This window comes from Leptosomus discolor, chromosome 1 (assembly GCF_034619465.1).
Source record: "Leptosomus discolor isolate bLepDis1 chromosome 1, bLepDis1.hap2, whole genome shotgun sequence".
NCBI classification, from domain to species: Eukaryota; Metazoa; Chordata; class Aves; order Leptosomiformes; family Leptosomidae; genus Leptosomus; species Leptosomus discolor.
Window position 1 is genome coordinate 127,354,400 of NC_141391.1, and position 243,793 is coordinate 127,598,192.

Sequence of the window (243,793 nt, forward strand, 5' to 3'; positions counted from 1 at the left end):
AAGGAATCTTTTTGGACGTTAAATTCTTTGCAGGCTTTGCCTGGGCATTACGAGAATAATCACCAGCACCTCCTAAAAGCAAGCCTTTTCATCAACTCTATAAGCTCGGATTTCAAGGAGAGACCTGGTAAGAAACTTATTAATACACCGACGTATGCTGCCACAAGGGAGACAGTATCCAATGCAGCAAAAATGAGGTCAAATTCAGCAGCACTATCCTAAAGAAAACTGTCTCCTGGTCACAAATCACTTGTGGAGTACCATGCATCATCTTTACTGCTTCTGACGTATGCCAGCTGCAGCCAGTAGGGTAGAAATACAGTTAAATTCAGCTCTCGGTTCAATGTTGATTGCTCTAAATTTCATGGAATTGGTCCACTTTTATACAAATGTAACTTAGGGCAAAATACGACCCATAAACATTTTAGCAGACACACAGACGTTCAGAAATTTCACATGGAACTTCTTATCCCAAGAGCACAGTCCTCTGAAGATGATTACTGTATGATCATTATCCCAGCTCACTGCTTATGAGGAAAAAAGAAAGGGCTGTGGCCTCGTCCCACTCCACTCTGGTCCTACTCATACAGAATGCTGCAAATAAGTTTTCTCCCTCTCCTGCCAGCGGGACCAAGTTAGCCCCTTTTTTTTTTGCATGAAGTTCAGCCTTTTTGTCCTCATTTTCTTTGAACAGCTCTGCCCCCTGCCTGCGTCTCAGCTTTTATTTCTTCTAGCTGCTCACATTCTTCCCAAACCTCCCTCCTAAATGCTCCATTTGTATCCTTCTACCACACTGAAGCCAACGTTCCATAGTAACATTACTCAACCAGATTTCAATAACTCTTTTAAACAGCTTACAATCAACTAAACTGTGTTCCTGCACAACCAGTCTTAACCAGGAAACTCCAGAAGAGTTCATTTTAGCTCACTTCTTTTTTGTTTTCCACCTTTTTCACCTCGAAAAGATGTGGAATAAATAAATTAATTTTGGTAGCAGATTAAATTATCACAGGGCTGGATATGGATGTGATCTAGACAGGAGGGCTCTCACCCCACCAGAGAGACAGCTTTAACTGAGCTACCTCAATTAATAGCAGTTTGGTTAAGTCAGCCTAGGGCTGAATGCAGTGAAAATACGCAGCTCAAAACATATGCAAAATTCACCCAGGATACAACATAATACAGCCTGCATGATCAGGGCAGAACAGCTACTGCCATCTAAACTACCTAAGTAAATGCTAGCTCTTAATCTCCATGAAGTGAAAACTTCCTCAAAAAAAACCAACACAAAAACACCCAACCAAAAAACAAGACCTCAGCTGTCAGTTCTATTCTGACATGCCAGAGAAAGACCTCAAGTATTCAAAAATTTCATTGGGAGGCTAAAGGAAACCCATTAGAGCAAAGAAAGAGGTTGCAATGCACTTCTGGGTGATAACAAGGCACAAATTTGAGACGGAAGGATCGAATTGGCTAATAATAGCTATAACTAGTGTCTCAGAAACTGATAAACATTATTATCCCTACCTTGAAGACAAGTAACTGAGACATTGAGAAATGACTTGTTGAAAGTTACACAGAAAACTAGAAACAAACTATGAATCCTGCTTCCCCAGCTGGGGGTTATCCTTACCAGTACCTATGTACTTGCATATATCACTGTAGTGACTGCACTGCAATCTGATTACAGCTTCTGATACTGCACCATGGCTTTGCGCTGGCAAAAATATTTAAGATCTCTGTACACAGGTTTAAAAAAAAAAAGTCTAAAAAAGTATTCAGAAAGGCTTTGAAGGGGATTGGGTCCCCTGTAAAAAGGGACTCAGAGATTAGCAGAAAAAGAAAGTTAATTCCAAAATCCAGAAATGCCCAGCAGCAGGGAAAAATACTGAGCTTTCTCTGGTCCAGCACAAAGTAACAGCATAGCCGAACGTACGGCAAAAGCACAACTGGCTTTTAACCTCATTCAGGAGCAGCTGCTTTCGCAGCAGTGAAACGTTTCAGGCTGAGCCTGACTGACTTAGTGGATAAATGATCTGAAGTTGGTATAGCTCAGAAGGAACCAGCTCATTTAGGAAATGTCACTATCTTAAAAACGCGCTTTTTCTATCCAATTGGAGCGAGCTTTGAAGCCTTCAAAACTTGGCCATGGCTTGGAGAAGAAAATAAAACCAGCGCTTTTATGAAATGCTGGAAATTACAAAACACGGCTTGGACTTCAAACAGTTCGCCCATGAGCCAGGACAGGCTGGGCCTTTGCCGGGAACTCGTGTCACTTCTCATCACTCGTATTAGTTTAACACTAGCAAAAGGTGCCAGATTGGTAGCCCCAGGCACTGAATTCTCTATTTATCCCCAAAGCAGGTACAGCAGGAGGGCAAGCTATCATAAGAGATACCAACCCCTGCTACAATTCCTCACGTCCAGGGACCTGGCGACAGGAGGGTGATGGTCTCAGTGCTGTACTGGTTTTCTGATGTCTCTGCCGTGACTGCCCACACGGGGGCCGGTTCCCTGCACTGTGTTTCAGAAGGATGCCTGCCTAAACTGCAGGACCTATGAAAGGGAAACAATGGAGAATCATCCCACAAGCATCCTCTGAGACTTTGAGAAAGAAGAACCAGGGATTATTTTCTTTGCATTATATTCTAGCCGTCTCAAAATGAAGGAATACTAGAGAGCACGATGAGGCCAGAGAGAGTCAATGTACTGAGTACAAATGAGATTTATATGTGGCTTGAGTCACTCCAGTCAATTAGCTACCCACCAGGCTGTTTGGTTTATTGTCCCTACTGTATAAAGACTTAATAAGCAGTCACCTAGATGGGAAGCGTGAGACTTGCAGAAAGGAAACTTTTCGCTACTCTACATGGAAAACTTGAGTCCAGTCCTGCAACAGCTCTACACAGCTGATTCCCACTGATGTGTCAACGGCTGCAAGATGAGGCTTTTTATCATGACAGTCCACGTAGGTGGAAAATACGGGAAATACAGGACCATCTTTTGTTAAATAATTACCATGTCAGAAATCTTCCACACATTCCAAATATTCTACAGGAATTAATAAAGCTTTCGTCAGTTTTTCCTGCAACACTCGGTCTTATCCAGGACTTTGGCATTTTTCATAGCATGAAAGTTCAAAATGCTGGATTTTAAAAACTTATCTACTGGGGAAATGTGCTGTGTAGGGAACATATTAAACAATTCAGTCTATGTTTGGAAAAGAAATACAGATTCATCACAACGAGGAAGGATGTTCAAGAGTATCCTGAAAAAACAGCCTGTATTCAAGCCAGAGGACAGGATGAAGTGGGCACAACAGTATAAAGCTGACAAGCAGATTTAACCGACAGTGACAGAAAGAATTGGAAGCTGCCAAAGCCTAAGCTACAGTAGGGCTTCTTCAGATACTACATGAACTAAAACTGAAACTAAAAGCACCAACGAGAACATTTTTTAAAACTCCTTCAGACGGGAAAAATCCTAGAAGCAGCAGCAGCAAAATGGAAAATGCAAACTTTGGGAAATGATAGAAAAAGAAACACCTATCAAATATAAGTAAGACTGGAAACAAAGTAAAAAAGGCTCAGTTACAGGATTGGACATTTCATGACCTTTCTCACCAGTCATGCCTGGTATGTAAGGCTTTAACATCCTTGGTCAGAAGAGTTCTTTTCCTGTTAATACCACTCACTGCAAGAGAGCTCAAAGCCATTCATTTAGACACAATTTTTGTAAGGCAGTGTCCCAGAGGGTGTGGCCTGGTCTCCTGGGAATAGCATTTGTTAGTTTTAGAGAACCAGCAGAGGGAGCACATTAGCAATTAAACATGGTTTTCTTGTGTTTGTGCCTAAACAATGAGATTTTTTGGTTGGGTTTTTTGTTGTTGTTTTGTTTTTATCCTTAGCATTCCTCTCTGTCACTAACGTGTGTGACTCACTTAGCTATCAAATTGCTAGGCGTTTAGGAGACAAAGCCATGGAGAATAACAGGCTCCACGTCCAACCCACATAAAACAATAGTGGACATAAGCTTTTACCTACTTGTCTTTCTTCACTCTCCCCATATCAACCTCCATCTTAACCATTCCTGACATCTTGTCCATGAAAGCTCCTGTTGCCACACGACTATTGCTCTCAAATTCCTGCACTGTGACCGCTAACTTTCTAGCCAGAAAGAAAGGCGTATGGATCTCTAGGGAGGAAAGATAAATCAATAATTAACTTTCAGTCAGCTGAAAGGACAATTCTGAAGTCCATAAGGCAACCTTCCCAGTCCTACTTTTGTATCCTCTGGGGATTGATCACACTTCCAGCTATTGATGATTTTAGAAGCAAGATATTAGAAAGCTTGTCTTTTAGTTGGGGGGGGGGGGGGGGAGGGAGGGAATTAAAAAAAAAAAAAAATCAGTAGAGTAATTTCCATGCTGTATTTACCTCAGAATCAAATGGCCCACTAAACTTGCCCGCATTTTTAGCTCTACCACAATCCCAAGATAAATTTACTATGGAAGCACCACATTAAGAGGTCATCTACATCTGTGACTTACAGAAGGGAACCACTTCTGTCCTGCAAAGGATTTCCCATAGGTGCCCTGCAGAGGATCGTAAGCACCACCCATTCAGGTTTCCTTTCCTCTTCGCTATAGTTACCAACTGTTTTTAATACAGCCATGTATGACCATCAATTTGATACCTGCTCAAACATTCAGGAAGAACATATGGGTTTCGGTTCACCCTTTGTACTGGCATTTGCACTTGTGCAAACTGGACATAAAATGTTACCTGGGGTCTGTGTCCACCCACTTCAGAAAAGCACAAGGCTTATGACACGAGGCACTGAAGAATAAAGTCCCAAAGACGCTGCCAGTGTTTGAATTAGGTAGGATTGCTTTCTGTTATAATGCCTGTCTTTCGTAAAAGGAACTATACCTGATAAAAACAACCCGACACAGCGCAGGCTACAAATCTGCCCTCCACGGAGCTGGCGGAGCAGGTTGTCGCTTATGGGAAGAGACCACTTCTTGTCATGAAAGGATTTCAGCCTTTGTGCTCGCATAGTCCATGGCCTTTCTTCCCATAGTGCCACCTAGTGCCAACTCGGTCAGCAGCTCGCTGTTCTGCGAGGTGAACATCTGCCCCAACGGTAACAGGCTGGGACCCTCCACACTCATTTCACCAAAGCCAAACCCCAGTTGTCAGAGGAATAGTGTTGGTTTTTTTCTTTAAAGACAGCTTTATCCCCTTAGTCCGATTTCCCCTCCTGTATTTTAACTGCTACAAGATACACAGTTTTCACTGTCCGTGATAAAAGCAGAACTTTTTTCTTTTGGAAACCTCTGGGATGCGTAGCAACCTGCCCCTCAGCACCGGCAGCCCTGGCTGCCCCAGCAGCTATGGGAGAAGGAGGTGACGCACGTCCCCATGCCTCCTGTGATCATTTTACAAGACTTGTCCACAAACAGAACTCCCGCCAGCATCGGGCGGTCAAAATGCCACCATCGTACACAGTGGCACTGAAGGATTAAGCACAAAAATGTACAAAAACATGAAAGACACAGTCAGTAATCATTCTGAAATGCCAGTTTCCTATTAGAGGAGAACTGGATCAGTGCCATTAGAACTAAATATTAACTTTTAAGATAAATAATAACCAGGAATATAGGGAACGCCATCAAAGCAAAAAGCATCCTAGACAAAAACCATTGCCTTTATTCGCTCCTCGCTGAAAGGCTGTGAAAATCTCAAGTGAAAGCTGCATAGATATTACAAAAGTAGCCCAAAATTTGGTGCATGGTCAAACACTACTCTTTACCAAGAGACCTGGATTATCAGCATAGACAGATTATTAAAAATACAAGTTATTTTTCAGAGCTGATATTATTTGTTTACTCTCTGAATCTTCTTGGGCCAAACGAACAACATCAGTGAAGTCCATTTCACTTTGATTTGCCATCATTTTTCCTCTGCAGCACAGTTTGAACTGCAGACCCTACAGAGGCAACAAGTTATTCTTTAAAAATAACTATTTCGAGTTCATTGTTTCACTTAAAAAAAAAAAAAAAAAGTATTTGGATTTTCTAAAAGTTTTGTTTCAAAAAAAAAAAAAGTTAAGTAACTTGAAGTTAAATTTCAGTATTTAATTTTCCATTAACATTTATGAATCTCCTTCAGTAGAAGCTCTTCACCATATGGATCACAGTGTAAAAAGTCCTATAAAAAGAGACAGGAGTGAAATTAACTGAAATCTATAAGGCCACAGCATGCCATCAATTTCTGAACAGAACTCCTATTCAAATCATTCTGCTCAAAACCTCATATGGTCTGCAAAAATGAATGGGGTTTTCTTGAAATGATTTAAACAACAATTTATCTAAGGCTGTAATCTCTCTTGTATGGGATTTGTAAGCCATCCCACAGAATTCTCTAGCAGGGGACACTGTTCCCTATTTACATCAAAGTTTTATATAAATAATATTACATTTTTTTAAAATTTTCTGCAGCTGTTTTCCCTTATGAATAAGCTGGGCCTATGAAGAAAATTTGAAAATAGGAAAACTGTGAGTAATATTTATAATAATGATATATCCAACTCAGGAAATTGCTACAGCTGTCTTTATCAAAATAAACAAGATTGATATTTTTTCCTCCTTTAAGAGAGAAGCAAAATCCTCTACTATTAAAATTAATTTGACTTGGTATTTGTTTGGCATTTGGATTTGCCTGCCTCATATCCCATTTTTGGCCCTATTAAAAAAAAAAAAAAAAAAAAAGGCAACACAAAAACATACACACAAAAACACCCCAACGGCATTGCTTTTCGTCTCACAGGAGCGAGAGAGGCATATACACACGCCATTCAGCCCAAAATTACTCTAGCTACAGGGCATGGCAAAGCATGAAATAACTGCTCCAGAGCACTTCCTCATGTGGGTGTGTTAGATAACTGTCTGCTCCAACACTAAAATAAAGCACACTGTGACCCAATCAACACTGCAAGCTCTGCTCCGCACAGCTGCCCGGGCTGCCAGCATGGGAACCCAGAGCAGCCCACACCACCCCGCACACGGCGCTCCGCCAAACTCGGTCCTACCCCCCTGGCCAACAGGTTTGACACTCCCCGAGTTCCCGCTACAGCATCATATGCCGGATTTAAGTTTACTTAGGCATACTTTACCCTTTGCTGCTGTGTCCAGATTGCAAACGGACTTTGTGCTATTGAAAGAGCTAAGGGTTTGGGTTTTTTTCCTAGAATATAGGAGTTCAAAGGAAATTAAATCCTCCCAGCGAAAAAGTTTTTAAGATTAAAAAAAAAAATCTTACTGGATAATGAAAAATGTTTCTCCTACTCTGACTCCCTTTCTCTGCTCAAATTCTTCTTGCCTGGGTTTTTGATAAAATCAAGAGGTATCTTGTAGTCATTTTTAAAGTTTTTCAGAAATGTTAAGATGAGGCTGGGCTTCTGCTAAATGTACACCTAAGAATCCTGACAACAGGTCCATGTGCTTTCCTACAAAAAATCTGGGCTGTTGAGGAACATACACCTGCACTGCTCCAGGAAAAAATGACAGGTGCCTGAAAACCCACCCACCCCACGACGGGGACGGCTGCTAACACTCTAGCTGGATCACTCCAGGCTGACCACCATCCAAAGGCATCAGCGACTCCAGCTTTAAGACCCCTACATTTTTTAGCGTAACTTCACCATCCCCTCTACACCCAAATCTGAGTTTCAAAGCTTGAGATTCAAACTTTAGGAGCGGAAGAAATACCTTGATAGAGCTAACAGGTCATTTGAAGCAATAAATACATACAGAGTCTTTAATCAAAATATTAATTTAGAAGCTTGAATAAAAAGGAGGAGAAAAAAAATAGGAAGCAATGAATGTCACTCCCTAAGCTAAGTGACGAGCCACCAATTCTTGGCACACTGCTATAGAAAACCTTGAAAAGTTCGCTCAGGTTCTGGAAATAAAGCTGCAAATAAAATGGAGCAAGTAGTTTCTGTAGTTGTAGTGCCAGTGAATAGATCTGCTGCTTTGGATTTCAATTAACTTAGTTTGTTCAGCGAGGAGGCACTTCTGTTGAAACTGGGGAGTCGTAACTTAAAGGACAGCTGAAAAAAGGCCCAAACAACAGCAAAAAAACCTGTTGGCTGCAAAAGTTCTCTCCGGCTGTAAAATAATGGATGTTTAAGAAACATTTCAAAGGATTTGAAGGTTTTGGAGAATCTCCTAGGCAGTCCCAAGTGGGTTAGGAATATTGCATTATGGACTTCTTTGTGCTAAGAGGAAGGCCTAATGCATGTTTTTAAGAAGTCCGCCTCTTGCTATTAAATAAATAATTTTCTATTAAAAAAGGTGATTGTTATTGTTGAGAGATCTCCACTGATCAGCGTCCATTTTATATAATTACTCACGATTCTCCAGAACATTTTATGTAACTCACTTCCACTATCTTTTATTTCCTTTTTTTCTTTTTTCTTTTTTTCTTTTTTTTTTTTTTTTTGTTACTAGCAGAGTAGCAGTTTTACTCTCCAACAGAAATGACAGGAGCTCAGATAAAAAGACCATTTCAAATGGATCAATTTAAGCAGTCTTTAGAACCCATGATAAATCTGGGCTCCAAAAACTCGACAATGCTAAATGGGCTATGAAATGCATCACAAATCCCTCCCCAGAAAAAAAAGAAAAGAAAAAAAAAAGAAAAAAAAAAAAGATTATTTAGAGAAAAGCTTCAATGTTTGAAATTACAAATAAGCAGCATATTTGTGGAATGAAAAATGGTAAATAAATAGTTACTATTTCTGGACAAAATGGCTCGATAGATTTCATAATTTGCCACCACTGTAAAAAATATCTATTCCCTTCCCCCCTCCCTTCCCCGGCAGTACACACGGAAACACAAGCATAACCATGCATAAAGTGGGAGGGTGGGGGGCAGCCAAGGATACAAACTCCCTCTTAGAAAGTTTGAATTCTTATTAACCCAGTGATGCCTTCATAATGTTGCATTAGATCAGCAACATAAAAGTTGGAATATACGTCTCCTTTCTTCCTAGTAAAGGAAACTGGAAAAATACTAATAATGAAAAATAGATGTTAAAAATATCCAGGAGGAAAAAGTACATGTACAATAACCAAAATTAACCCCCTCCGCCCCCACACCAAAACAGGCAAACAGTAAAATCTCTGAATAAAAATCCTGTCAGGAGGAGTGGAACCTGCTTTCTCTTTTTTTTGCTTTTATTTACTGTATGCCAAGCATGGACTTTAAACTTACAGTGTGCATATATATAAAACAAAGAATGAGAGTCACCGTTAACCCTGGTCACCAGCATTACAGCTAAAAGTCATTGGCAAATACTAGTAAAACCCCATTTAACAGTAAATAAGGAGAACATGATATATGGACGGACAGATGGAACTGCATAAACAGAAAAGAAAAAGCAGAGAGACCCACAAACATACGGAGAGGGCTGTTTTAAAAGAGTCAAAGATATTGATTTACTTGGAACTAGTGTTGGAAAACAAACGTATTTGCTTCCTTCGTGATTAAAAAAAAAAAAAGTAATTAAAGTGAATCATAAGGGGGCACACCCTTAAATAAGTAGAAGGGGGGAAAAACATTAGTAGAGGGTAAGGCCTTCTATAGATGTTCCGAATTTTAAGCTAGCAAATAGGTCTCGCAAACTTACATCTCTAAATTAAAAATCGAGGGGGGGGGGGGAATAAAGAAGTGCTGGTGGTTTAAGGAGAGTAGAGGCTTTATTCTTTTATTTTTTATAAAAGTTAACTGGCCTACCTTGTTCCCCAGTCCTCAGTTTGTCTCCTCATAGTCGCTGTCTCCCTGGAAGTACAGTGTGAGTGGTAATGACTGCCTGCCTCCCTAATGAGTCCATTTTCCTGCTCTTGATGTTGTGTATATACACACACTGCAACCTACCTTACAAACCACAGAGACGGGAAAGGGAGAGCGAGCGAGAGAGAGCGAGCGAGAGCGAGCGAGAGTGCGAGAGACAGGGAGAGCGAGGGAGAGGGAGAGGGAGAGAAAGGCGCACACAGACAAAGCCCTCCTACCAGACAGCAGACAACCCTCCTTCCCCTATCTAGCAAAATACAACTCGGCTAATGCAGCAACAGGTTCAATACTGCCAGGCTGAGGCAGCGTAGCAAAGGTATACGGAGCTGAGCGGGATTGCTGGCAAATAAACAGTTTAGTGCCGGCTGGCTCCACCTTTCTTATTTATGTTACAGGATGTTGGAATGCATTGTTTCACAGTCCATGTCATTATCATAAATACATTTTTTGGTGCGTATTAGCGTGAAGCGCCGAAACGTATCAGCCATTCTGCTCTGTAACCTTATAGCTTTAACACATGCAGGGAAGGTGTAAACATATCTCTTTTGACAGGCAGACTACACAAAGCCCACTGATGATTTTAAAGTCATGAGATCTTTCAAGAAAGACGCTCCTGAAGATAGGTTTCCCCAGACAATAGGGGAGCAGGGAAAATTGATCTTGATGAGGAAGAAGTCTTCGTAAGAGACTGCTCGGTAAACAATTGAAAAGAGAGGGCTGTTCTCCCCAGCATTCCCTCCTTTCAAAAATATATATTGGGAAGCTTCTACCCCTACAGCTATAATAATGTGCTGTGCTTATGTCTGAACAGGTGCAATGCATATAGTACATGGTGTTACAAGGACAGAAATAAATCTCTCAAGTAAAAAAAAAAAAACATTTTCCCAGTTGCAAACAGGCCAAGGTTATTTAAAATATAGGTCTAATTTGAAGAACGTTCTCCCCACTCCCTATATTTTTTTGCTGGGGGGGGGGGGGGGCGTCTAGAGGGAAGGCATGAAGAGGAGGCAAAGATGGGAAAATCAATACACGTAACCAGTTACTAGATTTTTATTTCTACAATATCTTGTCAGATCTGAAGAAGATATATGCTGCTTCTAAAATAATTTTCACTCAGCCCTCCCTCTCATCACACGTAAACTTACGCTGTCACAAAAAATCTGTTGATTTTAATGACAACTACAGGCATGTGGAAGTAGCAAGAGCAGGAAAACAGGATTTTGCACCTGTATTTCATCTTTGGACAAAGGTTCTCCAAGAACTTTATCCACAGGATATTTTTTAGATAGAGAAACTGGGTCCAATGAAAAAAAAAAAAAAGGTTAAGTGATATTCCCAAGGTTATGCTGTAAATCAGTGGTAAAACAGACGAGACCCCAAATCACCTGATGCTTAACACAGAATTTGCCTGGAGTAACTCATACCCACCAAAAAGTTGTGTCCTACCTAAGCCAATTGTGTAGGCTCCCTCTGTTGTCAGTGGAGAGACAGGCACCTCCCAAAAGCAATTCATCCCAGCTTTCTTTTTCTCTCTGCACTGAGGAGGGAGCCTACACAACTAGATTAGGCTAGGCAGCTAGCTTGTCGTTGCCTCAAAATTAAGTAAAATTAATCTCACTTTTGATCTAAAGCTCAATTACAACATCCTGCTTCCCAAAATACGTTTTTATTAACACATTTATTATTAGGCAATATATGCCTAAATTGTAGTGATCAAAAAGGGATAGCCTGCTGACTAAAAGAGTCAGGTAAACTCCCTAGATTCATGGATTTGTACCCTCAGGCTGGCTGGATATTCATGATTCACACAGTCTTTATAATATTAACTAGCCTGGTAACTGGTGAATTTGATTGAGTTTGTTCACTGGTAGCTGCTACACACTTTTGTATTTCCCTTATAAACATTCTGTTTTCATCTAAATGTACAGTGAATACAGAAGGATTAAGAAATTTTTTTCAAAAGGTTAATTTTCTTCAGTGTTTTCATCAAAACGCAGCCTTTCTTACCTTAGGGTAAAATATAAAGAGTAAAAAGCTTTATTAGGTGACTTAGTTCAACTCCTTCTGTAATATTTAGCTTACATACACACCTGGCATATGTAGATGCAGATCTAGAATTACTCCAAATATATATTGCAAATATTTAGCCTTATTACATATTTGCTTCTCTGGACTTTATGACCATATTCACTTTATTCAAGGCTATGTAAGGTCAGGAAAGCAGAAGCAGCATTTGGAGAGTTTGCTTCTAACTGTAGTAACTCCATCTGGCCATCTATGTACCAACTGACCGCTCAATGCCTCAGCTTTTCCATCTGTAAAATGGACTCGACTGTAGCTCCATGAGCAGGTAGTACCATAAATATATGAAGTGCTTCATCTTCCTATCCCAGCCTGGCATCTCTCAGAGCTTTATGATGGAGACTATTATGGGAAAAATATACTCTATCAAGGGGACGTGTATCAAAGCCACCTGATGAAAATCACAAGATTTTATGTACCCCTATTCAGTTCAAACAATAGGAATAGTCTCTGAATTTGAATTTTAAAAACTAGACCTGCACCAAAATGGGGGTACCAGATGTAAGAAGTTCTTAGTACTCTGGAACATTTGACCCCAAATTAACATTCATTCCTCAGTCCTACCTACCTTATACATAGAAATCTGAAGAGAGATTCAAAACATAACAACTCTGGATAAAATACAGACTTGAACCCTTCAAATTTAACAGACATTCAGGTTGAAATCTGAGTACTAAGTTGGAAACACTTAAGTTTGAAAAATGTTCAGATTTGCAATTGATCCGGATCCAAAACTGCAAGTTGGGAGGCATCTAGATCCTCACTTCCTGTAACTTTCTAGAAATGTCATACATGTTTCTGAACCAGGATCACAGGCCAAATTTCCTCATATTTTGAGGAAGCCTGAATCTCAGAACAACATTAGAACTGAGCCTGATTCCATCCAGTTACGGCAGTGCTTAGAACCAGACCCCAACTGGAACCCAAAGCCACCCCTTCCAAAGTTTCATGGGGGTTGTGTACATGCAGAACTGTAGAACTAAAACCAGACACTTTCAAACCTTGAGACTGTTTGAAAACAAACATGAAGCAAATTCCAACTTAAGCTAGTTTTGGCCCTCAATCAGAAATTAATCCAACTAGCTGTAATCTTTATAAAATCCAAATATCTATCTGACCTGAATGAAAACCCTGCAAGATGCGATCTGCACAACAGGTTCCTTGCTTACGAGTCTTTCTAAATGGATCCAAACCATTAATGGCTCAATTCTCTGTTGTCTTCTAAATCATTCAGTCTACCTAAACCATACAAAAAAAAGTGTAAAAAAATCCTGAGTGGTACAACTGAACGAAGAATCCTGATTTAATGTTTCGCCAACATACAAATGTTTGCCTGTTTGCTTGATTCAAAATGCTCAATGAGAGGCAGCTCATTGTCACCTCACACCCCTGGGGGCCTGCAATTCCTTCTCTCCATTACGTGCGCAGGTCAATGCCTAGGCACTTGGTTCACTTGCAGGAAAAGGAAAGAGGACATGTAAGTGCTGACAGCTTTCACCCCTGTCACAGGACTGGACACACACCTGCCATGTGACAGTGAGGGCCTGCACGGCAGTCACATGGCTGGCGTACGCTTGGCCATGCAACAGAACAAGAAAGCACGCAAACATGCAACAGGCAAGCAAACTCCTGCCACATGCCCGGGAGCAATACCTCTCCTACGGCAAAGGCACCAAATTTTGGTGGTGCCACCCTTGGGGTCGCCCCACGAGAAAGAGGCTGGAACAGAGGGCTCCCAGGCATCTTAGTAAAAGGCTGCATTGTCCATCCTGAATGCAAGAACAGGCAATGCTGGTCTACCCAGTAGATGATACTCCTGGTTTTCTTTTTCTGTAAACTTGTCTTCTTGATTCAGAGTTAACTCAAGTAACTGTCATTAGGGAGGCAAAGGAGCCCCAAACACTCTAGCAAATCCTTAAAAAGAATGAAAAAATTACTAGCACCATAAGGCATGTGGAAAATTCTAGTGCTTGGCACAGCAGGGGACCCAGCTACAGCTCTCCCAGGGAGCTGCAAAGCCCTAAGAACACCCTGATCTTCCATCATAAGGGGGAGATAGGAAATATGAAACTGTCCCCCAGAACTGTGGAAGTCCAATGACAGGACAAGGGCAATGGGTGCAAGCTGGAGCACAGGAGGTTCCACATTAACATAAGGAAAAACTTTTTCACTGTGAGGGTGGCAGAGCACTGGAACAGGCTGCCCAGAGAGGTTGTGGAGTCTCCTTCTCTGGAGACATTCAAAACCCGCCTGGATGTGTTTCTGTGTGACCTGCTCTAGGTGGTTCTGCTCTGGCTGGGGGGTTGGACTAGATGATCTTTCGAGGTCCCTTCCAACCCCTAACGTTCTGTGATTTTGGAAGTCTTTGTTGCAAATGACAAGATTCTGCGTGACGGACTAAGGGGGAAGGAAGGTGCTTTGGTGCCAAATAACATATTCTGTACTGATCTGGTCTCTCCTCTCCTTTTCATGTTGCCAGGCACACCAACATGCTGAGTTTAGACATAACTTGTTGGCAAAAGCAACTGGAAAAGGAGTCACAGCATCATTATAACCATTTCTGAGGCTAAGAGCTACTTCCTTTGAAAAAATAAATTGGCCTCTTAGCAGTTATCTAAAGGCTGATTTTCAAATTCTAAAGAAATTTAAGTGGGACTGACTCCATGAACTGGTTGGGTATCCTGCCCATCCTTGTGGTGGGTTAACGAAGTGGTTTTGATGTACTCCATTGCCCTACAACAGTTCCATCAATGCCTTCTGGGAGCTCTGCTTCACTAGAATCCCAGGAACTGTTCTGAGAAACCAGACTGATTTAACATCACACTGGTGATAAAAATCCCAGGCAAATTTGTGTCGCAATTCTCTTTCAGATGGTATAGGCAGGACCTAGAAACACTCACAGTAACATGTCTGAACTTGATTGCTTCCACTTAGTCCCCTTCACCACACATGCAGATCTCCTAGACTCTGCTGGTCTATCACACCCTCGTGTTGCCAGCCCAACAGGATCGGTGATTCAGATGTCTCTACTGGTGTCCTGCAGTGTCTCTGCAACTTTGTTCAAATGTAATGAGAAAGACGCCAATTAAAAAAGCACAAGAGTCCTGCAGCGTGGCAGGCTGATTCAAATTAGATACCTGTACGAAGTGATTAAAAATAGGTTTTCTAAACCTGAAGATCACAGGAGGACAGCATGTTTGATTTACATCAGCAGGGGCCAACAAAAATGTAGAAGAAATACACAAAAGCTCTTTATCCCTGCAGATTTTCTGGTGAAGATGCCGAGGACAGAAGGAGAGAAATACAGTGCACTTCTGGTGTCTTTCAACATGCAACGAATCTCAATTGTTCTCCCATCTCAGCAGTCATCACTTACTGCCAGACCTCCAAATAAGTAATACTTTCCTTTAATTAACCAACTTTGATCCACCATTCTGTAGTTCAGTTGCACATACACATTAACAAATCAAATCTCACAACTTCCTTTGATAAAAAGCTACTGTCATTCCCATTTTACAGATAGCAAAAACTATATGGAAAGAGTTAATCACTGTGTTGAGTACAGAAGTGAGACTGGGATGGCAGGCCCTCCTGATCAGAAGTTCAGGCTATGTTGCCTCTATGCATCAGGCTCTCAGACAGCCCAATTGATTGGCAAGACTGGGGCACACTTGCTGAACCAGAACTGGCTTCTCTGAAGTTGTTTGTTGTGGGTTTTTTTTAATCCCAGAATGTCCTGAATAATAAATAGATCAGATGCAAAGCTGATACGTCTCCAACAGTTCCAATGGATTTGTGAAAATCTGTCTGCAAGTAATATGTACCAAGTGCCATAAATGTCTACTTCCTTTTACGATGACACTACCAGCACTTTGGTAAAGGAACACTTTGCACAATGACTGTTCCCTTACAGCCCTTCAGCCACTTTTCACAAAGGCCACAAAATGGTGTTTCCACTGCATAATAATCCCATGTCACATACAACAGTACTGCATTACGGTAGTTTTGTGTTCAGTAAATATTGCTGCTACATCAGTAAATCGTGACAGTGAGATCTGAGCCATATAAGAAATTTTGTCCCAACAAAGTCAATCCCTTGCTTTTATACCCTTCAACATCGGTGTGTATCAGTCACCACCTACAGGGACTGAGAGTCCTCATAAAACAAACTCCAGAAGACCTGTATCATACCAACCTAGCGTTTTCCAATTCAAAAACCAAAACCACACAAAAAGTCCTCAGACTCCCACATGCTTTGTCCCCATCTCCCCATTACACATACATGCCCTCACACTTGGGATGTTCATGTGTTAGTTTTCTGTCTTGAATATGTAGACTGTGTTGCAATTATTTAACACCTAACAACCTGCAGTTACCTATGTGGTCTGGGCTATGTACGTGTTCGTTCTATCCACTTACAGAGTGCTGGGATATTACCTTATTTGCGTCGGCAGGCCATTTGTGACCAATTTAGCTGTTGAGCTAACGTGCAAGGCCCTCATCCAAGCTGTGGAGTTACAATGGAGCCGGATCTTGTTACACAGCCTACTGCATCGTATGGTGCACCCTCTGTTATATAACTATATGTTTCCCAAAGGTGACCTATAATTCGATTATAGAGTCAAGTTGCAGTTCAGTCAACATTTAAGAACCAGAAATTTGATGATTTACTTATGGAAATCCATACTGAATCCATCTCAAACTGAACAACAAATTGTAAAAAAGTAGTTTTACCGTCTGAAAGGAGCTATAGTAACAAACAAGTCAGGATGCACATCCATCACTCTCTTCTACCAGATGACTAGGATGACCATCAAAGATTTCTATTTTTGTCCCAGAAAGTTAGGGAGCATGCAGGAGGATTTGATTGCTGTCATAATAATTGCAAACTGTTTCACCACAGTGAAAATGCTGAAGCTCTAGGTGGCCATCACTTCACTTTTACCTTCTTTATATAGTAAAACAAACAAACAAAACAAACTTCTCCAACTCTAGGGATTGTCATATCAGTTGAGATGCACTAAGTTTATCATGAACAAGTATCTGATCTAGATGGGAAAAAAGTGAGAGGCATCACTAGCAATATTTTGGAAACTGTTATTTTACCCTCTGGGTGCAACTGAGTATTTTCACAAGCTTATGAGCATTCTACCTGGAAAATATTTATGTCAGCATTTTCAAAGATGCTACTCTTTCAAGAGGTAATTATCTTCTAGTTTAGAATATCACACCTGAGAGTATTGCCCCTCAAATGAATAGCTACTTCTGGAATAATAAAAACAAAAATGCAATTTAAGTGTTTCAGATGTACAAAGACAGAAATTCCATATTTTAACTTTTATTTGATAGACTATACATGCAGTGGACAAAAAACACCTCTATAGAAAAGAGAGAAACAGTACTGAAACTTCAAACATACAAAAAATCTTGAAAGGCTCTAAAAGTTAAGTGATTGTCTTAAAAGCCAGGGATTTTTTTTTCTAAAGTCTCTGTTATGCTCCCAAGTATTTTTAAGGTTTTCTATACAATCATAAAACCTAGAAATTTCTTTATGTGTTTTCTTAAAGCTAAGGCTATATGACCAACACAAAAAAATTAAAAATAAATCACAGCATGTACAATAATGCTGTAATATTTGAAAAGAGCAACACTAAGTGCCACTATTCATCTAATACTTCACCATGAAATCCCTTCATCTGATGTAGGATTATTTTCCTCAAATACAGGCACTGTGTAAAAGTTCCTGTATATGATTTTTCTCCATGTATTCTAGGCAAGGGAAAACCAATGCATTTACCAGGCAGACTGGAGTTGTAAGTTACTGAAAAGGCTCGACTTTTTCTCAGAGCTGTGTGGCTGTATCACACTTTGAAGCAGCTCAGCACAGAATTTCACCCTAGTGTGCAGATTCGGGTGGCCCAAATTCCTGCTAAGTTCCCATGCTTAATGTTTCTGGATATATGCCCCTAAAATCCCACAGCCAGCTAATAGAAAATATCATGCACAGGGACTCGGGGGTGTTTAGGCCAACTGTCTTTGACATGCGAGTACATAAAAGTGTCTGATTCTGTTTTGGGGCAAACTAAATATTATAGAGACCATGGAGTAAAGAAATGGAAATGAGTAAAACATCAAACAAAGGTTTATACTTGTTAGTTTGAGTAGTCTGAGATGCCCACTGCAAGAAAAAACTGCTGACCTCTGTATCAAATGCACAGGAAACACTAGTAAGGTTGCAACCATTTTACTAGCACTAACACCACCAAAATTAAATATAAAAGTTTACTTTCACAAACCTTGATTATCTGTAGACCACCTCAGGGGGATTATTTTTGTGTGTAGGTGGGCAGGATTTATCATCTTTGAAATCTGTATTCAAAGATGTTTCTGAAGAATAAAACTCTAGATGTACTAGATGCAGTAAAAAAAAGGAATCTCCTGGTCTGAATATTCTTTTCCTTTATATAAGGAAAGTTCTTTTACAAAAACTAGGCAAGGCTGGTTCCAATTAGTCCTTTAGTTTTAGCCTAAAGGAGAATGTTTTTGGATAATCTGAACACAGTTTGCTCAGCTGTTTTAAAGGACACATTTAGAGGTGCATTTCTTTTTCTGAAATATTAATTGAAATTCATTTTGTAAGGAAAAGATGAAAGAGTTTATTATTTAAAGCCAAAGACATTAAAAGCAAAAAGTTGTATTAACTGAAAATTAAGCCTCAGGTCTTATTTTACACAAGAACAGAGATAAGAGCCTTTCTTTCAATCAGACCTACCAAAAATCGAAAGATCTGATGAGGCTGTTGGTAGTATAAGCCTGACAGAAATGAGCTTGGGTATCCTATAGACAAACAACTCTTTTATTTTGCCTGTATTTGAACAAAATGGTCTTTCATTACAGAACTAGAACATACAGAACAAGGTGATATAATATTTTCAAAATGATATAATGAAGTGTACCAACTTCAATGCTACTCCTCAGTTAGGTTTTGTAACGAGCCCAAGTTAGATACTATTTTATGGTCAAAGGGCTCCTTTTCTATAACTTTCTTTGCAATTATTAGCTAGGACTGTAATAGTTGGTATTGCTACCAAGATGGTCTATGATTATGTAATGAGAGATCCCCTTTGTAATATCTGTGCAATTAGGCATAATTAAGTTTGTCAGGGAAACTTTAATTTCCTGATTTTTGAGTAAATAAAGACTCAATGTTAATATTGCACTAATCAGTACTAACTAATATTTAATTTGTTTCGTTTCAAAATCAGAGGTCACATTGTGAAACCATTTCATAGTATGCAATGAAAGAAACCAACAAAATAAACAGAAGTTGGAATAAAGATAACTTTATATTAACTGGTACTTTGCTGTCCTACTGTTCCATTTGTTGAGTTGTCCTGAAGCCAACAAAATATCACTAAGACTCAGGATACAAATATGACTTTAAGTACTCTCTGTTGTGGTCTTGGAATGATTCGACATTTGTTTTTGCCACACTGTGATAACATCACAGAAGTTAGAATCATAAATCACAGAATCACAGAACGTTAGGGGTTGGAAGGGACCTCGAAAGATGATCTAGTCCAACCCCCCTGCCAGAGCAGGACCACCTAGAGTAGATCACACAGGATCGGGTTTTGAATGTCTCCAGAGAAGGAGACTCCACAACCTCTCTGGGCAGCCTGTTCCAGTGCTCTGCCACCCTCACAGTGAAAAAGTTTTTCCTTATGTTAATGTGGAACCTCCTATACTCCAGTATACCTTAAAGCTTTCTGTTTCAGAAACGAAGGTACTACCGCTACAGCTAAATGAAAGTCTCCACTAGCTTCAGCAGAACATTTGTGGGCCAGATACCGAGCAAGAGACAAAAAGCATGTCTGATAGAAGTCCCACATAAATACCAAGCTATAAATGATGCATCTATCCAACCGAGTAGGTAAAACTGAGTTCAATCTGGAATTCCTAGGGATTCAAACAATAAAGCTGTAAAACACCATCAAAATTCACTGGTGATTATCACATAGGGGCTTATGGGGGTGAAACTGGGAGTGCCCTGTTAATGGCTACCTGGAGTAACACATTTATTCTCAGTCACGAGAGCTGGGACTGGCTGTTCAGGCACCACCTCCAGTTCATGCACGCATCTAGTGCTGACCATCATTCACAGTTTAAAAATAGGTATGAGAAAGGTAGTCACAGGGTTATAACGAAAAGAATTTATGGGGCATTAATCTCCCAAACTGCTGTTTGAATCTAAACACTACTCTGGGCTCGAGGTATCAAAATGTGACAGCAATGCTCAAGGTCTCCATAACAGAATTATCTCTTTTCCTGCCTTCTGGAACCAGTAAAACAGTAAATAGTTTTAGCATTTAAATGAATGTCAATAGTCTTCAGAGTCAACACTGCTTCAAACATCCAAGACTTCTTGTATTAGGAGGCTGATGGCAAATAACCAAGTGTCAGCTCACATCTAGTGCAACCTTTAATTAGAACCTTACAGTCAAGCAGGCTACAAGCTTTTACCTCCTAAATTAAAGCTGTAATTTTAGAGCACCAGAAGTCAACCACCAGGGAGAAAAAGCATCAGTTTACCACACTGCTAGAAGTCAGCTCAGTCTGACCCCTGTCTCAAAATATGAAGGACATAAATTATATCATTTTCTGGAGAAGCCACAACATAACAATTTCTATCAGTTTTTGGTGTTAGGTACTTAATGATGTTGGAAGTTCTTTGGGATTACTTTACAGGCTACTCCTCTGAGAAAATAAAAGTTATGTGCAAGACAAATGAAACCAAAAAGTTGACTTACAGGCTTTCAGCACTATCCACAGATCTCAAAGCTCAAGATTATCCAGTCCTATCTATGGCAAGAGCTTCCTTTCAGAGGAACCAGAATATTTGCTTCACAATAGCTCAAAGGTGTTCAAATCCCTGCAAGATTCTAACACTATATTCCATCCATTTTAATGGAAAATAGATGTCCAAATTCCCAAAGACAGCCCTTTTACCATTGGGCCCAAAGAAACAGATTACATGAAAATATCTTTTTATCACAAGAGAAGACAGGAAAAAAAATTCCAATTAAAATTGATGGAATTGATCGAAGAATTAAAGCCATCAAGGAACAGACAGGCAAAACAGGGAATAAAATAAGGGAAAAGTGCATAAAGTTATCTCATTCCCCTCAAGGAATATAAAACAACCTCCCTGCAAGAGTAGAAGATATTTCCAATTTGTTTTCTAACAGCTAAAAGAAGGGCAGATTAAAGACTAGGAAGCATGTTTAAAATTGTGGCAAAGGCAGACCATAAAGTCAGAAGTAAAACATTGTAACTTGAATTACTCCATTGTCACAATCAAATTGCCGGGAAGCACACCAGTGTTTCAGGACTAGCCATAAACACCCCTAACTTCATGGATTTGAGTTTGAGCTGAAGTCCTTTAAGCTCAAAAAAAATTTCTAGCCAATACTGCCTGGTCTAAATAACAGTTCCCTACAACTGCAGTCTTTAGGCTTATCACAGGTATCTGCATACATCTGGGAAGAGCTGTTGATTGTGGCATGTAACAAAAAACACTACAGTAAAAAACCACGGTTGCTTTGCAGCCTTAACCACACTCCTCTTAGCATAACCTCCATACTCCAACTCCCTCCTGCTAACATAGCCTTTCAGTGCTTGGTTGTCTCATGTGTGCTCAAGACTAGATCAAGCCCTGGGAATTTCTGAGCGGAGCTCTGGACCTAAGACCATCCCTGTGGGGACAAGGAAGTACTTGGTGGATGAAGAGCAAACCATCCCACAGTTACCATCCCACACATCCTCCCCACTGTGGCCAGGCCCTCAACCGACAGAAAGCTTCTTGGGACCTCCCGAAGTACCTGCTAAGTCCTTCTCACTCTTAAAGCAGTATGTGCACCCCCATCTTTGATAAAATGTCAACAAACAATTCAAATGAAGTGTTATTTGTGAAACTGATAGCTACATGCTTCACTTAACAGCGCTACATCTAAGACCGCACAGAGAGGGTAATACTGGCACACAGACACATACTACTTTGCAGCCATGAGAGAGACTGAAAAAAAAAAAAGGCAGGAAAAGGAAAAAAAAAAAGCAATAAGCTATAGAGGACCACTAAATAGGCCAATGACCAATATGAACAAAAGCAGTACAAACTGTATGGTACTGGTAAATTAGCATAATTCCCGCTTTTCAGCAACTGAAAATGTCTGAGGAACAGTGGCTTTTAGAAAGGTGTTTCCCATGCCCTTCCATTTAAACACCAAACCAAAACTCCCACAGATGTGACTGATGAGATGGAGCCCTGACAGACAAATCTGCAGGTGGCTTCAAAAGCAGAAATGCATTTGACCCAAGATGTAAGGCCTGAATCTACTGTAACACGAGTTACAGTAGAACTCTCCTCAGTCCCTCACAATGGTCTCAGGAGAGATGTTATCACATGTTGATGCCGTTGCTTATATCTACTTTGGCCAAGGGTCCATGAGGTATGATACCTATATTTACAGTGTCAGATACAGGAACAATCCAGTGGCATTTTTCTATTAGCGCTGACTGTTCAGGATCTGCCACTTAGGAAATTTTGCATGAAAATAACAAAGAATAGGAACATGTGATGATTGAAAAATTAGGCTCTAATTTGAATCTGCAAGTGAAAAAATTCAAACATTCTAAAACTTAATAGGGAAGTGACAAGAGTACAATGATTTCTGTCCCTTGTAAAAGACAGCAAAATACGTACACTTTTGCCTACCTACTCACACTGGGAATAAGCCATGCTTTCAGGGCCTGATGAGAGAGATGCTGCTAGTTGATGGAACCATTTGTCATCAGATGCTAAAAAGAAAGCAATAAATGAAACAAGTTTTGAACGTCAGCTTACAATATATTTAGGATCTAAAAACTGTCATTAAGTAGTCTGAGTATTCTATAATGAGGGTCTAACAAAAGCTAGCTATTTCACTCAGGTTTTCAATCCTAACTATTAAATCTGGACAGCAGGTTTCTTGCTGTACTGTTAGTATTAAAGATACGAGTGTTACAAACTGCAGCGTAATGGTTAACACACATAAGATATTCATTTATTTGACTTCAAGAGAAGTTGAAGAAAGCAACAGGAAACAAGTGTATGCATGTACCAAAGTAATACAAAAACTGAAGATAATTCTTTAACAGTATAGCGTAGGAATTGTCAAGAATTGTTCAAGAAGTTCAGACGAATTGACATCCATCTCAAAAAGTGCAGACAATTCATTTCTGCAGACCCTTCAAGACGAGATGTTCTTTTAAGTGAAACTACTGAAGCAGAACTCTGATGAGTTTGATGATCCTGAAAGTGAGATGTTTTTAGTGCTATCATTATCATTATTAAACATAGCTGCAATGACAATCTAAATCTGTGTTCCAAACCTCCTAGATGCTCTTCAACATCAGACACCTTTGTGTCTTGAAGACCCAGAAATAAGCTTACTAGTTGATTATGCTATAAAGAAGAGCTCTGCTTAACAAGACAGATGCAACCTTATTTTATCTTAATGATATTGCCTTCAATGGAACACAAAAGGAGCAATTGATAGCAATGATTGAAGCATTTCTTTTAGAGACTTGTCAATTCAGCTGTCCACTACAAAAATCTCCAAGTGAAGAAACAGGCGGAAAAATAAAAGTAACAGCATCGAATAGAGACATTAGTGCAGGCTGGCTAGCTGGACATGACAAAGGAGCTCCTAATGGTCACAAGCATACAGACAATGAAATGTATGTCCTTGTATACTGCTATTAATTCTGTAACAAAATGAAAACCACAAATATTGGTGCAGTGTTACCGAAGGTACCATCCAAGAACAAAGAGAATAACATGAGAAAAATGTTTTTACTATTCGTTTAGATAACAAAACAAAATTGGAACAAGAATGTTTAAAATGGTTTCTTTTGCTTCTGATATACGGCTGCTCAGTGCTGTATTTCAACCACGCTGAGTGAAAAAGTAACAACCAAGCTTTCCCAAAACTGTACTTTAGAGCCTAAAGACAAAAATCACTCCGCTATCACCAGTAGCCTGGCTGACTCAAGTGAAAAAGGAAGACTGATGTCCCTGGTTCCCAGAGACACTTAGCGTTCCTCTCAGGAACATGTGCCTCCACGTTTGCATCAACAAGTGTTTTGAAATTTGCACAGAGAACAAGAAGGACTTTGATCAAAAAATAGCACACATTTTACTCTGCAAGGAACTTTACAGAGAGGTACTAAATTTACAAAAGCAGTTGAAGGAGGTTTCAGAGGGACTTGACAGATTACAGGCTGATGACACTGCCGTTACAGCCTCAGTGGAAATGTGGTTTGATCTAATTAACAACAAAGAACGAGAACCACTGAAGAACAAAATTAAAAAATTATTCAAAGACGCTTGGAAGCTTTCCCTTTCATAGCCACCAGAACTGATTCCGAACACAGACGGATGGGATTAAACCCAGGATAGGATGTTGAGGCACAGAACGTATTCCAGATACCTCAAATCTTCTAAGATTAAAAACTGAAGATCCCTATTTTTGCCCTAAATACGTAATTACAAAATGGATTTGATTGAACACAATTAATTTAATCATGCAGGTGGAAAATACAGATGTTAAATTAGGGCAGACAAGATGGCTGAACTTAGAAATGCTGAATTTTAGAACAGATGCACTGCTGTCCAGCCAACTCAGTGTCACTTTTTACACATTTTTAGTTTATTCATATCACTTTGATTGAAACTGTGTAACAGCGTAGGTGCTAAAATCAAAGAATCTGTTGAAGTGCACTGATATGCAGAGTTAGATATAAAGTCTCATAGACTTAACTTTTTTTCACAGACTACAGAGACCATGAGGATGTTCTTATTTTTTAATTATGAAATCACACATTTTACATTTTAGATAAAGTGTCTTTTTGTATTTAGGGAATAAATATGCCTGTAAAATAAATTGCATCACATGCATGCACTGTTTCAGTGGATAAAATACTGCATTTGAGTGTTTTCTCTGAGCAGCTTTTGCAGAAATAACCAAAAAAGTCATGCCAGGGAGAAAAATTCAACTCTGATATGTTGGCTGCTGTTTCCACATACAAATTTTCTCTCCACACCCAACAGAGAACACATACCTCAGCTGAACAATTGTGAGCATATGTTAGCTATGCCAATATCCCGTGGAAAGTAACAAAAGGCTTTAACTTATTTTTAACTGAGAGATGCGCATAACTAAGAAAGTTTGTGCTTTAGAACTTCAAGTCAGATTTGGGATTACTGTATTTCCCTCTTTGGGAAGTTGTATGATTACTAATCTTATAATTAAAAAAGTAAAAGTTAATGAGGAAATATGTTAACGTCAGATGATTTACGTGCCTATTAATATTTCAAGTGTATTGGGAAAAAAAAGAAGGAGGGGGAAAACCCATTGTGTAATCCAGTTCATGAAATGCTGGACAATTTTGAGACTGATAAAGTGAGTCACTGCCAACTGACTCAGCATGACAACAGGAGTTCATTGTTGCGTTCGGACTGAAGGAAGCAAGCAGCCAGTTGGTTCAAACTGGATTTGTTCTTTCACTAAAATGTGGTATTTCCACCATCTTCTTATTCTCCTTTCGCATCTTCCATCAGACCCTCTAGTGTCTCCAGCACATACTGCATTTATTAAGCCCTGCACTATTCAGCTAGCATCGGATACAACACACATTAAGCCCTCAGATGCAGCATGTTACAAAATTAACTTAAAAGGCTGGAATACAGCTCCATTTTTAAGTCCCAGTATATTTATATTTCACATATGGTTTTCGCTAGGCTATTCACAGGGGGGACTATAAAGCATCTCAACATGTGAGGTACTCTTGTAAACTCCACTATGTCCTCAGTTGCACTTACTGTCCTCAGGCATGGGGGATGTTGTACTGCAAGTATTAATACGGATATACGTGCCGCTTGTTACATCCACATCTCCCCCCCCCCTGCTTGTAGGTTTGGCAACAGCAGGATGGCTGAATTCAGTTCAAAAACTGGAATTCCTGTTTGTCTCCAGGGCTTTCCAAAGACTGCCTTCTGCTAGTCACTGCAACTTCCCCCAGCACCCTCTGAAGTTAACAAAACAAGGAGAGGCTGGCAGCTCCTGTGGGACTCAGGACCCTTCAGAGGCTGGGCAACGGAACCAAATGAAATACACTGCCCCCGTCCTTGAGATCTCTCAGGACTGGAGCTATATGAGAAGAGGGGTTTTTTTTTTAACATTGTAATAAGGTTATATTGTTAATACAGAGGACTGACCAAGAGGAAGGTTCACCTGTTGCATTAACATTGTATACAGTGTACAAAGTAATGTTACAAAATCTGGTTTGTGACCCTTTTCCTTCAATACCCTCAAATCTCAATCTCATCATTCATTATTTTCTGCTCTTCTCATTAAAGCTGCTTCTCCTGAAGTCTGTCAGAACTGTGAAAATCCCTTCTTCTGAAAGAGATTATTAGAGTCTTAAAAGTTTACTGATTTAACTGCAGCTTATGAGAGAATCCCAGAAATAAAAATATTTTTGAGAAGAAACAAGAGACAAGAAGGCCCATACTTGTTCAAGCATCTAAAGGATCCCCAGCCATTATAACTTTTTAAAAAGTGTGTTTTGCCAAAAGGAACTATGCCACATCAAAAATTATCACGCCACTAAAAAAGAAACTCCTCACCACTGAACGACAAGATTGGTAATAAACAAATCTGCATTATATTCACAGCAACTTGGCAGGTGACTCACTAAGTCAGTCAACATCTCTAGATCTGAGTTTATCCATCAGTGCAAGAGGCTACTAATGCTTCCCTATTTCAGGAGGGTGTCTTAAAGCTTAATTAATTGATGTTCATAAAGAACTCAAATTCTCAGATGAGAGGCATCAGAGAACACCGAAGTATTATTAATCTCAGGTGCCAAAAAATTATCCCTACTCTTGCATGAAACAGCTTTGACATATTTGTAATTTCTATGGTAGCAATATCCCCAGTTCAGTTTGCAAATGATGAGAGTTATCCAAGTAAAATAAATGTCTGGTCATCAGAGTAAACAAAGACATCATTTTACGAGTCCAATCTAAATTGTAGAGATAATCAATATGAGAATAGCAGTGCCCACAATGAAACCTGTATTAATTATGGAGAGAGTTTATGAAAGAAATTAATCATTATTATGGAGTTCGCTGTAGGAATTTAATAGCATGAGCCAATTCTGCATGACTCTTATGATGCTTGAGGTCAAATATGCTGAGTTTGAAATAAACTTTAATCTACTCTGAACTAACTTTGTATAAAAAAAGAAAGCTTCTCATAAGTTCCACAGTACTGCCCAAAATAACAAATCTGCTCTACCCCATAAGTGCGTGTGGTCTGATATGCCATCCTGAAAATACATGCTAATGTCTCTCTTCCCTCTCCCTTTTTTTTTTGGTTTAAATTGGTGCTATAGGAAAATCATATTCACCGATTACAAAGGAAGATTAGATATGGGAGATAACCAATACATTTTTCAGCTTACGTTGTATTTTTTTTTCCTTAAGTAACCACCCTTCCAAAACAAACACGGCAATGTTTATGGAAATAAAGAAACAAATTATAAGAATTTTAGGTAGCATACCGCAGTCAAATAAATACCATTTTCTAATAAAACAAACTGGGAGAAACCTTAATAGAACTTAACCCATAGTAACCAAAATGAAAACTCAAGAGACTTTCTGTTCCAAAATCAGAGCTGTTCTTGAAAGCTGAAGATTCATATCCATCGGTCAACTTCAGTATTAATCAACTAATCCTTTTTGTAAGATTATAAATTCTCTGTGGAGAGGCTACGACTGGAAGCGTTGAAAATGCTCAATGTTGGCTTAATTCCATCTCCAGTCAAGTCCCAGTTGTCTTCAAAGGGAGAAGAGCTAGACTGATGCTGAGAGCTTCTGAAAATCCTATCCTTCCTATTTATTTGCTTTTGTGAAGTACTTCTTAAAACAAATAAAAGCAAGAAGATGCAAGTAATGAGCCCATCATACCTCTGAGGTTCACACATGGCAAGACCTCCACGGGTCAGATGTGGATAGAGAATTCTTGTGGGGGTTCTTGTTTGGGGCACTCCTGAGCATGTGCATGTTCGTGAGGGGAAGGAAGGTAAGCTATTGGGATGCAGCCAAGTCAAAAAGGTTGGCTACCCCTACAAGTGCACAGAGAGCTGCAGCAGAAACAGTATCTTCTTGCTTCTGAAAAATACAGGATTAGCCATTTTGGAGACTACTACTAATGTATGCGAAGCTGTCAGTAACATATGCGTAATAGTAACGTATGCAAATACTGTCAGTAACAATCAGGTGTGCAAAAGGAAGAAAGAAGCCTTAAAATTTTACAAGAATAAATGGTCTCCAATTAAAATAGTCCAAAAGAGCTCAGTGTGAATATTTCTCTGAGCTTCCTTCGTTGATGCCATAGGATTTCTTTGTAGTTGCACAATTTTGCGAGCTAAAATTCTCTTGGCAACTACAGACTTCCTTACTTCTGATCTCATCACACACAGATGGCTCAGGCTTGTAAAATGTTATTAGGGGACGTGTTGGAGTGGCCTGAACATGGGTCACTCCAGCAGCGTAATCTGACTCTAACAATTTCTCTGGACTTGTATAACCTTGAGTTCTGCCATTGTTTCCCAAAGTGCAAAATGAGAAGGGAGTCTACCTCCTCATGAAGCGATGAGAACATCTGAGCTAATATACGTACAACTCTATAAAAAAGGAAAAGTGCTACTGCTATTTGGGGAGAGTAAGATAGGGTCATGTGGGCTTCAGTTTTATTCTCTTCTCTGAAACAAACACCGACACAGATATAAATAGTGCCTGCAGAAAAGCAAGTGGTGAACTTCTGCTTGTTTTTTTAAACAATTTGTAGCTTTTGCATGTAAAGTCCATTTAGAAGAGATTTGAATAGTTTAATAATTAAAGCAAAAATCTTTAGTTCTAAAAGTATTAACATTTACCAGAGCAGATTTTTTTTCAGTGGTGTCATAAATTCACAATATTTACCCACCAGTTCTGGTTTTCATAACAAGACTGTGGTTTTTATTTTGATCACTGGTTAATTTATTGCTGCAGCACATCATTTTGCTTTTCTTTTGGAGGTTCTAAGGAAAAGTAATTCTTTACAGACACTGTTCAGATGGTATTTTTCAATTAAAAATACTTAAAGCAGAAAGGAACGGTTGTCTGGTGGGGGACTGGAGATCAGAGTTCAATGCTTGGCTCTACAATAGACTCCCTGGGGAAATTTTCAAAGGCACAAATGGCAGGTTGGCACATCACTCCCATGCTTGCTTTAGTGGGAGTTAGTTGCCTCTGAAAACCTCTTCCCTTTCCCTGGATTATCCTGATCAAGTCACTAAGTCTTTCTACATCTTGGTCTGCAACCACTGTAGTGGGAATTCCAATACTTTGTTTCCCTCACCTTTTGCCTGACTTGCCTATTTAACTATAAGCTTCCTGAGGCAGCGCCTCTGTTTTACAGTATGTAAAATACCCGGCACCAGTGGATGGGGCACCAATCTCATCCGGGACTCCTAGTTTCTGTTAGAATACATATATGCAAATAACGTTCATACTAATTGGGAATCTGGAGAGTATTAATTTAAACTGTTTTCCCGAAACCCGGGTTATTGTGCTCTCCACGAGCAGTGTTGCATTGCTAAAAAGCGCCAGATTACCAGCCCAAGAGAATGGCATCTGCAGAACAGGTGCAGGACAGCAAGACAGGGTACGTGTCTCTCGTGTGGCACCAAGAAGACGTCCCATTCATTGCAAAGGGGGATTACTGACCCTCTTCAACTCAACTGCTGATTTCTGGTGACTTCACTTTAGGCCAACCTGTACTGTTCAAGTCCACATTCTTTGACTGAAATGTTATACCTCACTGGAACAAAAAGCAAAGCCTAAACAAATTCCACGAGGCCTTTCAGAAAACAAATTGTGAACCTGAGCATGCATTTGCACCACGGAAGTACAAGTACTCAGCCACTGTGGTAACAAAAAACAGTTTTGTCCTATTTATCTTGCAAGTCAGGACTATGCAAGACAATATTTTATTTTCAAACCACAAATGTAAAATTCTCAAAAATGTGACATGTGGAACCACTTAAAGGGCGAGAATAACAATATAGTGAACAAATGTGCATGACAAGTAAATTCAAGGAAATATTGATCTGTATTTGTTTCTTCAAAAAGTGAAGTGCCCCACAGAATTATTCAAATAAAACTGATAATTATTTTTTCTACTCTACTGAACTTAAATGCAGTGTGACCACAAGTAAAGATAAAAAACAATTCATATTCCACACGCACTCATTAATTACCTATTACCCTACCAGGAATTACCAAGTTTGCCAAATGAGATGAGGATAGAGCTCATTATATTCCAAAACACCACCACTGAGCCATGACGTCTTTCAGATGCCCACTAGTGCTTAAACTAGGGTTTTTCCTTTTGTCCTATTGCATAAATTATTCTCTAACCATTCATCTTTCTCAACAATCTTTTTATTGCTATAACCAAGATCCTAAGTTTTGTGGGCGAATTTTTTTCCTCAAGTGAACTCAGCTAAAGCCAGCAGCATTACAGTAGGAATTATTTTTTATGTAATGTATTCATAAGACCGGTGCGTATCTTTGTGTGCCAGGCACATCCTCCATTTCTTCCTGCAACATCCAGTTTGTATCATCTATGCAATCAGCCCAGTATGCAACACAAGCCAGAATTCCTACAGTAGATGTAAATAATTCAAGAAAGTTTGTAACTCCTCAGGGAGATTTACTCACAGATCACCTGTTCACAGAGTTTAAAGAGATGGTAGAAGAGTTCCAGGATTATTACAGACCAATGATGGGAAAGGTATAACAAAATATCAGTATTATTACAGCATAGAACTGCAACTGGCTTTGATTTTGGATACATTAACAAACTTCAAAGGGATTGGTCTAAAGCTGCCAGTGGAGGAATGCTGTTTGATTGCATCATGTACTGGGATGCTGCTGCAGTCGGATCCAGAAAGAATGACGCATCACAGTCTGACATGGCTCTGATAATAGATAAGCAAACCGTAGGATTGCCAAATGAAGAGGTCAAAAAAAAAAATCCCAACAAAAACAAAAGAGCTGATAAAGCAAATTACACCAACAGAATTTGCAGTGCAACACGAACAAAAGAAACCCAAACAAACCCCATTCCTATTACTGATGGGATGCCCCTGTGTCCCACATGGCATCATTGCAAATGGATTCGGCAGAGAGTGAGAAAGACACAAGCACACAGTTCTGCAGTGACAGCAGCCCACGCAGAACACCACCATTTGCCAGCTGAGAAACCTTGACTTGCTGGCCACGTGCCTCCATTTCTATTCTACTGATCCACTAAAGCAGTCATACCTTAAGGCAGGTTCACCATCGTGGGTGACAAAACCTCAGCCTTTTCTGTTGGTAACAATCCTTGTATTTTCCTCCCAAAGGCAAAGTATGCTAAGGACATTCTTTATGTGTCCGGAGGCCAACAGACTGTCACTTTCTTTACGCAGCGTACCATATGTATCTAGGACATAGAAAGGATTATTTAAAACTCTAAAGGAGACATTTATACCCAGTACACTTCCAAAATAAGGATGGCAAGTTGCTGAAATAACTTATTTAAAAGTTTTTCTCAAGTACAGAGTGATAGAATTAGAGTAAAATCATCTAGAAGGGGTTGGAAACACTTTCTCATGAAGTCTTAAACATCACTTCTAGTGACATTAACTTGAGCTACATGTCCCATCGGAGAGCAAGTGTCAGCAAAGTAAATGCATTAGTTAAAGCTTAATAGTAGTTTGGTGTTCAATATTCTGAAATATTTAATATGTTTTTTCCCAAAGTAAACTGTTATTCAGTTTTAATGAAGACATTAACCTGCTTGATTTGTACGCCCCTGTGGGAAGTCAGTCTAAAACACTGTCACAAGAGGTAGGCAGAAGTAACAAGAGCTCTGACAGGAAATCAAGCACATTTTAAATGTTAAGAAGCAGCCAGAAAGTGAGTCTCAATATGCTCTTGTTTTCTTTTAGTTTTGTTTATTTTTTGGTAATAAGATTTCTGCCCTTTAAAAGATGCCAATTAAGGCTGGTTATAACGTAGTCTGCACGTAACTGTGGGTATTGAAATCTATGTGAGTTTTCACCAACTATTTTGTAAACAAGAAGTGGTAGAATACAGACTCAAAAAAACCCAAAAAAGTTTGGGTCAGATTCTGAAGTTGGAGACACTTTTCAGTTTCCAGCATTGTAGGATGACAGCTTTAAACTGGAATCCACTGTTGCAGTTTTAGTCACAGTTTGAATTTTCCGGACTGACTTTGGATACAGTCTACATTTCACGGGAACAGCCGGTCTTGTGAGTTTTCAGCTCAAAATGATAGTGATATAACAAGATGAGCAAAAATGGTGAGACCCCAAGCAATTAAGGTGGGTGTGTACTCTTCCTGAAATGCATATTGGTGGTTTGACAAGGGAGACAAGCTGGCTGCTTTGTTTCACAGTAGCTGCGTTTAGTTCATGCTGTCAAGCGTGGATTCTGACACTTAACAGTATTAATATTGCTATTTCTATTGATATAATTAGCACTTCTATAAATAATAGCTAAAGCTGCCATAGCTAAGTATATTGCTGCAATCAGCACCATCAGGCCCTTCTTCGTTACACACTCTCCTGGAAATACAAGCTGATTGATCTCAACAAGAAGACAGGCACCAAGCAACGCTGTTGATTCTAGCGGCCCAGCTAAGAGCAGCTACCACCACACAGAAGACTCTCCTATACAACTAGTTCGTATGTGTGAGACTAAAGTTTCTCACCAGTCTTGCACCTGCCAATGTTTGAAGGCTATAAATAGGGACTCTTCTTTTCAGCCACGCGATGAAAAAACCCTCGCATTGAGTGCAGTGGGTGTTATTCACACACTACAATGGGGGAGAAGTTCTACAAATGTTTTGGAGAGAAACTGGACACAACCTTTACATTCCAACTAAATAGCACAAAGATTTTATTTATTTACTTCACAGCTATGAAACCGGAAATTGCTTAACAAAACAGAAATTGCTTCTTCTACAGAAGAATAGCAGCACCTGCTATTTCAATCCCTAATTTAATTCTGTTACACCTAAAAATACTGAAGAACGACAACTTTTCCAGTGTCCCAAACACCAAACTTCAGGCACTCCCAAGCTGTTTTAAAGACCTTTGCCCTTGTTTCACTGTGCCTAAAAGCTGTAACTTCTGCATGAGTTACATACAACTTCTACATAACTTGAGGTAGTTACGCTTAATGACTACAACTTATAACTAGCATCAGTGGGAGAGGGAAATGTACAGAGCTAGGAGTACTGGTGGTGGAAATAAAGCCTCAGGGTCTCAGAAGATACATGCAAAAACCTAAGCAGTTAAAAATTATCACCAGTGTTTGAAACAGTGGGTATTTTCTGCTTTCTTCATCTTCCATAAAGTGATGTGGACAAACATCACACACAGATTTTCTGAAGGCCAATATTTACAGTGTCTGGAAATAGAAAGTATTACGTGTAAGAAAAGCAGCCTAGATTTCAGACTGTATTTTGTCACAAAAATGCTTTAAAAGTTTTAAGTTCTTAAGCTTTAGTCAAATGGATGTGCTAAAGGTCATATGGGGAATTAAGTAATTTGTGTGTATAATTAGCATTGGGTGTGACACGCACATTTTTGAATCCTGAAAGTTCTTCGAGAAACACTGCTTGCTAGCTGCAGTACTTGAAAATTTAAAATGGTGAAGAGGATACTACAATTCCAAAGGAGCTTTGAACTCCTGCACTACTAATACAGCTCACTTTGTACGAGGCCAAAGCACTCACATGGCACTATGTCTTTCAGCAGTATCAATGCCAAAATCATTCCTGTATAATTCCACTGATGTCACTTCAGTTATTTCAAAGAGGAAATTCATGTCTGAGCCACGTTCTGTTTTCTGATGCAAACCCAGAATAACTACACCAAAGTTTATAAAGCTACTGACATTGGTACTTATTGTCAAACCAAATAGCCAAGGGAATAATTGGCACCTACCATTTGAAATTATTATTTGAGATATTGTATATAACCGTAATGGCAGCATTTCAGAATTCTCCATGTACATATACCTTTGCAAATATTTGTGATGACAGCACAAGTTATTATTCCCATTACACAGATAGGAAACAAAGACTGAGCAATTTTCCCTAAAGTCAAACACGCTGTTCGTGGCAGAGCAGAGAGCTTCACGAGCCCCAGGTCTTGAGCCAGAAACCAAAACCAGTAAACAAGTACCCAGTCTTCAGTACGCTTTCAGGAAAATATAAGCGGCAACAACCAGGCCGGACCACGTATTCAATGAAAAAAAATAAGGAAACTGAAGGAATAATTATTTCTTTGGGTAAGTAGTAAAAGCATCAGACTCCAAACTTTCCCTGGTATTACGAGAAAATCTGAATACTAAGCGTTGCATTTTGGTAACCCTCGAGGCACCTTTCATGAATACCTGTGAAAATCAGAGTAGAATCTGAGATCTACTAATATCGGTAAGCGCAAAATAATCTACATCCTTAAATCTTTTTTGTTCCACTCGTCCTGCTCAGGTCACAAAGTAACACAGACCTTGCCAAATCACCTCGGGTTGTGAAAACCTGTCAATGGCAACTATTTTCTTTTGCTTCAGAAATGCCCAATGACTCATCTCAGTATATACCGCTCATGAAAAGTAAAGAACCAAATTTTGTTTTGTTTTGTTTGTGTTGCCCTGATACTCAAGATCAAGGGTCAGCATGACTATGGAAGGATAAACAAACAAAGTTTACTAAAAGCTGCCAATCTGAGACACTATTTTGTTCTCGTTTTGTTTTTCAATACTGTAACGATTTGTGTGCACTTTCTGCAATAGCTGGCCCCTTCAGAGAGCTTAAACTGCTGATAAGATTTCTTGGGCTACTATGTATGCAATTACAGATGAATTCTGCTTACTTAACATTAATTTGGTACTTTGAACAAATTAAAAATAATTATTTTCCCCCATAGCATCTTCTACGTTAATACCTGCAGTCGCTCCAGAATCTTAATGAGCTAAACTTTCTAAGTTCTGTCCATGCTCAGCTAGAGGACGGCCTTTGCCTTCGTGATACACATGCGATCGTTTGGGAACAGTTTGCAAATCTAAAATCCCACCTCGCTTGAAGGGATTTACAGCCTCACATGACAAACTGTACTGAACAATACTGGGGCCCTGTGAAAAATAAACAAAAAGAACACATTTATTTTCTGATACCAAGATGGAAATAGTAAGTCTTGAGGGCCACCTGGAATTTGACCAAAGTTACCAGCAAGGATCAAATCCTATTTGTCTTAGGCAGGCAGTCCTGCTGAAACCAAAGGAGCCTGCAGCCCAGAGCAGTATACTGGGGCTGTGGTTTAACTTCCGAGGCATGCTATAAATCCTGTGCCATAAAATAGGTGCTATGGATTAATTTCTAATCCCAAATTATAACTCCTCATTGAAGAGCTGAAAACCCAATTCCCCTCACAGATTTAAATAACAAGGACAGAACCGTGCTGAGATCTTTTAAGACTTTACTTTTAAAATATCGAACAAAATATTTTCCAAGATACTCAGTTAGTGCGGGGACAATTAAACCACACTGTTTGAGGTAACAGAACAAATCATACACTATGACACAGCATCTTTTTTTTATAATCTGCCTGCATATCTAGCCACTAACGTACCAATAAATTAATTCCACAAGTGGCTCTCCGAGTCATCAGTTTGAATTATCAAGTTTCTGCTGTATTTCCAAAACAATGCCAGGCATGCGTGTGCGTGGGAGGGATGGGACAATGAAGCCAATAGGTGCAGCTGTGGCCTGGGAGGCAGAAGGTCTGTTCAATCTCTGTCCCCGACTGCTCTTTCACATTGGGAACTCATTTCAGCTCTGTTTAATTCAGGGTCTTTCTAGCATATAATATTTTAGCAGTGAAGTCACTCCCCAAACATTTGGAAGGCAAAGACAAGCCCTCACAAACTTTATGAAATCTTCTTTTCCCCTCAAAATCAGAAACACGAGGCAGGGTGGGGGGGCGTGTGTGTGCTGTGCATGCCAGTCTGTGTATGCCAGTCTGTGTGGATTTCTTGCCTTTGTATCTTCTCCATGTGTAAAACAGGAAAAATTCCAACCGTCACAAAGCATCTTTATGCAAGTACAGGTGAAAGACAACCTCTGTAAATTCAGACTGTTGAAGGAGCTAGCTGGTGTCTTGCACATCTGGCATCGCTGCCGGATGGGATCCGAACCACTCTCCCCTTTAGTCCGAGTGCTAGCGACCCTGATTTTAAAGCAGGGGGCTCAGGATTCCATTCCTAACACTACAGTGCAGTAACAGCAACCATGAAATCAGTGGCCAGAAGGAATTTTTTTTATTATTATTTTATTTTTATTGTGCTAACACTACAAACAAACTACCTTTTAAGACTTACACACCATTTCATTTTGGAAGACACAAGGCATCCATATCTTTAACAAGTGACTAGTCGCAGATTTTACACACTACCAGAAAGTTTTCTTCTGCTAAAATGAGGATTTTTTTAAAAAAAACACCTACAGATTAAATGATGAGATTTAAAATAATGCTAAAATCTTCTGTAATGTTCTTCCTGCATTACAAATGGACTATTAAATCAGTGAAGTGCCAATCAAATGCTTTTGTACTTTGAAAGAAAGGTTTAAATAACAAAAGCAGTTTTTCAGGCCTCTCTCTCCCTCGGTAGTCAGTGTCACCTATGCACTAATTACAACATATTTACTCTCTTTTCTAGTAAGATCACAATGGAATAGATTTTTCAGAACATGATTTTTAAGAAAAGTTGCAATCAGAGCCTCATGGATTCTGGCTGTTATGAATCCAGCTTGTCTAAGAAAAATACAATGTTGTGCAGTAAACTTCAAGATATACGGCAGGATTGAATAATAACAGCTCTGGATTCAGTCTCCAGCTTTAAAAATCAACTCACTGCATGACCTCGGGTGAACTATTAATTAACTAGGGCCAAATCCTCCGTGGACTAAATACAATGGAACCAGCCAGTTTGTACAAGCCAAAGACCTGGCCCCAAGTTTCCAGAAGTTTTGATTTGGGCTGGCCAAATGCTGGAATTTTCATCCTATGAAAAAATGTTCAGTTGTGTTTCAGGGTAAGAAGTAAAGCGCTCACATCCTTTGTGGAATAAAAATTCCAAACAATTTTTTTTAAAGTGGGGGCAGGGGGAAAAGGTGGAGGTCTCTCCGGGGAGGATTTTGTTAACTGTGCTTTCTCCCTGTAAGCAGAACGTGGCATTGACAGGAGTCTTCAAGGCAGGTAGCCATGAACCATCACTTTAAGTTTCTGGTCAGAAAAATCTAGCTTGCTTTTTTTTTTTTTCCAGTAAAACTGGAACTTTCCTGCAGAAAACTGCAACTTCACAAATACCACATTTTCCACTGGGGTGGGAAGGATCCTCCCAATCAGCTCTGGTATTGTCTACTCATAGCATCTACGGAAGACAGCCTAGCTGCTAAAAGAGCTCCTGCCTCTGAGGTTTTTTTTTGTGTAAGAGAAGGATGACACTACTTTCCTATCATGGATTTATTTTTGTCTTGAGTTACTCTTTCCTGCAAAGCACCCTAAGATTCACAGAGCCTAAATGATTCTGCATTTCTACAACATTTAGTGCCATAATTTCAAAGAAATCCCTTCTATATGAGAGCACATTCCACGCATTCAGAAGGACCCAAGGAGGTGTTTGGATTCCAGGACTGTTATACAGTTGTAAATAATTACAGTTTTTATAGAGATACTTTTTGCTCCTAAATAATTACTTTGATCTGAGAACGTAGCTTCAGGCTTTGTGTATTAGTTCACTTTACTACGGCTACATGACTCTTACTTCCTTACAATTCCTCCTTTGCCATTCAGCAGGGAGGACTACAAGACTGACAACAGGGCATTTAACCTGAAAAATAAAGATTTACTTGGCTACAAAAGGAAGCAAAGTCTGGATAGCAGGACTTGGCAGTAAGGCAGACCGTTTTCTAGTTCTCTCGCTGCAACGATAAGCAAATTCCTTTTACCTCTGTGCTCCGATTTATAAATGTGAGAACACTCCCTACTGACAGGGTTAAAAAAACCTGGGTACGAGACCCTGCCATCTTGGCACAAACAGATGCCTGGCACTGTAAGGACAAGCGACTGATTGCTTTTAAAGCCGCTGTTGGACCCGCGATATAAAGTATCCCGATGGCTCGCTCAGGTAGAAACGCGCTGCCAACCTCAACGAGGATCAACGTGCATATTTTCTCCATGAGCCCAAAGGGACGGCATAAAAAAGCAGCTGAGCTCATCCGTGTCGAAGGACGACCAACTCCTCCCAAGCCCGTCTCTCCCCCGCCCGCCCCCTCAGCCCGCCCGCCGCCGAGGGACGGCGCGGTTCCCGCCGCCCCGCAGCAGCCAGCGCCGCCGCCGCTCCAGGCACCTTGCGCACCCCCCCAGCCCCCCCGCCCCCGCCTCCCTCCCGGGGGCTGCCGCCGAGCTGCCCCCCGCCCCCTGCCCGGCGGTCGCGGCCCTGGCTTTGCCGTCGCGCCGTTCACAAAAGGGCGCTGACAACTTTTCCCAGCGGCCGGGCCAGCGGGGCGGGGGGGGGCGGGGGGAGGAGGAGGAGGAGGAGCAGGAGCAGGAGCAGGAGCGGGGGGGGGACGCGTGTTGGTGCCAACTCTCCCTCCGGCCGCTCGCACCCTCAAGGGAGCGGCGCTGCGGCTACGCGGGGTGGCCTCGCCGGCTCGGAAACTTTTTCGGGACGGGAAAAAAGCTCCGCGAAGCCGCGGGAGGTGCGGGTGGGAAGGAGGCGGTGGGTACAGACTTGCCCTCGACACGTGAGGAGCGGGGCGCGGTAGCCCCTTCTGGCGCGCGCCCAGCGCCTCAGGGCGGCCGTTGGGACCCAATGGCTCGCGCGCGCCTGCCCCGCGCCCCGAGACTCCCGGCTCGCGCCCCCCGCCACCAGCCCGCCCGCCTCGCGGTGCGGACCGGCCGGCCCACCCCCTGGTAGGCGGCGCCCGCCGGCGGCCCCGCCCCTAACCCCCCGCTGACCCCGGAAACGCGGTACCTCTCTCATCTTCTCCCTTCCCTTCGCGCAGCAGCTCGGCACTTTCAGAGGCAGCCGCCGCCGCCTCGCTGGCCCCCTCATTGGCCCCCGGCCCCCCCGCCCCGCCGGCCTGCTCCCATTGGCTGACAGACCCGCCACTCCCGCGTGAGCCTCGCCCCCCGCCGCTGCCTGGGCCCGCCCCCTTCCTCGCGACTCAGTGCTAATTTTCTATAGGCGAAGCCGCGCTCCCCGGCCCGCTACGCGCCTCTCCTATTGGAAGGCGCAAGTGTTGGTCAAACGGATGGGCGCATCTCATTGGCCTGAGTTTAGAACGATAGAGGCCGCCTTCGCCGGTCTAGCGCTCTGACTGGTTCTACGGCGGTGTCACTATCTCCGACAGCTGGCTATCGATTGGCCGTCGCCAGTGCCTCCGCCCTCAAGCAGCAGGGTAGGTTGCGCGCCCTGTTCCCCCCGCCCCCCCTCCTTCTACGCATTTCTATTTCCCGCTTTATTTATTTATTTTCCCCATAAACTTAAATGACCCCGGAGGGGCGGGGACAAGGCGGAGCTCGGTGGGCCGAAACGACCAATAGAAAAGAGGGAGCGGGGCGGAGCCATCAAGCGCCTGGGCCAACGGGCGCCCTGCAGACTGGCCGCGCTTGGCTCGCTGCCGGCCAATCGAGCGCTCCCCTCCGCCCCCTCCCTCCCGGTGCTGGCGGTGGATCCCTGCCCGCGCGCGGGGCTGCGCCAACGGCCGCCGGGGGGCGGGGGGGGGGGCGGCGGGGTGGCCGGTAACGGCCGCCCGGCAGGGAAGGAGGAGGGGTGGGGGGGAGGTGGCGGGCGGGGCGCTGCTCGCTCGCCTGACGCAGCGGCGCCGGCCCGGCCCCGGGAGGAAGGGACACATAATCATTTCCTTCCTCACGACGGGGCGAGCGGCACGCAGGAGCCGCGGGATGAGCTCACCCCCCCCCCCCCCCCCCCCCATACCGCTCATTTCCGCGGCCTCGCACGCCCCAGGGAAGCTCCCCCCACCCCCGCCGCCGCGGCGGCGGATCTTCTCGGCTGGCCCTGGCTGCGTAACGCCGGCAGCTGGCGGTGCGAGCTCCGGCCGAGGCGGGTCTCGCCTCTTCGGCCCGGGCAGCGAGGCGAGGGCATTTTCCCGCAGAGCGCTCAGGTCCCTGCCCTGGACCAGGGGCTCCTCAGCTCGGTGCTGGGCGCTGCGGGGACTCTGTCTTCGGGACTGGGGCAAAGACTCCCCTCAGGCAGAAGCAACGGTTATGTTGACAGTGAAGGGGGTCGTTGCCGTGGGTTGGTTTTGCAGCCCGGTCCAAAGCGAGCTGACGATAAGCACCGCTGCCGCACACCCTCCCCCCCCCCCCCTTATTCTGTGTTTCACACCTTTGTCGCACAGATTGCTGGCGTCGTTTGTGCCTCCAGATGGGACCTGGGGGCAGTTGGCTACAGCAGTCTCCATCCCTTCCCATCAAAGAGAAGGCCAAGACCTTTAGTTTACTTACCGCGAATATATTTATAAAATTTTTAGCGTCCTAAACACCTTTTCCGCTTTTTTCTTTTGTCAGTCTGTGTGACTGTAATCCTGCATGCTTGCGCTGTTCTTTCAGAACTCTGCTCATCCGACCTACCTTCCACTTTCTGCCTGCTTTCTCGTTGTTTCAGGTCAAATAAAACGTATACTTTAGCCAAATTTGCCTCTTACTGTACTTCTTTCCTGTACACTAGGTTAGTTTAGATTTGGTGGTTATCATTCCTTTGAGGAGCTGAGCTTCCTACCTCCTTTTTCCCTGATGGACTACTCCTATGTGGTCTAACATAACGATTCTCTGATTCCCTCATCCTAGCAGTCGGTTAGGTTTGCTGTTCTCTGTCCTTCCCTTTGCATGGATCAGCCAGTTGAAAGTTACCACCCTAACCCAAGTAGTCTCAGACATTTGTATCACAAGTATTTATCTGTTGGAGCCACGTGGGGAAGAGCTCCCATTCCAGTTGGTTTCCTTATCTGCCATGTCAAAGTTTGTCACCAGTGTTTTCCAGGAAACGTCCCATGTTGAGGTCCTTCCTGCACAACTGAGTCTCCCATTGCCATCAGCTTGTGATATTCCACCAGCTGTTTACAGAAAGCTCCTCTGTCTCCTGAGTTGGGTTTTGTAGCAGATCTTTACCAGGACAGTACCCAGATTCTTTCCTCTTAGTCCCAGGGGCTTCTAGCAGCTCTCACTCCCTCAGCACATTCAGTTTCAGAACTGGCGTATAATAAACAAGGCCAACTCCCTTCCTCCCCTTATTGTCCTCCCTGAATAAGGGATTACCTTTATATTTTTATTCACGTGGGTTACCCCACTGCACCTCTGTTACCCCAATTAGAACATACCCTTTACTATTTTTTTTTTTTAATTCTATGTAGCCCTTTCAGAGGGATTTTTTGGTTTGGGTTTTTTTTTTTTTTTTTTTTTTTTAATGTAACAGAAGTAATTAGTAGGCAAATTACAACCGGTAGTAAAAGTGGGGAAGGACCCCTGTCAGACTTAGCTCAGTATTATAGTGAAGCACTTGGATTTTAAGCACAGGCGTAATCTGACTGCGGAGCTGCTTAAATGTAAACCTATGCTGAGGTTCTTTGCTGAATCAAAGCTTTAATTTTCTTTTCATTTTCTTGTGGCCTGTTCTGCGTTTTTAAGCTGAGACAGTTTTACTTCAGTAAAACACTCAGAAAAATAATTTCTCTAGGGCATATTCTGTTTGATAATGTCATACCTGGAACTTCATCTGGGCTGTCAAAACAATGGCGCATGACAGTAAAACTGAGCACACTTCTTATACATAAATCTTTCACAGTCTGTAGCTAAGTATCGAGAAGGAGCTGAAGGTTCCTCTAGCTGAGTTATTTTACTGAATGAGAAATGTGACCGTTTGATACTTCCCAGCTAGTAACTCTAGGTAACCACAGGTAGAGCTGGCAATGAATATATGGATGTGCAAGTAAAAGGCATACTGCAGAAAGGCAGGGGGAGATTCCACTCCTTGAACGGCATCTTGTTGTCCACCGCAGATCATGAGGCTGCGTTTCTGGTGGGAATTGCAGCTGTATCAGAGATGCCCAGCAAGTTATTGGTGATTTGCTGACACAACAGGGAAGAGTATTTCCAGTGATGATGTGGATCTGCTTCTGTTTAATGTCATCATTAATAACTCTGAGACAGAGAGCATGCTTTTAAAATGTATGGTTAGAAATCATGGTCAAAAATGTTACACACCTCTTGGAGGATGCGATTAGAACATGAACCGATTGTGTTAACTTGAGGAAGTGATCCAATCAACAACCTAGTTTTTAAAAAAATTACTAAGCATAGTATAGAAATCGAAATCAATTATAGAAATAGTTAAGGAATTTCCTCCTGAAAAAGGAATAACTAAGGAGACAGAAAGACTACAGAAGAGGATCTGAGAGGTCAGGCTAGATCACAACTGAAATACAAAGCAAAGACAAAAAGGTCAAATCTCATTCTAGGGTGTACAAACAGGAGAGTCGTACTGAAAGCCCACGAAGAATAGTTTTTCTCTACCCAGTGCCAAGGAGGCCTCAGCTGGAATAGTGTGTTTGGTTTCAGACACTGCATTTAGAAGACATTCTGAAGATCAGAGACTAAAAGCTTTGAAGTAGCAATGGTAAGAGTCTTAGAAAACATGGCCTACAAAAAAAAAAAAAAAAAGGGCAAAGGAACTAGATTTGTTTAGTGTAGAAAAGGGAAGAGAGAGGGGAACAGCACAAAGACTGCAACACTAGGAGAAACAACCCAAACTCCGCATGTCTTTCAGCAACAGCCAGCAGCTCCTGCTTTTCCTGATGACACGATACCAGCAGTCAGCTCAATAGTAGCATATTGCCCCTCTAAGCAGCAGCAATTTCCAGCATCTGCTGGAATCAGGGATTGCAAATATAGTCAGGACACCACTGCTGGGAGCTACCAGGCACTGGGTGTCTGCTGCTGTCAAGAGTTGTCTACGCTTGTCCCTGCAAGACCTTTCAGGTCTGTCCTGGCATTACATTTTTCATGAGCAGGGCTTTGACTAGAGAAGTTTTATAACAAAAGGACACTTTGTAGCCCCACAACTCCATGCTGCTTGAGCTAAAACCCTATAGAATATGATTCCTATCAAGCCAATAGAGTTGCCAGCAAATGCTTCATTTGTGGAGTCGTTTAAAACAGATCTTAAAAATAAGTTGTCTGGTCACACAGTAGAAGGACTTGTAAGCTTAGGATGTTGTAAACAGCAACTTGAAATGCATTGCATTTTTGTAGTAACTTTATGCATGTGAATATCATGAATAGCCATATAACTGCTCAGTGAATTCAAGTTTTGGGGCCTGAATTTCCTACTTTAATTGGCAGGAATGAAGTAGTAATTCCTCATCAGGCAGGGCTCATAGTAAAAGCATAAAATGTCTAATTTATTGCATTCTTTCAATATGACTTCATTTTTGAGCATTTTGTGACAATCTGACCTAATATTGCACTGATTCACACAATAGAGCTGTTCTATTGTACTTTAATGACTGGAAATGTAATTTGCTTCCTGTTTAATATTTAAGCCAGCAATAATACCAAAAAGGCTTATTGCTCCTAAGAAAAAGATGAAAGGGGCATAACTCAAGGTTTTTTGTGTTCAAAATTTGACCTACTTTAAAAATACTAGAAACTCATGGGAATGGTCCTCAGAATTAAAAATACCAATAGAAGATTGTTGCCTGGGAATTTTAAGATACATCACTTCCAGCTCGTTGAAAAGCAGAATTTCCTTCCCAAGGGAAATCCAGATAATTCAAAATTAATTTTTGTCCCGAAATACTGAATTAGCAGAGTTTTTCCACAGAAAGAGAAGTTTTAAAAGAAAAAAAAATTCTGAACTTTAAAAATATTTAATTTGGGCTTGATGACTGTCTTGAAGTTTTTCAGTCTGGCTCAGCTGAAGCTCAGTCTGTGCACGCCCTAGCTGCCTCTAGCGACCCTTACATCACCAGTGCTCTGTGGGCTTGCTCCATTATTCTCCTTGGAGGGCCCAACTCCGTAGCTAGCCCACATTGCCTGTGGAGCTCTTCTGTAGTGAGCAAGGAAGACAAATTTTGGTGTAATATGTGAGGTAAACAACTCGCAAAGGCTGATCAGTAGAGGATAATAGAAGCATGCGTTATCTGAACTGCTACAACAGTGAGATGTGGTGGCTCAGATAGGAATGCGGTGGCTCAGATAGGGATGCAAAGCCATAGAAATAAAGCAACTTGAATGGAGAGCAACGCAACTAGAGACATAAATCTTCACATGAGATGTGGCTGTGGGCCTGACCCCTGCTTCCCCCATAAGGGGGGGGTGGGGTGTGGGGAAGAGTTCCATTGCCTTTCGTTTGGTATTACTGCACAAGCCGTTACACTGTTGGACAATATTGCACACAGCTCTGCCAAGTCTCTCCTGTTCCCCTGCCCCTCGCCTCCTGCGTTAGACCCTTCAGGGACCACATTCCTCCTTGTTGGCCTATTATTAGGGCTGCCTCCATTGCAGGGCTCAGTGCATTGAGTCCCACACCTGCATGGAGAGGAAACCTGAGATCTAAGGCTTCATGAAATCCCTCAGGGACAGAGCCATTTCTAATACTTTACATGTTATAAGTAGATCTACACTGTAAAGCCACTGTCGTACTTCCACTTGACAACTGGATATGCTGGTCTTTGCGTAAAGTTTGTTGTTGGTTTTTTTCTTGTTTGTTTGTTTTAAAACCATCCACTAGGATGAACATTGGTAAATACATGTAAAAAACCCCCAAACGATCATCACAAGTAATTCCGCACAAATATCTGTATTTTGTCAGGCCCGACTAAAGTGCTGCTAAGCCTCACTCTTCTAGGAGCATACACAAAAATGCAAGGTATCACAGGAAGGAAGACAGAGACAAATACTTTTGAATGTTTCTGTTTCCCTTGGTTTTATAAACAAGAGTGTGGCATCTCTTTTTAAACCATGACATTTTGACAAACAATGATGTGTTGTGTTACCCTCTAGTGAGAAAAAGTGTGAACAGAATAGTTTTGAGCAATCCAAAAAGCAGCTTGGGAAGGAAGATTGCTGTGTACTATTCCCAGATCAGTCATTTACTTGCTCCACGTATTTGGATAAGATACTTAGTCCTTATCTATATGCCAAGGTTGTACTGCTTTAACTGTACCAGTTCAGTAAAGCTATACAAACTCTCTAGTATTAACACAACTATATTGGTATTAAAGTACTTTTATCAGAATAATATGTTAATGTTGGGCAAAGGGAATAAATCTTACCACTACAATGTACCTTTGTACCATTACAACTGCTGGCACAGTGGGGAGTGTACTGTTGTAACAAAAAGATAACAAGATCTCATCCCTCACCGAAATACTTATAGCTAGTACTAAATTGTGTGTAGAACACCTTTGGTGCCTCAGTTTCCCCCATCTATAAAAGCCTTTAGATCTTACCTTGCAGGGCTATTGAGCTTTAATTCCTGTCTGTAATCGCAAAGTCTGCATGAAAGGTGCCAAGGCTTATTTTTAGTCCATCACAGAGCTTTTTCCAGTCTCTAAAAAGTGTTTGCAAGAGGCAGCTGTGCCCCAAAACATGCCATAGCGGAGGAGTTCAGCTGGGTTTGCTTCCTTTTTCTGTGAATATTTCACATTACGTTTGACTCAGATTTCTGACAGCTATTTCCTGACGTACTGACTGTGAAGTTGTCCCTGTTGTTTTATGTATTAATGTGAAATCCACTCCTCCATTTCTCTGGGCTTCGGGGATTGGCTTCTTTCCCCCACCACCATTAGTCTGACAAGCAAAGGTTAAATCAAGAAGGACAAAAATCTTTCTTTTTCAAGGCAAAAAAAAAAAATACAATAAGGGTGTTTTCCGTGCTGCTTTTACCTAAACTCCGAGACGGAAAAAGAAGTCAAGAGGCTGCCATCTGTTGGGAGAAACTAGGGAGGACATCAGAGCCTCAATCCCTGGCAACACCTGACAAGTTGAGCAATGTTGGGCTAATTGTTGGTGTAAATGACATCAGCATTTGGCCTACGATCAGTAGCTTCTCTCCGAATAATTTAGTAAGTACAAATATTAAAAATACTTGAAGTTAGACATTAACCAGATGAAATGTTTAGACAGCAACAGTAAAATGCATTTGTTGAAACTTTATGGACTGAAACTCAAACAGAGTTTTATTTAGTAATAATAATGGGGATGCTGATGCAATTCCTAGTTAATCAAAAGGGAAAAATTCAGAAGCAGCAGTCTTTTGAAATTAAAGAAGTATCATTTCAAGGACAACTTTGAATTTGTTCACAAAAGATTTCCTAATCCACAAATCCATTCTGATGGCTCTTTTCCCACAGGCATTCATTCTGAGTGCCAAGGCCACTGATGTTTTCTCTAGGTTCGCCGTTCATTTTGAAGCCATGGAGCAGGATACTTTGCAGCAGGCTTTCTGTTCTATCTTGCAAGCCACACAGGAGTTCCGGCTGCTCAGCCCTGCGTTGGCTCAGTTGTCTGCTACACTGGGTGCAAGACTCAGATCCAACATTAGTAGGTAAAGTCTGGATCTTCAAAGACCCCAAAAGATGCCTACACAGAATAGGATGGATAGGAATGGGATCCTCTAGAATGTCAGGCTCTAAATGTTTACATACTTTTGTTTTCCAAACATCTAAGTAGAACATATCCAAACCCACACCATGGACATAGCCGCCCCCCCCCCCCCCCCCCCCGCTTTCTTCCAAGTATGGTGTTTAGGCAAAGTGCAAGGACATCAGAAGAGCCCCTTTCCCCGTTGGATGATAGCCTGGTTCGAGGAATTCCATTAAGCTGGAGGAAAGGTGAGATCTTAGAAAGGTCCACTGGATTTTAAGTGTTGGAGCCTTCCTGTCAGGCCTGCTTTCCAAGTCACCTCCAACAGCATGGAACTGTAGCCCAGAGCTGCTTGCTGGTGTATAGGGAGTGGGTCACATCTGGCTTGAATTTAGCATTTGCTATTTGTTAGTGCTCTAAAGACTGTTTAACTTATGCACAGCCTGCATGTGTGTGCATGTGTGTATGTATGTAAGAGACAGCTGGTCCTATGCAGGCAAGGTTGACTGTTACCCCTGAGGCAAGAGGCCCATGGAAAGCAGGGTGGCCGGTGTTGCATTATTGCCCTTTACTATTCTTTGACCTCCACTTGATATATTTTTCCATAACCCTAGGCAGCGAGCTCTCTGTGGGTGGGAACTATCTGTTATTGTCTGTTGAGCGAGGACCTCATTGTGGAATACAGCTTCTGAACATCACTACTAGACAAATAATACCAACAGGCGAGGTGGCCAGCATATATATTAACTGGTCTATCAGCACAGGCAAGGTGGATATTGCCTGATCCAGGGGAAGCTTGTAATGGGAGTAAAAAAGCTATTCCCTTAGAATCGTGCTGATACTAGCAAAACATGAGTGCCACAATTGCTAAAAGCATGAATAATATACCCCACAACAAGCAGCAATAACTAGGATAGTAGCACACAAAGGTCACCTGTGAACCTTCCAAGAAGGACAGTGGGGAGACAAGAGCAAGTATAGTCTACAGGAACGGTGTGAGAAAATGCTGCTTCAAGGTATTGCAGAGGCACATACTAGTCATTGGAGTTGCCCTTTTGGTTGTTGTGTTTGTTGCTGAAAACTGAGTGATGCCAGCACGTCAAGGGGATGTCCAGGAGACTTGTTGCTATATTTAACCGTCTAATATTCCTTTGTCATGAAGGGATGGGAACATCTTTTTTTTACACACCGAGAAAACTCAGTGTTTTTCAGTGGAATTTGCACTGCGGGGCAAAAAGTAACCACAAAACAAAGGAGGATTTTTGCCTTGCCCACAGTATGTTATCTGGCAATGCTCTTGGAGGATTTTTATACCCAGGTGCTACTGTTGTTCAAAGGAGCAAGTTAGAGTGGTTGCAATGTGCACCATTAAGGACAAATGAAACAGAGCTGTACCAGAATGAAGTTGAGAGGCCCTTAGCTCAAAGTAGATATAACATGAAGGGCCTAGGGTATTCTGTAATTCCCTGGGAATAGCATTCATCTTTTCCCATGATTCCCGTGCTTCAGAATGCAAGTCCTTCAGGTTACTAAGGAAGCACTGAAAACATTAGCTGAACATACCTGATGTAGCATTGCCTGACTGCTTCTGTGGCCTCTGAGGCTTTAGCTTGGGGGGGAATTACAAGTGTTCAGTTCCTCTCCAGGGGACATTAAACTCTGGAACATAATGCTAGGCATTAAATTACAAAGCATATAATAATTTCACTGCTAATCAACTCATGTTCATTCTGAAATCCTTGCTCATTCCTCACACTTTCCCAGATCCCACAAGCTCCTGTTGCCTTCTACTCAACTGTCCAGTTTGGACTGACAGTAGATGAACCCTGCCTGAGTGGTGTCAGGAAAAAGATGTTTGGCATTCTGAAAACTGAAAGTAAAAAGATTAAACAAACCTGAGTATAAAAATATGACACATGACCTCGTGTCCTCAAGGTTGTATTTATTTTCACATTTAATTTCAGTAAAAATGTACCTTCGAGATTAGAGTCAACACAATCAATGTCTAGTCTGCTGCACTGACAAGATAAAAATCCAAGAGGTTTTCTAAAGGGACTGTGTTTAGCTTCCTGTGAAGTTTATGGTGATGAAGGGCCCTGATAATGCAGAATATTGTTCAAGAGGCTGGGAATCAAGACATGCAAGTGCTGCTTGTTTGTGCTGAGAGTTCTTGGGCAACTTATTTATTATCTTTCTGTCTTTTTCCTCAGAGAGAAAGTAGTAATAACAACATTCCTAACTTCTACACACAAAATTAAAAGCATAAAAGCAAGCTGTGTAGAGGTATTACTCATAGACTATCTGCTATCATTACTCTGGGATAATGAATGAGAAGTGCAATTAGGAGCATAGTGGACATTACTGCACAGCAATAATGGAGTAAGATCATACTGAGTATTAAGGGTAGAAATCTATAAAAGTGTCAGTTTTCTTACTGCATCCAAAAATAAGCTTGTCTCTTCTTTCTCTGGACAGCTAACAGCACTTGCTGCATCTAGTGATGATGCTGAAGTGACAGCTCTCAGCCTCCACTTGCTCCCTTGTTTCTGTTCGCATTAGGATATGACCTAGAGGGTTGCAGGGGCACCACATTGCCCAATTGCTGGATAATGTCAGCCCCAATCATCTATGTATCATGTCTCTGGGGCACTGAATCATTTCCTTTTTTGTGCCCTTTCTGATGAAGGGGAACTGGAACTAAGCAGTTTTGCCTTTCATAGCCCCTGGCTAGTAGTATCTGGCATGGGAGCCAGTTATATTGAGCAGGCTGTGCTGGAACTTCACATTTTAATCATAGGTGCTTAGAAATGATGGTGCTTGCATCCCATCTAGTGGAGGGACCAGATTAATTCATCAGCTGCTTGTTGCTAAGTAAGCACATAATTCCGCTGTGACTGTAGGAGCAGAGCCATCAGCCTTGTCAGGATGCAAGCAGCCTGCACAACAGTCTCACACATTGCTAATTCACCCCGTACAGAATGAATTGGGTGCATTTCTTAACATAAAATAAAAAGTCTGAAAGTTTACACTGATGTCAGACAGCAGTAGTTGTATCAGAAGACTAAGTCAGAAACGCAATCTAATGGTCAGTTTGTGAGAGTTCACCAAGGAAGAAAGCCAGCTCTGCGGCAATGTTTCCCTGAGAGCGACAGGGACATGAACAATCTATTCCTTGGTCTACAACTTTTTTAAGTGTCCTGTCCCCATGCCACCCCCCTTGCACACCTCCCCACCCCCAATGCAACTGTTTTGACCTTATGTCTTCCTGTGAGCCCACCAGACTTGTCACCCTCCCTTTTCCACAGTGTGTAACCACTGGCTGAAGACATTTGCACTAGGAAGGAACTGGCTACCTTTGACTGCAGGCAGCAGCTTTGCCACTCCAGGGCATGAACATGAGAACCAGCTGTAATTTCTGAGTTGCTGCCAACAATTAAAACTATTTAGCCATTTTGAGGCTAACACACACTTTGCAATTCCCTCTGAATCCTCTTACAACCCATAAGGGTCATGGTCCACCTTGGAAGAACTTTCATCTACTTCACAAGCAGAATGGAGAGGGAGGCAGGCAGAATGGAGAGGGAGGCAACCCTTCTTCCTACATGGAAGAGGCTGCAGAGCCAAAATCTGTTAGATTATCCTTCCCTGAAAGAAGGAACTGTTCACTAGCAGGTCAGATGAGCAGGGCACATCACAAAAAGCCCTAGCACCAGTAGAATTAACCATTCTTGTGTCCATACAGATAATTTTGACTTGCACTGAGAAAATGGGGGGGCATTTCTAAGTGGTCTGGAAGTGAACTTGAGTGACTCCTTCTTGAGAACAGTTTATTTTGCCAGCTAAGCCTCATCCCCCACTGACCCCCAGCAGCGACATAGTGCAGAGCTCTGTCTGCTGCCACTGGGCAGACAGATGCTATATGGTGGCATGTGCAGCCACCCTGTGCCTCAGCATGCAGGAAGCTCATATGCTAAGACAAAAGAAAGGCAGTCCTGAACAGGGAGAGGGCTGCAGACACTTTCTGCTCTGTTATTGGCTTGAATAGAGCCCATCAGGCCACACCCCCCCAAAAAAAAGTGTGTGATCCATCTCAGTTTCACAGACAAGAGTTTTTCTTATAACCATCAGTCTTGCTGGCACACAGAGAGAGTCTGCAGGCATGGAACAGTCCAGGTGCAAGTGGGCACACAACATAAGCAAGCATGCCCCCATCCTCGCAGGTATCTACCACAAGAAAGGAAGCAGACATTGCTAAGGCAATGTGTAGGACAAGCTTGCATCCAGAGAGCTTGTAGAAACCCATTTTGGATGCAGATTCCAGCTAAAAGGGTTGCTCATGCATAATGAGATTGTTAGATGGGGGTTCTTCTGTTCATTTCCCCTCCTCTTCATACTTACAAGTCACCTGAAAGTTAACACATTGTTTCTTTACACAAAAATAAAATGTCTTCTCCTGTCTGGCAGTGCCTCCAGCCTTTGCGCACACAGCCCCAAATCACATTATTTTCAGAGTCATGAAAAATGCTCTGTTTGAAGTGCACTAGATGGCAGTATTCCTTTTGAATCATCGCTGAGCTACTGCTCCACCATGGTCACCACATTCAGAAAGCAAGGCCCTAAGGAGTGTTGACATTGTCATTCCCAGGGTATTCTTCCAAATTTTGGTTTTCCAACCTTTGTGTCTTTCTGAGGTGGAAAACTGCATCCTGCCTTGAGTCCCTTCTGCCATTGCCTTTCAGAAAGCATTCCTCATGTTCAGTTGTCCACTATTGCTTCTTGCTGTTGGGCTCTCAGAGCTAGCACTGAACCTGAAGACTAGCTGTGTTTCTGCAGCACAGGGGCTATGGCTCATGTTGCTTAATCTTATTCAGACTGAGCTTAACAGTAAATTTTACAGCAGTTTCCCCAGTACAAGCTTTGGTCTGTTGTCCGTATTGCTCTTTGGGATTCTTTGGAAATGAAGGTGCTTTCTCAATGTATTAATATGAACTTTCAAGTGACACATATGGCTCTCCAGCATGAAGCCAAGAATACTTTTACTTTGCGAGATGCTGGGGATGTTCAGAATCAGCACACTTTACCAGACAAAACTGCATCTAACTGCAAGTTGGCAGAGAAAGGTAAGTAATTTTGATAGCCATGCCTCATGTTTGAGCTTGCTGTGTCCACTCACAGGGGATTCCTGACAGATTAATTAGCATTGCTCACACCTAGTGAGAAAATTTAACTTTAGCCAGCATCTCAACTGTGCAGGTCTGCCCCCTTTTGTCCCCAAACTAAGGCTTCAACTCATTTAGCAACTGTGCTTTTAGGAGAGAATGCAACTCTAAAGGGAACTACACTCTTCATCTGATGTTGAAGGGATGATGAGGGTTGAAGGTGGCTCAGAGGAAGAAAAGTGGGAAAGAGCAAAGCAGTGCTCAAACTGGCTTGATTGACTTCTGCTCCTCCTAAGGCATGAATGTTGTAGAACGCAATCATTTAGGAGAGAAATCTGATGGTAGTGTTAAACAGATCCCAAATGGCTGAATGACAGAAGTGCCGTCACCATAGATTCTGCTGAAAAGTGGAAGGTAGAACTGCTTCCCTGGTAATAAAACCCCAAGAAGCCCGAACACTGCATTTATACATCTAGCAGAGCAACATCTATTCAGTGCAACACCTGCACTCAGCCCATTCTTGTGGCACTGGAGGAAGACATAGGAAATAAACCCAGTCCTCACACTGCACAATCAGTCTATAAAGACAACACAAGCATTTCCAGTAGACCTGAGTCCCAGCCCCAGTGCCCATCTATGGGAACAAAACTGAGCTGCTGTAGCCTTCACCCTGGCTCTGGGCTCAGATTTCAACCCAGGCATTTCTGTGTAAGTGGAGAATATGGAGACTTTTTTCCAAAAAAAACCCCAACCAACCCAAATTGCAGTGTTTCCTGTTTAAATGCATCTACACTGATCACTTTGGATCCAAGTACACCAAAGCTTGTTGGGTACCATACCCTGCCAGCGGCCCTATACAACACACTGGATGACCTGCCTACACCACAGCACTCAGGGGCTTGGAATCTACATCCTGATCCTATACTTCAGGCATCCTGCAAGCTGGGTGCCACTATGGTGTCCTTTTGGTGGCCAGAAATAGTAGCCCCTGTGGGGTAGTTTGTGGTGGCAAACAGAGCTTGTCACGTAGCCAAGAGAGGGCAGTATTCTCCCTCAGCTGGGAAGACAGAGGAGGATGGAGCTGCCTGGCCACATATCTCTTTCTAGGAAAAGGCGTGCTTTGTCAGATGGCATTTTAGAACAGACGTTCATTTTAAGACTTTGTGCGTCTGTCTATAGAGATATCAACTGATTTACACCTTGGAGTTGCTGGGGACAATTTATCACACACCTATAAATAAAATCCAAGCCAGTTCTTGGTGTGGCATCCCCAGCTGCCCATGCCTGCTGTTATCCCAGCAAGAAGGCGTGGCAGTCTCCTGGTAACCAGCATCCCTCCCCGGGTGGTGGCACAGCAGGAAAGGCAACTGCATCTCTATTTCAGAGTATATAGCTTTACAAGGTGGTGGTGAAGGGGAGACAGAAGAGAACAACAAGTGGGCAGGTGCTCTGCATTTTTGTTACTGTTTTATATTCATGCATAAGTAATACCAAAACTGGACTTCAGGAAAAGCAGCCAGTAAATGGAAACAGAAGACTCCAGCAATTAGCAGTGGCTCACATACCCAATGGGGGCCTCTGTTGCCTAGAACTGCATTTCCTCTGAACAGCTATCTGCATAATCCAGTGAGGTGGATTATCATGGAAGCCCACACTGGTGCTTATACCGTCTGTACATCTGGCAGCCTTCAAGTACTGAGTGCCTGATGAGCTCAATGGAGGTGTGGTGCAGCTGGAAAAAGACAGCCTGTGCTGCAGCAAGGGAGAAAATATACAAAAGCCTTTCCCTGCCCAGGTTCCTCCTGCAACAGGTGAGAGGGCAAGGGGAAATGCAAATAGCTACCGCTGCAACCACAGGGGTTGATCATGGAAGGGTTCCCCACCCAGGGAACTAGCACTTACTTGTAGACTTGGGAAAAAGAGAATAAGCTCATGCTGGCAGAGATGTGCCATGAGCATTTCATTTCAGAGCTGCATTTCAGAGCTCCTGTGGTATGCTTCTTATTGGCCTAATTAACAAGCTTGAAAGACTAGGAGTCACAAGGTTCATATGTAAAACAGATGGTAGACAGGACATCAATAAAGCTCTTTTAGATTATGCTGGAAAAAAGCAGAAGCTTTTGCTTGAAATAATTTCAAGCAAATGGCACTTGATTTACAGTTCTATTATGGCACACTATTTATACTGTTGCAAACCTTTAAGAATGCAAGTTGCTCACTGAAGATGAGCTCAACTACAGCAGTAGATGAGAGCGGGTTTGATCTAGTGCTTAAAACATTGCATCACTGTGTAAGAAAAGTAGGTCTTATTGCCAGCTCTGCTACTGACCACTTCACCTCTGTCCTTCTTCCAGCCTTATTTAAAAATGGCAATACCTCCTTTATATAATGCTTTGAGATCCTTTTAAGCTACACATGATTAATTATTCTAGCAGACAGAAGAAAATTGAGGATTGTTAGAGGTTCATATCCTTCAGTTTCTGAGTATTGCTATATTGAAGTTTGCAAATGCTTTCACCATTTTGATTAGAACAATTTCAAAGAGTCAAGCTGAGCCACTGATAGACTCAAACACTGCGCAGTTCGCCAAGTCATCTCTCTGACTCGGTCCAATCCTTCCATAAACCACAGAGAAGGACTTAGGCCCTGAAAATACATAGGTGATGGTCAACAAAATTGGCATTTATCAGACTGTATTGGGGAGACTTCCCCACTGTCATTAGGGACAGTCTCTGGTTGATAAATTTAAGATTAGCAGAACTTATACCACCATGCCCATGGTAGTAAAATCTAGACAGCTGGAAGGATCCAAAGAGCACTAAAAATCCATTATTATGGATAGAAATATCCTAGCTGCTAGACTGCGTGCCCAAAGGCCAAGCACCGGTTTGTACTCTGCTAGCTCATACTGTCACACCTCCACCACAACCAGACACTCACGCTCCCAAGAGTAAGCAAGTACTAGGATGCGATCACGTGCTACATTTGCACTTTTATTTAACGTGACAGACTTGGCTTTCAGCTCCACTGTCACCATGATGTTGGATGCTGGTTTAAAGCATGAAGAGAAAACCTCTCCAGGACAACTGCAGTCACTGTGTAACAAACCCAGCACTGAACTGGGAACCATGAAGCGAGAGTTTAGGAGAAGCTTGGTTTGGTCTATTGACCAGACCTATTGAAGAAGTGGCTGCTGACTGAAAAGCAGCCAGGAGCGTTCAGAGCTTGGTCTCGTGAGAAGATGAGTATGAACAGAATAGTGCTGTTTCTGCCGCCTGTGCCTGCTGGAGCCACAGAGGGTGCTGTATGTGCTCTGTATTCCTGGGGGGGGGGGGGGGGGGAGATGGTGGTGTGGTGGGGGCAGCGGAAGACACACACAGAGCTATTTGTCTCTACCTAAACCCCTGATCTTCACTGATTTTAGCAGAAAGATGGATGAGGCACACCACACCCAATAATTAACTTCTATACCGATTGTGACAATGGTCAGAGCAGAGGTCATCCGATAGGCTTGTCTCCTGTGAAGCATTGAGAGAAATATGAGGATTTGCAGCTCTCAGACTTACTTCAGTGGGAAGATGTTTGGTGTGCTGAAAGCAAATGGGATCAGTGGTTTTCCTGTGTTTCTTAAAAGTGCTAAAGGGACCTTGTTTATTCAAGCCACAGAAAGGCACATTAATAACCAATAAGCCTTTGGCAGAACACAGAACAACAGTCAAACACTTGCCAGAAGGGTTGAAATGCAGAGACTTGGGACTAAGCAGATCCAGTAATAGGCTTGAGCACCTATAGTGGCAATTATACAGAAGTGCATAGGTCTAAAAATGCAATTCAAGACCCCTAATCTCCTTTCCCATCAAACATGCCCCACTCCAACCACCAAGACTGTATGTCTCTTTGCTTCCCTCCAGAAGTCCATAGGTCCTTTTAGCCCAGTTTTCCAAAGCTGGGATGTTCACAGTTCTGCTTGTACAAAACTATGGGCAAAATAAACCCATCCAAAGACAAGTCCATCCCACTGCCTTTTCCACAGAGGGGATGAGGAACAAGACCACCACACAACTGCATCCCTCTATAGATGACACTTGAACCTACACATCATTGATTTCCAAGCTTTGCTTCTCTGTGTGCCTGATGGGAGCACAGCTGTGCTGAGCTCCTCCCTCACCCTGACTGGAGCTGAAGTAGTAGGTACGTACCCCTAGAGCTGGGATTTCTCCATGTCACACACAACTACTGTGACCACAGGGCTATTATTCTAGAGAAAATCCCCTTTGGATGCATTAAAGGAGAAGAGCGATTGCTTGCTTACTCCTTTGACAGACACAGCAACACACACTTGTTATCAGCAGAGGATCTGACAGCAATGCACATCTAAGATAGGTCCTGCCCTCTGTTACAACTTATTTGTCCCTCAGTAATAAGAGGGACTGTCTTCTGTGGGGCAAAGGAGGAATTGTTGGCGTTTCTTTTAAAGTCTCTCCCTCCCCCAATGTCTCTTTGTTTCCTGACCTGAGACAAACCAACCCAGCCCTTATGCCAACACACATGCAGAAGCTACATGCTCAGTATAGAGGCAGCAACAAGCTGCCCAAGGAAGGACCTCCACAACATGGTATCCCTGCTGTTATCCCCATATAATCAAATACCACTTTCAGAGCAGTGAGTCCTAGACAAGCAGATGGGCCTTGCTATGTGTAATGACTGTGTCAGCAGCAGTGAGGACTTGCTCACCCCAGCACTTCCCAACTGCCTAGGTTTTGGCAGTTGCCTGTTGACCCTGAGCTGTGCCCTTGTTTAATGAGCGGGTTTCTGTAGGTCTCTTTCTGTGCCTTTTATCTCACCTCAGACACCACACAGGGAGCCTAAAACTAAGACAGGAATCTTGGCTCTACTCTAAGGGCCATGACAGATAAGCAGTGCAGCAGGCACATCCTTACGGATGTGAGCCACATGGTTGGGTGACTAAAGCACAGACTTGGCCATTGGTTTCTACTGCCAATTCCAATATTGACATCTTGTGTTATTAGCTAATACTTACAGACAAAAAGGACATCAATGGCTTATTGCTGAAGCACACTTAGCACTTCAAAGAAAAGGCTATTCTCTTTTCTCTCAATGAATACTCCCAGCATCTAACATATCAACCCAATGTAGCCCCCTATTTAGTCCCCTTTCATATTGTTTTCATTTTAACTCACTTTTCATTGTGATTACACAAGTTGGTGTAAGAATAGGATCTCTGTTTTTTATGGAGGTTCATCAGTTGCAGGCAGCAATACCCTTGTATTCTTCAGCAATGACTGTTGTTTATACAGTGCCATTTTCCTCCACCCCAAAATTCTCCATTAAGTTCTATAGGAAGCCATGTTGCTCACCTTACAGCACAGATACTTCCAAGACAGAACACACTTAACTCAACAGCGCTTAAAGCTATAAAACTTCAGATAGAAGCTGACAAAGAAATAACTTCATAAATGACTTCATATCTGCTTGAAGTGGAAGGGAAAGTGTAGCTAAACATCAGATTTTGTAGTGCCAGTGCTTTATAAGAGTGCTACAGGAATGACAATTACTAGAAGCAATCAGAAACTCCATTTTAAGTTTCATGCAAGAGAAGGCACTGTTAGTATCAGCAATTAATTTAGAACCAGGAAGAGGTGTATGTCAGAGGGCACAGATGTATTTTTTAAAGGTAGATTACCAACATTAATATTAGAAGAAGTATTTTTGTTTCCATTTTGATTAACAGAAGTTTATTAATTTCTCACTGAAAAAAGCCTCATACATTCCATTGCAAGCAGACTGATATTTTACTAGGACACAAGAAAAACAAAAAATAGAGTCAGCTAGGAAAGGAAACCTGGAAAACCAATGACAACCAAGCTAGATGTTTCTTATTTAATCAAAAAATGGATTTTTTTCCCCACCTCCCCCAGGTGAAAAATGCCTACATGTACACATGTGCTAGCACCAGCATTTTAAGTGGGGAAAAGGCGAAGAAGTTAGATCTTGCCAGGCAGGTATAATGTGAATCTTCACTTGCTAGATGCTACAGATAGTAACGAAACATTTCCAGTTTTAAAATCCCAAAGTAGAGTAAAACAAAAAAACAAAAAAACAAACAAAACTCAGCAGAGCAAGCAATATTCACAAAGTGGACTTTCCATGCCTAAACTCACTACTCAAGTCCCACAGATGTTTCTTACTAACCTTGCACCCACCTTAGTTGCACAGGCCATCAGTAAAGCACCAAACCTCTGCTGCTCAGTATGGAAACTTGGACACATTAAGCTGCTCAATGCCTCTTTTAAACCTTGGCCCTTGACTGGGATTGCAAATAATTAAGGAGAAGAGCTGCATCCTTGGTGGGTTCCGACCTGGCAGGTGTGTCCAAATCACACAGAGCTAACACAGCACAGCTGAATGAGCTAGTGCTGTTGCTCTGACAGACAAATGTAGCCAATACTTAGGATATTCACTATAGTGTGAGGCACCCAGAATCCCCTCTCAGGTAGGGAAAGGAGCAGAGGCTACTCTGAGATGTGCTTTCAAGCACTTAATAAAAGCCCCCTTTTCCTCCTTCCACTTTGATGCTAAAGCCCAGTAAAAGGCCTTTAATCACAGCATTTCCTATTAGTTCCTTTGGGTGGTTTCCTGCAGCGTTTCGTATTAGTTCCTTTGGGTGGTTTCTCATCAGGCTGTGGTTTCCTAATTGGTGAAGCTGACTGAAGTGGAGGCTGGAAGCTCTCCTTCCGCTCCACCCTGGCAGTGCCAGTGCAAGCATCCATACAGCCATGCACCCAGCTTTTGTGTTTGGTTGGGTTAATTTTCAGCTATATCAGCCTTGTGATCCTCCTTCCTTGTGCCCCATGAACAACTTGTGACAGAACAGGGGATGGAGTGGGGGAAAAAATGGCAAAGGGCAGAGTGTCACTTTTGTCAGCAGCCTGCCTTTGGAGCAACTAAAACCAATTACAGTGCTATAGCACCGTATTTGCCTTTTCCGAAATGGCACCTGGTGCAGGGTCTGAATGGACCTTCTCATGGAGAGTCTCAGCATCTAGCTCAGTTCTTTAAAACAAATTTGTCTTGAAGTCTTAGTGTAAATGCATCCTAAACAGTGAATGCATTTATTGTGCAAGGAGCAGAATAATTCATAAGTGAGAGAAATACAAGTTGATTTTGTTGACCAATTAAGTTACTGGGAAGTGGCAGTTTCAACAGTCTGATCATGCTTCAGTGTTAGGAAGAGCCAGAAAGGCATGGTAAAAATTGTGATATGTGATATACATCTGGGTCACTTATTTTTAACGAAGGAAAGAAAGAGAGTTTGAAGAGTTTCCTACTGTCCTACTATCAGCCCACCAGCAGTTACATTAACTGCTGAAATCCAGACCCACCCAGCTCTGCCATAAAGCAGCTTTGCTTGGGACGTTGGGCAATTTCCTAGAGTAAGAAAACCCATATCACAGGAGGGCACAAAATGGACTGTGAAGCCCTTTTAATGACTTTCAGGAAAAAAATCCTAAAACTGGCATGAGCTAAATCCTGGCAGGTTGGTGTTGTGCTGTTTTGCTTTTTCAGCCAGAGGGCAACAGGAGAGGGAAAACATACAGTGCCCAGAGATTTCCCCCTATGCCATCCCTAGACTTCGAGGGGAGATGAGCAGGACCATCACACTGCATGCACACCTGGATGACCCTGTTCCCTGGCCTTCTGCTGTACCTCTGAGGAGAGTGGGAACATTGCACATGATTTAGAAAAAGCAAAATCAGAAGTTAAGGGAAATCTGGTTCCCCTCCTTTCAGTTTTGTCTTAGATCGGGGTAAGATAGATAGAGGGTTTTTGCGCTTCCCCAGGAATGGCCAACTCACCTGCTCCAGAGTGATGGATGGATGGGTGGTAACAAGGGCAGGCCAGGCACGGACATTAGGGTAGGAAATTTTCCTGCCTCTCACCACAGGAACTCTGAGGTGGGAACGCTAAAAAGAACAAGCTCCAAACATAGCTATTGGGAATTGTGTTTAACTCATGGCTAACTACAGGACAGTAAAAGGACATATAGTGGGACAAAAGGATTAGCCACACAGAGGTGTCTGTGGAAGTTTTTGTGCATAGACAGTGCCCTTCTCTGGGAAGAGTGTTGCTAATGGGGTGCTGGCCAACCTGCACAGATAGTCTAAGGACCTGTATTTGTCCAGAGATGCTGTTTGTGAGTGATAAAGGAAGCTTGTCCCCACAAAATACAGCATAGATGTGCTGGAAGGATTCATCTTTCTGAGTGTAAGGCAATTGAGAATCTGTTCAGGTATTGAAGGGTAGGGATGTCTGCGCAACTTGTGGAGAGAGGGGAGCTAAACTCTGCTGATTGTGCTGCATCACCACCACAGAAGCTCAATTAACTAAGCTAATAAAAAATTGTTACATACGAACCTGTTAGCTCAGTGTGCTAAGATGGGCCAGTTTCTGCAGCCAGTAACACCAATGGACAGGGGTGTCTATTGTTAGACCAGGCAACTTTTACAAATGCACTTTGAATTATGAGATACTTACTTGCTATTGGGCACGTAGGGGTGGCACTACTCCAGAGAAAGCCTCAAATGTTGGCATTGGGAGCAAGAAACTTAAATGACAGCTGTCACACCTCTAGGGGCTCAGTCTTCATCACAGGCAGAGGTTGAGCAAAGAAGCTGCCAGCTGTTTGATAGATTGTTCCATCCTCAGATTAATGGAGTACTTCAGTGTCATTCACAGCACTGAAGAGATCTGTAGGATGCCCTAGTATCCTGTTGTATCATCTCTTTTCAGGGTTCCTGGAGTTATGAAGTCATTTGGATTCAGGTAGAAGGCTTTACACTGGTCCTCCAGACAAGCTGAGTGAGATCTGTGTGTTGAGATGCTGGATCTCAATAATTTTCCACCAATATACAAACCCTGACCTTACTAAAGGATAGAGATATGGTCTTTCCACTTCCACATGCTCAGGTCAGCTGTGGAGGAAAACACTGCCCTTTCCATGTCAAGGCAATGCTCTTTGCAATATACTTTGCTTCTTCACCAGATCATTTCCCAAAGGATTGAAGAAGAATTAGAAAGCAGGTAGGGCTTGATGCTGTGGCTTATTGGAAAAAAAAAAAAAAAGAAAAAAAAAAAAAAAAAGGTTGGCCGGAAAGCCAAATGTTTCTCCCCAAAAAGCACCATCACTTTCTGCTTCCCCAGCACAGGACCCAGATGGGACCAAGACAACAACCTTCCTTCGCTGCTTCTGGTACATGTCATTAATATAACACAAGGGATGTTGTTGATAGACACCAGTTTCTCAGCCTTCCAGTGTCATTAGCAATATGGAATGTGCTGTGGAGTCTGGTACAATGCCTTGTTTGCAGTAGCTTTGCTGCATGAAAAGAGAAAGTCCAGCCACCACAGTTATGGGCACATATGAAATGTTTGTTCTTTAGCATGGCTCCTAATGCAGAACTTAAGTTCACGTGTGCCTAAGCTTTCACAGTAAAGATATATCTATATTATGAAGCAACATTTGTTCAGCATAGTGGATTTTGCACAGCAGAGAAACTTACTTTCTTCCATGTTGCCTGCTTTGCTGGTGATCCCTCCTGCTTTTGGGGAGCTAGGACATCCCTGTATTTTAAATACAGAAGTCATCCACCATCAAAGTGGTAAAAGAAAATATCTGGGATGTTCTTCCTGTGGGATGGGTTTGAGGCAATGACTGAAAAATGAAAAAATAACATGTAACTTCTTCTCTGGCTTTGGATGTAAAAGCAGATGACAAAACTGGCACAAAAGTTTGTTTCCCCAGTGGTTAATGGACCTCCCCTGGTTGCCAAGACTGAAACTCCAGTACCTATACCTGCCTCTGAAACACTGGCTGTCACATACCCTACCTCATAGACGGCAGCCTGACACTCTGCACCATGCACAGGCTTTCTGCAGCACCCTTACTGGGTCCATATGTCACAGTCCACTGCTCTCTCCCTCCTGTTTGCCTCCCAAAGCTATATAAATGGATTGCTATCATTCGGTGCTGATGCCCTCTCTGCTAATGTTTGTTTCATGCATGCTAATGAGAAGACCAGTAAGAACAGATTTATGTTTGGCTCAGCCCAGAGGTAACACGCATGAAAACGCTGACACAGATGCTGAATAAAAGGGATTTGAAAATCAACATCCCCTACTGTTACCAGCTACAGTGTAATCCTTTTCCAGGCCTGTTGGGAAATGTCCTCGGAGAAGCTCTGACATCAGTGCAGCTGCTTCTCTCCTCAGCAGTTGAAGCTTGCTTTCACATTTTTGACCAAGGCAAAAAGAAATGACAGGGAGTGGGCATGTGAGAGAGATTATCTTCATTTCTTGAACTTAGTTTTGAAGATAACATTGTTTATATTTCTGAGAATTAAATGGGCAACCAAAGAGGATAATGGATGGAAATAGCTAACTCTTAGGCACTGCTTTTGCTTTCTTGCATGCTAAACGCTCCACAACCGAACTGTTTGTCTAATCTGGCAAGGTTGCTCATATGGTCACAACTCTGCTTTCTTGCAGTTGAGTCTTTCAGTCTTTCAGGCAATGTGCAGAAACACAGCTGGGTAGATGTGAGGATATGCGTGATCATAACTTCTTTTTCCCACCATGTCTGTTTTTAATCCCCTAAGGTATCTATTTACTGCACCTAGCACGAGACACGGCTCCAGTCTTCTCCCCTGGGCAAAGAAGGCATATCTGGGAATGACAATGCTGGCCTTCAGCCGAGGAAGGCAGCACAGCTCCCTGGGAGTCTGAGTGATTTTGCATTTGCACTCCCTCAGAGACCAAATGGCAGCCCATGGGATTAAATGAGTACTGACAGAAAGCATTTGAAAATGTGAAGAAGACTGGAAAAATGTGGAAAAGCCGAAGTCCAGGGCTGCAGTCCTTTGTCTCAATCAGTGCAGCTTGCATGTTGACCGAGGTGAAGCAGGCAGGCCTGGGAGCTTTAGCATCTGTGGATAAATGCCATGCTAGGAACCCATCCCTACCATGTAGATTTTTGGAGGCCCTGTGTACTGTAGTCCTTTCGCATTTGTCTTTGCTAAGAATATCACTTAGACTGGACTATAAATGGACAAAACTTTCCTAAAAGGCTGAGGGTAAAATAAATGAGCTGTCTAGGCTTCCCTACAACCAACATAATGAGAAGGCAGAGCCCCTCCGCCCCAACTAATTCACCCCATTTCTCCTAGGATGGAGTGAATTGCTCTGAAAGGATGCTTTATTCGTCTCTGTTGACTATAGCAGGGAACTAGGGGATAGCTCAGATCTCTCTTGCTTTCAGATTGCATCCCCTCCAGATGGGAGGGGTTTGAGTGTTGTAAGAAGCACCATACATCTGTTAGAGAGATGGCCAGTGGGAGCCTGGATGCATGGAAGACTTCAGCCCACCAAGAGAGCAGATTCATTCCTTTGCCTCACTGAAAGTCCTACTCTGTACATGCAGCAAGTATGTTTTGGACACTGAAAAGCAAGTGTTAGGTAATAACTCTTAGCAGATTACTTTAAATTTATAAGTGGTTATAAATAATGAATGGGTACACTTCAGCTTTTAGAGCTAGCTCTGTACTCTGAAATGTAAAGCTTCCATTCAGCAAAAGTGTTTATTTAGTTTCAGAGGACCGCACTTTTTTTTTTTTTTTTTTTTTACCTATTAAAAAATGAATGAATATTGTAGTAGCTGTAACAGCCCCACAGTAAATAGAAACCTGACTCTATAATATTGCACTCAATTTTTTTTGGTTGTCTATCACAGTGTGTGACATCGCTGATCGATCCTGCCTCTCTTGTCAATGTGAGGATAAGAAGGCATTTGTGTCCATAGAGATGGCCTTTCTTGTCCATCCAATCACATATGATTCAGATGACCTTGGAAAAGTCACCTGAAAAACAAATAAATTACTCATTGCATGACATAGTGAATCTAGAGCCACAATCTATAAGGCACCTCTAGAGATGCTGAGTATTAGCATTCCAATGAGAACTGAGGGTACTCAAAATTAGTTAAAACATTACCAAATTGACCTTGTGGATCTTGATCGAAAGTTTATTAAAGCCCAAGGAAAGACTGACCATCTTCAGTGGGCTCTTGATCACTTTACTGGAACGGAACAAGATACACGTCAAAGAAACCATGCTGAAGAAAGGACCTCAGCACAGGCCTGACACTCTCAACATCCTGTATGGTGATTTCTCTACATGCCAACATGAAAAAAGACCTGAAAAGGAACTATCTGTCCCAACCATGCCTCTTGCCCACGTAACCTTTTTTTTTATGTGTCTTTAGGTATTGCACTTCACACTGGAATTTGTCAGTACCTAATGTTTCTGTACCAGTCACCAGTGCATGGGGGTTTGGTATGATTCAGTACTGACTTCTGGTGCAAGCCCAGCCTGCATTATCTCTTCCTGGGATCAACAGGAGTTAAGTGCTACCCAGGTTGTGCCTAGTGAGCCATAGCCGGCGATCAACACCCACAGAGACTGAGAAAGAATGAGGATGTGTTTATATATATTGTTAGCATGTTTTGAGGTAAATATTGATTCACTCCACTAATTTGATAATTAGAGATTAGTTTATTTTCTGGTGCCGCTTTTTTTCCTGGTTGGTTGTTTTGGGTTTTTTTTAAGGAACTTTCAGTGTTCTCTAATTTGCAAAAGAATTACTGAAGTAAAAATGAATTAATGAAGGTATCCCTAACTAGCTGTAATTTTCACTCCCCATCTGGCTTACTTTGCACAATAAAGGACATGTGGAAGTTGCGAAGGATTTTGTCAGACCTGTAAATAATGCTGTTACATAATTGTCTCTTTCCCTCCGTCTCCATTGGCATCCTTAAAAAGAGGGACCGGCACCACTTACATAACCCGCTCCCGTTTTCCTCCTGTTTTCCTCTCCCTTCTGGCTGGAGTCTCAGGACAGAGCCTGCTTCCTACACTCGAAGCAAACTTCCTTCTTGCTTTTCTACCCCTGGCAAAGTTCCAGCAGCAGCTAACCCTTCCCTTGGGACATGCTGCTGGCTACAGCCCGGTGGGACCCAGGCTTACGGATGTGTTTGTGAGTGGCAAGGGACACCGGGGCTGTGCCTCCTCGGGCAAGTGCGGTGCATCTTCCTGGACCTGATCAGGGACAGGTCACCTACCTGACCCCACCTGGAGCCTCTGTCTTGTCCAACTAGGGTGTCACTGCCGCACAGGTTCAGGAAGGGTGCTGTGCCTCATGCAGCTGACCTTGACATCCACGACAGTGGTGAGTTTCACCCAGCTCCTATGGTAAAGCTTTTATGGTAAAGCCCAGCTCTTATGGTCGATATGCTTATGGTAAGTATATGGGCTGCCCTGGATGCTAAGAGCCCGGGACATCACGTGTCAGCCACTCTTTCCTCAAAGCAACACCATGCAGCGCCATTTTCTTCCAGATCTTTTTGGATGTTAAGCTGCTTCTCTCTGCTCTGCTAAGGAAGAGAGCTGAGGGGGAGACTCCTTGGTTTGGAGGATTTTATGCTAACAGCTTGGGTGAACCCTTTTGTGTGTCTTAACTCCAGGCGTGGGGGCCCATGACCCTTGTGTGGGCTCTGTAGCATCCCTGATCTGGCCCCAAGGACCCAAGCAGGATGTATGAAGATCCCACTGCCCTGCTCAGTCCTGGCTTGTGGGAGAGTCTGCAACGGATCCTCCAGGCTGTGCTCCTCTTGTCCCTCACTGCTTGCTCTGAAAGTGAAGTCAGACATCTAGAGGGAATATGTCCACAGGATATTACAAGCCACTCAAACAGGCTCTGATAGAAACAGAGCATTGTAGTAAAATGATCCTTTATGGTCTCAAAGGTACTAAAAAAAAATCTACTGGGGAGGGTATTTTGACAAATACCTCATTAAAACCCCCAGAATCTCACACTGCACCAGTTTATGTAAATCCCAAGGACAAAGGAATATTTAACTTTTCACGTACCATAAATAAACCTGTTAAACTAATACATCTCCAAGGGATAATAAAATAAGCAAATACAGTAAATACATTAGTTCTGCTCCACTTTTATGTGAGAGGTGCTTTCCTTTGTCTGACAGACGGGCACTTCTTTCTGGAGGGGAAAAATGGAAATTGTTATTGATGAAAGGTGGCAGCCTGTTTGAATCTCGGGAAGCAAAGTCACGCCCTTCAATTGAAGAAGTGGCCAGAGCAGGCAAAATACATGTGAGATAATGGAAAAATTAAAAGGAAAGAAGAGAAGTCTAGTGGCTGAAGAGGAACATGAGGTGGATGCCAAATACAGCTCCAGGAATGGCATTTGTGGTTGTTTAGAAGAAATTACAAAGTTAGTGTACACTGTCACACTTCTAAGCAAATGGGGAAGACTTGGATCTTGCAGTTTTAAAAAGATCTCTTTTCTCCATTTCTGGTTATAGCCATCTTAGTCAACATAGAAGAAGGTTTTGAGACTTGAGTCACAAATGAGAGGATGTGGGAACACAGCATTTTACACTGACCTGCTGCACATAAATAAGAGAGGAAGGGTGTTGGGTGGTCTTCACTGCTGACAGCAGATGGTGAGAGCTGTGACGAATGGGCAGTCTTGTACTCCCGGCACACAGAGTCCACAGAGTCCACTTCAGCCAAATTTAGGTCAGGATGTCTCCAATTCTAGTTGTGACAAGTCAGGACTGACCTCCAGCACACAGGCAGGACCTCTGTAGACATGAGGATGTGAGGGGTTTGTGAGACAAAAGCTTGAAGGAAAGACCTTTACCTTTGATAGCACTTAGCTTCACAGATGAATTTCTCCATTCTGAATCTTGCAAGCAAATACAATAGAGTTATGAGTTATGCTGAGACCTTTGGAAGAGATGGCGTGTGAGTGCCTGCTAGTTTCCATGTTGGACAACAAGCCCAATGAAAGAACTGAGTGTGAAATCTATGAGCAATCTGGGTGCAAACCAGAACTTTTCTGTCCTGTTCTGAAGCTTGGGACACCCACAAGAAACCTAATCTTTCCCCCACCAGCATAAATCCACAAGTCCTCAAAATACATGTACTGCAGCATACAGCAAGCTTCTCCATTGTATGCCATTGCTGTTCCTCCACAGTGACACAAAGAGGCTGGATGTAAGAAGGGTGTCTGTGCTTCCAGCAACACACCTAGACAGGACCAACATGAGAAGTCTAGTTTGGGAGGTTTTACAGAACATCTGCTCTGCTCACAACGATAATATAAATCTCTTCACGCTTACAAAAAACTTACAACCTATCGTAAGTCCAAAAGCTTACTAAAATGTTCCATGGAAGAGGACAGGGACACTAATATGCTAGGTTGCTGATACAGTAGAGCATTTGTTAAAAATCCCCCAACAAATAACTGCTAAACCAAAACCAGAACACTAAAAGAAAACTTATGGGGAAAACCCCAAAACCCCCACACCAAGTGGTTCTAGGCAGTGTGACCAGTGGAAGACATCCCCTGTTCCTGAATCCAGAGATCAGTTTAACCTTGAGTGCATGTGTGAAAAACACACCAGACAGGTAGCAGAAAATTCAGTGCCAGTAGGAATGCCAACATGCCCTGCCTGCATCGAGTCACTAGTTACAGGCAGCATTAATTCTTCTCTCATCCTACAGCCAGTTAAGGTATGAAAAGTGGAGAGAGAATTCCTATATTTGGCCCAGACAGGCCACCAGAGGAAGACAGACGCATGAAATTAATACAATACAAATATGATGCAAATGCTATTGATCCAGTCTCCTTTCAGCTCCTTGAATACCAAAACATGGGACACCCAAGGGTCTTATCAGAGGCCAGCTTTCCTAGCTGCAAGGATTCTTCTATCAAGCTGTAGATTTCTTTCCATATGCTTCCAGGTCTTGGTTTCTCCCATGGAGCTGTAACTAAAGTTGCTCCAACTAAAACCATGTGCTTTTCCATGATATGGTTGCTTATCTTCTTCCTCTCCAGCAAAAACAAGCTTGCTTTTTTTTTTTTTTTTTTTTTTTTTTTTTTTTTTTTTAAAAAAAAAAAAAAGGCTTATGGAGGTGGAAAGTGATCTCTGCAAGGGCTTTCTCTGTGCTGCTCAGTTGTGTCTCTTCCTGTATGTGAACCATATCTTAAGTGACACTTTTGGAGTCCCCATGCTGCCGTGCGTTGCGCCATTCCCTTCAGATTGTTTCTGTGAATGTGAGGTGTGCTCCTTACTGCCTTCTCTTGAAAAGGCTCTTCTGAAAATGGTGCTCTTAGCTCTATCAGGTTCTTTCTCGTTTGTTGCCCAATGCAGTGAAAGGCCGTGGGGGGAAAGTGGCATCTGCTGGTCTCCATTTAGTAGGCCCATATATGACATAGGAATATAAGAACAACAGTATTGGGTTAGAGCAACATTTTAACTGGCCCAGTATGCAGTCTGTGTTGTTGGCCAAAAGCAGATGCCTAAAGGAGCATGTAAAAATAGAGAAAGTATGTATAATACTTCCAGCTCTGTTTCCCACTCAGGATCATCCTGAACCAGGACTCACTTCTGTGCACCTGGATTTTTTTATCCATCAGCTTGTCTGACCACTCTCTGACTGTGCCTAAGGTCACAGCACACTTTGTGTCTAGGAGCTTCCCAGTTCAGCTGTGTGTTTGGAGAGAAACTACTTCCTTTGTTTTGAACCAGCTACCTACTAGCTTCATTTGGTGCTCAAGGTTGTTGTTTCAGAAAAGACAGGTAACAGTCAGTGTGTGTCTACCATCTTATTGGCACTTGCTACTTTACAGTCCTATCAGATACCTCATTTCTAGGCTAAAGAGTCCTAGATGACGTAGTCATCCCTTGTGCGTAAGCTTTTCCATACATCCCCATTGTCTTTCTCTGAACCTGTCCCAGCTCTGCTATGTCCTTTCCTGAGATGGGGAGGCCAGAGCTGTAGACAGTCTCCCAGATGTGGGCAAACTGAATTTCCAGTAGCCTGCAGATAGTCTGAGTTTTCTGCTTCATTCATCTCCTAGGAAGTCCTAACATTTTCTGTCACTTCAGGCTGCCAGTCTCTGGAGTAAAACTTCCAGAAGAAATGTATACCAGTTAATTAACTTTGAAAGGTAAGGGCCATGTGTACACATTTGATGCAATGTGCTTTTTCACTGATTGTTGTCACATGAATCCTGCTGGAAGGATCCCTTGAGTGCAGCTACTAGCTGACATGAGTAGCAGCCTGCAAATGAAGGTAATGTGGTGACCTAGAAAGGTTAATGGGTACAAAAGAAGATACCAAACATTTGTGGATTTGCTAGGGGAAGTCTCAGGCACTGGTGGCCAGAAAGCACTGGGTCTTCAGACAATGCCAACACATCCCATGAACTAGGCCTCAGAGCTCCCATTCCTATGTTAGCCCCATAAAGCCAAAGCAAGATAATTGCTCAGTAGAAAGCACTAAACTTGCCATTTAAGTACTTTTTTCCCACCACCATTAGAGCACTTATTTTTCAGCTATCCTGAAATATGTCATCCCTGACAAATCTAGGAGTACTCAACTTTTCTCTCTCTCTGAACAGGCTCTTTCATTCCTGGTTCCTCGAAGAGGGAGCAGGTGTAGTCCTGCTATCCACCTGAGCCACAGGGACACTATCCAAAGGTGTTATCCAAAGAAGACATGGTACAGCATCAGAAATCACTCATCAGAGGCCAGGCTCCATCTTCAGCAAGCTGGAGCTTTACATTTCTTGGAAATATTGATCAGTGTAAGTGCAGGTCAATAGAGGCTTTCGTGTTGGCATTTAAATGTTAATCCATCACATTTTATTAGAAGTTTAGAGGGACTGTGCATGTGTGTGTGTCAGTGTGTGTGTGTGTATAGCAGGTGGGTAGTAAAATCTGGCAATGTCAGATAAGGCAGCAAGGGGTGCTGTCTTGCTGCTGCACAGTGGAACTTCAGTGCTACAGCAAAGAAACACGGTGCTTTCTAGGCTTATGCAGAACAGAGACAACAGACCCCTACGGAACAGCCAGGAAGCAATATCTAGTCGTGCATTTGAGCTCTGGGTTTGTGCGCCGAGTAGCTCCGTGGCTGGTAGCAGGAAGGTCAAAGTTAGGGTGGGTGGGGATATGCAGGTGGTGTCCTGTGCCTTGAAGCACGTGCCAGCATACAGTGAGCCTGCTGCAGTCATCCAGACTTGCACTTGTAGCCTTCATCTATGCCAGGGGCCTTGGGTGACATCAAGTGACAGACGCCGAAGTAGAGAAACAGAGTGGTATGCTTTCCAGCAGGGCCTCACTATCATGGACTGCAAGGGCAGATGCAAAGGCAGCTCAGGTCCATGCTGCTTATCAGCCAAGTGTGAACAAGAGGTCCCAGGCTGTGTGGGAGGGCTTTTGGGAGCCCCTCAGAGTCTCAGCTAAGTATAGATGTGGCCAGTGCTTTTCCATCCCAACACTGGGCAGGTAGCACCTGGAACGGTTCCTTATGGCTTCGTGTCTCTTCACTGAGATACAACCTGTACAGCCCAGGAGTGTGATAAAAGCTGATCCAGATCTAAGGTGTCTGGAAGAGGGTTGGAAACCAGGGCTACAAAGGGTTATTTTCCTGGCTGACATATTCCATACTACTCACTGAGAGGTGGTGCTTGACTGCTTCTCCACAGTATTTTGAGGCAGCTGGGTAAATGGGGCTGTAAGACCGGCCTGCTAAGTGTGATCAGTATCAAACCAGAGGGATGGGGCAGATTTTGTAGGTCCCAAACGTCTCTGCTGATCAATACCAGAGTGAAAGCTGAAGCAGAAATGGATGAATCAAAGCAGTGTTGTAAGGGGCAGAAAGCTGTGGAAGTAGGTACACGATAGCTTGAACAAAGTGATAGGAAGAAGAAGACAGATATCCAGGAGATGCAGAGAAGGCAGAGCATAAATGCAGGGACTCAGTGAGGGACTGGCGAATTGCAGGAAAACTCTGGAGTATATATAATACAGGCCTTTTATTGGGACTTCCAGTGACATCTGGAACAATGAACGCCTGAAACAAACAGAGATAAAAATCTCTAGAAAGAAAAGTGTGAATCCTTCCCTCTATATAGATGTAAAAGCCCTCTTGGAAACCTGTGCTGTACTCTTTTTGTTGTTCTATCCCTCCTATAATAGAGCAGGGAAATTATCACGGGAAAGGCCAAGGAACTATTTCAGTATCACATTTCCCAGAGAAAACGAGAGTGAAATATAACTGTGGATGTAATTTTACTGCCTTATGCAAGCAGTCAGACATATGCTCATGATTATTTTAATTGTAAAAGGATGGCTGACTCTCTCGTGTTAAGGAGAAAGGAAATTCCTTTTTTTCCTGATTGTTTGCAAGTCTGGGTTCATGTCAGTAAAGGTCCACAATGCTTCCAAAAATTAGGTCATATGTGCTCTAGGTGGGCAGCTGGCTTGCCCACCACTTTGCCTAAGAGCTGGAGTGAGAGCTGGGGCTGAAGAGGACACTCATGTTCCCAGGAAGCCTCTTCCAGGGGCTTTAGCTGCCACCACGAAAGGCTCACATCTTAGATCCAGCTTCTCCTGGAGATCAACGTTAAGCTTGCAACTGTCAGAGTAAGGTACAGGGATCATGTCTGAAGGAAAACATCTTTCTAGTTAGGGAAAGCCGTTACGCCTTTATTTGTCATATTCTTCAGATAATTCTAGCTGTCTGCTGTAAAAGTATGTGCTGGATAAGTACAGTATCTATGCACATAGAGAGCTTGCTTCTGACAGCTCGTAGTTAAACCATCTTTCCTGTCTTTGACAATATCTGTAAGGAGCTCTGGATACTACAGTGATGGGTATTTTAGGTGTACCCATCAAAGAAGAGAAACAAATGACAGGATAAGGGTGAGCAATACCTTCTTGATGACATGCAGAAAAATGTGCAGCTTGTCCTGTGCAACATTTCAGTGGACATGGGGGACCCAGAACTCCCTGAGATTTCCTGAGCTTTTGTTCAGTCCATAGCCTTGCTTTGAGCCACAAAGGTGGTCAAATTAGATTATTATCATTGAATGTCTCTAAAGTATGCAGGCTCACTTGAACCTGAAACTCACAGAGAAACTTGGAGATGCAAAACTTTGCAAAACTAACACAATGCCTGCACATCCTTTTGACTGAATTGAAGAATGGTTTTGGCTCTCAAATACTATGCTGGAAGTCATGTTGCCCCATTCTTTTCCAATTTTCTGTCTCTACTTCTTATATAACCTTGGGGAAGATGCTGATTATCTCTATGCTTTTAGTTTCCTAAAATGTAAATTAAAATAATGGTAATGGGGTCCTGACTTCATGCACTACTATTTCCAAAGTACTTTGGGATCCTGCATAGAAAAGCATTAGGGAATACCACTGTGGTTGTTTATACGCGGGTGAGAGAGTATGTTTTACCTAAGGTGGGAGGTGTAGGTGGAATAAGGTCAGATGCAGATGCAATGACTCAGACCTTTAGAGCTGAAAAGTCATTAGTTTATCTATCTGAGGACCTGCTGTCAACTGGTGAATATTTTGCCTAGGTTCTCATAACGACCATCTCTCTGAAAAAAAGAACATTCAATGACCTGCTTTAAAATGGTGTTCCCAGTAGGCTGAAGCCCATGATGCCATCAAGACACCAGCATGTCATGGGCAGGTGGCTGGATTTCATGAGTCTGTGGTGAGTTACGGGCACACTTTCTATCACAGCATTTGAATCCTGCACACCAAAGAGCAGATGTAAGCAGTGCAGGGATCTAACACAGAACAGCTTGGGTGACATCAGAGTGACTGTGTGCTTCTGATGGGAAATGGTAGTATCAGGGCAGAGCAGGTGTGAGTCATCTCCCAGGAGAGACAGGCAGAAAAAGGGAGATGGGGAGGGGAGGAGGAAAGCAAGAAACAGATTAGCTCATACAGATATATTCCCCTAGCCTGGCTTCCCCTCCCTTTGTGCATACCCCTCTCACTCCACAACACGCATACATAAGCATGGAGATTTGACTGTTAGGGCTCGATTCCAAAGCCCTGTCAGACAGATCATTTGCTGCTTTGTTTTCTTCCCTCACCCATCTCTGCCCCAAATTCAAGATCACTTAATATGTGGCTAGATAAAACTTGAGCAGTTCTTCAATACACATTTACTTTCTGCTGTGCATTAGTCCAGTTCAATACTTCTCGTGGCAGGACTCAAGAGCAGGATAGGGATCTAGACAGCATTGGCTGCAGAACGATTGCTGTATTTCTTGTATGATCAGCTTTCACCATATCCCCAGTGTGTTCCAAGTGCCTGACTGTAATGACTTAAATATAAAAGGTCACGATCAGGGCAGGAGGTGCTTTGAGTTTGTTAGCTGGGTAAGACAGATGAGCAGTATACGAGGTGAATGGGTCAGAGGGAGAATCTATGCATTATCAACACAGGGGAAAGGACCTCCAGTGCAAAACGACTGATGTCACAAACGTTCCTCACGACCATTAAGCCCACAAAGAGCTAGATGTTCTCCCTCTAACATGCAATGACACACAGCTTCCGAATGAAAGCACAGTACCACTCATGAGCCCTACAAATCATTCTGAGGCTGTAGCACGAGTATTTAGGGCAATGGAGAAAATAATCTTTCCAGAAAAGGAACGGTACTCAAAATATTTGTTAGATTAAAAGCTAAAACAGCAGAAGGGTTCCTGGGAGGAATGGATTTATAACAAACAAGACAGCCACAGATCCCCACAGAGTCCCTGCTCTACCAAATGACCTCACCCCTGTGTAGTGTGCCAAATTCTGCCAGATTGTTACCAAATACAGAATCAGTGATCTTAAACTGTATTTAGAGATGATGACTCTGCACCTAGAGTAACAATGGGGAAAAGAAGTAGGGTGACACTTTCCTCCAAGTCCCAAAAGGCCAGGGAAAGGAGGTGAATATTTCTTTTAATGATGAGGAGAGACACAAGATGTTCTGTTAAAGACAGTAATGGAAAAGTGCCTAACAGGAAAGAAAGGGGCACTACAGATTAACCAGTAGCACAGAGTATTAATGAATATATAGAAGAGGTCAAACTGTAAATACATTGGAAAGCATTAGTCAGGGCAGATACTTGCCCTATTGCATATACCTATAACAAAGCCCAAAGGTTTTTCTCCTGCTGTATCTTGACAATATTTTTCTCATCTGTAATGGTTGTAGAGGATTTTATTATTAAAGTGTGGATTTGTGTGTATGTATGGCAGGGAGTAAGAATTAATAAGTCAAATGAGAAAGCCTGGGGAAATTTGACCATTCTCCACGGTCCTGAGAGATCCCGTTTTTTTCTGCAAGCATTGAACGCATTCCTTTCACACCATCTGAAATGATGGGGTGAAGTAATTAAGACAAAAATAAAGAGAATCAAACCACCAAGAAAGTCTTGTAACGCCAAAGGTTCAGTGTTCAGTAACAGACCAGGATGACTCATATCTGTAAGTACTCTGAAATCCTTCTGCATGTTGACACAACCCCATTGTCCTGCTGTTCAGTGTCTGTGTTCCAGTTGTCACAGAAAATGAAACAACAATAGCTATTGTTATGTTGCAGCTGTATATTGTGACTGATTCACAGTTTCCCTTTTGGGGAGGAACACAAGCTGGTCTTGCATGTTCTCAGGCATTTGCAACACACATATGTAATTCTCACATACCTGAAGATGATGAATGTTAGACCCCACTTGCTGTTAATAAACCACCATTAGCGAATAGCTGATATAAGCTGTTGTAGAAGTGGAACGAATGTTTCAAGGTGTAAGTGAGGCAAGGTTTTTAGACTGGAAAATCTCTTTTATTAGATGATCTGACACATTTGGAGGGAAAAAACACACAGCAGAAAAGCCTTTGGGAATCCAAGACCTTCTCCAGGCTGAATGCTTTCCACCAGAACCTGAAACAACAACTTTGTTGCCAAACTGAAATTCTGTTTTTATAAAAAGTTTGCATTTATTGTTAAAAAAAAAAAAGTGCGCTTTTGTGGCTTTTCATTAAACTGAAGCCCCAATATTTCAAAACAAACATGACATCTATCTGTCTGTCTTTCAACTGACGTTTTTGTGGAGAAAACAATCCTTTCTAAATGAACTCATCTGGCATAACTTTGGAAAACATACTCTCTCTCTCTGTATTTACATAAATACATCTTTTATTGACTGTCAGTATAGGAACAATTCATCATGTAAGACAGTAAGATATAAACGGCTGATAAGTAAACAAGTTGGATCCTTTACTGGCCTAAGTCAGCAGACCCCTGTGATTTCAGTGGGTCTCCATCAGTTTACATCATCTTGAGGTCTAACCCAGAGATATGGGTAGGAACAGAGGCCAAATCCTGACTGACTCTCCGTTTTGTTTTCCTCAGCTGTTGAATGACAGACAGCAGGACGTAAGGGGGAGTGAGCCCATACACAGAGACACTGCTCATGAGACTATGCATATAGGCAATCTGTTTCATTAAGCCACTAATAAACATGGGTACAAATGAAAGATAGGTACTTGGGGTAAAAGACGTATGGCCATAGACACTGCTCCTCTGACTTCCTCTCTTATTGTTTGTCTCTGTTTGCTCGGGTGGCAGCCACATGGTTGCCTTTCAATAATTCAGGATCCAGTTTGCACGCATGGCCAGTCCTGCTTGTCGCATTTTCTCACCTGATCACAAGTTCATCTGTCTGTAAATGAAGCAAGGTTTGTAAGGAGTTGCAATATCTTTTATTAGACTGACTGATATACTGGAGGGGAGAGGAAGGGAGGATAAGAAGAAGAGCTTGTGTGCCTGAAAGCTTTATCATTTTTCTAATCATATCAGCTGGTCTAACAAAAGATATTACTTCTCTCAACAGCTTGCCTTGCTGATTTCCTTAGACTATCATGACTATCTTTTCTGTTATTTCAATGACCCTGTGTTAAGCTTGCGTGGACCAACAACTGCATTCCTACTAAGTGCACACCTCCATTGACGCCTGTGTACCATTTTATTTACCTCCCATGCATAGTTCTACCACGGTTCATAAGGATATTGGAATAAACAAGATTTGTTAACATTTGAGTAAAGATTATTTAAATATTTAAATAAATAAATTATTTAAATAAAGATTATTTAAATCAGCTTGACACTTCAGGATTAGAACCACCAATCTTTTATACATGAAGATGTTAGCACAAGAACTGTTAAAAAGTAGACATCAGTATCAAAAATGAACTCAACAGTAAAATAACTCAGTCTGAGTCTCAAGCATGTTTTCCTAGTGTAATATGGAATATACCACTAATGGACACCATTCTTTGCAGTCTGAAGTAAGACAGCTTGCATTAGAAGGCTCAATAGCTGCATCACTTTAAATCCATTCCAGGACAATTTTGCTTAAAAAATATCATCCTTTGCTTCTACATATGGTGCTCTGTAAATGAAAGTTTCAAAGATTTCACCATCAGCAAAGTCAAGGTACTATCTTTGCAAATGTTGCTGTAGAATTAGTATGGTATTGAGTATGATGCGTATAGAAGCCTCTGAAGAGTGACAAGACATGCAATGTCACACATATATGTACAAACTATTACAGATCTTCTGGGGGTATAATCCCCCTTTTTGGTGTTGCAGAGTGCTGTGTAGAAGAGACGGAAAAGAGCCAAAACAAATATTAAAGATATTGTAAATATCACAGTCACCTGTGTTTAACAAGACAAATGTGTTTATGTCTGTCACCTCCATCTTTTCTTGTCCTCCTCACCTGGTCTGTGGCGTGCAGAAAGAAGTCTTCCTTTCCTCTCCTCTAAGCACCTCTTTCTCAGTCCTAAGCATTCACAAAACAGGAGATTGTCCCCACAGAGGTCAGTCCTGAGAGTTTAAGCAAATAATGTATTTTGAAATAACGAGGTTTGAGTTCATTTCACTTGCCTTTAGGGTGCAATTGCTTTGTGTTGCCAAGCTTTTATCTGCAACCATGAAGGACAGATGATTTTGTTGTGTTTTTTTTTTTTAAGGAAAGCCAAGGGTCTCCTTTAATCTCTCAGAGTTTAAGTAGTGTGAGGCAGCAGAGACAACTCTGATTTGTGGGGGTCTTGGCTAACACTCCTTGCTTTACTCACTGGGCTGATGTTCAGCAGAAGTTAAGATGCCAGTAACAATTTATATGTCTCTCCCATTAGTAACTCTGATAAATGTCTTGGAATATCCTTTAGGTTTGTTATGGTTTATTCTTTTGTTCCAGTCCCACCTTTTATTATGTAGAAACATTTATACATATATTTAATCTGATTTGCTCTCCTGTCTTGCCTTGGGTTATATTTCTGACTTGGTTCTTTCCATTTTGATTGAGGTGGTGACTAGATGGGCCTCATCTTCCTCTTGGTTCAAAGAACAATTCATTATTTGCTCGTGTCTGGGGAATGAATGCCTCTGTATGGCATATTGGGAGACAGGGATAAACATCCCTCCTGGCTGATTGATAGTCTTGTTAAAGATTGCAGTAGGTGAAATAATCCCCCGTAGCTTCATAAGGGTAAGATCCCTTTCTCTTCTCCCCTCAGACTGGCTTTAGGGCATGCACAGGACTTGGCTTATGCTCTGTCCAATCTTACAGCATTACTTAATTAGCCTTTATTGAAAGCCATTAGCATTGATCAATGGCAGGACACAGTTTTACTGGGGGAGATGACCAAAGTGTTTATCTATGAAAAATTTGCAAATGCAAGTTGAGTTTGGTAATTTGTTGCTGTTCTTGCTATTGTTGCTATTATTTTATAATAGGTTTAATTGGTATGCAAAGATTTTGAGCCCTTAATTGTCATCTGTAATATGCAGGAGGAGGAAGAAACAGCAGTGGTAGATTGATTCCCCAGTTACACATTCCTTCTTTGAGTTTTGCATTTTGCTTCCATATTTATCTTCTTGGCCTCCTCTTAAGGGGCTTCTTCGCACATTTTCCCACCCTATGGTCCATCACCAGTTGCATCCTTGACACTGTCAATGCATTCAGCCTTGTCCTCTTCCTCCTACTGCCCTCTTACCGTCTCCCACTGTACCCTGTCTGTAGGAGATAACCTTCTGGACTCCGTCCCTCTCGTTCCATAAATCCCTTCTTGTTAATTTTTTCCAGGCAGCTCTCAGGGACATTTATCATCCAGTCCCCTCCCTGACTGAATGTCCTTTCTAAATTAATAATTAGAGAGCAAACAGAATGTGTACATAGCCAACAATGTGTTCAGCTATTGTGGTTTGCTGATCCAAAGCATGTGAAAATCAGTGTGGACCCCTCCCTTTTTGATCAGGGTTTGGCACTACATTCCAGATTTATCCTATGAAATGAACTTTTTTTTTGCTTGTAATGCGCTGCTACAATCCATATAATAAATTAGATTATAATCCCCTCATGGGCAAGGACCTGTCTTTTTGATATGCCTGTGCATTGTTGATCTCATAGTACATATGCCTGTTTGCACATTCTCACCTCCTACTTATATCCAGCGCACCAGGATATAAGAATGAAATGAGAACAGAGGTGGACAATATTTTTCTAATTATTAGCATGCAGATAAGCCCCTTTAATTAAAGAAATTATATATCCTATAAAAAAGAAAGCTCCTTTGTCAGACTGCAGTCTTGTAATGGCTTTGTGTTTGTGCAATTAGGACCAAATCTTGAATCCACCAAAGCCAACGGTGGCCCTTAATGGGATTAATTCTTCATTTGTGGGGTGATGGGCTAGATGATCTAAGAGGCCTTTTGCGTCTTGCACTTCTCCAATCTCTCTCAGGGTAAATGACACATAATGGAAAAGACAGCTGGTTTTGAATAAACTGCATTAAGTGTCCACATATAATTCCTAATGCAGGTTAAAAAAACCCCACCCCTATCTCTCCGCTGGTGTGCGTGCCCCTCTTACAGAGCAGGTCTCTCCTGTGCTGCAGACTCTGTATGAACTCGTCAATACCCTGCAGGTTTCTGGGGGGGGGTATGCTTCTCTGAATTTCCCGAGATCCTCTGGGAATACTGCAGCTAGCGCTAATCAAATTGAACCGCTGTCAAGACTTCCTGCGAAGCTTCGAGGAAACATTTCTGAATATTAGAGGTACAGGAGAGGAGAGTAAAGGTTGGGGGAGGGAGGCAGGACAGTTTTAGAGCTTAAGTGAATTACATAGCTCCATAACCCAGTTATGGGTCTGTGGACTCGAGTGAGCTGGTTTTTCCCCTCCTCTGGCTGTCTGCCTGTCAGATAGTTCCCCTGACAGGCAGCCTTTATTAGCCTCCCCCAGCTGGCTCTCTCAGCATTTCTTATTTTCCAGTGTTCACATCCCCTAGCAGTTCTCTGAGTCCTTCTCGTATCTCTAAGCTCCCCGGGGTCCTTCCTTTAGCTGCACCAGCTGTCTGCACCCGTTGAAGTCTCCACACGAGCCCAGCATTTACCAAGCCCGGTCTCTGATCTCTGCCCGTGCAAGCCTCAGGTAGCCAGCAAAGGGTGCATGGTTTAGCTCAGATCAGGGGACCTAGATTTGAAAGGTAACCTGCTTTCTGACTCTCTTCTGTTTTAAATAGCTAAGAGGGCTAGCTTAAAAATAGATGAGCACCTGAGCACCAGTGTTGGGTGGCATGAAGGAGGAGCAAGTGCCTACCACATCTGGATGCACTAGTATTTCCACACTTTGCAGAAGAGTTGGGTTAGTATGAGTTAACCATGAGCCTGGTTGTTCAGTCTGAGCCCTGAAATTTCCCAAGACTGAGGTGTGAGCCTGACATCTGCTGGGGACTGCACCACTGCTACAGAAAACGCCAGGCCATCCTTCCCCAGAGCTGCTCTGCCAGGAAGGGTGGTGGCAGGGAGGCTGCTTGCTGCCCGAGGGACTCTGCACGGGATACAACCAGCCTGCGAGGAGGCGACATGGCCAAAGGACAGGGTGACCCAACTGCAGCCCAGTAGGAGGTATGGGCTAAAATCCCAATTTAAGCTAGAGGGCTCCAGTTCTTCAGGAGCGGGCCAGATGCAAGGCAGCAGCCAGCCACCACGTGGGTCCAGGATTCACAACGTCTGCATCGGTGTCTATAGGCACGTGTGAGACAGAGCTCCATGTCTGCACTGGAGCATGTCTGACAGCAAGCTGAAATCTGCTTTCACTCTTTCCTTTTGAGGTATTTGCCACTGCCACCACCATGTTTTCCCTTTGCTGACGTACCTGGTTACTTTAGGCTTTCCTGAGTCTTATTCAGCCCGCTGGGCTTTACAGACAGAAATGCTTCAGGTAGACTCACCTGCATAAGTAGGAAACAAAGTCACTGCTTGGTGTCCACCATCCATGTGTCTCTGTGCCTCCTTTCTGTCCTCATCCACAGCCTTCTTCCCCCTTCCCTCCCTGCCGCTATAGTGTGTCTGTATGGGACTTTTGTCAAATCTTACAGGAAACGATGGTTTCCAGGGGTGACTGTGAGTACTCATATATGAATAGCTCAAGGATATAAGGAGTGATGGAGAGTAGAAGCAAATGCCCCTTGGTCTGATTAAATACTGACCTGATGCCTTAAAATGGTGCTAGAAGGTGCTGTGCTGATGTGTCACCTCCGGCTAGGAGTGGCATAAAGGAGGGTGCTTGGCCACTGGTGGCTAGGCAGCATCCCTGGGCATTGCTTTGTCAGTGAAGGCATCGGGTGTCCTGCTCTGACCAGATGCAGGCAGCTGGCCGCAGGCTGCCATCCTGGGTCCTCGCCTCTCGACCAGGATCACTGCCCTTCAGTAGGGATCTGGGAGCAGCAGGTTCTGCACAGGCTGCTGATGGCGCTCGATAAATCCCTGTGGTTGCTGTAACTGGCTGGACCCTGCCCAAAACCAACATTGTTCTCGTTAATCATCCTTTGAATATGGCTAGAGGGGTGCACGCACAGCACAGCCTCCACCCTGCAACGCCAAGGGTTTGCACAGTGTGATACAGCCGAGGGCGAGCAATCCCCCTCAGGCAGACCCTTGGGGCACATTGGTATGGGTCCCTAAAATGTGAGAGCTGTACCGATGAGGGGCTGCGCTGCTTCTGGGTTTGGAGACAGCTCATCCAGTATCAGTATAGGGACCTCCGGGTCACGATCCATTGGGTCTATTAGAAAGAAGGATCCTAAGCAGCATACAGGCAATATGGTACCTTGGAAGTTTGTTGATAGCAGGGTTATCAGCAGCATCTTTGGGCTCTCTGCCAACACCTAAATAACTGGAAGTGTTACTTTCTTCTAAAAGTAAACCTGGCCTTTGTGCTGCTTAGTCACTGATTGTATTTGTTGCTGGCAGAAATGAGCAGATAAAACATGTATTTGAAAGCCTTGAGGAGAAGAAAGGATTTGGCAGTTCTCATGGTTTTAGCAGGGATCTTATGACAGTGTGTGTTGCATTTTTTTCATGAAGATTCATATTCTAGAGGAATGTGACTAGTCAAGGAGCTCAGGGGTTTTATTAATATTTTTAGAGTGAGTTTTTAGAGCTTTTGGCATGGAGGAACACTAAGAACTTGATGCCCGTTTAACCTAATGATTCAGAAACCATAAAGCAAATAATAATAAGCTAACACATCTATTTTTAAACTCATTATTTAAGCCACTGTCATGATTTTGATGGTGCCTGACATGTGATTTTCCAGCATTGGGACTGGTAATAAAGCTTTTGTGTACTGATTTGAATGGAAAATCCTTTTAAAATCCTCCAGCTTGCTCGCCTTAGTCAATACTTAACAAGGACTCAGCCACAGCAGCAAAAAATACCCACCAGTCAGGATATTTTCCTTGCCCCTCTCTTTCTCTTCTCACCTAGAAAAAAACCTGACACACAAGGGTCATAATTCATCGCCAACCCAGGGCCCAGTTAGCAAAATTGATGTGCAGGAATCCCAGTACATGGGAATCCTGCAGCTGCTGACAGCCTTCCAGGCATCCAAACACGGGACAAGAGCATCCCTCGGTCAAAGGAGTTTTCCATGGGGCTGAGCAAGGACTAAAGACAGGACAAACCTGGGTCAGGTCTAGACAGACATCCTGGGCTTCTGCTACAGTTATTCTGTGTCCTAGAAAGTTGTCCTGGGACTGAGCAGGCATCGAAGGTAAGATGACTTTCAGAGATGCTGAGAAGGCCAAGCCACGGCAGAGCCCCTGTACAGCCTCCTTCAGTCCCTGCGTGGGCGCATGAAATTGCTTGTCTAGTGGCTGTGTCCGTGGAGGAGTGGGAGAATGCCAGCTGGTCCCTGCAGTATTTAATTTCTTCTCAGGAGCTGAGCGAGGAAAATATTTATGGGAAGAAACAGCTGAAAGCAGGAAAGATAAAGTGCTGTTCCTACTGCCCTCAGCCCACTGTGCCCTCGCAGTCTGAATCCAGATACTGAACTTGGTGTGAAACAACCACTTTTTATACTCCTAGACACAAGCCAATGTTCTCCAGCTTGTCAAAAGGATCTGGGCTGAACTGAAGAAGCAGCAGGCTCTGAGCAAGCCAGACCCGTTTCAGTGCTATTTTGAGGCACTTAGCTCTCTGGCCAGCGGGTATGCTGTTATTCCTCTAATACAAGAAAATAAACACGTGAGGAACATATATGAAAAAAAAACAGGTGACTCATAAGTGGGAATAGCCTCATTCTGTCATTAGTGGAGGCTAATTTGTCACATATTTGCTGTATCAATATTAGAGACAAAGCCCTGTCACACGCTTTGGGCTGGGTGTCCAGCCACAGCTGCCTGCAGCAGGGGAGCAGGAGAGGGTCTGCAGTTGCTGCTTGGCCCCAGTTTCTCCTTTTTCTCTGAAGAGTGGGAGAGGGTGAATCCTGCTTCTTGGCCCTAAATCTGTCAGGAAGTGATTTGAGACTTTGAGTAGAGCTTGGCCTTTTCTTCCTTCTATTGAAAAGGAAGGAGATAGTGGTTCTATAGGTCTGTTACGGCAGCATGTATGCGCTGATCTTTAAAGAATGATGTGAATAGCCTTTGGGGCTACTGCTGGATACAGTGCTGTCAGCAGAAAGATTACCTGAAATGAAATCTCAGAGAAAGAGTAAATTGTGAACAGCCTTGAATCAACTTAATAGGTGCGCTCACTCTGAGGACTAATGATGACAGAAGTAACTTGTTCGTATTGGGTTTGCGTGGCAAGGTTTTGGTAGTGGGCGGGCTACAAGGGTAGCTTATGTGAGAAGCTGCTAGAAGCTGCCCCTATGTCCAATAGAGCCAATGCCAACTGGCTCGAAAACAGAAATCAGCAACAGTGGTAGCACCTCAGCGATACATATTTAAGAGGGAGGATAAGTTGCTGCGCAACAGCAGCAGGGAGAGAGGAGCGAGAATATGTGAGAGAAACGGCTCTGCAGACACCAAGGTCAGTGAAGAAGGAGGGGGAGGAGGTGCTCCAGCCACCAGAGCAGAGATTCCCCTGCAGCCTGTGGTGAAGACTCTGGTGAGGCAGGCTGGCCCCCTGCAGCCCATGGAGGTTAACGGTGGAGCAGATATCTGCCTGCAACCTATGGAGGACACCACAGTGGAGTAAGTGGATGTGCCTGAAGGAGGCTGTGACCCCGTGGAAAGCCCGTGCTGGAGCAGGTTCCTGACAGGACCTGTGGCCCCATGGAAAGAGAAGCCCACACTGGAGCAGGTTTGCTGGCAGGACTTGTGACCCCGTGGGTGTCCCACACTGGGGCAGTCTGTTCCTGAAGGACTGCACCCCATGGAAGGGACCCACGCTGGAGCAGTTCATGAAGACCTGTAGCCCGTGGGAAGGACTCACATTGGAGAAGTTCATGGAGGGCTATCTGCTGTGGGAGGGACCCCACACTGGAGCAGGGGAAGCGTGTGAGGAGCCCTCCCCCTGAGGGGGACGGAGCAGCAGAGACAATGTGTGATGAACTGACCGCACCCCCCATTCCTCCTGTGCTGCTTGGTGGGGTGAGGAGGTAGTGGAAATTGGGAATGAAGTTGAGCCCAGGAAGAAGGGAGGGGTGGGGGGAAGGTGTTTTAAGATTTGATATTATTTCTCATTATCCTACTCTGACTTGATTGGTAATAAATTAAATTATTTTCCCCAAGTCAAGCCTGTTTTGCCCGTGACGGTAATTGCTGAGTGATCTCTCCCTGTCCTTATCTTGACCCACGAGCCTTTTGCTATATTTTTCTCTCCTCTGTCCCCTGAGGAGGGGGACTGATAAAGCAGCTTTGGTGGGCACTTGGCATCCAGCCAGGGTCAACACACCACATTGTTTAATGAAAAAATTAATCTTCCTGATCTAGAAAGTATCTCCCACCTCTGCCCCGCTGAAGGAAAAGTGAGTTTTGAAGAAATAAATTTTCTTGAAATGACTTAGGAGCCTCAGATCCATTTTTTAAATCTGCTTACACATTTACTTAGAGAAATATCATCATAAGGCTTTTTTTCGTGGCTTTTTGAGGCAGAGATTTTGGTGTGGGTCATTTTAAGTCGGAACTAAAACCAGGTATCTGCATGTATCAGGAAAGCACCAGCTCTACCGCCAGTGCTGTGCACACCACCTATTAACAACAAAATGAATGAATTAATGTGAAAAAGCTGGATGGGGAAGGACTGCAAACGCCTATACCAAGCCTAGAGCAAGCCCTGCCAGCATGACTACAGAAATAAAAGGGATGGGGCAGTTCCATGCTCGCTTTCGGGCAGCAGGATGGCACTGCTGCTGGGGCAAGAACAGAGCATTATCTTTTCATCAAGATTCTTCTCTACTTCTTCCCTTTTTGTAAGAGAAAAAGAAACATCTTTGTTTATGAAAAATCAGAAAAACACAAAGAACCAGGAGCTAAACAGTGTTTTGGAGACAGGAGAGCAGGGCAAGCTTTACCACGGCATTTTTTTTTCAGAAGAAATATCCCATTATTTCAGGTAAAAGCAGTTGGCAGCTTCCACTCAGATTGGTTTGGCCCATCGCACTGAGGAAACACTCAGAGAAATGGTGTGGAAGATAGGAATTCCCCGGTGCCCTGGCTACTGCTACCCACTACTTCCTAAAGCTTGTCTTGAGGAAAGCAGGCTACAGTCTTTCAAGGACCTTAAAAGATCTGCTTCATACCCATTTTCGGTACCAATTGTGAGCGCAGCTGCTCCCTGCTCATCCATTTTCAAAGTCCGAAGTGGAAGGGGAGTCTTCCTGCTTGCAGGTGAGTGTTTGCTACCGATTTTTCCAACCAGTGTTCTGATCCACTGCGGCTGTGGCTTTGTCACTGCCCTGTTAATTTAGTTACCACAATACAAAAATATCTCAAAAAACCAACTCACTCAAATTGCAATAGCTCCAGGCAAGACGGCTGCCAGCAGGGAGCCGCGTTACAGCTTGGCTTGAAAGAGCTCAAAGGTAAAGGCGGGTTCAGTAGTGACAAACAGGGAGCAACAAGCACCTCACTCTGCCTCCTGTTTCCTGAAACCTAATGTATTTGCAAAAAAAAAAAAAAAAAAAAGTGCCTTTCTAGTGGAGCAGGTTTGTCTGGGCCTCTTCGGGGTCAATGGTGTGCCCTAGCCACCAGCAGGGTGGTGTACCGAAACTCAGGGAGGTAGGTTGGTGCAAGGAGGAGGAGGAGGAGGAAGGGGGACAGTACCGCTGCTCTTCTCTGGTAATAGGAAAGAGAGGTTATGGAGTCTGCCAGAGCTGTGTGAGTCACGGGAGAAAAGTGACACCTGGGCGCCAGGATCACAAACCCTGGTCCTGTAAAAAGCAACATGCCACATCCTGAGCTGTGATTGTCCCCCTGGCTCAGGACAGAGTGAGAGATGACCCAGCACAGTCCCAGTCGTCAAGGACTCACCGACACATCTGGCTCTGACACATCTGGCTTGGATGGTTTTTTCTTTCCAGGGAGGTGGCAGTGGCTGAAGGACGCAGGTTGTTCTTCGGCAGGCTTTGTCAATAGACATCTGTCCTGAACATGGGCTGGAGGCATGAACATGCAGGCACTCCTACCAGCCTAATGAGCTGGTGGGAGACCCCATACACCTAGGCAGCCCTTATCATGTAAAACTATGCCTCCTCTGCCCTGTAGGTGATCTATTCCAATATGAGCACATTTTCCAGCAAGCACGCTCTGGTGTAAAGATGTCATGTGGGTAGTTTGTGTGGAGGGCAGGGCAGAGACTGAGAGCTGAGAAAGAAAGGCAGGCGAGGCAAAGTCCCAGTACCTAGAGGTGCTTAATACCTTGCATGGGCTAAGAAACTTGCGCTTCCCATGTATTTTCTGTTGGAGTCATGTTGCCAGCATCTGAGATGGTCTTACAGCAGGAGGGTTGTGAGAATCACTTCGGTTATGGCAGGGAAGAGAACTGCAACATGGACATCTCAGGGATCCTTTCTTTCCTCCACTGCAGGCCAGAGTCTATGCTCCCCACACCTAACTTCCCACAGGGAAATACAGTGGTGCTAAAAGCTCTGCGTGCATTTCAAGAGTACCTCTATATGTTGCCTGCATGAGCCTGAACCGCCTGCGCAAGAGTGACACCCACCTCGCTGTGCCATTCCCTGCACGTACACATGTGTCTGACTGCATGGCACGGAGGAGAGGTCTGGTCTGCCACATCGTCAACCTGCTACGCGCGGTCTCGGCAGTCCTTCTCAGTGCAGGACCCAGGGCTCCAGCCTGGTGACAGCGCTGACACTGCGACCACAAAGGCAGCGCCTGGTGCCTCTCCACAGAGAAAGAGAGACAGAAAGGAGCAATTTCAGACTCTGCAGTGAGTGTCTGTCTAGTGCACATATTGGTAATAGCACCGTGCCGGGGTCTCGGTGTGATCTTCCTGTTGCTCATTTGCTGGCAAGTGTGAAATGCAAATCCCTCCGGGCTTCTGTCTCCGCTCAATATTCACAGGAGCATGAAGGCTCCTGCGCGGAGGGGAGGGCGAGAGCTGGCAGACAGCAGGGAGCTTTGTCTCCTCCTTTGTCTGGAGTTTACGGGTTAAAAAATCTGCTTCTTTCAGAGGCTGTACAGGGAGAGCCAGCTCACCGCAAGGCCTCCCTCCGCCTCGTCCTGGGGGCTGGCGTGGGGTACGACCCCGGCCTGTTCGCATGGGAGCGCACAGGCCCTTGCACCAACGCGGTGGCTCCACCGACCCTGGGCGGGGGGGCAGCGGGTCTGGGAGGAGGTACCCCGAAGTGAGTTTGGCCGGGGGGGCTCAGTACAATTGCCCCCCCCCATTCCGGGGCTCGCCGGGCGATGGTTCCCACCCTGCCCCTTTCCTGTGGTGCGATGGTTCCAGTCCAAACCCCGTCAGCTCTCTGGAAATGGCAAGTGAGACACTTGTTGCCATGGTGATCCTTAATAGTTCTGACTCAGATGTAGCGTTGCTGCGGCAACCGCGCCCGCAGCCCCCGGGAGGCAGCGCCGGCTTCGCTCCCGCAGCCGAAAAGGGCTCCCAAGCCCCGTTTTGCTCACTCCTCGCTGCAGTGCAGTGACGAAGCTTTCGGGCTGTTTTATTATGCTCCCAATGAGCGACGATCCTCATCCCACACCAAAAGATCTGTGACTCCGCCGGGTAAAAGGTGCCCCGGACCGCCCCACCGCCGGCTCGGTGGCTGCACCGTCAGGCGCTCCCTGCCCCTGCCTTCCAGTGGCTCACCAGGAAAGAAAAAAAAAACCCAACCCCAAACCCTAAAATATATCCTTTTCAAAAGGAGCAGTAACATTCCTTCCTTTCATCTCGGGAGCTCAAGGCCAGATCCAGCTGGGGCGGGGTGGCGGGGGTGTAGTTTTAAGATGAAGAGTGGCTGTGAGAGACAAAGGGAGAGTGCATGGGAGGGAGTGGGTGCGCCCGGGAGAAAAAGAGCGGATCTGTGTGCAGAGAGTGTGTCCGTGGGCATGGCTACGAATGTGAATGGGAGAGGATCTGCCGAGAGAGGAGAAGGGATGCAGAGCCTGGGTGTGCCTGGTGTAAAATGGGAGAGGGCACGCGTACCGGTAGGCCCTTTGTGTGCGAGAGCACGCGTGCACAGGCACAGGGAGAACAGGTTCACCTCATGCAGGTCTGCGTGAATACGCTCTCGCTCATTCAGTCCACTCCTGTCACCTTTGGCTAGGGCAAAGGCAGCCACCGATACACATAATGCCTGAAAGGCACTTGAGTCCCTATGGGGTGGATAAGCTTGGGGACAGGAGGTATATGTTAAGATTGCTGTTGCAAACCTAACAGCAAAGACTTTCACAGCACTAAATAATCCAGCCAAAATCACTTCATGATAGTCTTCTCAGGCAGAGGCAGGTGGGAATGAGGGGGCATGTGAATTCTCCATGTGGGCACCCTTGGACCTACATCTCGGCCAACTCCCCTGTCCTGAGAGACCTGGGCATGGTTCCCAAGGGAATTGGTCAGTGCTTTTCCTCAGTCAAATGTCTGACTGCTCGGTCAGGCAGGAGGAGTCACTGGAGAGATACTTAAAGCTGCCCAGACTTCCCAGGGGTTTCATAAATGTTCTCCATGGTTTTTCCAGCTTGGCAGAGAATCACACCAGCCTCTCTCCTGCCTGACATCCTGGTTCTTCTTGCACTGGTAGGGCGTGGTGGGATGTCCTGGAGTAGACCTTCAGACAAACTGGGATGGAAATAGTGACAAAGTCACCATCAAGGTGGGAGAAAATTTCACTGCTTATAACGTCTTGGTGGGGCTGGGAAGGATGTAAAAGTGGCAGATGAAAAGAATAAAGGATGGTGCTAAAGAAATCAGCCACATTCTGCAACGGGAGAGGGTCCAGGGTGACTCCGCGTGTCTGGCTCAGATGATGTGAGGACAGAAGCCTTATTCCCAAGGGTAAGTAATACAAGTAGTGGAGCAGATTTTGGCATCGAGCCTGATAAATATAAGCCAACCTTAAAGAGGTGTTGGGGGACAAAGACATGAAGATCATGGAGAGGTCCAGGAAGGAGAACAATATTTCACAGTCCCTGAAGTGCGGTCATGTGTGCAGATGAAGGTCCCCTGCAGACTAAGTTGAAAGGGGAAAAAAAAGGGTGAAATGAAGGTATGAGCTGTGAGGGCTCCAGCGGAGACAGGTTCTCAGGAAGTGAATGAACCTGTGGGAGCAGCAAGGTTTTGGGGAGAGGAAGCCTGGGACTCGGGAAATAGCCACTGCAGTGTTTCTGGATGAGCAGTTCATGAGGCTGGAAGGTGATGAAAGCCAGGTGGAGGGGCTCCAGGAGCAAGTCTAAGGCTCTTCAGAGGTTAATACAGCCTGTCCAAGTAGTTTAGGGAGGTGGGGAGCTGGGAAGGTAGTTGAAGAGACTCAGTCAAAGACAACTTTTAAACAAGTACAATGACTTGCTTGGTATGCAGAGAGAAACTCATCCCTAGTGTAAGCCTAATGAAATCAGTAGCTTTGGCATTAGCTCTCTCTGTTAATTCCCCATGAAGGAGGCAGAATGAGGGGAACTGTTTGTTTTTCACGAAGTGATGGTATCAAAAGTCTCCGAATTCTCTTCTACACGTCAAAAATTATAACTCAAAATATTAAAATGGTATATTTTTCTATTCCTTCCCCTGGCCCTTCTGCCTGCCTCTTTAGGGGAAACCTCTCTCTGCCCATCATTGTGGCGATGCTTGTGACAGGCTATGGCTGTGCCTGCATTGGACCTGTGCTGTCACATATGATGGCCAGAGTAGTACCTGTGTGCTGTCACTGCACCTGTACCTGCTACAGAGAGGGGACCCTGTGTGGTAGTTTGTCTTCATCTCACAACCATCCCCAAGGAACAAACTGGGTCTGCATTTGGGTTCTTCACAGCTCACTCCTTCCCTGTGCAACCTGTGCTGGTTCCTAAATAAGCATGGTCTGTGGAGGATATTTTGACTATGACACCTGCTGGTGTCAAAGCGAGAGGGAGACCACATCAGGGGCAGCAAAGGCTATTGGAAGAGTCCCTTGGATCTAAGACTAAATGAAGCCTGGGACTAAATATTGTAACGTTTTTATCTCTATTTTGGCATGATCAATTACAGAATTTGCTGGAAGTGATTTCTGGTCTGAGACCTGTAATAAAATATAAAAGTAGGGCTGAATTATTTGCTTTATTTTTACCGAAAATGAGGGGAACTGGAGAGGGCAACCCAATTAATTTATTGTTTATTTATCCAGACAAGATCTAACCTGCTATCCTCTGCTCTCTTTGCTCACACCTAAACAAATTGAGGAAGCCTCTGTAAGGACATTGATGGCAATAAATACTTTCCTTCTTCGTTTGTCTTTGGAACAGCTCAGTCTCTCGCAGAGAGCAGCAATTTTATTAAACAAGAATTAGTGTAAAGCATGAAAAAAGAGATAATTATTGTTGAGCCATTACACTCAGGAATTCCAGCAATTACCAGGTGCATCAAGATTATTTCAAAGATAAAATCATGCCTGTGCAGGGGTTTTGGGGGCTGGCTGGGAAAGAGGGAAGAATAGGCTGAAATACTGCAGCTGTCTTCCTTCTTGTTTCTTACCCATAAAAGAAGTAAGTTGTAGTATGGCTGTGCAGGTTCAGCCTGACCTGATCTGAAGCCCTTCTAGTAGGATTTAAAATCATCATGTAGGAAAAATGGCCCATGATGATCGGGGTATGGGAGTTGGGGGGCACATGTTTGCTGGAGCGGTGGAAGGCAAGAGAGGGGTTGCAGGGCAAGGAGTGAGCGGTGCAAAGAAGAAGAGAGGATGGTCTTGTGGCTTGAATGCTAAGTACGGTCTTGGGATGATATCTGCTTGCTCTTGCTGATGAAGATTTTGTTTAACAGAACCCTTTTATTCACGATGAATCTCCCCTAGAGCAAATGAAAAAAAAAAAGCACAAGCAGGCAGTCAGAAAACTTGATACCTCCTGTTCCACATACATTCGGGCTTCCTCACTTTGAGGAATCACACTGTAGTGAGAGGTCAAAGCACAAGAGCCATGAAGGTTTTGTTGTTTTTTTCCTTCCTGTGCTTCTTAAGCAGTGATGCCCGTGAAATTAGTGTTTACCTTGATTTAATGTCTCATCAGAAGCATGACATCCCCAGCAATCCTGCTGAGGTGCTACTAAATGCAGCATGCTCTGTTTCCTCAGCTTGGACTTAAACCTCTGCCCTTAGAGACCTGAGGGGTGGGGAAGAAGGGGAGAGTGATAGATATTGACCCACCTAGCTTGTACACTAAATTAAATAACCAGGCTTTATTTTTTAACCTATTTAAAGCAGTTACCATTCTCTGCACAATTGATATTTGTGTTTGTGGAGGTTACTGAGGTGGCAGCTGCTGCAGCATGAGCTTCCCCTGCTCTGTACCTTTCCCCTGACTCACATTCTACGGGTGACCTTCATGTGTAAGGACAGCCACTGTCTCAAGGAACAAGGAGAGACAGACAGAGAGAGAGAGCAAGCACATTTTATCTCCCAGTTAATTGAATCCAGGCCTTCCCTTCAAGTTATGCTAGAAAAGCCTTATTTTCCTCTCATGGTGTGGAAACAGTTACTCACAGGGCAGCTTAGCAGATGAAACCCACCAAAGTCCCTTTGCTAAAGATGTCAAACTAAATTTTAATCGCATCCACTCTTAAACCAGAACTGACTACGATCTGTGGGAATGTACCACTGATTTTAGTGCTGCTTTACAGTAAGCACCAATATGGCTCAGTGACTTTCTAGCTTGATGAGCAATTTTTCAGTGTCTCCTACATTTTCCTTTTTTCCTTTTCTTCTCAGCATATCTGCCCCATACTGAGTCCCTAAGAAATATCACTCATTATAAAAACCTTCCTTTGAGGGCTTGTTGTGACAACCCTTTGAACTCCTATGCTGGGAAAGCACAATGCACAGGACACAGAATTACAGGCAGTTAAATTGCCTCATTAAGAGAATATTACTAGGTCCTGTTTGGTCTTTTCCTATCAAGCACTGTTGAATAGTTTAATCCAAGCCAGTTTTATGTCACAGGATAACCCCCCTGTTTTCCCTGGGAGATTTTCCTTTACTCTTTCCTCTTTGCATCTGTCCTCATGAGGGCTGGATCCAGCTGGGGTGTGGAGAGGCGCAGCATCATAGCCATTCCTTTGCCACAGGATACCCAAGAAAGGTCATCTGGGGAAGACACTCTTCTTTCTGCACCAGAACATCTAGTACCTGCACATCCCAGAAAAAAATCTTTGCCCTTACAGCTGAAATTCCCTTTTTTTTTTTTGGTAAAATCCCACAGAGGTGTGTGCCCCCCTCCCCCCGAACTGTTTACTTTGGTTTAGCACTGCATCTCCAGCTAGGAACCGTAGGAACCTCATAATTCCATTCCTTCATCCTTTGCTACAGGGATTTACCCCACTGAGATCTTTCAGGCTGTAAATTTCCTGACCTAACGATTGCACACTTCTGTTTTACAGAGTCCCAGCTACGTGGAATTCCTAGGCACAGCGTGCTAACGCTTTACTCATATTCTGACATCTTCTCTTGCTTTCTAATGATCTTTGGTCACAGTTCAAAACTGCCCCTGTAGTTTCAAGAGTCTTTGCCATTACATGTCTGTCTTTTTCTGACTCTGGCCTCTTCCTTGGCCCTTACTCATGGCTTTCTGCAGCTGGCAGTGCCGTACACCCACCTGCTGCTTCATCCATTGGTGTGTCCTTTGCCATCTCCTGTGTGATGGTTTGCTTTTTATCGTTACCTTAACCTGTAGGAGAGTAGCTTAGCCCAGATCAGGAATCTGTGTGTGCTTGTGTGCTTCTGACCACTTTCTAATTAGGGAGACCTTAATTTACAGCCTCCCATGTTCCCTGCAGTGTGCCCTGCAGTACCATTTATCATCTCTCTGCTGCGGCCAGGATCTATGCTGGCTTGCCCTCACTGAGGGAGCTGCCAGCTGTGCTGGTGGGAAAGGTGCCCCAGCTGCTGGTGTTGGGGTGGGAGATGGAGGGTGTTTTCCACATGAGGTAACATGGGGTTTTCATTTCCCCCTACCACTGTGTTTCTCACAGCAAGTTGGAACTGTACTGCCTGCATTCAATTCTGCTGCTTCTCTCTAGCCAAAGAGCCATGTTAGACCCCTGTTCAGCTAGAAAATTCATGCTTTTGTGCTGTATGCTGAAATTCACGCAGTAACCAATGGTCAGGATAAGAATCAGATCCTCAGCCAGGGCAAATTGCTTCAGCTTCAGTGAAGTCAGTAAACCTAATCCATTTTCTTCCAGCTGAGACTCGGGGAGCATAGATTAACTATACTGTCTGGAATCAGCCTTGATTACAAATCCAGGCATAATGAAGGATGTGGCTTCACTGACCCCCTTGTTCTGCAACATCTCGAGCTTCTCCTCCATGGGGTGGGGCTCAGTGGCTCCTGTCCCCTGCCTTCCTGCAGTGCATACGAGGACAACCCGGCGGCTCATTCACAACAGGGATGAGCGATGCGAGGGGAAAGGACTCTCTGTTCCTATGCTGAGATGCATGGCAAGTCAGTCCAGGTCCACAGAGACTCTCTGATTGATGTGACAGGGAGGGAGTGACCAGCCTGCTGAGGTGCTAACAGCATTTTACTCCAGCAGTTCTTGCCAAAAAAAATAAAACACTTGTGACAAAAACTAAACTAGCTCACTCTCTCAGGGCACAGATGTCCAGGACCTGAGAGTCGCCACCTGATGTGAGTTATGAAGCCCTGCCTTTCTCCGGGAAGATGAGTGTGATATCTTTTGACAGGTCAGGCTCAGGGTGCTCTGCGCTCTGGTTTAATGCAGCATTGGCTTGGCCCTTCTCTGAAGGGCTGCCACCCCATGATTTGTAATTCACTCTTAACTGCAGGTCAGGAGATAAAGGGTATGCATGTGACCCTGCATATATATAAATAAAGCATGAATACAACTCCATTTCCTGGGGTTTTGCTCAGCAAATCCTAATTTTCCTTGTCACCCATATCAAAAAAGCATTTTACTTGGAGTTGGGGGATTTCACTGGATTTTGGTAGAAGGCTGTGCAAGCTGAGGGAATGCTAGACCATTTGCCCAGCTGTAGGAGGAATATAAATGTTCGATACCTAATGGCTTGTGATGTATATCACCCTTCTCCAGCACCAGCCCACACCATCAGGGCTTGTGGTGTGACAGGACAAGGTCTTCTCTTTCCACACGTAGCTGCTGGACCATACACTTTTCTGTCATCACCTTTTCTGGGTTCCTCTGACTTCTTCTTATCACTCCCATGGTTAAATATCTTTTCCTAAGTGGTGAGACAACAATATGTCTTCCCCTATCTTTGGCAAAGTCTTATCTTTATCTTCTGGCATCTTTTTCCCCTGTTACTGCTTGTGATGGCACAGGTCTTTGGGCAGCTGGGTTATGAAGCCCATTAAAGAATCTATGAGGCTTTAAAAGCACAGCTTACATTTTGGCAGGTTATTTTTAAGCCAAGGCACTACTTTCCTGCCCTGGTTCATCACGTGACTGTGCAAGGGCAAGATCCAGCTGTGGGAAAGCAAGAATATGTAATGTTCCCGTTGCTGCTGAGGGCTTTATCACATGAGGGCCAAGTGAACAAAAATGTTGGTTTTTTTTTCTCCTCCATATGTCAGTGCAAAGAGGGACAACCAGAGCTGGAAAGACCAGCAGTAGCCTAGTTCAGAGTATCTCGGTCTGGTGACTAAGCCCTTCTCTCTGTGAGTGGAAATGATGTGGGTTCAAACCCCTCCTGTGCTGGAGGCTGATGCTGTGTCTGTGCTGAGGGGATGCTGTCGCTGCCGGAGAAGGAGGGTGGCTGGCTCCTCCTGCTGTGACACTGGTGCATCCAGGCTTTCCTTCCTGCCCCATTTATGAGATGAACTTACAGATAAAACCTGGAAGTGTCCCACTTGTCTCTCTCCTGACAACGTTTCTTTCCCTACCTGACTCTTATTTCACATGAAATTATTTGGCAATTTCAGCTTGAATTCACTGATCATTTTGGCATCCCAGAAAGTGTGGCTCACAGGAAATAAATGATTCAGCGAAAACAGAGAAAAAAAATTCACCTGCCTCCTTGCTGTCACATTTGCTTTACTCAGCTCGTGATGTATCAGTAACAAATTCTTCTTGTCTGTGACAAGCTTAGACCTAATACAAAAGCTGCCATCTGCCTTAGGAGTCCTAAGGCAACTTTCTTCAGGTTTTCCCTAATTTCACCAAGGTCAGAAGAGGGATTCTTGCTTATCTTGATGAGCTACAGATTAGTCTCCTTGCTTATCAAGACAGCCCCAAAATCTCTTGTATGAACTTTCCACCAGTTGGGCTGAAGACATATGAGAGGGGTCTTTCCAGTGATGTATATATGACCTATACATTTTCTTCTTTGAAAACAGGAATGGTAGGCCCTAGAGAAAATGATCCAATCCTAATTGCTCCAGTGACCTTTCCCCTGCTGTCCACTGACTATTTCTTGTGTCCAGTCTGGCTTCAAATGCTGCAGGCAGTGAGGCTTCCATCACTTTTTGTGGAAATTATTCCACTGTCTAATAAATCCCTTTCTCTCCCAGGTTATGCTGAAGTGGTATTTTCATTAATTTCATGTCAATGTATTTGCTTATGACCATCTGCTTTCTGTCCTTTAATACTCTAAACCATTGCATTGTTTGTGTTTCCATCTTCAAGGCTTGTTTAAGCCTATAATTCTCTCCCAAAATTATCTCTTGATTAAATTACAGAGAATGATTTAATTTTTTTTTTTCCTCTCTCTTACTTCTTAATAATTTTTCTTGCCCTTCAATAAATTTCTCTTTAATGCTTTCAACCTTCCCCTGGCTTTCAGCATCCATAATACAATGCAGTGTTCAAAATACAATACAATGTTCTAGTAGTGCCGGAAGATTGTACAAGGAACTAATTATTTCCCCAGATCAAGACATAAGTCCTGCCTTTTGTCTTACTTGTTCTCTATACTTTGTCACGTCTTCCTCTTAAACTATTTGTCCCATCTAGTAAGACTTGAAGATCCTTATGCATATTCTGTAAATGCCGCATTGCCACAAAAAAAAAGCAGGCATCAGGTATCATATAAGCTATAAAAAAGAGGCACGTAACATGGGATGCCATGGTCTGCTCTGCTCTGTGGTAGTGAAGCCTTGCTGAAGCATTGCAGCCAGTGTTGTATGCTGCATGCAGAGAAAGATGCAGGCTATTTGGTGGGGACAGCAGACAAGAGGAATAAGAACGATCTGAGGCCTAGAAAACACAACCTATGAGGGAAGACTGAAAGTTTTGTGGTTGCTTGGGCTAAAGAAGAAAAGACTAGGTCTAGAGGGAAGCAGTAGGAAAGCAAGTCTTCAAATATATAGGAAATTGCTACTAAGAGAAAGGGAATAAAGTGGTTGCCTTTTCCACTGAGGGTATGAAAAGGAGTACTGAGCTTAAATTGCAGTAAAGGAGACTTAGACTAAACACTAGACAAGTTTTTAGGCTAAAGAAAATGTATGTGAGGTCAGGAATAGGTGGCCTAGGAAGACGGTGGGAATTGCCAGCACCAGAGATTTTTCAGAACATGTAGGACAATCATCTGTTAGGGAAAGTTTATACAAATATTGACACTGCTCTGGGGCAGGGGATGGACTCGGTGAGCTGTATTTTCTTTGGTCCTGAGGGCAGAAAATGAGTACAGATTGCTGACCTTTTCACAGTGCTCGCTTCTTTTAAGTAGATGCTATGTGTGTGTATGTGAGTATGTGTGGATTCTGCTGGTGTTTGTGTGAGACAAGCTGACAGATAACACCCAGAGAATGTTGTTTTTTCCTCTTTTCCAAAAAACAATTGCCTTATCCTGGCTTTATTTTAACCTTAGGTTAATGGGGGAGAAGTGATATAAGGGAGAATAAGCTGAGGTCTGCAGGCGAAGGTTTGTATTGCTTGTTCAGCACATCTGATCATAACTCCTTCCTGCACCACACCTGAAATCAGGCTTAGAATTATTCCAAAACAGTAGGTACTGTGTCCTGCTGAGCTGATCTGTGAATAGAGATGGGGAGAGATGTTCGCTGCTTAGCCCTCAGCTCAGCTTACTCAGCCTCAGAGCTGACTGAAGCATTTGCACCATCCTTCTTGTTATAACGTGGGATGTGTCCTGCTCACCCTGTTTTTTCCAGTCCACTAAGGAACACCCTCCCTGGAACATCCTCCCTCTTTGGCTCTGAGTGAGTAAACAAAGAGCATGTTGGAGCTAAAAGGAGACCCAGGACAAAGGCAAATATCTTTTGGGCCTTTGACTTTGAGGCATACGATGGAGCAAAAGGTGCTTTTCATTTATAATCTGAAAGTACTCCACAGAGAGTGGCTGGCACCAGGATCCCTCAAGAATTGCAATGAGATAGACTGTCGGTGAGGACCCAGATATCGTGACTCTACCTTTTCATAATGTCCACACCTCTTGGGCCTGGATCTGATTCAGAGCTTAACTAAGGTCCTGGTTTTGGGATGAGTATGGGTGGTTTTAGGACTTTCTGCACTTACTGGGAGAACTGTGCCCAGGGGTGAGCCAGAGCCCTTTCTGTTTTCTCACTAATGGCATGGAGAATGGTTGCTTGCTGGTGGGAGAAGCAGGGGGCACTGAATTAAACTAGTAGCTGAAACAGAGTCATTAAAAGGATGTGGTTCTTTGAACATGTGGTGCACACGTGGAGGTCTTTGCTGCAGATGTTGTAGATGCAATATGCTTGCTTACCTAGGCTTCAGAGGGGTCTGGACTAGTTTAGGGAAGGGGAACCTGCTGAGGGTTATAAAGATGTCATCAACGGCTCAGGAAATCCCAGTTGCAGTCTGCTGGAGGATATTGTCAGGATTTTCTAGATGTTCCAGATATACATTTGATATTTGGTCTCTTAATAGCTGAATTTAAGTTCTTACGTCATCTTGATCTGTGATTATTACACCAGAAATGCTGGCATGATCTGATGCTCAGTGTAAAAGTTGACACTGTGGGTTTATCTGGGTGAAGGCTTCCACTGTGGTGTCTAAACAGGGACTGCGAAAGTCTGCTCCCAGTATAAAATCCCACATGTAAAATACAATAAAATTCTGAGCCAGAACTCAGCTTGTCTTTGATGATTTTCATTGTTTCAGCCATTACAGGCAGCAGTTTATAAAAGGGGTCATCACATGACATTGCAAATCCCATAGTGAGCTATTGCAAGAGTAGGGAAAAAATCGTGTTAATCTATAGTAGTAAATTCAGGATCACACAACAAGCACATGGTTCCTTCTTGAGGCTGCCTGTTGTACACGTAGCTGCAGGTGACTCACTGTGAGCCATTTTGCACTGTTCATTGTTTCCTACCTTGGCTGATAGTGTCGTTAAAGACCTTTGCACTTGCTAGTGACAGTCAGGTGTGAACAGAACTGACAGAAGACTTGGGTTATGCCTGACCCTCTTCTGAAGTGTGATCAGAAAAAATCCACACAAAATATATTGGTTTTCATATCTATAGGGCAGTTTAATCTGCTCTTGAACTCTAAAAAGTGCCTTAAAGCAATATACAAAAATCTCTAGCTCTCTTAAAATTTGAGCCTGACACTTCAAAACTCATTCTTTGTTAACACATAAGGCAAATGCTTTGTAAATCCTGATGCTCCATATAAAGTTGTGCAGCTGTAGGAAGTGGGCAGGACTTGCCTTCACAGAAGGAGTGTCTTCATATTGGGCTTTGCTCTCTTTGGGAAGGCGCTTTTCATATGCACCTTTGTTATCTCAGGTAAATAGCTATTGCCACGCTGTCTGTCAGAAGCTGAGAATCAAGCTGTTCCCTTCCTGATCTCCTCAGCTATCCCCCTTCAAGTCGAGGCTGGCAAAGGAGGTGAGCTAAACTGCTCCCACATAGCAGTTTTGCATCAATTTCGTCCATGCTGTGCAATAATGCTGCAGATCGAGGCTTTTCTTTCTCTGCTACTCACAGAGATTTCATTATTTATTTCATTTCTATTTGCTATTATTTATCTTTCTATTTGACCTCTTGTACTTTATAAATACACATAGTCAAAGTTAGGTTAGGGCACAGATTTGTGATGTGCAATCCTAAATCATGATCCTGTAGACAGTCATTTTGATGTTAGTCTTGCATACAGCACTCCTGGGAACTGAAGGAGTACGTGTGTGTTTCTTAGCTGATCTGATTGTTTGCTGTTCTGCAGGAACAGTGGATAGCTGTAATAACCTGCTTACTGCTCTAGAAGATCAAGGATCTCTCAGGGTGATGGAGGTTTCTGGAGCGGTTTTATGTCATGGTCAATGTAACAGTATGGCTGAGGACATCTGACTCGCAAATATAGTTCCCTTGTTTGTGGTGTGACACTAGCTACCTTTAGGGGTTTTTTTTTGTAAAGAATGCATAAAATTCTCTGACATAAATGAGGTGGCTGACTGAAAGGGGCATCTGCATGTGCCTATATGTGTTGTGGTCCAAAACCTTGTTCTCCCTGAAACCTAAAGGCAACACAGGTTCCCAAAATAGTTCTCAAATTCACAAGTCAATGACTTTAAAAATCCAAGATATGTGTACCAAGTTCAACATTGAAATCTGGACATCTCAATAGATCTGTTCTCTTCATCTTCTCAGTATTTCTAACCCCCTGAAACAGTAAGACTTAGATAAAAAAATTTGTTGTCCATTTTAACAATTTCTGCAGAAGATCTCAATGGATTTTAATCATATGAATGAAATCTTCCGGGTTTCCTGTGACTTGTCGTGTACATTGTTCATGGATGGGGACACTGAGACACACTTTGCCCTATATCCCACAGCAAGTCAATAGGCAGAGCAATATCTAGCAATGCTGCATGTCACTATTCCTCTTCCACAGCTATACATAACCTTTAGACAATGTTTTGGAACATCTCCATTTTTGTTCACTTTTCCTCTAAACAAATACGAACATTTTCTCCAATTTTCTGGAGGGAAGACTCCATTTCCAAGGGGATTTCTCAGAGCTGCACATGCCCCTGTCAAACTTGGATAGGTTTCTGAACGCAACAAATCTAAGCTGCTCTAAACCAGGCCTGGACCTGGGGCCTGTTTTCCTGCTGCTTTTTCTTTTAAAGAGCAGGGAAATAAAGCCTGAAAAAAAAAGATAAGCAGAATACGCAGCTATTCAATTCTGTGCTTGTGCTTTCTTGTAACAGCCCAGGAACTGGGCTGCTTTCATGAGCACTTGCTCATATCCCACCAGCACTCATGTCCCATCAGGTAGAGAGCAAGTTTTATCTTCTGCACTGATAAGGAATGAGAGCTATGCGCAAAGGTGGAGAAGAAGCCTCCTTCAAATCATAATCTGAGCCACTACCTCTTACCAGTATTTAGAAATCTTGTTTTGTCCCTGATTTCCTGATCAAGATTTTTCATGGCAATGTTTGCTGTGGGACAGAAAAGGAGATCCATGGAAGGAGACAGTGATGCAACTGGTAAATGATCTGAGTTTTCAGCCAAGGAAGAAAGGAGTTGGACTGATGTTTGCAGTGGAAATGAAGGGAAAAATAGTGAAGAGTGTAGTTTGAAAATTAGGAAAGTGTTCCCACAGGTGAGATCCCAGAGGCTGAAGAACAACCTTCCCAGGAAAGGGGTAGCAAGACAAGCCCTTGGATTTGTGTTTCACAGCAGGTGAGCACTTCAGACACTAGAAGGACCTGTACCCAGTGGAAAGTGGGGAAGGAAATAGGCACTGCTGCATGGCTTTTGCAGACCTTCCTTGCATAGCTGCATTACCAGGAAACTCCAAACTGCAGTGGCAGTGTCAAAATGAATTGACATGTCTGTTGGTACCTGCCTATGCAAAAAAATGACATCTATTAAGCGATTGTGCCAGTCTAGGAAAAAAGCTGCTAAATCCTACTGTGTGCTGTGGGCACAACCACTGCTATCTGTTATTGAGGTGCCTCCGAGTACAAATTTAATGAGGAGAGCTCATGCCTCTGAATGCCTTTGGATACAGATGCAGAACAAGTTTATCCCAGGTAAAAGGTATCCCAGGTGTGGTCTTTACAGCATGACAGCACAGTACCTGCCCATGGACATACTTTTGCCCCACAGCCAAGTAAGGTAGTTCATTTGACAAAGTAAATGGGACACGCAACATGGAGAAAGAATGTACATGTGGGGCCTTTACGCCAGAGTTGCTGATGCTCTCCTCAGGGTCACACCATAGCTTGTTCTAGGCTAACTTCTCTGTGTGCTGGTATTCACAGATACCTGGGGCAGGACTGTTCAGAACCATATGGAAAAGCTACAGAAATGGAGAAAAAAAATAGTGCCCTTACAAACCATGAAGGCATCTCTGAAGAGAGAGGACCAGGGAGTTATATGGGGACAGCACTGAGTGAAACCACTGTTGTCTTGGAAACTCAAAGAGAAAAATTAGCATACAGAAGGATTTTATTTTTCAGAGGCAATCTACACGCGCACATACACACACACGAGAGAGACAGACAGTGAGTTAGTCATACTCCTCTGCTTCTTTGCTGATGACTTTCTTACCCAAAGCCAGTCAATACAAGGATTCACTGTGTCTGATTTGAAAACTGAGAATAGGAATGAACCCCTATACTTTCTCTTCAGTATAATGAGAGCTGATCTTGTGTTAGCAATTCAGGGAAACAGCTGTTACATATATGGATGAATTAAAGAACATATATTGATGAATTAAAGATAGAGATAACTTAACAGCTTAGCCTTCTGACCACATCTGGAATATTGTGTTCAGTTCTGGGCCCCTCAGTTCAAGAAGGACAGGGAACTGCTTCAAAGAGTCCAGTGCAGAGCCACAGAGATGGTTAAGGGGGTGGAACATCTCCCTTCTGATGAAAGGCTGAGGAAGATGGGTCTGTTTAGCTTGGGGAAGAGGAGACTGAGGGGTGAACTCATCAATGTTTATAAATACATAAAGGGTGAGTGTCAGGAGGATGGAGCCAGGCTCTTCTCGGTGATGGCCAATGACAGGACAAGGGCAATGGGTGCAAGTTGGAGCACAGGAGGTTCCACATTAACGTAAGGAAAATCTTTTTCACTATGAGGGTGGCAGAGCACTGGAACAGGCTGCCCAGAGAGGTTGTGGAGTCTCCTTCTCTGGAGACATTCAAAACCCGCCTGGGCGTGTTCCTGTGTGACCTACTCTAGGTGGTCCTACTCTGGCAGGGGGGTTGGACTAGATGACCTTTTGAGGTCCCTTCCAACCCCTAACGTTCTGTGATTCTGTGATTCTGTGATTCTGATCCTCCCCAGAGAAGAAAAGGAAGGAGACCTATCTTGGATTATGAAGAAGGAGAGCTGTGGGCATAGCTTAAAGGCTCCCTCATGCATCACACTGAAGTCTGAAACATCCAGGAAGACTCACTTCCCTCAGGTAGCTGCAATCACAGGGACAATGGTCGCTACTGATGGAGAGCACTTGTGACCACAGCTATCCCTACAGGGTGCTTCCTGGCCAGTGAAGCAATTTTCCCTGTGCAGGAGGTCGAATGGCAGGAGAGACCTGCAGAATACTCTGGAGTCTTTCAGCACTTTGGGAGTACAGCGCTTGCCAGTGGGGACAAACTCGTTGCTGCCTGAGGCCGGGGGTGTTGACAGTGTGCGTGTACCTGAGCATGCACAAAGTGACAGACACCGCTCAACTTCTTTGGCTGAAGGCAGCTCAAGCTCAGATACCTTCTGTCCTCCTCTTGCACGGCTGAAATCAGGTGCTATCAAGAAGAGGCAGTGGAGGATTTGCTCCCACAGCTCAGGTTTATGAGTCTGTAAACCAGCCTGCCAGAGACAGGCACAGACAGTGAGAGGAGGAAGAGATATTGTCCAAGGGAGAGGACTGCTATCTTTTCTGGTTCTGTGGCTTATTGAATGGGTAGAAAAAACATGCTGGACTCTCCCTTCTGAGGAAAAATATGTGCCCATTTTGTCTCCTTTTGCCAGACTCTCAGGGAAATAGATTTGCCATTTCCCTCTTGCCTTGTTGTGCACTGGTTTGGGAAGGCAGCCAGCAGTACAGATCCAGGCTTTGGCATAGGCATGCACTCTAGCATGGGCAATGAACTCCTTTCAGATAGATTTATTTCACTGCTTCCCATGCCACCTCTCTTTGCCCACGGCAATACATTATCATAGCACCCATAACAACTAGCTCCTTTAATCACTAGCCTGTATTTACTACTGTTCCTAGTGGCCTAGAGTTCACTATCCCATCCTTAGTGTTCCCACCTTTCCCGATACCAGCAAGGAGCCATGCTTTTGTTGTTTTAAGTCTGAATTAAGTCTTTTGGTACCCTGCACTGCCCTGTGTGGGGGTCTGTATCTGCCTTAGTCTGTACCACACTGCTCTGTTAGGACCTGGAAACTCTTGGTCTACAGTGATGGTCCACTGCACCTTCAGTGCTTGGCGTGCCACTCTGCTGTGATCTCCTGTGTGGATCCACAGGAACATCTTGTTGTCTTTTTAGAGATGCAGCTATTCTCAAGCTGCAGTCCTTTCACGGCTAGCTGGTTGAAACTTCCAGCATTACATTCCTTTCTACTCTCCATGCTCCAGGTTGTGGCTTGTTTTCCCGAGTGGTCTGAACCTGGAGATGACAAGACACAGGCAGTGTGAGATCAGGTGGCCTGTTATCGGAAGGGAATATGCAGCCCACTTGGAGGCTAATCTGCCCTCAGAAAAAAACTTGGTGGAGACAATAGGGTCGATAGGAAGGAGCGCATACACTGGTGTCATGAGTACTACTGTCATGGCTAAGCCTCCTCTGGTGCCTCACACCAGGAGATGTGAACAAAGGCTGTCCTGCTATTAATTTAGAACAGCAGCATCCAGCTCCCCCTAAACCACTGGTGATATCTTTCTGACAGTATCCTTATCTTGGGAGAAAGGTGCTGATAAAAGCCACATTAAAGCAGTCTGTCATCAAACAGAATTATCTTGCCACTGTAAGTTAAAGCCACTGATTTACTTGTGATGGTTTATGAAGGAGCATCTGCTGCCACAGGCTCCTCAGTAAAGGAGTGTCTGCCATAACTTGGGGCATGGTTAGTCCCTTTCAGGCAAGGATGCCTAAATACATATTCTATGCCTTGCACGGGGGAATCCAAAGTGGTGTTGCCCTAAGGCATCCCATCATTTAGGCAGAAGGCTGACTCTCCAAACCACTGTTCCTTTGCTCTAGCTGCTGCCTTTTGAACAGCTTAAGGAGCTGCCCTTCAATCCCCGCTGCAGTGTCGAGTATGTGTAAATTAAGCAACTTATGTCATAGCTTACCAAACACCACACTTGGGCCATGCTCTATTCCAGTGTAAAACTGGGACAGAGCCATTGGCCCCATGGTACTAAGTTGGCTTATGCTGCCAAATGCCTGGCCTGTGCCTTCTGCCTGATTCACGTTAGCAAGTAGATCTTGCAGTCTCCACCCTGGGAAGGGGGAGATGCAGGGCAAGGGCAGAGGAAAACCCCCAAGAGAAACCCAGAAGAAAGCAGAGCTGGGGGCTGACGCATGATTTCTGCTGTGTGATGGGTTTATTGAGTTTCCCATGATGTCCTCCCTCGGGGTTGCTGAGTACTTATGATAAGGTGAGTCAGAGTATTATTTCATATCCTGTGCTTTACTATGGATTGGCAAAGTGCTAAGCCCAGGCGCTCTGTGTAAGACAGTTTGCTTGTCTGAGAATCATTTCTTACATGACCTCCCTTCTGGGTGCACTAGGGGAAGGAGGAGGTCTTCCTTCAACTAAAACAAGTCCCAACTCTACTCATCTTCACAGAGCACCCCTGGGGACTGCAGCTGGTCAGGGTTCCTGGCAACCTGCTTTGCATCCCTCTTTGCACATGATGGTTAGAGCCTATGTTCCAGATGTGACCTTTGTGTAGGTGACAAAAGAAAGTCTCCTTTGTAAATCTAATGGCATCCATTATCCAGCCTGCATATTTCCAGAGTTCAGAGATGGATCTTTGTGCATCAAGAAACAAAGAGCTATGCTTTCTTCCTGTGTATGCTTTTTTCCTTTTTGTACCTTTTTATCCCTGAATATTTTATATCAAGGGCTATTCATCATAAAGACTATAAAATGAATCCTCATAGGAGATGGGGAAATGTCTTGGCATCAACAGTTTAGTAATGGTTTAGCCAGCCTTTTCATGTGGAGTTTGCCAATATGAATCCAGCCCACACCAGCAGGGACCGCAAATTTCTATCATGTGCTGACTGGCTGTCAGCCGATAGGAAATGAACTTAGTCCCAGTCCAGTTCCTACTCGATCAGTGAACATCAGAAATACCACCACTGCTGGAAACTGTCTCCTTCTTTCACTGGCAAGCCTGGCAGAGAGGCTAGAAAGTGAACAAGCTGCAAGCTACTCTCTCATCTCTGGGGATAATATCTGAGACATATTAGCATCAGGAGCTGTAATAAAAAATCTTATTCAAGCATTGCTAGTACTCAACCTGCTCTGTGTTGACGCTTGTTGCTGAAACTTTTCACCAACCTCATATTTAACACAAGCATGAAGAGATTCTCAGGAAGAAAAATTGCAGGTGGTGTCTTTATTGGAAAGACACTAAATGAGTAGTCTAGGCAGAGTTTTGACAGGTGAATATGCTTTCACACAAGAGCTTGAAGATGTCCCAAATGCAACAGTTTTGCATTCTGAAGCTGTGCCAGGGAGAGACAGAACTGCTCCCACGTCACAGCCAGGCCTGCTTGGGAATTTTTCAGCTGCATAGATTTTATCGAAAAAATGCCAGCTTGCTAAGACCGAACATTTCTCAGTAGTTCTGATTAAAATTTGCTTAGGAAGGATTTTTCCAGATTAATGATTGATTTCCTACCCAATGCGATTTTCTGTCTTGCCCTAAACGGAGGCAACTACCCAAATGCCTTCTGTGCTAGACATAACTTCACATCAAAGGAACACACACAAGGAGCTGCAGCGGAAAAGGAGGAAAGAGCCAGATGAGACTGTTGACACATTGTCACCCCACTGGCACAAAGACAGTTTGCCTCTCTCTTCACAACCGCACTGTTGCAACGGCCCTAAGAAACAAAAACTCATCTTTCATCTGCATTTTTTCACCACATCCCAGCCTTTAGAAACAGGTATAGAAGATCCCTCTGAAGTTTCTTTCCACATTGTTTTAACTTTTGGGCTGGGATCTCTTCAAAACAAGACAGAACCAAACTTGTCTCCCTGTAAGCACAGAGCATGTGTGCAAGTGTGTACATGTGCATGCATGACTGTGCAGAAGTGCGTATGCATCACGCAGAGCAGACCAGAGAGATTCTACTCTGAACACTATGAGCGGAGGATGTTTTCACCTATGGTTTAGTACCTGCTCAGTACTTTTTCCAAAGAATTCCTCATTGGATTCATTGCTTTGATAACTGGAAATGACAATAAAGGTGATAGCTGGATTCATTTGTCACCAGGTTGAGATTGAATTTATGTAGCATAATGCTTCAGAGCACTGGTAAGCATTGGTGTGTCAATCCTATAGCTGAGGGAGCTGAGGCACAAAGTCTTGTCCCCAGCCACCAGAGACAGTAGCAGAACCAGGACCAGGATTCAATCTTCTCGTACCTTGTTCCATGCGCTAAGTGATGAAATGCTGCTTACTCACTGTGCTTATAGCCACGTATTCTGTTTTCATTGCCACTTTCACATCCTTGTTGAGCTCTCCCTTTAGCGATGCCTTTCAAGTTGTAGAAGCTGTAATGAATATGTATCAACATTACAAAGCCATAGATCCTGTGGTGGAGAAACAGAAAGGGGACAGGAGAGACAGACACATATACAATCTAATTCATTTTGAAATGTCTGTAATTCATCCAAAAGCATTATCAATAATTACTAGAAGAAAGCAATAACTCACATCACGAATAATCAGTGCTTTGGCAAAAAGCTGGCAGCAGGCCTTACAGATATCTTGCACATGCAAAACCTTTCCTGAGCATGCTGATCGGCTGCCAGGGGGTGAGGGGAAGGAGACCTTGCTGTCTGTTTGTAACTCTGGTGGCCTTGCCAGGGAACCCTGCTGTTCTGCCAGTGCAGTGCCTGCGTCAGGCACCCTGTAGCCTCCTGCAGACAAACTCGGTGGGTGCGTGTTAGGTTTTATCCCTGGCAGGAGGTATGGGTTTTCAGAGGACCTTTATGGGAGCTGGATGCATTATTTTCTTAAGCCTCCCTTGAAAGATTGAGCCTGGATGTTCACTGAGTATCCGCGTGGGGTCTCACCACTGCCTTCTCTCAGCTGTCCTATGCTCATGGAAGGGCAATGGGTATCTCTGATAATCTCTGTTACACCATGTTTAAGATCATTCCTCTTAAAGCTGTGCCTAGGACATAAGTGGTGGCCTGGCACATAGCAGTGGAACGGATCCAGAACTGCATCCAGTTTGCAGTCCCCAGAAGCTACCTCCTACCTGCGGACCAGAACCTTCACTGTAGACAAAATGAAGGTAGGTGAGACAGATGAGGGAAAGGGAGAGGGGCACTCAGAGAAGGGAGGCTGCTTGTGTTAAAACCTGAGTATTTTTTTCACCTAAAGCCACTCCTTGCTGCTCAGTTTCTGGACATGAAGCTACTAGGGCTGTGGCATTTAGATCCATCCCATCTTCATGGGCTGCCAAATCCTGCTTTGACGGGGGGGCTGTGAGCTCTGCTGCTGCCACACATTGCTGGTCAGGCTGCTTTCCTGACTGCTTTTCCCTGGGCTTACCAGCACCATGGGAGCAGGACACTGGCACAGGTACCATGGGGCATCCCTTCTGTCATGTCAGACCTCAGGCAGAAACACAGCTGGGACCGCAACATCCCAAACCCGATGGTTAGATCTGCTGGGGCTCATCAGTAGTCTGAGACTTGAGCCACCTCCACAGCTAAGGCTGACCAAAATCTCATCGCAGCACAAACAGTCACATCACTTGGGTCACCCCTGGTACAGTTCTCTGTGCTGAACTACAAGTGATGAACATTTGGCAGTTCCAGGTAATATAACGGCAGCTGCTGACTCTGTGGTGTGTGTCTCATGAAACTGCCAAACACCTGTAGTCTCCAGTTGGCATCTAGTTAATTAACGGATAAAATTCAAGAGATTAGATTTCTGCACAAAGACCTATATGCTTTAAATCTTACAGGTGCACTCAGTACTTTTAACAGACATGGAGAAGGTATGGAGAAGACCCTTTGGTCTGGAGCCAGGCACCCCAGTGGCCTGAGAGGGCAAGGACACCCATGGTCCATAGATGAACAAACATCTTTCAAAGGATGCTTAGGGAAGTTTGGGTTCTTTTTTTCTAGATGCTACTCTCAAAAGTCTTTACTTGAACCTTGCCAGTGTGTTCGAAGACAGACTTTTATACACTTGGCATGATTTCATATCTTTATATGCACCTCACTGGTTTGATAGACACATTTTCTTTACTCTCATAAATCAAATGCTTGTAGTGGCTCTTGCTGTCTCCCATGTAATGTCTGATGCTCTGTGTCATAAATGGGCCATGCTGCACTGGCCTGTAACTCAGGAGTCCATATGCTATACAGACACTCTTTGTCTTAAGCTTTAGGGCATCAAAACAGGAGCATTTCATCATTGACAAATATCCCTGTTTGATAGAGAATGGAATCAGGGCATATTCTGGGTCTGTTAGGGTTTGGGTTTTTTTCCCTCCTTTAAATCAGGTCCAGTTTAGCACTTCAGCACTTGATCAGCTTGTGCCACAGCGTGATGTTTGTTGATGAGAGCACCTAGCCCCATGATGTTATCGCTGTGGGTAACAGCAGGGAAGAATAGGGAACTGAAAGTGCCCAGTGCTTTGCAAATATGCAGCTGCTTGGACAGACTGGAGGTCAAGCTCTACCCAGACGCGGTGGACAGGAAAATGGAAATTGAGGGTTTGTTATTCCAGCCCTCCCTAAAGTTGTGGCACCAATACCACAATAAAGGCAGTGAAATGCTGCGTGGAAATTGGTTAGATTTATCACTCTCTGACTTTGTTATTACAGCACAGTCAGAAAGCCAGGCCAGAGCTGTGCTTTGTAAGCCTAGCGAGTAATGATCTGAGCTATAGATTAGCCAGTAAATGAATACTCAACTGGTATATCATGATACTGTCATTCCTGAATCCATTCCACACAGTAGTATATGTAAAGTTATAATACTGTGTGCATAATCAGTGGGTGGTGTTGCTATTTTTTCCCTTAAGCATATGATGGACAAACAGCTTCTCCACTGCACATTTAAACCACTTCCATTATTTCTATTCAACTGTCCAGGATAAATTATATAGGAAAAGATGTGTAGGTGATGAAATTGCCCTCCATTTTTATCTGTTGTTTTTTTAACTGACAAAGAAGAGACAACAGACGAGGTGTGTGTTGACACAGAGGTGGGTGGAAAACATAAATAACTTCTGTCTCCAGAAGCAAACCCTAAAAGCCAGCTTGACTGTTTGGGGAGTAGGGCTAGGGACAGTCTCTGTGATAAGATGTTGGCGTGCTTGCCTTCTTAAAGCTATCTAGCTTTGAGATCTCTCAGCTATTTTTTGTGGGTTTCTTAAAAAACAAAACTAAACTAAGATCCCATTTCACAGGGATTAGAGTTTCCATGGAGAGCTGTAGCCCTTGGCGCCTGTGGTAGGTTGTGGCATGGCTGTAATGACAGCCCTAGCCGGGTCCCGCCAGTCCCAAGACGTTAGTGTACGCACAAACGCGCACACGGAGGAACACACGCACTTCATCTTTAATGGGGTTTTAATTCTGTCCATGCGGGAAGAACCAGATAACAACCCTGGAAGCAGAAGTTGGTTGATCACAGATCTGGTATGAGATTTGGGTGGCACCAACAAAGCACTTGGTGCCCTTCTCAGTCTGCTCGTGACGTCCCAGTCTCCACAGCTTGGTTTGTCATCGGCCTCATCAAGAAAATGACCTTTGAGGACCAACAGCGCCAGTGGTTTTTATGATGTGGAGGCTGACCACTGAAACTAGAAAACCACCCTCTTCAAACTTCCTGGTGTTTCGTTCTTTGGCCCTTCTGTGTCCTACTCTCTAAGGCTTCTGGCCAAAATCAGCCTGGAGCCAAAGGGTCAGCAGCTAAATGAAATCATAAGTCTTTTAGAGAGCTTGGCTGGCTGGGAAAAGGGCCTGGCTTAAAGGAGGAGTGGAGTAAATGGGGTGGAGACCAAGGGAGAGGGACCTCGCAGGGAGCTGGGCGCTGGGCAGGGGAGAGGACGGGAAGGGGAGGCTAAGATCAGATCAGCAGGAAGGAGGTGGAGATGGAGACCTAGGGATGAGGGTGGAGAGGGGCTAATGCAGGAGCTGGGCGTGGGGGCTGAGGCATCAGAAGAATGCCACAGGAGCGGATCTGCTCCTCGCTCTTCTAAAACCCTGGTTTGTCACACACACGAATAAAAAGGAGCAAAGGGTTCAGAGAGAAACACCTCCAAGTTAAATATTACCTGGGCAACCTTCACTAAGCTTTGTAGCCTGTACATGCTAAAATACCGTGTTTGATTACGCGCTTGCGTACGATTTCATGCACAAGGCAGGTTCTGCCTTGCAGAAGCCCAGGGACACCTTGCTGCCTGTGCTCTAGGCAGCTGCCCTCTCTCAAAAAAGTGTTCAAGTCTCACGGGCAGCGAGTGCTCACCAGGGTCAGCAGCTAGCTGCTGCTGCAGCAACAGTCCCTGCTCACAGGAGGAAGGCATTTGAGCGAGAGGAAGGCTTCCCTGCATTATTGTGCCAGCTCTATAGCTCTAGAGGGTTTGAAGGCTAAGAAAAATACTCAAAGTTTGGACATTGATTTCTGGTTTTTCCACATGTGCTGACGATGCTCTTTGGAGGGAGCCTGCGTGAGCAGCCAGGGGCTTGGCAGCTCTGCTGGGCTGGAGCAACTGGGGGAGTTAAAGGGAGAGGGGTGCAGCCTCCTTCATATCAAGGCAGAGTGTCCAAAAACAGAACACGGAAACATCCTTGGGGGATAGAAGAAAAACATGATTTTACCCAGCCTAAGCTGAATTGGAAATTTGTGGGTCCAAGCGACTGAACCCACAAATAGCAAACTAGTGACCAAAACAGATAGACTGGACTGGGCTGGGCTATGCCATGCTATGCTATGCTATGCCATGCTATTCATTCCTTCTTTTCTTTGCATAGTATTTTCACAGCTGCACCATTACTTTATGTATTTATTTTAGAAGATAGATATATTATCCACATAACACCTGTAGTCCGCTGTTCTCCTGCTGTGTTGGCTCCCTGTATACAGGTCTACCTAGCTCCTGGTAGGAGGCAATGGGGACTGTCAACAGAAGGGACTAAAGCCAACTCGAGGTTTATTGTGATGCACTCAATGCGTATCAGGGGGCATTATTCGCAGCACAACCGTAGTACATAACTCTTGCAATGCAGGTAGGCACATCTGCTTGGCAGCTGGAACAGCAGGAAAATTAAGACTTGATCTGTTTCTGTTTAAGGCAAACTGAATTTTAGTCACTGACTTCAGCTGGAACAGGATCAGGACCCGAGAGCAGAGTCAGTCCAGCAGTTTGTCGTTTGCATACTGATCTCACGCCAATATTGTCTGCGCTGGTGCAGGGGACTGCAGAAGCCCGGTCAGAGACAGGAGAGGAATAATTAGCAGTGCTTATTAAAAGCTATGGTGATTATTCATTACCACTGCTGTTGGCCACCCTGCTACAACAGCATGATCTCTGGAGTCGGAGGCAGGGGGAGGGGGAAGGAGAAGTAAATGGGGGCTTCCTTCACTCTGGTGTTCCAGTGGACGTCTCTTTTCCAGAAGACGGATGTTGCGCTCTAAGTACCTCTCCAGAGAGCTAATGGCCGACATGGCATTATTACCAGCCTGCGATGAGCTCCATTTTTTTTTTTATGATAGTAATTTGTTACACCGGTTTGCCACATGCCCGCTGCTTCCTTGTTAATCCAATAATCTATATGAGAAAAGCAATTTGACATTCCTCCTTCCCATCTGCCACCCATCACCCAATCTATATCTTAACTATCAGTGATTTATTAACGGTGTCTGCATTAAGCACGTCTCCGCTTCATTGGCGCCCTCGATTCCCTCCATCCTAGAGAGACTCTCTGGATACATTTAGACAGCGGAGTCAGAATGGAGATGCAAAGTAACAATAAAAGCAGCAAAGTCAGGGGATTTTGGGTGCTTTGGTCAAATTATCCACATGCTCCCAGGTGAGGGAGTCCAGCAGCCTGAAGCCCGCTCAGCTGAGACTGAAGTGCATGCTTAGCCCCCCCTGCTCCTTGCAAAACATGATGCACTAGACAATGCAGGGCTTTATGCCTAGTTTATGCCTATTATCCCTTTGCCAGCATCAGTTTGCATCCAGTGTGTCTCACTGTACAGTGGCTGTTAGAAGGGGCTTTTGATGGGGCTTACTCCAGTGGCTGTTGGCCAATGCTTTAACAAGGTAAAATGACCAGATCCGTGATCTATGGAAGTAATGAAGTACAGCATCCAGTATCCCAGATTCCTTGAAGTCTGGAAAGAGTAGGTTTGTTAGCCTTTCTCTCAGTGCTGAATGAACAGCACAGCCTTTATGTGATCACCTATTTTTGTGGCACTTGGAAAAATACTGTACCTTCAATACCTTCAGCAAAGCTGGTTTGAAATTGGCCAACAAGCTCAAAAGCTATTGGAGGTGAAGGGCATGTGTGAGGCTAACGTACGCACACACACGGACACACGCACTCCTGTGTGCTTACAAAGGCCTTGTTTCCTTAGAAACCAAGCTAAAAATCTACTGGCAATATTTCAGCCTGCTTGCCAGTATCAGTAAGGAGCTCAGGGACTACTTGAGTCCTGAGAAATGAAATTCTCTTTTAGTTTCTAAGGAATTCTCTGCTTGAAATTACATTTGGGAAGCACTGATTCTTGCACAGCTTGAAGCTCGTGCTGTTCCACCTGTGTGGGCTGCAGGACTGGCATTCCCGGTCACTCACCTTTCATTCTCAAAATTCAGCCAGTGTCCTCGCATATGCTGGCCGGGCACTGCAAACATGTTTCATTGATTCAATTACTCCCCATACGGCAATTGCGTATGCACTTACAATACAGCTCAGCATCTTGCTGTATTTCCGTATATGCAAAAACACTGCTTAATGACTTTTAATTTAACTCATGTGGGAAAAACAAAAAAGAACATTTCAGTTTACACGGAAGTTCATCATGAACATCTTTCCTGCCATACTCCTGGAGATTTAAAGATGCAGAGTGCAGAAACCAGATCTTGAGGATTACATAATGTAATACGACCAGATTTGGTCATGTTAAAATCTCTGTTATATAGCAAGTTCATACTGCAGGTTGGATACATCACATTTAGAAAGCATGGGATGTGGGCAACATGGCGGATGATACCTTTGTTTCATTGTTGCCAACAGCTCTTTTTAAAGGGCTTTCATTTATTCAGAATAGCCTAGCAGAACCTTTTCTGTAATTGTTACTATTTTTAAGTTCCAGAAAAAAGTCATTAAAGAACAAAGTGCCAGATTCCCAGGGAACAGTGACAATGTGGAAATGAAACAGTTATAAGCAAAACTGAAAGGGATTTCATCGCTTTTTGAAGTCCAGTGTAAAGAATGAGCAAACAGCATCCACCTGCTCTAGATGAGCAGGGGCAGAGGATGATCTGTGCCAGGCGGGGGGACCACACTCTTGGTGCTGCCAAGTTGCCCCCCCAGACAGCTGGCACTACAAGGACCATTCCCACTCAGCTTTTTTCCTGGCACAGGAAGGGTAACTGTGGAAAGTTTAGATTCATGAGGGTCTGTGGTGACTGACTTGGAGGTCCCACAAAGCAATTCCCACCTAGCCTTGCAGTCTTGCCACACTGAGCAGTGCTTAGTTCACTGCTTATGAATTTTTGCCTCTTGGTGCTGGTGAGCTGTGGTTGAGATGTTGCTCTTCCCACTGCTCCGCTCCCCAGCCATTTTCAGTGCCTCAGGATGCCAGTCTTAATACTGTTGAAGGCTCCCAAGGTGATTTTTTTTTGCTGTTCCCTTTCCCTAAGGCTGAGATTTTCATTAGTGTTTTAGAACATCAGTGAACCCAGATTTATCAAATGTCTGTATCATTTGGACTAATAACTCTTTTAGTCATTTTTTGGGATAAACAGACTGGGAAGAACTCAGGTATAGACTCATCATTAAGAACTGGGTGACCTGGTTTGGGTTTTTTTCTTTTTTTAAAGAAAAAACTTTTCCACTGTTCAGTGTGTCACTGTAGTGTCAAGAAGCCCTGATGAACTTTAGGGTTTCAGTGTAGTGCTGTGACTGTACTGGATCTCAGGAGCGCCATCACTGATTCGAAGAGCTTAGCATGTAATTCAGAATGAGGCTAAACCAAATGTTTTTGGTAAATAAACTATTTCTTGGTAATCATGAAGTCAGCCATGGCCATGCAATAATTACAGCTAAATCTGCTGAATAGCCAAAAAGGAGGTTTGGTTTTCATTTTGGTTTGGTTTGTGTTTTTTTTAAAGGAGTAAGAAGCTAAATTCCTAACTGGAGGATGACGAGGATGAGCCCATGTTAACCCAGCTGTCTCCTCCAGGCATTCTGTGACACCGATGGAGACACAGACTCTATCCCTGCCTCTGCCTCATTGGCTTGAAGTTGTATTACTACCCCAGATTTTCTGGGGTAAACCTCTTTTATTCCCTCCTGCTGGAGCTGTTCCATTTTCTATAACATATTTATATCCTTTTTGTACAGGGTTTGTAAACAGGTTGGTTATGTGCATCGCCGGGGAGACCTTGTTGTGGCCTTTCAGTACTTACAGGGGGCCTATAAGAAGGGAGCAATGTTTTCAGCAGGGCCTGTTGCGATAGAACAAGGAGTAATGGTTTTAAACTGAAAGAGGGCAGATTTAGGCTACAAATAAGGAAGAAATTTTTTATGATGAGGGTGATGAGATGCTGGAACAGGCTCTCAGAGAGGTGGTAGAAGCCCCGTCCGTGGAAATATTCACAGTCAGGCTGGACAGGGCTCTGAGCAACCTGATCCAGCTAAAGATGTCCCTGCTCAGTGCAGGGGAGGGGGTTGGTGGTGGTGGTGGTGTTGGACTAGATGACTTTTAAAGGTCCTTTCCAATCCAAACTATTCTATGATTGATTCTATGTTTCTATGTGCAGTACGAAGCAGAGCAATGTGAAGATTGACCTCAAGTTACACGAGAACCTCCTATAGCAGAGGAGGTAGATCTAAAATGGGGAAACCTGAATATTTCATAGTCCCATCAAACGGAGAAAGCTGCCCCTCTGTGCTTCATGTTTTTTAACACTGCACTGCTGAATAAAGCAATGACTGCCTCTAGTCTTTTATTCCCATCATTTGTTTCTGTTAAACTTACTGAAAATGGAAAGGGAACATTTCCTTTTGAATTGAATGACATGTTTTCTCTGAGCCAAAATAAGGAAAAAAATAGAGTTTGTTTGTTTGTTTGTTCATTGATTTGGCAAGGAAAGTCTCCTAAGCATTTGAATTTTGGCTCAGATCAGAACCACTACAACGTTTTGTCTTTTTCTATTTCATGTTCATCTGTCAAACAGCAACAATAGTTCTCTACACAGGCCTGCTGGAAACGAGATGCAACGGCTCAGAGTACCAAATGACTGGATAAGGAAGGGTGTGATTGCGTGATAGGACAATTTTGGCTATTCAGACCTGGGGTGTGTATGGCACAGTGATGCCAATTCAGCTGAAAGAAGTAAAGCTGAGTTGTGTGGAAACGAAGTGTATGAGCAAATCCACTCCTCTCCCTCCTCCTCCCCAGAGACATTGCTTGTAGTCCCTGCCGCACTCCCCTCTGGAAACACAAATATTTTGAGAACGGCATGATGCCAGCTTCTCCAGCTGACTCCCTCCACTTGAGAAAAACAAAGCCCCAGAAAAAAAGGCAGGAACAATCCTGGCAACCATTTTCATAAAGGGTCCTATAGGCAAAAATGGGAAGCACATCTTTGTGTATGAACCTGCAAAACTGTAAGAAGAATCTGTATATTTGCTCTGGGCATTCCCTTAGGCTCCTGTGTCTTAATGGCACAATCTTAAATCAAGCCAATGATAGAAGAAGAGCAGAGAATAGCAAGTGCAGGCAGGAAACTCCAGCGAAAGCTAGATCCTAATTTCATGTATCTCCTCCTACCCCAGATAACACCAGTTTGCTTGATTGGTAACCATTACAAGTTGGGGCTTTTGATAAACCAGTGTTTTGGGACCTGGCGTTTCCCAAGATTTTCCCTCTCCCAGAGTAGCTCTTTAGCAAACATTCCAGAGATATTATTTTAATCTTTATATCATTATCTACATCTACAGCCTTATGTTAGGAAAGATTTAAAAGTCAGCATTTTATATTGTAAGACTGTCTGGTGCTGAGTATTTCACGAGTTGCAGAGGGGCCAGGTGATGGATTATTTGCCCTTGCTGCTCTGTATAGAAGAGCTCATTTGGTGTTATCGTAAGAAGAAGGATCTCATTAATAGCTGCAGAATACACCAGTGAAAGCTGAGAATTATTTGGGGTGGAGACAAAGAACGGAAAGAAGGAGGTTAATCTCATATTTGTAGCTTTGTAGATCTTTGCAATTGCCTTTTTAGATATGAAGTTATTTCCCCCTAATAATCTGCCTGTGGTGTGGTTTTTCTCCCAAGGAATATTAAGCATGTGTAAAATTCTTACAATCAAATGTGAAATAGCAGTGCTGGAAAGATAATAGTTTGACAACAGCCAAGCTGCCCCAGGCTGCCATCGCTTTGCATATTACTCCATAAGGTGTCTGAAAGTTTTTTCAGTGGAAGGTCCAGTGGAAGTTGTATTTATAATTATATAATTAATCTTTTCCTTTGTACTTTCTTAAAAAAATTAAAAGAAAAAGAAAAATCTCAAAAAGATTTTTTTCCTGTTTGTACAGAAAACGTTTTTGTGTTTGATGAAAGCTCTTTTTTTTACAGTGAGCCCTTAGGAAAAAAAATACCCTAGCAATTTATATTGTTGTAAAAATATTTCCAGAGACAAATATAATAGTTTCTGACTAGCTTTAGTTATCATCTATTTTTTTATTAAAATCTCCATCTCTTTGCATTCCTGCTGCTTATTTGACAGTCTCTGCTTGTCTTTCCTATATTCGCTCATCATCATTTCACAATCTCTCTTTGTAACCTACACTTCCTATTTTTAATTGGAATTTTCTTCTTTCCAATTCCTTCACCTTTTCTGTATCCTAACTCTTAGGTGGTAGATGATCGTAATAACATCTGAGTTGAAGCTGAACTTTAGACCCATGGTATATCTGAGTTGTTTTGAGCTAGCTAAAAATTATTAGAAAGAAAAAAGGTAGACATGAGACATTGTTGAATATTTTTACCTAATTTGTATAAGCGGAAAGGAGATGCAACAGCTTCAGCTAAAATAGAACTCACATTTCTTCTCTATAATAAGGACTAGTTTGTTATATGGGAGAATATATCTATTTTTAATATATTTATATATATTTATATGTTTATAATGAGCACTTTGCATTCCACTTCTTTTCTTGACCAAAAATGTGTCAGTGAAACAGCTTAAAAGATGACAGTATCAGAGAACAGAGAAAAGACATGGTGGGAAAGGACCTCTGGAGGTCTCTAGAGACACCTCCTGATCAAAGCAGGGCCAGTCAGACCAGGTTGCTCAGGACCTCGTCCAGGCAAGCTGTGAGTATCTCCATGGACAGAGATTACACTGCGTCTCTTGGTGTACCTGCAGCAATCTGTTGGGACAAAGCAGAAGACAGCTTGGTTTGCAAATGTGGTCTGGACAGGAGGACTGAAGCTGCATCGGGCTAAGCCTTGGCCTCTCATTTTGGTGTGTCAAGCTCATGCCCCTTCTACCCCTCAGCTTGAAGCAAATCAGAAAAGCAGTTCTGATTTTGGCCTCTCTCTACCGTGTAAGAGTAATTCAGGTTCAAATTAAATAGATGCAGCTCATGTGATCCCATACAACAGTCTTCAGAAAGAAAGGAGAAGAAGAAATACTCTTGTTGAACATGTCAGATGGATTATAATGGGCTATAAGACTTTGCACCCTGCCTTTGTACTAGAAAGTGGCATAAGGCAAGGTAGAAATAGCGAGGAAAAAGAGTTTTGGTCCTTTTCCTGCTTTTTGTGGGCTGCAAAGAACATCAGTACCCAGGAAGGGTGGGGACAGTTGGGATGCTGCTAGCATCAGACAACCATGGCCCTCTCACCTTGCAAGTGCAAGCCCTTGTGCTGTTTTCCATTCGGGTGGCCACACAAAAATAAGGTCAGACTCTCATATCATGCATTGAGACAGAGCTCTGTAGCTCCACAGGCTCTCAGGGCATGGATGTGGTGCTGCCCAAAAAGCAGTTTGTTTTGCTGCATGGGGCAGAAGACAGTGAGGCCAGAGGTCTCGCTCTGCAGGTGGGCCTCAGCACCTGTGGACACCTACAGCAACCTCCACCAAGCCATTCAGGGGAGCCTTCAGGATCAAGGCCCAGATGAGACAGCTTTACCATACGGACATCTGTGAATTCTACTTTATATCCAACTGAAATAACCTCTGCATAGTATGGAAAAAAAATGACCTTGTCAAAGTTCAGGAACAGGGGAGAGATTTAACAGTCTGGCCACCTTCTTCTCTTCTCATTCAATTTATATCTACTCTTTAAATCAGGAGTAATAACCAAATTATATATGTTGAAAATGGTGAGGTCTAGAAGTGCGTGAAATACGTGAAATGAAATCTGAAATGGAGTGAAATTTGACCAGTTTCAGCTGTTGGTACAAGCTTAGAACTCCGGTAGGGCTCATTAGGAACTTCATCTGACCTTTCTGACTGAACCCAAGGCTGATTTTATGTCTGATCCGTACAGAACATCTTTTTTCTTTTTTTTTTTTTTTTTCCTTTTTTCACGTAGATGAAATCTCACTGATTATGACTGGAAGCTCCTAAGTTTGTTCAAATCCAAAGTTCAAAGCAAGTTCAAAGTACAGGAAGCATGTAGCCACAAAAATGGAAATAGTTGAGTTTTGAATCCATGAGATCACAGCAGCTGGAATTTGCACAGCTGCCTGAGCCAGAATGCTCTGAAAAGATGAGAGTTAAATCCTGATGAATAGAGAAGAATGGAGGAGGCCCTGGCTTTGGGAAAGATGCCTGGCTTTCTTAAATGGCCTTGTAACACAGGTGAATCCTATCCACTAAATATTTGAGTAGACACCGCTGTGAAATACACTAGAAATGGGTAAATCAGTGCACAGGAGGAAAGAAACAACATCTTACCTGTTTGGCCTTTAAGTAGAGGTATGGTAGGGCTAAGAGACGTCTAGCTCCATGGAATGACTAGTTTAGTCAGGACTTGTCATCTCAGTAAAAGTCTAAGCAACACTGTTTGGAATCTGCTGTATGAAGCTTCCAAGCTCACACAATGGAGCAGTGAAGAAATGAAGAAATTCCCTTGCTAAGCTCTGAAGATAAAGGCAGAAAATGGGCACCACTGTTGCTAGTGGAAGTGAGTAAAACAGGTACGTGTTTGGGTGCAAGACTGCTCCCATTTGGGGGAATTATAAAAACGAGCAGCTAGAGAAGGACAAGTCCTACAATTCCTTTCCCCTCTTTTCTGAAAATATTTTGTGTTTATATCTGCTCTAGCATGAAGTAGTATGAATAGAAGCTTCAGTGTTGCATTCTGCAGCTCCCTCTCTTATGCCAAAGTTCAGGATGCAGCTCCCTCTTTTAGCTCCTACATATTCTCCTGGAACGGGCTGGTACTGGAAAAACAGTAGCTGGGACATAATATGTAACACACTGTCTCTGTCTTTGGCTGTAACACAGAAAGCTGTTGCTGCTTTCAAGGTGGTGGAACAGAGTTGTGGACACAAGTGAAAAAAGTTGTTTTCAGTACCCTGGGCAAAGGTTTTTTGATTGTAAGCTGCTGCTCCCCGCAGTTTGAGTCAAATGTATGCCTGCTAAATGGTATGGGTGTGGGACATCCAGCACTTGCTTGTCCTCCTGGTAATTCAATCAGAGAGGTGCTCTTTCTCCTGCCCCAGTAGCAGAGCATGGCTCTTCTCCTGCTTGTTACCCTGCCTCCATTTCCCTCCTGCTGCTTCTGCACCCTCTGACCCTTTCAAAGGCAGCTCAGCAGCCTGCTCCATCTTTTATTGAATTGAATTGCAAATCTGGAGAGGCCGCAGTGGGAGCAAGCCATCCATTTCAATTCTGTGTCCCTGCTGTCCCTCCCATGGGACTAGGGCAGACCCTGAGGAAATGCAGTCAGCATTTGTTGATTGAGCCCTCTGATGGGATTAACTTCTCGTTTTGTAAGAAGTCAGTCATATGGTCCCAGCTGTGTTTGGTCCAGCCAAGGCTCAGTCATAAGACAGAAGGAAATTTCTGGAGCTCTGCATACCCTAAGCAACTCATGGACAGTGTCTCACCCTTTCAGCGGTGTTCCTGGAGAAGCAAACTTGCAAAGCTTGACTCACCATCTGTGACGCCCATTAGGAAAAATGAGGCCACAGCAGGCAGCCAACTTAGTACAATCCACCTACCATACAACAAGAACACTTCCGACATGAGCACCCTTCCGCAAATTGCCTTTCTGCTGAGGAACCACGGAAGATGGATGACCAACAGGAGGAGCACCATGACATGCAGCACATGCTAGAGGGATTTACAGTGCCCTGGTCCTAAGGACACGAGCATGGACCACAGCCCCAGGGTCTGTGTCCTTACTTAGAGTGACTAATTCTCCACCCGACTGCCAGAGGTGAGGGGTCAGAGGGAGAGGTCAGAGTAGGTCACAGATCGGTGGAGAGAAGACAAATCAAAAAGAAACCCTTGGCCTTTCAGCTCTGTTTGCATTAGTAGTTGGATCTACATTTTTTTAGCTCCAGCCTTGCTCACCCTTTGGAGCAAACTGCTTTCCTCTGAGCACCTGCACAAGAGAAGTTCAGAAGATGGCAGCCCACACTCACAAGGTTTATGCCTGACATTCCCCTGTGGTGACCCTGTGACAACAGGATTTCAGTGCTGTATCTCCCTGGAGCTGCTCCCACTTCCATTGACTTCAGCTACTAAGCTCCTAGCCTTTTTAAGCCATGCAAGGCTTGCAATAAATTGCAATGTGTCCTTACAGCAGGTAGCTCAGACAAAGCTCTCCTCCGTGGTGTGCTGGGTGGCACATCAGCCCTTGTGTGGTCTGCTCAGCACCCTGCATTTATCTTACACGAGCCGTCAATGCCCCCTTCAGCGCGCTGTGGTTATAGTGTTACTTGAGACCTTTCACCATTACTGCTGTCCCAAGGGTGCTTGTTACTGACTCTCAGGGACTAGGTGTGGAGAATACTGGGAAAAGGACTTACTTCCTCACTCTGTGTCTCAACCTTAGTGTGTGTATGTGTGTTTATGTTTCTCTTTCTTTCAGTGACAATCGCAAATGAACCTGCAATCCTGTTTCAAAATTACGAGTTGTTTGGGGTTTTTTAATGTTTGGAACATCTTTCTCTCTCTAAAGAAGAATACTTTCAATCTTGGGTACTTCTGTGCCATGCCTGCAGCTCTAACTGTGGTTGTCTTGAAAGCAATAGTTCAATTTTGCAGCAGGTCTGGAGTCTTTAAAATTGGGTTTGATTCCAAACCAGAGAGTTAAAAGGAGCCTTCTGGCTATTTCTTGTTAGAGAGTGCTTTTGTCTCTAGCTGACCAGTAGGCATGTCCTGATGGCATGGGAGTGCCAGGTGATGCAGAGTTTGACCCTGAGCCCACTCGTTCATCTGGGTGGCTGCTCCCTTGTCACGGCACTCATGGCACACCCTGGCTGGAAGCTGCAGGAAGGGAACGTGCTGCCTCACTTTGCTTTTCTTGTTAGTGGTTCTTTCTGTGGAGATAGTAGCTCTTTCTTCCTTTCCTTCCTTTCTGGTGTGTTTGATTTGGTGGGTTTCATAGGTGCTGTTTGGGGTTCTTCCAGTCCCTTGGTTAAAGATGTCTAGCCCTGGGGGACAAAATTTTCAGAGTGCTGCACATTCAGAGACTTTGATGGGGACTAGGATTTGCAGGTTTTGGCTTAGTAGGGGAATGTGTTCTAGCTGTGGAGAAGATAATTGGTTGTAAAAAACATATGGCACATCGCTGTGTGAGCAAGGCAGTTGTTATGTTGACAAACTCAGCCTTGCCGACAAAATGGCTATGCAGCATATTACTGTACGGGGTATTCTTTATCCTGTTGTACGTTTCACTGTAGCTACTATTAGAAGTTATCATCTTTAATATCCCTCTTGTCTCACATCTGGTGAGAAATAGCAAGGTCAATACTCCTTCAAGGCATCAATGTCTCAGCAAGCCCACTCTTTTTCTGTCTTGACAACGGCCAATAAATCTCAGAAGGCTTCCTTGAAATACAGAAGAGAGGGATCTGTTTATAGCCTGTATGTTGTTACTTAGAATATTCATAGAATCACAGAATGGTTTTGGTTGGAAGCGACCTCTAAAGGTGATCTAGTCTAAGCTCCCTGCAGTGAGCAGGGACATCTTTAGCTGGATTGGGTTGCTCAGAGCCCTGTCCAACCTGATCTTCAATGCTTCCAGGGATGGGGCATCCACCACCTCTGTGGGTAACCTGTTCCAGTGTTTCACCGCTATTACCTGCTTTTGTTGTGGGAATAATCACTTCTAGTTGAGCTGGAAAAAACCCCAGACTGTCCCAGCAAAAGGTGGCCTTGTGCCAGGGATGTGGTGGTTTCCATGGTGATAGATTAAGATGGGCTGTCTAGGGCCAAATCAGATCCCAGCAAGCTCCGAAGGTATCCGGGGAGTTGGTGCCCACTACAGTCTGTGAGCACAGCACCATGGTTTCTGGGTCCCTTTGCTTAGCTGTGAAAGAGAAGTTGATTCTGCAGTTTCTTAGGGCTCTACATTCAGAAGATGCTGCAGCACTGACTAACTTGGTCAATATTGCTGCGAAAAAAAACAGCAATGAATTTACTGGTGAGGGCTATGCTTTCAAAGGGAGAACATGGCAGAGCTAGTCCTTGAGTCACGGCAGCTCCTCTCTGACCTCTCTTTATAGGCTGGTCATGTCTTTCAGCATGGGAATACGGGAAAAGGAGTTTTGGGATTATTTGTTCCCATATGCTTTGATACAGGGACTGGAAATTTAATCCTCTTACTGCATGTAGGTTTTTGCATGAGACTAAACGGCAACTTGAGATAGAGTCATCGGGTTGGTAACATCCGTCTGTTTTCATTAGACATGTCTCTGCTTTGGACATCTGCAAATCGAAGTAGCTCCAATAATGGGCAGCCAGCAACAGATCATCTGTGTGGTTTTTTGAGGAGCAGTAGGAGTTGCTTATTTGGAGATATTTTAGCATGCTTGATGTAATCTATCTTCTTTGCTGATTGTAGGTTGTTGAGATGAGTGATGCTCTGCACAGGAAGAAAACTATTTTTCGAGAAGAAATCTGGTTCTAGTTTGACTACTTATTCAGTATCTAAGTGGACATTTCTGCATAGCTTCACACAGGGTAACAAGACTGCTGCAGCCTCTGGCATAAGTCTTTCTTACTCATGACTTTAATAAAAGTATGTGTTTTACAATCCCTTCCTAGACAGGCTGCTTTGGTTGTTGTCCAGAAAGTAACTCCAAACTATGCATTAGCAACTTGGGCTATTTTTGAACAACAACATCTTTTTTATACTAATAATTTATATGCCTAAAAATTTCCCTGTCATTCTTCCCCTCAGAATTGGATTTCTTTTATTAGCTCCCTGTTGAGCAGATTATGTTTTGATTTGGGGAGAGATTATAGTTATTCCTTGATGAGAGTTGAGACAGGAATTATTGGGAACAACACTGCGTTTCTTATCAGCAGTTGGATGCATTTGGCTGAGCTGACTGAGCTGATGCTGGATGACATTTTCACTCCAGTGTAAGACAGTACACGTGGTTGAGTGCTGGTGTCCTGCTGTGTGGTAGGACATAACCTAAAAACTGACACCTTGGCTCTGGCAGTTAAGATTGCCTTGTTCATTTTTATGTTTTCAGCATGGCCAGTTGTAAGTACTGAGGGAAAAGTACAAGGAAGAGAGCAAGTAGTGAGCAATATTTTCTGAGCACCCCTTCCCAACTCCCAGCCACTGGCAGATAAGAAAATTCAAAAGTCACAGATAGACTGTAATGTTGCATCGTCACCAGTGGTGAAACTGTCTTTTCCGTTTCTGAATTCATTTCTACTCCTGACCTGAACAACTTCTTATAGTAAGAAAATATAAATGTATTTAAACACCGTGTGAAAGAACTTCTATCTAACCCTGTGGATTCTGATGATTCTTCATTGGCTGAAACAACAACTAATTGTTCCTTAAGTACCCCTGGCTTGTAAGGTTTGTTGATAGTCATGTTGGTTTACCTTTAATGACTTCACCTATAAGCTATTATTCAGGCTTTTGGTTAACATTGTGCTATTTTCATAGACTTGTTGATGGTCCCAGTTTAGTGGGGTCAGTGTTTGGCTGCAAACTCACTCCCCAGTGGAATGAACAGTGTGTGAGCTTCCAGCTCTAAGGGTCTTAACTGGAAGGATCATCACATGCCTGTTGCTATCAATGTAGCTCTGCACCTGTCTTTTCATTTTGCTTTCTTTTTTGTAATGAAGCAGGAGGCTGTCTCATTTCCCTTAAGAGCCAGGCATCCCTGCCAGCCATCATTGCTCATGATGGCTGCGGCACACAGCTGCAATGGTGATGGAATCTCTCTGATTGATACCAGTGTGTTTCATGGGACAGGCAATCCACCTGAAGACCAGAGGAGGTAACGGGAAATAGGAGCATGAGACATTTCACACTGTCATTCCCATAAGACAACATAATGGCACTTCAAACTCAAAATTTTTATTTTATTGTTAACCTGACCATTTTGGTTCTGGGATAAAATAGTTTGGTTTGCAATAATCAATAAGGAAAATTCAAATTGTTTCATGGAAAATTTTGACTAAGCTATTTTTCCATTTTTCTCTTTTCATTTAGATTTTCTATTTTAACAACCAACAGCAAATTTCTGATGTTGCTAGGTTTAATCTCTAAGCAGGTGTTTCTGCCTTCCCATAGCCATTTCTTGTACATTGAATCAAAACTTTTGAGTAACTTCAGTTATATTGGTTTTCCTTGCTCCCTTGCCCCACTGTCTCTTTGTCTGTCACAGCTGAAAGAAAAATACAGGCTAACAATTTCCAAAGTAGCCAAGTGCCCTGAGCCTAAGCTTTATTCCAGGCCAGCTTGATTAGTGCCAGCTTTAAGCACAGCTAAAGCAGGCAGTTTCCTAGGGCAGTAGACTGCTAGTGGCAGCAAAACAGTCACTGTTCCTCTGCCTACTTTTCTATGTCAGAGCCATGGAGACTGGGCTGCCTGCTATGGCCAAGCATGTAGGCCAAGGTTTGTGAGCCAGTGGCTATGCCTGGGGGTGCATTGTCTCCCTGGGAGCAGTAATTGCTGCTCGTCCTCCTCCTATTCCCCTGGCATCATCGGGCACCCCTGAGGACGGCAGCTCTCCCAGCTCCAGTTCTGCCCTCTGCTTGCCATCCCCATGTGGTGAGCGCCCATCCTTGTTGCTTCTCCATGAGGTGCCAAAATTGAACTTCATTTACACCAACAAAGGACTTTGAACTGTCTGTGCAGGAGGTGTAGCCATATAAGGTCTGCCTGGTTTTTACAAATGAGACTTAGGTTCTTCAGTCACTCATATTCTTTGGAAAACATTACTGTAGAGAGAGTATTCCTACCACTGGCTTTTCTGTAACTACACGTAAGGCATTTGAATGGTGTGAGGCACACCCTTGATAACTTCAGAGAGCTTCTATTTGTCTCTGCATTTTTTTTTTTCACTTGGATCCATGTGTACATTTGTCTGTGTGGGGCTGCTGGGAGGAATATATATTTTACACATGCATTTGTGTGGGAGCATGATTTTGACCAAGTCTGTGCTTATTTAATCATGTCTGATGACAGTTTACATAGAAGGTTTAAAACATATATGCCAGGTATATATTTTGAAATGTATTGGGAAAGGCCTCTCTCTAGCTGGGTTTTGCTTAGTTCAGAGAACTGAGGTGCAGCTCTGGCTCCTGCACTCTGTATTGCCTGTTGCCATTGAGTGGAGGAGCAGCTCCAACTCCCAACAGGGGCTGTAGGATATCAGATGAAGAGGTGCCTGCTATAGTTAAACTCCACAGTGCATTGTCTGAGCTGGACCTAATAAAGATGATGTTGATATACGAGGCAGATGAAGAGTCTTCTCCAGATGAAGAGTCTCCCTATTCCAAAAGAAACTTGAGATGGATATTTCTGACCAGAGTATTATTACTTGTGCCACCTGCGTGGTGGGCAGTGGCCGCAGTAGTGATGTGCGTAGTTACACAACACAGGGCCTGTTTGGTGCAGTGCCTGTGAATGACAAGTCATGTTGCAGTTCAGTGGCAGCGTTTCAGTGCTGCACAAAATACGCCCTTGCGCTTCTGCGCTGCGCTGGTGGGGGGCCACGGGTGTGGACACGGTGGGAAGAACGTGCATGGGGAGAGGCATGGACCAGCCTTTTATTTGTGTTGCTTTGTGGGGTGGGCCGTACGTTGTGAGCACGCTGACAGTGTGAGCATGGACACGGTGCCTGCAAGGCACTAATCTGGGCAATAAGAGGATTACATGCTCGGTGTCATTTGGGTGGCAGGCATTGTGCAGTGCGTTGGGCCTCAGCAAAGGACAATAGCAAGTCAAATGGAAATGCTGTCGCTGTGAACACAGCACAAGGCAGAGCTGTACTTTTGCTTCAGTCCTTTGCGTTTCCCCACATGGCTTTCCCTTTCGTTTTTTCCAGGGCAGGGAGATCTTCATGTCATTTGCCAAGTGACCTCCCCATCCCCTGCCTGCAGCACTAGAGAGAGATTAGCACAGATGAGAAAACACAGAAGAAACCTGCTGGAGCCAATATGGGAAAGTCTGTGACAGGAGGAACGAGCAGTAAGGTGTCTGAGCATGGCCGGGTTGTCTCTAGGGGACACAGACACAGGATGGTTTCAGGCCCTGGCGCCACTGCTTCAGTGGGGAATTGCAACCACTTTAATTAGGAGCTAGCTTTAGCATTTCCCCAGAGCAGCAGGAGAGGGGGAGACAAGAACCCCTGGAGAGGAAGGGGAAGCTGGAAACAAGAAGCAAAGAACACAAACTGGAATAGATTTTCTAAAGGAGGTATCCCTGTTACACCCATGGATACCTTGAACCTGGAGATCTTCTAGAGGGGCATCAAGAAAAAACAGGAGTGGTTGCAATTAATGTAAAGATGGTGGGGAAAGATTTTCATGTTCCAAATATCAAGAGTTCCCAAGTCTGTGGATTTATCACATGCTTAAAGCCTGGTTGCCTTTAGGCTATGAGGTCTGCTGTGGGCTGCGTACCGACTACCTCATTCAGCATCTTCATTTGCAGTGCAGGGCCTGAGAAATTGCTTGAGGGCCGCCCTGAGCCAGTATCAGGCTGAGCTGAAAAGTAGGGCTGGTGGATGGGGGAACTGGCATACTATCAGGGCCTGCAATGAGAGGCTGGCAGTGAGGACCAGGACCACAATTTCTGGGGACAGAACAGGTTCTAGGCTTCCAGGATACAACAGTAGGTGTGGGGAGGAGAAATTGGATCATGCCGGGTAAGCAGGCAAAGAGAGATCTCTGGCAGAATGGGCAGGATATGACCCAGACTTCTCCCTGCAGCCAAATCTTGTCTTTCTATCGCTGGACATAACTTGCATAGAAATGGCTATTCCCCGGCCCCTAGCCAATATATTAAGGGTTAATGCACTGCATAGTGGCAATAAATTTTGCTTGTATGACAGAGGAGTGGGCCGGAAATGTTTGCTGAGGAGAAGCTGCTGTCAGCTTCGTGCCTTTTATTAGTCTGTACATCCCTTTCTTCCCTCTAATGAAATGCCCATTGACATTTATGGTCTTGTCACCTGGTGAGAAAGACATCTTCACCACCACACTGCCACTTCTCCCATCACAGCGGGTCCCATTCTAGCACTTGAAAGTCATTGTTGTCTTCTTTTTAAAGGGACAAACCTTTCCTGGATGGATGTTCTTGCCCTTTGAGCCAGCAAAGATTACCTCAAGACAGCAGCAGATCAGACCTCTGTGGCGTTGTTTTCTGTGAACAACACCGGCACTCTTCTAGGGACACTCGAGGAGCTTGTGTTCATGGGTAGTGGCCATTTTGTTCCCTTACATGCTGTAGCCTGTTGCAAAGTATCCAAATACTCCCTGCTCTCTAGTGACTTACTTTTATTCTCTCTCACCACTGTCTTTTGCCTCTTTTTCTTCCAGATAGCTCTTGATCCCATTGGCTGTTTTTGTGGGGAGTGCAGGTCTCAGAGACAAGCTTTGTACACTGACCAGGCAGATGAGAAAGACCACCTCAATGTTTCAACACGGGAAGGACAGCAATGTGAGCTCAAGCCTTATCAGCCATCAGATACTCTATGCTACAGGGAGCCTTTAAAGGTATCCTAGATGTTGAAAAAGCTTCTCAGTTTCCATTCAGTTACAGGATTCAGATGGCTAACAAACTCTGCTTCAATAGTAGTGGTGTTTATGGAGCTACTTGCTTTATTCCAAAGTAATAGTTATTTTACACTGAAGGTACATGGATGCTCTGCATGTACCGACAAACAGCTAAACATTCATTTGTAATGCGTCTTGGTCAAACATGCACTCATGGGCTTTTTTAAGATAAAATCAACCTGTACTGGCTATCATTGAAGAGCTAAATAATTAGTCTTTTCTCAATTGTCTTTGGTGTCTTTCACTCTCTGTTGTTGGTTTTTGGTTTGGCTTTTTTTTTTGGGGGGGGGGGGGGCCGCAGCAGGGGCAGAGATCTTTGGCTTTTTCATTCAGGATTTCTTCAATATTGTTAAATCCCTTAGCATAACTGGGCACCTACTTCCACAGTGCTGGGAGGGTGAGATCACAGAAATCTTTCATGGTTTCTCAGAGGAACTCCCAGGTTGCTAGTAGGAGTCTATGAGCAAAGGAGGAGGCTTGATGCCAGTACCATCCCCTCCTGCATGTGCAGCTCTAACTGTCAAATTTTTCACAGCCGTGGGGGAAGGTGTTTGATTCTTAGGTCCAAGTGTGCTGCCCAGGCAGCTGTTTCCCACCTCCTCAGAGGAGACATGGTGGGCTGGAAGGAAGGCTGGTTCTGGTCTTCAGGCTGCCAGCTGGACCTCTCTGGTATCATGTTTACATCTGGACAAAGTACAACTTGCTGTATGCTCTCTTCTGATGGTTTATTTCTGACTATGAAAACAAACAGAAAGAACAACTCCTAAGTTTGGAGGTGCACAGGTCTCCCTACTTCACATGGGATCTCAAATAAAAAAAATCTTTACTCCTTCATATCACTCCTTGCATCAAAGATGAGAAGTTTCCTATGAGTTTAGAGGCATGATATGCGAGAGAGTCGCTTCATCTTGTTTCAGTTAAAAACATGTATATACTACACTTACAAAAATACAGCCTTTTATTGATTTAATCTTCTGGCAGATCAGTATTAATCTTGTGGCTAAAACTGTCTGCCAGAAAGGACAGTTCCTCATCTCTATCCTGAATCTGGCTTCAACACTAACATATTCACTCATATCTTCCTTAAGCCAATAAAAAGCAGAATCATTTAATAATTTTTTTTCCAGTAACTCAGGCCTTTTCCCCTCTCCGAACCTTTGTCTTATAATAGCTGAGCCATGGGTCATCATTATTTTTCTTTCAGCATTTTCTAGGTATAACACTAGCTCTATATCCTTTGACAACACCTTCTTTTCCTCTGCTTTCTCTCTTATTATTCCATAACTAACTTCCCGGTCTAGCCATAAAATCCTAAAAGACATGTATTGTGGTTTATTTACTCTAAAGAATTTTTTGTTCCAGCTCTTTTGATGAATCCCATACAAGTAAATAAAAATTAATCTGTAAAATCGGGGTTTAAAAATAATGTGGTCAGAGTTTTCTGCAGGGTCAACAGCAGCAGAACTTGAAAGACAGCACACTTAGAACTGGTTACCATAAGACAGTCCTTGAATGTTTATTCCAGGGCTCTTTGAAGGACTTCAACAAAACTTGCTGCTAGTCCATCTGACACTAGGTGACAAGCAGGCAGTGCACTGCTGATTTTCTTTGAATAATAGTTGGAAGTTTCTTAGAAGGTACTGGGCAATTGCTGTCAGATGTAACATTTTAAACCTCATTCTTATTGAAGTTCAAGGCATAATTCTCATTGGCCAGTATTTTACCCAGGGTATACAGGCAGGCCATAGGCAAAAAACCATACTCCCTACAACTTCACTTCATAGAAGGGTGTTTTCGTTCTGTCTTTGGGTTTTTTTAATAAGGTCTTTATAGTCAAATAATAAAGATGGTGTTCTACATCTGCAGGGTAAGTAATTTCTTTGCTCACAAATTTACAGTTTCAGGGACAGAAGGGACTAATACACTATCATCTAATCTGACACATGCCAGAGACATTTATCCAGCTGTTTCAGTAATGAGTCCAATAACTTGTGTGTAGTTAAAGTAATGTATCATCCAGTGAGGCATCTGATCCTGATTTGAGGCTTTAAAAAAGTGCCAAAGCCAGCATATTTTTGTACTTTCTTCTTAGATTTGTTAAAAAAACAGGTCTTGTTTCTTGTTTGAATTTGTCTGCATTTAGCTTAACATTGTGAGTAGTTGGCCCATTTTTCTCTGCCACTAAAGACCCCCTAAGCACAGGGCATTTCTCTTAAGGTATTTACACACGGTAAGTTAGACCCTCTTGGTCTCCTCTTTGATATAGTGAAGAGACTGAGCTATTGATACATTAGTCTCCCCACCTTTGAGATGTGTGAGCTGCCTTGTATCATGTTCTCTTCTTAGTCCAGTTTTCATCCCACCGCTGTGCACAGAAACAACCGGGCAGCACAGAGTCCCTGTGCTTTGCTGATGCCATCTTTGGTGTCTGCGCCTTCCCCAGCTGGGACTGGGCCTCCCGTCCTACCCATAAGATGTGCTCTCTAGACCTGTTTAATTTTGGCCTGTATTCACAGCTTTTTGGGGGGGATTCCTTCATATAACTGAGCCCAGCAGTCTCTGTATGTTCACATTTCCTTATGTGAACAAACTGCAACTTTGTCCAAGAGAAGGATTCTACATAGCAGCAGGTTCTGGAAAGCTCTTTCACTCAGCTGTTATTCTGAAGAGATTTTATCCTTCTCTGGAAAAAAACCCTTTGAAAACAGCTGTTGTCTCCATTTGAAAGAAAAGAGCATAGATAAGCCATCTATGAAACTGGACAAGTGTGGAAAGTTGAAATAAGGTTTTCAGATACTAAGAAACAAAACAGACATTTGGACCGTACTTGGTGTGAAGTTCTGTGTTGAGGGGATAAGGAGGTTGTTATTTTATTCAAACCTATAATCAGTCCAAAAATACTGCCATTGGCTTATTCAGTGTGAGAGGACATTCCCACAGCAGCCTTCCTCTGTATTGCAACTTGGGGCTGATCTTGGATTCTGGTCCATTTAGAGCACCTTTACATATCCTAATCTGTACAAATCTCTGAAACCCCCTCCAACGCACCTCCTCTTTGCAAGTCCTGTTGTACAATCTCCTTCTTCACTCTGTAAGTCTCCTCATAGGAATTCCTGAACAAGTTTGCCTTCATTTTTACCAATAAGTGATGCTCTTTGTGATCCCCTGTGGAGCTGTGAAGCTCAGGGTAAGTACCTGCTAGAGAAATACAGGCATCCCTGGAGCAAAGGACATTGGGAAGAGGGCCAAGCAACTCAGATGTGATGCATTTGTTATTATGGGGCTGTAGGAAAAGCCCTCTTTCCTTTACCCATCCCAATATTCTTTTTCAATAGCCTCCTGACACTAACCTCTGAATAACTTCTAAAGTAAACAGCCCATAAATATTGCACGAGTCTCCAATACTAAAAGCTGATAAAGTTTATAGCACTTATAAAATAAATAGAAGGAAATGCTTTTCAGTTTCCTATTTATAGGTCTCAAGAGGGATCTCAGGTATGATTTATCACTTCAATTTTAACTGTATTAGTCTCCCCCTATGACATACACACAACTCTTTTCCTTGGTCATTCTTTTTTTTCTCATACACAGCTGCTTCCTCTTTTCCCTGTGGACGTGCTCACACCCACACAGCCATTTGCCCTCCACATCCTTTGCTAACAGGCAGGAGGCTGCGTGCTCTTTTACAGAGTGTTGATGCCATCAGTTTTCACCAGAGTCGGCAGGAGTTGAGGGTTCTCAGCATTTAGCAAGGGGCTCTCAACCACATGTAATCCAAAGGAAAAACTATTTTTTTTCAAGTCTATGTGGCACAAGGCCAAAGAAGGATTAAAAAAGAGGGAGGCAACATTTTGGATGTGGGTGGATCACTAAAGCACAGAGAGTATAGTTAACATAGGGTATGTTTCTTTTTAGGGCATTCCTATATGCTTTCCAAGTGTTAATGTTTCTAAATATGCAGTATTCATCCTCAATTGCTAGTGCATTGCATTGAGCAGATAAATGAACTGTGGCTAATAACACCCTTTTTCTTGGAGCAAATGAACATAATTTCTTCTACTTTATAAAAGGGGATGTACACTTAGGACCACATATCATGCATCCAAATTAGCATTTTGATTTGGTGCAAAGGTACAGTTCTGAAGTACATCTCCTGGTTGCCCCCATTTAGTTTATTTTCCTACTTAAGTGGAAACACTTGTTTCAGAAATATACTTGCTAACAGGCATTCAACCTGTGGAGCCAGACTACAGCTAGACCAACTTAACCCCCCCCAAACATGCAAATGTGGACATCAGATCCTCAGCGACAGCTCTTTTGCTTAAGAGCTCCATTCCTATTACACTGCAGCATTTGTTAATGGGGCAAGCCGCCACAGCACCACCACAGCTTTTGACACTACTGCATGCTAACTGCATTTTCCTGTCCTGATTCTGTATTTAAAAAAAAAAACAAACAAACCAAACCAAAAATGTCTTTCATGATTGTGATTGAATAAATATATTTATGTTTGAAATTCCCACAGACTGTACGTCCAGGATTTTTCTCCCCAAGAGCTTCGACTGATACTAGAAAATGAAGAATGGTGAGACTGCCAAAAACAGGAGCCCACAGAGCTGGAGTCTAACTTGCTGCAAGGAAATAAGGGAATTAAAACTGCTGCTTCTGACAGTGCTTACGTGAAGCTGCCCACCTCCTCATCACAGGAGGGCAACTGTGGTTTAGATTACATGAATCTGCTTGCTAGAAGGGCCCATGTTGGATGGGGTAGATGAGAGGGAACAGATAATGGAAGCAAGTTTAAACAGAGAAGAAAAAGGAAACTGCAGCTGCAAACATCTGAGTGTGGGGAAAGGGGAATTCTTCAAGAGACACAGAAAAAACTGGTGTGGGGTGAAGAGGACTCGACAGTCACACACAGAGTTTCTTTTCCCATGTGTCATGAAGGCAGCGTTTATGTTTGGAATTTGTAAGGCCTTTCTTGCAACTTCATGTATCCTCTGATATCAGTCTCTGCACATGAAAGGCAACGTGAGATAACTTTACTCTCAGTCAATCATGCTCAATTGTTCAGTGCTGAGCCTCTGCGTCGCTGATCCTCCCTACTACGAAATACTGCCTTGTCAGCACTGCCATTCGCCTGTCCCCTTCCTTCTCCAGTCCCCATTGCTCTGGCAAGGACTAGGCTGTTCTTGATGTACAAGCTCTCCCCTCAACCACATCTGATCAAACCAACAGCCTTTTGTTATTCAGCCTGTTAGGTAGCACAAATAAACCTTTCATCATTTACTGCTTTATACCCCACTGACCATGCTGTTTTCTCCTACTGACAGCAACTAGAGCTGCACTCTTCTATCTGTTCAAGCCAAAGGCAACCAGTCAATGAATCCAAGAAAACTCAATAACAACTCAGTGTTATTAAGCAGGTATTCTTTATTGGGGCGCCGGGCAGCACAGGGGATAGCTCCTTCCATACGTGCACACCCAAGCGTTAGGATTCTTGCCTTATATTTACAGCTTTCATGTTTATTCATTACATTTCTAAGAAAAGGTTGGGTTATTCTAATCATTTCCAGGAATTCATTAACATATGTTCTTCCCATAGTCCCGCCTCAGTCTGCCCAAGTTACGCCTCCGTCGGGGGTCCTTGGTGGTCGTTGGGGATGAAGGTCTGAGTCTTCCTCATGGTTGAACTTTTGAACTTGTGCTGTGGCGCATGCCCTGTACCGTCCCGGGTCTTTTCCAATTCACAGAACCAGCTCTTGCTCGCTGCCCTCCCTATCTTTCCTGCTTAGTCTTTTGTGTTCCTTGAGCCCCACAGTCTGATTGGAGGATTCCACCTGCTGTCCTCCACTTGGTGGATTCTGCTTCATTCTTATCTTTAAAGTGTTTCTTAGTTAGTCCGCAATGGATATATGCATAACGGTTAGTACAAATCAGCCTTCCTCCCTGTCTCTAAAGGCTGGTCAGCAGTTCTTTTCTAAAAGCTAGTTTTCTAAAGGCTAGTTAGCCATTCTTTATTACATCAATTAATATCAACTCAGTTCCTTTCCAGTTCAAAGCTTAGTCAAACTCTGTGGTCCTAGTGAACCATTTCTGGACACAAAAAGTCATATTCTGGTGTAACTCATCTTTATTTTATCTGACAAATTTGACCTGCTGAATAATATTGAAATATATTCATTACCTTCAGGAAATACTGAAGCTGTAAGAAGGCAACTGTAACTTCAGATGACTTATACCTCCACCATTTAAAACATCCTGTTGTCATCTCGAAGCTCTTAAGCATGGGGGTTGTTTCAGCAGAGTTTAGCCATCTAAAAACCAAGTATATAAGCATGAATTCAGGCTGCCTCTATAATCAGTGGGGATACACAAGTGGCTACACATGATGTTGCTTCCATCTGTTAGAGACACCACTTATGATGAGACGAATGCTGCCTAGGTTAGCAAGCTCGTTTACCCATGCGGCCTGTATCATTAATGAAACAGGAGCAGTGATTCAAAGCCATATTTTGCTGCATTGGGATGCAGGAAGAGGCTGGAGAATGCATCAAGAAGGCCAGTCTGTAGTCACAGCTCTGCCATGCAGCTTGTTTTCTGTGCAAATACCTCTCTTACTAAAAGATCCTATTGAGCATCAGAAGTGTCTTTTGGTTGTCATCCAGCATCTGCTGCATGAGTTATTGAGGATTTTCATAGCGATAAGGGAATTCATGAGCTTCTTACACAGTAGTTGCTGAGCTTCCTTCTCAACCTTGCTGACCACAGCTCACCTTCCGTCTTCGCAAGGCCTTTCTGCAGTGCATTTCTCCTACAGCAGCAAAGAGGTTAATGAAAAAGCCACCTAATGCAGCCTGCCTAGGATAACAACAGACTCGGATGTTGAACTGCCTGGCAGATACTACAAGGCCAAGCGCAAATGAATATAGGAGCAAAGTAGAAGATGTGCCAGCTCGCTGAGGGAAATGAACAGGGCCTGGGGACGGTTGGGGGAAGCAGCCTGACAGCCATCAAAAGCCAGGTGGATTTATTAGCCTGCCAAGAAGCGATAGGAGGAGGGCAATGCGGTGAAAGCAATATGTAAAACGTAAATGTCAGTAGGAAACATGAGCTATGGCGCTCTGTGAATGGCCTCTAAAGACCAAGCCTGATGTGCCAAAGAACCTTTATTTCCAGAGGTCGGTCCTCTTGCCTGTCACTGAGTAGGGGAGGATGGAGTGAGCTTTCCAAGTCCAGAAAATGACATGGTTCCTATCTAGCCATTCTATTCTGTGCATCCTTAAGGTGACTCATGCCTCTTGATGACTGTATATCTGGCCACAGAGAACTGCAAGCATTACAGAAAAGCCCAGTGAAGATAACAACTCCTTTGGTCCTGCAGAAGAGATTACTGAAGATCACAACAAACAGAATTTCCTTTCCCAAAGCCCAGCAATTTGGGAACAAGACACCAAGCACTAATGTAGGGCTTAAAACCTCCCTGGTTTCTCTCCTGGAAGAATGGACTTTTGCAAGCTCAGTAATCTTCCTTTATTCCCCTTTATCAGTCCAAAAGCTGAAAGATACTTTCTTGCTGTGGCCTCAGAATAGATAGGAACAGGAGACCACTGAGCCCTGTACTTTCCTTACGAAGCCTCAGCACAGGACTGATAGAGTTTCTCTGCAGGAAGAAATACCAGCATGGAGACTGCTCCATGCTCCATTCAGCCATAAGCCTCTCCATTGAGATTGCCAACAACAGTGAATGCAACTAGCTGCAAAAGAGCTGTGGTTTTAGTGGTATGGGCACCTGTCCACTAGGAAGTGTGCTGAAACCTCCGACACATTTCATAGGTTCCACCAGAGACCCATCAAACACTAATAGCATTCAATCACTGCTAACCAAGGCTGATTTTGGACCAGATGCTTGGAAGTGAAATACCACCTATCCCACCATATGGCCTCTGCCATAAGTCAATTATACACTGTACTTTTTAAAACCAATAAAACAGAGCTTTTTATTACACGCCATGGCTTTCTTTGGAAGGTATTGCAACCACAGTTGAGTTTGGAAACTTCACACATAGCTTATTTTATTTTGTTTAATGACTTTATACATATATATCTTGTTACCAACCCTTTTATCCACATGATGTTATTATTTTTCTTAAATTGCAAAGAATATTTTGTTTCCTTCTATTTCTGTTCGGCAATGAGCTATATAATCTTGTTCTTTATTTAGATGCATTTGTTCACTATTCAGACAGCACTAGTACTGCCCACAATTAGAATTCGCTCTAATTCAAACTCCATCACTTACCACACTCCAGCCCACAGAATAGACAGTGCAGTGGCAGAGACATTGAAGCATCTTTTGAGAAAACCTAATGCCAGAGTCTGGACCATGGTTGGGACCCTTGCAGGGACCTGTACCAACTCTAATGGTGTCTAGTCACTTTGGTGGGCAGTCAAATGCCACCAGATGCAAATGTAAGCCACATCTCTTACAGATGAGCTATGGGCTAACAGTGATTTGTAGTGATTTGGCCTAATCCAAAGTCAGTTTCACGTGAGGACAACCTGCTACTGGGTTCAGCTGGCTTTGAAAAAGGCCCTTAGGTGAAGAAAGCAGATCTTGACTGGAGCTTAGGTAGCTCTGTATGGTGAGTAACTGTACAACTCTGATGTTTCCCAGAGATCACCTGTCAGCACCCCATTAACTACAGGAAGAAGGCAAATTTTGAGCAAAAAGACAAAAAGCCCGTTGTTTTAGTGTCATCTGAATTTGTACAACGAGGTGCTACAGTGGGACAGAGTGACAGTCCCTAAGAGTGAGGGAAAGCAAAAACGAGGGTTGTATTTTTTATTACACACGGAAAGGGATGGAGGGAGGAGTGACAAATTAAATGCAGAGTATCATGTGAAAGCACACTAAATGAAAAGAGAGAGACCCTACCTCTCTCCCAGCCACATTAAAAAAAAAATAATCAAGGGTAGCCATTCAGCAGTTTTAAGAATATGCAGTCCTGAAAGGGACAGGGAATTGTTGCTCTGTGACAAGATGGGAAATAATTCCCAGCCCACACTCCTCAGTCCTTCCTTCCTCCTGACCCGCTAGCCTCCCTCCCCCCTTCGCCTTCCCACTCAGCAGCCTCTGGCCTGCCATCCTTCAGCTGCTGCTCTCCTCTCATCCTTTGCTGTCTTTTTGACTTTAAGCAGTTCCCTAGCAACAGCTGTTTTCAGCTGAGAGGAAGAGCCATGGACGTTTTGCAGGCACAGCACTGGGCAGGGCTTGGCCTCGGCTCACGGGTGGTGGCTGACCCCAGGACTGAGTGGGACACGGCACAGCTTCAGGGCAACAATTTCTGCACCGACCTCTGGTTACGACCTTAGACAGGGGGCTGCACCTAGCTCTTATGCTTCAATTGGTTAACAAAAGGTTACTCATTCTGCTTCATTGGAACGCTTATTTTCCCTGACCTAACACTCAGCTTTGCCCAACAGAAAAGCCTCTCAGACACCATCAGCGTGGCAATCCTACGGTAGGGACACAGGTATTCAGCCATGGCACAAGGTTCCCCATTCCTCTGGTTAAAAATAAGAGCTCTGATTGTTACGGCTTGGATGCTGTCCTGACCCCCTTGCTGTCCATCCCGCCTCGCTGCTGGAGGCTGTTATCTCTGGAGCAGAACAAGGGAACGTGTGCTCACAGCTCAACTGCTGCACTTCACAGCAGCACGTGTTAGCCAGAGCCATCGTGGGCTGCGTGTGGTGACAGCCAAGGACCCAGGCACGCATTCCCTTCCAGCCGCTCTGCTTCTGCAGCAGAGATGCTTTGGCAGAGGGGAGGATGGGCAGCTGAGGGCAGCAGCATCATTGCAGCGGAGTTATTGGAGCTCAGCTAAAAGAGTGCTAACCTATCATTATTATTGATGATGCTGTTGCTATTGTTATTATATTCCCTTTTTAATTTGCCCCAAAGAAACCAAACCTGTGTTACTTTATATAGCAGCCATTCCCTCATCACTCACAAAGGTCTCCTGTCATATGTGCTGAAGTTACTCTGGAAAAGGAGATGCAAGTTTTTAAGCCATTTGCCAGGGCTTTTGAAAATTGGACCCAAGTCATCACACTGCAATAATTTAGTTACTCTAGAATAGACCAGTACACTAGCTAAATTTGTAAAGTGGGCACATACTTACATAAACCTATAAAGCCAAGTGATCAAAGCATCTGACAAGACCCCACAGTACAGTTATTCAAGTTTAAAACAGAAGAAGCAAAAAGGCAAGGTTTTCTCCATTATTCAACAAAACAAGCGGCCAATGTTTTTTATCAGGCAGCTAATCATGTTTGAATTCTGTGATAGTGCCTTGATCATAGGTTTTTTACTCCTGTTTATTTCCAAGCTTCTTAACTATCATATTGAATAAAGGTCCAGAACCTCTCTTTCATGGTGGAAACTATATGTCTGTATGTGTTGTGAATCTGACCTCATTCTCAGTCTTAGCTCCTTCCAGAGTGGTGTTTCGTTTGTGCTTGGCTCACCTCTGTACGGACAGGGCCTTGGCAGCCCTGCCAGCTGGGGTACCTTATGCATGAGACACATCAGTTACCCACTGTTTCACCCCACCTCCTGTCACCTGGCACAGTGTCTGCATCTCCTACCTTGCCTGTTCAGCACTCCTAGCAGTGCCCCTCTCTGACATCCTGAAGGTCTGCCAGCAATCTATGTCCAGGGTTGGGGGTCCCACAGCAGAAGAGAGGTTGCAGTCCTGCACAGCTGCTACAGAGTATGTGCCTTCTAAGGACATCCCACACTCACATGTGCCCCATGAACGTACTCTTTTGGTAGATCTTCCCCTGCCAATCTCCATGTGACTTGACATAATACAGTGACTTAATAATGCTGTAAGGTAGAAACTAGTATTAGGGTGAAGCTTCGTAAAGGATAACAAGGTGCCTCGGCTCTCCTAGCCTGAAGAGGCCCAATCTGTACCCTGCCTTTGCTGTCCTCTACATCAAAAGCAATCATCATTTGCACTTGTATCCCCTTCTCCTTCTTCCAGCATTTCCACCTTCTAGCTCTGCCCCTGTGTCTCCATCCCTATGACAGCAATCTCTGCTGCCCAGAGGAGCTGTTGTGCAAAGTGGGAGAGGATGTGGATGGATGATATATGGGACGGAGGAAGTACGTGTGGACAGAAGGCTGCTTGGGTAGACAGAAGGGATTGTAGGGTTTAGTGAAGGCGGCAAGTCGGAAAAGGAGCCCATGTACTCCAGGGAGTAAGGAAGGCACAAAGGGCTTCAGAGGGAGAAGTGGCAAGAGAGCTGGAGGAAAGGCGACAGACCCCATCGTCTATCAGTGCTCTCTTACAAATCTGAAAATCCCACTGCCGTCCTCTCTTGACACACTCCTCCTGAAATCTACTATCCTTTCCATCACACTAATGCTGCCCAAAGTACCACTGATCCTTCCCATGTTCCCCCATTTTTCAGCCTTTGCAACTGCCTTCCTTGCCCTTTTCCACTGCTACAGAAACTCAATTTTCTTACCCCAAACACGCTGGCAGGAGGAAAATTCTCTGAGGCTGAAAACCCTTGAGCTGCCAGGGCTGCGACCTGTTGTCTGGGAATTTAGCTCCCAGGCAGCCTCACACCAGCCTCTCAGGAGCTGAGCTGTGCCTGCTCTCACACCTCTGTGAGCTGCAAATAGCATCTCCTTCTTTGGTCCTACCCGCAGCCCCAGCTGACAGACCTCTCTACTGAGGTGAAAACTTCCTACGGCCACACATTTTTGCCTTCTGTGTTCTTTCCAAACCTCTTTTTTTTTTTTTTTTTTTTTTTTTGTGGTCCCTGCTTTTTTGTATATCTCTGCTCCTTTCGCTCTTCATGCGTTTCCTTCTTTTCGGCAATATTCAGTTTTTGTCTTATCTCCAGTTCTAAGCTTGTCTCTTTGTCAATGACTGGGGCTTAGCAGCAAACTAGTTAATTCTGACTAAGTGCCCTCACTAGACTTAAAATGAGATTAGTGGTAGAGCACAGGAGTTTGCACCTCTCAGGCACTGCTTTAAGCTATCCATTGTCTCAGGCAGAGGCTGCTGCTTTAGTTACACCAGCTCATATTTGATAGGTTCTCTCAAAATCAGAGACTTCTTTTGTTGTCAAAGGAATTCTTACAAACTTATAACTTGAATATGCCATTTGGGCCACATAAACGTATGTTGGCCAGATGTTTAATACCCCTGTTTCAATGTGTTTTGCTGACAATAAAAAAATAATGAATGCTCCTGCAGGACAGTTTGATGCAGATTAGGACACAACAAATGCATTTTGACATTTGAGCGTGTAAGAACAGCAGAGGCAAACAAAAAATTAATTAAATTTAAATTCTGTTCTTATTTTTCCTCTGTGAACTTGGTATTTTATCCATAGGTCTGAGTATAACATACATTATGAGTTGACCAGCAAGATACTGTAAAAACAAGACAAAAAACCACCCCAAGACAGTCATAATGAATGACACATAGATAACCCCACATAACAGGTCATGGAATCTGCCGCTCCTGGCTATACTCAGTGGGTATCATCAGTTGCCTTCCAGCAAGACTGAACTTGGTGAAGTAAGTAACAATCTCGAGTGTTTGTGTGTTCCACCTATTGAAAAGATGAGCATTAAAAAATACTGACACTACAAGGGATCAAATTCTGCTGTAATTTATAGATCTTAAAATCCTCCAGGAGTTACTGGGTGAGTGTTGGTGTAACTGAAAGCAGCATTAGGCCTACAATTTATGGAAGCAGTTTAGTATGGCGATAAGCCTATCAGAGATGAACACACACAGAGTTTCTGCATTTTGTAAACTGCCATCAATCCCCAGTACTGCCACCAGAGAAGATAATATCTTCTCATCTACAATAAAATACGCTCTTTCTAAATTTGGTAGCACAAATGTTTATTTCTTGCACAGCTCAACCATATGAATAAAGAACTCAGAATTACTAGATTAATTCCAAGGCAAATCTGTTGGTATGCAGCGTATTTCATGTCATATGGAGTACTTCAAGTTACATGCTCAAATATGACACCAGCCAACGTATTTGGAACTTGGAGTATGAAATCCTGGTTCTGCTAAAATCATGGTCTAGTCGTGCCACTGCTTCCAACAGAGTTTGTCTCTGGGCAAGCCTCAGTTATATCAGTGCAGGAATTCTTTTGCAGGGCATGGACTACAGATGAAACTGGTGGGTGGACATTGCTGTGCTTGAAACGGATTGTGCAGCTAAGACTATATGGTGTATTATCATACGGTGTATTATCATTATCTCTAGTGGTGTATTATCCTCTAACTATTTAGCTACTCTGGTCCCTAATAGCATTGCAAAAGGGAAGAAGACGGACACAGTGATACCGAGCTAGAACCACACCAAAAGCTGAGCTGCTGTCCATTATTGGAGAGCGGTGCTTTTCCCTAAAGGAAAGGGCACTCAGCCATGAAATCAGGAAGCACGGAAGAATACAGCACAAAATAGCATTCTAAGGTAGGACTTAAAATGAGCCTGGGACTGGACTAGGTGACATGGCATGTGAGGTTTGTGGGGCTTCATTTGGGCATTGAGAGACATGAACTGTTTTTCCAGCAGTTCCAACAGGACTAATTTCTCCCCAGCTTGTGTTCCCTCTCTGTTCTGCCTTGCCTCTTCTTCTATTTATCTTCTTTTTTTGGCGCCTTGTTCTTCTGAGGAACAACTCCTCTCTCTTCTTAGAGGGTACTGCAGTGCACATTATAATAAAGACCTGATCTCTGTTATGGCACTAATATCATACAGCAAACAAAATAAAGGGTAAACAGCTGAAGATGGATGTGCCATCTCTGCAATGAGATACAGAGATCCAATGTCATTAAAAGCTGACGTCACTAAAATTCTCTTTAGAAAAAGACTGTACTTCCCAAAGGTGGGATTTCCCTCCCAAGTGTGTAAACCCAGAACACTCTAGTCTCAGCCTGTGTTATGTAAGAATATATAAAAACAGCTACAGGAGATGAAACTGTTCTGTGTAGTCCAGAGTCCTGCCTCTGACAGCGGCCAAAAATGGTGCCCTGGTAAGAGTATGAAGCAAGCCCAGCATATAGCAACCCTTACCCTGCACACTCTTCCAGCCTCCAGCAAGTTTTGGCTTAAGAACTCCCTGTCTAATACAGCAGCAGAGCTGCATCAAGTAGCTTCTCATGTTTGTTTCTTCCAGGACTGTATTTGATTTCTTTTGAAACCCATATGAACTTCCAGCATCCATAAAATCCTGAGAAAAGGTACTCCAGGGCTTAACTGTGCATTACATAAAGAGCTGGGGTTTTGCTCCACTTTGAACCTGCCACTTGCCTGCCTTGAACATGTGCTGTGCAGCGATTCCAACACAGTATTTCTCGCCTCTCCTCCAAGCTGAGGTGTAGGAAATCATGTTTGCAGACTCAGCAGTGCTATGTAGCACACAGCAGCATCAGAGAGACACATAGGAGATGGTGATACTTTCATTCCACTCCTCTTGGGCTTTCAAGAACCAAAAGACTTCTAGTCTTCTGGTCCACCTTATTGACTGGATCCGGCTTTCTGTTTTTTATGGACCAATGGACATGATGGCAAGCCTTCCTGGCACAAGGAGTGGCCTGACTATCAAGAAGGAATCAGAAGAGAGTCTGCTATGATTTTCTTCCTTCCTCTGATTCACAGTCATGTTTCATTTCGCCAGCTAAAAGCCCTGAAGTGACACAGGAGGTTATTCAGGGCCATTCCGTGGCAGCGCAGCTGAGTAAAAAGCATGGTTTCTAACCTTACTAGCAGCTGAGCATGCTAAATACACAACTATCTTGCCAGCATGAGGAAGTCATGTGGCTCCACCAGCTTTTTCACTGTAAAGAGGATGGAATAGATCCTCCAAGCTGTGCACAAAACTGTGCAGTACAGCCTCCTTCCTCCCTCTGTGTCACTCTGCAATAGGTGTAAAGTAACACATTAAGCAATTTCATAGCCATGTTAAGGCCCTCCTGATTTTCTCATAAAGGCTGTTGCTACATTAAAAAGTAGCCCTTACACGCTTTTTCAGACCCAAGTAATGTTTATTGCACAAGTGCAAATGCAAGCTGCGGTCTGCTGACACTTCTGCAGGGCTTAACAAGACAAGTGCATTGGGTTGTGCCCTCCCATGTCTGCTCACGCTGCCTGCCTCGGTACAGGCAGGCCTCTGCAGTGACCGTGACAAGACATCTGCTAGCAGAAACACTAGCAACAACAGTGCATCCATTTAACATTAAACACTTACTGGTTTTTGTTTGCCCTCTCCCAGAACGCTCTCTGAGACAAATGATGCCTCTTCTCCTCTTCCTTCTGAACACACCACTTCATGCGGTAGAGTTGTCCCTATTGCTTCTCCCTCTCTGCTCTGCCTCCTGGGAGTGTCACCGTCCTACAGTAGGAAGGGCTGTCCTTGTGCCTCACCCCTTTTGTCTCCTGTCCTCCCCTTCCCTTGTGGGAATGGGCTGTTTCTTCTTCCCCTCCCTCTAGTGCCTCCCTAATACGTCCTCTGCCCACAAATCACTGAAGCAGCACAAGCGCAGCACTACTTGCGTTTGATGTCTGCTGCGTTGCCTGCTGCTAGCACAAGCTGGACGTGGCAGGCAAAAAGGCTTGTCTCTGGCTTATGGGTGAGCTCACTAGAAGAATATGACCGTGTGAGCTGTTTCTTCCCTGAACGCACCGTCCATGCCATGCAAGAGACTGTCTCAAGCTCCTTCAGCAAACTCGGATGAAAACCAGCTCTCGTCTGCATGGGGCACGGGGCAATTTCTGCATCTCCCACTAGCCTGTGTATTAAACCAAGTCCTACTGGACAGAAGCACAGTTGTGAGCGTATTTGATCTACTCCACACCTCATACACACGGCTGCTGGTGTGCAAAAGTAAAAGGTCGTTTTTCTAGGAGTTTTGGTCAGTGGCTTTTCCTCTGATTGTAGCCCAGATAATACGTACAGGAGGCAGCTGGATCTGGCCACTGGCTTTCCAGAGACCTGGAGCCAGGCATCTCTACACAGCAACGTGAAAAAGGGAGAGTCACCAAAGCGGGGAATTGTGTAGTGGAAAAAAAAGCGTTGCTAAAGGACACTTGAGCTTCTCTCCATTCCGGAATATTTGGGAAAATATGTGAATATGGAACCAATAAGGATGTTCTATGGGTTTCAAACACAACACACAGGATTGCTGCTCAGAGAGTCAGTGAGAGAAAAAGGGTTGTATATTTGATGGCTGAAATACTGCCAGTCTCTCTCCCCCGCCTCGAAATATGTTCATGACGCCTAGACATAAAGTTCAGTGTTTCATTCCATCTCAATAGGGATTTTATGACTGAAGTGCCAAGGATAAGAAAAGACCAATTTGTAGTTTTATTGATCAGGCTAAAGGTCAGGGGCAGACGTGTAGGTCACGGTGCTTCCTCCGAACAGACACAGGACCAAGTGCCTACCTTCTGAAAGCTGAAGAATGAGGCACGGGAGGGGGAACTTACACTGATGAAACATGACAGCTGAGATGTCAATCACGACCAAATTGGACAGGCTCAGAGATGGGAGGCCTCACAACAACTGTGACTTTGCCCCCATGCCTGCATGCTCTGGCAGAGGCGCTTGTACTATGTGCTTGCTGAGGCTGTGATGTGGTGTATGGGCAAATGCCAGGGCACAATTTAATATAATAAAAACATAACTCGTGCTGACAAATTTTATAAGACCAAGTTTCCCAGTCCTAGGTGAACCACATAAAGCATATACTGTCACTACGGGCATTTTGGCTGAAACAGTAGGGGCTGCTGATGCATGGAGATAGCCTGGAAGGTATTCGGCACCATGGTCCACTCTGGGCTGGCTGCAATGGTAGAATAATGCAAAACTACATTGATTCATTGTCAGGAATTTACAGTTTAGACTTAAAGTGTCATGAAGTGAAATGGTTTCCACAGCAATGTCAGTTTTTCTCCTGTACATATATTAATTTTGTCCTCATTTGCCCCTGTGAATCACCACTGAAAGTGAGACTTGGTCTCTGTAGTATATTCTGTTCCTGATCTCTCTCTGTTGTGTTTGCAGTGTAAAGCTGTTTATGGCTGAGGCTGTTCTTGCTGTAAAAGGGAGAGGATCCAGCACAGCTTTAATTAAAGATGGTTTAAGCTAACTTTTGTTTCTGCTGATTCTGAAGTATGCCAAGAAGTCATCTTCACGCTTCTGGAAGACCTCACTCCTGTTCTCCCTGCTTATCCCACCAAGCGTAGCAACGAAAGAGGGCCTTCATACTTTCCTACCATTTAGGATACATGCAGGCCAGGTAAAATTACCGTATGTGGCTTAATTTAGGTGTTGCTTTTCCTGACCTTACCTCTTCAGATTTAGCCTGTACAAAGAAAAATAGGGTTTTCTTTCATGGTAAATTTAATCTTAAGGTACAAAGGAAGAAGGATTCCTAATTCATAAGTGACAGGCTAACACAGCTAAGCTCTTTGAAGGGGATCCAGAGAGCTAACACCTTCCCTTTAACTTCCTTAGCAAACTAAGCCTGAAAATAGGGAAGGCTCCAAGTCTGAAGAAGGTCTATCATTACACATACAAAAGATCTCTTAAGTATTTGTCCCATTATCCAGACTGTTAGATGGCTTGATTAATATCTCATTATTTCACTAAATTTGTAATGAAGGAAACAATACTGGTCACTTCTTGGTATCTGATCCTGGTTTGTGGCAGGGAAGGCAGTTCACGGTGTACTGGTTTCACTTTGAGCCCTGTTTTCTCTGAATTTGGAATGACAGAGAGCCAGTTAAAGGCCCTGGGAAGCGTAAGTTCAGGAATGATGTATGTTACACATCAGGTCTATCAGGAACTAAGATGGTCTAGCATAGACACTTGCAAAAGCTGCAAGTTGAAATAGAGAACAGGCCTACTTTCATTTCCACTTTCTTATTCCAGATGTCACAGTGGCCGAATTTTTCTCTGCCTGTATCATCTTCAACCTGATGGTTTCTGAGCTCCAAACAAAATCTGGTTTTATGATACACACCCCCCCTCTAGCAATCTAATTCCTCCTCTTTCTTTTCATGCTGTATTTCTATCTTCTACTCGTTGATCAGTTGAGTATAGGAAGTTTCATGGAAGGTTCTGGTGATTGTGAGACCTGAGGTCTAATGTCCTGAAGCAGAGTTGCTTAGCTAGTTACATAGCTAGCTGCTACACAGCCTGGTGGCTCCTAGATGCCTGCTGCACTATTAGTCAACTAGAGCTTCTTCTGGGCACAGCAATTTCATGACTGTGATCAGCTGCAAGAGTCATAAAACCACAGATGTCTTGCCTAAGAGCTCATTCTAAAGAAAAAGGTTCAGACATGTGATTAGATAAAATCAAGTAATAGTTATCTATACCTCAGTGGCAATCTTTATGCCTAGCAGACCTGAGGAGTCCAATGTAACTTTTTGCACTCATCTCCCTCTGATCTATACCTTTTGTCTGGACTGAGGAGCTAGAGAACTGTCCTAACATCACATAACAAGGACTGAACAGCCTAGGCTCTGTGTGCATTCAAATTATAGCCTCAATGCTCTATTAGTGTGCATTTCTATTGCCTTCACTACTTATATATTTGAATGTCTGGTAAATAGGTTCTTCTCATAAGGAGGAAAGAAGGGTCATATTTACTTAGTATAATAAGAAAATATGAGACGAGATGAAAATACAGAGCTGCCAGCAACTATACCCAATGTTTTGCAGCTGAGGGGGTTTGCTTCTAACAGCCATGCCTGTTAGACCGCATCAGATCTTTTAATTAACTAACAGCAGTGGGGGAAAGACATTCCCTGGGTGAAACCAAACAGCAGCTGCAGTGTCTGTGCTGTATCACACTGGGGAGTGCCCCCTCAGTGTGAGGGTTTGGGGAGGACAATATCAAAGAAGGAGATCCTGCGCTGCAAACCATTCAGTCTACGGAGGAGATGGGTAAAAGGCAGAGATTGTTACAGGGAAAACACGGGAGGGAAAGCTGGAGGCCAACAGGCAGCAGTTTGATTTAGAAGAGCAGAGACAATAGGGTAGCCTCATGTACACAGGCAAAATCTTAGTCTCAGAAGCAGATTCTGGGTACAGAGAAATGCTCCTTTTAATCTCTGACGTATAATTGCCGGTTAGTGACACAGTGAAATATGACAGAGAAATTGTGCAGAAAGATTTCAGCAGCCATATAATCAGGGACATAAGTGAGAATGGGATGAGATCTGGAGAGTTTAGGATGAGGGCAGAAGACAGGTTTGGGGCTACAACAAAATAGAATTATGGTCAAGTCCAAAATTGGGGCCCTACTTTGACCTTACAGGCAGGATAGGTGTAGCAAGTCTCTCAAAGCTGAAACTGGAGACGATGTTTTGCTAGGCAGGAAAGTGCATTTGAGATAAGGGCGGCAAAAAAAGACATGATTCACTATGGATAGTAAGACAGCAAAGCTGAATTTCCTATTTTGTTTCAACCTGCTTTCAGGACATCTTTTGGCATATGTTTCCAGCACCAGGCTAACTCTCCAGGCTGGCACGCAGATGAAAGCAAAGCATGACCTGCTCCCACAGGATCTGCTGTCACCTGTGCATTTTTGGGAGGGCTTCTGGAGCCATTTCCCACTTGTGCCGCATGGCACAACTCTTCCCCAGGGAGCTGTGAGCAAATTTGCCCGTGTGGGTGCGTATGGGAACTGTGCAAAGGGAGCTGGGTCCGAACGGACTCCAGTGGGCTAGTAGCAACTTTTGCCACAAAGAGGGTGTGTTATAACCCCAAGTAAAAGCAATTTCCATGCTTTGGTCTGTACCTCAGGTTAGGTCAACTCCAGGTGACTCAAAAAACCATGTGCAAGATGGGGTTTTTTTGTGGATGGGGAACAGTTTCCACAGCTGAGGAAAAGCCTGATCTCTCTCTCCAGGGAAGGGAAACCCCTAGCAGAACATAAACCTCCGTAGGTTTGGCGATTACTGCCATGTGTTTGTTGGAGGGGCTACTGGTGGCAACGTGTGACACTTTTGGGCAGCTTTTTCATCTGAAAGTCTTCCTCTTGTAGGTAAAGAGAGAACGAAGCCCTGAGCTCAGCTCCACAACCCACTTAAGGGCCTGGGGCCCTGCAGCCTGCCTAGTTGCACCTACCTCACCTAAACCTCTAATTTTTGGGGCTCGCACTGGGACAAACGCACAAGAGTGGAAAGCGCTGGGACGCGAGCCCCTCTCCCTCCCTCCCAGCCCCGCCAAGGCGACCCCGCTGCTTGCTGCTGAGCAGGAACAGGCCGACGGGGCCCGTTTAGCAGTAGGTAACCGCCCTGCTCGCCCCTGCCACTACTCCCCAGGGCAGCGGCGGGACACGCCGGGCTGCCCCCTCTCCCTGAGGAGGGGCCGGGCCGCCCGGCGCCCCCAGCCACGCAGGATCCCGACCTCCGCCCTCCCGCCACGGCCCCGCGGGGAGGAAAATGGCCTCCCGGGGCCAGGTCGCGCAGCCGCGGCGGCCCTCACTGCCCGCCACCGCCTTCTCCGGCGACGCCTCGGCGGCCGGGGCGCGGCCGGCAGCTGCTCGGGGCTGGTTTCCATGGTGATTCCGGCGGGTGGGGGGGGGCGGAGGCCCTGGCGGAGGGGAGACGTCTGTAGGGAGGTGAGGGGGGAGCGGGGGCGGGGAGAGATGGCGGGAGGGGGCGGGGGCGCAGGGGCGGGGGCGTTAACCCTTCGCTTGAGGGAACCTGGGGTCGCTGGGGTGGCTCCGGGTCCTTTGGGGCGCTCCCCGCCCAGACCCTAGGCGAGGCGCGGCGCCTGCCCCGGGACGAGCCCCCTCGCCAGACCTTCCCACACGCCTCCCTCGGACTGGCACAACTAGGGGGGACACGGGACGGGACAGAGAAGTTGGTCCATGCCTATGATGCAGGGCAGTGACAGGGTGTGCAGGGAAGGAAGAGGAGGATGAAGAGTGCGTGGGGATGCCGCTGTGGCAGGCTTTCATGGAGGTCCGGCCTGGTGGGCGCTCAACAGAGCTCTGCGGCTGCATCCTCCGAAGAGCTCTCTTGCAGCAGGCTCGGGAAAGGCATCAGCCATTCTCCTATAAAATATTTAGCAGGTCAGCTCAGCCGCATCCTCCGGTGGGAGCCCCGATGGTGCCTGTGGTCCCCTGGGAAATGCTCGTGTGTTGGATCAGCGGGTGCGGGAAGGTGCCCGGGGGAGCGGGCAAAGCCGGAGCTGGGCCGCAGAGGCTGAGCAGCCTGCGGGTGTCGGCGCAGGGGCTCGGGCTTCGCACGGGAGTGGGCTGCGGAGTTCAGGGTGGTGGTTACCGTGCAGAAAAGTGCTTGTCACCATGGTGACCGAGCAATGCCGCATCTTCCTGGGAGTGGAAAGCGCCAGTCCCGGGGATCTGCGGCGTCAGACCAGAGGGTTAAATGCAGCTGGCTTTACCTTTTGAAGCCAGGGATGACAATTGGCTTTATAGCTGTACATATGCCCGCGAAGTGAATTGGTTGGCAGCAGCCTGGTGCCCACCCGATGGCTATACAGGTACAAGAAGGACACCATGTGTGTGACGCTGGTGCCCATTGCAGACAGTGTCTGCCAAAAAGAGCCCTGCAAAAGCAAAGGCAGCAGTGGGGCAGGAGGGTGGAGGTGGCAGAGCTATTCTCTGTCTAGTACTTTGAATAGTAAACTAAGTTTCATCTGAAGGCTGAGATGTGTTGGTGACATTGGGTAGGGGTTGGGATTCATCAAGTTGTATTTGAGGGCCTTGATGCCTACCAAATGTTCAAATCTATGCTTTTGACAGTTATAACAGTGTATATTTACATAAAAAATTAACATAAATATGTTTAATGTTAAGCCCAAAAGGATCTGATGAAACTTTTTTTTTTTAATAATTATTTGCTCATGAGGTGTTCAGATAAAATGCCTTGCTGTCCATCTTCAGGTGTACCAAGAGCTTTCCTGGTATTTTGGGGTTTGTTTTGGTTTGGTTTTTTACCAGCAGCATACCTTAGTCTGATAAAAGTTTTTACTTCTCCATACAAACTTTGGTCCTCTTCAGGAAATCGTAAGTATTCACAACAGAACCCTGGGAAAAAAACCTCTCTAAAAGCCCTAGTCGTTAGTGGCTCCCAAGAAGGGTGATTACAAACCTCCCTGACCCACTGGCAAATTCCTCCATTACTGCATGCCTAGCTAAGAAGAAGGTAGCTCTAAAAATGGTTTAAGAGACTCATCATTCACTGGTTCTCAAACCTGAGAACTCAAAGGCTCTGAACCAGGGGGAGGAAAAAAATGAAAGAAATGTGGTGGATTCTCTCCTTATCCAGGTCTCCTTCAGGTCACCATGAATGAAGCTTGGCTGATGGAAGTAGTGGCAGATTCCTGAAGTGTTTTGAGAGGACTTTGTTGAGGATGAGAGGGGCTTTCAGTCCAAGAACTGCTTGCATCGCAAAAGACAGCAGCCATGAGAGGTGAAAACAACACTCGTGGATGAGCTACCCAGAGTATGTTTGGCTGGGTAAGGCAGCGCTGTTCTGTGAGCACTTGAGCATGCACCAGATGAGCTGGTATATCTGTGCTTACCCACGCAGAGACATGAGGCCTGGAAGAAAATAGCCGTGTTAGCATAGTGTGACGTTGAGGTTAGTCTCCCCCATTTCTGAGCAGGATTCCTTGGGTCTCGAAGCACATATGTCTGTATTGTATCCAGCTCTGGAGTTATTTGGGGCAGCACTACCTGTGACCCACTCCAGGAAAAGTCAACAGTAGCTACAAAGGGTGCTGAAACACACCCAATTCCGCTGTCAGCTCTGCCAAAGCCAGGCTGGCAACATCACTCAGAGAAGGGCTGAGATGTGTAAAACGTTTATGGCTGAGGGTGCTGTCCTCTCAGAAACATCCGTGTTGCCTCTGTTCTCTTCCTTCTGGAGTCTTGAGGCATCCTCGTTCTAATTCCTTTCTGCTTTCTTTTCCTTCCCAATCCTTTTTCTTTCCCTCTCCTCTTCTTGCACAGGAATAGTCCAGCTGAAATCCCTAAATCAAAACTGAATTTTACTTACACTCTGGCACTGCCTTGGGGGATCTCTGCTTGGTGTAGCCACATCCTTTGAGACCCCCGGCCCCCAGCTCAGATGTGTTCTCTATAGATAAACCTGGCAGAAAGCCACCCTCCCTGTCACCCTGCCTCCCTTCCCAGGACACTGTGGGAATGGCAGCAGCAGCAGAATTACCTGGCTGTTTTTCAGAAGAACGTATCCCAGAGCAAAGTAAGGGAGTGGCCTCAACCACTCAGTGTAATTAAACACTAAGCATCATTTTTGTGTAGCCTGTGCCGTGGCAACCGCAGCAGTTATTCTCATTCAGCTGGAAGGTTTAGAAGGCAGAGCCATGGTATTTCACAAAAGATCCTCCTTGCAGGCAGTGCCTTAAACTATTTCACTGAATGAAATACACTTGTGGAGTGAAGAGTGCCGGAGGGGGTAGAGGTGGCGAGAGAAAAACACACTGGGTAGAACCACACCATTTCTGGCCGTGGTTCAATAACAGCTCTTGGGGCAGCACCTGATATACTATTACGGTGAAAAAGGCTTTTTGTAAATAGTGCTTTGGCACCCTGATAGCATCGCTGTTTTTCCTGTCTTTCTGTCCTGAGTTCCCCAGAGAGGCAATATATTGTCTTCCCTCTAGTTAAAGGGAGAGGGGGCTATTTGCATAGACAGGTCACTCTGTTTCTGTTGAAGGTGAAATGAAAGGGCTAGCTAATTCATGCACACAGACAAGAGGATATAGCACTGTACTGTCAGCCATTACAGGAACCGTCAGTAAGACAGAGTAAGGCAGCTCGGCACAGTGCACGCAGCATGTGCCGGAGAAAACCTTTGGGTCAGGGTAGCAGAAAAAGTGATGCTGTTAAAGAAAAGCCAGTCAGAAAGGAAGGGAAAAGCAGAATAAAAGACAAGGGGTCAGAGTTTTTGGATGCTGTATGTGACACTAAATTGTTCTGGCACCGTGGTGGGGAGCAAAAGGGTCTGGCCATGGTACTTTTGCGTCCCAGCTATGCTGGACTCATGCAGTCAACATACAGCCAGGTAGTGATATTGCCAAGGGCAGAGTAGCAAACACAATCTGGGACATGCCAAAGGGACTGTGAGATCCCTTACCACCTAGGATGGGCTCTGTGCATTACATTGGAAGTCCTGAGACAGACAGCCAAAACCTGGGTCGTGATTTGCTGAAGGAACTAGCAGAATTAGAGGCCCTAGAGTTGGAGCTGCTGCAATTCAGGCTTGGACTTCTTTGGAGCTTAAGGGTTGGATGCTGCTGCCAATGAATGCCAAGGAGATTTGGCAGTCATCCTCAGCTAGTGCAGGAGAATAGTATCACCTGCATCTTACATAGTGCTTTTCATCAAAAGATCTCGTGTCCATGTCATTATTGCTAGGTTTTATATCTTAGGAAACAGAGATGTGGAGAAGGCGAGTGGAGTTGTCCAAAATTGCCCAGTAAACTGGTGGTAAAGCAAATAGGAAACCTGCTGCCTCACACTGCCAAACTGAGTTCACTTGTCGCACACAAGGGAATGAAACATAAGGCTGCTGTCTTCCTCTCAGTTCTTCTGAGATAAAGCAGAAAGCTGTTTCTGAGGTTTTGGATACTTAGGTCTCCTGTGCCAGGATAGCAGATGCCTGCGTTGTGTGGGTCCCATGCCCTATGAGGATCATTGTCCAGACAGCATGTCTCGTTCTGCAACTGGTCTGAAGTATTTGTTCCTCATGTGGGATGGCAAATGGTGGGGAGGAAACTAGATTGATCTCTCTTGTAGGTCTTTGCCTGGGACTTGGTACGCAAGTTCCAGATGGTACAAAGCCCCTGCTGCTTGGATCTGCACAAAAAACTGCGTCTTCCTCAACCTATTTCACAACATATTTGGCTCGTTCTCGGTCGGTTGCTATTTGTACGAATTAAGCTGAGCTGCCAGGAACGTTTGCAAACAGTAAAAAGCAAAGCGGGATGCACAAAGCAAGTCAAAATAGGTCTTGAATCTGGCAAAATGCCCGCAGGTGCTTATAACATTTGACTTACTCTAGCCCATATATTACACACCCACACACTCATTCATCTAGCTTTCTCCTTCCCTCACGCCCACACTCGCTCACCCTTCACAGATTCATTCACCTTCTCTTCTCCCTCCCCACTTTCTCTTCCAAACACAGTCATTCCCACACACAAATCTACTTCAGACACGCTCTTTGTTCCCCTTGTACAAGCACACATACACATTTATGAGTGCTGAGTGCAGTGTCTGTAGGTGGTATATATACATTTGTATAGCAGACGATGCTGTAATCTTATACCTATGCTGTGAAAAAGCCTTTGGGATTAGTGAGCTGAGAGCTCTGATTGCTCTCACTTTCATGTAAAATACCACTGATCCAGTTTATGGGGCTGGCTGTTTCTGTCGTTCCCTGCCTCAGCCTGAACACTGCCATCGTTTTCCACAGAATCTCCCTTTCTGCTCATCTTCCCCTTGCTCCCCTTGTTTCTCTTTATGCTCCTCCTTTCCCACGTTGCTGCCCAAGACCACGGTGTTTCAGAGAGCTTGATCATCCCTGTCTCTCTCCATGACCTAACGCTGGCCCTGATTATCTCACGGGGAGAGTGAGCAGGGATGAGCAATGAGCCTGCCATGCAGTGGCGGGGCACGGGGCAGGAAACCCTGCAAGGTGTGGTGAGATCAGAGGCAGAGACAGTAAGCAGTAGGGTGGGCTCTGCTGCCATCCGAGCAGCGCTGAGTCCACCTGGCATCGAGCCTGCCTCTAATGGAATGTGACCCACCACTGGGAATGAGCTCATTTGTAATCCACTTAATTGAGTTTTATGGGCAGGGCTCTCACATCGGGGAGCCAGCCTGCCTTCTCCCTAGCACTCATCCTCCTTTGCTTGCCGCCTGGGGAAGAGAAGGGGCGTGGGGGTTGCATGCACTGCTCCACCGTGCTTTTGGTCATCTGGTTTCTGATTTTCTGCCTGCCCTGGAGAGCGTGCAGGGAGCCAGACAGGTGTGCTCTTCAGGAGACCCACTGCCTCGTGGTCTAACATTGTTTTTTTGCTTTTACTGCAGGTAGTGATGGTCAAATCTCTATGTGAATATTGGTGGTGCAGCCAGGACTGCAGAGCCTTAGGTTCTCCCAGCTTTTTGGTCTCAGTGCCGGTGCTCAGTACTCAGAGGAAAGGGTTTGCTGTGCCGTACAGATCTTGTACGCATGAACCGTCTTACCTGGGATGGGGTGGGAGGCATTCTGATCCAAGTGGGATGGGGACAGAGGCATTCTGATCTCGCTCCTGCTTTCAGTGTGCAGTGATCTAAGTGGTGGAGCTGTCAGGATCCCATAAGAGCCTTTGTTTACACTGTAATGTCTTGCCATCTTTAGCATCTGCATCATCATTTGTTTGTACTGTGTGAATTGGTCACATAAAGGCCAGCAAACAGAGAAATCTGTCTTTTGTCTGCCAAGGGATTTGCAGGCTTGACTCTGCTTGGTGAAAGATGAAACCTTTTCTCTTGGTGAAGCAGAAAGTGAGAGAGGAAGCCTTCTCCCCAAGGGAGAGTTACTCTCCTTGCAAAGGGCTAGTAAAGACCCTCTGGCACGCATTAACACAAAGATCATAACAGACCTGTGCTGGGAACAGCAATGTCACCACTGTGCATTGAGTGATACTTCAGGTGTTTCTTAAAATCCCCAGACACTGGAATCATGGAAATACATGATAATAAAAGATTTCACTTTTGTAAATGTGTGCTTCTAGTCTTCACAGTTGTAGACAATACTGAAATGTTGGACCAGATGAAATCTGAGGACTCAAAACCCAGAGACAAAAAAGAAGGAACCCATATTATATGGTTTGACGTTTTTTTGAATGACATGATTTTAATCTCACACAGAGGTGCTATAACATTCCATTGACATCCCGATGCTGAGGCACTATAATGACTATTCGGGGTGGTTCATTGCAGGCATGCAACAGCTGAAGTGCTTGTTTTCTTCTCTTCTGCCTTCTGAAGTTCAGGACTCCCTAAAGCATAGAAACATAGAATAGTTTGAGTTGGAAGGGACCTTTAAAGGTCGTCTAGTCCAACCCCCCTGCAATGAGCAGGGACATCTTTAGCTAGATCAGGTTGCTCAGAGCCCCATTCACCCTGACCTTGAATATTTCCAAGGATGGGGCTTCTACCACCTCTCTGGGCAACCTGTTCCAGTGTTTCACCACCCTCATTGCAAAAAATTTCTTCCTTACATCTAATCTAAATCTACCCTTTTATAGTTTGAAACAAGTACCCTTTGTCCTGTTGCAACAGGTCCTGCTAAAAAGTTTGTCCCCATCTTTCCTGTAGGTCCCCTTTAAGTACTGAAAGGCTACAATAAGGTCTCCCCGGAGCCTTCTGTTCTCCAGGCTAAACGATCCCAACTCTCTCAGCCTTTCTTCATAGAAGAAGTGTCCCAGCCATCTGATCATGTTCATGGCCCTTCTCTGGACCCGCTCCCTCAGGTCCATGTCTTTCCTGTACTGAGGACTCCAGAGCTGGACACAGTACCCCAGGTGGGGTCTCACCAGAGCAGAGTAGAGGGGCAAAATCACCTCCCACAACCGGCTGGCCACGCTTCTTTTGATGCAGCCCAGGACACGGTTGGCCTTCTGGGCTGCGAGCACACATTGCTGGATCATGTCCAGCCTTTCATGCAGCAACACCCCCAAGTCCTTCTCGGCAGGGCTGCTCTCAATCCCTTCACCCCCCCAGCCTGTGCTGATACCGGGGATTGCCCCGACCCAGGTGCAGGACCTTGCACTTGGCCTTGTTGAACCTCATGAAGTTCACATGCGCTCACTTATTGAGCTTGTCCAGGTCCCTCTGGATGGTGTCCCGTCCCTCAGCCGTGTCAACTGCACCACTCAGCTTGGTGTCATCTTCAGACTTGCTGAGGATGCACTTGATCCCACCATCTGTGTTGTGATGAAGTTATTAAACAGCACTGGTCCCAATACAGACCCCTGAGGGACGCCACTTGTCACTGATCTCCATCTGGACATTAAACCATTGACCACTACCCCCTGTATGCAAACATCCAACCAATTCCCAATCAGCTATTGCTTTTGAAGAGTAAATCTTTTTGTCTCATAGGCACCTAGAATGTGAATCCAGCTGGGTCAGCAATTCTTCTGTCTTTCTTTTTTTTTTTCAGATTCTTGCAAAATGAGTTTTGCAGGACTGCAGGGTTCTTCCAGCACCTAGTACTTCACCTTCACCTCCCCTCACTGTCCCATCTCCCATGTACTTATATGTCAGGAAGGGCTTTAGAGCAATGACTCTACTGCTCTACTACTTGCAACGTAACAGCCAAATCTATTGGAAACTGATGCTGAAAAACTGGTGTTCAGTTGGACAAACTTAGACAGAGACTGCTTGGAGTGAACAAAGATAATTTCTTTTTTTCCTTTCATACCGTTTACTCTAAAATCTGAAAACAGTCATCCCAGCATTATGTGAAGTCCCCAAATGGCCATGCAATCTGGATAGAGGTAACACTCTTCCAGTGAATCCAATGCTGGAAATATCTTCTCCCAACTTAAATACGTTCTTCTGCCAGGTCCTTTCACTGTGAAACTCCTGACATCATGTTTGATACTATTTTAGCCCTTGAGTAGTAGTTAGCTTCAAAAATGGCAGGAGACCCTCAGTATTGCCTCCGGCTCTCTCTGTTTACAGGATCCGCACACAACATATGGCACATGGAGAAAGGAAGAGCTGTTAAAAGGATGAAAGCTGTTCCAGTAAATGTGGTTGTTAGGAGCCAGTGGAGTATCTGCCATTGATGTGAGCGAAATATTTTAGGATATTTGTACTTTATGGTAAAACATTTTTAGAGGAGTTTTGTAAAAATAATTTTTTTAAAAGTACACTGTCCAGGAAATTGCTTCTGTCATATCTCAGAGCACTAAAACCATTAAAGTTTCTGCAAAGATCCGCACAGTGTTTCCCTCCACTGCTGCTTCAAACATGAAGAGAAGCTTGTATGCGTCTTTTCCTCCCTGTCCATAGCAGTTGGCGTAATAAAAGATACTGACCCTCTCTACAGCATTTGCCTCATGTTTAGATGTTCAGGCAGTAGCAAGGGCTATCTTGTTTATCCAGGACAGGCAATCTTGAAGTAGCCAAGTCTGATATAATTGCTGCTCTTTCCTCTTCTTTCCCCTACTAAATCTCTTCCTTCCATGGTGATTGTCCAGATTTGGTGGTGGGGCTGAGCTAAAAGCAGGAGACAGAGTGCTGGCAGGGGCTGTGCTCTGCTGTGGAGGTCCACACTGCATCAGCTATAGAAAGTTATGCATCTCTTCACTCTCAGTAATAAATACACGGCCTGGCTCTTCAGCCTAGCCCTCCCCCACTGAGCTGTTCACATACATCTGTAAAACACCCACTCACATGTATGTGTATAAACAAGCAAACAAATCACACCACCTAAAAACCAAACTGAACAATTCCTCCTACAGCCTGGGAAGGAAAAGAAGAAAGGAGGATGTTGGTTGTTTCTATTTCTGAAATATTGAAGAGCTACTTAACTACTATTGTGACAGAAAGACTGATAAGTAGGTTGATTAGACAGTAAGAAAATAAGAGGGAAAGTGTGGAAGAGAGAGAGGAAGAAGCTTTGTCAGCTTGATTAGTGGCTTTCTCCTGAATCCTCAGTGGAGTGGCCTCCGTGGGTCAACCTCATTAGAGATAAAAATGGAAGAGCTGCAGGAGTCCACACTGAGCTTTACCTAGAACGTTTGATGGCAGGGCCTCTGCTCAGGCTCAGAGGAACAACAGCAAGGTCAGGAGGCGACTGAGATGGAGATGGCAGTGACAGTGGCACTGCTGAACAAGCGACGTATAGAAAACAATTTGTTCAAAAAGGCACAAAAACCCCTGGGTTTGTTCGTAGTGACAAACCAGTGGCCAAGACACCATGTCAAGTAGATGCTGAGCAGACAATTTTCCAAATGAGCTGACTAACCCACTGGTGACATTTCCCTACAAATCCTTGGAGACTTGCTGAAGTGTGTTGAAGGTGATTGTAAGAAATAAATCTCTCTCACAACTAGCAAGTAGGGTTTCAAGGCCAGTGGCCCTCATGGGGCAGGGCAGCGTGAGGCCTACCAAATTTTCTCAAGCAGGAATGACATCTAAATAGCATTAGAAATGATCAGGATCCCTAATGTCAGGGTATATAATGTCAGGGGGAAAGAAAAAAGTCTGGAGCTGCTGAGGGCAGCTGAACTAGTCTCCCAGTCTGTTTTCTAGAGAATATTTCCCTGCAGCAGATGACCAGGTGGCTATCAGATATCTCAGGAAAGGGATCAGGAAGCCCATGTGCTGTATTAGGCTTGTGGTTGCTACATGCAGCTGGACTGGGTTCCTCACTGTAGAAGGGGGCTTAGTGATGCTTTCCTACCTCAGGGGTAGAGTGAGATTGGGTCCTGCTTGTGAAATGCTTTTTTATCCTCACAGTGCTGTGAACAGCCTTACAGATGGGATTGTGGACACTTGGCATCTCTTCCAGGGGGCAAGAGGGGAAGAGGCACATGAGGGTATGTGGTGTGTGGGGGAAGTTTGCAGTGCATCTGCTCCATCTCTGTCAATTTTGTGGATAGAAAGAGGCTGACATTAACACTCACTGTATGGATTTTGCAAGGTCTGTGGTGATATGTGCTTCCTGCAGTAGGTTAGAGTCAATCTCTGTCTTGTCAAAAGTGGTTAGAAGTAGTCTAATTTTGTCATGTGCTTGGTTTTAGGTATCTGTGTGGTAGCTGAAGGTTGCACTGGCAGTGTCAGGAAACCACTGCTTCGGACTTCGAACAGGATTATAACCTAACAAAGGCCAGAATACTGCTGGGCATGGAACTTTCCCGTGACCTCTTCAGTGCTGCTGACAATGCACCTGTGCTATCTACAGGTGTCATAGCCAGGGGTACCGAACTTCCACCCTCGTACCCTATGAGGGCTGTTCTTCCAGCTCCATGCTTTCACGCTTCTAAGATGGGATCTGGTGTGTCTCTCCTATTCTTTCCCTTCATTCCTCCACTCCAGTTGCCTGTGATCCCAGTTGGTCCTGGCTCAGCAGTCGTTCTGTCGAGGAGCTCTGTTGCCCTGCACTGATACAGGTAACCAGACAGTGTTCTCAAAGCAAGGTGTCATTAATCGGAGCAGTATCATAAGACATAAAAGGAAAACCTTTCTTTTAGTCCCTTCTGGTAGCAGGACAGCTACTTTTGCTTTTCCAGTCTGTCAGTGGATCCGTCTTTTTTGCGAGTTTGGGCTCCACAGAGATATTCCCTTTCCCATGTCTCCAAGGAGCTGCTTTTAAAGCCATATTGATGCTTTGGCCCAAATTCTTAGGCAAAATCCCCATATGACTTAAAAGTAGCATTTTCCCATGGACTGTAGCACGTTACTGCCTATTAGTGACCCTGTTTGTGTTTAACCAAGGGTGTTTACTTAGAGCTCAGACAATACCTTTGAAGATGGTTTACTGAGATTTTTTAAAAATAACTTTTTCCCTCTGCAGTTTTTCTTTAAAGCATGCTCTATGGAGGTTGTAAAAATCCTTGTAGCCCAACATTGCCCTGCAAAAAATTCCCCTTTAGCTAGTCTGTGATATCACTGATCAACTCCATGTCCTTCGCTGCATTTTCATTTTAATATTTGTTTCTGTTATGAGGTAGTTTGGAGACTGGAAATCAGAGTGAGGATATGAAACTCACTTTTGCAGAGGTCCCCCCCAAACTATCAACTAACTAACCTGGCTCCGAATGAATGACGTGCAAGAGAAGTGCTCTGTGTTGCATCCTCCAATTCTTACTGGTACCATTCTTCATTGTGTAAAGAAGCTTGCAGAGGCAGACATTAATCTAATATTCCCATTAGAACAATCCTGCTAATACAGGTGATTTAAACGTAGACTTTTGTTGCAGAAATAATAGCTTAAGTGGAGGTGGAACCTCCTCTATACATCTTTCTTTTTTTCTTTTGAAATCTCAGGGCCTACGGCATATTATATGTCACAGGAAATATCGGTGTAACTGCATATTGTAATTTGCTTGGAACACATATCATGGAACGTATCAGTGAAGTGTTTGACAATGATAGCAATACAGAAATAATCTTTTTATGATCTAGCAGACATTTTTTAATCAAGCTTTTTAAGTCTCTTACTATTTATTGGTGGTGTAATATCATAACAAGATTTCCGAAGTGAAAACATTGCTTATCATGTCTTCTCTCCTGTAAAACAAAGTCTTGCCAGAAAAGGCCTCTTTGCCTGAGCACACAGGCGTTTGCATGATCAAGGTCTTCCCTCTACATCCTCACATGTCTGCGAGCGTGTGTGTAGTTGTGAGTGATGGAGTCTACAAATGAAAATGTCAGGCAGAAAGTGTTTATGCAATTTTGAAAATAATGTAGATATTGTAGTTGAATCTGAAAGAGATAAGATTACACTGTATGTGTCTGTTTGTGTGTCTGTGTGTATGAAAGAAAGTGCGTGCGAGAGAGATTACATTGTGTTAGAAAAAGGAATGACAGTATGTATTAGAGAGAGATAAAATGGTGTTTTCAGGGCCTCTGTGTTAGAAAGATTTTGTTGCACAGGTGAGTGTGTGGCTGTGCTTATGCTAAAGAGAAGACTTTTTTGTGTGTTTAGAGGGTGAGATTATGGTGTATATGAATTTTAGGGATGCAGTGTGTTATAGTATGTATGCGTGTGTATGTATGCATATGAACAAGACAGCCTAAACTGTGTATGTTAAAGAGAAAAAAGTCATAGTCTGTGTACCTGGAGAAAGATGAAGTCACAATGTATGTCTATTTCACAAAATGAAAATGTAAGTATAGAAATAACACAGCATGTATGTTTATATGTATGAATGTGTCTATGTATTTTAGATCATTCGTAAACTCGCTTTCAATTTTATTTATAAAACAAATCTCTGTTTTAGAAACATTTTTCCAAAATTCTGGAATTTATTAGAGCTTTTTACACTTTCTCACTCAAAGCAATAAAAATTGCTATTAAGACATTTGTTGAAGAGGCAAAACTGTATCTAGGGAAATATGACTATATAATTCCCCCCTGAAAAAAAAGAGTCAACTGGAATAAGTGTTCCTTTCATTGATGAACAGCACTTGGAGCAAAGAGGAAAATCAAAAATTATCAGAACTTGTATTTTGCCCAAAGCAAATTTTAATGATGCTTATAGGGTATTGCTTGATAAATTAATTCAAAACAGTAAGTTACCAAAAAACCGTCTTTCCCTCCAGGAAACATGAACATCTACTGATTCAGCAGCTGGAAATTGTGACACAAACATGCATTTCTTTAAAAAATGCGTTATATCCTTCTTCACGAGTAATTTATGAATGTAAACTACCTGCTAAAAGCACTCCTTTTTTATTCAGAAAGTAGTCACCTGAATGGTGTTTTTATCTGTGTTGAGAAAAGGTAGTATTTTGGATATGCTAGAGAAAAAGTATGACTAAGCCATATGATGGAGAATTAAGATACTCTTTTTTATGTACTGAAGAGAGAAAAAGACTTCTGTCTTCTCCCTGACTCAGACCTCCCCTGCATCTTGACAGCAATGCCCCTGCTTCCCTATATCTTACCTATACTTAGCTCTCAGGACCAGGCACCCCCTGTCTTTACAGCTCTGCTGGGGTGAGATGGCTCCCTCAGATGTGCCTACACTGCGTTCTGCTTCCGTGGACAAGGGCTGAGTCTGCAAGGTAGCGTGGCACTGGGACACGCAAAGCCAAGGCCACTTTCCATGGCCTTCAGTTTAGTCACCTTAGCTATTATCACCTTACTCAGGAACAAAGTCAAAGTGGACCACTGACAGCTTCTTCAAATGTTTTAATCTGACTTTGGTTTCATCATTTAGGTGACTTAGGCTGCTTGTGTTCCTGTGGTTTCATATTGCTGCATACATGTGTTAGGTGGTCTCCCTGCCCTCTCCTGTTTACAGTCTCTGGGGTGACTGGATACTCCAAATTACCTCATGCGGTAAGCAGTGGAGAACTGGATGGTCAGGACTTGCTTCTGCTGATCTGAACACAGCATCTGATCGTAGGTTGGTGTTCTCCACAACTGTGATTCATATGCCTATCACTTCCATGTCATGGCAACATTAGGAAAAGCTGTCAGACTGCCAGGACTGTCACCACAAAGGCATGTGCAAGGGGCAGGGAGAAGGTGGTAGGGGACACAAAGGGATATTCATGTTTGGCCAGCTCTGGTTCTTCTCTACCTAGGATGGAGACCAAACCTTACTGCTGGCAGCCTTTTACTGTCAGCAGCCGTAAATCATTAATCCCATGGGTATTCAGCCTGGATGAATTCCTTTGGTGTTAATGGGGATCCCCCAGTATCATTCTATAAGGCCCTCATTGCGATTCAGCAATAGTTAACTTCTGGCTATAAGTTTGCCCTCTTGGCCTACAGCCTTCTCACCTCTGGCTGCAAGCTTAATGACAGGCTTGAGGTGTGAGGAAGGGTGAGACTCTGTGAACACTGATGAGAAGGAAGTGAAGACAGAACTCTTTCATCTGTTTCAGCACTAACCCAATTGCAAGCCATACCATTAGCTGTGCAGGATAGCCATTAAACATCTGCGCCACTTCTTGCTATCATGTCTCCCATGCTCAAGTAAGATGATATGCAGACATTTACTCAAACAGTTAATCTTCTCTATGCTCATTCCCCAAGATAGCTGGTGCATCTAATTCTGGACCGTGCTGGTTTCAGTGCTGATGGAATCTGGCTCTGCTATGGTTTGAGAACAGCTGTACAGCTTGTCTTGGTGGCCATGTCTCTCTGCACAGAGAGACAAATCCTCTGGACACTAATCCTCCCCTTTGTACTCACTCGTTCATACACTTTGTAGCAGGTGCATCTGCTGGTTCTCTCTCTGTGCACTCTGGCGTTTATGGGCACTGCCAGGATTGCCAACTCTCAGCACGTTGTGATTCTCCTTGTATTTGTTACTTTTCTGCAAAGCCACAGCTCCCAGAGTCAGGTAGTTACATGAAAGTGCTGGCTGTCACTTAAAAAAGGATGCAAATTTGTAGCTTTCCTGGTTGTGGAGAAAGCTTGTAAATGTAGCACTATAATGTATCAAAAGAAACAAAATGAAGACAACCTTTTTCTTGTTTATTTGATCGATTTCTAAGTCAAGTTAGTGATTTTTTGAGGGATGCACAACTCAGCTTTTTGACTATCCAATGTTGGTTTAGATGCACCTTTGTACATGCATGTGCCTTCTCAGCTGGATATATAAAAATACACATGCATTTGGGTGTAGATATGCATGTGTACACCCACACCTGCCAACTGCACATATACCCTTCTCACAGAAACTTTCACTCCCACTCTGCCTTTCTTCCACATGTTTCCCTTTCTGCGACTTCAGTCCAGCACCCTTCTCTGAGTTACGGAATCTCCACTGCTGCCTGTACCGAGTAACCTTCTCCCCCGCTCTCCCTCCCTCCCTCCCTCCCTCCCTCCCTCCTCTCCTTCACTCCAGGAAAGCTCTTTCTGATTCTTTTTTCACTGATGTCTGGCATTCGTACCTCTGTAGACAGAGAATGGCAGGAAGACAGTGACGTGAGCAGACAGAATAACCAGGGAATAAAAAGGAGTTGGTTGAGAATCTGTAATTAGAAGCCAAATTTCCATTTCCTTCTCAGGCACTTTTAAAATCCCTTTCAGGGGTTTCTTGACTGTCTCAAAACTGAATGTCATTGAGATTTTTTCTTCTTCTTTTTTTTTTTTCCTTTTTTTTTTTTTTTTTGCATCCTCTTGTTTCCTTGGCAACAAGTTGGTGATGCAGGAGCTAGAAATGTGCTGTGTCTCCGTGGAGATGTTCGCGTGGGTGTGCCATGGTGACATCCACGATGGACGCACAGCTCTACCAATCCTACCCCACCCCTTGCAATAAGCACAACAGGCCCAACCTCAGAGGTGACGCTTTTATTTTTAGCTTTGTAGGTGTTAATCTGCTCTCTTTTCATTTCACATACAGGATGACAATGGGTCGTAAGATCCAGATGCCTCATTAGTTACATCAGCACAAATTGACTGACTTGAGGAGAGCTTTTAGGGCCAAATCTTCAGGTTTGTATTCAGGAACTTCTTAACTTAGAAGAAAGTACCCTCTGATCTTGGAGGGACACCCATTGCAATGATTTGAGTCTTTCCCCTTCTTTTAGAGAACGAAATGTTGCCAGTCGTTGATGAATAGGACTATGAATCAGAGCTCCTATGTTTTGTTTTATTCTACATGAAATCGTTTCTCTCTTTCATACCTCAAGGGCTGCTCATTTGGAATGCAAAGAAGCTACTATTGCTCCTGGCCTGGGGCATGGGAGATTAAATTTTATTGAGATGTTTAGCTGAGAGGTTCCAAGGCAACTTACTTGTATACTCCCATGAGACAAAACTGTCTTCTCCGAAGAGTCTTGCTCAGATTGCTTAGCCCTTATTTGCATCTGCCCAACAGCACACAGGTAGCCTATAGAACTGTTCATAAAGTGATAGTATGTAAGACTGGAAGACATATGAGACTAGACCTCCCCAAATAACTCGGTATAATGCTCTCTCTCCCTCTTGTCCAGCACACTCAGTATCTTTACAATATTTGGGTTTTGTGCATACAACCTCTTCAACCTTCTTATTCTGTATTTTGCATTCATCAATGTTCTGGCTGCAAGCCAAGACCCAGAACCTCTTTTGTCATATCTTTCAATACACGCAATAGCAGAGTAAGGGCTAGCCACAGCCTCATCAAATATCCAGAGGTCCTACTGCTTTTTTTTGTTTCCTAGGAGGCTTTATGACGTCACACAGAAACTGTGATGTCAACAAAGAATCCTCTGGGTGGGCTTTCGAGAGGTTGCTAAGGATCTTCTTACTGCCAAATGGCTGTAACTTCTTCCCAATGGGATTTGCAATAGGGCTCATCCATGCAGCAATAAAGCCAAGTATCAAATTCTTCTTGCCAGAAAGACCAATTAAAGGATTAAATGTGAAAAGCTGAAACCCATAACATCCATGGTGACAGGGTTTTCTTTTATTTTTTAGACTGTAATCATCTTTGCAGCATATTGTTCTGGGATCAGCACCCTTGGGGATACATTAGTACGGCGATTGACGGAAAGAAGCTGAAGAGGGAAACCGAACTGAACCCAGCCAAGGCAAGATAAGCTTCTCTTCCAGCCATGCTGGCAGATTTCTTTTGCCTTCTTTCCTACACATCTTCAGTGATTCAGGCACAGACTGAGTTTATTTAGCTTCCAAGATGGCAAGTTGCTTGTTCAAAAGGTGTGTTATTGTGTGAAGCCAGAGGAAACATGAGGAACAATCAGACACCAGAGGCACAGTAAGAAGATGTGTCATTGACACATTGTGTCAATGAGAAGGAGTGAATCCAGGTTCTGTTTTTAGGGACATTATGTTCCAAGGCAGGCACGTAAATCTGACTCAAATGCCTTGCTTGTTGGATCTGAATCCAGAGTTTATTCCTGACGGCCACTGAAATCCAGGTCAGATTTTTCTTTTTATTTGCACTTGTATTAACAGTTGAAAGGAGCTGACACATCTGTCTAGCTCCAGCAGTATGCTTAGCATTGTATCTAATGTTGTCTAAAGGAGGTCTCCTGCCTCAGGGAACTAGCAGCCCACAGGTGTGATTTGATAAGATGCAGAACACCACACAAGAGACATTTGTACTAACTTTTGTAGGGGAAAAAGCTGCATGTTTATTGGGAGTGGAAGTGACACAGCAGTGCTCGCAGCTTAAAACCTGTTATGTGGCGAATTACCTGGAATCAACAGTAAAGGTAGGGGAAGCATTTGTTGGAAGACTCAGTAGAGGGACTTTTGTCTAAAATTATGTGACTAAAACTAAATAGAGAGGAAGATTAGCTCAAAAACTTAGGCAAAACTATTCTGTGGGACTTTTTTTTTTCTTAGATGCACTAACAGGAAGTATCTGCTCTCTTCAGAAATTTGAATTAAAACATTGCAGTGTGTATGTTTCCAGCCCAGGAATTGTTACTGATTTTGCAGGAAGAGCAAAAATTTTCCCTAAAGGAAAAAAACCCTTCTTCCTCCCCCTCTTCCCCATCTCCCATCTCTGGAGCTGTGGGAATGAACCTTATGCTTATCGGGAACACTGCAAGGAAGATCCTGCCAGCTCAGGTTCTTCTCCATTTTGGATAGTCATGGGGAAATCCCAGAGCAGTTTTCCTTATACCCAACAGCAGTGGATTTCCCCATGTCACTTGAAAAGCAGGTAAAACATGAAATAAAGTTCAGTCCAGATTCTTCTGGCACCTTCTTCTGCTGTCTACTTCTTGCATTTGTTAGCACCCCTTTGTGCTAGGTGCTGTATGCACAGAATACATGAGAGATCTCACCCTATGTCTTGCCCCCAGGAGGTTAGACAAGCAGGCACTGAGTATGAGATTGCTTTTGGTTTCTCTTCCCTTCCCCTCCTTCCCTGACTGAGATTCAGCAGCTTCTGCAATATGACAAGTTCCTGTCAGCTGTCAGGGCACTAAAATAAACCTTTATCTCATCTCCACAGCCCTGAATGATGGGGCTGGCAATAGGTGCACTGCAGCCAGGCAGCCATTTCTGCCATATGCTCTTTCAACCTCACTGCATGCTAACACAGCAATCTGTAGCCTGGCAGATTTGCTGTTTTTCCTTGCAAGACCTACAAAAGGTGGCAACCCTGGTTCCTATCTCTTCCTATTGCAGTATCTTATTATGTTGGGTTATAACATTATTTCTTTTGCCTTCTTCCTCCTTTGCTGGGTGAGAGTCAGAGCCAGAATACCAGTCCAATACTAGAGAATGAAAATCCTGCTAATTCCCTTAAATTAAAATTGTCTGCAAAAGTAGCCTTGGGGCACACATCATAAATTGAGTTGAAACCATGCACCATGCAGTTGGAGGGAAAAAAAATCTATCTTCCTTTAGGGAGAGAAGACATTGCCAACTAATCCTTCTTATTCCACAAGGCTAATTTCAAAATAGCATTTATGTGGCATGGTTTGCTGGGGAGGGCGCTGATGAATCAGTTAGCTGCCCTTTATAGTAAGCCTTGCACAACTGCTTCCTGGGCTGCTCTTTTCTACTGCATTGTCTTCCAGTCATCTCTGTGCCACATGCTCCTTATTCAAAGGTCACCTGTTGAATAACCATGCAGCAAAGTTACTGAGCAGGGACAATAAATAAGGTGAAGCACAAATACACAGTACAGTTCAAGCCACTATTTTTCTAGGGTCTTGCTGTAGGGACATGGGGATTCTGCTGAATAACTCTGCTGATGCTTGAATGAGGAATGATAAGCCTGTTATTTACTTGCATGGCTGTGCGACTGCTTCCTGCTGAGTAGGAAAGCGTAGAAGAGTGTTGTTAGCCCTAACACGGTTGCAGCTCAAAGCAGTTCTTTGGCACCACAGGCATCACGCATGTCATTGGCTAAATGAGCCCTACACCACAGCATTTGATTAAATATTACTGCCCAACAACAGTTGGGAAGTCCAGAAACTGCAGAAGAAATACGTTTGCAGCCAGCTGCTGTAGGAGTGGCTTCTGATGGGTCTGAAATGATTTCATTGATTTGGAAACCTACATGTGGAGCAAGTTATATTAGAAGTGCACTACTTTAGCAAAGAAACCTACCCAATATGCTGGTGGTTCCGCTGGCCCAGTATGTGAGTCTGTCCCTGTCATGAGGAGACTTCAACTCACTATCTCATCCCACCCATGTTTGACAAAGAGGTGTTAGCCACCAAGATAGTTCAATCTCCAGGAGTTTCACGAATATAGTCTCTGGGTAGAGGTCAAAGAAAGATCCAAATTAGTGAAGGAGAGGCAGGGAAACTCGGGCGTTACTCAGTCTGTTTGGCAGTTTGAGAATGACCATCCTTGGGTAGACCAAAGGTCCATCTAGTCCACTCTTTTTATTCAGGAGCCAAAACCAGGGGTGGAGAGCAGCAATAAAAGAAACAGCAGAGATAATTCCCCCAGACACTCCTCCAGCCTCCAACAGTTTGCAGCTCTGATACATTCTGAGGTAGAGAGTTCTGTGAAAGAGCCGTGGCAAGTTCTGTTCCTTCCCTTACGGCTAGGTCAGAAAAAGTTATTATGGGCTACAGGAGTCAAATGATGGGACTGTGTAGGTTCAAGGAGATGGATGTGTAAGGGAGAATTTACAGAAATAGAGAGGAAATGTTAAGAACACGGGGTAGATTTGGGGATACTGTGTACCACAGTCATAGAATAAGAAAAAGAGCTTTGCCTCATGTGAATTTAAAAGGATCAGATTTGAGACATTTCAAAAGGTGTCTTCATCACATACAGTGATGTTAATTACTTTAACCATGGATATGCTCAGCGGTGACTAATAATAAAGATTAACTATGATGTATTTCAAAGGGACTTAAAGAAAGATGGGTGAGGATTTTTTTTTCTGCTTTAGGAGTGTGGTAATTGAGAAACTGAAGTAAGTTTATCAAGGTCCCAGAGGATGTTAGGAGCAGTAAATATCTCACTGCAGTGAAAAACAGATATGGAACTATTTGAAATTATGAAAGAAAGGAGTGAGTACTTTCTAAACACTGCAGCAAATGCATATAGCTTTCAAATAATAAGAACTCTAGGCTGAGCCTTAGAAAAATAGATAATGCTGTTGCCAGGGCATAAGTGTATATACATTGAGAAAAGGTTGTTTATTGCTCAGCTTTATACATTTCCCTATTAAACAATTGTTTCCTAAAGTCTGTGAAAATGACTGTTTGTTTCAGGAGGTAGTGTTACTTTACTTAAGAGCAATTGAACACTGTGACCAGAAGAAAGCAACAGAGCCTATTAGGTCCCTGACTGGATGGGGAGAAAGAAATGTGTTTGAAGTTAAGCATATAAGTTGATCAGGTTCAACAGGATGTTGCAAAGAAATTTGAAAAACTGAAAGGAAGTGGTTCTGCATCCAAATTTGAAAAAGACTTGTAATCTAATGTTTATCAAGACTGCTTTTGGCAGCCTGAGGAATCCTGGCTTTGATCCTTCTGTAAATTTAACCCCTAAGAAGAAGGAATAAGGATGTTAGAAAGACAGAATTCACAGCAGATCAAATATTTTGCCTGCAAATGAAATAAAAAAACCAAAACCATGAGATTATGATTAGATTTTACAAAAACACAAGATGGCACTGGATTTAATGGAAGAATTTTAAATCTTCAGTAAAGTTATTAAGCTAGGGCAATTTTGCTTGTGTGCTTCAAAAAGGGGAGTGTGTCTGCAGAGTAGAAATTCTGTTCCATTTTATAATGTTGCAGGAGAGGGCAGAAAGATTTACCATCTCTTATGGCTTTTAATAATGTCTTTCTAAAAACTTGTGAAATTCTCAGGATTAGATGAAATGACATGTCCAGCACAAACAACTTTGATATGTAGATGACCTCATTGCTATAAGACAGACAGTCTTGTGCAACAGAAAGCTGGAAGAAGTGACAGTAAGATAGGATTTAGAATCAGTTTTAAGATCAATGAAGGTAAAACAAATGCTTCCTAAATTTTTTGTGCGCAGAGGAATAGAGCTCTGCTCTAATGCCAAGCATGACTTAAAGTTTTCAAAGTACAAAACCATCCTCTAATTTTCCCAGGATGTGACACCAGTGTGCTTACACAAAAAGGACCCATAGAGGTCCTGGGAAATAACGAGACAAATTTCGGGCCAGTGAAGTTGGACTGCATGTGAAGAAGATCTAATAAGAGCCTGCAGGAGTTTGACAAGACGGTAAAAAGGCAGATGCAGCAAAGTCCCATTTTCAGTGGGCACAGTATGATTGAAATTAAGTAGGACACAGTATCTCAACATCCCTTGAGAGCCCATTTTGACTTCTTGGATGACTAAACATACAAAGGAGGCAGTATTCACCAAAGATCTAATAACCTTCACTGGCTTCCAAGCAACAATACTAAATAAGCACTGTGTTTCAGCAACTTTCCTCTCCCTGTTGGGCTCAGCTTTAGCCTATTAATTCCCCATGGGTGCAGGAAATGCTGGAAGACCTTGAGGGTGTCACAGTGCCTCAAGCCATGGCTTGGTAACTATTGAACTTAATGCGAGAATGAAATGCTAGTGGCTAACAGCTAAGCAGGGGGGTTCTGGCGTGTATCATGTGTAGTATGGAGATTACCTGACACTGTCGGGTTGTTGCCTCCTTGTGCTTGGTGTTGCCTGAGGACTTGTTGTATTGTTTTCTGTGATCTTTTGGAGTTTTTAGCTTTAATCCTTAAGAAGGAAATTAATGACATTTAAAATTTTAGGCAGAACTCAGGAACAGAAGGGTCATGCCAGTCTTACCTTTGTACTGTGACTAACTTCAAGAAAGCTGGACACATATAGTTTGCTTTTCTAACATTACAAAGACTTATTCCCATTTTAGAAAGTACCCAAGGAAATAGCATGCAAAAAGCTATGCTGAGAAAACACAGATCCCTGACTTGAAAAGAACTCTAAAGTGAGGAAGCTCAGAATTACGGTTCCTGAAGCAGCTGAAATTGTATTCTCTTGTATCTATTCTTAACAATAGAACCTTTCAATATATGATCATACGATACAGATAAGATTGTCAAACTCTCCGTCATTTACTATGGAACATTGTTCATACTTGAGCTTAGCTTTCATAACAAACTTCTTTTTCCTCCCTCTGGCTGAATAAATTAGGGTAACAAGGAAGAATTATCCTTCACATTTTACAGCATACAATATTAAAATAAATTTTAACTTGACCCCACTGAGATGAACATACATGAGAAGACTATCAAGGTCAGCATACTTGTCTTCTCTGACGCAGGTGGTAAACGAATGCCTTTTTCCTACTTTCTCCCTCAAGCTGAAGGAGACCTTTCCACCTCCACTGAGCCATTACCTGAGTAGGCATAAAGCTCCCTGTGTGCTTGGCTGTGGTTCCTTGTAACCTCCCTTGCTGCTTCCTGCTGCCTTCTTCAGGCCAAGAAACTCTCTCTGGCCTCTGCTTGTGTCAGGTTGTGCCTCATCTACTGGACAGAGGGGACTGGCAGCTGTGGGTGGCAGCTACACCAGGAGGATGGGACAAGCCGGGTGAATTGTGCATGCAGATTGTAGTGCAAAGAAAGGGGTGCAGCAGGCTTGAAACAGGACTGGCTTCTCCAGCATGTCGCAGTGCCAGGCACGCGTGGTATATGCCACTTGTGTTGTATAATACAGTTCTTACAGGTAGTGAGGGGGCCTGTATAACAGCCTGGAAGGATTAGGCTGCCCCTCTCCAGAAAGCTTCTCTTTCTCCTTGCCACCAGAATCACTTGGGGAAGGAGCTAATCCCCCAGATTTACACAGTAAGAAAATTCACCGTTATGCTTGGAGTGGCTTCTAAACATCCAGAAAAACGTGCTTGAGAAACACAGCTCTGTATCCTGCGGAGCTGAGCTAAAACAGGGTCTTTTGCTGCAACGCGATTTCCATGCACAGGGCAGCAGGTTGGATTCCCGCATGCACAGTCCTGGACTCTTAATAAAATTCCATCTGTGTTTCCTGCCCTCCAGGGTGAATTTCTTTGGCTAACAGTGGGGTCTTGGAAAAGAAATAATAATTGCTGTACCAGGGCACTATTATGAAGGCTGAACATGGTGTGGCTCTGGCAATGTAGGAGAACTCTTTTTTTAATGTACATGTCCACCAAAGCACAGCTCTGATGCTGCTGGAGTGAGGTGATCATAATCAGAGCTATGGGAATCTTAACTGATTTTCCATTCTCCAGTATTGATGATTTTGCGGACTAAATAGAGCACTTGTAACTTGTAAGAGTGTTGCAGTCCCTACATGCAATTCATGTAGATTTGATACTGGATTGCATCAAAATCACTATGGGTCTAGGGTCCATCTCCCACTGCTAGCAGGATTCTACTTTAAAGGGAACCATAACAAGATTTTGGCAATGGTGAGACCGGACTAAAGACCCATTGTCTGCCCAAGCCCTGTGCTCTGCATTTTGGATTGGGGAGCTCTTTGACTTTGATTGGATGCAGGGAGTTTTGTGTTGAGGATCCCACTGCAAGGGAACAACGCTCTGCATATGCCATGCCTGCCTGACAGACTGAGGGATATGGGCTTTCCTCTTTCCTCTAAGTGTGTATCTTGTGGCTAATCTAAATGAAGCCAAGACAAGGAAAGATGCTTTTTGGAGCCTTAAGGCAGGTGGATGTTTACAGTTTTCCTGCCCATTTAATTCCTGGTAGATCTTTGCTGTCCTAACTCCCCCATGTACAGTATAAGTGAGAGGGTCCTGTCAGCTCACTCCACCACCTCACATTTCTCCAATATAAATAATACTCCTATGTCCTTTAACTATCTCTGTGGTTTGTGTAGTCTGCTGCTGTGATCCTGATCAATGCATGGCCTGGTCGCCATATACCTGTGAGTAAATTGTGGCCACGGTTAGAAATTCTTAATGTCCTTTCCTGAAAGGCTGAAGGCTAGGGCAGATCTGATCTGTTGGGTGCTCTTCATCCCTGGAAACTTCACCCCGTAGCTGACACTGCAGTGCCAAGTAAGGGCATAGGAAGGTCTTCAGCTTTTTTTTCCTCTCTTCCATTTCCTGTCTGGATCCAGGATACCCCGTGTACATTCTCACATGCAGGCTGGTTCAGCTCAACTCAGCTGTTTTGCTGGAGAGAAGGAAGACTCCGATTAGCTGAAGGGACAGGAAGGAAGATGGACCTGTCTCTGCCCACCCACATTGCCAGTGCTGGAGCAGCCAGGTCATCATTCCTGCTCTGGCTTGAATGAGGGCCATTGTGGGCAGGTGCAGAGCAGGGCTCACACCATGATACTTCATGTCATCATACTGGTGTCACTGGACAACTCCCACATTCAGCACTGCAGTGTTAGGGGAATGGCAATATGTCACTGAAGAAGCCAGGAGGGGAGTGAAACAGCACTGAGACGGACTCTTCTTCTCCATTCATGCCCTGAAGTTAGCATGTAGGACTCACACCTTAGCATTTGTCTCCATTCCAGTCCCATCACACCCTGCAGCATAGAGCAGTGTAGACATCCCCCACGTGGCACTGTAAGGTGGTGAGCCTGTATGCTGACAGCAACTTGTCATAGTGCTGCAGGACTTGGAGTAAATGCTGGAGTCAGCCTGAGAAGCAGAGTAAGTTGGCTCATGCTGAGCTCCTGGTTGCCACAGATTCTTGTTCAAAGCTTGCTTTGCTACAGTGGAAGGAACTGCTGTGTATGCCCAACAGCACATATTGAAGGGTCCCTGGAGAAGGAAGGGGCTTCCTGGGTCATCCTGTCTCATATTTGGTTTGGCTTGTAAAGTATCACATTCCCCCATGGCAGACTATAACCACACTGAGAATAATAGCTGATAGGTTGACTGCTTTCTGTGATGACATTTTTCTTTTTGACAGACAAGCAGATGAGATTTCATTTTATTGAAGAGTTACGGTCTTCAGCACTAAGCTGTGCTGCGATTTAACTGTTGTGTTTGCATTTTTGATGATTCTGAAGCTCAATAATAATTAACATTGACCTGGAGGTTGTACAGACCATTCTTCGTGCATGTGAAAAATCTTTCTACCCTTGCTCCCACCCAGATATTTCAGTTTGTATATGCCACACAATTTACAGAACACACATTTTTTCTAAGAATGATGAAAAAGGGAAATTATTGAGACCATTTCTTACTATGTTTCCTATTGTAAAGTCAGGTGTCTTCAGTGCTGTGAGCCCGGCTGTGCAGGTGTGGGAAGAAAAATGGAAGTCACAGGGAATAAATGCAGAGCACCTGTGCATATCTCTTTGACTAGCAGGATAGCAACAGGTGCTACTGTCATGTGTGTTCAGTGTCGTGGAGGATAAGCAACCGAGCAGTCATTAAAGGCACTGAATGAGTTAGAGCGTTCCTGGACAGGCATTTTCTGAAGCCTTCTCTGCAAGAGTAAGTGGCATTGTGGCTTTTGAAAATCATGGTGTTAAAGCCACTTATTTCAGCCTGTGGCATATAGTCTTAGGTCAAAATAAACTAGGCTCTCCCTTTCTATTATTAATAATTCAGGATTAACTGAAATCCAAGGCAAATTGACATAAGTGATCCTTGTACTGAAAAATGGGTACTCCTCCAAGGAGATTCATGACTATGTCTAAATCATTTAGAAAAGGAGTTTGGTCATAGTGTTGCACTGCATTATTTTGTGTCATTAATCCATAGATGACTGAAAGTGAGGCCAAATGAGACCAGAGCTGCAAAGCTACTGAGGAGACTAAAAATGCAAGTGGGTCAACAGTGGGATTTTCGGGGATGCCTATTCAAATGAGGATCCTAAAAAATCTTTATAAAATTGGCTTTTCTTCCTTCAGCATGAAAGTTGGCTAACAAAAGGCGAGGCTACCACTATATGTGGAACATATGAATAGAGAGAAAACCCAGTCTATCTCCCAATGAAGGCAAGTCGCTCACTTCAGTGCTGTTTTTACTGAGGCTTTAAATATCCCTAGTAACGGGACTTTCACAGTACTTCTCTCGAAGAGACGCCTCTTCAGTTTAGCATGCTTACCACTGGAACAGCTCTTGTAGGCAAACTATCTTCCTTCTTCTTGTTTATATTTAATTTCATCTGACCAGGCAATCAGTCTGATTTCAGCCCCAGAAGCAGGTTGAAACTAGGTGGTTCTCCAAACCAAAACCGGATCTAAGCTGTTACTGTTGAACCTAAATTAGCAGCTGGACTGAAGATGCTTTTTCCTTGAACCAGTCTGGACCTCGAGGTGCTCGGATAACTTCGGGCACTGCTAAACCTTGTGGCAGAACTGAACAGGGAAGAAGGACTGGTTTGTGTCTCTCAGTGCACTCCTCTATGTTGTAACAACCACTGGTATGTCTTGTTACTTTGAAACAATCTGGATCCTTTGAAATCAAAGACATGGCTTTGAATTAAAGGAGTCTTAGTAATTACTTTATATGAACCATACCCTCTGTCACAGTGGAAGAGCATGCAGCCTACACCAAGCAGTGGCTTATATATCACTCCAAATGATTCCTTTCCCTTCTTGAGGCTTACAGCTTTTGAAAATAATCACACTTCTTAGTTGTCATTTAGTCAAGACTCACAGATGAAGCTTTTAAAATCTATGGTTATTGTTCATCCCCTCCTTACAGCCCCCTTCCCTAGACCCCCATTCATGTTATTCTTTGGAACTGCTCTTCCTTTTATTTGTGTAGATTCAAAAGCCAAGGTCAAAGGGGCCTTTCAGGGCATGTCTACGCTGCGCGATGCAGTGTTATCCAGAAACTCTGAAGGAGTGCTGAATGAGCCAGTGCTGGCAGTGCAGTGGTGAGACAAAAGTGTCATTTGGATGAAAGCATCCCATCTTGACTTGGTGACTTCAAGAAATGGAGATTCACCTCCTCTTCTTCCCTTCAGTTTTGCTTCTGATGCTCATTAATTCCCTGGCTGAAGTTTGTGCCTTTAATTCCCTCTTATTCCCTTTGGCCTTTTCATTGCTGTGGGCTTGTCCTTTTTTCCCTCTGTATTACCAGATAATTTACCTTACAGGTTGAAATGATAACATAAGCAAAATGGTAGGGCAAGGGATGCTGGGATATGATTTTTAGAACCGTATAATTGGCTAAAGAATGTGAAGTCCAGCTTTTAAATATACTTAAAAGGTCCTGATTTGAAAGAAAGTGTTGTTACGAACTGACATGCCCTGAAAATTTGTGTCTCAGCTTATGGCTCTTCTACCCAAGAAGATTAAGTCAGAGGAAACTCAGATGCAACTCTACAGTGGACTGGCCACTCACCACTAACTCTACATGCATAGGGAATCTATCAAGGGGTTTTTGTCTATGTGGCAAAAATATTTTGGAATAAGGTAGGGTATAGAGTGCCCATGGGGCTGGGCATGAAGAGGTGGCTCTGCCTTTGGCTCTGACTTAAGGTGGTGAGCAACTGCCCCAGGTGTGCACAGGAAGGTGGCTTGACCCTAGCTGGCTGCAACAACGCAGCCTTTCTGCTGCTAGCCTGCTCTCCCTCTGGGTGGGTGTTTGGGAAGGATGGGGGCTGGGAAGGCTTTCCTTGGCAGGGCTCCCTACAGTAGGGAGGTTCCCTAAAAAGGTCTTGTCAGTGGGAAGAAAACAAGCTTCTAAAGCACTTCTGAAGCATGATTTGTCTGACCTAGTTTAGGCTCCTGCTTTAGGATGATCTGAATCACACTCTCAAGGTTCCCATTTCTCTTCATTGTCACCAAAGGAAGTCCAGGGTGATGCCCTCAGATGGGGATATGCATGCTTGACCGGAGGAGTCCCATCTCCCAAGGGTGCGGGGAGCAGCTGTGGATTAGCAAGTGCCCAGAAGCTCAAGACATGCTAACTTCATCGTTGAGATGAGCCCCCAGCAGAGGCTTCTAAGTCCTATAGGCATATTCCAAAATGCCATTGCACCGCTCCTCAGTGCTTTGGCATGGTGTTGTCAGCAGTGGGTTTTGTCACAGACACCCCTTCCTCGAGTTTGGTGCCCATTGCTTTCTGCTGCTCCACTTCTTACCTGTCGTCTTTTATGACTGCATAGTTTGCCTTCTCTTTCTCTGCATGTGCCTTCTGAAGTTGAATCTGATTTTCATTATTAATTCCTTTGGACTACCTCTGTGTCAGCTGGTCTTTGCAACTCTTCCTAGTTTAGTATCTTCTCTGAATGTCGTTATCACACCATTATTTCCCTTTTGTAGACTGTAAAACCAGGACTGATACCTGCTTGACCCTAAAAGGCACTTCCCTTAAATTGTATACAGATGTAGACAGCTAGATAGATTCTCTTTGAAATGCTGTTTACTTTCCTTAAAAACATATGGGGTACTGGATACTACAGTGATGTCATAGCAACTGAATATGATTATGTAGGAGTCTGTGCTGAGGGGTATTCCAGAACCTGTATCTATATATGTATGCATTTATTTGTATGAGCACACACGCGTGTGTGAATAGGCGTTAATAATGTATTTAGATATATTTAAAGAGCAAAGGCCTTAATAACAACCTAAGACAATTTTTTTCTCTTTTGTGAGCAGTTTTACATTAAAAATAAATTAGAAGCAACTCCATGGTGTGGCAGAGAAGTTGATGTAGTGACATTAGTTCTAAAAAAAGAGAACAGCATCTGACTGTGCCTCCCAGACACAGTGAATAAAAGAAGGTAAATTTGAATTTTGGTAGATGAAATCCTAAAAATCCAACAGTCTTTTTATATTTTTAACATGTTCAACGTTGTCATACTTTGGTTTAACTGTTGTCTGGAATATTTTTTCACAATGACAGATACATCTATCCTGCTCATATGTATTCTGAGAAAATACAGTGTTATAACTTTCAAGACGTGTGCTTGGGGGTGTGTGTGCGCATTAATGTTTGCTCAGGCTCACACATTGCCATGATCTTCTGTGCATACAAACCCATACATTTTTGTACCCGCATGTGCATGGGGGGTGGCCATGTGTGTGAACATGCACATCTTCCACATAACAGTTTACAGCAATTTGCAGGCAGATATCACTAGATGTAGAAATTGCTTAGGCACTGAAATGAATTGAGATCTATACAGAAGGGAAAGGGGTGGTTTCTGTAGGTTTTGAAGCTATTCTGAAAAAAAAAAAAATCTGTTGCAGGAGTATCATTTTCTGTGCCTGTGGAAGGTCTGTAGGATGGACTGAGGGAACAAGGGGGAAAGTTGTCCGGTTCAGTGCTGCAGGACATCACCATGAGGGGTTTATGCCTGCACATACGAAGAAGAGAGCACGTACATATATGTTTGCAAGTGTGCTGGTGAGGGGGAGGGGGAGTTTTAACAGCCATTTTAACATATTTTCCGATTCCCATTTAGCTTGCAGCTCCCACCTACGGTACGTCACCTGTGCATGCCACATACCGCCTGCCGTGGTAATACCCCCGCTCTCTCCTCTCTCCTCCATGCCCACCCCACCCCACGCTTTCTTCATGCATAAATCCCACTCCTGGCTGTGGCCAGGTTGCTGGGGGCTTCAGCTGCTCGGGTGGGAGTGGGGCTGGGGGCTCCTCACCCGTCCAGGCCCCCTCCTCGCCCGGTGCCTCTGAGACACACCCCACCCCTCCCACCCCCTCCGCAGTCTGCAATGTCCCCTCTCCCCTGTCGCCTCTGTACAGTGGGAAAGTCGTTGGGTAATTGGGTCCAGATTGAAGATTTTAATTATTCATGAGTCTGGCAAGGGACTTGGGGGGGGGGGGGGGGGTGGCTGCTGGGGTGGGGGTGGGGTGGGGAGGTGACGAGTCGGGGAGAGCTGGTGAACAATTCTGGGAAGGGTAGGGAGGGAGGCAGGGAGAGGCAGCGTGTGCATGTGTGATGAGCAATAGCTGTGGACCTTACAGTTGCTGCTAACTGCCCTGGTGTGTGTGTGTGCGTGTGTGTGTGAGAGAGAGCGAGCGAGCGAGAGAGAGAGGGAGAGGGAGGGAGGGAGGGAGTGGAGAGGGTGGGGGGGAGAGATAAGAGAGAGAAGAGGAAAAGGAGAGAGGAGAAGGAAGGAAGAAGAAGGAAGGAAGGGGACAATACGATCATGCTGTGCTGTATGAGAAGAACAAAACAGGTAGAGATGAAGGTTTTTGTATTTCTTTCCGTTAAGCAATCTCCCAGGCTGCTGGGTGTCCGTGGGGTGTGTGTCTGCTTGCTTGTGTGAGGGGCTGGGGTAGGGGGGAGAAAATTTCAGCTGCTTTCAGCAGACGTCTCTTTCGCAATTCTTTAGCATCTTGCAGCTGAAGGCTCTTTTCACACCCTGCAACATGACTGTTTTGCCTTTCTGGGGCTGGTGATGTGGGGAAGGGGGGTGGCCTACATCCACATTTGGGGAGCTACCAGATTCTCCCCTCTATTATTCTTATTTTTTAACGGTGGGCAGATGTATTGCATAGGATTTTCTGTCTGTGGTTCTGAGGGTGTGGATGGAGAGGGGCGGGGGGGGGTGGTGGTGGTGGTGTGCGGCTGGCAGGAAACGTGATGAGATCTGGCTCTACCTTGGGGATAAAGGAAGCAATTCTTCATCTTATGCCAAAAAAAAGAAAGGATGCCCAATGAGCCTTGATCCCTGGTCAGAACACTCTCTATTGCTCCTGGCTCCATTGAATGGAATATGCTTTATGTGCATGTGCTCGGAGGACAGGTGCATTCATTTTTTTGTGTTACAACAATCTGAGCAAGAATTAACCTGAAGGTTTTTTTCAACCTATGCTATAGTGAAAAATGCAATTAATAAATAACAAAAGCATTAGCCAGGGGAGGCAGAGAGTCACCCTCTTTGCAATACCCTTCATAGTACAACCAGTTAGACAACTGTGCACCAGCTGGTAAAGAGACAGAGGACCACGCCTCTGTTAGCTCCGAACTCGGGTGGGATAAGAGAAGCTTACAGTGTGAACCTGTTGGAAACCAATTCATTTGCTTTACTGGTACCACCTGGCTTTTCCTGTGAGGGAATTAGGATGATTTGAAGGTTTGGGTGGTGGCTAGTTTTCAGTGCCAAATTTTTTATGTCCAAAATGATAATGAAATTGAAAAAAAAAGAAAAAAGGTACTTAGCTCATTCCCCCCTCACCCTTCCCCCTTTTATTTTGTGTGAAAGCCCAAACCTGCTCCTGATTAAGAGAGCCTATTTTGGCTGAACCTCTTCGACTTCTTTGGGAGGATGCTGGATTTATGCAGTTGGAACTTGAGGCAGGAACTGGCCCCAGCTATCTTTGTAAGGCATTTTGGAAACTTCCCAGAATTACAGATTTGTAGGTAGTAACAAGGAGCTTTGGTCCTTGTTCTGAGCGCAAAACTCAACTCAGTCTTAGGTACAGCACCATACTGGTTCCTTTCTTATATATAAATGTATGCATATATGCTCCTATGATATAGCACTGCAGTATTCTGGAGCAATAGCCTAACACACTGACATGAGTAACTCCAGGTACTGTAGAACAGCACAGTGTTGAAAGAAAATCCAGGTTAGAGTGTGTTTCTGAATGGAGATGTGTGTGTTTTCAAACGAAGGAGCAATTTTGTAGAATAATGGGGAGGGGCAGGTGAACGGCATAGCAAGAGACCCTGCGTCATCCTGTGTTTTTCCCCATGCAGGTTTTTGAAATGCTTTGCAATTAATGATATGTTCACTAAAATCTGGAGGGAGGTGGTGATCGCTGAGGGGGGGAACACATTGCAGCCAGCCAGCAGAGCACGTTCAGCTGGCAAATATGGAATGAAAAGAGCAGAGGAGGAGAAGGAAGGCAGACAGGGAGCAGAGTGACAGAGCGGTGGGTGGAGGTGCACAACAAATTTTAAAATAAAGTAGGTAGCTCTAGAATTCTTTGGAGTCAGAAGAGAGCTATTGGGGGAAGGGGATAAATTTCCCCATACCATGACAGGTTGGGCATTAAAGCTCCCAAATAATTTTCCAGTGTATCTGTTCTTTACATATCTATGGGCTTAGTCCTGTCGTCTTGTATTCTGACATATTTAGAAATGCATGGCATGCAGGTATCTTGATCACACGGAGTCCTCTCTTCCCACTCTGTACATTAATCCACCGCATGGTACACACCCCTTTGCGCGTGCATGTGCAGCACACATCTCCACTCTCCTGTCGCTCGCATCCATGCTACACATATATGCACAAGCATACATGCACTCATTCGCACATGCTTTCTGATCCTTATGCAGCTGTACAACCTGAATGTGCCTGCCTGTACATATTTGGTGGATGTTCCTGGGCTCAGAGCCCAACGCCTGCTCCTATACCTGAATACACACTGCAGGTGCCAAACTGGCAATATAGCAGTTCGCTCGGCAAAGCTGATGGTGCACCAGAGGAAGCTTTAATTTGGAGAAGAAAAATACCTCAGTTTTCAGCTTGTGCTCTTCCTCTGTCCCCACCCAGACCTTTCATAGAGAGAAAAAGATAGAATGGGTTCTTCAGCTCAGGCAGGAGTTTCCTTCCCACAATAAAGACAGTTCTCCTCAAATTGTTTTTCAGGGGAAGCCCCTGGTGTCCCGCCTTTCTGGCAGCTGAAGAGCAAAATGTTGAAATTACAGGCTTGGGCGTGGAAGAAATCTCTTCACATTTATGTCTAGGTGTGCCTGTATGTTTCTGTCCTCCCACCCCTCAAAGACAAATATGTTCATACACTCGTACCTTGCAGATTATTCTTTCTTGTGGGTGCGATGCCAATGTGAAGAGTGAAGTATCTGACTGACTGTGCCCGCCCATGAGAGATGTAGATAGCTCGATGTTGTCATTTCTGCCTACAGTTGGTTATAGCTCTGAATCTGTGCCCACAAAATATTCGGTGAAAAGGCGGCATGACTGAAAGGCTAGGTCAAGCAATTTCTGAAAAATTGAACTTAACCTTTACTGCCAGCAAGCGATGCAGTCAGTAATACGAAGAGATGGACAGTTAGATAGGTGGCTAGAAATGCAAGTGTTGCATGCACTGCATACTAGAACAGATGGACATTACGGGGGTATGTGCTCAGTATTGGATTGCATGAGTGATTAAACAATAACCCGCAAGCAGGTTTCCCACTTGTGGGTGAGATGAGTCTCATTCATCACCAGCCGTATCCGACGGCTTCCCTCCCATTCTGTCCTCTCCTCCGCACCCCAGTGCTGAAGAGCCAGCGGCTGCAAAGGTTTAAACCTGCCACACCCATCAAATCAAAGGAGGGAGGGGGGAAGAGGCAGTCTGCATTTCTTTCCCCTTCCACACGAGCAGCATGAATAAACAGGGCTGTACCTCTAAAGATGCAGTTTGATGCAATTGGAGAAGGAGAAAGCATTAGGGAACTGTTCTAGCAATTACAGCCAGCCGGTAAGGTGTCTTGTCATTCCAGGAACTGCAAGAAGGTGTGCAGGAAGGAAGAAATGGAGTAAAAGAGAGAGAGGAAGATGCGCCCAGAGTTAAGGTTTTCTTGCCTCAGGATATTAAAAGGTGTCGGACCTCATTTAGAATTTCGTAATTATGCCGCACAATCCAGATGCTTCAAAACTTGCAAGGCATGGTCTTACCTTTAAACACCAATGTGGAGAGAGGAAAATGGGTATTTTAAAGGAAAGGTGTCCATCCATGCCCCTCCTCCCTCCACTTGCCAGCATGGTGTAAATCACCACAGACCATTGACTTCAGGGCAGAGGCACTTCATCTGCACCTGGAGAGAGTCTAGCCACTGCCTCCGCCTTTCTGAGAGACAGAGTGGTTTCTGTGCTTCTTCCAGTAAACAATTGCTGCATGGAAGTTTAATTACTCTAGGTCCTTACTATTTCTCTTCCTCAGGCGATACCCCTGGGATTTCTCCTGAGAAGGGTGTCTCCAGAGAAACACCACTCCCATCACCCTGTCCTCCTCCGCCGTCTTTCCTGACTATTAGAGACATTGATTTCTCCTAGATCGCGTAATGTAACTGTTCTTAATGGCACAGACAAGCCCCCTCCTAGGGAATTAATTGCAGGCAGAGTTTCCAGGGGGAGGACAGCGGTGATGCTTAGTGGGAAAGAAACCAGTCTGTTGATCCAAATTGCCTAGTGCCACTTGCTCCTGAATGAGAGTCCCAGCAAAAAACAGTCAGGCAGTACCCACCAGTACGTAGAGGCATCCCTGCTGAGAGGGCTGCGTTGAGTCTTGTATCAGCCTGTGCCAGGCTGGGTACATGTGTGCAGCCTGAGGAACCAACGTGTATTGTCTGAGGGCTTGTCCTGGCCCGGTGCTGAAGGTGTCTGAATGATCTCGGAGCTGCTCCTGCCTCAGGTTAAGAAAATGGGCTGTAGCTCCAGACTCTGCCTGTGCCATGCTGAGAGGATGGGTATTGCTTGGGGATGAGGGTTGAGAGGGACCCCTCCTCCAGCCACATCGTTTTGGCTGACTAGAAGGAGGAAGTGCAAAGAGGTTTCACCTTAAGTCCGCTCTCATTTCAGGCCAGCTGTCATGGATTCTGTGATGCCATCCCAGGACCTAGTAGCCATCCTGCACAGACATTGTATTTCCCTCTCCCCATTTCTGAGAAAGCAGGAATTCTCCGCTACTGTCAGTTGCCAAGTTGCAAGGCCTGCTTGTGCTAGCGGGAATATGAACTGGGCCCTTTGCCCCTTGCAAGATGAAAGCAGGCTGATAGTCTTGCATGACATAGATTAAGGGTGTGTGTACCAGCTTGGGTTCACTGGCCTCATGCTGTGAGGCATGTGCCCCCTCAGTGACTCTCCTCTGCTCCACATACAGAGGACATGGGGTGTTAAATGGCCTCTGCCTAGTCTGTACCAAGCAGACGTGTACCTGCTGAGGGATTGGTGTATTAACAGGTAAACCAGCAGGCATAGCCTGAAAGTTGCCTCTGCCTTTGGCTGAGATAGTATGAAGCAAAAGCACCAAGCAGATATAACCTGAGACCTCTGTATGCTCCCAGTAGGCTGGTGGTGCATTTCTTTCCACTGTTTGCTCAGTCTGTGCGTTGCTGGCCCATGCATCCTTCCCTCTGTACAATTCTCCTACTGCATGTAAATGATTTGCATCTATTCTGTTGCTTTGGGCCTCCTCCCAATGCAGGGAGCGCTTTATTTGCATTTGAGAACGATCATTAGCTCTGATGATAGTTCCAGGCTAAGGGCACCTGAGGATGAGAAACCTGTTGATAGCAGCTCTCTGTGTTGATGGCCTTTGGAAGTCACTATGCGATTCCCCTGTTTGCTATGAGTCTGATAAGTCTCAGATACAGATTTGGCAGCAGTCCATACCTGGCTGCATCTGAGTTTTGAAGGCCCAGTGTCCAGCTGTAAGGCAACAATCATAGCCCAGTAGCTTTACACGGGGGAATGATGATCTGGTAAAAGGACATCGGTCATCCAGAAAGGCCCAGTGGAAGGTGCACATGCCTTGCTGGTGGAAATACTAGAATATATTGCTGTGGGAATACCAGAGCAGGTATCTGGGTGAAACACATTTCAGCATCTGAAGGCCAAAGTCAAAGTCTGGAATCCATCCACTTTCATTTAATCTGTAATTCCAAGATGCTCCTGAACACGCTGGGTGGTGACATGTAACCTCAGAGTTCTGATGGCCTCATGTGGAGAAGGTGTTTATATTTCCTTAGGGCTCTCTCTATCACCTGCTGAGTGTGTGTGTAAAACTCCATGGCTTTTCATGGTTGCAAGCACCACAGGCCAGTAGTTAGTATATAGGAATTGGTTTCAGGAGAGCTGGTTTCTCCTTCTAGCAGTGCTATTAACCTGCTTTCTGACTTGATCTAATCACAGTTTCTCTGGCTGTCATGGCCGTCTCTGCAAGATGCTTCTTTAATTTGAAAACTAAATAATTAATGTGAAGAAAAAAAAAAAAAAAGGACTCAGATGCCCTCAGGTGAGAGGTGCTTTAGACAGGCAAAGCATTGCTTTATCCATCCCCAGTCACTCCTGCAGTGCTGGGATATTTATTAGCCGCTTGAGTTCTTTTAATACAAATCACTGATTTTCTTCACAGACCCAGGCTTTATTACTGTGGGCCAGAGCCTGAGAGTAGGGCTACAACTTAGTTTTCTCCCTGCTATTCATCAGTGTGCTAGCTCCTCCCCTGCCATCATGACGATCCAGCCTGTAGCAACCTACAATATGTGTATGGAGTAGAGGAATAGTGTAATGAAAATAGTGATTTGTTTTTAATATAACAAAAGGATTTGTACTTTTGGAGTTACACTGATCCTGCTGTCTCCGCCTGTTGTTAATTTTGTCTCCTCTCCCCATCTGTTCTGCTCCTCGCCTTCCTCCTGCTCCCCTGACCATGCAGTCCTCCTGCTGCTTCTTCTCTCCTCCAGCTGGGTACCAGCCCTCCATTAGGCTGTGCTTCTTGGGGACTCCTGATGGCAGCATCAGCCACTACCACCAGGGTCTTCCTCCCTTCACCCTTCCTGGCACTGGTATCAGAAGGGAAGCTGGTAGAAGGGAAAACTACCTGGGTTCTTCCTTTGTGCTTCCAGTTGCTTTTGCAGCTTCCCCAGTTCTCCTTCACTTGGGCAGCTGTTTCAGCTGCTGCAAATGAGCACCTATAGACAGAGATGGAAAAGTGCTGCATCTTCACCTGTCACATTGCTGTTAGCATACGTAAAAGGTTGCCTACACCCAGCAGGCAGCTGGAAAGGGGTATGGCTGCCATAGGAGCAATGCATACAGTACACACTAGTATCACCATTCCTGCTTTCTTGAGGGTTTATACTTCTTGGCTACTAATGTCACTGTTGGGTGGCAGGCTGTGCTTCAGCTGTCGGCCCAAGAGAGGATCCTGAGCCTGCCTTCCTCCCACCAGAGTTGGTTGGCTTTGATGCCTCAAAAGGAAGCCAGGATGTACTTAGTTTCTTTTAAATTACAACCAATAAATGTCAGTCCCATTCATTACTCATCTTCTGAAGTTTCTTGAATTAATTCCAGCCATAATCACAGTATATCTCTATTTATAGAAAGCCGGGACATCTCACAATATTTAAACATTCTCTCTGTAGGAGACACCTTTCCATTAGGACTGGTAATCAGTAAAGCTAATAGGCTCTAACAGAATCTTACTCGCTTTGTTTGAATGCCCCTAAAATTTAGGGGGCAGGGACGTGTGTTTGGATCTGAATCTCACTCTGAAGCTAGTTTTATTCCAGTTCTCATAATTGCCTAGGAGTGAAACTGTGGTCTCAGGAACTTCAGGTTTTTTATGAATTGGAATGATTTCTAATAATCAGTGATATCCAGAATAATTTACAGTTTCAATTACTTTTGTGATTGTTAAGACTATTATCAATTGGCATCCAGTTCATCAGACTGTTGAATGGGGTCTAATCCATTTATTTTATTAATAGTATTTGCTGACCTTATAAATCTGTGATGTTAAGTACTCAAGGGTGGGCAGGTTGGGGCAGCATGGTACCACGCTTTGCTCTTGCACAAGATGCCAGTCATTTATATTAGCTCAAATTGAAACCAGCGGGATGTAAACCACAATGGTTTTGAACAGACCATTGATCTCCTTGTATCATTCCTTCTTCTGTCTGTCCATAGCTTTAGGAGTAAGGTAAACAGTGGTGGATTTATAAATAATTTAACAAAAATAATCTAGGTTTGGAAGGGTAGACATGAAGAAACAGGTATCACTTGCTGATTTGCTGACAGTAAAATTTGCAGCCATTTAGTTTCATGTAAGAATGAAGTCCACTGCTGGAAATCACCTCCTGAGAAAATGTGTGGAGAGCATCACCTGCTCGACTGTGCCCGAGAAGCATGGTGCAGCTGAGAGGCAGTACTGGAACAATGGGAAACGGGAACAACGGGGAACTGAGGCAAAGGGGGTTTTAGAAGCTGGACCAAAAGTTTATCCTCAGCAGGGACACTTCAGTGTAGATTGGAGAGCTGCACTGAAATGGTGCTTGTGTTCCTCAGAAGTGGGGGCACCTTTCTTAGGGTCAAGATTTTAATTCTTAGCTTGTTATGTTGGAGTAGTCAGGGTGGCAGCTTGCAAAGACCTGGATTGCACAGGCTGAGTTGGAATCTGTCAGAATGGAGACTTTGCCTAATCAAAGATGAAAAACAGTGGTTTTAACCCTTCCTGCTGTTTGCATCTCCAGAGGAACTTCAAACCCTATGTAGAGTTTTGAGGACAGACACCTGCAACAGAAAATGGATGTTTAATGTGGACCATTAAAGTTGCAGTCAAAAGCATGATAAGGATGCAACCAGTCCCACCTAAAGCACAGGATCTGGCAAACAGTCTTTCCCTTGTATCCTAAATTCCAGCCAGAATACAAGATAGAAGAGATTCAATCCTAAGTAAATGATGAATAGAGCAAGGAAAAAAGATCTTTCCCCAAAATAACTGAAGAACTGAAGCTAACTGAAACGTCCAGAGGACAGTTAGCGAAGTTAATATGTGAATCAATACCTGAAACTCCCTTTTGTATGGTAAAACTAGATATGCAGCAAAAAGAACCCTCCATTATTATGTCAGTGTACAAGAGTCTGTGGAAGACAAAAGAATTGACACATTAGTGAAAAATGAGCCCTAATGGCTTATAGAAACTTTTAACAAATCTTCCTTTAAAGTTCAGTTAATTCTTCCTTATGTTCTTTGTTTTTTTTCCTTTGAGTCATATGATTCCACAATTCAGGAAGAGATACCATAAGACAATGCCTCGTCTTGTAGAATTTCACTACTTTTTAATTAGGGTGTGGCTGACAAGAGGAGTCTGAAATGTATCACAGTATTTTACCATTGTTCTGCACTGACAAATAAGGGATTGTTGTAAATTGAACTACTGTCTTGGAGGTGTCTATCATAGGCTGTAGAACTTTAGAGCTTCCTTGTTTTTTTAACTGTGGAGGTGCCTAAAGTCCTAAGATAATTAATTACACTTACACCTCCAAAATCCCCTAAAAATTTAAAGGCTGCTTACTAGCCTAGCTGATCCTTATTTTTTACAAGCAATAATCAGCTCAATAACTACTTAACAGCTAAGCTGCCGTGGGATCTACAAATCCAGTTGCTTTCCCCACACAGCCAAAATGGCTAAGTTGGTCAGAGCACACAGGTCAAGTGTCTGTACAGAATGCATCCAAGAGGAAGGGAATGTCCTACATTTCTTTTATCCAGAAACACTTTGATTAAAGTATTTAACTAGAGATGTGGTAAATATACCGTCTCTGCCTGAGTAGATCTGTGCCCCCATCTCCCAGGAGAATGTGCTATTAGGCTCTAGAATATACGGGGACCAGTGTTTCCTGGAGAAGATGATCTATTTTGCATAAACAAATAAAATATTAATTGGTCCAGAGCAAAAGAGTGAAAGAATATTATCCTGACTCTTTACCTTAGTGTTTATGATGCTTGTGGATGAGATGAAAGAGCTTTGGTTAAAGCTTTGTCATACGTTGTCAATAAGACCATACATTGCCAGTAAGGCCAAAGCGTTTTATGCCCATTTTGCTTGTCTCCAGTAACATGGTCAACTGCAAGTTGATGACTAAAACCAACTAATTGGAGCCACAAAGGAGGAAGATCAGGATCTAGGAAAAGGGCAGAGCAAGTCAGGATGTACTGATGTAAGATGGTTGTTTCAAATCATCCCAGCTTATTTACAAAGCTGACGGAAGCAATCTCTGAACCATGAGCTTTGAATGCTTTGAAGACTCATGAGGGCTGGATGAGGTGTCAGAAGGCTGAAAAAGAACGAGGAGAGGATAAGAAATTACACACTACTCAGTTTAACTTCCTGGAAAAAGAAATGGTAGAAACAATCAAATAAAGGAGATTATTAGGAGCCAGCACAGATCTGTCAAGAATAGATCATGTCAAACTAATTTAGCTTTCTTCTGTAACAAGCCTTGTGGATATAGAGGAAGTAGTTGTCATACCTTGTCATTTGTAAGGATTTTGACATTATCTCACAGGCTTTTATCATAAGTGAAGCAAAGAAACACGGTCCAAAGGAAAACATTACAGCAGGGATGCAGAACTGGTGTAGACAATCCTACTCAATGAGCAATTCTCACTGATTTCCTGGCAAAACAGACTACCAAGAGGGTTGCCACAAGCTTGAGCTGTGGCATGTTAGTACTTCATATTTTCATCAAATACATCGTACTTTATATTTTAATTTCAACCTGGATGACTGTCTAGGGGAAGTGTTTTTTAAAATCTGCAAATGGCATGAACCACGTATAGTCTGGCAGAAATTACTGGAATTCAAGACAAGCTTGCCAAACCAAGGACCTGGTTTGAAAAGCATCAAAGCGAATGTAAAGTGATTTCCATGGGAATGATTAAAAAATTGCAGCCAGCTGTCCATGGGAGCCAACAGGCCAGCTAGCTATCCTTCAGGAGGGGAGACAAGGTCTCTAGAGGACCCCAAGTTCAATGTTAGTCTAGACTATCATTCTGTTGTCAAAAAGGAAAACATCAGCTTACCAAGTTGTGCAAATGGGAGTACAAGTGGTGAGCTACATCTAATAAGCCTTCAGCTCTGATAAGCACCTGTAAGTCTCAGCTGAAATGTCATGCCTTAGTCTTGTACTGAACTCTAAGAAAATGTGATCCAGTGAGAGAGAATGCAGACTGGGATAGTAAGAATTGCTGGAGGTCAAGGGAAATATAATTTGTGAGGAAAGACTGAAATAATTAGGAATGTTTAACCTAAAAGGAATAAGGCTGAGAGGGGTCGGGATGCTAGTCTGTCGAGTGCAAGAAAATGGGAATAATCTGTTTTTCCTGTCCAGGGTGGATAAAACAAGGAGTAATGGTCTTTAATGGGCCATCAGAGTGATTCAGACTAGACTTTAGGAAGAGTCCAAAAGGATTGTGATGCACTGGAATAGATTGTCTGAGAAAACTATGGCAGCTCCAATCACTGAAGGGCTGTAGGAGGTACTTCTGGACCAGAGGATGGACTAAATGGTCTCTTGTGCTCTCTCAACACTATTTTGTATGATTAGTATCAAATATTCACTGAAGCAGGAATTGGACCTAATCTGTCCTCTTGTGGAAGAGTACTTAACCAGTAGGCTATAAAGCTATATTTACTTCTGTGCTGTCTCTGTCTCTGTCCTCATGCTTATTTAATTCTTCCATGAAAAGAAGCCTAAGAGCTTAAGCACAAAAAGCTAGGAGTAGCTTACTCTAAACAGGCTTCTGTAGGAGGAAGGCAAGACTTGAGATCTTTTCAGGTACGGTAGAGAGCTGAATGAACATCTCCCATAATTTAGGGAAGCTAGTCTCTCCACTGAGATACTAGATAAATAGCTATCTACTTCATGCTGTCAGAGAGGAACTATAGTCATTTTCTCTTTGTGGGCAGGGGTTCAGGGCTTGGAATCCGAAACAGAAGATGCCTCCCTGATAACCAGAGAAAAATGCCTAAACCCAGACAGTTTATGTGTTGCTCTGTCTTCAGTATTTGCTATAGGCAGGTTCAAAAGGCATTTATTTGGTGTATTGTGATACTGAGGTGCCTAGTTCTCCCCATATTTTCTAGTGGACTTAAGATACAGTTTCGGCAAGGCATCTTACCTTCTTCCTAGACTTAACTCCAATATCCGTTTTCTCAACATCTGCTGGAACTCCATACTGAGGTTCCCTTTTCATCATCCTCAGGAGAGAATTATTACAAGAGATTTATCAGTTGGTGGCTTCTTCTACCTGCCTGACATGAATTCTCTCAAAGCATTTATGTGGCAGTCACTCAGAAATTGCCAACTGGAGTGCTGTACCCCTACTAGCACTCACCTTCAGTGCTTAATCCCCTCTGCTCCCATTATGATGTGTCCCAGTGGTTGCTGGGAATTCTGAATAAAACATGTTGAGATATAATATTCACCTTCACTGGATATATTCTCAAGCAGCAGAAAAGCTACTGCTGCATGAGAATGTAGAAGAACTAAAGCTGACCTGTGGTATCTTCCATTATCATGTGCTGAGTCCATACAACCCTCACAAAGATATCCTTTCTTTGGTTATTCCTAAGCCTTTACACAACACAAGAGGGGGAACAGGACACCCTGCCTATAGTCAGGATTATCCAGCTTTTGGGGGATGAGATAAATTGTAATAGTTAAAGACAATCTTTTCAATACATCAAATTTTGCTGAGCTTTCACTGTTTGGATAAGAATTTTCTTGGTAGGTGTCTTCTTCAAATAGAGACTATGTTTTTTTAATTTGGTATTTGGCTGTATCTGTAGAGATTAGAGGAATAAAGCTTTGAAAGTGTGAAGAGTTTTGCAACCATTTAATAAGCAACAGTTGTGCCTTTATAAGGAAAGAGAATGTCATTATGATTTCAAATGATGAAATTTCCTATTTTCTTCCTTTTTAGTTTACATTTTTAAAATAAGAAATTAAATGCTTTTGTTAAGCATACATTGAGTTTTCGAAGTCAAATGGTTAGAATATAGGGAATTAATTAAAAGGGTTGCCTATCCATCTTTAATTTCTTCTCTCGCATATAGGCGTAATGATGTGGTCCTTAATTATAACATCAAATATAAGAACAAATATCTTTTTTTCAAGAGGATCCCTGTCTCATTCAGTGCACAGAATGGAATATACTTAGAGACTGAATGAGTTTTGCCATAAATGAAGGTGTTTTCTATAGGTCTGCTGTTTCATTTACTGCCAGTGATGAAGGTTATGTATTGAATTGGGCAGGGGGCTGTTCAAAAACAGAAGAATGGTCTCATGTTTTGGCAATTGAATACTGCCTTGAAGGATTAGGCTTTTTCCTGCCTTTTGCCACAAGTTCATATGTGATATGAAAAAGACATATAAATGAGTTTTTCCATGGGTGGCCACTAATTGGTGTGTTCTCATTTTCTGAGTTCTCAGTCTGAGACACCTGGGGTCTGACTTGCAGAAGGGCAGAGCCGATATCGTATGGAGTTCTGCTCTCAACATGCACAGAACTGGGGAAATGCTAATCCAAGGCATTGCAAATTAGGGATCCAAAAATTAGTGAGTGCTCTGGCCGTTTTGACCTTAGCCTCTTTGTGTCTGATTTCACTGTCTGTAAAATAGAGATAACAACCCCACCTACCTCCCTGGGAGAACATCCATTAAGGCTCGTGAAGCACTGAGATATTATGGCAAAATAGCACCACAGAAAAAGACCACAAGGAAATTAGTGTTCTGCATTCAGTGATGGGTTTGAATGATGTGTGTCAAATAAGGCACTTTGCCATGCCTTAAATTAGGACAACAGGAAAATACTGAATTGCTACCCACTCAGTGAGCTCTGTCTGTAGTAGCTGGGGTGGGGGAGACTTGCATGAAAAAAGAAGATGTGATGAAAGACTATTATAAAGCATATGCACAAGGGAGTCAAAGCTAGGTTTCAGAGGTAGTCTCCATTTTACATTTTCTGCTTCAGCCTTTACCATGTGCCCAGAAAGATGCTTGTAAGATAGGCTTTTTATGTAATATATGAGTCACGCTACTTTGTACTTGTGCCTGTGAATGATGGGTTGCAAAATAATTGGGAAAAAATGGGCCAAATGTGTTACCACCGAAACTAGTGAAACTACACTTTTCACTGGTGTCAGAAGATGTCAGCTGAGATCCTTAACAAATCAGGCCTGGAACTCTCTTGTTATTACTCCCTTTGTATGTGAGGAAACTGAGGCACAGAAGAAAGTGGAATCATCTGCTGAAGTCATTGTTTTCTCTATATACAACCAATAGCTTTTAAACTAGTATTCACATGCCTTGCATGGATTAATCTAGAAATGACAGAAAAAGCATGTGTTTGTTCCTCTCTTCTTCCACACCCTTCTCCTCACCTGGAAGAAATAGCTTGAGTAATGCAAATAATTTGTTTACTTTATTTGCCAGTCGCTTTACATTTGTGTCTGTGGGAGTGGGATGTGTATCTGTCTACAGGACTCCATGGGAGGATCTCCTGAGGAAGGGCTGAGCTGGAGAGTTGAGGAAGCAAGCAGGTCTATGGTATTACAGGTCCTATGTCCCAACCTTGGTGCTGGTCTCATGAAGTTCAGGCTCTCGGTTGCTGCCATGGAGGATCTCCAGATGGCGAGGTTGTGCTCACACCAGGAGAGGCAGTCTCTCTGGAACATAAGCTCCCGACCAGGATGGGCTTAAGAAAGAGGCCAGAGCCTTCAAACTGGACTTAACAGGGAGCCTGAAAAGAGGCATTGGTACACCTCATACACTTTTATTAATGAGAGCCTGCCTGGGGTTTGTCCCTAGTCAGAATAAGCTGTTGTTATTGTGGAGACTATGAATGTCTGTATTGCCTTCCTCAGATCTCTGGTGCATGAGATGGGACATCATTTTCTAGCCAGACACAGGTAGGAATTTTTCCCACCATTGCTACATATGCTGGCTGCTGATGAAGTGATACATTGCCTCCTAGGCCGCTGTGTCTATGAATTATCTCCAAAAGAAAGTTTACTTCTCCCAGGGGGGCACAAAGCAGCCTAACATACTCAAGGGAGAGTTTTTTATTAGCAGAGACTGAAATGAAAATACAGAAATCCCAGTACAGATATTCAGAAGTCTTGGAAAAAAAGCAGTTCATCAGCACTCCATAAGCATGGAAGAAGAGTTGTGCCTATGTCTTTTGTCCTGAGATGTGCCAGCATAACATGACACTGTAAACCTGCCAAATCTAACCGCTGGTTATGGCTTCAAGCCTATGCCTTATGAGGATACCCTGTCTCCTATTTTGAGGACCTTCTGCTGAGATGGCCCTCCATGGCAGCTTAAGAGACCCTCCTCCTGCTCCTCTGGAGTTAAACCTCTGGCTGTCAGGACTGACGCAGAGTTGAAGGTCAATGCAGAGTGATACAGAGAGTTACTTGGAGGCAGTGTGGGTCACCAAAAGAGAAGGTCCTGTTGGCAGGTCTGGAGAAAGGACACTGTCTCTCTGCCAGTTAAGAATGGAAGTGGAGAGGCTGTCAGTGTAGAGAAGAAAGAGAACTTGTTGCAAAGTAAATGTGCAGTTTTCTCTCTGGGCCAAAACTGATGCATGTTTGCCAAGAAGGTAGTGGAAATGTAGGTCTTGTGTTAGCATTTGTGAGGTGGTGGGGATTTTGTAATCCCTACTCCTCCCAAATCAGATGGGGTTTCAGCCTACCCTTGGGGCAACCCCTGCTTCTGGCTTTGTCACAGAAGTGTATATCGCCACAGAAATAAAGAGGGAGACAGAAAAGGCACTGGACTAGGTCAGGAGATAATTTTGCTGAAAGCATCTAGTCATGTGGCTCCACTGGCTGCTTCTGCCCATAGAAGGAGAAGCACTGACCACAGCAGATGATACTGCAACTTTTAAACACCTACTCCAGAACCAAAGGGACTTTACCAAGCCAAGGTCAGCCTTCACATCTTGCAAAGTGCAGTAAATGGCCCCACTGGCAGGGTTTGCTTTCTTTTTCTCTTCTGTGGTTCTGACCTGTTCCTGCAGAGAGCAAAATGTGCTTCTTGTTGCTCTGCCTCCTTATATCCAGCCCCATTCAGTTCCATCTTTCACATACTATTCATTGCATCTTAGCTTCACACAGTATGGTATCATCGATGCTGATATCCCCAACCTGTAATTTTTCAACTTGTCTCTTGGGTATTTGCCTCTAAGCTTTTCCTGCTGTCAGGCGCAGCAGATGACAGAGTATGCTGAGTACTTCTGAGGGGTACCATACAGAGCGATTCTGCTGTTTGGAAATTTGTTTGTGGAAACTCTGAGTAGCACCGAAATGCCTGGAGAAGCTAATCAGAATTGGAGATGGGCACAGTTTTTAAAAAACACAAGTTTCAAGTACTGTGGTGTGAACAGAAGGTCAGTTTGCTGCCAGTGGCAGTGAAATAGCACTCAGTTATACAGAGCACAGGAAAATGCTGAACAGGGTTTCTGTCATTCCTTTGCTCTACTTTTATCAACGCCCTGTACTTCTGCCCTGCAGCACCCCTGCTATTCCAGCTCTGATGTTGCAGGGTAGCCATTGAGTTGCTGAAAACTAGGCAAGGATATAACCGATCCTTTGAACAAAGTCATTCTCTGTTCAGGAGCTTTTTGTACATATTAAATGATTAAATCTTTAGGGGGCTTTTCCCTGATGCAGTAATTGTGCACTCATTAAATTGCCAGATAAGACTGACTTACTTTTTTTTTTTTTTTCCTAAGAAAAATATTATATTTTCCACTGATAATCCTGCCTCACCTAATTCAAGCATGGCCAACTTGTGGCTTTTAAGCCACGGGCAGATACTGAGCAATAGAAGCATGAATTCCACAATGGCGATACACCATATTACTGACAGCATGCTGCTGATGTTAGGACTACTTTTTTTATCAGTATCTCCGAGTGGGAGGAAGCTCTCAGGGGCTTCTGAGGCCAACAGCTCCCTACAAGCTCTGGGACTTAGCTGGACACCCAGCCTCACCCCATCCCACACTGGGTGCTGGGACCCCAGGGAGCCATTGCTGTTTTCTGCCTGGGAGCTACTTGCTGAAAAATCCCTCACTTTGCCTAAGGTACTTGGTAGGTGTTTGACACCTCTTGGACATTGGAAGGTTTTTTTCTTTAAGATGCTCATGAGGCCAAGGTTTGAGCCTCCATGATTTAGTTAATTGCATTTTGAAAAGTGAAATCTGGGTAAAAGTTGAATTATCCTGCATTACTAGGAGTGGAAGTAGATTTAGGCTTTGGCTGCAACATAAGCTAGTGTACGTGTGAAAAATACCACAGAGAAACTGTGTTAGAAGAAAGTTGTTAAGGCTGCTAAGTCAAGTATTAAAAAAATTGGCCAGTATTAGAAATGCAGTTGCCTGTGCAACCTCAGCACGGTCTCCTCTTATGAACATATTTCAGTACACTTCTAATAACAAGAACACATCTTACTTTTCTTTCCAGGCATTCCTACTGCATTCAGGTCACTGAATGGACAGTGCTCACTTAATGAGCAGTTATTCAATATTTTCTTCTCTCATAATAATCAGTGTGTGACCCCACAGCTTTGCTCAATAAATACTATTCAAACTCTGCTCTGAATCAGAAATACTAATTTTCTCCTGGGCTGTCTTGTGATTCTGAGCACATCCCTGAAATTACTTAGTAAATCTTTGCAACCCTCATGTGAGATAACTGAGTATTTTTACTCAATTGTTGCAGATGGACAGCTGAGGCACAAAGAGAGAGTTTGGTCAGCAGGACTCCCTAATTTTTAATGCTGAATTTGAGAAACAGAGGACCTGACTTTTATTAGTAGTTTTTATTTTCAATTGCGCATATCTGAAAACATCTCCCATTACTGTCAGCTGCAGCTATGAGTGCTCAGCACTGCTCCAAATCAGACTCAAGGTGTTTGAAGCCAGCTACTCAGAGATGCAGAACATGCCACTAGGAGTCATCCTGTGAAAAATACGGGCCAGGATAAGAGGGGAATTCAGCAGCAAAGGTAGGGCAGTGCTGTAGGACAACTGTCTGTCAGCTGCCCTAACCCTGGAATCCTCTGTTTTCCTTTGCCAAGCCTCTACCTCCTGCATTTTAACTTTCCAACTTCCAATTGCAAAAAATAGGACCAAGATTTTAGTATAATCCCTTTATACTCCTGAGTTCCCTAAGCTTCAAATATCCAGATTTCCTACTAACACTTTAAGTCTTCTTTAAGCTTCTTTGTTTTACTTTGCAATCTTTCAGAAAGTATTTACAAGTCTAGTTCCAAACAGTGGCAGGGTGTTATCAGATAACTTACAGAACTGTCCTGACAAATAAGATTTATGTAGGCAGGAGCCTAGCAGGATTTTCAAAGAGCCTTGGTGCCTAATTCGCACTGGTTTCAATAGGATTAAGGCAAGTAGGCATTTGTCAAGATCCCATCATTCATTCCTTAAAACCTGGCCCTTTAATTCTTCTTTCAGTCAAGTTTATGTTGACCACTAGAGCCAAAGCATAGGGATGTATACTGAAATGTTAATAATTCATGAACATTTGTAAAGTGCTGTGAGAGTACAGTCTGGAAGGTAGGCATCTTGGGGGGTGTGTGTTATATTTTCTTCAGGCTTCAAAATAATTGCTTCTGTAACCAAAGGAAAATACAGGCTGAAACTTTTTTCTTCTGCTTTGCACTGAGATCAAAATGTTCATTAGCTGAAAGCCCCAACAGGTGCCCCAATTCTACACTGAGTACTCTCAGATGTTACTAAAGATTAGGCAGATCCCAAAACCTTGAGTTACTGACTGGTTTGAAAGAGTACAGAAAATGTTTGTGCTTTTGTAGCTCATTCTTTCTGGGAGGGATCAAATTACTCTTGTTGAATTTAATCTGTTTGAAAATATTCTGTATCTAGGCTTCATTTCTGACTTAATTTCAACAGAATTTAGTGAATTGGTTATGCAAGCTGACTTCAGGCAGTGGATTTCTTGCAAATTACTCACTCCACTATGTTTTTATATATATGTGTCTGTACGTGTTTGTGACATGCAGTTTGTGATAGTTATACAATGTGATTTCCTCTCTGACTGGAAAGGAGGAAGAGGAGAGTTACTAAAAGAAAAGAAAAAAAAGGGGAAAAAAGCCGCACTCTTAGGCTAAAATTTTAGACAGGTAATCATTCACTACAATGGAATTTGCATGATTTGTGGCCGAGGGACCAGTTCATCTGAAAAGTAGAGTACAACTAAATGTTATAACCTGGCAACATAATGTAGACATTTGCATACCATAATCTTTGCTTCATTTGAGCAGACTTATAATTTGCTTAACTCCAATGATGTGTCTTATGATGGACTTATTATTGTTATTGTTAATGGGTCAATAAATTGGACTGGCAAGAACCAACCTTGTCCTGTGACTTCTTGAAGAAGCAGGAATTGTCTTCCTACCAAGAAATGGCTCTGCATTTTAGATGGTGCTAGGAGAAAGCAAACTGGTTCCTATAGTATCTGTATTGTTTTTCTGCTGTAAACCAGTGTGCTGTCTGTGCCCTCTCTTGTATTCAGCACACTCCCATTGTCTTGACTCCTGTTGCTTGTTTCATTGCTTCCTTTCCCAGCACCACAAGGGAGATATATCCCAAGGATGTAGAAATAATAATGGTTGTCATCATCATAAATCCTCATGCATTTGGCTTTTCTCACAGTGGGCACCTCTTCCTTCATCTGGAATCTCACCATTAGGACAATAGGAGCCTGGATGGAAACTCTTCGAGAATCTCTAAAAAATGTTTGATGTTCAGAGGGAGCGTCAATCTGCTTGAGGGTAGAGAGGCTCTGCAGAGGGATCTGGACAGGCTGGATCGATGGGCTGAGGTCAATTGTACGAAGTTTATCAAGTCCAAGTGCCGGGTCCTGCACCTGGGTCACAACAGCCCCATGCAGCGCTACAGGCTTGGGGATGAGTGGCTGGAGAGCTGCCTGGCAGAAAAGGACCTGGGGGTGTTGGTCAAAACAGCCGACTGAGCATGAGCCAGCAGTGTGCCCAGGTGGCCAAGAAGGCCAACAGCATCCTGGCCTGTATTAGCAATAGTGTGGCCAGCAGGAGTAGGGAGGTGATTGTCCCCCTGTACTCAGCACTGGCAAGGCCTCACCTCAAATACTGTGTGCAGTTTTGGGCGCCACAGCATAGGAAAGATGTTGAGGTCCTGGAGTGAGTCCAGAGAAGGGCAATAAAGCTGGTGAGGGGTCTGGAGAACAGGTCTTATGAGGAGCAGCTGAGGGAACTGGGGTTGTTTAGCCTAGTGAAGAGGAGGCTGAGGGGAGGCCTTATTGCTCCCTACAACTACCTAAAAGGAAGATGTAGTGAGGCCAGTGTTGGTCTCTTCTCCCAAGTAACCAATGACAGGACAAGAGGAAATGGCCTCCAGCTGTGCCAGGGGAGATTTAGATTGGATAGTAGGAAAAATTTCTTTACTGAAAGAGTGGTTAGATATTGGAACAGCCTGCCCAGGGAGGTGGTGGAGTCACCATCCCTGGAGGTGTTCAAAAGACGTACAGATGTGGTGCTTAGGGGCATGGTTTAGTGGTGGGTTTGGTAGTGTTAGGATAATGGTTGGACCTGATGATCTTAAAGGTCTTTTCCAACCAAAATTATTCTATGATTCCACTCCATTTTACTCGTCCTAGCCTGCTCCAGCTACCCAAATTCTTTACATCCTCAGAAAACTCCTAAACATGCTGAATAGCTTTTGGGGGAGCCTGACAGGAAATGGAGCAGTCAGACTCAGAACTGTGTTTAACAATCTGCATGGATTGTTATCTATCCATAGGACACTTGGCCATTCATAAGTTCCCCTAAGCTTTTTTTTTTTTCGCCTTTTTTTTTTTTTTTCCCCCTAAGTGCTTAGCTATTTTCAGCACCATCTATGTTCATTGCTGCAGCTCTCTCTACTGCCTTTGGGAGTCTGATCCACACATTGATTTATTTTTAGCTATATTGCTAATTATTATTTTTGTGAGTATAGTGTTTCATTATTCATTAAAGCTGGGGAGACATTTTAGTGATTTCTCAGTAGAACAAATGTGAATTCAGTAACCAAAGTAAGATCTCTAAGTAGGGCTTGAGATGGCTAGAAAGAGTGATCTGGCAAAGAAGGATGGTATGACAGGCAAGGATATTGATGTATGAAGGAGTGTTACTAAGAAAGGAGAAGCAAGCTATTCTCAACATGGGCAAGATGCAGGGGACTGGATGAAACTCTGGGAGGAACTCTTTAGCTCGCCAAAGGAATAAGCTGCCAGAGAAACCCAGAGAATTGTCTTTGGGGGAAAAGTCCAAACACTGGTAAAAACCAGTGCTCTTGCAGAGTGAGTTAAAGATGAAAAAAACCAGCCCTGCTGCAGTGCACAGGGAAGGCCTAGAGGACTCTGGAGATTTCTAATTATTTGCTCTTCAGTGTGTGACAAAGCTGTGCAGCGTGAACTGGCCCTTACTAGCAGAAGAGGAGACACTGCACATTTTCTGGTGTTAGATCATCTGTGCATGCTTCCCAGTGCTTTCTGTCTGGCTTTGCAAGGGATCCTGAGGGAAGAATGTTCTTATTCCAGAAACTCACAAGTCCTTCTCAGGATGAAAACTCTCTGTATCACAACAGCAGCAGAGTAGAAAGAAGTGGAAGGAGTTTTGTGCACCCTGCCTGCCCAGCCATCAACTCATCCTTGCCAGGGGTCCCTTTTCTCTCAACTTCTCTGCCAGCGGGGCTGCTGACAAAAAACCTACACATGGAGGGCCCCAGGGGTGCCTGGATGTACAGTATGGTTGTGCTACGGATGTACCAGATACAGAGTGATCTAAACTGTGTGCCTGGGGAAAACACATTACAATGCACAGTGCTTTGAGGCTACTGCTATGCTTCCTGGCTGAAGAATGGTAAAAAGACAGAAGACTTTAGGACTGATATGTTTAAAGCCTATTAAAGCCCTTTTTTCATAACAACTTAAAGGTGGGAATCTCAGAGAATGAAAAAAAAATGGAAAGAAAGAACAGCTCTCCTACAGCAGGAAGCTTAGGAGAAGCTCTGGGTGACTACTTCAATATGGTTGTGATATACTAGCCCTTTTAAGTGGCAAATCCAAACACTTGTGGCTTTTTTCCCTAGCACATCTATTCAACATGTTCCTTTTAGCTGGAGGTCTTTATAGCACCAACTTAACAGTGTCCACAAAGGGTCTATCGCAGCATGCACTGCAGGCTTGCCTCCCCCCTCCCACTTTTTCAATAGGGCTGTATGCAGTAGAGGAGCAAAGTAGGAAACAAAATGGCTCAAAGCCACATGTGCATTTCCCAAAGCTCAGTGCCAGTCTCCAGAATAAGTGATTAAGCCCTGAGGCTACTGGGTCTCATATTCAGCTGCCTGTGGCCCCAAAGGATCTTTCCAATCAAAGCCATGTCTGTGCTCTGATGACAGCCCTACCTGAAGGCTGGGAGAGGGGTAGGGCACAACATTATGCCTTCAGTGCTGTGCCACTCAGGAGTGACAGCTGCAATCACAGGCCTGATTCATCAGTTTTACAGAACTTGGAAAGCACTGAAGTTTCACAAGCTGGGCATGGTCTCAGGCAGTCAAGCCCAGGTTCTTGGGTGAAAGAAGAGATATGTCATACAGGTCCCCTCTGGAAACCTTTTCAGGTTCTGACAGACACTTATGCCTCATTTCAGGATGTTCTCATCCTGTACTGACAAAAGTGAATAGATAAGAGCTCAGCTTAAATATTGCACAATACTTTACCTTGCTACAACACCATGCATTTGAGGCTCTTGCAACACTACAAATACTTATTCAATTAGGTTTAGAGTCTTTCTGGAACATAACAATGTCTAGAGCAGCAGACCACAGAGGTCTTGTAAAAATTATTCCTAGTGAAAATGTCGTTGAAATCAATGAAATTACATGCTGCTTTCTCCATCCGACATTGCATTTGGTATTGAACTTCCAATAAGATCTCAGTACAACTGTTTGTTAATAAGCTGTACAAACTTCAAGATGGGAAGAATAGAGAGAGATGGTCTAGGTCTTTTCACACTTCGCTATAAATCAGTATCTAAGAGCTCTTAGTGGGACCAGTGACCTCTCTCATATATTTGATATCTTGAGAGTAGGCTTAACTTTTCCCATTCTCACTTGAACTAGTGTCTAAGGAGGGAGGAGATATGGGATGTCTCTCCTTTCTCTGCTTGTACTTTAAACACGTAAAATGAATGAGAAAAAAAAAAAGTAGGCCAAGAGTGATTTCACAGAAGGTTTTCTATAAGGTCTGTGGCATCCAAGACATGCTGTTGCTGTGAAGAATTGAGATACATAATGTCCATGTCTTACCCATTGCTTTGGTGAGTTCATACATGTGCTGTCATGAGAGCCTGTCAGCCACCTTGCAGAAGATCTGTGGAACAAACATCAGCACCAATGGAACGGCTGAAATAAAGGTGGGTGGAGAGGATGGCCAGGGCAAGACAGAGGAAAAAGTCCATATGGACACATGAGGGCAATCTCTGGGTCAGTCAAGCCCAGATGGGCACAAGAATCCACAACACAAATCAACAAACTGAGCATCTGTGAAGAACAGAGCCAACACCCATCATTACTCTGCCTCTAGCAGCAAGGATGACACCCTGTCCTAGTGGAGCTAGGGCTGGTATTAGAGGGGTCAGGCAATCTCATGGACCAAGAAGCAGAGCCAGCAGAGCCAATCCTGGCTAGGAAGGAGAGGCCACGTCACTGAGGCCCATTGAACCCATCAGAACCAGAAGCTGAGAAAAAGCCAGCTGCACCAGTGAGGAGGTGGAGTCTCTACCAATATAGAGAAGCTTTTGCTATGGATTCCTGCTCTTTGGGGATACAAGATCCTGGTACACACACAGTTCAGCTCTGCAGTGGGGATGTGGGATTGGTCTATCTGGAACAAAAGCTGAAGAGGTTATGAGAGAAGATATCTTAGGCGGAGCTGTTTTAGAGCTAGTTTATCAAATTACGTAGACCTGCAACTCTGGTTACTTGGGTTTTGCTGGGGGCAGCTCTGGTGATTTGAGAGATTTTACTCTGCTTCTTGGGGAATGGAGAAGCTGTTGGCTAAAGGTGGTGCTCTGGGTTAGGCTGTCTTTCAGGAGGTTAGGAAAACAAAAGACAAAGATCCTGATTAAGAATCCTGGTTGCTACCTTCTTCAGGACAGCCTGCCATTTCAGGAGGATACACACCCCTGTCCTCTCTGAAGTTCAACTGCTGTATGTGGCTGTGGGCACAGGTAGCATATACGGAGTTTCACCCTAGCAGTAGGTGCAGTTCAGGAGGAGAGAAATCTTTTCTTTTTTGTGCAGATGCTGGGTGTAAAGCAGTGAGGAGTGAAAGATCCTGTAGAAACATCACTATCCAAATGCTCTGTGGAGCAGAAGTTCATTGTAGAACAGTGTGGGAAGACAGAGGAGGCTGGTACACAGCCAAAGCACTTTCCTCTTTGAAGCCTTAGTTGACATAAGCATGGATGATGGAATGCTCTGTGATAATTGAATAGGATATTCATGAGAGCACCTTGCCTCCCCTGCAGCACCACAGCAAAACTTCAAGTTTCAAGCACAGGGTAAGCATCGCCCTTTACGTTTTACAAGAAGGGTGACACAGAGCTACAAGTGAAGGACTGAACAACCTTCATTCCCCACGTGGATTTCTTCTCTCATATCTCCCTGCTGCCTTGGAGAAGCTGCTCTATCTCGCTTCCCCCCTCCACTGTCCAGAATGGGGAATGAGCAGGAAAGGCTCAGCCCAGAGCTGTCACACATTAACTCAACCACATCCAAATCAGCCTGCTTACTGACAGGGCCAGCTCCCCAGCAGGGCAGTGCTGAGAGGCTGACGCAGGGTCCTCGGGACCGCTGCTAGCCCAGTGCTCATGGAAATGACAGCCGGTGTTGTGCAGCGAGGTGGCATGGACCAGAGAGAGAACTGCCAGCACCTCTTTCAGCTATGGCACAGTCAGTCATGCAGATCTGCTCCAGGAGACCCTGCTCGGCTGTTTAGCTGCCTGTTTTTTCTTGGTTTTTCCTGCTGTTACGCCCTTCAGATGTGGATCAGTCATTTTCTCTCTCTCTCCCTTGCACTCTCCCTTCCTCCATATCACATCTCTGTCATTGTTCCTCTTACTTATTTGCCTCTCTTCCATTCACTGCCTCTGCTTTGGACAGGTTTTACCTCTCTCCCTGCCTTTCCTTTTCTCCATTTGGCTCCTTTGTTCTTCCCTCTCTACTCTCATTCTTTGCATTCTCTGCCTTGAGCTCTGCCCTCTCCCTCCCCTAGCCTTCCACCTTACCAGACCAGCTCCTCAAAGTACCCCTTCTACCCCACACCTCCCCTTCTCTGCCCACCCCTGCAGTGGCAAAGCCTGGGGTTGTTCTGGGGAGGAAGGTCGCTGCTGCAATAGCAGAGCCCACCCTCCAAGCAGCTTCCCAAGCCACTAGGAACTAGTTCATGCCTTGCTTTTCCTGATTGCTTGGGATGTTTGTTTGACTTTAATGAACTTGCAAACGCTTTCTCAAAAGACAATTACCTCCATAAACTGTAATAATAATAATAATGGAACAAATACAGCCCTGAGCTTACCACCAAACAGGGAGGGAGCTATTTGATGCTTAGGTCTCTCATCACTAGGTTGAGAGATTTCATGGTGTTGGCAGTCACTGTCAGAAGTACCAGAGCGGATTCAAGGTTAACGGGAAGGTTAAAAAGAATGTTCAGAGACTGGATGGACTTGAGGCTTGAGCCTTTCATTGTTATTCTGCTGGCTGCAAAAACCCTGGCCAAACCAGCATGGAGCACAAGAGGGTGACAGGGCCTCAGCCTAGTCGCTCATGGACTGATGGTCCCAGCAGAAAATTCCTCACAATTTCTAGGTGCAACCAGGAAAGGTCAAGGCAATCCCAGAGACCAGCAGTGGAAGGACTTGTAATATCCCTGCCTGCAGTTTACTCAGACTGGGGAGAAGTAGGGATACTTCCCATCACCAGGGCTGGCTGCAACCCTGTCTTTCCATGGAGGGAATGGGATAGGAGCTGCAGAACACAAGCTGCTGCTTCTTGTGGAAATGGCTCTAGAGACCTTGCATAACCCTGGAGACTGGGGAGGCTCAGCAGCTGCCTGCAGCAGATCTCAGGGAAGCAAGTCTGATCTGTAAATTAGCCTCTGGCCCTTGGCTACAGCTAGAGCAAGAGCAAATGTGTCCAGCCCTCATGGGGGCAGGCACTCTGAGCCATTAATAACGATTTCCTGAAAATTTTTGTAGAGTCCAAAACTAAGCAAACAAGAAAAAAAACCAGAGTGAGAGACAAAGGGCGGGGAGGGAGAGAGATTGATAATTCAGGGTTTCATTACCTGGTTGTGGTCAGCAGACTGTGTGATTCAGAGTCTGAGGGTGTTACTTTAAAATAAAAAAAGCAGCAACCATCCTTGCCTGAACTGCCCCAAACAGGATCACACAAACCAAATAACTTGAGCCTAGATAAAATTTCTCTTTAGTCCAGTGACATCCAAGCTTGCATTTCTGTCTATGCCCATCTGCAGAAGAAATCACATATTCTTTAATCTAAGCATAATTCAAGGGAAATTTTTCACCTGATTCTTTGGCTGTCAACACGGTCTGTTTTGGGAGTGGATTTACACTGTCAGCTTGGATACCTTCCTGCTTCATTTCCAGCCTTTGGTCTGTTGATCTGAATGCCTGCTGGCTGGCTCCTTCTGGAGTGGCACAAGTATTTCCCTCCAAAAAGGAAACCAGGCACAACTGACAGCACTGTTTGTGCCAGGATCCAACCTGAAGCAAGGGCATAGATGTTGTCTTCACCACAGTCCACAGAGATGTTGTGCCCTCAAGTGCCCTCACACACTTAGGCCATACCCCAAGATATACACATGCCCTTGACATTAAATATAAAAGCACCACCTTGGCAAGCTACAACCCAGTCTTGTCTCTGGGACTTCGGGTGCTTCAAATTGAAAGATGAGTGAATGCATCCTGTGCCCCACAACCACCAAAGTGCTCTACAGAGTCCAGATCAAACCCAAAGCAAATGCCTTTCCCCAGTGACATCCATGAGCCACTCTGCTCCAGCAAGCATGAGTCCTGGACTTCAGCCACTTTGCATCAGCTTCAGGGGCAAGGCTCTTCTTTCTTTCACCCGACCTGCAAAGGCAACATAGGCAGCACTGAGTGCATTTCCCCATTTAACCAGTGGAGCTATAGGAGCTTCAAGGTGATAATGAGACCATGGTTGACCACCAGCTTAACAGAAACAGGGTGACAAACAGGAGAATCACAAAGCAGGTGAGGAGAGTATAATGGATTCATTGAGAAGGCACACTGAAAATATCTAAATAGGTCTAGCTTAGATTATTTTCTACCTGTCTTCTCAGTCACTGTACACAAGTACATAACATCCATCCATCTGCCTGACCATCATTAGCTTATTCCATTCCAGGCACCATAAAATACAGGGGAAAATTCATACATATGTGAGAGGATCTTGTAGAAGAAAGGATGGAAACTCCATTGTTAGAGGATTTGAAACTGGAGAGCTGAAACCCTGCTAGTTATACCCTGGGGAACCATCCTGCATAAGCCTTCAGAGAGATGAATTAACCTTTTCTCTCTCAAGGGTGTTTTACCCACCATCACCATAGTCATCCTGGGAAAAAAAGGAACTCTGTTTGTTTCCTCGCCTTGCAGACAGGTTGTGCTGAGAGGTGCCATCCTCTAGCCAGGTGTCTTCACACCATTTAACTGGGTTAAAAAAAGCTGTTCTCTGTGCTAAATTGCTTCCTCACTTCACAAGGCGTGAAAGCCTTTTCTCCCCCTCACGTGTCCATGCTTCACTCCTTCTGGGGAGACAGCTGGTCTTTTTTTTTTTTTTAATGCATTCTGCTCCTTAAATGCCATCTCTGACACAAATCAGGTCATGTAGATCCAAGCCCACAAAAACATTGAGGTGACTCAATCCTGTGAAATCAATGGGAGTCAGGTGCCTAAATTTCTTTGTGATTCAGGTGACCTTGAATAACATCAGCAGGAACATACATTGTGCTCTAGTCAAAATTAGAGCATGAGCTGAGATACACCTTAACCCCACAAGTACCACAGGCAACTCAGCCCTACTTCACCTACCTTACTGAAGGAAAGATTTCCACACATACCTTAGCCCAGCTGTCATAAGAAAGGAATGACTTGGGGTCCCCATATCTTTGCATGGAGAACAAGGGTTGGGTTTTTTCCTTAATAGTTGGGTGTCACATTTCCCTTGGGTTGTGAAGTATGTTATTGATAACTGTCACTGGTCCTATGGATGTCCAGGCTCTGGCCAGTATTGATGCCTTCTGTGGTGAAAGCTGTGTAAGTCCAAAGCCTGGACTTGTGACATGGGTTTCAGAATACCAGGAGATGGTCCCATGAATCGAAGTGCTCTGGGTTTTGGTGTCATATTAAAGTGGAACTCCTATCTAAGGACATAAAGGAGCAGGATACCAGGGTGATGACTGAGCATATAGCAGCTTGATCCTAGGATGAATATTAAGGAAGCTGACACATGCTATATATTGGTGGGCAGAGAAACACCAGGAAAGGGAGAACTATATAGAGGAGTAGAGGAGACCATATAACACTGAAAGACCTTTTAATGGAACAGTAAGTTCTTTTTTGATCTCTCCTTCCCTGCGTCCAAAATACAAAACTATGATTATTTTTCCAAGACCAGGCAAGGATGTGTACCACGAGAGACAAGTGGACAAACAGCAAGCAAGGACCAAAGCACCCAGTCCCCTTCTTTCTTGCTCTTTGCCTATGTGTGGCTGCAAACACACGGAACATCTGGAAAACATCTAATTTCTTCACTTCTCCTTTCCTAATGTACCAGCATGTGGGACATTTAGAAGGGCCTCGAGGCTATAGTAACACTTTCTTCATTCTTTGCCATATTTTGACCCCTCTGTAAGCTGTGGGTTTGGAGATGGAGAGTGGAAAGGTGGCCAGAGATTAGAAATCTTCTTGGGGTCATGGTTCCATGCAATTTCCACATTCCTGGTACCTAAGGACTAACCTCTGCCCTACCTGTGTCTTAAACATCAATTTTTTATCTCCTACTCTCTCAGCTATGTGACAGCAAGGGAAGTCTCACTTACAGGAACGGTCTGCCTGGGAAGGGATGTCCTAGAAACCTGGAGGTGTGGCAGACAAGCAGATGGAGATGGTGAGAGGATCAGCCCTCTAGGGTTGCAAAGATGTTGTGGGCTGTGTAGATAGAGACATAAAAGCTTAACAGTGTGTTTCATAAAGGCAAAGCTTTGCACACTGTCTTCAGTGGGTATGTAGGGATGGTCCGAATAAAAAAATGGACATGTTTGACTGTATGTCCTTTTACACATCCATATAGCTATGTATCCGTTAGCCTCAGTGATTTCACATCTTTCTGCCATTGAAGGATCTATGATTTGTTTCACATTAAATGAAACAGAGGACATTTACTCTGTGTAAAATGATAATACATTGCATGCACACTTACAATACCATGAGTATGTCGATATTAAGTACTATTATGAGTTTACTTTACACATAAATGTGTATGAAGGGGGTGTGTGATGGAATACTAATATATGAAACCTATCCTTACCAGACCTGTTTCCTGGCTGGGAGCTCTAGATTCTGTACAAACACTAGTAATAATAGTCACTTTATTCAAGCCACAGTACTGGAACGTCATACAACTAAGATGTCATACACACATGACAGATAGATAAGACAGACAGATTTCTTGTTTTCCACTGAGATGCTTTTGAATACATCCTGGCAGGGCTGACTCACCCTTTCAGCTTTCCAAGGAAGATAAATTGCTTTCCAGGAGCTTCACTGTATACAGGTTATTTTTGAGCAGCTTCCTTAATTAAGGTTTATCTGCTGTGTGCAAAATCCACAGATGAAGAGCCCTTGTCTTTATTTGTGTGAACAGAAGTTTCCCTCTGAACAATCTGTTTCTCACCCAACCTGTTGTTATACAACATGACCACACATGCTGCATGGATACCATGTCTTACCCCAGAAGAAGCTGCAGGCCAGTAGCCTGAAAATAAGTACTTTCAAATGCCTATGATGCTTCAGTGGGGAAGGACTGAGTAGAAATGGTATTCCTGAGGGCCACAGTTGGCACAGACGAACTATTAGTACATTTCTTTCATCCCTGACTTTAAACTCCACCTCTGCCCCAGCCTCATATTTCTTGTCTTTTATATCTGAAATTATGCTGAAAGCACCCTGTTGGAAATACATTTTGCAGTTGCAAACCTTGTGATCTGGCAAGGACTCAAACTGATGTCATCCCAACTGGGATAAGAGGACAATGATGTCATTGGAATAGCAAAGGAGCCTTTTAGCTCTGTAATGCAGTAGGTGCGGGTGAGAGGTTTCACTCTGACCTCCCAGGGAAGAAAAAGTGCTCTCCCATTCCCTGCCAGGTAAAGGGCTGGATGGCTGGCAGTCACTGCTCTTCCCAAGTTCATCTGTCAGAATAGCAGGAGAGCCAACCCTGTGGCTTGCTGTGCCCCAGCCTCCTGCTAGCAGCGGGAACGAGATAAACCTTCTGAGGGCTGCATAGCCCAGGTAACAGGATAACTCCTCCGGTGTCAGAGAGGCATGCATGCAGCAGGCCAAACTTCATAATGGCTATCCTGGTTGGCGCAGGAGGTACACGGGATGTGAGAGCAACAAGGCCAGTGGCAAGAGGGATTTACCTTCAGTCAATGGTTTTCATCTTTGTCCAGGGATTAACGATTTTGTCACATTCACTAATAGTTTTGCAGGAATCAGGCATATGGGACTGGACCTTTAGGTTATGTCTAAATTGTCTCTCCAGTCTCCCAGTCTTGCTGCTGTTTGAAATTAGCCACAGTCCTTAGGGAGCGAGAGTCAAAGCTAGGGCATCTAAGTGGTACATAGTGCTATAAAGGAGTGCCTAGTCTATCTTCACGTTGCTGTGGCTACAGTGTAATGCAGGCATACTCAAGTTCTCCTCAAACCAGCTAGTCCAGGTATTAGTAGTTACGTTTCCACAGCAACACAAGACTTACTGAAAGCTGCAAAACTTGCCGAAGGAGCAGGATGGATGAGCTTGAGCAGAGCTCTGCACTACCCTGGCTGGATCATAGCTGTTCTGTGAATATCCTAGTTTAAAGGTACTTCCAATTTGTTTCCACCCCCTTGTGCTGAAACATGCTGAAAAGCTTACCCCAGATGCTGAATAACAGTGCAAGGTTAGCTATGCAAGCAAAAGACATACATGGATGGTTACAGCATGCTAAAGTCTGCATCGTCTTTACACATAACCATCACATGCTCTCTGACAAGCTGAGACAAACATGAAAGCCCACTTTCCGTACCACGTCACTTAATGCACTTGGGGCGGTGTAGCTGTAACTGCTCAGCTGTGCCCCTGTGATAGGTACAACAACCATTTTGTTCCTGGGCATGGTCAGAAGCACGAAAATTCCTTGTGCTGAATCCTGTATATTAGTATCAGTTGCGTATTCATTCACAGGCTTTTCCACTCACACCCTACATAAGCATCCCAGTGCCCAGTCTCACTCGCAGACTTATTTCCTGCTTTATACAGACCTATCCTCATCCCTGCATAGTGTGTGTGTGGGGGGGGCTCTTTTCCTTGATGATTTGGGGCTGCTGGTTCCTGGCCTTGAGTGGGCCACCATACCCACTCAAGCTCACCCCTGTTTGCCTCAGAAACAATCTAGGTGGGCACCAGTGCTAGGGTGGGGGATGCTGTGCTCACTGGGGACCCAGGGGGAGATAGTGGGTACCACCTCTGGCATACCAGTGGCCAAATGTTTGGTTCACCGGCACAGCTTCACTCACATGTGTGAGCCTGTCTCAAAGCTGTGGAAATGATCACTTCCAGTCTATTTTCCAGTGGTTGCTGACAGTGTGGCCAGTCCTCTCTTCCTCTCTTCACAGGCATGGTGTTTCCAGTGCATGCTGCAGTGGCTTCTTCTCCCTTATTCCTGCTGCACTCTTTTTGAATGTATTTATAGGCTGTCCCCTCTCTCTGCTCTTCAGGTCCTGGGCCTTTCCCCACATGGCATCTCTCAGTTACAATGGCCTAAGGAGCAGTTTCCTTTTCCCACTCAGGAATAAACGCTTGCTATCTTTCTCAGCCAGCTCATTTTCTTTCTTTTGTGACCTGAGCCAGTGTTGGAAACCAGGTGCAGACGGCAAAATGGCCAGTGGCTCTGCTTCCGAGTAGCTCTTTTGAATGCTTCCCAATAGGAATATTAATAGAACAGTGTCCTTTCATCAATATGCAGCTGAGCTGATACTTGCCCAGGGGCTGCTAAATTATTGGGGTGAAGCATGGTATGTCCTGTAGATTCAGTGGGGTATACAAGCTGAACATTATCTGTCTGCAGCAGACCAGCATAAGGCATATGCTCTGTTTTGGTCCCATTTAAGACTCTAATGCATGGCTTAACTCTAAAAAACATGGGGAATGCCTGTTCTTTGTCGCAAGGCTGTCAAGAGAAAGCAGTAGTCAGAGAAAGAATAATAATCTGCTGAAATTGGAAAGACTGATATCTATCTGCCTATTATCCCTTCATTGAAACCATGAGTGGTAAAGTGCTTGGAGTGCTTGCAGGCAGGTCATGTGTGAGGAGTATATCCTGTGAATATCCGCGTATGTCTGACAGCATGCATCTGCGGTGGGGCGGGCAGCAATGCTATTCTCTGTTGGCAATCCTGAGCCAAAGAGCCATAAAGGACAAAACACTTGGTGTCATTAGAGTCACACACCTGTGAAACAAGGTGTCATTAAAAAGAAACAAAGACTTGAAGGCAAAGGTGGATTTGGAAGGACTGTGAAAATCCCCCTTGGGAGAATGTTTTGAAAATGAGTGGGGAAAAATTGGTCTATTTCAAAATGGATGGGAAAATAAATCACGGGTATAGAGACAACCCAGCTGGTGCAAGCCTTTCCACACAGCCAAGGTGCTCTCACCATTGCTGACGGAGATGATGAGGTGCTTTAAATTCCTTTTACAAACCTCCCGTGTCTGTCCAGCCCTAGGATGAAATTAGAGCCACCTGGCTTCAAACTCATACCAAATGGCAAGGCTGCTCTGAAATTTGTCACTTGTTAGCAGGCGGGGAAGGTGGGACATTTCCAATAAAACCAGAGCCTGGGCTGCACCTGGAGAAATCTTAACTTATGTCCCTGTTTTCTCCTCTGCCCTCCTCCCTTGTTCTTCTTCAAAGGTTGAAAAAAATGAGGATGGGGACCAAAAGATTGAGCAAGATGGCATCAAACCAGAAGATAAAGCTCATAAGGCGGCCACCAAAATCCAGGCCAGCTTCCGCGGACACATAACAAGGAAAAAGCTCAAGGGGGAGAAGAAGGGAGATGCCCCGGTGTCTGAGACTGACGCCGCCGACAAGAAGGAGGAAGGCCCTGCTGGCGGAGCGGCTGAGAACAAAGAGAGCGAGGCTCCCACTGCCACAGAAGCGGCCACCGCTGACAGTGCCCAGCTGGAGGAGGGCAGCAAAGACAGCAGCGCGCCAGCGGAGGAGAAAAAAGGGGATGGAGCCACCGACACGGGCTCAGAGCAGCCAGCCCCGCAGGCTGCCACTCCTGCTGCCTCTTCGGAGGAAAAGCCCGCTGCTGCCGCTGAAACGGAAAGTGCCACTAAAGCTTCCACTGACAACTCGCCGTCCTTGAAGGCTGATGAAGCCCAAGACAAAGAGGAGCCTAAACAAGCCGATGTGCCTGCTGCTGACACCACTGCCACCACCACCCCTGCCGCAGAGGATGCTACTGCCAAGGCAACAGCGCAACCCCAAATGGAGACAGTGGAGAGCAGCCAAACCGAAGAGAAGACAGGTGAGTGAATGCCTCTCTAGGGAATGGGCCTTTCCAGAAATGGATACCTCCCTTGCTTTCTTGGGGACGCATCTGAGGTTGGCCAGCAAGAACAGGGGTTAGACTGAAGGTTAACAAGGGAATTCCCTTGCTGTGTTTTAGGGGTGGTAGGAGTTGCGTGTTCTTGCTTAACACCCTCTTCCCTGCTTCCCAGCAGCTTTTGGAAATACTGCACCTCCTCTCGAGGCTCCTGCACCTCTATGTGGAGGTGTCATCCAGCCCTTTTTTCCATGGTGGTGGGAGAGTGTCAGCCAGCTGGGAGGCTTGGAGGAGCCTGGGAGAACTCCCTGAGCTCTGCACGTGCTAAAGAGGTTGATGAACCTTCCCAGTCACACTAGCGCAGGCAGCTCCAGTGGGGCAACAAAATAGCCTGAGCTGATGGCAGCTCACTGGAGGCTGACAACTTGAGCTGAAAATCTCCTAAGACAAAAGCACTCTTGTACTGCAGGAGGCTATTTAGCCTTGCTGGTGGGATGGTCAAGAAGGAGCCCAAAGGGTCTTTTTTCTGTCTGCTTGTGAATGGATGAGATTCCTGATACAACCGCATCCTAGTCAGGATCATCTTGTTATCAGCATTGCTTATAGTTTCATCCACACCAGTACTTCTAGCGCCTGTACTTGAAGAAGCCCATGACAGCCCATACGTGCATGAAGCTTTTAGACATGTCAGCTGGGTCAGACCCACATGGTAAGAGGATCAGGTAGGGAAAGGGAAGATTAAAGGCCCTGACAGCTCAGTGAGTGAGGACAGAAGAGAGGGTTGAATGCAAACTGTCACTCTAGGAGGTGTTTTCAATTCTGTGCTCTTGACTGAGTGCAACTCTTCTTAGCTAGTTCCCGTGGGAAGAGGTGAAAAGTTTTGGGAGGCAAAAGGGAGTATTTTTGAGAGGCATAGTGCTTACAAACCATGAAGAGGAGCTGGTTTTGAATTGTGACACTGGGCTGGGTAGTAAATGTATCAAAGACCTAAGGATACTTTTGTTCTTGTTCTTTACCTTCCTTACATTATCAAAGAAAGAGAACATAAGCAAAAAACCAGGTAACATCAGAGGTAGGCACCACATGAAACTCCATCAAAAGGCAGTGCCAAGCATAACTGGCCTCTACATTCATGAGACATTCAGTTGTACAGGGCATTCTGCACTCATTATCTTGTTGGGGCAAAAATGCGGCATATCACCTTGATATTCATAAACAGCCTGATGTAACTATTACAGACCCTCAGCATCCAGTCTTGTGCACTTAGTGATGTTCCTTCTTTATTTCATTTGGTCCACTACTTCTCCACCAGAAATTACAATTCCCACTTTCTATTTAGACTTCCAAGCTTCATAGCTAACTCAGGGCTTCAAGTGACTATGTTCCTGTCCAACAAAGTGGACAGATAGGAAAGAACAGGACAGATAAGTACTGGGAGAGGAGCTCATGCAGAACATCGATGATTTAAGGTGTGGACAAGGGGAGCGGCCTTCAAGAGCGTGAGTCTAAACTGAATGTACAAAACAACTGTTACTGGTTTTACTTTCTTTCATTTAAACATTTCTAGGGATAAGCCTTGAAATTGCATTGTCCACGTTGGCTTTTTGTTGTCCTGGTCTCCAGCTCTTTGTTCGTACTTTGTGTGATGAGTTCAGTGGCAGAATAAATGTCATGTCATTTGTGAAATCTAAATTGGTATGTTGAACTATATTCTTGTGTTGTTTTTATACTTGGGCAAAGGTATAAACATCAATGGGAAAAATAGGACAGAGTGAATCAGTGCTTTGAGGCCCTCTGTACACAACATAATAAGTGCTAATTAACTCTTATTTAAGACTTGGGATGCCTTATTCCTAAACAGGAATAGTGATTCAGCTTTGAATTAACATTCTATTTTTATTCAGATTAATCTGCTCTAACGGATACAGATAGGAAATTCATAGTAGCAGGCTATTTAATTTGCTTAATTTTACCTGTCTTTCATCAAAGAATGGTTTATTTCTATGCAGTATTCTAAATTATTTACGGATATCTTCCCCATGCTGTTGTTGGCTTTAACATCATTTGAAGTGGCCAACCATTCATGGCCACATCATTTGAAGTGGCCATTTAAATGCATGATTTAATATGCTTTTGCACATGATACTGTTACTTATGTAAATATCTAGCCAACAAGTAAGTTGGAAAATCTACAATCAAATATATATTTAAAAATGAGTTTTCAGTGATTGCTTGAGTGTTCAAGACCAGTATGTGCATCTGTTTATACTTATTCAATATGCATGCAGTAACACTCAAGCTTACTAACATCTGCAGAAGGCAAACATGGAAGGTATGTGGCCACAGTCGAACTGACAGTCTCTTTAAAATGTTAATGAATATAGATTTTTTCTAAGTTCCTATTCCAGTATGATATCAGCCTTCCAGTCACAAACTTGAACAGCTGGATAAGTGCCCCTAGAGCCACCCAAGAAAGAAATGCAAAAAAAATTAAACAGGCCTTCTTGACCATCTCTCTGAGGACTCTGGGTTGTGTTCTGCAATACACTCTATAGCACAATGTCCAGAATAGTAAGAAGCTGCTTTCTGCTTAAAGAATATTCCACAAAAGAGCATCATCACAGTATAAAAGTTCCCACAGACAGGAAATATTTTGTGACAGAAAGCCTATGTTTTCTTTTTCCTATCTTCATCCTATTACTCCCTCTCATCTCTTCAAGCCTGTCTGTTTCTCTCTTGGTACTTACTCTTTCTGACTTAAAGACATTTGCCATGTCTCGACCTTTCTCCCAGTCATCTCCCAGCAAACGCAGCACTGGTGGTTGCTGGCACGGCTGCGATGGTCATTCACAAAAGAGGGAGGGCTACCAAACATCTGCCACTCCAGCACTCCTCCAGCCTGGGGACAGATCCTCTTTCAGCTTCATCAGTCCCCTTCTCCCAGAAGTCATCCCCTTGGCTTTCAAAGGTCATATCTTATCGTTTCTGTGATCGAAGACTGGCACAGTAGTACGCAGTGTCAGGCTGCCAAAAATAAATCAAATTGGCTCCTAGCCAGTGTCATCGGTTGGCTGGTTGCCATGGTATGCTTGGCTGCTACTACTGTGAGGCATGCCGACCATGCTACTTTTGTGCGGTGATGTTCATCTGCCTTGAATTTTGCTACAATGACTGTATCGTGCTATCTGTGGATATCTTCCCTGGTGCAAACACAAGCAAAAGACAAGGGCATTTCATTTCTATCCAGAAGAGATTTTTGCCATCATCTAAGGGCAGGACAAAAAAGACAGGAAGAGGGGAAAGTAATAACTAACTAAATAAAGAGAGTGCATGTTTTTAATGCTTAATATTTAATGTTTCTGGAGTGAGGGAGAGGCTGGGTGATTCTTCATACCGGTTGCTAATTCCCCTGGCAGCCCTCAGCTCTCCTTGCTATTTAGTTCCACATACTCTATCTGTCTGTTGGTAATGGCTTAGGAAATGGCTTCAAACAACTGTTCTATGTCCAGTATTAGTTGATCTGGAACCCCAGGCATTCCTAGTTGTACCGTAGGGCAGTTTCTAAGCAATCCTCAATGTATCAAAAAGTAGATGGAAAAAGCAGATGGATTCCAACCTGGATGAGGCATGAAATGAGTCAGTGGGCATTGTTCAGGGGCAATGAGGGACTGATGTAAGGAGGACAATCTCTTTGTTCTCTTCACGTCTTTTTGTGGGTGCCTTGCGTGCCAAGAAAGTTTTCTCTTATCTGAACATCCTTGCCAAGACTTGTATTTATAGGCTTTCTTGTTATGATCCAACTTTTGCCTCTTTGGTGTTGGTATTATGCTTAGAGAGGCTCCCTTAGAAGCCAACCTACTCAACAGGACAAAATTCAAAAGTGGTAGGAGGGAATTTATACATTACATATGGATGAGGTGGTGAGACTTATTCTAATCTAGGTTGCATTGGCTTAAATCCAGAGAGTTTCCATCAAAGTCACTGGAAAGAGTCTGCATTAGCGCAGCTTTGAAGTGAGATCAGCATCCAGCACAGCAGAATATAGAAGAAGATGGGCTACAGGGAAGAGAGGAGGTGAAAGTCACACAATGTTAGATTCTCTTTGTACTTTCCCAGGTTTTCTAGTCTCACCTCCAAATTTGGCTAGCTCTCACATCAAAAGCACTCTCATATTGTCAGGTAAGAACACAACAAAGCCCAGAAATGTGAAAGAGTAAATTGTGCCTAAGGAAACAAATGGATCTTCTTTTGTTGGGAAATGAAGAATGCTTTCCCCTGCTTGATGAAATAGCTTTACAATGGAGCAGTTTCACAGCTGAAATGAAAAATCAGCCAGATGACAATTGCTTTGCATTTAAGCAGGCCAGCAGTTCCCCCAGGGCCCTGTATCCTGCAAGCAAGGAGCACTGGGAGGCACCTTTTTCTCCACTTCCTCAAAGGGAACAAGTCTCTATGCATCCTTTTTCATGGTTTAGAGTTGAATCAGTTCTTTGGTTTTGGTTCAATCAGCGTATTAATGGAAGGACAATACTTGCTGCTCCTAGGGAGCACTGGCTGTATAAAGATTTGGAAAGGGAGACCGTCTGTTGTCAGGTACCAGGTAGAAGGTACAGCCTGCGCTATGTAAGAGGATTGCAGTTTTATGACTGGGATTTTAGGCTTGGCCCACTGGTAGCTGGCACAAAGCAGAACACCCTCACTGCCATTCCTGTTTCATGGGAGCTTATCTCTGCTGCTACACCTGGCAGCCAAGGAAAGCAATGCAAATAGAGTAGTCTTCCCATGACTGCCCCAGACAGAACAACTCTAAGCAAGCGTGCCAGCATTTTCTTGTCTGTAGTACTACTTCAGCAACAAAGTAAGAATATAAATGTAATTTAGGTTAACTGCAACATGCTGAAAGGTGTCTAGTCTTCAGTCACTCTGAAATTTTTTATCTTTGCACTGTGCCTACATGAGTATAAGCATTCCATATGTGTTTCACAGCCTGGCATTGGTGCAAATAGCCATGTGAGGGGTGGGGTGAGGAAAGTGGAACGTCACAATTTTCCAGAGAACAGGAAACCTACACACTACCTGCTACAGGTGCAGGATTTTCTCCTCTGTTGCAGTCTCTGGTCCCATGTGTGCCCCAGGTCTGATATTTTCTAATGAAATGCAGCTTGCCCCATATAGGTGGGAACTGTGCTAGTGGGCTAGCGGTGAAGCAGGAACTGACCTGTTTTAATGAAATCTTAGGTAGCACTAAGAGTATTTACTGATGACAAGGTGTGGGCTGACTCTGCAAAAGGCCTTGTGAGGAGGGCAGGTTAACCACTGTCTTGTACCAAGGAGGTACCTGTTCTTTTGGGACCTCAGTGAGAAATGCATGGACACTCAGGACTGATTAACTAGTTTGTTTTGTGAAGGATGGAAATTACAGGAAAGGTGACAGCAATCTTTCATCCCTTCTGATGTTAGGAACCACAGCTGTTTGCAGTATTGGCCAAGCCACTCCTCGTTGATCATGGCACACCGCACAGAGTTTCTGTTCATGGGGAGGTTGGCCAGCCTTACTCTTCTTCACATCTTTATAGTATTCTTCCAGCTGAACAAAGCTGTCAGTCTTGAACCTGTACAGTACTGAACTTTCTAGATGTTGTACCAAGGTTTGCTGAGAGCGTTACGCTCTTACACTTCTCCATAGGAAGGAGCTCTTACAAGCAGTACATGCAGGTGGTGTTGTTTAAGGCAGTGCATACTAATGGCATGATATGTGCTCATGTTGTATAGTGGTCACTCACCCTAACACACAGTTCTCTACAGCCAAGGCCAATGGTTAACCTCCACCTAGATTTTGCTCAAAATGACTGTCTCCTCATTTCAATGTTTTCCACAGTGCCCCACTACAACTGCACTCAAATCATCTTCAGAAAATGACCTGAAATCCCCACATGGGAGGAAGGCTTTCTGCCATAAATGATAACCAAATATTCTGCTGAGAAGGGCTCAAATAGCAGACTGGTGGACAGAATAGAGAGACGGGCAATGAAATTTAAGTGACAGCTGTTTGCTATAGCTGCCAGCAGTGCTCTGCACCACCATCAGTGTCATCTCTTTACACTAGGATCAAGTAGGCTGAAATTTTCACATAGATATAAGCTTGCAGAGTATCAGCTGGGATTTACAGCTACAAGGAGCAGTGCTTTAAAGGTAGCAGTACTAATTCCATGGTACAGATGGCTGCCATGTGCAGAGGAAAGGGATTGGGAAAGTTCACCAGGTCAGCACGATCAGATTAGTTAGACATTCCTTGAGAGCTGTGTAATAGGTGCATTAATACTAGATTATCGGTGGCAGTACAGTGATCACTTACAATCTCTGTGGCAGCCCATGGACTCTGGCAAGGTGAAGGTGTACTCCCGAGGGCCCGTGACTGGTAGAGGAATACAGAAATTGCCAAGCCAGGTCAGACCTTACATCCATTTATTGTATTTCTTGCACTGGCTAGCACCAAATAATGCTATGGGCAGATTTGGGGTAAGCTGCCTATCTACTACTAGGTCTCATCCCTGTCCGCTGCTGCCTAGGATTTGTTTTAACAGTTAAAGCATGATATATTATTTCTTTTGATACTAATTATAACTGTGGCTTTATATGGCATATATATATACATGCACAATATCCGATTGACTGTCAACAGCTTCCCCAACTCCAATCAACTGTACAATGGTTGGAAAGTTCAGCAATTAATTGGCCACCATTGCCTTAAATATCTTTCTGTACTTGTGTTATGTCACAGAAAGAGCAGAAGCTTCTGACAGCCCTACTTTATGCCATTGATTATGATATGTATCATCATATAGTATGCACATATGCCCAGAGGGCATAGTACCATAGCCCTTGCTGTTCATCTGTTTCCTGAAGAAAACACAAGCAATGCTTTCAATTACTTTTATATTAAATGATTCCCATGCTTACTAGCATCTTTGTTGCTTTTCTCTGCACTCCCTTAGAATCTGCAAAGGTCCTTTATTAGATGGGGTGACAAACACTGTACACATTAGTCCAGAAAAGGCTGTACTTGTATACACATATTTCCAGAAAGGCAATATTTCCTCTGTTTTGTTCCTCATCCCAGTCCTTATGCACACAAACTTCTTTGCTTTTTGAAGACAGCTACCCAGGGATCACTGATGACTTCAATGACATGCAGGTCTGTTGCGGACTTGGGAGTTCTTCTGTTTGTAAAGTCACTGCACAAATATTTTATTCAGCCGTATGATGGTCTGTGAGATTGGGCAGTGGCCAAGAAAAACAAAGAAAATGCAGGCAGTGACAAGAGGCTTACAAGTCAAGCCACTGGCATCAGCTCTGTGGGATAGGTTCAACTCCAGTTCTGGACCTCCAATAGACCTGTAAAGACCAACTTAAGCAAGATCAATTTGAACAGATCTCCAACCACAATGTGTTTCTCAAGACTACATTGATGCTGCAAGCTTGACTTAAAGGAGGGCTTCCTCCTTCCCTAGCTTTCCTCTTTGTGATGTTGAATGTCTTTTGGGCAGAAAATAGAGCAGACACTTAACGATAATGTATGGGGGGAAACTTAGTGATGGAGAGTGCTGCTACTGTGTGCTTAGCTGTTCTCTGAAGGGCAGTGTGGTCTGGTTTTGCAGGTTTCTAGAACTATGAGTTTCTTCCTAGTTCTGTATTGCCTGCTAAAGGCTCTCTTTGCATATCCTTTAGCACTAATGGCCTGTACCATATAAAGAGCCTTGGCTTTATCATCACCAAATGTGAATGTGATCTGTGAAAAAGTTTCTTTTTTCTTTCTATGTCCTTAGCTACATCACTGTCAGCATGGGACACTGGAACAGAGCTGAAAATCTCAGCTGAGGTCCTGGCAGCCGGGAGCCCGTGTTGGACACCTGCCCTTTGCAGGTCTGCAGAGTAGTCAGGAAAAGAACTATGGAAACCTGGACAGGGCCCAGAGATGTAAAGGAAGATACTCTTCTTCTAATGACAGGAAAAGTGAGACTCAAGGATTCATGTAAATAAGTCTTAGATAAAGGTCATAAGGTCCCAATTATCCAGTGTTCAAAGGACCACACACTTTCCAGCTGTACCTTAAGGAAATGAGTCCTTTTTCATTATGAAAGAAAGCAGAAGGTGGAAGACACTTCAACCTCTCCATCTTCTTTAAGCAAAACACAGTAATTGGGAATGCTAGTAACGATAACCGGACATTATCTGTAACCTACAGGGCTTAATGAAGAAGAAAATATCTCTGACATTTGGAAGAGCATCCAAATCCCAATACTAAAGTGGTGCAGTGCTGCAGAACCATAGCTGACAATGCATCGCACATACAGGGAAACGGATGGGAGGGCAGGAGCAAGAGCTGTGACCAGTCTGCAGGAGCATTCCTCAGTCCTGCTGACTTTGGCAGAACCATCTTAGCAGCTGTGGAAAATGTTTCAAAGACCTTACTGGATACGCATTTGAAGAGATGGAAGATGGAATAAAGTAAAAGTAATTTAAAATCGGGGTTGTGGAAAGTACTTATAAAAACCCCTTTGCTCTTCTTAAAAGCTTTGGTCACCCATTGATTTGGAAATGACACAAGCCTCTAAGAATGAGGTGTGAATGTAAGATTGTTTGGAATAAGTCCATAACTACCTAGTTTTAAGATGAGTATAGGACTCTGTCGCCTCACTGGGTGTGAGCTTACAAATGAAATAGTATGTATTCCAGCTTAGACACTCTGTGTTACCTATCCCAAAATTTCCCTTCCAAGCTCCCCTGCTTCCTCCCTTCTTCCTCCCATCTTTTGCAGCCTTTTTGGAGGCAACACTCACCAGCTATAGCTGCAGCTACAGGGTTGAAATCTAAGCCTTACTAACTTATATAATAAGGCTAGGATTTCACCTGTGATTTCAGCATCAGGGTCATAAGCAATTCAGCGTAATTTTCAGTCATCACTGCTAAAACAAGGGATATGCCACAGGAGACCAAGCCCTGGGATGGAGCCTGTCCTGATGCACTTCAGAAAGACGTGTGAGTTGGAGTCTGTGGTCTTAATCTTAGATCTGTTCACAAATGGTCTGTATGTTTCTTCCCCTGGGAGGGACTCGGTGCAGTATGGTAATATTGATCTTCTGCTTGCCCTTGTGGTCAGAAGAGATGGAAATCCCCCGCATTCACAGGGTCTGATCAGAGGGCTGCTGTGACATTATCTTCAGTGGGGCTGCTACAATCACATACGAGCAGCAATTCTGTCTGGCCCTTTGTCTGCACTCACAGTCCATTATTCAACTGGTGCACCAGGGATCCAAATGGTGAAAGCACAGCAAAAGGAAGTAACTTCTTTATTGCCAAACAGTGAGCAGGAATGACTGTCACCTAGATCTCCTAACCTGGTACCCCACCTGCCTGGTCCTGCACCCATCCCATGGTACACCTCCTAGTGTTCGGCGTGGACATTCAGGGTGCTGCAGGTTTGCAAGTCCATGGGACTGGTGGATGTTTGAGAGATCCTTCAGCAGTGTAAACAATTTTGGCACATGCCTTTAAGCTTATCTTTGGGGACAAAGGTACTCTGCACAAACCTGTCCCAGCACCACCACCAAGCCTTTATTGGGAGGCTTATCAGTGTGGCCAAACATGGTGCTAGGCACAGGGACTCTTGTCCATGACACAGACTCTCCCAAACACACCTGGGGCCAGCAGGAAGGCAGGGGGAAGAAATGTACAGCACTGCTGCTGAGCAGCACCGCTTCTCTGGATGAACAGCAGACTTCGGTCTCAAGAGATGCTAGCCCAGCACTGTTCACTGCACTCAATAAAGAGACACAAAATGAGAAAGAAAATGTTTCTTTGTGCCTTAAGCTAGAAACCTTCATGGCTGAAGCCAAATTACTGTGAGAGAGATGGATGGAGTCACTGATTTTTACATCAGGGAACAAGGAGAAAATTCCAGCCATTCCTAATTGATGTAGCATGCAAGTATTCTTGTCCTCGTTTCTAGCAAAATACATACGTTTGTTTCTACCAGAGGAGTCAAGCCTAGCTGCAGTTCAAACCACTTCCAGACAGGGCTTCTGAGTCCTGCTGGGCTGGAATATTTCTGTAAAACTTTTTTTCATTAAAGAACCCTTTAATTTGTCAAAACCAAACATAATGTATCATCAGTGCCAAGAATTATGGGATTTGTAGATTAAAGTAGTAAGAGAAGCCTTTGCCTGCTTTTAGAGTAGCTAGCACATGAGGGTCAGGTACTCCCTGAATGGGACAGAAGACAAGATGGGCCTATGCCTTACCATAGGAAGCTGAAATCCAGTGAGCTTTGCAAGCGAGCCATTGGGCTGCTGGATGAAGTCTCCCCCAGTCCCTCCTGCTGGAGCTGTTCCACTTTGTATAAATTATTTATTATTTGCTGGAGCCGGGATGTGGAGTTTGGTCTCCCTCATTCCAGATGAGTGCCCTCACCATCAGTCTACAGAGTCAATGTTTTCCTCTGGCCCAATGAATATTTAATGATTTATGGAAGTGGAACAGCTCCAGCAGGAGAGGAAGAGTAAGAGAGACGTGTTCATTCACATGGATATCTCACAACATCACTCTACAACCAGCAGGCAGGACCCAAGCCAAGGACCTTAACAGCAAATAAAATCAGCCAGAGGACCAGGGGAGACAAAATGATCATGAAACAGTCGGGTGCCATTTCCTATGCCTCAGTGCAATTTCAGAGCAATTTCAGAGCAGCTCAGGCCTAGTGGGTTCATTCCTCAGATACGGTGGTTTCATGCCTCAAATAAGGCCCTCTTCTGCAACAGCCGTGGTCAAAATGATGGTGACCAAGCCAAAAGTACGGGCAGCTGCTCCGCCTTAGCCAAAAACTTAGAAACTCTACAAGTGGGAGCTGTGGTAACTCACAGCCTCTGTGTACCTGTGCAGAGCTGGGCTTCATAGCAGACTTTGGCTACACATGAAATAGTGGAGGAGCGGCTACTGATTGGCCCCCATGCCACCTTGGGCTGGCAGTGTTAGCGAGGGGACAGCCACAGCAGTGATGAAATGTCCTTTGATGAGGGAGAGAAGCCTTGTCATTGTAGGCTGTCTCAGCAAAGGGGTGTCTTAGCACCCCACAAAGGTACTTTTTTTCCACCATAGTGGACTGTACTGAGGAGGAGCTTTGGCTTTGCCATTGACAACCAGACACACCTGCTGTTCTGGGGTGTTTGGTGACACAACCTGGCCTTGTGCTGCCATGGCATGGCTGGCTGTGTGTGGGGCATGGGGCTGCCTCGCTGTGCCCCTACAAGGTCTCCCCAGCTTTTGCAGCTGCCCTGCCAGGTGCCCTCATTTCAGGGCTGAATTCATCACCTGCCTGATTGAATTGTTATTGTGAAAAGCCAATTAAACCAAGCTGGCTACTGTGGGACAGCCACACCAGTTCGCTTGGTGCAGTGCTCAGAAAGTTCAGAGGCTGGAAAGTCCTTCCCAAACTGGGAGGAGGTTGGGTTTTTAAAAAAAGAAAAAAAAAAATTTGAAAATCCCAGATTTGAAATAAAATCAGAACTACTGATGCTAGCTGCTGCCACCTTCACAGGGAAGACTGCCGCTGGCAACAAGAGTGCTCATGAAAGGTTTTCCAGGAAGCTCCCTCCTTCCTTCCCGCTGTGGAGGTCAGCTCTCTGCAAATGGCCAGGGCCAGGTGCAGGGCTGCCCTATACCCTCCTTTCCCTTAGGGCTGAGCACTTACTGGGCAAACTTTATCACACCTCTGGTCACCGAGATTTCTTGGGGCAGAAGAGGTGACTATACGGTCCTGCCTTCCACCTTAAGTCAAGCTGTGGCTTTTCACCTCCCAACCCATAGGCTTTCTCACCAGCACCCAAGGGATGAGGTGACAGACTGAGGAGGATCTGGCCTTTGCAGTATCAGCTGCGGAAAGTGTCCATCTGCCCACCCAGTTTTGCAGGACAGGTGCTGTGACTCCTGATATTTCCATTCCTGGAGGGCTGTGATTAAGCAGTCCCAGACAGGGGATTTTGGGCAGAGGGGAGGGTTGCTCTGCACCAGCAATGCCACTCCACATTGTCTCAGAGTGGGGAGTTCAAAATGCCCCTTCCTTTGTCCGGGCTGTCATAGCACATGTGATGACCTCCTCCTGTTGCAACAAAAAACAAAGGCTCCCAGGAACTTTAGTGGGTAACAGCATTAAGGCTGAACTGCCTCCTAGAGAGCAGGGGCTGTGTTTCAGTCCCCATTCTGCACAAAACACATTGGGATCCTACATTTGTGCACAGCAGCTGTGCGTATGGGAAATACTAGTAATATCTTTGATGCAAAGAGCTAGTGTTGTTGATGTTGCAGCTGCTGGGGACAGTTATCAACAAGATGGCTGTGGAAGGCCTGACAACAGGCACTTAATTCATTTTAGCATCCAATTTGCAGAGCCTTGGTGTATGATGATGGACAGAAACAAACTAATGATTTCTAAATGAAATTTCTCCTTCATTTAAACACAAAATGGGAGGATGGCAAAGGGAAGAAAAAGAGACATTTTCTATGCTCTCCTTGATTGTAATTCCCTGCCTTCAGCTAGATCAATATCATTTCTGCTGGAGATGGAGGCTGCCTCTGGTTTCCATGGCAATCTGGTTGTTGGAGGGTTGCAGGCTCCATGAATCCCCAATTTATCAGCCTTCTAGGCTTTAATAATGGAGACCAGCAGTCAGGGAGCTTATGAATGGCACATGTCTTCTGGGCTGGGGGAAGGGAGGCGGGAGCGTGGTTTGTAGTAAGGGCTGCAGCAATTTGTTTTCCTGCCACCGACAGCTGAAGGGGGAGGAGTACGAAGGGAGGAGCGGTGCATTAGTTCTGGATGCACTGAAGGAATTTCTAGACATTTTTGCTGCAATTACAGAAGATTTCCTCCTCTGGCCTCTTTTCCTTGGCCAACTTTGCTGGGGCAGGGGAGGAGAGAAGCCTCACAGCCAGTCCTGTGTGGTGAGGTGGGAGCTGTAGATGGAGAACCCAAAGGCTCTAGCACACTGCACGTTTTCTTCCTCTCCTTAACCCTCTTTATTTCAGGATCAGCAGTGCATGAATGCCAGCAGTCTGCCACGGTTTTGGGTTCATTTTCATCCCCCTACTGATCCTACCACAATTGCCAGGCTAATCAGCAGAGCTGTTAGATGGGCAGACCTCTGAGGATCTGATCTGTCTATCAGACTTCTGTCACTTGCTGTGCTATTCTCTGTGCATCTGCCAGGCCTCTCCAAACCCAAACCTCCATCCCTAAAGTGAAGCTGTAAGCTTCACTCCCTGAATTAATTACTTTTCTAGAAATGTCCTGGCTGTACAGGAGTCACTATCAGTTGCTTCAATAAGGCTGCATTTTGCTCACTTGGCCATGATCTACTCAGAGCATTTCCATTTCTTCTTATCTTTCTTCTGATTTCTCACCTATGATCTCACAGGCCAGCCACCTTAGAGAGACTAAAGAATAAATGGATCCATCTTGTCAAGACCTTGTTCTTCTGTCCCCTCACATGCCCTCTGTTTCTAAAGCATCCTCCAGAACTTAACCCAGCAAGTGGGAAAAAATGGGTGACACAAAAGAATACTGTTGCATGAGATGGGGGACATTGTTTTACCACGCATATGCCAAGAGCAGCTGCCAACTGTTACATTCCACAGCTGGAAGCAAGTAAAAACCTCTATATTCAAGCTGTTCAAATCACAAGGTATTTAAGGTATTAAAAAGAGTAGCCTTTCTGGTCTGCAGGACCTATGTGAAATCAGCAGGGGCAGGGGAGGAGAAGAGTAAAGAACAACTTGTGAGTTAGTTCTGCTTAGGTTTTCCTCAGGTGAAGTAATGAATACCTTTCTTCTGCCTGCCTTATGGTGATGGTTGGGGTGGGGGGTGTTATTGCTGAGATTGCTGAACCTCCAGTTTTGGCCTGAAATTAGGACTTTGTGGAATTTCAGAAATTACAGGACCAAGGCGTCACACCTATGAAAATGCTGCTGTGTGCAGATTGGCTGGTTGAGATGATGGGATGAACAGCCAAGGCGACTCAGCCTCCTGGGTGCACCACAGGCTTTTGTGTGACCACAGCCCAATTATTCATATTTGGTCACTCTAAAATGCAGATAAAAGCCTTTGCTTTCTTCACTGGGATGCCATAAGGATAAAATACTTCCATGATAGTGAGTTACACCATTGTTGTGGTGATGAAGACCAGATAAATACATTGCTGGCCACCTGTGGCAATTTGGAAAGGTCACAACGGAGACAGCTCTTAACATTCACAAAGGTCTGGGTTCATCATAAATGTACGATCTGGATATTGTATCTAAAAAGACCAGTACATTACCTCCTGGAAAGTCAAGCAGTGGATAACGAAGAACTGTGATCTGAGTGTCTAAAAAGCATCTTTGGGCACCGCTTTTGGGACGATGGCGAGGCTGGTAGCTTGGAACATCTCCTGAAGGGACCCTTTCTGCTCCAGCAGGGCAGCTGAGCAACTGACTAGGAATCAGATCAGTTCTGACCCCAGCTGATGGCATGGGAGGCCCTGCACAAGTCACTCCCCATTTCTCCACTTCAGGCTCCCTGGCTGTAAAGACCATGGAGCCTTGGTAGGAGTCTGTCAAGGTCAGCACCTTTGATACTGTTTGGTGTCAATACCAGGGCGAAATATCTGCCTCCAAGGCACCCTCATCCCAGAAAGGCTCTTTTAGCTCCCCTTTGGCCACTGTACTACACAGCCTCCCACTTGCCCACCACTTTCTTCTGAAACAAAGCATCCCCACAGAAGCACTGTGACAGATCACACTGCTGCCAGACGGGAGCACCCTGCCCTCACTGGAGCTGCATTTGCTTGGTGGCCAAGAGAGAGGCATTGTTAAAGGACATCTCGCTGTTTGAAAACCTAACCATTCCAGTAGGCTTCTTCCAACCGTGGCTGGATCGCAATGGCACAGTTACAGGCACTGTACACAGGAATTTTGGACCAAAAGTGCTGGTAACAGGCAGAAATAAACAGACAGACAGCAGTAGGCATGTCATTTGTCTCAGCCTTCAGGCTTGGCTGTGTCCATGGGTGTGAGAAGGAAACGGCACTGGAAGAAAGGAGGAGAGCTGCCTCTTTGCCATTCTCCAGGAAGCAAAAACATTTGCAAATGTAGTTGTAACAGGGTTAACACCTCACATTCACAAGGAACATCCTCCCTTTTCTCCCTCCACCCTCTGCCTCCACCACTCCCATTTCTCTGGAGACATCACTGCTCCCTCCCGTCAGCCAAAGTTGGGGAGTTTCCATGGCAACCCAGCAGCTGGTGTCTAGACACTGTGAAAGATGCTTTGCAATGGAGCTTCAAGCCTGACTCCCCTCGGCATCCCCTCCCCACTGCTGTGCACCCTAAGCATCTCTCCCACCACTCCCTCCCTTTCCATCTACTGCACACAGAGATGCCGATGCAGGGTGGGATTTCCATGGTGGTGCTGGAGGAAGAAAGGCCCGAGGTGGGAGGAGAGGGAGAGGAAATCCCTAAGCCACTGGCTTTTCAGCCTGACAAAGCGCAAAGGCAGCTGGGGCGACAGAACTGGGGCTGGCTGTCCTCTGAGAATTTAGCAGGATCAGAAAAAGAGGCAGCTGTCCAAGCTTGGACCAGAGTCATCAGCCATGGGACTGGCAGAAGTTGTGGGTTTTTTTTCTCTGCTAGAGCAGCTGAGGTTGGCATACATGGTGCTAAAACAAAGATGAGGCAGTCCAGGAATGAGAGGTCAAAACTACTATGTATTGTGGCTGTATTCACCTTAACAGGCTTCTTTGCCTGCTTCTTTCCAGTAGTTACAGGGCAACTTCCCTGGACCTCCTGCCTGCTGCTTGCAGTGGGGTCATCCCTCCCTACCACCTTGTTGCAGGGTTTGCCATCATGCAAACCCATGTTTGCCAGGTTTTGCAGCTCTCCCAGGTGCCATATGCCCACCAGGACCCCCAGGTCTCCCAGGAACCAGGTGGTACCCTGCGTCTGTCTGTAGCAAGTGAGGGATTCAGCAGGGGTTTGAGAGAAATCATGCAGGTCAGTCCCCCGGACCAGACACAGCCACTCACCTGAAATACCCGGTGCCTTCATTTCTCAGTGTTTTGCTGGGCCAGCATAAGTCTGCCAGTTTTCAGAAGCAGCGAGTGGGGAGGGCACAGGATTTTAGCGCTGCATATGGCGCATTGTAGAGCTGACTTGCAATGGGCTAACATGGATCAGGAAGAGAACTGTATAAGCAACAGCTCTGAACCTGAAGTGTGTCTCATTTCAGCAGTCTCAGATCTACCATCGTCTGCCTGGAATCGGCTTCTGGCTGGCTAGAAGGACAGATGGATTGGGACAGATGAATCAAGCTGTGAAGCCTGGATCCAAATCTGGATCCAAATGTCATTAAAACTAGGAGAGGCTCAGGTCAGGGATTTTAAGTGGGGCTTTACAGTGCTCCTTACCCTCCAAAAATGTCTCTAAACAGTCATCTCTGGGGCAGATGAGATCTGCTTATAACAGGGCAGGAAAACTCAGATTAATATTTGGGAGCAAAGAGGAGACCAGACAAGGCACAGGTTTTCAGTTCCATCTCTGACCAATCTGTAGTTGGCAGGGAACAGAGGAAGAAAGGAGTGAGCATGACAAATGCTAGAGAAAGCGCAGCAGCTGAGTAGATCTGGGCCATACTTTAGCATGAAGGCATGGGAGAGTTCTAGCTGCGCAATCAATATCAGCAATAATTATGCAAACAGTGGGAAAGCAGCAAAAGCAAAATCCCTGCATCTGTAGTAGAATCCCAGAGTGTTTGTGCAATTTCTCTTCTCTTGGCATCAGCCGTGGTAATTTAAAGATCTGCAGTGGAACAGAGACAAAAAGGAAAACAAAACCCAAGCCACCAGCCACAAAAGAAATGATCAGCAGAGAGGTTGCTGCTACTATGGTCATAAGCTGATGTGTGCTCTGATTTAATTAATCTTGGCAAGTCAGACGGGAGCTGGGCAGGTCCCAAGAGACAGTGTTTTACCCGGAAATCCACTCAACCTAATTTCACTAATGTAGGGCAGTGGAGAGACTTGGAGAGGAGCCTGCATGCTCAGCCATTACAGCACAGCGTAGGCAAAAGCAGCTGGAAGTACCACCATCCAGCAAAACTGCTGTTCACATGCCTGCTTCAGCTTTGCAGCAACCAGATCTGCATATGTTTGAGGTGTTTGCTCCCCAGCAGGGCTCACAGACATGACTCTCACCCTTTGCAGGAAATAAATGGAGTGCTGAGGGGTAGGAGCTCTCTAAGACCCTATTTCAGCAAGGATCTGTGGTTCGCTTCCATATTGTTCTCTTCCATGGGCAAGACGGTGCCCTAGCAGGTACCAGTTGGAGCTGTAGGTATGAAGCATGTCTTTGACACAAGCCCTTCAGCTGGGAAGCAAATGCACTTCAGCCTCTCCCACCAAGCAGCCCTATCGCTTAAGCAATTCTTCAGACACAGCTTAAGGCTTGTCTGAGGCTGCCCAGGAGGTTTCTCAACTTGGCTGCCCCGTCCAGGGTGCTAGATTGAAGTGAGATCGGTGGCAGCTCAGCTCGCAGATGCCTGTCTCTTTGGCAAACTTACCCCATGCTATAGGATGATTTGGACCGCAGCATAGATTTCAAAAGACTGAAACAAAAGGCAAGGCTATAAAACAAACTAAAATCTCAAAGCTGTGTCTGGGGGGGACCACAAGACTGGAATAACCAGGAACAGTGCAAGTGGTGACTGATGTGCATTAAAACAACTGTGCGGGTGATGATTGCAACCACTAGGTGGTTTTTGTTGTTGTTCTTGTTGGGGGGGGGGGGGGGGGGGGGGCGGTTTTACATTTTTTTGACCTAGCCATTCCTGCTTTATCTTTCAGGACAGATTTTGCTTCATATTGCAGCTCAGCTTCCCCTCCTGTTCTGTTTTCTCTGCACATGCATATGTTGTGTTCTAATTTTGTGAGTTTGGGCTCTTCTTTTTGCTCTGTCGCTGGAATGCTCTACAACAAATGTGAATGTCTTCACCTTGGCTTGCTAAAGATGTAGGTGTTCCTGGGCTGCAACTCCTCTTGTCCTAAAGTAGGCATCTAAATAAACCAGGTTAGTAGAGTCCTAGAAATGTCATGTTTATTTCCACTAATTAGAAAGGGAGCAGAGGGTGAAAAGATCAGCTGGAGAGGTCTCTGTGTAGATGTCTGGAGTTAGGTGAGATCTCCATCCACTCCCACTTCAGCTTTCCCATTTCATGATCTCTTCACATGCATCTCAGTGCTACCCTAGTCCAACTCCATCTTAAGAAATAACTCACTGCCTCCTGCTTGTTTTCTCCCTTGCAAGTGGACACAGGGGACTCTGACCTTGTAGGGGGAGATACCACAGTGCTGGCATGTTCAGAAGGATGGAGCTTTAGACTTGGCCACCCAGGACGAAATGCTTTTCTTCCTCAAGAAAGGGGTGGAACATTTTGCCTAAATGCCCTGAATTCTCACCTGCTCTTTTGTCACCTTTTACACCTATTCCAATGAAGTGCAAAGTGAATGTAAAATGCCAAGGCTGTGCAGTTCTGTCTGTATAACTGCAGCTGTGCACTGCAAACTAACAGGTATGACAGCCCAGAGTTCAAGGAAGACAAGTATTGGGTAAAAAGCAATGTAAGAAATATGCTCTCTGAGGTATGGAATCCCCAGGATAGCTATCTACTTATGTCCCCAGGGATGCCTTGCCCTCCTTTTCTGGGGCACTGAAAACTAGGCTGGAGAGAACCCCAGAGAACATCTTGCAGAAATAGCCTGCATCAAACAAACTGGTGAATGGTGAGTCAGATAGACTGTCTCACCTCTCCTTGTGAATCAGAAACTGCTATTAACTGGCCCTGATGTCAGTAGGGTTGTGCTGCATTGCTCCCATTGCACAGAGGGAATCCTGTTCTTTTCACTGTTGTGGTTTAGCAGTGCCACAGCTTGAACTTTGTTTTTTGTGCTGAATGTTTTATCCTTTGTGATATTACTTCTTGGTAAAATTCATTACTGTGTAATAGCACTAGGTTGCTTCTCTTCCCCCATTGCAAAGATCAATGAAATGCTGCTAAAGCTGCTAGGAAATAAGACATAGCTTAGCAGGCTGTAGCAGTGCATAGGGTATTTCCCCTTATTGCTTCAATGCTATACAAGAAAAAAGAGAGAGAGTGGCTGGCTGAATTTTCTGTGATAATTCCTGTTCAAAAAGGTAGACCTCATGTTTGCTCTTGGGACATCCACAGTCATGGAAATTTGCTCTAGTTTGCCGTGTGCCCAGCATTTGGTTTGTATGATTCCTCTCTGTTGACTCAAATATGAGGTGAAGTGACTTTAAACCCTTTCTGCTGCTCCATGACCCCAGAGTCAGTCCAGGCTGTTTCAGCCATGGCAGAAATCAGTGCATTCTCTGGGCTGCTTCAGCAGAGTCATCTGCCTACCACTAACTGCTCCCCAGAGAAGAGCAACAGGGGCAGCAAGGCACCCCTGTGCAATTCCTCTGCCAGCCAGGGATCTCTGGGCACCATGGACACTCCCTGGAAATTAGATTTGCCACTGTGGTGAGCCGACAGGGAACAAAACATGGCAGAAAATTGTGTTTCAACCTGCCTGCTTATCCTAAGAGCAAGAACGGCATGGGAAACATTGTGAGCTACTCCATGTCACTGAGGCTGCCAGCTTCCTCACTTTGAGGGCACCCAGATTTCCTGGCCATCTCGGTAGCACAACTCTCAAGAGCCTACCGCTGTAGGAGCTGGTTCCCACTTTCAGCTGCTGATGTAACAAGGGCATCTGTGCGACTTAGCAGTTTGTATGTCTTGGCCAAGACACTCAGTATCACAGCAGGTATGCAGGACCTACCAGTGTCTATCCCTGTGCTTGCTGCATTACGGGCCCTTCTGTTATGCTGTCCTGAGGAGGCTGTGGGGACTGCCAGCTAAAATCCGCGCCTATTTTCAGTAGGAAGACACAGAAAGTTTTAAATATAATGAAATACAGTGTCAGGGCTTGTGTTCCTGAAGCCGCGTTGCATATCCTTTCTTGCTCTTTCGTTCATCTTGCATTTACGTGTGGAAAAAACAGAAATTCTGCCTTGCTAGGATCTATCAGAGCCTTATAGCAAATCATGCTTTGCTGCTGGCTAATGATAGTCTTTTGGCTCAAATTTAGGGGTAGATGGTTGTGCATTGGGATTCTACTCTCAGCTCCATAATTCATGTGTCTCCTGCTATGAATGCCTTGGAGAAGAGCAGGACTAAAAGGACTCCACTCCCTCCCCAGTGGAGCATGATCACGTAATTCAGGAAAGTTAACAAAACTAGGGTAAGTTGGGCTGCTTTGCCTTGCAAGTAGCCTGTCTTTGGTTCATGTAGCTGTACCATATACAGGAGTCCTTGAGTAGTGTCCTGTTCAGTATCAAGGGAAAGAAAGTTTACAGATGTTTTTGCAGACAGGGGGTTTGCAGGTGTAGGGGTTCAGGCCATGGGGATGTTCCTACAGACTTTTTCTTTTTAGAAAATCAGCAGTTTAGAGTTTACTAAGACACAAAGTATTTGAAGCTCCAGAAGCAGAGGCTTTAATGAAGATGATTCAGGATAGGAAGTTACACATATCTTAAAGGTGATCCATATGGAAGTGGTGCCTAGGAACATATTTAAAAGCTAAGCTAAAGAGCTGAGGGGGAGAGGGAAGCAGGAATGCAGCACCTACTGCCAGTGTTGCAAGCAAATACAAGTCTGCCATCTGATGGCATTGAATGGACCAGGCCAAAATGCATGAAAGGTGTCAGTAAGAAAAATTTCACATCCCAATTAACATTCTCACTAATGCTAAACATGGGTGTGAGGATCCTAATCCTCACAAACTAAACACTGGCATGTGAACAGCCACATTGTTAAGCTGACAGCGTGGGCCACAGTGTGATTTTTGAATACACCGACTAGCTTTGCCCCAGACAGCTCTCAGACACAGCCACCCTGTTCTGGAGAGTGAGAGAGTTTAGCCATATGGACACGAGCTGCGTGGTGCTAGCTAGCCTCGGGGCCAGAGAGCAGTCCCTGGCCCATTTTATTTGCTGTTACAATGGAATCTGATAGCCCATCAGAGAAGCCAGGAAATGTCCAGGGACCCCACAGTCCTCTCTGAATGACCACCGGAGATACAGTGATGCTACAGAGGTGTGTCGAGTGCCGGCATTGAGGTTGTGACATACCAATCTTGTGGTCTGTCCCACACCACCCAGCCCTTCAGCACTTCTTCCTTTTCCCTGTTCTTTATCACAGTTCTGGAGTGATGCTGCTTGCTTGGCCTCTCCGTGGTCTGTGTGTGTGTGGGAGGGGGAGTCAGTGAGTCATGAGAAGAGATGGCAATGGAGCAGACCAGCCACTACAGTGTGCTAAGACCCTTCTGCGTTATTGTACTTTACAGCCCTGCAGCCCTGGGTGAACCATCACCTTCTCCTGTAAAAAGCAATCCACATGGCACATAGACCTTAGCGGGCTTTCTGAAGGAGGCTCGGGAACATGTTAGTGTACTAACTAATGACACCTGGTCAGCAGGAACTTAGAGACAATTAAATCCATCCTGCTGCAATGGAGGGGGCACGGTGTCTCGAAACGGATGAACCCAGCAGTAAGATCACTCCAGCTTGAAGGACGCTACTTCCATTTGCCTTGTTGCTCCCAGCTTCCTCTGCCTTCCCCTCAGTTCCGAGCCCCTGTCTAGTTCATTGTTGTGGGATTGCTCCTAGGATTCATTTTAACTTCTCATGTAAACGGTGTGCCAGAGCAAGGTAGCCGATTGACAGGTAGACCCAGCCTCCAGTTACACTCATTGCTTCCCCCCAGGGCAGCTCTGCCTTTGAAAGGAGAGCCCAGAAAACTGGAGAGATATGACAGCCTCTTGGATGAAGGCTCCCGTTCGTGAAGGCTAGAGACATTTCTCTAGATGTCTGTTCAGTGTAAGAGAAGTCAGAGTTACAGGTTATAAAAATTTTTCCCTCTTGGTCTTGCAAGCTTCAAGCGTGTGTAGAGTTTTGCCTTTATGACCTCTTTAAGTCTTGGCTCACGAGGATCCGTGGTGGTAATTAGGGGGCAACAATTGAACAGTGGCAGAGTCAGTGAGTTCAGTCAAAGGGTGTGTGATCTAGCTGGTAAGCCAAGAGCCTAATCAGTGCACCTGATGAAATGAGTGGTTGTTGCCTGCCACATCAGCAGCGAGCTAAGCAGCTTCTTCCAGTTGCACGTGCTTTCTGGCAGGGCTGGAGGTGTTTTGTGAGAGCTACAAACTTGCCTGCTGGGCTGAACCCTGGCATGTTCCTTTGATGTTGCAGAAATGCCAGGGACTTTGAGACCTGTGTCACTTTGGAGAGAGAGAAGCCTGAAGCCATGCAGTCCATCACGTGATGGCTGTGTGCACATGCAGGATGCTCTAGATCATGGCTGACTAACCCTGGACCATCTCTTTCCCCACTAGATGCTGTAGAAGAAACCAAACCTACTGAAAGTGCCCAGCAGGAAGAGGTGAAAGAAGAAGAGAGCAAGGCGGACCAAGAAAATGCCTGAACATTAAGAAATGACTCCCCATTGCCCCTCCCTCCCTCCCCCTATCCTCTATCCTTCCTTCCCACCCCAATCTCGATCTCCCCGCTTCCTGCTCACATCTGTGAGCCTGTCCGTCCCTCTCCCATTCCCACTTAAACCCTTTTTCTCTCTGTGTGGCAAACATTTAAAGAAAAAAAAAAAAAAGCAGGAAAAATCCCAGTCAAACAGTGTGGCTTAAACATTTCTTTGTTTCTTGGTGTTGTTATGGCGAGTTTTTTGGTAATGATGATCCAATCATTTTGGGAAAATTCTTGCACTGTATCAGAGTTCTTTGACCTGGCGCGTGCGTGTGTCTGTCTGCCCACCGCGAGCGCTCTCTCTCTCTCTCTCTCTCTCAATCTTTCCTCTCTCTCTTCTCCAAGTGTGTGTGTGTGTGCAATGTTACGTTCATCTGAGGAGTCCAGACTTACCGAGTGAGTTAAAACAAAAGAGGGAAAAAAAAAAAAATTTCCTTTTCTTCCTTTTTCAATGTGATGGAATGAACGAAAGCAAAAAAACCCCAAACAAACCCAACAATCAAATGAATGAAAAATAAGACTAAAAACCAGTTTGTTTTCAGAACTAAACCAACAAAAATAATGTGCCAATTAGCGTAATGCTTGGCTCCAGGCTCCTTTTTCAAACTGAACAATAATTATAATAAATGAGAATAATGATCATTAATACCACCGTGTCGCATTTCTATGCTGCCGTACATCCTGCTGGCCTGCGGTCTTTGGTGGGCCACCTCTTGCATGGCCCTGCTGTGCTCCTCAGCCACCAGTCAGTGACCAACCACTCTCCCTGACACTGCTCAGAGGACTTTTAAGGGAAGCAGGCTTGGATTTTGAGTGAGATGTTAGCACTGACTAACATAAAACAATGAAAGTAGCAAAACCAGTTTTAGGAACAAATAAAATAAGCGGCCCTCTAGGAGATCTCTAGGCCCTGATTTGGAGAACTGTGGTGAACTTGGAGGGATGAGCCAGCAGATGGATCAGCTTTGGTCCATGCTGAAGTTCTGACCCCTGCTGAGGAGTGCGTGAATGGCCATGATGGGACAGGGTCCCAGGGCCTGAGCTCCCCCAAGCAGCAGGGTGATGCTCACCCCATTGGGCTGGAATTGGAGAAGTCATTGAGTAGCATAGTGTGGCCCTCCAAAAGTGTTCTGTTTGGCAAAATATATTGGGCTGATGCATTGAATAAATAGGCAGGTGAGCAGGACAAGGTCTGGTGGTGCAAGAGCCAGTTGATGGCGCTTTGAGAAATACCTCATTCCTGCTCCCTGGAGAAAGCCGGCCTGGTTCACCCAGCTCTAATGAGGGCCGAGGCTTTTAGCTGTCATTTACGACCTTCACCTGCAGCCGGCTAAAAGCGTGGCTCAGGCTCGGTGCCGCAGACAAAGCACCACCTCGGCAGTCTCCACTGCTGCTTTCCTTGGGGTGCGGGATGTTCCCTGGTGAGTGCCAACTGCCCACCTGCTAGACCCAGCCTGTCCCGGTGGAGGACTGACAGACGCTCCACCCTGAGCCCGAACAGCTGTCAGGGTCTGCTGCTCTGTCTATGAGCTGCGAGTGAACTGTATTCAGTAATATGAATTCAGAAAATGTATTCAGTAATAACTGGGCTTTCATAAAAGCACAGTTATTGCTCTTTCACTGCCCTGATTATTATCATGTGCTTTCCCACCAGCTTGTGCATGGTTTCCTGTCCGCATTGGCCATGACAGCCAGCATACCCTGCAGGATTGCCATACGATGCTGCACGGCCATGATTAAATTGGCCTCACAGAAGTAACGCCAAAAAAATGGATCTGCTGACAGCCCCAATGTCACTTGGTGGCTGATACTTGGAGTGGCAGCCCTGCGGCCTTCAGAGGGCTGGCTGGTGCTTGCTGCCCTACTCCTTTGTTCTCCTCCATCTCTGTATTGGAAACAGGGAGAAAAGATCAATGGTGTCTCCTCAGAGATGATAGGTTTGAACGCAGACCGCTCATTGGAAGTGCCATCAAAACACATCAGGATTCATTTCCATGTGCTTCCTGGTGTTGCGTAGAAATAAGAGAGAGAGAGAGAGAGAGAGAATGGGAGGATTTTAAAAAGGAGAGGGAAAGAGAGAGTGGGAGAGAGATTGGACAGAGATTTTTAAAAACAGGGATTAGAGAGAGGAGGGTGGAAAAGATTTTCGAGTGGATAGATGGATGATAGGGAGAGAGAGGGGAGTATAGCTAGAGTAAGAAAGATTAGAGTGAAAAAGATGAGAGAGAGACAGGAAGAAATTAGATAATATGGAGCAATAGATGATTGATAGAGATAGTGAAACGTAGCTAGCTAAAGTAGATTAGACAGACTAAATAGGTAGAAAGATGGGCTGACTGACAGATAGGTATTGTGTCATACTTCATAAACAATATATATGCTAATATTCCCATGTCATGATGGGTGGTAAACCCTGAGACACCTTCCAGCCTGACCTCAATTCAGCAAATGTAGCGCGGACATCAGGCATTGCTTGGACCGTATGTCAGGTCTCACCACCCTGCCTGTTTCTGCCGTGGAAGCGGCACGGGGGTGGATGGTGTTTGGGGAGGGAGAGCGCTCTGACGGACACGGGGGGCCGAGGCGTAGGGAGGAGAGGCGCGTAGTATGTTTGCTGTTTGTAGCACACGAGGTGCCCAGCCCAGCTCAGACGTTGCAGACGCCCCGTGTCTCTAGCACCGAGTTGAGAGAACTGAGGTTCAGCTCTCAGGATTTGTGGGAGAGGTGTTTGGGAGGAGGCAGGAAGGAGAGAGCATGGTTTTTGTTTAGCCTCATCTCCCGTCATGACCATTTACGAGAGGTTTTTTTAAGGACTGTATTGCGTGTTTCTGCAAAGACCGTGTGGTCTCCCTGCTCTTCTGACTTCAGACCCCAAACTTTTCATCTTGCCTCCACTTTACTAAGACTATTTTTAACTTTATAAGGAAAAGAAATCTGCCTCTCATGTCTTCCGGGACATAGGCCTTCCTCCCTCCTCAAAAAACAGAAACATTTTTCTCTCCCCAGGGATGTTTTATCTTTGTATTTCGCATGTTGCCTCTCCCTTGGCTGATGGTTGGGGCATCGCGCGTGTTTTGTCACCGTTCGTAAGAACATACTTTGCCATGTTGCTTAGAGAACAAGTTGGGTTTTGTGTTTTGGTTATTTCCCCCACAAAGAGAACGGGGTATGTGGTTACCAACTGCAAACCTAAATAATTTAAATAGTAATTCCTCTCCCTTGGTTCCAGTTTAAAATTACTAGCTGTAACCAAGCACCCCCCTATCTTTCTTATTGTACCGTGTCCTGATCCTGCCAGAGAGTCAGGGCAAAGAGAGCGTGAGAGAGAGTGCGCACAGACAAACCCTGCCTTGAGCGGGCAGTGGTTTAATGTGTAATACACAAGATTTGTATAGGAAGCTGGGCTGTCTTCAGGGTACAGGAAGAGAGCAGAGAAAAGCATTTGGATTTCTTTGAGTTGCCTCTTCAGCCAGATTTTTAAAGGCTAAAAGGAAACAGTATAAAGGATGTAGCATGGGACGGAAACTGGAAGGAGAACAGGGGTATTTGAGGAATGATTTTTCTAGCAGGATACCAAGTGAGCTGAGAGCAGCACAACAGGCAGGAGGTCCCAGAAGTAAAGAGTGGAGCAAAGAGTATCCAGCAGAGTAGCTGGAGCTTTTCTGCTACTCCTGATGCAACAACCAATACAAAATCCCAAGGGAGTATATCTCTCTCCCTGAAGAGGATATAGCTTTGCCTGGAGGTGTCTGTGGTTGTTATTTTATGTATGGAGAGGGAAGGACACATCAGAATGACTTACACTGGGAATATGGTGCCTGACCTCATGTACTGTGCTGTGGAAATTCAGAGTGAAAGAGGGGCTTTTTCCATGCCTCTGTTGTAAGATATGCTAGTGATCCACATCTATACTGAATGCTCATACCAGCTGTAGGCCAGCTTTTGACATTTCAACTCATCTAGACTAAGCCTTGGAAAAGTATAAAAAATCCCAACCTAACGCCCCCCATCAATGCAGTATGTCATTCGCATGAATTTGGTCTGCTTTGCAGCGCTTGTGGCATCCACAGATGCCACGTATGCGTTGATAGCATATAAAACCGCACAACCCTTGCAATAGTTGCATCAGCCAAGAATCTCCACCGTGAGCCACATTCCAAAGGGAGGGGAAGTGCATCCTGCTGGGATCCCCTCAGACCTAATGTTTTCCAACCCCAAACCCTAATGCAGCCCCGTGAGAGGCCTTAGCTAGAAGGAACTCATCTATGGTGACAATGTAAACACCATCGCTTGGGGAACATGTTACTCTAAATGAAAGAAATGGCCTTGACAGGAGGAGAGGAGTTTAGAAAGAGAGGAAAGAAGAAAAAAAGGGAGAGGGAGTTCCTACCAAACTCCCCATGGGAGTTATTTCTTTTTTTCTGCGGTCTCCAAATGGCAAACTAGCATGTGAGGCTTTTTGTAATGAAGGTCTGGTGTTTGTCATGGGTGTCTTAGGAAGGAAACAGAGTGGCTGTGGTTTGCAGAGGTGGAGGGAAGGGTCTGAATTAATGTTTTTGTGGCCCCTCTTGGCAAACAAGTCCGTTCAGTGGTCACCTGCAGCTCAGCGACGCGGCGGGGGGTGGTGAGGGTCCTCTTCCAGGCCTGTGCTCAGATTCCCTGCTTTTCCGCATTGCCACATTAGCACTTTCACTGGATATTTAGAGCACCTCAGGACTGGTTCTCCTCTCGCACACACTGGGGTAACTCAGGAGTCACTCCACTGGAACCAGTGGTGTTAATCTGGTGTGAAAATAATGCGAGAGGAGGATTCAACTCCTCGGGGGGGGATTTTCCAGGTCCCCGAGGGGGAAAAAAGTCAATGGGAGTTACATGTCTAACTGCCACTTGTGCCTGTGAAAGTCTGCCCCTTATCTACCCATATGTATATAGGGTACAGTTTTCAGAATAACCTAAGTGACGTGGGCACTTGAGATCACACATTTCACTGGCTTTCAAAGAGATGTAAGCTCCTAAGGCCCAGATGCTGAAGGTTGTCCAAACTCCTCTCTGCAGTGAATTTGGGACTAAAATTCTCCAGTCATTTTCCAAAATGGAACTGAAGATCATGAGTCATTTAGGTGGTCCTGAAAGCGCTACCCTTTATCCATTTTTCAGGGTGTTGATCTCAGGTCATGTGCGAGCCTGCATTCTTACCTACAATGCTTTATTACTACATTCCTCTGTTGAGCAATACTTGGAAGAAGAGGTGAAGGTTGAGATTTGCAGAACAGGCTAGTGACCCCAGTGGCTCACATCTGGAGTGCCCAACTTGAGAGACGCCTCGCTGGGGCCCAATACATAGGTCCCCTGTATACTCTGAACATCAAGATTCCTGTGTTACACACCCAGAACCACTGGTCACTTCCAAAAAAAAAAATCCCAGCCTGAGACCTAGACTACTCTCACAAAAGAAAATCCTAGGTGAACCGTTCATCCAATAGCTTGGTTTTTCTGCTCATGCCTGTTCCCAGTGAATGAAACAAACCCCTGTGCATCACCTAAGCCCTATTTTGAGGAGTTACACTGGCATACAGCTGAAGTAACACAGTAGTAAATCGGGGCCTGAAGAAGGCGGCTACAGCCTAGAGAGTATCAAGAACTGTGACGTGTCTGGAAGCTAATAAGAGCCGAACTTGACAATTAGAGCGGCCCATTTCCGATGCTCTTGTGTGAGGATCTGGAAAGAGTCTCTCACTCATTGTACTTGTGCATTATGAATGTGTCCATCTGCAGAGATCTAATGTACACATATGTCCTGAATATTGTCCTAAGGTTGCAAGCTTCAAAAATGAGCAGAAAACGTTCCCGAGAAGTGAGAATAATACAGATGTCTGTATTTGAAAAATTGGTTCAAATAAAGTCTCTCACTTATAGATACGTGTGGTTGTGTGCAATTATTTGCTCCTGGAATAAAAGTTTCTCCCTTGTGTAGGATTTCAATGCTTTTACGAACAATCTCATTCCATTCTCTCTCGACCTTCTTAGTCAAGTCCTATTACTGTGGAAAGAAATACTTTCTTCTCATAAGTCTTACTACTATAAAAGGAAATACTTTCTACTTAGTCTGTCTCGGTAAAAAAGCTGTTAAAATGAAAGGGTGAGGTAAAAGGCCTGATATGTTTTACTGTTAAATATCTATTGAGGTAGAAGATAGAGGCCTGATGAAAGATGTGGTCTCCCGATGCAGAAGTACAAGGTATTTGTATAGTAAGAAACAGACATCGTTGCAGGCGCTCTCAACCCAGGAAAGGCTAGCGTGTGGCCTGAAACCAGGCTGAACAGAGGAAAGCGGTGCTTTGGTACCACGTGTCCGCAAAATGTCCACGGCAAAATGCTGTACCTGGGATGTTCTGAGTAAGGGAATCTGCTTGAGTGTAGAGATGGTGACGTGAGTCATCATTCAGTAAAGCACTCAGTATGTTTAAGGAAAAGTGAGTACAAAACGGAATAAATTTTTTTTAGACAGTTAGGCAACCTTGTGCAAGCATATCTAAAGGTATCAAATTCCTCATTGGATGTAAAGCCTCACTAGCTCACTGGGAAATTCCAGAAGTGTTTGAGATAGGAATATATATTTCAGCACCTAAGAAGTCCCACCAACTTATTTCCCTCAGAATCAAATTTGTGCCAAGTGGAATGAAATACGAACAGAACAGCAATTGCTGCCCAAGCTGTGCTAGGCTGCTGACTTAATGCTGTGCTGTATCTGTCAGCAGCTCAAGAGCAGAGCTGAAATCAAGCATTTTTATCACCTCTATTCATCCCAGGAAGCTTTGCAAACACTATTTAGAAATCACTTGCAACTCATCTCTGAAATACAGCAGCTGGCTTAGCAAGGGCCCAGGAAAATTCCTGATGAGGCTCAGGAGCTGCCTGGGAAACAGAGCAGACCTCAGCACCTCACATGGGTTCTGGACAAAGTGCCAATTTACAAATGAAAATGACACAATTAGATGTCTGTATTCTTGCATGTAATCATCAGTCGCCCCGTGGCTTCTCCAAAAGAGGCGTGGATGCCAGCTTGTGTGCAAACAAGTATTTAGCATGCAAAATCAAGTGGTTTCAATTAGCCACATCGCTAGATTGCAGGGCTCAATCCTGGCAGATTGGCTTTGCTTCAGTGGGGCAAAACACCTGTAAAGGGGCAGCCAAGGACCTCCCTCCACGTAAATAGTTGTCTTCTACACAGCAGAGGAGGGACAAGAAGCTGAACGGTTGTCCCATGGCACATGTGTCAGCTGAAACACTCAGCCTGATGTAAACCTCTGCCAGAGACTTTCTAACCGGGCACGCAAAGCTCGTTGTGCGTGATTTCCAGTGTCATGCTCTTGCCACTGGGAGCTGAAAATAAACTTTCTGCCTGAATCGTGCAGAATGACCCGTGACTTGCTTTGGCTGTTGCCCCCCTATTGCCTCTCTGCCCAGATGAACTCCCTTCAGATTGCTGCTTACATTCATGGACTGCACCGACAGCCTTTCCCTAGCTTCTGTGAGACATGAGTGAGTGATGTGGTTCCAAGCCCCGTGATGGTCCCCTGGCTTAGCCCACACTGGGCAGGGAAAGAACTCATCTTCTCGGGGAAACTGTACCAGGAGCTTCAGGTTTTCCTGGTTTTTGACAATGCTTCATGGCAAATTTGCCACCTTTATTGCTCTGCTGAGGTACCTGGCAAAAGACCAGTGTTTCTCATACCATCACTCAAATTTCTAAGTCTGCTATCCTTTACCCAGCAGGCAGTATGAAGCACCCTGAAATAGACATTTACAGTCTCCTAATCTGCTACACTTTGCCCTGTTTTTATCACTGTATGCGGAGCTGGCATCCAGTCTGACAGGGGCTGCTGCCCTCTGAAGATGAGCAGAAAAAGCCAAAGAAAAATAAGCACTTCTGTACCTAAGATCACTTTTGTTTGTTAAAAATGAAATTCTTTTTCTCCTTTTCTAGGGCCACTTTTATTTATTAAAGAGGAAATAATTTTTGTTTAGCTTGGCGTGGAACAGTGAACATAAATAATAAGAAAGGCAAGGAAGTAAAAGCCCGTTTCTGTCAGAGAAACTGTCGAGCTGACTCTGTAGCTGAGAGGGAGTGTTTGCAGAGAGGTGACAGCTTGTACAAGACAGGCTGCCATAGCTGCAGAAACAGGCTTGGGGTACTTTAGTCTGTAAATGCAGCAGCCTACAACCCAAACTACAAGCTGGGTACAGGTAGAAAGGCAGTGCTCCGTGCTTAATTTAATCATGGTAGTTGATTAAGCAAGTTATGAGTAAAATGTAATTAACACTTCAGGAGCAATGGGTGAATGCTAAGCCAAGAGAGAGAGAAGACTCATTATCTGTGGTGGGAGAGAGGAAGGGTGGTACGAGTCATCACTGGCTGGAAAACAAGGAAGG

General features: G+C 44.3%; 1 protein-coding gene across 1 annotated transcript; it reads left to right on the forward strand.

Moving 5' to 3' along the window:
* Positions 1–87,830: 87,830 nt before the first annotated feature.
* GAP43 (growth associated protein 43) lies at positions 87,831–235,304 on the forward strand. The gene is made up of 5 exons (XM_086460566.1): positions 87,831–87,929; positions 88,523–88,627; positions 88,745–88,749; positions 211,926–212,659; positions 235,216–235,304. Exons 1-5 carry the CDS (start codon positions 87,831–87,833, stop codon positions 235,302–235,304), a joined length of 1,032 nt encoding a protein of 343 aa, XP_086316692.1.
* The last annotated feature ends 8,489 nt before the right edge of the window (positions 235,305–243,793 follow it).

Coding starts and splice junctions, on each gene's coding strand:
- GAP43 (XM_086460566.1), top strand. CDS start 87,831: ATGGCTACGAATGTGAATGGGAGAGGATCTGCCGAGAGAGGAGAAGGG. Junction 87,930..88,522: donor GGGAGAGGGCACGCGTACCG/GTAGGCCCTTTG, acceptor TTGCACTGGTAG/GGCGTGGTGGGATGTCCTGG. Junction 212,660..235,215: donor CCAAACCGAAGAGAAGACAG/GTGAGTGAATGC, acceptor TTTCCCCACTAG/ATGCTGTAGAAGAAACCAAA.